General features: G+C 45.1%; 4 protein-coding genes and 1 long non-coding RNA gene across 8 annotated transcripts; 2 read left to right on the forward strand and 3 right to left on the reverse strand.

Moving 5' to 3' along the window:
* Positions 1–42,988: 42,988 nt before the first annotated feature.
* SCN8A (sodium voltage-gated channel alpha subunit 8) lies at positions 42,989–173,430 on the forward strand. 3 transcript variants are annotated; one of them, XM_040234172.1, is made up of 26 exons: positions 42,989–43,392; positions 73,299–73,417; positions 75,423–75,512; positions 76,366–76,494; positions 78,036–78,127; positions 87,751–87,972; positions 89,130–89,193; positions 90,276–90,417; positions 91,932–92,138; positions 93,394–93,687; positions 106,279–106,641; positions 122,262–122,394; positions 127,530–127,768; positions 137,058–137,231; positions 139,129–139,485; positions 142,265–142,735; positions 143,475–143,592; positions 144,087–144,241; positions 145,016–145,189; positions 150,740–150,862; positions 156,863–157,147; positions 158,932–158,985; positions 159,478–159,615; positions 160,610–160,714; positions 163,243–163,513; positions 166,847–173,430. In XM_040234172.1, exons 1-26 carry the CDS (start codon positions 43,117–43,119, stop codon positions 167,992–167,994), a joined length of 5,943 nt encoding a protein of 1,980 aa, XP_040090106.1. In that variant the 5' UTR covers positions 42,989–43,116; the 3' UTR covers positions 167,995–173,430. The 3 variants fall into 3 exon arrangements, with proteins under 3 accessions (XP_040090106.1, XP_040090105.1, XP_040090104.1); XM_040234171.1 differs by lacking the exon at positions 78,036–78,127 and adding an exon at positions 78,285–78,376 and having other exon boundaries at positions 106,279–106,674; XM_040234170.1 differs by lacking the exon at positions 78,036–78,127 and adding an exon at positions 78,285–78,376.
* LOC120858237 lies at positions 101,941–117,788 on the reverse strand. Its single transcript, XR_005719814.1, has 3 exons — positions 117,686–117,788; positions 116,091–116,102; positions 101,941–101,950 (listed from the first exon to the last, which is right to left on the reverse strand). It is a non-coding gene; the product is annotated as an uncharacterized LOC120858237 (long non-coding RNA).
* Positions 173,431–174,236: 806 nt separating the features above from the next.
* TMDD1 (transmembrane and death domain 1) lies at positions 174,237–175,130 on the reverse strand. The gene has a single exon (XM_040233970.1). It carries the CDS (start codon positions 175,128–175,130, stop codon positions 174,237–174,239), a length of 894 nt encoding a protein of 297 aa, XP_040089904.1.
* A 4,844-nt stretch (positions 175,131–179,974) lies between these two features.
* Positions 179,975–206,948, reverse strand: FIGNL2 (fidgetin like 2). Its single transcript, XM_040234173.1, has 2 exons — positions 206,863–206,948; positions 179,975–182,807 (listed from the first exon to the last, which is right to left on the reverse strand). Exon 2 carries the CDS (start codon positions 182,794–182,796, stop codon positions 180,826–180,828), a length of 1,971 nt encoding a protein of 656 aa, XP_040090107.1. The 5' UTR covers positions 182,797–182,807; positions 206,863–206,948; the 3' UTR covers positions 179,975–180,825.
* A 33,446-nt stretch (positions 206,949–240,394) lies between these two features.
* On the forward strand, positions 240,395–247,359 carry ANKRD33 (ankyrin repeat domain 33). Of its 2 annotated transcripts, XM_040234174.1 has the most exons (6): positions 240,395–241,079; positions 243,641–244,164; positions 244,507–244,758; positions 244,967–245,096; positions 245,275–245,415; positions 246,488–247,359. In XM_040234174.1, exons 3-6 carry the CDS (start codon positions 244,552–244,554, stop codon positions 247,201–247,203), a joined length of 1,194 nt encoding a protein of 397 aa, XP_040090108.1. In that variant the 5' UTR covers positions 240,395–241,079; positions 243,641–244,164; positions 244,507–244,551; the 3' UTR covers positions 247,204–247,359. The 2 variants fall into 2 exon arrangements, with proteins under 2 accessions (XP_040090108.1, XP_040090109.1); XM_040234175.1 differs by having other exon boundaries at positions 243,641–244,758; positions 244,971–245,096.
* Positions 247,360–258,796: the final 11,437 nt, after the last annotated feature.

Here is a 258,796-nt window from a genome sequence, read left to right on the forward strand (position 1 = left end):
TGTTGGTAAAGTAATGTCTCTGCTTTTTAATATGCTGTCTAGGTTGGTCATAGCTTTCCTTCCAAGGAGCAAGTGTCTTTTAATTTCATGCTGCAGTCACCATCTGAGGTGATTTTGGAGCCCAGGGGATACTAGAAGAAGCAAAAAGGGAAACTCCATAGGTTTCCTGAAACTTTGAGCCATGGTTTTTTCTCTGCCCACCAGCTATCAGTTACTTTTTAGTCTTGAGATAATCTATGGAGCAGCTCTGTCTATCCGTGGAGTTTAGCTGAATTCCGTGGGAGGAACACTGTGGAATGTACTGACTCCATCTTAATTGGAACCAGAAACTTTGGCTATTTATTAGACACATTTTAAGAGAGGACCAAGATAGACAGGGGCAAAAAAGGTGGTGGCTTCAAGGCAGGTTATCAGTCCTGAAAGATCAAGTGACTGGACTAACAGGCCTTAGGGTCCCTAATGGAGAAGATACCCCAAGGAAGGACTCCAGTGTTTTTGGTTCAGGGTGCTCTTTCTTCCTTCTTTTTAATTTTTGAATTTAAATTAAAATTTTAAAAGAGATTGTATTTGTACTTAGTACAAAATCTGGAAGTTATAAAGGGAACAAAGTTAGAGAGGTATTCTACTTACTTACCCACTCGCCACCCAATTCCTTAGCCTGGAGGCACCCGTGTACTAGTTTCTTCTGTATCCTTATAGAGATATTCCACACAATAACATATATAAAATGAGAATGAGTGTGCATATAGCAACAGAAACAGTTGTGTGCTATGCACACTGCTCTATGCTTTGCTTTCTCACTTAATATGTCCTGGAGACTTTCCATAGCAGTGTCTGCAGAAGGCCTCATTCTTCTTAGCTGCTGTGTAGAATGCCATTTAAAGAATATATTATGATTCATTTAATGAGTCCTTTATTGATAGACTTTATTCTGCCAATAAATGTTTATTCAGTCCTTTGTTATTACAGGAAAGTTGCATTGACTATCCTTGTATACCTATTTGACATATGTGGGGCAGTATCTATAGAATAAAGACCTGGAAGTGACATTGCTGGGCAGGAAAGGATGTGTGTTCACTGAAACTTACCAAGTTGTTAATAGCATATTGATATCTTATTTCATACAACTGCAGTTTTTTAAACCTTGGTAAGGAGAGGACTATTAGATGATGTAATAGAAACCTTCATATAGTCTTAAGTCTTTCTCTATCTCTGGCTGATACCTAACTCTTATTGTGCCTGGTTTTTTACCAACATGATGTGAAAGAAAAGGAAAACGTGTGAATTGGCATTTTTCTTCTTTCTTGTCCCTTGTTATTCTAGTAAGAGACATGCCAACAAGCTGTGGAAAAAAAATATTGTAAAATTACTAGATAGGAAACATCCAAAAGGAAGGCTGTGACAATCAGAAGGATGTGGATGACCGACTGATGGGCAGTCAGTTCCAAATCCTCAGATGTTAGTTTGTGTTAAAGCCTTTCTTCTGAGGAACATTTTGTCCATTGTGTATGCTTACGTATATAACCATGTCTGTATAGGTAGGTAGAGAGGGCAGGTGAAAGCTGTTATCATTCATTGTACTGATGGTGAAACAGAGGCCCTACAAATATGATTGTTTTCTGACCCCTGGATCACCACATTTGATCTGAAAAAGTTGAATGTGAGGCAGTCTTGGAGACATATTTAATATAGATACCAAAGAGTTGTCACTTCAGGTTTTTTTGATGGTTTATGATGTTTATTTCCAATAAAGCAAGGCTTTATTGGAAAATCTGTATGTCAAATTTTCCAATATGATGGAGCATTTTGCTAGTAACCTTCCTTTTGGTCCTTTTGACATGACACCTGAGACTAGAAATCAGATCAGTGAGGTGCTCAAAAATCTTCATAATTACTTGGCTTTGACTGTGTCATTATCTGCTTCAATTAATTTTAATAAAACAAAATTAGCTATAAAATTAATTTTAAAAAAAGACTTTAAAAAAAATCTTTTGGGTTTTTTTTTTTGTTTTGGCATCTGGACAGGGACTTGAAAAGACTATTTTTAAAGTGAATGATGTGTGGCTTTCCAAGTGAGAATTCTAACTGGGTAGATTATTAAGTGATAAAACTGGTTTGGGTGGCTCTTCAGATAATTATCTTGTTTTTAATTTTTATACCTTTAAACCTATATTGTTTGAAATTTTTGGATGGGCATGTATAACTTTTTTAAAGAAATGTAATATACTAGAAAACAAAGGAAAGCAGCTATCTTGGAAGGCTTTGTGTTTAATACGGTGAAACAGTTGTTACAGAAAACATTATTGGTGTTTCTTGTTTGAAATTGCCCTTCAAACCTATTCTACATCAGTCAGAAAAAAAGGAGGGGGGCTGTAGAATCAGATAGCACTGTGGGGCAAACTGGGAAAGTAAAGTGTGACAGTTCTTACAATGACTTGAGTAGAGCAGGCTTACTGGAAGATGCTGAGGATGGCTCATGGCACATCCTTGGTCTTTCCTCAGATTGTGGCTTTCTAGAGTAATGCAGTAGAGGAAAGACTCAAGAAACTTTTGATTGTTTAAATGCTTTATCTTTTACTTTTTATCATCATAAAGTTTTGTGACCTTCTCTGCTTATCATATAAGAAGTTTATCAAGAGTGCTTATCACAAACTTACCATGTCTGTTTGGGTCTAGAAATTCTCTTTTGAACATTATAAAATTTGGATTTAGAGATCAGAGTCAGTATGCATCTTTCTGAGAAGGCAGCCTATGCATTCTCTGAATTTTAAATCATTACCCTAAATAGTGCTAATTTTCACTTCAGTTCAGTTCAGTTCAGTCGCTCAGTCGTGTCCGACTCTTTGCAACCCCATGAATTGCAGCACGCCAGCCCTCCCTGTCCATCACCAACTCCCGGAGTCCACCCAAACCCATGTCCATCAAGTCGATGATGCCATCCAACCATTTCATCCTCTGTTGTCCCCTTCTCTTCCTGCCCTCAGTCTTTCCCAGCATCAGGGTCTTTTCCAATGAGTCAATTCTTCGCATCAGATAGCCAAAGTATTGGAATTTCAGCTTCAACATCGGTCCTTCCAATGAGCACCCAGGACTGATCTCCCTTAGGATGGACTGGTTGGAGCTCCTTGCAGTCTAAGGGACTCTTCAAGAGTCATCTCCAACACCACAGTTCAAAAGCATCAATTCTTCGGCACTCAGCTTTCTTTATAGTCCAACTCTCACATCCATACATGACTACTGGAAAAACCATAACCTTGACTAGATGGACCTTTATTGGCAAAGTAATGTCTCCGCTTTTTATGCTGTCTAGGTTGGTCATAACTTTCCTTCCAAGGAGCAAGCGTCTTTAATTTCATGGCTGCAGTCACCATCTGCAGTGATTTTGGAGCCCAGAAAAATAAAGTCAGCCACTGTTTCCACTGTTTCCCCATCTATCTGCCATGAAGTGATGGGACCAGCTGCCGTGATCTTAGTTTTCTGAATGTGGAACTTTAAGCCAGCTTTTTCACTCTCCTCTTTCACTTTCATCAAGAGGCTCTTTAGTTCTTCTTCACTTTCTGCCATAAGGGTGGTGTCCTCTGCATATCTGAGGTTATTGATATTTCTTCCGGAAATCTTGATTCCAGCTTGTGCTTCCTCCAGCTCAGCATTTCTCATGATGTATTCTGCATATAAGTTAAATAAGCAGGGTGACAATATACAGCCTGGACATACTCCTTTTCCTATTTGGAACCAGTCTGTTGTTCCATGTCCAGTTCTAACTGTTGCTTTCTGACCTGCATACAGGTTTCTCAGGAGACAGGTCAGATGATCTGGTATGCCCATCTCTTTCAGAATTTTCCACAGTTTGTTGTGATCCACACAGTCAAAGGCTTTGGCATAGTCAAGAAAGCAGAAATAGATGTGTTTCTGGAACTCTCTTGCTTTTTTGATGATCCAGTGGATGTTGGCAATTTGATCCCTGGTTCCTCTGCCTTTTCTAAAACCAACTTGAGCATCTGGAAGTTCACAGTTCACATATTGCTGAAGCCTGGCTTGGAGAATTTTGAGCATTACTTTACTAGCATGTGAGATGAGTACAATTGTGTGGTAGTTTGAGCATTCTTTGGCATTGCCTTTCTTGGGAATTGGAATGAAAACTGACCTTTTCCAGTCCTGTGGCCACTGCTGAGTTTTCCATATTTGCTGGCATATTGAGTGCAGCACTTTCACAGAGTTATCTTTCAGGATTTGAAATAGCTCCACTGGAATTCCATCACCTCCACTAGCTTTGTTTGTAGTGATGCTTCCTAAGGCCCACTTGACTTCACATTCCAGGATGTCTGGCTCTAGATGAGTGATCACACCATTGTGATTATCTGGGTCATGAAGATCTTTTTTGTACAGTTCTTCTGTGTATTCTTGCCACCTCTTCTTAATATCTTCTGCTTCTGTTAGGTCCCTACCATTTCTGTCCTTTATTGAGCCCATCTTTGCATGAAATGTTCCCTTGGTATCTCTAATTTTCTTGAAGAGATCTCTAGTCTTTCCCATTCTGTTGTTTTCCTCTATTTCTTTGCATTGATCACTGAGGCTTTCTTACCTCTCCTTGCTCTTCTTTGGAACTCCACATTCAAATGGGTATATCTTCCCTTTTCTTCTTTGCTTTTCGCTTCTCTTCTTTTCACAGCTATTTGTAAGGCCTCCTCAGATAGCCATTTTGCTTTTTTGCATTTCTTTTCTATGGGGATGGTCTTGATCCCTGTCTCCTGTACAATGTCACGAATCTCCATCCATAGTTCATCAGGCACTCTGTCTATCAGATCTAGTCCCTTAAATCTATTTCTCACTTCCACTGTATAGTCATAAGGGATTTGATTTAGGTCATACCTGAATGGTCTAGTGGTTTTCTCCACTTTCTTCAACTTCACTCTGAATTTGGCAATAAGGAGTTCATGATCCAAGCCACAGTCAGCTCCCAGTCTTGTTCACTTAGGAATGCAAAATACATTGTAATGATGACCTGGTAGATAGTGAGTTCTCAAAACTGTGGTAGTAATGGTGGCTGTCAGGTGTTGCTCATCAGTTCAGATACTTTATGCAGAACCTATGCAGTTATTTGACTGCAGACTAGGACATGGCTACTATCAGTTTATGTACACAGTGATGCCTCTGGGAATAATTTAATCTGGACACAGAGAAACTGGGATAGTTCAGCTTTCTTTAGTTCTGTGTCAGAGGCAATAGTGAACAAGAAGGAAGGGGCAGAGTCTTAGTCACAGCTCTAGGCCTTTTATAGCAGGCCGGGGTCCAGACCAGACAAGTAAGAGTCCCCAAAGAGGCCAGAGTTCTGCTACATGGGTAGAAATGGCCAGGGAAACCTACTCACTCTCATCGGAGGTATGGGAGAGAAGGAAGGCATTCTTAATCAAGGATAGAACTTGTAGCCCTATATGTGCTGTGCTCAGTCGCTCAGTCGTGTCCGACTCTTTGTGACCCCACGGACTGTACCCTGCCAGACTCTTCTGTCCATGGGGATTCTCCAGGCAAGAATACTGGAGTGGGTTGCCATGCCCTCTTCCAAAGGATCTTCCCAACCCAGGGACTGAACCCAGGTCTCCTGCATTGCTGGCGGATTCTTTACATACTGAGCCACCAGGGAAGCTCGTGTAGTCCTATCCCCGGAGGATTATTTCTGCCTCTGGTAGAGAAGTACCAAACCATGAATGTGCTATGGGAATGCATTTTCTTCATTAACAGAACTATCATTACAGTAGATTCAGTTTATAAGATAACGTGTCAGGGGCACTTCATTTCCTCTCTGTAAAAAGATACCCCCAACTGTGTGACCCTATATTTCTGTTATACAGAACTCTTGCAAATAAAAATTTAATTAGTAGAGTTTTCCTCACTAATTTGACCCTACATTAGCGCTGCCGTTGCTGTTTAGTTGCTCACTAATGTCTGCGTCTTTGCGACTCCATGCACTGCAGCTGCCAGGCTTCTCTGTCCATGGGATTTCCCAGGCAAGACACTGAAAGGGATTGGCATTTCTTTCTCAAGGGGATCTTCCCAACCCAAGGACTGAACCCAAGTCTTCTGCCCTGGCAGCAAATTCTTTACCACTGAGCTTCTAGGGAAGCCCTATTAGATTATTTTTAAAAATCAACTTTTAATTTTGGAATAACTTTGGACTTACAGAAAAGCTGCAAAGATACTTCAGAGAGTTCTTCAAGCGTCACTCACGTGTCCCGCGGTGTTCACGTCTACCATCACTGTCATGTATCTATCAAAACTAAGAAGCCAAAATTGGTGCATTTACTGTCCAATTCAACACTTTGTCTGTATTTTACCCGGTCTTTCGCTAATGTTCTTCTTCTGTTCCAAGGTTCAGTTCAGTGTACCTCATTGCATTTAGTCATCGTGTCTCTGTCCTTGGGCTCCTCTGGTCTGGTACAATTTCTCAGACTTCCCACGTTTTTTATGACCTTGGCAATTTTGAGGAGCACTGGTGAGTAATTTTGTAGACTGCCTGTCTATTGGGGTTTGTCTGAAGTCTTTCTCAGGATTAGACTCGGGTTGTGGTTTTTGAGGAAGAATACCTTAAAGATGAAATGCCCTCTTCAGCATATCCTGTCTGGGGATATGACCCTAACACGACCTGTCACTGGTGGTGTTAACCTTGATCGCTTGGTTAAGGTGGTATTTGCCAGGTTTCTCCACCATAAAGTGACTGTTTCCTTTCCATATTCTTTGGAAGTGAGTCAGTTAAGTCCAGCTCACTCTTGGGGGAGGAGGAGTGAGGATTAAGCTCCACCTCCTGGAGGAAGTAGTATCGCATATATTATTTGAAATTTTTCTGTAAAGGAAGACTTACTTTTTTTACCCGTATGTTTATTAATTGTCATTAGTTTATATCAATATGAGCTCGTATACTTTAGGTTATCATTCGGTACCATGCTGTTTATTTTATTGCTCAAATTGTTCCAGTTTTAGCTACTGGGAACTATTCCAGGTTGGGTTCCCTATCCCTTTAACATGCTTACGTCCTTTCGGCACTTGAGCACTTCCTTACTTTCTGAAACTAGGAGATGTTCCAAGCTCCTCTTATATTTTCCCTGCCCTTGCTCTTGAATCAGCATTTTCTTCAGGAGCCTTGGTTTTTTTCTTTGGAGAAACCAAGATCTGAGCATTGGGTGTATACATTGCTAGTAAGCCCTCAGCAGAGAGAGCTAGGAGATACACATATGTGGACTAACCCATGTGTATATACATATGTAAATTACTCCTGTATATCCATCTGCATACACAGTGAAGTAAACATGGATCCACACTCTCGTCTCTGACTCTAATGCAGTACCACAGAGTTTATTCTAGTTTTCCCCCATTACTTATCTGAAATTCCTTCTCTGACAGCGAGAAGCCTGCCTGTCACCATCCACCATAATAGATGGTGGGTTTCCTTACTTATCTAATTCTGTATACATGTGAGACAGGTTCAAAATTGTTAACCCATATTTCTCTGAGCAACAGATTTGCTAACCAGGGTGCAGTGTTTATGTATAGTTCCTTTTGTCTTTAGCCTTATAGTTTCCTGTTGAAACATTTTCCAAGGTTACTTCGGTTTCACCTCACTTCCTTCAGTGAGTTTTTAAATTATATTGTTACTTAATTATTGTATTTATTTATATAATAAGTATAGTTTTATATTTATATTTATAGTTTTTTATTATATTATTACTTAATTTATATTAAGTTCATTTGTGACAGTCTATGTTCTATCTTGGGATCCCTTGACATCCTTTTTGATTTTTTAAAAAATTGTGTATATTAAGGTTCACTCTTGGTAAGGTATGTTCAGATGGTAAAGAATCTGCCTGCAATTCAGGAGACCTGGGTTCAATCCCTGGGTTGGGAAGATCCCCTGGAGAAGGGAATGGCAACCCACTCCAGTATTCTTGCCTGGAGAATCCCATGGATAGAGGAGCCTGGTGGGCTACAGTCCATGGGGGTCACAAAGAGTCAGGCGCAACTGAGCAACCAACGCACACAAGATACAGTTTTTAGGTTTTTGTCAAATACAGAAGTCATATGCTTACCACCCTAGTACCATGTAGGACAGCTCCATCTCCCTCAAAAGTTCCGCGTGCCTTCCCTTGTGGTCAGTCACCTCCCGTCACGTTGGTTAATCTCTTTAATGCCACTTATCTGTTTTCTACACCTGGAGTTTTGCCTTTTCCAGAATGTCACATGAGTGGAATCTTACAATTTGTAGTTGTTCACTTAGCCAAAATGCATTTAAGATTCATCCATATTGTTCCATGATCAGTAGCTTGTTCCTTTTGGTCACTGAGTAATACTCCATTCATTAGGTACATCAGAGTTGGTTTATCCATTCACCTGTTGAAAGACATCTTGGTTGCTTCCACTTTAAAGTCACTGGACCTTTATAGATAAAGCTGCTGTAAACACTTAAGGAAATTGCCACGCTGTGCAGCATTAGAGAATGGTCACCTATTTGAGATCAGAGGGGATCATTAATAATTGATAAGGATTCGGGCTGAAAAAAGTCAACTGATTATTGACTTTGTAACATTCACCTTACAGTGTGGCTACTGTGTCTGCAGCGTTAAATTTGGTGAGTATGTAATATGAGAGACAATCTTGTTTAAAAGGAGTTTGCCGTCTAATAGGGAAAGTAAGATCTTTGTGAGCCGGCCTATAGGTATAATCTGGGTTAGGTTCTGCTTTGTTGTGTCCGGTGGGATGGCAATAATAGTATTCAACTGATTAGTGCCTAAGTCTTAATAAAGTCTATAGAAAGGCATGGAGAGGTCAATTCCATTAAAAGAATTTACCATTTACATTTCCCAAGAGAAGGGGACATGCCCCCATCACATGGGGCCCCAGGGAGAAGCACCAGGTTTGGTCAGGAGAGCAGAGCACAGAGGAAGCATGGCCGAGAGCCTTTATGGTTTTCCTTTGCTCTACTCTGGGAAAGGCACGGCAGGGCAGAGAAAGTGGCTTAGGATTGGCTAGTTTGAATAACTGCTTGGGTCTTCGGACATGGGGACTGTTCCTTGTGGTCTGGTACAGACGTCTGTCATGTCGATTGATCTAGGGCCTGGGAAACACTAGCCTTGTGTGTGAGAGTTAAAGGAGACAGTCTAGAACATGGGGTCTTGCTGGCAGGGGAGGCATAAACAGTGCTGGCTGTTAGTCTGGCGCTGTGATTAATGAATGCCAAATAGACAAATACAAGCTCTAAGAGATCACAGTACTAACACAACCTTCCTACATGGCGCTCTCTCTGCCCACCAGTCGAATAGTCTAATTCAGTGCGTTGCTGACTGATGACTTTGAAACAGGGATACAGAAGTGTGTGAGATGAAGTCCTTGCCCACAAGGATCTCATGATATATCAAGAAAACCAGATGCATTCAATCACACTGCTGTGTGCCAGGCACTTGCTAGTCTCTGAAGACACAGGGCTTAGTCTAAGAGATGGAAAACTCATAACCAGATAGAGTGTATTTCTCTCCTTTATCAACATTAATATCTCATACAAAAATACATCCTCTCATTTTGCTCTGTGTCTCCAAACTCCTTCTCCTATCCCCCCATAATTCCACTTGTTTTCTGAATATCCTTTAGAGGAGCTTATTTTATGGATTTGAGTTTTCACTTTCATGACAACTATAAGGAAAGGCGTATGACTGACAGATTTTCTTTTAAGGATCTGGAGCAGATATTTAAAAAACTGAAAGCTATGTTTAGGTAGTTGTCTTTTTACCATTGCATCTAAAAAGCAGTGATGGGGGAAGGAGTGTAGTCATATGTGTGTGGCTGGATCAGGGAAGGAGGGGCTGTGGGGTGCTGTTTGGGACTGTGAGGACTAGAGTTCAGGAGACTTGTTCCACTGTTGGTTTTGTTATTAACGTGAACACTGGGGGCAGATGTCTTCCTCTTTCTAAGCCTCATTTCCTCATTTACAGAATGGGGTTGATGATTACCACTTTGTCTACCTATTTTATATTCTTGTTAAGGATGAAATGAGATAATAAGACTTGACGTACAGTATAAATGTTAGGTATATTATAATGTCTTATACATAAAAAGCCTCGGAAAATATTGAGGGAATGAATGAATATATTTCTTTTTCCTTTTGTTTCTGACGTTAGCTCCAAGGAATGAGAACTGAGCGACCTTGATCTTATTTTCTGAACTTCAGTAGTATTTATCATCAATAGCTGTAATTTAGTAATTACATTCTTTCTTATATTTAGTCATTGTTTTGAGTGAGTTTCGGCACTTTAATGAGAGTAGGTAAAGAGTATAGGTATATATTTCCTATCTCCTATGGAACCTAGAGTGAAAAGTTCAGTATAGGTACTTAATAAATATTTGTTGATTCATTGATACTGGTTCAGTGTTTAGGGTATCTATTATAAATAAATCCTTTGGGGACTAATTCTAGAGCAGAATATATGCACATGAGGGACAAGTTGGTGTACAGCCGAGAGGCATTGTCATGGAAACAATTTAATAAAACAAACTTGGTAGAAGGACTGAGGAAGATCCTGATATAGAACTTAAAGACATTGTAGGTTAAGTTTGGGAAACAGAAGAAGAAGGGCATGCCTGGTGGAGGTTAGAGGTCAGAATGAGAATGGTGTACCAGTAGGTGCATGCACTGGTAGAACAGCTGTTGAGATTTTAAGAGTCGTTTTAAAATTGTACTTATTCACTGTAGCTATACCTCTATCTCAGTCAAACAAGCAACCTTCAGACTTCGTTCAGAGGTGAGTCCTTGCCATTGTATAGAGTAGCTCTTCAAGGTTGAGACTTAATGCTTACGAAGCCTCTTGCTTCTGCAGAGCCAATCTCTTAGACTGCTGATGTCATTAATAATATAATCCATGTAGAGTGTCAGAGGTTTTTGGCAGTTTTGTAGCTCAGCTAAACAGATAGGCCAGGAATTAGCAGCCTTTTATGGAGATGTTTGGTTTACTTTCCTTCTGGAGGATGAAGAGGATTCCTGCTGTGTAGGGATTCTCACAGGCTGGGGGATATGTGTGTATGTCTTGCTGGCCTGAATGGTAGAGACTGTTTCAAGTGGAAAGAAGAGTCAGGTATTGGTATCAATAGGCCTGTTCTAGTAATGGCACATCTCCCCTAAAATAGGGTACCTGTCTGATCCAGAGGGCTTCCCAGGTGGCGCTAGTGGTAAAGAACCCACCCGCCAGTGCAGGAGATGCCATAGACTCAGGTTCGATCCCTGGGTTGGAAAGATCTCCTGGAGAAGGAAATGACAACCCACTCCAGTATTCTTGCCTGGAGAATCCCATGGACAGAGGAGCCTGGTGAGCTACAGTCCTTAGGGTCGCAGAGTCAGACACGACTGAAGTAATTTAGCACGCAGCACGTCCGATCCAGGAATTATATCTGGCTGGAATGTTTCCTTCCTGTTTACCATGTTTACTAAACCTTCATGTTTAGTTAGTGACTACTAGTTATATACTATTAAGTACTGGTCTGGATATTTTTACTGGCAAGCTGAGCAACACAATGCAGGTATGTTACCTGCTCTTGAGAATTTCAGTGCAGGACTCTTATACCTAACTAAGCATAAAAGCAGGTCTAGACAATTATATAAATTGACTGTGTTTATAAGATGTGGTAACTGTCTTCTGACTTTGAAGGGCTGTCTTGTAAATCAGAGACCTGACTACTCAAGAAGTAGTGTTAAGGTTGATAGGTGAAAGCTGGCAGGGGCGAATTCTGATGGAATGTGTGGAATGTGCTTATTTGTTCACAGATGAACTGCCTCAGGTCAAAACTCTGTTCCTCTGAACAGCAGAGCTGTTTTTTGTCTCTTGGCAGTTTGTAAAGGCAGTGCGTGTGGCATGGAGTGGCCGGGCGGTCAGCGCATCTCCGCCTTGGCGCTTTCATTGGGAAAATTGGGAGAATTCTCTGTTGTGGTGGTGGGCCGTTCTGTGCATTGTAGCGTGGTTAGCTGCAACCCCAGCCTACCGCTAGATGCCAGTAGCACCCACTTCGGCCCCAGTTGTGGCACTCAAGACCGTGTGTGCGCGCGCGCGCGCTTGGTTGCTCAGTCGTGTCCTAGCCCAACTGTCCGTGGGATTTTCCAGGCAAGAGTACTAGAGTGTGTAGCCATTCCCTTCTCCAGGGGAATCATCCCGACCCAGGGATGGAACCTGGGTCTACTGCACTGCAGGCAGATTCTTTACCGCTGAGCCACAAGGAAGCCTCCCAAAATGTCTCTTAGACAATGCCAAAATTTCTGTGAAAGGCAAAACCTCCCCAGTGTAGAACCTCTGGGTCAGGTAAACAAGTTAAGGTGCTTCAGAACTCTAGCAGTTTAAACTTTCTTTTGCTTTGCAAATGAATTCTGCAGCATAATTTTTTCAGCAAGTAAGAACTGGTTAGAGGACCTACATACCTGGAGTTGTGATATTCAGTTTCTTTCCAATTCAGGGAGTCTTTTTGGGTTGGAAGGTTGTCAGAATCTGCTGGGTGGTGATGGTGAGCTTGGAATATACAGGATGTTCCCTAACCAGGGTGTACTCCTGCGAGAAGGCTATGAGATGCGAGGAGAAGATTAGACAAGGTTGTAGTAAAGACACCTGAATGAGAGACCAGCGAGAGGGAAGGGAGTGATGTGGATTAGCCATTACAGCTTGGTCAGCTGTGGTCTAGCAAGGTTCTCTTCCTGACCCTTTTCCTTCCCTCTGAGAGCCTGGACTGTTCTGTGGTGGAGGAGAGGAAGGTGTGCCCATACAACTTACAAGCTTGAATCTTGGTTCCTCCATTTACTAGTTTTGATCTGACATGTTTCTTAACTGTGTTTCCTTACATGTTTATTTCATTTTTAAAAAATTATGGTAAAATATGCATAACATAAAGTTTACCACTTTAACCAATTTTCCCTGTGCTACTTATTTATCTTATAACTGGGAGTTTGAACCTTTTGACGGCCTTCATCCAGCTTCCCCCTCCTCCCACCCTCTCACCTGTGATAACCACAGATCTGATCTCTTTCTATGAGTTTGTCTGTTTTTGAAGTATAATTGACCTGCAACTCTAGGTTAGTTCTTGTTACACGACACAGTGATTCGGTATCTCTATACATTTCAAAATGATCACTGTGAGAAGTCTAGTTGAGATATGTCACCATACAAAGATATCAGTTATTCACCATACAAAGGTATCACACGGTTATCGACTCTGTTCCCTGCATTGTACATTTCATATCCATGACTCCTCTATTTTGCAACTGGAAATTTGTACTTCTTAATCTCCCTCACTGATTTCTCTCCTCCCTTGACCCCCACCCCTCTGGCAATACAATGTTTGTGCCCTGTGACTCTCTTTCTTTTTTATGATGTTAATTCTTCTTTGTGTTTTTAGGTTCCACATTTAAGTGAAATCATACAAATTTGTCGTTCTCTGTCTGATTTATTTCATTGGGGGCAACAGCCTCTAGGTGCATCTGTCTTATTGCAAATGGCAAGAGCTCGTTCTTTTTAATGACTGGATGATATTCCACTGTATATATGTGCCGCATCTTCATTCGTTCATGTCATTCATTCATCTGTTGTTGGACACCTAAGTTGCCATTTTAGCTGTTTTCAAGTGTACAGTTCCGTGGCATTAAGTGCCTTCACACTGTTGTACAGCCATCGCTACCATTCACCTCCAGAACTTTTTCATCTGGCAGGGCTGAAACTCTACCCATTAAAAATTAACTCCCCTTTTCCCCTCCCCCTTACCCCTGGTAACCACCATTCTGCTTTCTGTCTGTGAGCTTGACTACTCTTGGTACCTTGTAGAAGAGAAATCACATAGTATTTGTTCTTTCGTGGTGAGCTTATTTCACTTGGCATATTTTCAAGCTTCCTCCATGTTGTAGCTTGTGTCAGATTTTCGATTTTAAGGCTTAACAATATTCCATTGTATGTGTATGCCACGTTTTCTTTATCCATTCATCTGTCAGTAGACGTTTAGGTTGCTTCCACTTTTCTGCTACTGTGAATAATGCTGCCTTTTTTTTTTCCCCCCATTTAAAAATGGCAACAAATAATGCTTCTTTCGTACTGTGTGTAAAGGCTCCTTGTGGAGTGCTGGGCATTGGCACATGATAAGTGGCACTTCCTTTTTTTTCACCTATTTTTATGGCAGCTTCTCTACTTTTGCTTCTTTTAGGTCTCCCTCCTAGTACTGGTAATCCAACCAAAGCAGGGGCTAGTGGATTTTTTTTCTTGCAAGTTAAAGTCCCTTGCAAGACTGACATCTGCAATCACTGTCCTCTGAACTCTCTGTGTTATTTCAAGACTAGTCAGTCTCTGAAAATTGGAGTCGATTTTGAGGTTGCCTTAAGTGCTCAGGTTCTCTTTAATGGCTCTGAGAGTCCTTCACTAAGCTCATTGTCACATTTTTTTTCCCCAAGATAATTTGTTCTAAAACCTTGCTAGTGGCAGCTTGTTGTTCCCAGGGTCCTGAGGTCCCTTCATCAAAGGTTTTGATTCATTTGTCATTCAAAAGACTACTGATAGCCTGAGGGTGAGTTTTAGATACACTTGGTGAATTTCATTGCTTTGTTCCTTTGACTCCTTTCTTTAAACACCCAGGCTCCCTCCCTGTGTGGGAAGAAATATTTTTGGCTGGCCCTTTTCTGTCTGTACTATGCCATCTGTCGCAGGGGTCATTGCTCAGAGGCTCGCTTCTTCCCTGCTGGGAGCAGGTGGTCAAAACCAACGGCTATTGACAGGGTCGGGTTGGAGCAGCTTACCAGTGTGCCCTCAAAGCTGTGTGTATAGTTGTTATCTTCAGAGGAATACGAGACCTTTCTTTGGGGTGTTTTTTGCATTAAAGAGGAAGAAAGGCAGATATGATCCTAAATTGTTAGTAATTCCTATAGTCCAGCCGCTTATCCACTGTCCTCTCTTGTGCTCCTGCCTCTCTCCACCTCAACTGATCCTGAGTTCTAAGACTGCTACCTGAGTCAACCTACAGAGTACAGAGAAAGTACATCCATGAAAATTGTGGACAATATAATTAAACTGATTCACACCTTAAATGTAAGAGGTGACATCCTGATCTATGTTCAACCAAAATAAAATACCCCTGAAATCTTCCAGTGCTCCTGGGTGGTGAAGACCTTAGTTTTAAAGTCTTATTTAAAGAGTGTGTGCTTCCAACCACTCAGGATTCTGGGCCTGACTCATGGGAGAGCCAGCCCAGTGCTGAGTCACTTAGCCAACTTCATTCATTGATCATGTGCTTATGCACAGCTTGGTTGCAAGGTGGGAGAGAACTACTATTTTCAAATGTTCCTTCCTGAGGTAGCATGGTCCAGAAGTGAACTGAGAGACAGGATGCTAGGGTTCTATTCTTGGCTCAGCTATGCACCTTCAGCAAGAGACAGCCCTGTCCCCACCCCTACCCCACTGTGTTAATGTGGGAAGATCAGGGAAATAGGTAAAACCAGCAAGACAGATAAGATGGAAGACTTTTTTTTTTATATAAAATGATTTTCCCAGCAAGATTATGAGGCAGTATGGCCCCTTGCCCTGTAACTCCTGGTTCACCAGGCTTTGCTCAAGTTACTTACTGTAGCCTCCACTTTTAAGATAAGGAGGAATTTCTCCTCCAAGATAAACCCCAGCATTCTTAGTCTCTGTTCTTTTTCCACCAGTCGTGCTTCTTTCCCACAGGACTCACTGGATTGTGCTTCGGTGCATTCAGCTGTTTTAAAAGGCACAAACAATTTTTTCTGTTAAGTGGGGGAAATTCAGAAGAGTTTGCGGAATAAGTTTGTCCTAGGTGTGTGGGCTCAGGTTACTGAAATCTCCCTGAACCAGTGTAATGTATTGCCGGCTTCTTTGGAGACTCCCTGGTTCCCCTCTAGGCCTGCTGTTTGCATAACTATTCTCTCTAGCTTGTGTCCTCTTATGTCAGTTTCAATCCTAGACTTAGTTATACCTTTCGCCTCTTCTGATCCCTGGAAAAGTAAGACCTTTTGTACCTCGGCCTTAGATACTATGTACTCCTTGTCATCCTAGGTGAAGGTGAAGTCGCTCAGTCATGTCCGACTCTTTGCGACCCCATGGACTGTAACCTACTAGGCTTCTCCGTCTATGGGATTCTCCAGGCAAGAATACTGGAGTGGATTGCCATTTCCTTCTCCAGGGGATCTTCCTGACCCAGGGATCGAACCCGGGTCTCCCGCATTGGAGGCAGACGCTTTAACCTCTGAGCCACCAGGGACCTTGATATAATAGTATCTCTAAACTTTGCCCACAGAATTCTTTCATTTTTAATATGAAATTGTTTAAGAATACAGAAAAGCGTAGAAAATAATTTAATATTTGCTTTAAGTCTTTTTGCTTCCCTGGTGGTGCAGAGGTTAAAGCGTCTGCCTGCAATGTGAGAGACCTGTGTTCGATCCCTGGATCGGGAAGATCTCCTGGAGAAGGAAATGGCAACCCACTGCAGTACTCTTGCCTGGAGAATCCCATGGACGGAGGAGCTTGGTGGGCTACAGTCCGCGGGTCGCAAAGAGTCGGACACGACTTCACTTTCACTTTCACTTAAGTCTTTTTTTGAATGTAAGAAATCATGGGTTCATTTGAAGCCCAGAATCACTGTGTGCAGCCCCCAGCCCTTTTGAACAGACTTTGCAGAGTGTGTCCTCCCTGCGGGTTTGCCTTCCATGACCTGTATTCATTATTCTGTTTCTTCAAGTGCTTTCACAGCTCGCTCCGCATCCCTTGCTGTGACCTTGGGCAAATTGCTTTACCTCTCTGAGCTTTATCTTTCTCTTCTGTAAAATGAGAATAACAGCAGCACCTACCTTTGCCAAGTTATTTTGAGAATCAAATGCAGTAATATATGTGGAGGTAGTGTGTATAGCTCTGTGTTACGTGTTGCATCAGTCATCATTATAGAGAACCACAGCAATGGTTTCCAAGGCTGTGAGTGAGGGAGCCGTGGGAAGGGACATGCTGAAGGAAATGGTGTATCAGAATCCTCAGGGGCTTTTTCAAACTATAACCTATCTACCTTACCCTTGGATGTGTTTACATACATATATACATACACATAGATAATAGTTAGAAATACGTTGGAGGTACAGGCCATCATCTCTATATTCCCTATCATTTTCAAGGTTCTCAGCTATTTTCTAACCTGTTGTTTTGCCGTGGAATGTCTGTTTAAGAAAATCAATTTCTTAGTCTCTCTTTTCTCTTTTAAAAATCTTTAAAAAAAGGGAGTCTCTCTTTTAAAAATCATATTTTCAATAAGAATCTTCATCAACTGTTTGGCTAAGGAGGTTTGCTTTTACCAATATGCTTTGCAAAATTTCTGTTACTGATTCTTTATGACCCCAGAATACATCCTTCTCTCCTTTGTTTTTTATATCTCCTGCTGAATGTAGTCTGAAGAGAGTTCTGATAAGAGTTAAGGATGCCTCAGCAGTTCCTTACTGGAGAAGAAAATGGCAACCCACTCCAGTGTTCTTGCCTGGAGAACCCCAGAGACAGGGGAGCCTGGTGGGTTGCCGTCTATGGGGTCGCACAGAGTTGGACACGACTGAAGCGACCTAGCAGCAGCAGCAGCAGCAGCAGCAGCAGCAACAGCAGCAGTTCCTTGATAGCACATTATTTGAAGATAGTCAGGTGTACTGTTTAATCATTTCTGTAACACTGTGTAGATTCTCTGTGTAGATCCTGGTTGCTGCTCATTGTCTCTTAGCCTTCCACATTTACTCGTTTGATTTTATTTAATTATGGTACCCTGACCAGGAGATCCAACCAGTCCATTCTAAAGATCAGTCCTGGGTGTTCTTTGGAAGGACTGATGCTAAAGCTGAAACTCCAATACTTTGGCCACCTCATGCAAAGAGTTGACTGATTGGAAAAGACTCTGATGCTGGGAGGGATTGGGGGCAGGAGGAGAAGGGGACATCAGAGGATGAGATGGCTGGATGGCATCACCAACTCGATGGACATGTGTTTGGGTGAACTCCGGGAGTTGGTGATGGACAGGGAGGGCTGGCGTGCTGCGGTTCATGGGGTTGCAAAGAGTTGGACACGACTGAGCGACTGAACTGAACTGAACTGAACCCTGACCCAAACTAGAGAAGGGATATTTGGATGAAGATATTCCTTATAATTGCTTTGAAGAACTATTCAGTTTTATTATTTAAAATATTTAATGTTCAAGTATAGAAATTAAAAATGCTTATACTCTAGAACCTAGTATTTGAACTCCTAAGTATATATACCCAAGAGACTTTCTCATATGAATGCATGGCAGCTGGGACAAGAATGTTTATGGTTGTTGATAACAGTATGACATTTTTGGAAACAAAGTTTTATCAATAGAAGAGTAGATAAATTGTGGTGTAGTCAACAATGAACCACTACTATGAAACTGAGAATATGCATGAATTAGAGGAAAATATGTCAAAGGTAGGGCTTCCCTGGTAGCTCAGTGATAAAGAATGCAGCTGCAATGTAGGAGAAGCAGGTTCTTTCCTTGGGTCGGGAAGATCCCCTGAGGAAGGAAATGGCAACTCATTCCAGTATTCTTGCCTGGAAAGTGCCATGGACAGAGGAGCCTGGCTGGCTACAGTCCAGGGGGTTGCAAAAGACTCAGACATGACTTAGCAACTAAGCAACGTCAGAAGGAATAAATGTCAGCCTTAATAGGAAATGGGATAAGGCAAGTTTCAGGTTATGGTCAATATTTTGCATTTATACAAAGTTTCAGAACATACATAACAATCCTTTATGTTATATTGGATATATGTTATATTGGATACTTTGTGGTAATAGTACAAAAATAATAAAAAATAATAAATTTTAGAACAGTGCAGAACAGTCCTTTATAATGGGTACATTGTTTATGTGGTAATAGTATAAAATAATATAAAGTGCAAGAATTTGAGAAACACCTAATTCAAGATAGTGGTTGCCTTTGAGAAGGAAAGAGAGGAATTATATAGGAAAAATTGCACATGGAGCTTCTGTTGTATCTGTAAAGTTCTATTACTGTCTGTGTGGTTTTTAAAAAAAATATTTACTTATTTATTTATTTATGGCTGTGCTGGGTCTTTGTTGCTGCATGAGGGCTTGCTTTAGTCGCAGTGACCAGGGGCTTCTCTCTAGCTGTGCTGTGCGGCCTGCTCCTTCCTGGTGGTGACATCTCCTGTTGCAGAGCATGAGCTCTAGAGCGTGGGCTCAGTGGTTGCAGCACATGGGCTTAGCTGCCCTGCGGCATGTGGAATCTTCCTGGACCAGGGATCAAACCTGTGTCTCAAGGGTTCTTAACTGTACCATCAGGGAAGTCCATATCTGTTTTTTTTTTTTTTTTTAATACCCGAAATAAGTCAACTGTAATAAGAATTCAAAATGTATGTCTTAGTTTGTTTAGGTTGCTGTAACAAAAATATTGTCTAGGTGACTTGTAAACAACCAATACTTATTTCTCAGTTCTGGAGTCTAGGAAGTACAAGTCAAGTTGCTCTCAGATTCAAGTCTGCCCTTGCTTCCTGGTTCATAAAAGGTTGTCTTTTTCACTGTGACTTCACATGGCAGGAGGGGCAAGGGAGCTCTCTGGGGTTTCTTTTATAAGGCACTCTATCCTTTGTAATTCAACATATAAATTTTGGGAGGACACAGATATTCTATAGAAATGTATATAGACTGTGACCCCCAACTTTGTAAAATTATGGACAAAGGAAAGAACATTTAAGGATTTAACAGTCATTCATATCTAGATGATTTTCATTTTTAATATTTTTCTGTACTTTTCAAGTTTTCCAGCTGGAAATGTGATAATAAATACTATTTATTTAATATTTATTTATGAGATCACAGAATATCAAAATAAGACAGTAAGATAGTATTGACAGCCACTCACAGTTTTTTCTCCAGTCGACCTGAGAGTATTTTTCAGTTACCTTAACTAGCTATAATTTTCAAACACTCTAATTTGATGAGTGCTTTACTGTTCTCTTTGCTTTATATTTTTCTTTACAATAGAAATTAAATTTACAGAAAAAGACCTGGGATTTTTAAAGACAAAGGATGCTATTTAGTATTATGTAAAATCATGTTAAGGCAAATAATGATTTTCAAAGACTGACAGCATAATTAACAAATTGACTACTCCCTAGTTAGAAGAAATTCTCATGGGATTGAAGATGGTCTGGATCAGACTACAGAGAAATAAACTTAATTTTAATTTTTTATTCTTCTTTTCTCTTTGTCTTGTCCCTAGGACTTCATATTTCACATTCATAGAACAAACTTCCTTTTCTTCTCAGCTTAGATATTACTTTTATAGGAAATCCCGCATCTACCCCACCCACACCCATCTGGCCCTCATTCTGGGTTAGATGGATCCCTAGTACCTTATCCTTAATACAGTTGTCACTGCATTGTAATTGGCTGATAATCTGTCTCTACTGGAATTTAAACTCCATAAGGATAGGAGACAGATATTTTGTTCATTATTCAATTAATCCCTAGTATTTAGCACAATGTCCAGCACATAGAAAGCACTGGTAATGCTTGAATTAAAGAGTAAACGGAATGAACCACTTAATGCAAAGGTCACAGCTGAAGGGAACATTCTGGAAACTGAACCACTTGATAAACTATATTTTCTGCTCATAGGGACAAGAGAAGTCATTAGATTGAGTAATAAGAATTCCAGAATTTTCTCTGGAACTTTTAAGTGGAGAAGTGAAAAGCTAGAGTTTTAAATGCTGGTGCCTTACTTGAATTAATGAATGAGGAAGTACTGAAATGAAGAAAGTATACCTGGGATTGAAATAAATAAATGAGTTTTTAAAGTTTTAATTCATTCCTCCTCCATCTTATCTGATTTTAAATGTTACTTTCAGACCTTGCTTTAAGCGGTTTGCTTTTTAATATTAGTTAAGTTCTTCAGTCAACATTCATTTTATAAAAACTTCTTATTGCAGTATAGCATGCATATAGCAAAAGGCAGAAACCGTGACTACATACTTGATAAGTTTTCAGCGAACATGCCTGTAAAACTAACAAGTAAAGTCTCCGCCTGCCTCCACCTTTCCACAGTGGAGCTACTGTCCTGAGTATTCATCTCTTCAGTAATCCAGTTTCTATAGACTGCCTCAACCATATTTCTGTTACTTCCAGGAGTCAGTCAGCCTGTTGGGCCCAGTGATTCAGAGCTGTTACCATCTTCCACCTTGTAGTCTGAATGAAGGCCACTTCAGCCCAAAGGCGATGCTTCATTTTATTAACAACAAGTGCCACATTCCCAAACCGTCACTTCCTTTTATCACAGAACTCTTGGACTATGGGTATGTGGAAAGATAGTTAATGGAAAAGTTAGTTATATAGTTGGTTTGAGCCCTAGATCTCTTGAATATTGACAATCTCAAGACATAGGGGTGCATTATCTTAAAGGTATTAGAATCAATTTGCTTCGCAGCATGGCTGTTGTCTTACTGAAGACAAAAAAACTGGAGGTTATTCTCTCATAAATGCCATAATTATCTGATGTCCTACTGTATTCCTCTTCATGGGCGAAGCACAAGGCGAAGTGTTTGGAGGATGCAGTGATTAGTAAGTGTGATCTTTGCACTTGCGGTGCTTATGATCAAGTAGGGGGAAAGAAGCAGAAACGGAAAACTTAACATTGTACTTTAGGAGTGATATGCTGAGGGAAGAGTGGACTGTTTTTGACTAGAGGGAATGTGCCTGGCAAAACGAGTGGCACAGCCACAGTGTGGGAATGGAAAATACAGGAGTGAGGAGCGGTTTATGAAGCATAGGATGCAAGCAGAGAATGTCTATTAATAGGCTATAAAGGGCCCTGAGTGCTCATTTAAGGATTTGAAATTTTAATCAAAAGCAGTAGAGAGTCTGAAAAGCAGTGGAGAATGAGAGTCTGAAGGTTTCTGAGCAGAAGACCATCAAACCTAAACTTCATACCACTTTCAGAGTATTATCTACCACTTTAGAATTACCATACTGTCCAGAGGTTGTATGGGCCATGCTTTAAGGGTTAGTCAGATTCATTTATCCTCAGTGAGGTGGTTAACAAGACTTAAGGCACCATAACAGCCATGAACAATTTTCTCCTTTAATTTTTCTACAGGATTTTTGCTAATCTCATCATCTCTACGTGGATAAGAGAGAGAACTTTGAACATCTTAGGGAAAAGCATAAGATTAATTTTTGTTAATGCATTACAAATGAGATTAGAAATACAGTTCTTATCTTGTTATCACTGTGCTTGTCCCATTATAACGTTCTTTTCCTGAACGGGAAGCATCAACCTACAGAAAAGCACACTGAATGAAGAGTTAAGTCCTGGTTCTGCGCCCTGCTCTCTTTGTGACACTGAAGGCGTCTTTTAACTTCTGTGAGCCCATCTTGGGGTGTAGTTGTAGGATTTCATTAGAAAAAATAGCATTACGAAAGCATTACTAACAGTATTGAGATACATGTTGCTGTGCCTTATATTCGGAGATGATATTTACAAATACTTCTGAAAAGACTGTCCACATCAAGTCCACAGTGCTTAAATGCAGTGTGTTGTCATAGAGAAGCACTGGGGTAGAAAGCAGAAGCACGGAGTCCCAGCCCACACCCTGCCACTTGCCGTTGTAATTCAGATGTAACTGCTTTTGTAAGCTACCCTGCTTTTGTCTTAAGGCACCATCAAAACAGAACAGCAGCAAAGCCTGCGAGAACAAAACACACTTAACTCCAAAAGACTTAAGTGAGTAACATATGTCTTCACTGCATGCTTCTCGAAGAGGTTATCAAAGTGTGTGTTGGCCATTAAACTGCTAGACTTCCTGAAGAGTATTCTTTAGCCACTCAATATAGTAGGTCCTGTCTCCTCTTTTTCTTTCTGTCCCCAAACTTCCCATCTGCACTGACAGCTGTCTTCAGTTCAGTTCAGTTGCTCAGTTGTGTCCCACTCTTTGCAACCCCATGAACCACAGCACACCAGCCCTCCCTGTCCATCACCAACTCCCGGGGTCCATCCAGACCCACGCCCATTGAGTCGGTGATGCCATCCAACCATCTCATCCTCTGTCATCCCCTTCTCTTCCTGCCCTCAATCCCTCCCAGCATCAGGGTCTTTTCCAATGAGTCAGCTCTTCTCATTAGGTGGCCAAAGTATTGGAGTTTCACCTTCAACATCAGTCCTTCCAATAAACACCCAGGACTGATCTCCTTTAGGATGGACTGGCTGGATCTCCTTGCAGTCCAAGGGACTCTCAAGAGTCTTCTCCGACACCACAGCTAAAAAGCATCAATTCTTGGCAAAGTAATGTCTCTGCTTTTTAATATGCTGTCTAGGTTGGTCATAACTTTCCTTCCAAGGAGCAAGCGTCTTTTAATTTCATGGCTGCAATCACCATCTGCAGTGATTTTGGATCCCAGAAAAATAAAGTCAGCCACTATTTCCACTGTGTCCCCATCTATCTGCCATGAAGTGATGGGACTGTCCAGATGCCATGATGTTAGTTTTCTGAATTTTGAGCTTTAAGCCAACTTTTTCATTCCTCTTTCACTTTCATCAAGAGGCTCTTTAGTTCTTCTTCACTTTCTGCCATAAGGGTGGTGTCATCTGCATATCTGAGGTTATTGATATTTCTCTTGGCAGTCTTGATTCCAGCTTGTGCTTCCTCCAGCCCACCGTTTCTCATGATGTACTCTGCATAAAAGTTAAATAAGCAGGGTGACAATATACAGCCTTGACGTACTCCTTTTCCTATTTGGAACCAGTCTATTGTTCCACGTCCAGTTCTAACTGTTACTTCCTCTCCAGTAGCAGCCACGTTCTCAGGGTTTTCCTTCGTGACCTCTTTACCATCACCATTATTCAAAGAGTTTTCCCTTTTCCCTTCTTACCCATTGTTCTCTTTGGCATACAGAAGATAGCTAGTTTTAACAGGTAAGGAGTTCTCCCTCTTTTGAAAATGGAAAAGTGTGTATGTGTGTGTGCATGCGTGCATGTGCACACATGTGCACGTGTGTGCTGTCGTGTCTGACTCCTTTGTGACCCCCATGGACCATAGCCCACCAGGCTCCTCTGTCCCTGGATTTTCCAAGCAAGAATACGGAGGGGGTTGCCATTTCCTCCTCCAGAGGACCGTCTCACCCCAGGGAGCGAATCTGCATCTCCCCCATCTCCTGCGTCGGCAAGCGGATTCTTCAACACCTTCTCCCTGTGACAGTGGCATTTTGAATCAAGGCGAGTCAGTTGTCTCTCTAACCTCAAATACCTTCTCTGTGAAATTGGATCTAGCCATATTTGCTCCTTTAACCTCACTAGTGAGGCTGAGATGAGGTAAAGGAAGGCAAATGCTCTGTAAAGGTTACAGCCCATACAAATATGAGGTCGCATTAATTTGTAGCCTCCGCAACTGTTTGCAGAGATTGTCCCTCTGTCAGCTCAGTCTCCTAGGATTCTTGACAAGTCTGAAATCTTGTTCAGGAAAGGTCTATCCTGGTTTTGATTGTGGCTGACCACACTGAATTGTTTGCCGCAATGCCCTCCTCGCAGTTCACAGGCAGGCAACCGTGCACTGCGGTACTGACATGTGTATAACACTTCTGGAGCTCTCGGCAGGTGCCCTCCCTTCTGCTCTTCACGGTAACCCTGTGAGGTGGGTTTCGTTACCCCATGGCTGAAGCTGTGTCTCAGACCCTTCTGTTGTGTGTGTGTCTCCCTGCTTGTAGTCACCGTGTCTGAGAGCCACAGCAGCTACTTGGGTGACCTGTCTTCCCTTCCCCCATAGAACCTCATGGAAGTGTGAGCCTTGCTTCTGAGTTAGGTAAGTAGGTGATCTTCTAGTAACCATGTAATGGGTCTGCCTGGGTATTATTTTTTTTTTAATTTATGTTTTATTTTTAAGTGTAGGATAATTACAATATTGCGATGGTTTTTTACCATATATTAACATGAATTAGCCATCAGCATACATATGTCCCCTCCCTCTTGAACCTCTCTCCCAGCCTCCTCCTCCTCCCACCCATCTAGGTTGTCGCAGAGCACCGGCTTTGGGTTCCCTACGTCGTGCAGCAGGCTCCCACTGGCTTTCTATTTCACATGTGGTAATGTGTATGTTAGTGATTGATTCTGCAAATGAAAAGCAAAAACCATAGGTGGTGCCCATGTTCCAACCTCTTAACAAGGCTTTGGTGTTCAGTGTTGCTTGAATGCCTTAGGTCTGACCCAGTTGAGGTGTTAACCTTTTTTTTTGACCAGTGAAGCAACATGTGAGTTGCCTGCGTAGCTGTCTGTTCTTGTGTTGCCATTAAAAGTCTTCTTCCTGTTTGTAGAACTTCTTTGGAGTAGGCAAGTACTTGACCTTAGTCTACAGGGGAAACCTCTACAGGGCTTTGGAAGGGGGCTCTTCCCATATGACCTTGGGAATTCATATTTTTTATGTAAGTCTTACTTTCTTCACTTGTGAAATGAAACTGTCAATACCTGCTTAATTTGGTGTTGTGAGAATTACAGGTAATGTTTATAAAATGCCTGACAATGTTATAGTAATCTCTGTAGACATTGCACCAACCTTGCATACAGACACATAACCACGTTCGTATATTTCTGCATGTCCATATCAAGTGAACTTTATTAGGAAACAATCACTGTCCGTTGCTGTTAGAGATGTCCACTGAATTCTGGAGTTGCTAGAGACTCACTGTTGTGGTTAATAGCTCTAGAGCCATCTTGACACTCTGCAGAAATGTCTTTACAGTGGCATGGGTGGAGTGAGGGTGGGCTCCAGGCTCAGTGCATTCTTCAACCAGAACAGAGATGCTTTTGTCTGTATTATATATTGACATTTCATCTAAGATTGCATTTGAGAAAGACCTCTACTGCCTGAAAACCAACATGCTTTAAAGTTTTCATCCAGCTTTCTACCATCCAGTGTGGAAATTTACTTTGCAATATGGCTGCCAGGTAATGACTTAGGAGAATGTGTTCTGATGTCAGTTTTCTAAGCTGTAAGCTTTCCAGTGCTTGCCATATAGTAGATACTCAAGAAGTGCTTATTGAATGAATGAATTCCTGGTCATGGTTATGGTAAGGATCAGCCAAATAGTACTTGACCTCTTTTTAGCCTCTGGGGTCATTCCTTTATTCAACACATAATTATTTGATGATAGGTATTGAATCAGGATGCAGTTCTTTCTGATTGAAGCCTCTGTACATTTAGAATTTTCGTAATTCTCTCAGAGAAGCCAACTTTGCTTAGCCTGTCAGAGTCCAGGGTAGCTAATTAGTCTATTTTTATGACAGCAGAGCTGAAAGGGATCTCAGAAGAGGTGCAGAGAAGGGGGAAAAGTGCTGATAACAAGAAGTAGTATAGTGAAATGATTAAGAACACAGACCCTGAAGCCAGACAGCTTGGGTTTGAAAACCATTCTGTGATCTTGGGCAAATTACTTAATCTCTGTGCTTCAGTAATATGAGATGGTAATAATACTACCTCACAGGATTGTAGGAAGAATCAAAAGAATTATTATAAAAGCTCTTAGAGCTGTGCCTAGAGCATGTAGTAAATACTCCATATTAACTATTATTATTGTTAATATTATGATTATCATTTATTTATTGAGACCTACTTCACATTTATCATCTCATTTAACCCTCAAATGAGGAAATGAAGGCTCCATAATATTGTGTAATTTTCCCAAGGTCAGTTAGCTGGCAAATTGCAGAGCCAGCTCTAAAAATCATTTCATGCATTTCCCTTCTTTTAAAAATAAGACCAAAGCTTGGATTGATTTATTAAAGGCCATACAGCTGGTCAGTGACAATGTCTGAATTATAATATCAGTTTCTTAATCTTGGCCTCAAATTGTATCTCCTTTGTGGTGTAGTAGAGATCTTGATCTGATGTCTTAATTTTAAAAAAACTTAATGGCAACGGTGATGTCAGCTGTCTACAGCTGACACAACCATGTCCACAACTATTGTTTTGACTGCAAATCATCAGGCTTTACAGAAGCATATGGGCGAGGGTCTTACCAGTAGAAAACAGAAACCTCATAATAATCATTATAGTCACATGTTATATTTTGAAGGTGGAAAAGTCAAAGCTAGCTGTAAAATCTCATGACTTAATTTCTGAATTCTGAATGCAGTGAAAAAAGGTATATGCAGATGAAAGTAATATAACCCTGTGATGTTTTGTTATCATAGTCCATATCTTAATCCTCAGTTGTGAAAGGTAAGTCCAGTAAGCGTTTCCACCATCTCTTCCTCTGGTAAGAGTGAAACCATCTTCATTCCTCACTTAAACTTAGCAAACCTGTCCCTAGCTGTGTGTAGTCTGTGGTGTAGTAGAGAGTATGTACAACTTGCCTAAATTGTGCACAGCACATTTGGATTTTTTTGTATCAACTGAAAAATGAACATTTTGAGGTTAGGTTCCATATCATAGACTACCCACTAAAAATGAATATCTACAATGATGGCATCTTGGTTCAGCAGGATTTATGCAATGATTTGCTAAAATTGTTTTGAATTTTTACTTATTTTATGAAGCTTGTGTGGAAAAAATTAAACTGGTGATACAGATCATATCGAGAGCTAATATTTACTTTACCCATTCACATGTTAGACACTGTATTAACCCCTGTGTTTTCTTTGTCACAGTAGTACTCACTATGTAGTAGAGGCAGAGTTTAAAACTGTTGGATTTTTGGTCAGAAGCAGTGACTGTCTACCCCAAATCATATATTCAGTGGACTTAAGCTGATTAACTGTATCTATTAATAATAGCAAAGGGAAAAAACAACATTAAGTATGAGATTTGTGGGCTTCCCAGGTGGTGCTAGTGGTAAAGAACCTGCCTGCCAGTGCAGGAGGTGTAAGAGATGCAGGTTCGATCCCTGGGTTGGGAGGATCCCCTAGAGAAGGGCATGGCATCCCACTCCAGTATTCTTGCCTGGAGAATCTCGTGGACAGAGGAGCCTGGCAGGCTGCAGTCCATAGGGTCACAAAGAGTTGGACACGACTGAAGCAACTGAGTGCACACATGAGATTTGTTGATTTCCTCAGTTATAATGAGGAATTTTATAATGTTTGCTTGTGTACAGCTACTTCTTGCTCCACTCCCAACCATGTTCCTTCATATGGAGGGATTTTCCTGTCCCCACCACGCCCAGCAGATCTTTATGGGAGATGGTATAAAGTGAACATTTCTCATCTAAGCTCTGGAGTTGTACCGAGAAGCCTGCCATAGGTACTTGAGATAAAATATGGCTGCTTAAATGCTTTGGTCTTCCCTTGGAGTAGGAACGCCTGTTAATTGAGATTCCTTTCCTCAGTGTTAAGCGTATGTCAGTAGTTTAGTTCTCTGGAATACGTGGAGACAGTCTAGTGGAAAATAAGACAACATCTGCTCTCTTTAAACAACTGCGTGGGGATGGGAGATAGGGATCACACAGGTGAGAGGGGAGTCTCAATATTACTGCGAAAAAGGTTCATAGGATACTGAGGGTAAAATCTAATGTGCATGTTGGAATTGAGGCAAAAAGAAGTAGAGAACCACAGATCACCAAAACCCTTTTCGGTTATAAAGCAATAGGCAAGAAAAATTGTTTGCCTCGAATAACTTGAATCAGGAGACTTGTGAAGAGGATGGGAATAGATGAGAGGGCAACAACCACAGTCTACAAAGGGATGGAAAGGCGAAGACTCCTGTACCTTGTGGAATAAACTAGAGGAGCAGGGAAGGACAGTTAAATTTGAGAAAAAGAAAGCTGGTGTTGGGGAATAGGTGATAAAATTGAGGAAAAATGTGACTTATAGTGTCAGCAGAGCCAGGGAGATGGAAGTCTAATGACCTCTTGCTTGGGCTATTTATTGAGAAGCAGATGGAAGGCTAGGCTTGATAGTTGTATGGCTACATAGACAAGGAGGAAATCTGACTTCGTTTTGGGCTGATGGGACCTGCTCAGAGCAACTTTTGGTTCCATTTAAGTTCATTGTAATCATTGATTTTGACTTCATTTAAAAACATTTTTAGATCAAAATATTCAAGTACTCAAGTCTGTGCTTCACGTGTACCTCCTGATAGAGTTACTTACTTATGATGGTTAATCTTAAGTTTATATCCATATTAGGCCTCTTTCAAAATATTCTGTAAACAAGGTCTTGGGTGTCTACAGATGTAAATCAGCCAAGAGTGACTCTCCTACGAGGATTAGGAAGAGACCACTTATTGAGAATCATAGTCAAATAGCTCAGCTTTGGGAAAGTTGGGTGGGTGTGAGGCTTAAGAAGATCAAACTTTGAAGTGGCTTCACAAGGTCGAAAACCTGTGAGGCAGAAGAGTGCACAGGGCAGCTGTCAGTTAGCATGGGTGCTGACATTCACAGGGGTGGGGATGGGTCAGAAGATATTTTAGGAGGGAAAACCAGATTTTGATGTTATCAAGAAAGGCTTAGGACTGCAATGTTTTCTGTTTCAAATGAGTAAAATTAAGATTTGACAAAGTTGCTTTTATTTCAATGTCTAGAATTGTTACAGGATTTTCCAAAATGAAATCTGTACGTGACAAAGGAGAAAATTGGCCGCCTAGCATCTAGTTGTCATTGGAGGAAGGGGGAGTCCAGGGAGTGGGGACAGTGTAAACTCTGTCCATCTGGCTGCTTTTCTCTCTTCTCCTGTGATAAGAGCCGCCCACCTTCCTCCCAGTGCAGAGCTGCTCCTCTGGCTCATTCCAAGTGAGCTATATATCCACTTGCAAAGACTGGCTGGCAGTCCTCAGAGTCTAGCTATAGTTCTGTCCCAAGCTGCTTCTCTCCTTTCAGCTCTTGTCCCTAAGTCTTTCCCCTGAACTTCAGAACCACATATCTCCTGGCTCTTCAGAGCCTCCATGTGAATGTACCAAAGCAACTGAAACTCCCCATGTTAAAAGTGAAGTCATAATCTTAAGCCCAGAGCTGTGCATCACGTCTTATTCCCTGTCTCTGAATTTTACTACCTTGCATTGCCCTTGGCAAAAATCTGGGCCTCTTAATTTTCCTTCTGCCTTACCTCCCACTTCGGTTAGTTGACATTCCATTCTGTGCATAACCCCTATTGCTGCTGCCTGGTTCAGGCCTTCGTTTTCTCTCAGCTGAACTGCTTCAGCAGTCTTCTACCTGGTCGTCTTCACTCTGGTCTTGCCCCACCTCCACCTCTTCTCCCCCTGCCTGCCTCATTCTTTGCACTGTAGCTGGAATAATCTTCCTAAAGTGTAACTTTAATCAAGTCATTTAACCTTCAGGATCTTCATACTGCCTTTGGGGTAAAATCAAAACCATTTCACATGATCATGATTTTGCCTCCCCGATAAACACCCATTTACCTGTTGTTAGTTTTCTAAAGGCCAGTTACACTGAATGCTTACGCAGTACCTAAGGGGCCTGATCTCCCTTGTCTGTGGTCTGTATATGCTGTTTTTCTTCCTGCAAAGCTATAACCATTTTCCTGCCATCTTCTACTTCACCAGCTTTGGGCTTTAGCTAAGATGTCACTCATTGCAGGAAACCTTCCCCGATCTCTCTGAACTAGATTAGATGTCTTGCTTGTGTATGTCTATGGAAGCCTGTTGGATTTATCGTATTGTACTTTGCTGTTTACTTGTCTTCTGCCTCTGAAGACTTTAAAGGTCCCTGAAGACAAGGATCTATATTGATCAGCAGTGCAGTTTCTGGCATATAATAGGGGTATAGTAAATTTTTCAGTTTTTTTCTCTTTAAAAATGGTAAAATATACAAAATATAAAACTTTCCTTTTAACCATTTAAGCATACAACTCAGTAGACTTGAGTTTATTCACTTTGTTGTGCAACTATCACTTCTATCCATCTTCAGAACTTTTTTGTCATCCCAAACTGAAACTCTCTACCCATTAAACAATAACCCTCTTGCTTCCTCCCCCCAGCTCCTCGTAACCACTATTCTACTTTTTGTCTCTATGCATTTGATTATAGGTACCGAATATTAAGTGGAATCATACAATATTTGTCCTTTCGTGTCTAGTTTATTTTAGTTAGCATACTGGCGTCAAGGTTCATTCTTATTGTAGCATATGTCAGAATTTCCTTCCTTTTTAAGGCTGAGTAATATGCCATTGTACATCTGTAGCCCATTTTGTTTATCCATTCGTCTGCCTATTGATATTTGTACTGATTCCACCTTTTGGCTATTGTGAATACTGCTGCTGTTAACGCAGGCCTATAAGTATTTGTTTGAATCCCTGCTTCCAGTTCTTTTGGATATGTACCTAAAAGTGGGATTGCTGAATCTTATGGCAGTTCTGTTTAATTTTTTGAGGATGCATCATACTGTTTCCATAACAGCACACGGGTTCCAGTTTCTCCACATTTTCCGACACTTGTTATTCTCTGTTTTGTTGCCTTTTATAATATCCATCTTAATGAGTTTGAAGTGGTATCTCATTGGGGTTTTGATTTGCATTTCCCTAATGATTAGTGATGTTGAGCATCTTTTCATGTGGTTATTGTCCATTTGTATATCTTTTTTCGAGAAATGTCTATTCAAATCATCTGTCCCTATTTTTTAATTAGTTTGGTTTTTCATTGTTTTTGAATTATAGGAACTCTTTACATATCCTGAGTATTAATCCCTTATGAAATACATGATTTGCAGATATTTCCTCTCATTCTGTGTGTTGCCTTTTCACTCTTAATTGTGTCCTTTGATTCAGAAAGGTTTTTAATTTCGATGATACACAATAAATCCATTTTTTCTTTTGTTGCTCTGCTTTTGGTGTCATATGCAAGAAATCACTGACAAATTCAACTTTATGAAGTTTTCCCCCTGTGTTTTCTTCTAAAGAGTTTTATGTTTTTAGCTCTTACATTTTGATATTTGATCCATTTTGAGTTAATTTTTGTATATGGTATAATAAGGTGAGAGTCCAACTTTATTCTTTTGTATTGGGTATTGGATTTTCCCAGCACCATTTGTTGACTGTCCTTTCCCCCACTGAATGGTCTTGGCACTCTTTGAACATGATTTGACCGTATGTGTGAGGATTTGCTTCTAGGCTCTCTAATGTATTACATTGGTTTATATGTCTATCTTTATGCCAGCACCACACTGTTTTGGTTCTGTGACTTTGTAGTAATTTTTGATATCAAAAAGTATGAGCCCTCCGATTTGTTCTTTCTTAGGTCTGAGAAAGTTTTTTTTAAGATTTTTGGGGGGGTGGCTGTTCTGTGTCTTGGTTGCTCCGCCTGGGCTTTCTCTAGTTGCTGCAGGGGGAGGGGTGGGCAGGCTTCTCACTGCGGCGGCTTCTCTTGTTGGGGAGCACAGGCTCTAGGCACGTGGGCTTCGGTACTTGCAGCGCATGGGCTTAGTTGCCCACTGCATGTGGGATCGAACCCACGTCCCCTGGGTTGGCAGGCGGATTCTTGACTGCTACACCACCAGGAAGCCCTGAGACGAGTGCTTAATACTCCTTGCTATTTGATCCTTGTTGTGTACCCACGCCTGTAGTGTTTCCCTTAGCAACTCCTCCTCGGTGACTTCTCTTCCTTCATCTGTGTCATAGCCTAACTCCAAGGCCAGTTTTCTTTCCCTTTTCTGCCCCCTTTTCTTCAGAGCCACCTTTATTTGTGTGTGTTCAGCCTACAACTGACATTTTAAGGTCTTCATACTCCTGGATGACCAACAGAAGGGAGCCCTAATCACCGATCTCTACCAACTTTGAGTCTGGTTCAGTCTCTTTCAGAGCTCTCGGGGCTAAAAATTGCACTTATTTTTATGATGGGTGAGGTGCATTGCCTCCGAGACGGTGTGGCATAGTGAAAAGAGTCTTATACTGGAGGCCAGACCTGTGCCCTCGCTCTGCGTCTGTCACCAATTGATTAGCAGTTACATAACTTACTGTTAAATTTTTTTATCTGTGAAATTAAGGAAAGTTGGGCTAAATGGTCTCCAATTACCTTCTAAATCTAAAAAGTTCATTTTTATTTTTATTCCTCAGAAGGAGGAGGAATTTAAGCTGGTTTTATAGATGAACAGAATTTAGATGAGAAGGAAAGAAACAGTTTAGGAGATGTAAAATAAGACAATGAAAGTGTGTTTAGGAGTCAGTGAAAACAACAGTAATCAGACAATTAAGTGATGCTGAGTCAGTTGGATATCCATGTAGGAAAAAAAAATGAACCTTGATCTCTATCTCACACAATATACAAAAATCAACTCCAAATTATATGAAGTCTGAATAAGAAGGTAAAACATAAAGCTTCTAGAAGAAATTTTAAGCTTGTTGATGCATGACCTTGGGATTTAAAAAAAGATTTCTTATAACAACAATAGCATCAAAAACACACACACATGAAAGGGAAGATTGATAGATTGAATTTCAGTAAAATTAAGAACTATTTTTTATCAAAAGACACCATTAAGAAAGTAAAAACAAGAAAAATATTTGAAGTATATCTGACAAGAGACCTGTATGCAGGATGTACAGAGAACTCCCACAAATAAATAAAAAATGAAATAAATAGAAAAGTGCAGATGACTCAGTAGAAGAAAATGGGCAAACACTTAAACTGTTATTCCACAAGGGAGATTATCTAAATGGTCAATAAACATATGAAAAAGTGTTCAGTATCATCATAGAAAAGCAAATTAAAACTCCAGTGAGCTAACAAACACACAAAAAACTGCTCAACATCATTAGTCATTAGTGAAGTCGCTCAGTCGTGTCTGACTCTTTGCGACCCGTGAACTGTAGCCCACCAAGCTCCTCCGTCCATGGGATTCTCCAGGCAAGATTACTGGAGTAGGTTGCCATTTCCTTCTCCATTAGTCATTAGGAAAATGCAAATCAAAACCACAATGAGCTACCACTTCATATCCACTAAGATGGCTGTTAAAAAAAAAAAAGAAAAGGAAAATATGTGTTGGCTAAGATGTAAAGAAATTGGAACCTTGCTGGGTGAGAATGCAGAATGGTTTCGCCTCTGTGGAAAAACGGTTTGGTGTTTCCTCAAAAAGTAAAATACAGAGTTACCGTATGACCCTGCACCTCTACTCCTAGGTGTAAACTTGAAAGAACTAAAAACAGGGACTAAAATAAGTACATGTGCATGTACTATTCACGATAATCAAGAAGTGGAAGGAACTCCACCCGCTTGTGCCTCAGTGGATGGATGAATGAATAAATTATGATACATACGTGTAATGAAACATTATTCATCCATAGAAAGGAGTGAAGTACTGGTACATGCTAAGTGTGAATGAAAGAAGCCGGACACGAAAGGTTACATATTGTTTGATTCCATTTATATGAATTTCCAGAATAGATCAATCAGTAGATTATAGAGACTGAACACCATGGTTGCCAAAAGCTGAGGAAGGTGGGGTTGGGTGGGTAGAGGGAAGAGGGATGGAGGAAAATTGATTAACGAATAAAGAGTTTTACTTTGAAGTGATGGAAATGTTTTAGAACTAGATAGAGGTGGTAGTTGGGGTTTCCCAGGTGGTGCTAGTGGTAAAGAACCCACCTGCCAGTGGTGCTGGGAAAACTGGTCAACCACGTATAAAAGAATGAAACTAGAACACTTTCTAACACCATACACAAAAATAAATTCAAAATGGATTAAAGATCTAAATGTAAGACCAGAAACTATAAAACTCTTAGAGGAAAACATAGGCAGAACACTCTCTGACATAAGTCACAGCAAGATCCTCTATGACCCACGTCCCAGAGTAATGAAAATTAAAACAAAAATAAACAAATGGGACCTAATTTAACTTAAAAGCTTTTGCACAATGAAAGAAACTATAAGCAAGGTGAACAGGCAGCCTTCAGAATGGGAGAAAATAATAACAAGTAAAACAACTGACAAAGAATTAATCTTCAAAATATATAAGCACTTCATATAACTCAATACTAGAAAAATGAACAATCCAAACAAAAAGTGGGCAAAAGAGCTAAACAGACATTTCTCCAAAGAAGACATTCATGATGGCTAATAACCAAATGAAAAGATGCTCAACATCACTCATTATTAGAAAAATGCAAATCAAAATCACAATGAGGTATTAACGCTGATCAGAATGGCCACCATCAAAAAGTCTACAAACAATAAATGCTGGAGAGAGTGTGGAGAAAAGGGAACCCTCTTACACTGCTGGTGGGAATGCAAACTGGTACAGCCACTATGGAGAACAGTGTGGAGATTCCTGAAAAAACTAAAAATAGAACTGCCATACAATCTAGCAATCCTACTGCTAGGCATACACACCGAGGAAACCAGAATTAAAAGAGACACATGTACCCCAATGTTTGTTGGCAGCCTGTTTGCGATAGCTAGGACATGGAAACAACCTAGATGTCCATCAGCAGACCAAGAGATAAGGAAGTGGTGGTACATATACACAATGGAATATTACTCAGCCATTAAAAGGAACACATTTGAGTCAGTTCTAATGAGGTGGATGAAACCGGAGCCTATTATACAGAGTGAAGTAAGTCAGAGAAACACCAGTACTGTATATTAATGCATATATATGGAATTTAGAAGGACGATAATGACAATCCTATATGCAGTGCAGCAAAAGAGACACAGATGTCTTGAGAAAGAAGAATGGAGCTGGAGGAATCAACCTTCCTGACTTCAGATTATACTACAAAGCTACAGTCATCAGGACAGTATGGTACTGGCACAAAAACAGAAATATAGAACAATGGAACAAGATAGAAAGCCCAGAAATAAACCCATGTACCTATGGGTACCTTATTTTAGACAAAGGAGGCAAGAATATACAATGGGACAAAGACAGCCTCTTCAATAAATGGTGCTGGGAAAACTGGACAGCTGCAAGTGAAAGCATGAAGTTAGAACACTTCCTCACACCGTACACAAAGATAAACTCAAAATAGATTAAAGCCCTAAATGTACGACCAGAAACTATAAAACTCTTAGAGGAAAACATAGGCAGAACACTTGATGACATGAATCCAAGCAAGATCGTCTATGACCCACCTCCTAGAGTAACGGAAATAAAAACAAAAGGAAACAAATGGGACCTGATTAAACTTAAAAGCTTTTGCACAGCAAAGGAAACCATAAGCAAGGTGAAAAGACAACCCTCAGAACGGGAGAAAATAATAGCGAATGAAACAACTGACAAAGGATTAATTTCCAAAATATACAAGCAGCTCATACAACTCAATGCCAGAAAAACAACCTAATCAAAAAGTGAGGGAAAGACCTAAACGGACATTTCTCCAAAGAAGACATACAGATGGCTAACAAAGACATGAAAGGTGCTCAACATCACTCATTATTCAAGAAATGCAAATCAAAACCACAAGGAGATACCACCTCACACTGGTCAGAGTGGCCATCATCAAAAAGTCTATAAACAATAAATGCTGGAGAGGGTGTGGAGAAAAAGGAACACTCTTGCACTGTTGGTGGGAATGTAAACTGATACAGCCACTATGGAAGATGGTATGGAGATTCCTTATAAAACTAGGAATAAAACCACCATAGGACCCAGCAATCCCACTCCTAGGCATATACCCTGAGGAAACCAAAACTGGAAAAGACACATGTATCCCATTGTTCATTGCAGCACTATTTACAACAGCTAGAACATGGAAGCAACCTAGATGTCTATAGACAGATGAATGGATAAAGAAGTTGTGGTACATGTACACAATGGAATATTGCTCAGCCATAAAAAGGAACACATTTGAGTCAGTTCTAACGAGGTGGATGAACCTAGAACCTATTATACAGAGTGAAGTGAGTCAGAACGAGAAAGATAAATATTGTGTTCTAATGCATATATGTGGAATCTAGAAAAATGGTACTGAAGAATTTATTTACAAGGCAGCAACAGACATACAGAATAGACTTATGGACATGGGGAGAGGGGAGGAGAGGGTGAGATGTATGGAAAGAGTAACATGGGAACTTACATTGCCTTGTGTAAAGTAGATCGGCAACAGGAATTTGCTGTATGACTCAGGAGACTCAAACAGGGGCTCTGTATCAACCTAGAGGGGTGGGATGGGGAGGGAGATGGGAAGGAGCTTCAAAAGGGAGGGGATATATGTATACCTGTGGCTGACTCATGTTGAGCTTTGACAGAAAACAACAAAATTCTGTAAAGCAGTTATCCTTCAATAAAAAATTAAAAAGAAAAAAAGACACAGATGTAAAGAACAGACTTTTGGACCATGTGGGAGAAAGCGAGGGTGGGATAATTTGAGAGAATAGCCTTGAAACATGTGTATTACCATATGTAAAATAGATGACCAGTGCAAGTTCAGTGCATGAAGCAGGGCACTCAAAGCTGGTGCTTTGGGACAACCCAGAGGGATGGGGTGGGGAGGGAGGTGGGTGGAGGGTTCAGGATGGGGGGACGTATGTGCACCTGTAGCTGATTCATGTCGATGTATGGCAAAAACCATCACAATATTGTAAAGCAATTATCCTCCAATTAAAATAATTGGAAAAAAAAAAAAAAGAACCCTCCTGCCAATGCAGGAGACATAAGAGATGCAGGTTTGATCCCTGGGTCGGGAAGATCCCTTGGAGAGGGGCATGGCAGCCCACTCCAGTATTCTTGCCTGGAGAATCCCATGGACAGAGGAGCCTGGTGGGCTACAATCCATGGGGTCACAAAGAGTCGGACACGACTGAAGTGGCTTAGCACGCATGCAGACGTGGTGGTTGCCCTAGATTGTGCAGGTATTAACTGCCACTGAGTTGTTCCCTTTAAAATGGTTCATTTCACCTCATTAAGTTTAAAAAACAAAACTGTGAGATATCGTTATACATATGTTCACTAGAACTGGGTGAAATTAAGGGGACTGTCATTTCTCAGTGTTGGTGAGGATGTGGAGCAACTGGAACCCTCTTGTCTTGCTGGTTGAAGTGTCACTAAAGCTGAATAAACACATGCCCTCTTCTGAGCCCAGTATTCCACTCCCTCCTGTATGCTGGAAAGAGAGGAGCACATGTAGCTCTCAAGAGGCATGCCCAGAAAGGCTCTGAGCAGTTTTTACTTATGATGGGCTGAAACTGTAAACAGCCCAGATGTCTACCAGAGTAGAATAGATGAATAAATCATGCTGTATTCTTAGGTGGAATACTATAGAGCAATAAAAAGAATGAACACTGCTACACCACAACAGAGGTAAATTTCACAGAAAGAAACCTGAGGTTTGAAGAGTATATTATATTCTACCAAAGTCAAACTAATCTATGATGATATATGTCAGAATAGCTTCTGCTGGGCAGGGATGGTCACAGTGGTTATTGATAGGGGAGCACAAGAGAGCCATTTAGGGAGCTGGAATAAATCTTCTGTATCTTAATCTGAGTGGTGGTTACACAGATATTATATTATTATGTGGTGTACACATATTAATACATAATATACATGTTACAAAATAACCAATCTATGCACTTAAGATTTGTATACTTTATTGTCCTACCTTAAAAAAAAAAAAAGCTAGAAAATTAAAACAAAAATGAGTCACCAGAGTAGAGAAGCAGTATAAAAGGGTGTTAGAGAAGTATAAAGTTGTAGGTGAGTATTTGAGAAGTGTACGTTTGTAGAAACCTTGAATGGCAGTGAAATGGCAGGAGTTTGGATTCTGTTCTATAACTCCACTAGATTCAGGGGAGGGAAATGACATAACGGAAGCAGAGTTTTAGGGAAACAGATCTTTAGAGATGTGCCTAGTGGACTGAGGACTGGTCCACAGGTGGGGCGGTATTGCAGTAGGACCTGAATTAGGTTGAAAATGGAAACTCTGAAGGAAGAAGAAAGGCTTAGTGAGGCTGATGACTGATTGGTCAAGGTAAGGATGACAGGGCAAAGAGGACTGAGGTTCCACACTAGATGGCTGGAGAAATGATGGTCCAGTAACAAAATTAAGAAAGCCAGGTTTTGGAGGTAAAAAGATGAGTGGTTTAAAATGCTTTAATTGTGAAGTGGTGACTGGCAGTTGTGGGGCCCAGAAGAGCAATCAGGGCTGGTGACAGAAATCTGAAAAGAGATTATTTTGAGTAGATAAGATCCCTAAAAGGAGGAGAGATGCAGAGAGGTTGTAGAAAGCCAGCCCTTAGAGAAGAAGAATGTGGCAGAGGAAGCAGAGACTGCAGTCATGGATAGAACCAGGGTATCAGAAGAGAGCCAGGATCATGTAAGCCAAATGAAGGTGGGGGGGAGTGGAGGGTGAAGATATAAAGGAAGAACGTACAGAAGTAGGAGAGGAAAAGCAGAGATTGAGAATGTGATGGAGAGCAGGAATCATTGAGGGAACCTGGTCTTGGAGAAGGCAGGGGTAAACAAAGGCAAAGGCAGACGACTTCTTGTAGGATGGTATTACCTGTGAAGAACCCAGGTGTGTGCAGTCAGGTCACAAGAATTTGTCAGCATCTGCAGTGACTTCCTTTTGCATTATTCCTTGCCCTCTAAGAGAAACCAAGGGTGACCCAGGGTTGAGATTGAGTGTGGCTATGGAAGCCAAGGAGTCCCAGGTATTGGACCAATTATGGGTTCCAGGCATAATTTATTCTCTGTGAAAAGGATACAAAAGAAGTTTAAGATACCCCTCAAGCCCTCTGAGGATTTATATAATGCAAGTGATTAATAACGGAGAGCCAAAACAAGTGTGAATAGGATGTCTTGAATCCTGACTTTGTTGTTTTTCAGCTGTGTAGCTTTGGACAAGTTATGTTAGTTAGGTCTCTGCCTCTTTTTCCTCATCTGTTAAATGGGGACAATAATAATATCTACCTTAGAGTTTTTCTTGGAGATTAAATGACTTAATACAAGCAAGGTGCTTGGAACAATACCTGAACATAGCAAACATGTGATGAATGTTAGCTGAGATCATGACAAAGCTGTAGGAGTTGACACATGGAAAAAAAATTAGTAATGCCTGGAGCTGATGGGAAGGTTCTCTGGAGGAGTAAGGCAATTCAGGGACTGATAAGAGGAAAGGAATTTTAAGTTTGGGGAAAACAATATGAGTAAAGTCTTGGATCAGTAGGACCAGTGGCATTAGCCTGTGATTTGCTTGAACCAGATTGATTATTCCTGTTGAGGAATGGCGGGAGTCAGAGTAGGATCAGAAGATGGGCAGCTGATGCTCGTCATAATGAAAGAAGCATGAGTAGGAGGAGTCAGAGTTCTTTGTGATTTTTTTTTCCCTGGTCATGTGACTTTGGGCAAATTGTTTCATCTCTTTTGACTGCAAGTTTCCTAATTCTTGAAATGGCCTGGATATATAAAATCCCTCGCAGCTCTAAAATCCCATGCCTCATACATGAAATGATTTCTTTGATCCCACCATCTGTGGGACGGCGTTTTGTGTGCGTGCAGTGGGAGCGAACTTGTGGTTCTGGCCTCCCTGGTGCCAGTCTATAGCCCAGTGAGCTGATCAGCCTGCATGGATACCATGCACTGCCTTTGGAAAATGTCACCACCACCTCACCACCGTTGGAGAATTGGGGCTCTCTGCGGAGAAGGCAGTGACACTCCACTCCAGTACTCTTGCCTGGAAAATCCCATGGATGGAGGAGCCTGGTGGGCTGCAATCCATGGGATCACGAAGAGTCGGACACGACTGAGCGATTTCACTTTGACTTTTCACTTTCATGCACTGGAGAAGGAAATGGCAACCCACTCCAGTGTTTTTGCCTGGAGAATCCCAGGGACGAGGGAGCCTGATGGGCTGCCGTCTATGGGGTCGCACAGAGTCGGACACGACTGAAGCGACTTAGCAGCAGCAGCAGCAGGTGTATTTGTAATATGAAAAGAGCCCTTGGGTATTTCACTGCCAAATTATTTAGAGATAACTCTACTACTGTTCTCTTGAGGAGCCTCAAGTTTTATGGATACTTACTTTGAAGAGGACCCTAAGGGCTAAACAGGAGGAAAGGAACAGTCTTTGGCCTTTTAAGACAATTTCCTGGATAGTCTGTAGAGCTCACAGGATGAAAGGGAGAAGCAGCAACACCGCACCACTAGAGCTTTCACAGGGAGACTCACCTGCCTGTGGCCTTTGTAACACTGTGGCTTTGACAGTAGGGAGCCCCTTGTTCCCAGATGTGTATTTCAGTAACCTAGGACTCTGTATAAACATACATTAAAATGGGCTTTTCAGATCCCTTGCTCAGAAATCGTTGGCTCTAATATGGCACTCCTTCAGGTTCTCTGTTGAGAAGGGAATTTGAATTGTGATTCAGTTCTCACTTCCTGCCCTTCTGGTGTGAGCCCAGCTCAGGGGCCTTTCTGCTGTCATTCACCCTGCAAGGCTGTTGCCTCAGAGGAAAGTGTCTTAAGATTCCGCCTCCACTTGCTTTCCTGTTGCTGAGTGGGAGGTACGTGGAGGAATGTCTGCCCTCTCCTTGAAGAAAATTGCTTTGTGATTTTCTCTGGCATGAGCTTGGTCATCAGCTTGGTCTGGACTTTTATCCCAGACCGACTTCTACAAAACTCTGTGAATTGTAAAAGAATTAGAAACAAAAGAGCCGAAGCCCATGGCAGTGCGTTTATGCTATATGTTGTGCCTCCAGAGTTTTGAAGGCTTTAGTGTTTTCAGAAGTTGAAATGTGGAAAGAGTGACGGTTGGCCCCTGTGTAGTCCTTGGAAGAAAGAGTCCGTCTTTAGGGAGTAGAGTTCCAGGAGAGGAAGGTGACTTGAGCATAGATTTCCAGAGTGGATGTGCACCTCTGGGTGGTGTTAAATGTCCTCATTTACTTAGAATAGACGTTCCTTGAGAGTATGGACTAGATCTTTATTTTTTTTTAATGTTGTCTGTAAGAAAATCTCTTTTATGTTTTTTATTAAAGTATAGTTGCTGTACAATATTATATAAGTTACAGGTATATAATTTTGTGATTCACAGTTTTTAAAAGTTATATTCCATTTATAGTTATTATAAAATATTTTCTACATTCCCTGTGTTGTCCTTTATATCCTTGTAGCTTATTTTACACCTAATAGTTTGTACCTCTTCATCCCTAGATTACCCCCGCTCTCCTCCCCTTTCCTCACTGGTAACCACTAGTTTGGGCTTCCCTGGAGGCTCAGTGGTGAAGAATCCACTTGCCGATACAGGAGGCATGGGTTCAATCCGTGGGTCGGGAAGGCTCCCTGGAGAAGGAAATGACAACCTCCTCCAGTATTCTTGCCTGGGAAATCCCATGGACAGAGGTGCCTGGCAGGCTACATTCCATGGGGTCGCAAAAGAGTTGGACACGAATTAGCACCTAAACAACAAACCAGTGACTTCTTCTCTATATCTTGAGTCTGCTTCTCTTTTGTTATATTCTCTAGTCTCTTGTCATTTTTAGATTCCACATATAGTGATAGCATATAGTACTTGTATTTGTCTGACTTTTTTCACTTAAACATAGAGGGTATGGAATGTATCTTTAGAGTTGGTCCCTGATGGTGAGTTGTGTCTAAGTCAGTAATAAAAACTAGCAATCCAGAAGACTCCCATGTTTTGATCTCCTTGGCTGCTCATTCCCCTGCTGCTACTGCTGCTAAGTCACTTCAGTTATATCCGACTCTGTGTGACCCCATAGACGGCAGCCCATCAGGCTCCCCCGTCCCTGGGATTCTCCAGGCAAGAACACTGGAGTGGGTTGCCATTTCCTTCTCCAATGCAGGAAAGTGAAAAGCAAAAGTGAAGTTGCTCACTCGTGTCCGACTCTTAGCGACCCCATGGACTGCAGCCTCCCAGGCTCCTCCGTCCATGGGGTTTTCCAGGCAAGAGTGCTGGAGTGGGGTGCCATTGCCTTCTCCAGCTCATTCCCCTGAGGGGGTGGTTATGAACATCGCCTTGTCCGTTCATGTCACAGATTTTCTGAAGAGAAAAATAACCATGTCATGGAAGAAACTACATGTTGCAAAGACTGTGACTAGAGGTTGAGCGTGAGATGGTTTGGTCTGGCCTCCTTTTAGAGTAGTGATTGATTAATGCTGTCTGTGTTGCTGTTCCTTCCAGAGCTGACCTGTCCTGGACGCAGCATAACTAACGAAGCTGCTGCAGGATGAGAAGATGGCAGCGCGGCTGCTCGCACCACCAGGCCCTGATAGTTTCAAGCCTTTCACCCCTGAGTCACTGGCAAACATCGAGAGGCGCATTGCCGAGAGCAAGCTCAAGAAACCGCCCAAGGCCGATGGCAGTCATCGGGAGGACGATGAGGACAGCAAGCCCAAGCCAAACAGTGACCTGGAGGCAGGGAAGAGTTTGCCTTTCATCTACGGGGACATCCCACAAGGCTTGGTCGCGGTTCCCCTGGAGGACTTTGACCCATACTATTTGACGCAGAAAGTGAGTTGGAGGAGAAGGAGCAGCAGCGTCAGATGCCCCTTTCCTAACAGGCCTAGGGGAGAGGGGGAGAAAGAGTTGTGTCTCTTTTGCCAGAGTTTGGATAAGTAGTTAAACTTTTGTTTCAGTTCTGGTTTATGGGGGTTCTTTTTTGGTTTAATTGCTACCAGGAGTCATTTGTGGGTCTTGGCACTTCTCAATCGTTAATAAGACTTCTGTTTTTGGCTCCATGTCAAATCAGAAAAAGATTTATTTAAAAAAAAGGAGGGGGTTACATAAATGAAATGGGGACTCTTTGATATAGTGCAAGAAAAAAATGGCATAGTGAGAGATGGTACAGCCCTGCAGAATCTTGGCTCACACACACATTCAGAATCCTATCTTTAAATATAAAAATGATACTGTAGTATCGACAGAGCCTATTGTTAACATAATAGAAATGAATTTGTACTCTAACCTAGCCTCCTTTGTGACATTAGACCATAACCACTGGGGACAGGAATAGAACAGAGTAAACCAAACTGGGCCAGTGAGAAGACCAGGTCTTTGGCCTTGTTACACAGTTGTCTGAGTTCCGCCAGCACTGACTCTTAACATGAGAATCAGTTCTATTATTCCTGCGGTAGGGAATGTGAGTGAAAGAAATACTAATCTCCATTTGGCCAAGAGTTACAAATTTCCTTAACATATTTGACTAAAACTTTGGGTTTCTTTATCATGATTATCTTTTGAAGCTAAGCAACAAGTGAAGAAGCAAAGCCCCCAGTTAATCCAAAAGCCAAGTAGTTAGCCATAAATGCTAAAGGCTGACATCAGACAGCATTTTAGAGATCCCTCATTTGACAGGTGTCATTGAAAGAATTAAATCCATAGGTGTTTCCAGATGAAGGGGGAAAGGACTTTGTGTAATTACATATTTACAAATATAAAGCTTAACTGCCTTTATTAACCAAACTGCCTTCTAAACTGACCTTAACTAAAACTGCCTTTCAGTCTCAGTTTGGGAAGAAATTTCTGTTTCTTTGTCTTAACAACTGGCCAGAAGTAAGACTTGAGGTGAACAGATCTCTTGATTAAGCTATAGTTGTGGAGGCATCTTAGTTATGAGTGGCAAAAACAGTTGAGTAATTTTCTACACAAAATGGCCCTTCACCTGCATACTTCTCTTACAGCTCACAACAGCTATCTACTGGGAACAAAGCAGAATCAGTAGCCTATAACTTCTACGGGAAATTTAGAAAGTTTAAGGAACAAAACATCATATGATATAAAAAGTACTAGATTAGAAGAAATCCTTGCTCTATCATAATTCACCGTGTTTATTATTTATAGTTATCTTTTTAGTATGTGTGTTTTTTAAGCTGCCACAAATAGTTCATGGAGGGGTAAGTAGTAAATAAAAAAGAAATCTTCTCAAAACGAGTTCATGTCCTTTAGTAAGCCACTTCACCTCTCTGTGCCTAAATGTCTCATCTAGAAACTGAGCAGTTGAACAAGACTTCTAAGGACTTTGTCAAGTGTCAAATTCTGGGGCTAAGTTTTCATAAAGTGTCTTTGATTTCCTTGTTTACTCATCCCTCTTTTAAAATCTAAATTTTTAATCTGGGCCTTTGCTGAATAGGGGTAGGTGGGTGAGGAAGGAGACAAAGTTTAAATATCTGGGTTAGTGAATAAGGAAGCGTGAAATCTTAGGCTGTTTTTAGAAGAATATTTCATTGATTGTAAAATTTTGAAATATTCTAAGATATTATTCCCTCCTCTTTCCTGCTCTGGCATCCATAGTCTTAGTAGAACTTTTTCAGAAAATACTCCTATGGCAATAAAGTGAAAGTCCGACTCTTTGCAACCCCATGGACTGTAGACTACCAGACTCCCCTGACCAGAATTTTCCGGGCAAGAGTACTGGAGTGGGTTGCCATTTCCTTCTCCAGGGGATCTTGCCGACCCAGGGATTGAACCTTGGTTGCCCTCATTGTAGGCAGACGCTTTACCCTCTGAGCCACCAGGGAAGCCTTATGGCAATAAACCAATAGGTAAGGCCCTGCGGACCCTGGCCTTTCAGGTGGCTAAAACCGCTTTGCTTTTATTTGAACTATTTGTTTTTCCAACTCAGGTACAAGTTAAATTTCGTTTTCTTAAAACTAGAGAACTAGATTCATTGTCAGAACTTAGTTTTCCTTTGCATGCCTTTTCCCCTGGTTCCTGCCCTGGAACAGCCTCTTTTCATTCCCAATGCCTTAGACTTCAGTGGTGCTAACTTGGAAGTGAGGACCCAAAGACAGTGGCTCTCTGGCCCTAATGGCTACCCCTTTTTGGGTAGGTCAGATGTTAATGGCACTCCAGTAGGGGACTGACTCTTCATGATAGGAAATCTGATTTTGGCCTTTGGCCTCACCACAGGGTGAATAGTTTATGGAAAGGATAACTTTAATTGTGTTTTAAAAATTCTTAAAAAAAAACAAAACTGAAATATACCACCATGCAGAAAAATTCTTAAAATATAAATGCTTTTATATATATATAAAATATAAATGCTTAGTTTAATGATTATTATAAAGCAAATAAACACCTATGACAAGAGAGAGCATTAGTAGCACTTCAGAGATATTAATTTTATTTTTAAATAAGGACTTCTTCAGTTGATTAAAGAAATAGGCTTGTTCAAATTCACTTGCATATCTTCACCAGCATTACTAATACTTCTTACTAAATAGGCCTTTCACTGGGCCGAATTAGCAAGGTCTGCCCTACGAGGAAGCACGCTGGGAATCAACCCACAAACCAAAACATCCCGAGAGGAGAAATGACTTTAAGGGGACATTCTTTCTGTTTGTTTCTCAAGGGCTGCCTTAAGTAATTCCTGCAAAGTAAAAATCTCTTGGCTTAATGCTACAAATGGATTTCTTAATTTTTTCTTTTTGGGTCTCGTTTTCTACCTCATTGATCATTTTTGGGACTCATGGAAACTGGTTTCTCATTTCCTTCTCTCTTTATCTTAGAGGATGAAAGAAAGCTAGTTCCCTATTAGTAAAGTGCTGGTTTCACCCCACTGTAGACTTGACAGTGTCCAGGGACACAGGGCCATAAGATATGTGTGTCCCATTTTCAAGCTACTGTGGTACAAGCTGGTACTGGTGCGAGCTATCGTGAGTTGCTTGGGGCCCTGAACGGTGGTGCTCATTTAACTTTCCACCTGACTTCCCCAGATGGTCCTCCACAACCCAGATCATCCTTTCTTTAAATTGTCTCAGACCTCCCAGTGCTACAGCTTGTTCTTCGCCTCTTGGTGCTTTCTTTGGATGTCTCCAAACAAAGTGTTTCTTTCTTTTTTTTCAAGTGTTACCTGCAAATAATTGAATTTAGAGGACATTAAACTTTTAAATGTATTTAATATTAAAAATAGGTAATATAAGGACTTTCCTGGTGATCCAGTGGTTAAGACTCCATGCTTCCACTGCAGGGGGTGCGGGTTTGATCCTTGCCTGGGGAACTGAGATCCCATAAACCACGTGGTGTAGCCAAAAAATAAAAATAAAATAGGTAATATGTTTCCATGGTTAAAAATTCAGTAAAAGCTCTTCAGTAAAGAAGACCTCAGTAAAAAGTCTCCCCTTTATACCTGTCTCTCATCTGTGCATGTCCCGCCTCCCTGAACAGGTAAGCACTGTTAGTTGTATCTTCTAGAGTTTCTTTACACAGTATGGTAGTGGTAGTTTAGTCACTAAATCGTGTCCAACGCTTGTGACCCCATGGACTGTATGTAGCCTGCTGGGCTCCTCTGTCCATGGGATTCTCCAGGCAAGAATCCTGGAATGGGTAGCCATTTCCTTCTCCAAGGGGATCTTACTGACCCAGGAATTGAACCCAGGTCTCCTGCATTGCAGGCAGATTCTTTACTGACTGAGCTATGGGGGAAACTATTTATACATATGTATATGTACAAGCAAAAACCATCAGGTATTTTTAGGAACTTGAACTGACCTGAATGCCTTTGTTGTTAGTTTTCTTTCTGTTATTTTTTAAAGTCAGTTAAAGTCTTAATTTTGTTCTTTGTCTTCCCTTCTCTCATACTGTAGAGTCTTAAGTTTTATCAAGGTAAATGTTCAGTTCATTTCCCCCTTCCACACTTTCTTTAGTGAATCAAACCAAGGACTTTTTCTCTGTTGCTCAGTCTTTCTGTCTTCACTACAAACTATACTCTCCAAGTCTTAATAATAACTTGTATAATAACTTTAATAATTTAAAAAAATTATTTACTTTCTGTATAGTGAGTGGTTAAATGACTCTTGATTTGTTTGTTTTATGAAATACTATGCAAAGTTAAAAAGAATGGGCCATGTTTGCTTATAGCAACTTGTTGAATTTTAAATGGCCATGTATATTTCTAAGAGCTTTCTTAAGTTGGCAGCAAGAAAATCTATAGATTAAGTTGAAAGAAGGCCTTCAGAGTTAGCTTCTACTCTTTCTCCTGTTCCTGAAAACCAATGACTGTTACGTGTATCCTTTTTGTTCAGTGGATATGCTCTCTTGTAAGAAAGTCCTATAAACAAAAATCCAAATTATAGGATTGATGATGTGCTTTTAAATAGGGTACATACCTATTGCATTAAAAAATTACATATGGTTTCCCAAAGTTCAGTTTACCTTCAAGTTTTCATGTCTTGTCTTTTCCTGCAAATTGGAGTCAACCTAGAATCATAGAAAATTAGAATATGGTGGCCTTAGACGTCATCTAGTTCAGCCTCCTCATTTTATAAGTTTAATAATGTAAAAATAACTTTGTCAAAAGCCAGTGCCTCCTGTCAGTTTGTTACAGCATGTTTCTAGTTTTCCACTTTTCTAATTTTTCATTAACTGACCTTCTGTCTCAGTTGGTTCAGTTCTTCAGAAACTAGACGTGCAAATATGGAGAGGGGCTGGCGGGGGGATCCTGCTTTTTCATTCACATCCCTGATAATTCCTGTGGTGTAATAACCCTTCTTAGCATGGGTCCTAAGAAATGCCATGCTTCTCAGGGAAAGGAAGTTCTTTGTGTTAGCTCCATTATTTTACCTTCTCAAGTGAAGGAGCTCTAAGTAGTCTGGTAGCCATGGACAATTTGTTCAAGAGACTTGGGCTCAGTATCAGTATTGCTATCACTGTACAGCTATACCTGTAATTTGGAGGGAATTTATTTAACCAGAGCTTCCCTCGTAGCTCAGACCGTAAAGAATCTGCCTGCAATGCAGGAGACTCAGGTTCAATCCCTGGGTCAGGAAGATCCCCTGAAGAAGGGAATGGCTACCTACTCCTGTATTCTTGCCTGGAGAACTGGAGGAGCCTGGCGGGCTACAGTCCATAGAGTCAGACAAGACTGAGCGACTAACACACGATGCTTTTACTTAACCTACATCTTCACATTTTTTTACTTTTAAAGGAAAATTATCTTTCCTTTCAATTATCAATCCCCGAGCTTACCAGCAGAATGGTACAGTGAAAAAAGTACCTACTGGGAATATAAAAACCTTCATTTTAGTTCTGCCTTTGCCCCTTGTCTGCCTTTGGCCAAATCACTTAAATTCTCTGGGCTTCAATTTCCTTGTCTAGAACATCTGCAAGGTAAGGGTTGGGCTTATATCTAGTTGTATTTTACATGTATACCTGTCATATATGCTTAGCTGGAGCAAGCTATTCTGTTTCCCTAGTGTCCTCCCTGCCTTCTGGTCTTCATTCTCTCCTGTTGTAATATCCTCTGTCCTTTAACTTCACCTTGTGACACTCTTCCGATTCATCCAGGCCTTGCCCTGAAGCCTCTTCTTCCTTATAGCCTAACTTGATTCTTTACATTGGAACTGATTTCTCCTCCTGAATTTCTTTAACACATTAAGATCTCAGCCCTACCTTTGATAACAAGTGGTTTTTAGGTTTAACCTCCAATACTTTGGCCACCTGATGCGAAGAGCCAGCTCACTGAAAAAGACCCTGATGCTGGGAAAGATTGAGGGCAGGAGGCAAAGGGTACAACAGAGGATGGTTGGATGGTATCACTGACTCAGTGAACATGAGTTTGAGCAAACTCTGGGAGATGGTGAAGGACAGGGAAGCCTGGTGTGCTGTAGTCCATGGGGTCACAAAGAGTCAGACATGACTGAGCAACTGAACAACAACAGGTTAGGTATGGCAGGGCCCCGTTCCCAGCAACGTTGACAGCTTTCTCCTTACCTCACTGGTATTAGCGCCATCAGCTTCCTCAAATGAAGAACTGTTAAGGCTCTCTCACACACACACACCCATGAGCTCCTGGCAGAAAATCCTTGCTGAATCTAGTTTCACACACTTTCAACAGGTGTGCAGAGCAGAGACAGTTAAAGGAAAGTATGTTCATTAGGTGTGATTTGAAATATTGCTAATGTGGTATTACATTGCCTGTTTTTGCATAATAAGCCTAGATGCTGCTTTCCGTTTTAAATAAAAATTAGATGTTTTAAAACTTTGTTTTAAAAAACTGTTTTGCAACAATATAGAAAAACAAAATGTTTCCATTATTTAATTCACCAAATCAAATTGAGGCAAATGCTTGTGAGCCAGTAGCTGGAAGGCCTTTATAAGGGTGATAAGGTTAATGACATTCATATACAGAATTCTTTTCTATTCCATGAGTATGATTATCAAGATGGAAAGGAACTTAAGCATTCTTAAATCACATTCCTCTTTTATAGCTTTAGTAATAGACCAAAAGTTGGGAAACCTTATTTCTAAGCCCATTTCCACCTGATTCTGGAGAATCTCTGGCATATCACTTAACCGTTCTGCGTCTCAGTCTCCCTAATCTGGAAAATTAAAATTATGCTAATAACTAAGCTCCCAGGTATCCTACAGTGATGTGGTGAAGAATATTTCTTGCCTACCCAATACGAAACAAAGCAGCCTGTTGTACCAGCCCTGCTTCATTTTTCTCCATTATACACCTAGCATATGATATATTTGTTTGTTTGTTCATCCTCTTGTAAGCTCATTAGCCAGAGCAGTGTGTTCATGCCCTGTAATAAGTGTTCAAGCCATATCTGTTAAATGAATGAGTTAGTCTTATGAGATAAGGCATATGAAAACACAATGTACTTTTCTAAGTGCTTTGACCATGAAAGGGTACATCATGGGTTTTTTTTTCCCCAAAATGAAAAGTTTTCCCATCTACCAAACTGAATGGAACTCTCTGGGGGAAAAGACTGATTACCAGTGTATCTTTTCCTTTCCTGAAGAATTAGTTTCCTTTAGGGGCTGAACAAGTAGATCAGGAAATAGGTTTCCTGATATTGTAGAGATTTTGGAGGGCTGAACTACTGTTAAGTGCCACCAGTCTGACCTCTCCTCTTGCAGAGCCTTAGAATTAGGAGCGATGCCATCAAAAGACCATTAGGTGATAGCTCCCACCTAGTGCTCTTCTTGATTTATTGGTCTCAAGTCTTTATTGTACAAAGGATGTCATTTCCTGAATGTTCTAAGTTGTTCTGTCGTGTCGTCTTTTATTGTTTTGCTGCTTTCTTGGCTGTGGGAGTTGTGTTACCCTCCCAGTATTAACTGACTATAAAGGAAATGAGAGAAACTGACATGGAATATATATTAGTTTGGGTTGTCTCATATAAAATATGATCTGTTTATTCAGTCTTTACTTCTTGAGTGTTTCCTCTGTGTGAGGCCTTGGGGGTATTGGGTTCGCTTGTGGGAAACAAAGATTAATAAAGTCAGTTTTTTACCCTTATGTAGCTTGTAACATAACAGTGTGTAGTGTGATATCACTTTTGATAGGGGGCCTCAGAACAGGCCTTATTTACTTCATAGTAGGAGTAATGTTTGGATTAGGGTTTGGATTTTAGAAATGAGGGATAGACTGTAACATTATAGGCAGAGAGAAGAATATGAACAAAGACTCAGAAACCAGGGCATAGGACAGTGTAAGAGAGAACCGAATCGTCTCATTTGATTGGAATTTGGAGAGTGGGCAGTGAGTCTGGGAAGGGAGTGCTAGAGCCAAGACATGGGGGACTTACGATGTTAGACTGAGAAGTCTGGTTGTCACTTATTAAGTAATAGAGAACTGCTGGAGAGTTTTGAGTGGGAGTAAGGATACATGATTAAAGTTGTGCCTTCAGGAGGTGAATGTGAGAGTGATGTGTGGTATGGACCAGACAGAAAGAGAACTTGGATGGAGCGGCTGGCTATGAAGTAGTGATGGTGGGGGTCTAAACAAACGATAATGGTGAAAGTGAAAAGTGAGGGGACTCGGTGACATCAAAAGTTAGTATAAATTGATAGGACTTTGTGATTGATTGTAGAGGCTTAAGGACATTCAGTCCTTTATCTGACAATCTGATAAATTGTTACTGAGCAATTTCTACATACATAGGTTCTGTTCCATGCCCTTGGGAACAAAGCAGGCAAGATCTATATACTATGTTTGGAAGTTAGTTTTTGTTGGGGAGACAGATAATAAACTATTAAAGAAATAAAAATTATTGCAGGTAGTGATAGGTACATTAATAAAGTTAATAGAGTCCAGATGCTTTAAAGATTGTGGTCGTCTTACCTTGGTACAGAGACCTAAACTTGGAGAATCCAGAAGAATCAAGGGCTACAATGCTGTCTTAAATAGACTTTTAGCAAGTACAAATTATAATCTTTGAAAGGATCCATACCGCAGATATTCTGAGTTGTGTAAAAGCCAGTATTGTCACTCCGTTGAGTTTGCCGATCTCAGATTTTTACATAGGTAGAAGTTCAGTAGGTTTCAGCATTCAGGTGAGCTATAGGGGCACATACAGATAAACCTAGCATTTTCCCCAGAAAAGAACCTCAGGTCTTCTCTGGACCTTGTACAAGTTCTGAGTTGCAGCTCCAAAGTTCTGAGCCACATTGTGGTGTAACAACTTTTACCTGAATTCTTGGATGTGTATTATTTTTATTAGCAAGTCACCTGAACCATAAAATCCCACTGACTGGTAATTTTAGGAATTGGTCTCTGATAGTTTCTACAGAGTATCAGTTCAGTTCAGTTTAGTCGCTCAGTCGTGTCCTACTCTTTGTGACCCCATGAATTGCAGCACGCCAGGCCTCCCTGTCCATCATCAACTCACAGAGTTCACTCATATTCACGTCCATCGAGTCAGTGATGCCATCCAGCCATCTCATCCTCTGTCGTCCCCTTCTCCTCCTGCCCCTGATCCCTCCCAGCATCAGAGTCTTTTCCAATGAGTCAACTCTTCGCATGAGGTGGCCAAAGTACTGGAGTTTCAGCTTTAGCATCATTCCTTCCAAAGAAATCCCAGGGCTGATCTCCTTCAGAATGGACTGGTTGGATCTCCTTGCAGTCCAAGGGACTCTCAAGAGTCTTCTCTAACACCACAGTTCAAAAGCATCAATCCTTCGGCGCTCAGCTTTCTTCACAGTCCAACTCTCACATCCATACATGACTACTGGAAAAACCATAGCCTTGACTAGACAGACCTTAGTCAGCAAAGTAATGTCTCTGCTTTTGAATATGCTATCTAGGTTGGTCATAACTTTTCTTCCAAAGAGTAAGCGTCTTTTAATTTCATGGCTGCAATCACCATCTGCAGTAATTTTGGAGCCTAAAAAAATAAAGTCTGACACTGTTTCCACTGTTTCCCCATCTATTTCCCATGAAGTGATGGGACCGGATGCCATGATCTTCGTTTTCTGAATGTTGAGCTTTAAGCCAACTTTTTTGCTCTACTCTTTCACTTTCATCAAAAGGCTTTTTAGTTCCTCTTCGCTTTCTGCCATAAGGGTGGTGTCATCTGCATATCTGAGGTTATTGATGTTTCTCCTGGCAATCTTGATTCCAGCTTGTGTTTCTTCCAGTCCAGCGTTTCTCATGATGTACTCTGCATAGAAGTTAAATAAGCAGGGTGACAATGTACAGCCTTGAAGTACTCCTTTTCCTATTTGGAACCAGTCTGTTGTTCCATGTCCAGTTCTAACTGTTGCTTCCTGACCTGCATACAGATTTCTCAAGAGGCAGGTCAGGTGGTCTGGTATTCCCATCTCTCTCAGAATTTTCCACAGTATAGGTCATGAAATAATTTTATTCTATTAAGAATTAACCTGTTGAATGGGGTATTTAATAATGACCATTTAAATGTTGAAGGATGTCTCAAGATTGTAGTGATATTGATCATCTTCTCTAATGTATTGGAGCTATAGTTTACCAGATTTTAAATCCCTTCTAAGTCAAGGAGAGTAAGACTGTGATATCATTATACAGAGGGATGCTTCTCTTACTGATTGATTCCAAATTCACATGAACTGTAAATTCTTTACGTATAACTCTGTTTGACAGAATTCAAGATTAAGATTTCCCCATGAAATGAAATTTCTGGGGGATTTCTGGCAATTTGAGATCAGAGTTGCTAGAATCAGTCAAGTCTGATTCTAGCAATATGTTTGATACCTGCCCTGAAGAAGCAGTCATATTCCAGACACTGTGAGTCTACACACTTTGGCCTGTGGAATTAAGTTTGAATAAAAGAGTCCCCAAATTTCAGAGGATAAGGTACCCAACCCATCTACTTCTCAAGGTCAATCCTTCTTGTGCCTGTGACCCTGCCTGTCAGCCTTCTCTGGCACTTGAATCTCTCAGTTATCCCCTCTCTTTTCTGTACTTTCATTCTTTCCCTTTCAAAGTGGTTCTCCCCTTCAGCCTATAAACATACTCAAAGCTTTCCCATCTTCATCAACCCATACTTGACCCCCTACCACCACGAGGCGTAATCTGTCTTTCCACGCCACTGAAGCTTTTAAAGAGTTGCCTTTTACTTGCCCTCACCACCCACGCATCTCCCACCCACTCCTCCATCCTGACTCTCATCCTCTCGTCTTGACCACATTCTCAATATAAGATCCTCCATGATCTCAAATTGCCAAATCTAATGGATACTTTTTCAGTTCTTATCTCACTGAACCTCTTTGCTGTATTTGGCACTATTTATGACTCCCCGATTCTTGCAGCTCTTTACTTCCTTGGCCTAATTCACCTTACATTTCGGACTTTCTCTTCTTTCTCCTTCATTTCTTCCACCTTTCCCTTAAGTGTTGACATTCCCGTGGGTTCAGTCCTTGGCCCATGTTCCTCTCACTTGGCACACTCTTCCTGACTGAGCTCATCCATTCTCTCACTACTCTTGAGTCTATATCTCCAGCCTAGAACACTCCTTAAATATTCAGTGTTTTGCCAGGCATCTCTGTCTGGACTTCCCGTAGGCAACTCAGTGTATTCAAAATTGAACTAATTTTCTTCCCTCAAACCTACTTATCTTATTTCATCTGCTGTTTTAGTTGATGATACCACCCAAATTCTAGGTATTATTAATGCCTCTCCAATTTTCTGTATTCCTGAGGATCGCCAATATTAGGGAACTGTCAGTAGAATGTTGCACATTTTTACAAGTGAGAAAAAATTTTGGCTCAGAAAGGTTAATTTACTGCTGAAATTCCCTCACCTAGTGTGTGGAATCACCCAGGTTTCAGTTCCTGGGATCTGTGAATTTAGTACTCGTCTTTCTACCATGCTATGCTGTCTCTAGAGAGTGTATTGTGAGTTTTGTTTTCTACTGTCATTTTTAGATAATTTCTGTCATTTTGCACTGCCTCAGTATGAGGCCTGCACTGCCTCAATCTAAGACATAGAAAACATAAGAAAACTTTTCAAACTAAAATTAATGAATTTTTATGAGTGGATGAGCTACAGCGTGGAAAAGGTCAATTAGACACCTTGCATAAAGTTGGATATAGTAATAAGTTAGTTGATTTTAGCTACATCATTTCCTCATGACTAAGAGGTTCATTCCATGTATGGATGTGAGAGTTGGATTGTAAAGAAAGCTGAGCGCGGAAGAATTGATGCTTTTGAACTGTGGTGTTGGAGAAGACTCTTGAGAGTCCCTTGGACTGCAAGAAGATCCAACCAGTCCATTCTGAAGGAGATCAGCCCTGGGATTTCTTTGGAGGGAATGATGCCAAAGCTGAAACTCCAGTACTTTGGCCACCTCATACGAAGAGTTGACTCATTGGAAAAGACTCTGATGCTGGGAGGGATCGGGAGCAGGAGGAGAAGGGGACGACAGAGGATGAGATGGCTGGATGGCATCAATGACTCGATGGATGTGAGTTTGAGTGAACTCCGGGAGCTGGTGATGGACAGGGAGGCTTGCCATGCTGCGATTCATGGGGTCGCAAAGAGTCAGTCATGACTGAGCGACTCAAATGAACTGAACTGAACTGAAGAGGTTCATTCATTCAGTCAGCAAATATGTATGAACTGTCTGCCTTGCCCCAGACAGGTATTATATGACATCTTCTGCTTGCTAAGCCAAGAAAGTCACAGTTATTGTTGTTGTTCAGTCTCTCAGTCATGTCCGACTCTTTGTGACCTCATGGAATGCAACATGCCAGGATTACCTGTCCTTCACCATCTCCTGGAGCTTGCTCAAACTCATGTCCGTTGAGTCAGTGATGCCCTCCAACCATCTCGTCCTCTGTCGTCTGCTTCTTCTCCCGCCTTCAATCTTTCCCAGCATCAGTCTTTTCTAACAAGTTGGCTCTTCGCATCAGGGGGCCAAAGTATTGGAGCTTTAGCTTTAGCATCAGTCCTTCTAATGAATATTCAGGATTGATTTCCTTTAGAATTGACTGGTTTGATCTCCTTGCAGTCCAAGGGACTCTCAAGAGTCTTCTCCAACACCACAGCTAAAAAGCATTAATTCTTTGGCATTCAGCCTTCTTTATGGTCCAACTGTCATATGCATACATGACTACTGGAAAAACCATAGCTTTGACTAGACAGAGCTTTGTCAGCTAAGTAATGTTTCTGCTTTTTAATATGCTGTCTAGGTTTGTTATAGCTTTCCTTCCAAGGAGCAGGTGTCTTAATTTTGTGGCTGCTGCCATCATCTGCAGTGATTTGGGAGCCCAAGAAAATAAAGTCTCTCACTGTTTCCATTGTTTCCCCATCTATTTGCCATAAAGTGATGCAACCAGATGCCATGATCTTCGTTGTTTTGAATGTTGAGTTTTAAGCCAGCTTTTTCACTCTCCTCTTTCACCTTCATCAAGAGGCATTTTATGTTCTTCTTCACTTTCTGCCATAAGGGTGCTATCATCTGCATATCTGAGGTTGTTGATATTTCTCCCAGCAATCTTGATTCCAGTTTGTGATTCAGCCTGGCATTTCACATGATGTAATCTGCATAGAAGTTAAATAAACAGGGTGACAATCTATAGCTTTGACGTACTCCTTTCCCAGTTTGGAACCAGTCTATTGTTTCATGTTTGGTTCTAACTGTTGCTTCTTGACCTGCATACAGATTTCTCAGGAGGCAGGTAAGGTGATCTGGTTTTCCCATCTCTTTAAGAATTTTCCAGTTTGTTGTGATCCACACAGTCAAAGGCTTTAGTCAATGAAACAGAAGTAGATGTTTTTCTGGAATTTCCTTGCTTTTTCTGTGATCCAGCTGATGTTGGCAATTTGATCTCTGGTTCCTCTGCTTTTTTTTAAGTCCAGCTTGAACATCTGGAAGTTCTCGATTCAAGTACTGTTGAAGCCTGGCTTGGAGAATTTTGAGCATTACTGTGCTGGCATGTGAAATGAGTGTAGTTGTGCATAGTTTGAGCGTTCTTTGGCATTGCTTTTCTTTGGGATTGGAATGAAAACTGACCTTTTCCAGTCCTGTGACCACTGCTGAGTTTTCCATATTTGCTGGCATACTGAGTGCAGCACTTTCACAGCCTGTAAGGATCTCGGTGTCCAATGAGGGAGATCAGTGTGTAAACAAAATGACAATACTATATTAAGTGCTAGAACAGAAGTAAGTACAAACTGTAGCAGGAACACACCAGCAGGAAGGGTAATTCTGCGTGAGAAAGTTCAATGTTGAAAAGGTGATATTTGAACTGTACCTTGAATATTAAAGTATGTTTAATAAACATTTCACTCATTGGAGAAGAGAAGAAAGAGTAGTTTGGGTCTAAAGAACAGTGCATGAAAAGACAGAGAGGCGTGAACAACATTAAAGTGTTTAGAACCTTGAGTTCACCGTGACAGGAGCATGAGGTATGGTCTGGTGAGACAGGAGATAAAGGAGAGAGGCAGGTTGGACCCCACTGTGTCCATACTCAGCAGGTTTTATTCTCTCCTGCTTCTGGAGTTCTCCGTGTGCGATAACCTGCGGGGCCCATTTTGAACCAGTGCAGTGTCCTGTGACTTTGGCCCTAGTGACTGTAGACTCTTGGTCTAGCTTGTGCACAAGGGTCCTACTGGCTTGTGCCACGTGTGTGAATGCTAAATATATTGAATATTAGCCCTGAGAGTCTCCTCCTGCCACCCTGCCAAGGAACAGAGGGAGCAGCAATGGTCTGTATGATAGCAAAAGCATCATCGTAATTCCGTTTGTTTTGAGTCCTTATTCTGGGCCAGGTACTGTAGTCAGGACTTGTTGTGAATTTTCATTTAACCCTCATAATCTGATAAAATAGGTTACTGTCAGTCATTATCCGTATTTCATCCATAAGAAAATGGAGCCTTGGCAACCTGAGTTAGTTGCCTAAAATCATAACAACTAATAAGTAACAGCTGGATCTTGAATCCAGGTGGTCTCAAAGCCTCCTAACCATTCTACTCTGCTGCTTTCTAAGAGAGAGGAGAGTGAGAAGAAATTCTAGGGTACGAGCACAGTGCAATGAAGAGAGGCATTAGTATGCTTTACATACTAAATCCACCTTCCTCTTTACCTTAGAGCAGCTGCAGGCTGGGGACCGCAAGAGCGTAAGGGAGAAGGAAATCAACGGCAAATCTGATTGAAGGATGGTGAGGAAGGGAGGCCAGGTAGGAGGTTCCAAGCCGCCCTGCCTCAGGGAGCAGGAACATGCTGGCTCAGTGCTGAAGCAGCTGCTGTTCTGCCAGTGTGTCTTCCTGTGATCAGGATGTAGGCAGGAATCGGTGTCACCTGCTCCAGATGTGGGCTGGAGGACATAGGGTTCACAAGGTCAAAGCAAATGAGAAAGTATATGCAGAAGCACTGGGAACCAGCAAAGCCGCAGAGAGGCGGGATGCTGGCATCATCTTCATCGAGCTTAACTTGGGAAAATACCATACACAGCTGCTGTGATGTCTCTGGCATATGCAAGGGGCTTTCTTTTTTGTCAGAGTTAAAACGAATTTAGTAAAAATGATTTCTTCATTGGTCTGAGGGTTGGATCAGATGACTCAGCTTGAGCAGAGCACACTGTGTTTGATTTCTTCTCTTTTTTTTAATTTTTAATTTTTTAAAAATTTATTTTTGGCTAAGCTGGGTCTTCGTTGCTGCTTGCAGGCTTTCTCAAGTTGCGGTGCAAGGGCTTCTCATTGCGGTGGCTCCTCTTGTTTCAGAGCCTGGCTTCTAGACACATGAGCTCAGTAGTTGTGGCTCACGAGCTTAGTTGTTCCGCAGCGTGTGGGATCTTCCCAGACCAGGGGTAGAACTGGTGTCTCCTGCATTGGCAGGTGGGTTCTTAACCACTGGACCACCAGGGAAGTCCTTGTGCTTGGTTTCCTGTCTATAAAGTGAGGAGTTAGAGTTGATAAGTAGTTTTGAAGTTTTTAAAAAATTGCAGTATGACGTGATAATTAAGAGAATAGACTTTGGCGTTAGATTGCCTTGGTTCAGTTCTAAGTTTTACCACTAAATAACGGTGGTTTTGGGCAAGTTGACCTTTTTGTTGCAATTTCATTATTAGTAAAATATACCTTCTTTATCAAGTGGTTGCTGTGAGACAGGTATTGTAAAAGGCATCTCAGTAGGGTTCCTTCTGCATAGTAAATGCTTAATACATGCTAAATGTTATTTCTTCAAATAGACACACAGGTGCAGTTATTAATAAGTAAGGGAAGTTAAAATATAAACATGGGATTTAAAGGCCTCTCAGTCTGTTCTCAGTATAGTGAAATAGAACCTTGGAAGAGGAGGACTACAAGTATTCATGTAGTTCAAACAGAAGTATAAGCCTAAAGGAAAAAAAAAAAATTGCCCGTGTCCTAATGTCCTGCTTTTTGGTTCAGTGTTTCTAAGCTGGGTACCAGGGCTCAGGCGCTCTGTAAATTCAGGCCACTTGCGCCTCTGCTGGAGCCTTTCCTAGGACACGTTGGGACTATAATTGTCATTTTACTTGAGGGAGCCACTGAGCAGATTAGCATTAAGAAAGGCATCAGGGGAGTTCTCTGGTGGCCTAGTGGTTAGGATTTGGTGCTTTAACTGTGGAAATCTTGGTTCAGTCACTGGTTGAACAACTTAGATTCTGCAAGCCATGTGGTGCAGCCCACCCCTACCCCCCCCAAAAAGTACAGTGTATAATTTGGGACTTCCTGGCAGTTCAGTGGTTATAACTCCATGCTTCCACTGCAGGGGACATGGGTTCAATTCCTGGCCAGGGAACTAGATCACATAGGCCACGTGGTGTGGCCAAAAAAATTTCCAAAATATAATAAGTATATAGGTAAATGAAAGACATCAGGACCCCCTGTAACATGGTATAGTCATTTTGACAATATAGGTCATTCATGTCTGAGCAGCTTCCTAGTCTGAGGGAGAATCTGTTTAGATTTAGCTTCATGCTTTTCTTTATTAAAACAGGGAAATTTTGAAAGGACGTTTATCTGTTGCCTGCTATATTGGCTGTGTAATTACTCAGAAGTTAATGCCAAATAGCTGTTGATTAGTGGACAACTGGAGAAGGCAATGGCACCCCACTCCAGTCCTCTTGCCTGGAGAATCCCATGGACGGAGGAGCGTGGTAGGCTGCAGTCCATGGGGTCGCTAGGAGTCAGACACAACTGAGCGACTTCACTTTCACTTTTTACTTTCATGCATTGGAGAAGGAAATGGCACCCCACTCCAGAGTTCTTGCCTGGGGAATCCCAGGGACGGTGGAACCTGGTGGGGTCGCACAGAGTCAGACATGACTGAAGCGACTTAGCAGCAGCAGCAGCAGCAGCAGTAGACAATTGGCTACTACTGCTCACTACTGCTCTTACCACTGTTATAGCTGTTTTTCCAATCAGCTGTATTTGTATTATTGGTAGAAGAATACCTCTCTGTGAGTGCACACTCTGAAACCATTAGGCAGAGAGGATTTGCTGTTAAAAGTTACCAGAACAAAAAGTTTATACTTAGGCAGGAAAGAACTAACAATTACTAAAAGTCTAATCAGCTAGTTCAGAACAGGTACATAGATCTGGGAGAATAAACTGTATATATATATTAGGTTAGCAGGCAAGAATTTAAGGCTAGAGATGTCATTTAAAGATGAGAGGATTAGGCAGCTCCAGAAGTCAAAACAGTTAGGATCTAAGATCCAAACTCTGGCAGACTGTCATAAAGCAGTGTGGATAACAGTTATAGCAGATGGAGCCAAAGGGTATTGATTTCCACCTCCCCCTCTATAGATTAGCTCAATCCCTGGCCCCTAGGTGTGCATTAGACCCAGAAGGCCCTTAGGTGCCTGCAGGTCCCCTTTGCCCTGGTGGAAATGATGACCTCTTAGGGGAGGAAGAATCTGGTTGGGTGGGGAACTGCTCTCCTGGGCCTTGTGACCCACAGCAAAGCCGGGACTGGGTGGTAAACTTCTCTCTAAGAAGCTTTCTGTTTGTGATGTACTGCACCCGTATGCTGAGTTCTCTGCAATGTCCTTTGCAATTTATGCACCCTTTATTATTTTAATGTGTACATTTTGAATGGCTGAAAAATTAACCCAGTCCCGGGGTGAGGGTGGGGGCTGCTCAAGTTGGCTGCATGCAGTACTTTGGTAACTGTGCGCATTTATTGCAGTGTGTTTGCCGTGTGCTAGGATTTGTTTGGCGTGAATATGAATGAGCTCGTACTTGGCCTTGCACAATGTCGCTGTTCCTTATGTAGACCCTGAAGGGAATGCCTCTTACCTGGCGTTAGCAGTGGCAAAACACCTCCAACGTGTGCTTCCAGCCACACATAGCTAATTAGAAATTAAAAGCCTGTGCTTTTCTCAAGGCTCATCTTATGCCGGCATGACACATTTATTAATACTCCATGCTATAACTCGTTAAGAGCTGTTCTACCGCTGCTGTTCTACCACTGCTAATGGGCCTTGTACTCACACACATTCAGTGGCTGTTGTTATAAACTGATATTTTCCCCTGGGCCATAAACCACAATTCAATATCAGTTTCCCTTTTAACTCAATTACTTCACAAAGATCTAATTTAAGACAGATTAGGTAAAATATTGGACTTCATGGGTACCAAGTGACTGTTGCTTAAGAAATATTCTCGTAAGAATCCAAAGCTGGCTGTCCTTCAGTCTCCTGCTGGGCTTTAAAGGATCTGGTGTTGGAGCGCAGGATTGAACAAAGGGTGACTGTCCTTTTCTGGGTTCTTACCAGCAGTTTAACAATGATTCAGTTCAGTTCAGTTCTATCGCTCAGTCGTGTCCGACTCTTTGCGACCCCGTGTACTGCAGCACACCAGGCCTCCCTGTCTATCACCAGCTCCCGGAGTTTACTCAAACTCATGTCCATTGAGTCGGTGATGCCATCCAACCAGCTCATCCTCTGTCATCCCCTACTGAGATTTAAATCATATGACTTTAAAATGCTTTTGTGTATATATATATTTTAAATTCAGCCCATCACCAGTCCTCCTTATTCATTCTCTTTTGCATAGTCACTGTTCTGCCCAGAAAAGGTGATAAAAGTAGAGGATCTAGAGTGGGGAAAAAGCAGCCCGTGGTACGATACTGCAATGGGACCATGCTGCCCATTTCTCACATAAGTACAATTGTCAGGATAGTATTAAGCACTGTTGACCCTGGCCTTGACAGTTTCACTCAAAAGAGCAAAATAACTAACTCAGGAGAGTTCCACCAAGATGGAATGTGAAGGAATGAATAGCATAGTAAGTAGGCTTTCTCCTCAAAACTATGGTTTGCCCTTTGTTGCACTTGATTTTGGAAGTGAGAATCGCTCAGTTGTATCTGACTCTTTGTTACCTCATGGACTGTATATAGTCCCTGAAATTCTCCAGGCCAGAATAATGGAGTGGGTAGCCTTTCCCTTCTACAGGGGATCTTCCCAACTCAGGGATCAAACCCAGGGATCTCCCGCATTGCAGGCGGATTTTTTTTTATCAACTGAGCCACAAGGGAAGCCCAGGAATACTGGAGTGGGTAGCCTATCCCTTCTCCAGGGGATATTCCCGACCCAGGAATGGAACCAGGGTCTTCTGCATTGCAGGAGATTATTTACCAACTGAGCTACTAGGGAAGCCCTTTTACAATATTGGATGCGTCTATATATTTTCTAAATCGTAGACTCATAGATGTCAGAGCTGGAAAGGACCTGGGCACACCCATCAGGCAGCCCCTTCTCTTAAGTTAGAGATGAGGAAAATGAGATCCAGAGAGCTGTAGGGGCTTCCCCAGGTTGTACTGCCATGTAGAGACAGGTGAAAAAGGACAACCTGTGTGCTTTAATACCTGAGAGGTGATGTGGCACTTCTCAAATCCTGGTGAACACAGGTTCCTCTGCAGCTTCTTTATCAGAATCTCTGAGGTGGGACTTGTGAATCTGTGGGTTTGTTTGTTTTTTTTAAAGATGATCAGATTATTCTTAAGCAACCAGTCTGTCTTATGTCAGAACTGGTATTCATACAAAACAGGGATTTACCAGCCTTAACCCCTGGCCCAGATCAGCTCTGCCATTTGCTTTTGTATGGCCCATGAGTTAAGATGGGTTTTCACAGGGCTTCCAGAGTGGTCCAGTGGTTAGGAGGTTAGGACTGTGCATTTCCACTGCAGAAGGCACAGGTTCAATCCCTGGTTGGGGAACTGAGATCCCGCAAGAAGCATGGCACAGCCAAAAAATAACAGAGAAGGCTTTTCACATTTTTATGTGATTGTGCTTAGTCTGTGCTTAGTCTCTCAGTTGTGTCCTATTCTTTGTGACCCCAAGGACTTTAGCCTATCAGGCTCCTCTGTCCAGGGGGACTCTCCAGGCATGAATAATGGAGTGGGTTGCCATTCCCTTCTCCAGGGTATCTTCCCAACCCAGGGATCGAACCCAGGTCTCCCACATGGCAGGCAGATTCTTTACCATCTGAGCCACCAGGGAAACCCTTTAAGTAATTGGGGAAAAGTGAAAAAAAAAAAATTCTGTGATGTATGAAAATTTTAGGAAATTAAAATTTCCTTGTCCATAAATAAAGTTTTATTGAAGCATAGTCCCTCTTATTTGTTTACATATTGTCCATGGTTACTTTTGCAACTGCAATGGCAGGGTTGAGTTGCTGCACCAGGGACTGACTGTATGGTGCATAGAGCCTGTAATATTTGCTCTCTGACCCTTTATAAAAAAGGTTTGCTGACCCCTGATATATATTATTCTCTCAGATAAGCACTACAAGTGTCAGTGTAAGAGGAGATTCTTAAGCTTTGAGACCTTGTATTGGTCCAAACACCATCTTGCCTTTTGCAAAAGATGATATTTGAAAAACTGCATATAAGTTAAGCAAATGTAAATCTAATTATTTAATAATAAAGTATGCTTCATTGTAATGCAACTTGCTACTTTGAAGTATGGAGGATTCACCTTCATTTCTGGACATTTAGTGTAAACTAGAGGTTTATTTCTCTTTGATCAAAAAAAGGATCTCCTATTTTTATACTTGATAGAGGATATAAATACTTAGAAAGGAGTGATGATTAAACTATTCTATATGCAGTATTCAGTATCCAAATTAATTATGAAATTTCTACTTCCCACATAAAATATCCTTAAGGAAACCTTTATTCCTACAAAACCATCTTTTATTTATTTATTTATTTTAATCTTTTAAAAATTCCCTGTAGAAACCTAGTTTCCCTCAGGATCATCAGTATCATCCTTGCCAATGCATCACTGTACTCATTTAGAATCCTAGCTACCTCCTGGTTTTTCTTCAACCAAGGCCTGACAACGTCAGTTTCCTAATGCCTTCCTTTTCTTTTCCCTCACCTCAGCCATGCAAGCATTTGTTCAGTCCTCAAGTAGCATTCGGAGAAGGAAATGGCACCCCACTCCAGTACTCTTGCCTGGAAAATCCCATGGACGGAGGAGCCTGGTAGTCTGCAGTCCATGGGGTCGCTAAGAGTCGGACAAGACTGAGCGACTTCACTTTCACTTTTCACTTTCATGCATTGGAGAAGGAAATGGCAACCCACTCCAGTGTTCTTGCCTAGAGAATCCCAGGGATGGGGGAGCCTGGTGGGCTCCCGTCTATGGGGTTGCACAGAGTCGGACACGACTGAAGCGACTTAGCAGCAGCAGCAGCAGCAAGTAGCATTTATTGAGCACCTGTTTTGTGCTGCTGTGCAGGCTCTGATCCTGAGATAGGAAATACCCTCAGCGGTTCCTCTAGACCTGTCTTCCCATCATGGCCAGGCTAAAAGATGAGAAATTGGGAGGTGCAGAGTTTGTTACTTTAAAAAACTCTGATGCGTATCTCCTTCTGAGGCAGTTAGATTTTATACAGGCCCAGCCTGGTGGTTTTGGATCCTGGGACATGGGCCAGCACTTCTTTCGTTGTTGCTGAGGCTTTCATGCAGTGTACCTCAGGGGCTCAGGTTTCTCATCCACCAGAGACTCCATCACCTCACCAGGTTCATTCCCTGTCACTGAATTACTTCTCCATCTGGCAAATAGAAGCTGTAAAGAGACTCTAACCTTGGCATCATATGTTGCTCCTTGCAGCCTAACCTTTGATAGGTGGTGTCCCTCTCCTGAGCTTTTGTGAAATGCACGGAGGATAATAATCCCTCCTTCACACATACTTCATGGGAATATTATGAGGTTGAATGAGGAGGTTATTTAAAAGGTTTGACATTTTCTTGGAGGGGGTTGCTATAGAAACGCAGAGGAATACAAGTACTTCAGAGAAGAGATTTCAGGAAAGTTCAGGGCTCTTTAGTTTTTATTTTTTTGAATTATGAAGTATGATAACACATTTACAGGAGACTTGGAAAATACAGAACAAAGTTACATACAATTATTTTTTAAGTAGGTAAATTAAGATTTTAAGTTGGAGTTTCAATATCAAACTCTCAAAAATTAATAGAATGAATATACAGAGAAGTAGAAAGATATAGTAGCCCTGAAAAGCACTGTGAACCAATTCAACATAATTAAGATTTATATAATTTTCACTCAACAGTAAGATACAAATTCTATTCAAGCTCCCATAGACTGTAAACTAGGAGACACTGGAATATATTCAGGGACATAAGGTGCAAAAACTTCTTGGTCTAAAGGTATTGAAATCATATAGTCTGTTCTGTTATCATTGTAGATTATGTTAGAAACCAATATCAAAAGAAATTTGAAAATAACCCACATATTTTCCAGTGCAGTGTGACATTTACGAAGAGAGATCTTCGACTTAGCCATCAAAAGTCTCAATAAAGTTGACTGAAAAAAACACAGAGTGATTGCAGAAAAGGAAGCATTTAAGTGAGAAAATTAGTATCAAAATGAGAAATTAATATTAAAGATACTTTAAACAAAATCCCATGTATTTGGAAATTAAATGTCCACTTTTAAATGATGGTGTAGCTAAGAAGCCATAATAAGGAAAATTAGGGGGAAAATTGTAATAGAATAAAAATGGAAAGAGAATTTACCAGAATTTGTTGTATGCTACGGAAGCTGCTCAATGCAATTAAATACACCGTGGAGTCTTCAATAGGTATGAAAGCAAATAATGGACAGTAGCATAAAATTTTGTGAAGTTAGAACAAAGTTTGTCCTGTTGTTAATAATGCTGTATCACTTGTTAATTTCATGTGTGTGTGTGTGTTTTACAACATAGTATTTATTTATATTCTCAGAATTGGATTAGAAGTTTCAAGCAGGGCTCTTTGTTCCTTTGAGAGGCCAAAATATGGAAGAGCTGGAGCTCGGCCCTTGAGCTCTTTCAGCCTAACCCCAAGCCTACTACTTCCCCTTGCTTTTAGGATTAAGTTTTGCCTGCAGTTATCGCCACCCCACCTCATCCCCCACCGCTGCCTGGGGCCAGTACCTTCTAGTACAGGAAGAATATGATCTCAGTGCAGCCTCTCCACTGCGGCTGCTTCATTGAGCATTTCCAGAATGCATACGGCTCAACACCAGCACTGCTTTTCTATTGTGGAGAAAATGGCCTGACTGCCAGGAACGGAAAGAATAGAAGATGAGAGGACAGGAACTTTAAAAACGTCTGCCAGCCACTGTGTCTTGGGAGTACTTGGGCTGAGCGTTATATTGAAACTGTGGGAGGAAATGTGAAGTTGTTTCCTGCTCTTCCAAGAGCATGAAAACTAGTAGGGGTGGAGGGTGGAGGGGAGGGCACAAAAAAGAACTTGGAGAAAAACGAAAGACACAAACTCTGAGTGTAACAAGAGTTCAGCAAAGCGGGAAGTCAGAGTAATCGCAACTTTATCATAAAAAAGTGGGACCTTGGGCTTCCCTGGTGGTCTAGTGATTAAGAATCTGCCTGCCAGTGCAAGGGACGTGGGCTCAATCCCTAGTCTGGGAAGATCCCACATGCCCATGTGCCACAAGCATTGAGCCTGTGAGTTCCAATTACTGCATCCTGTGTGCTGTGTGCTCTGCAACGAGCAGTGAGAAGCCTGCTCACCACAACGAAGAGTAGCCCCTACTTGCCACAACTGGAGAGCACCTGTGTGCAGCAAAGAAGACCCAGCGCAGCCAAAAATAAACAAGTCTTTTTTTTAAAAAAAGGTGGGACCTCAGTACCAAATTCAAAGTAACACTGACCTCTGTGGGAAGGAGGCGGATGGAGTTGGAAAGGACTGCGGAAAGAAACTGTATTAATAAAGTGTTATTTCCTAGGCTAACTGATGGATATAGAGATGTTTGTGGTATCATTCTGTAGACTTTTTAATATGTCTTATGCCTCTCATATGGTTCATTTTTGTGGTATTTTTGTTTTCATTGAGATACAGTTCACATGCTAGAAAATCCACCATTTTAATGTGTACAGTTCATTGGGTTTTTTTTTTTTTTTTCAGTTCATTGGGTTTTTATTTGCTAGTTTGTGAAGCCATCACCACTTTCTAATTTCAGAACATTTTCATCACCCTAAAGAGACCCACTGGCTTCCCTGGTGGCTCAGTGTTAAAGAACCCACCTGCCAATGCAGGTGACCTGGGTTTGATCCTGAGTCACAAGATCCCCAGGAGAAGGAAATGCCAGCCCACTCCAGTGTTCCTGCCTGGAGAATCCCATGGACAAGAGGAGCCATGGGCTGTACAGTCCATAGGGTCACAGCAAGTCGGACATGACTTGTCTACTAAACAACCACAACAGAGAGACCCATTAGCAAGGAGCTCCTAATCCCGTCTCCATCCAGTCCTAGGCTGACCAACTTTCTATCAGGATTTGCCTATTCTAGACATTCCATGTAAATGGAATCCTACAGTATGTGGCCTGTTGTGTTTGAACTCTTCTCGAGGAAATGGCAACCCACTCCAATGTTCTTGCCTGGAGGATCCCAGGGACAGCGGAGACTGATAGGCTGTCGTCTATGGGGTCGCACAGAGTCGGACACGACTGAAGTGACTTGCAGCAGCAGCAACAAGGTTTTTCAAGTTTCACTCATGTTGTAGCATGTATAAATACTTAACTTCTCTTCCTTTCTTTTTTCTTGGCCCAGATGTCTTTATTTTTCAAAAAGGTCCTTAAATATTTCTGAAGTTCCAAACGGGTTGGGAAACACTTTTAGCTATTGCTATTCTTAATTCTATTATTTGGTTTGGAATAAAACTGAATTTTTAAAATTTATCCGTAACACATTACTGGTCACTTTTCAGGTAATAATATACAATTGACCCTTGAACGACACAGGCATGAAGGGCCCAGTCGAAGATCCACCTATAACTGTAGGCAGCCCTATGCGTGCGTGGTGCCCTCACGCCTCGGTCCCTTAGAGCTTCTGATTCGTTTGCATCTGTGCTTCCGCAGCAGCAGATCCCACTGACTGGATCATGTAGTACTGCAGGATTTCCTGTTGAAAAAAAACCCATGTACAGGTGGACCTGTGCCATTCAAACCCATGTTGTTCAAGGGTCAACCGTGTATATTTTTTATTGTGGTAAACTATATATAACACAAAATTTACCATGTTAACCTTTCTTAAGGGCACAATTCAATGGTATTAAACATATCCACCATGTTGTACAACCTTCGCCACCATCCATTTCCACTTTCTCATCTCAAACAGAAACTTAACACCCATTAAAAAATAACTCTCCATTCCTCCTGCCTAAAGCCCCTTATAAACTCTCTTCTACTTTCTGTCTCTATGTATCTGCTAATTCTAGGTACCTCATATAAGCGGAATCATATAATATTTGTCCTTTTGTGTCTGGCTTATTTCACTTAGCCTAATGTCTTCTAGCGGAGAAGGCAATGGCACCCCACTCCAGTACTCTTGCCTGGAAAATCCCATGGGCGGCGGAGCCTGGTGGGCTGCAGTCCATGGGGTCGCTCAGAGTCGGACACGACAGAGCGACTTCACTTTCACTTTTCACTTTCATGTATTGGAGAAGGAAATGGCAACCCACTCCAGTGTTCTTGCCTGGAGAATCCCAGGGACGGGGGAGCCTGGTTGGCTTCCATCTATGGGATCGCACAGAGTCGAACACGACTGAAGCGACTTAGCAGCAGCAGCAATGTCTTCTAGGTCCATCCATGTTTAGCAGATGTCAGAATTTCAACCCTTTTAAGACTGGATACTATACCCCATCATATGGACATATACCACATTTTGTTTACGTTTTTGTCCGTTGATGGGTTGTTTCCACTTTTGCAGTATTTTGATGCTTTTATGAACATCCATGTATACATTTTTGTGTGAACCTATTTTCAGTTCTCCTGGGTGTATATAGCTAGGAGTGGAATTGCTAGGTTGTATGGTATCTCAGTGTTTAACTTTTGAGGAACTGTCAGCTGTTTTCCAAGGTGGCTGAACCATTTTCCATTCCTACCAATAATATATGAGAGTTCCAGTTTCTTTATATTCTTGCCAACATTTGTTATTTTCCATGTTCTTTTAAAAAAGTATTACCATTCTAATGGGTGTAAAGTCGTATCTCATTGTGGTTTTATTTGCATTTCTCTAATGACTAATAATATTGAGTGTCTTTTCATGTGCTTATTAGCTGTTTGTATGTCTGCTTTGTAGAAATGTCTATTCAGATCCTTGCCCATTTTTAACTTGAATTGTTTGTCTCTTTACTGAGTTGTAGGTGTTTTTGTAAGCTAGTCTGGCTGCAAAACCCTTATTAGATACACGATTTGCAAATATTTTCACCCATTCTTTGGGATGTCTTCTCACTTTCTGAATAGTGTCATTTGTTGCCCAGAAGTTTTCAATTTTGCTGAAGTTCAATTTAATCCGTGTTTGCCTTGGTTGCTTGTACTTTCGGTGTCCCATCTATGACACTGTTGCCTAATCCAAAGGTAAAAAGATTTACCCCTATGTTTTCTTCACTGAGTTTTATAGTTTTAACCTTTTACATGTAGGTTTTTTATCCATTTTGAGTTAATTTTCACATCAGTTGTGAAACAGAGGTTCGGAATCATTCTTTTGCATCTGTATGTCCCACCACCGTTTATTGAAGACTCTTCTTTCCCCTTTGGATTGTCGTGGCACACTTGTCAAAAATCAGTTGACTGTAGATGTGTGGGTTTATTTCTGGACTCTCAATTCTATCCTATTGACGTGTTTGGCTAATCTTACGTTAGTACCAGTTTTGATTATTATAGCTTTGTTGTAAGATTTAAAATGCAGAAGTGTGAGTCCTCAACTTTGTTCTTATTTTTCAAGATTGCAATTTGATTCCCTTAAATTTCTATACAGATCTTAGGATCATCTTGTTAATTTCCGCCAAAAAAGGCAGTTGAAATTTTGAGAGATTGCACTGAACCATAGCAATATTAAGCCTTGCAGTCCATGAGCATCAGATGTCTTTCCATTTATTTACTTTTTTCCCCATTTCTTTTACTGATGTTTTATAGTTTTCAGTGTATAACTCTTATACTTCTTCTGTTACACTTATTCCTATGTGTTTTATTTTTTTGGATACTCTTATAAATGGCATTGTATTAATTTCATTTTCAGATTGTTTTCTGCTGGTGTATAGAAATGTAACCATATTTATATGTTGCTTTTATGTCTTAGAACCTTGCTGAACTTGTTAATGAGCTCTGTTTTGTGTTTATATTTTCTTTGGGGTTTTCCATAGAAGAATGTATTTCATCTGCAATTAGAAATAGTTTTACTTGCTTAATTGCCTTGTCTAGAACATCTAGTACAATGTTGAATGAAAGTGATAAGAGTGGACTCTTTGTCTTATTCCTGGTCTTACAGAGAAAGTTTTTAGTCTTTTAACATTAAATATGATGTTAGCTGTGGATTTTTCATAGATGCCGTTTATCAGGTTAAGGACGTTCTGTTCTATTACTAGTTTGCTGTGTATTTTACTATGAAAGAATTTTGGATTTTGTCAAGTGCTTTTTATGCATCTTTTGTGATGATCATGCAGTAATTGTCCTTTATTTTATTAATATGTTGTATTACATTGATTGGCTTTCATGTGTTAAATTATCTTTGTATTTCTGGGATAAATCCCATTTGGTGGTGTGTAATCCTTTTTTTATATGCTGCCAGATACTGTTTGCTGGTATTTTGTTGAGGTTTTTGTGTCTATATTCATAAGGGATATTAGTCTATAGTTTTCTTTTCTTTAAATGTCTCTCTCTGGTTTTGTATCAAGGCAATATTGGCCTTACAGAATGAGTTGGGAAGTGTGCCCTTTTCTTCTATTTTTTGGAAGAATTTATGAAGGACTGATATTAATTCTTTAAATGTTTGGTGGAACTCATCAGAGAAGCCATCTGGCCCTGGGTTTTCCTTTGTGGGGGTTCATTTTTTAATGCAGGGTGCAGAAGAGTATTTATAGTATAGTTGAGGGGAGGGTAAGGGAGGGAGAGAAGAGTCTTTTTAAGGCTGTATCTGTGTGTTTACATTAATACAGAAAAGTTTTTAAAAGATACATAAGAAAAGATGATACACAAGCAACGGTTATCATTGAGTAATGAGGTGGAACTTGTCTTCTGTTCCTTTTTTTATGATCATGAACATGTACTACTTTAAGTTAAACAACAAAGCGAAAACAAAAGCCTGCTTAAAGGGGCCAGCATTTGACCACGCGCTTCTTCACCTGCTCTGTTAGATGCCAGGGCTGTGTGCCGGCCACTGGCCTGTGTCCACAGGACCTCAGTCTAGCAGACCCTGAATCTCCAGCTCCGCAGTTTGCTGCTTGCCCTCTCTTTAAACCTCCAGCAACACTGAATTACTTACCAATTCCCTGGAAGCACCCCCAGTTCTGTGCTACTGTGCCTTTGTAATCCTACGCTGTTCCCTTTCCTTGCTAACCCTTCCCCCTTTATCTGCCCAATTAATCTCTCCCAATTGGCACTTATCCTTTAAAACCCCTTCCAAATGTTTAGTAACCTGCCTTTGTGAACACCTCCCGGCTCACTCCCCTCCCTTGAATTGCCCATCCAATGGGAAAGTAAAAATCTCTCTCTTCTGCTGCCTCTCATACATTACGTATATTTTTGTTATTGAATTTTATGTTTATTATTACTAGTTCACATATATGTCTTCCCTAAAAGTGCAATTTTATTCAGTCTCGTATCCAAGAAGCTTAGCACAATGCTTGGCACAAAACAGGTGCTCCAAAATATTTGAATTGAATTCATGCAATAGGAAGAGGCATCTGAGTAGGATGGGCAATGAGAGCCAAGGCCAAAGTTTGAATTACTATAACCTGTTCTGGTTTTGCACGAAAGGAGGATTCATGCTAGGAATGTAGTTGAATGAATTTGGCAAGGCTGATAATGGAGGTTCTTAAAAGCTAAATAGAGTAGACTCTGTAGGTAAATATCGACAAGGTGAATAACTCCTCTCACCTCCTTGAGTCTTTGCTCAGATCTCTCTCCTCAGTAGGCTTACCCTGATCACCTGAGAGGGATGGACTGAGAGGTTGGGGTTGGTAGATGCAACTACTACATTTAGAATGGATGAACAACAAGGTCCTGATGTATAGCACAGGGAACAACATTGAATCTCCTGGGATAACCCATACTGGAAAAGAATGTATATATGTATAGAATTGAGTCACCTTGCTGTTACAGCAGAGATTGGCATAACATTTCAATTAAAAAACAAAACATTCACCCATCCTCTGACCCCTGCACTCTCAAGCTGCCTTTCCCTAATCTTCCTCCTTTTCCCACAGCACTTACCACATTTGATATAATTTACTTACTCATTAGGTTTTTTATTTATTGTCTGTCTCCCATCTTAGAACATAAGCTCCTCTCACTAGGGTGGTCTTGTTCACCGATCCTTCCCAAGCACCTGGAACATTGCCTGGCACATAGTTGGCACTCAGTAATTATTTGTTGAGTGAATGAATCCTGAATTAATAAACTTCAGAATCTTGTCCAGAGCAGGCACAGATAACTTAGGTATAGTTGACATGGCTTGTTTCTGAAAAAAAATCTGATATTTAAAACTGCTAAGATAGTGTCATCTGTTTGTAATGTAATCTGGAGCAGTGCAGGGGAGGGAGGTAAGGGAAAGTGGCTTCTCTTGCCTTCGTATATTGCCTTAAGGTTTCTTGCCTTAGACACCAAATTGGGAAGTAAAACATGGGTCCATTTGAGTTAATTTCTTGCCTAGATAAATGTTATTTCATGTGGTGATTAATTCCTGTGCTTTAATAATTTTTCTCTTTCTTTCTCCACAGACCTTTGTAGTATTAAACAGAGGGAAAACTCTCTTCAGATTTAGTGCCACGCCTGCCTTGTACATTTTAAGTCCTTTTAACCTGATAAGAAGAATAGCTATTAAAATTTTGATACATTCATATCCTTTTCTGCAAATGTGGAGTGAGTGCAGCCGTTGTGTGGTCACTGGTATGTGTTTCTGGATGTCCGCCACCTAATTGTATATTAACTATTTTATCAGTGGTGTAGCTGACTATTCCTCCAGTCAGAACTTCTGCTAAAGCCTTAGCTGAGCTTCAGCAGATTCTTTTTTCTTAGGATGATATCACGGGAATCTGGAATTTTGTGGGTATCATTAAGAGGGACAAGTTAAGATGGTAGCTTTACTGATGTCTTAATTTTTAAAGCACTCAGACTTTAGTAATTTCATAACAAGTTATATTATTCAGCTTTTTTACATATTAAAGCCCAATTAGAATTTTTGAAAAGCTACTATAAATAATTGAGCAAGTATTTTAGAGATCTGCTTTGATTTCTTAAACCACAAGTTTAGGAAGTAAGATAATCTCTAAGATTAAATGGCCTCTTTGGTGCACAGGTTTAGATCTAGATTGCAGGATTGATATGAATTTTTTATGTATATTTTTGCTTCCCTTAAAAGAAAATGCCAATTTACTCATGTGGCTTGACTTTGTATCTCATTAATATAGGAAAGCATATGACAGATGAAAAATTACGTGATGGGTTTAGCAACTTCACTTAGTAACTTTAAACCTTCATGGTTGGTATTTAATTTGACGGTACTTAGTCCCATGCTTCAGAGTTTTGTATCCTCCAAGTAGGATGAAGAAACCAGCAGTTGCTGCTTCATAAACAGGTTTGTTAAGCTTTTGCACCTTTTATTTTTGTTAAGAATTTAGCAGCCTGATCTGGAATTTGTGAGTTTTACAAGCAACATAGTTCTGAAACCTAAAGGTTTATAAGAAAATAAATAATTCACAATGGACTCTTTCCTTTTCTTGTTGGATCAGAGGATGATGTTTTTTTCTATTCTAACCAGAACATGTTATTATTCCCTGAAGAAAAATCCAGCTGTGGGAACAAAAAATCCAGCTGTAAGAAGTGTTCTTCCTTTTTAAAACTCCACTAATAAAATGAAGGTAGTGAATGCCACTAGCAAGAGAGAGTGAATTAGTAACAAATGAGATATGACTTCTGTGCAGTTTAAGTAACTCGTATTGATCTAAAGCAGTTTAATTCTTCTCAGTAAACAAGAACATGGAGAAGGAAATGGCAACCCACTCCAGTATTCTTGCCTGGAAAATTCCATGGACAGAGGAGCCTGGTGGGCTACAGTCCATGGGGTCTTAAGAGTCGGACACAACTTAATGACTAAGCCAGACAAGAACAAGAAGGGCTGAGCAAGATCTTGGATGTAATTGAAATGGCAGCAAAATGATTTGCTACCCATAAACATTCCTGGACACTCTCAGAAAGATCAGATGAGTTTGCCTTGTTACCTAATTCTTAGGAGCACAGTGGTGTAGATGTCCTTAAAATCCTTACCCAGTCCTTACCACAACTGGTTTCCCAAACTTGACAGATTCCACAGACATTAACTGTTGCCTTGCCCTGCAAGGACACAGCCCTTTGAAGGGCTATGGAAAAAAAAGTAAGCTGTTAAATACATGAACATTTCCAAATAATTGGTAAGGCAAGATAATTAACAATAAATGACTCCTCAATAACAGATAAGATTTAATTTGTTTTTCTCATCCGATGATTTTGGCATCTGGCAGACTGCAAAATTTCTGGTTATTGGGCAAAAAGGTATTTAGAGGCATAAATGGTAAGAAGGAGAAATGTTTATCCAAGAGGAGAACAGTGACAGCCCTTTTGAAAAAGAGTGGCCGCCCTGCTGCGCCCACTCCCGCTCTCTGGCCGGGTGTGGATACCTGCGGTGGCGCTCATACGGTTCATGGGGGCAGCCACAGTTTTCATTATCACCTTGCTGTTTCCTCCTCTGTGCTTTGTCTCCTCTCAGGTTACTGATTTTAATTCTCATGATACTTAATGTGAAATGTTTGCTTCCTGAGGATAAAAGCAGGCCAGAGTTTGTGTATTCTCCCTTGACTCTTTTCTACAGTGTTTAGCATGATCATTATGTGCACTATTTTGACCAACTGTGTATTCATGACTTTTAGTAACCCTCCTGACTGGTCGAAGAATGTGGAGTAAGTATCTCATGTATTTATTTTTCTGCTCGCTTGTTTTAAATATTTCTACTTACTGCATCTTGCACTGCACAGCTTATCCATCAAGGAAGAAAATCATTTGCCCACTTTCCATGTGACAGAGATGGATGAGGATACATGTGGAATTTAGGAAATATCCTTAGACATCAACTCTGGAAATTATTATTTCTAGGTTATTACCCATTTTTTATTTCACTGAGTGGGTGAGGATACATCTGCAATTTAAGAAGTAAGTATCCTTAGAAATCAACTCTGGAAATTATTGTTTCCGGATTATTGCCCACGTTTTATTTCACGGAGTGGGTGAGGATACATGTGGAATTGAAGAAATATCCTTAGAAATCAACTCTACAAAGAGAAAGGCTGCCGTGGAAGTGACGACTTACCACCTCTGCCCTTTCCTGTGGTAGCCTGTGGTAGCCAAAGCTTTGACTGGCCCATCACCATCTTCTACTCTCAATTCCTGATGATACTGCCTTTTTCTCCAGCTTTAGCTTTCCTTTTCTTGTTGACTTGTTTCAAGTGAAAATTAGCTCTGGGGCCTCCTTTCCTGGTTCAAAATGATCACGTGGTAGGTGGCAGTACAGAGCTGTTCCTTGGTGATGCCCTTCAGGACCCAGTGCCACATTCCAGCTTTCTTGGTTTGTGCATTTCAGTAATTGTCATTAGATGCATCCCTTTCTCTTCCTCATTGCCTTTCTGCTGCATCAGTTGTGTCCTTCTGTTTTGTCTCTGTTAGTGAGGATGCATGTCGGCAACTGCTCTCTTAGAAGGCTCATTTAAAGTTCCTTTCTGTTAAGAAATTGCCTCAAGCTGTCCATTTTTTCGACAGGTACACATTCACAGGGATTTATACGTTTGAATCACTAGTGAAAATCATTGCAAGAGGTTTCTGCATAGATGGCTTTACCTTTTTACGGGATCCATGGAACTGGTTAGATTTCAGTGTCATCATGATGGCGTAAGTTCTCTGCTTACTTTATTGGTGTTCTGGGTGTGTGTGGTTGTACTCGGGTTGTCTGTATGACAGTGTAAGTGTGAGTTTATGGGCTTAGTTGTGTGAGGAACTAAAGGATAACCATGTAAAGTGGTATGACATGTCTGATTCTTTCTTATGAAGGCCTCTTGGGGTTCAGGCAGTGGCAGTGTGTGCATATGGGAGAAGATGAGCAGATGGGAGCAAAAGTAGGAGGTGATTTTTTATTGCAACTGCCTTATATTTTGTTTCCCCCTATAACACTGACCAGGGTGTACACAGTTATCACTAGGAGGCCTTGGTGAAGACTTCATATTTTTTAGGTGTAAACCTTAGGCTGGAACTCAGTTTCCTGAGTATATTATGTTACATGTAATTTCTTGAGGCTGTCCAGATGTTGCAGAATTCAGAGCACATTTTAGAGTCAAAACATAAGCCAAGTATCCAATCTGCTCACTTTCTAAAGAATTGCTGACCAGAGCTTCAAACTATTATTACTTGGGAGCAGTGTAACCCCACATTGGCATGCTAGCTGCTCTGTATAATTAGTGTTGTTTTAACAATGAAAATGTATCTCTTTAGGAAACTTAGATGGTGATAGAAGAGGTGTAGCAGACTTTATTTGTATTTTCATGTTGGGGAAAGTGTTTCGTGGGTTGATAGGGGGTGAAGGTTTAGTGTAGATTGTGTGTGTGTTTGTATGTGTGCACGCAGATATGTAAGAAATTGAGTGCATTTGTATATGTTTGGGTCTGAGCATCTGATACAAAGATGTATTTCAACTATAAAGTCTGAATGGATGATATACACTGAACATTTGAAACTGGAACTTTGACTTTCTGTTATATTAAGAAAATTTCTAGCTTTCCAGCATTATGAATACATACTGGTGTTTATTTAAAATGTAAGTGTGCTTGCTAGGCACAGAGCTGGTGATTAAATAAACACTTAACAGAATATTGGCTCTGATCCCATGATCTGGTTTTTCCTGTATGTCACAAGCTAAAACTTCATATGTAGACATTACTACAGTGATATGCAGACAACTCTTGGATAAGTCATATATGCAGAGATTTAGGCATTTTTTTCCATTGTCAACTAGGAAGTTATTTTAATGTAGATTTATTTATATGGGGCTCCTGCTGCAGAAATCTGTCTCCTTTTCCTAAGAAATTGTTCACAAAACTTGGAGACATAAGCCTTTGAATCCCTCCTGGCCTTCCTTTTAACTGGAAAAAGAGAATGGACTAAGAGTAGTCATTCTGATTGGGATCTGCACATCATGATGCCGCGTGAGAAAGCCCCAAGAGCCTTCTGGTGGTATCACTTCTTTCAGATACACTTTGGATTTCTCCTTGCCCAACTGAAAAAAATAAAATGTGTTCCTTAAATGCTTGTATTTGAAACTTTTCTTTTTCAAGGAAAAAAATGAAATCATATCTTACTTATAAGACCCTTTCTTACCCCTATTCTCAAACCCTCACCCAGTGGTACCATTACAAGTTAACTTTGGTTTGATTCTGCAGGTATATAACAGAGTTTGTAAACCTAGGCAATGTTTCAGCTCTACGCACTTTCAGGGTTCTGAGGGCTTTGAAAACTATTTCGGTAATCCCAGGTAAGACGGCCCGGGGTTGGTGTTAGGTGTTGGGTTAGGGCCCTGATGTGACGTATTGTACTTTTTGTTTTGTTGTGGTTTTGTTTTTTTTCCTTTGGTGTTTGTGTTTGTGTCCGTGTTTGTCATTTGTGTCTGTGCGTGACCTCCCTTACTACAGATATGTGACAGAGTTTGTGGACCTGGGCAATGTCTCAGCGCTGAGAACATTCAGGGTTCTCCGAGCTTTGAAAACTATCTCTGTAATTCCAGGTGAGAAAATTTAAGCACCAGACTGACTTTGCCTCATCTCCTCTTCTCCCCTCCATTGGCTCTGTCCACCATACCCTGAAGCAGCGCCAGCACAGCTGAGATGGCCTTGCATTTCGCATGCTCTTCCCAGGAGATGTTCTCTGGAACGGCTCTTTGGTCCTGAAGCCAAAGTTGCTCTGACAGTGCTTGCAAGGCATGCAACCCCCATTCCATCCATGCTCTGAAAAAGCACGTGCTTAAGAGTCACTTGGATCTTAAGATACCTGAAAAAATTGTCACGGAGCTAGTTGTCTGTTTGAATATGAATCATTTGCTTCCTGGCCTCGTGGAATTACAGTAATTTTAACATTCACCATCATTCCATTGCTTGTGATTTCTAGGCTTCCTGTCGCATGGTTTGCTGATGGGATGTTATTCGAAGAATTGCACTTGTACTGTTACTGTGTTAATGGAATTATTTAATCACAGAGGAGCCCTTACCCCCTTGACTAGTCCAGTGTTCCAGACAAATTTAAGAGCCTTGGTGTTAGTGACCTGAACTTTAATAATCACTGTATATCACATACTGTTACTGTCTAATTCACTAGAATGAGAACCAGTAGATATCTATTACATATATATTCAGAGACCATTCTCAGACATAAATCCCAATGAAAGCTTATTTGAGTGCCATTAAAAAAAAAAGTCAAAGGTAAGATAAGATACATCTAAGCACATGGGCAAACAAAAAAGTACAAAAACTTTACAAGGAAAAAAAAGTAACTGGGCTAGTTGAGAGGTAGTTGATTGACAGTCTTTACATTTTTTGCCTCTTTCTTGATTCTGATTGAGAATGGTTCTTAACCTTTTGAAGGTTTTGTATCCTTTTGAGAACCAGGTGAAATTTCACAGGCACCGCCTTCCCAGCAAAGCCCATTGATGGCCCCCCAAGGTTGAGATCTATTAATTTAATTCAAATCCTTGCTGCCCAGTAATAACTATCTTTCAGAAGACCAGTCTTGAAATCTGGAAGGAAATATATCTTAGTTAGTAGACTAACTAACATGGCAGAAACATGGCAGGAGTCTAGACTGTGTTGTCGCTGGTTGGACTTTGGTTATATTCAGGAATTTTTAGGGAAGGAAGACTCCCAAGAGGGCAGGCTTTCCACTGCAGTTTTGTGGAAACAGAAACATGAAGAACAGAGGCATCCTATTCCAGGCATCGCATGGCTCTTCTTGGGGCTGCACCAAAAATACTCCTGTTTTTTCCTTTTCAACGTTGTCTAGATAGCAAATCCAGAGAGAGGGAAGCACAGAGGTAGAATTCTGCTGACTGAGAACCTCAGGGAGGTAAATCTCTGTTTCTCCATTTACAAACTTGGGCCATGATGTGGGCCCATAAATTACTGCCCTATTGAGAATGAATTACTTTATTTTTAGCAATGGTAGCTTACTTCTTGTCAACCAGAGGCTAGATGTCAGTGGAGTATATTCTTTTTTTTTTTTAAGATTTTTTTTTTTTCATATGAACCATCTTCAAGGTCCTTATTGTGTTTGTTACAATATTGCCTCTGTTTTATGGGTTGATTTTTTTGGCAGCCAGGCATGTATGATCTTAGCTCCTCAACCAGGGATTGAACTCACACCCCATACGTGGGAAGGCAAAGTCCCAACCACTGGAACATTGGGGAAGTCCCCTAGAGTATATTCTTATTGGCAAAAAACTATAAGCGAGACTTATCAAAGTTTAGTTCTTAGCCATTTTAGTAATAAATCCATCTGACAGAAAATCCAGCTCATTCTCTAGGCACCTTTATGAAGCTTGTTGATGGCGGCCTAACCTTTAAGCAGTCCTTGTCTTTTTTTTTTTCCTTTTGGTAAGACATCTATACTACCAAGTCTTTACTGTCATTTCCTTTGGTCTCTTTCCTCCTCTGGCCTCTTTTAAATATGATGCCGTGTTTTCTGCTCACTTTCCCCGGTGTACTCCGCAAGGCATCTGTCCCTTTATGTTCTTGGGATCTCAAAACTTCTCTTCCAGAACTAAATTGGAAAGCTGTGCTCTCCTCACTAACTAGGGCAGCAGATGCTATCTCTGCTGCAGCTCTTAGCCTCTGTCTCTGCTGTATGATTAACTTCTGACCACAGCATTTCTGCAAGATAACTCTGACTGATGTCACGTTATTTATCCTTAATGTTCTAGTTTTATAGGTATATATTAATGTCTAGTTTTCCACTCTGTATTATAAATATATATCTATAAACACAGTGCCTGGCCTGTAATAGCCCTCTCCAAATGATTTTAGCAGTAGCAATTAAAAAAGAAGAAACCTACACCCAAATAAAGAGTTTGGGTGAAGATTTAGATACCAACTTCACAGTTTAAAATAAATTATTGGATTCCTATTTCTAGAAGCACCTCCTAGTTGAGCTGGCTTTGGAAGGTTTTTGACAATAACTTAAAGGGATAATAAAGTCAATGATATAGTCAATTCTTAAAGTGTGACTTTTTATCCTAAGTTCTTTTGCTCTTGATTCTACTTGTGGAGAGCTGTTGCCCTGTGCCTACCTACCTGTTACCCAGGTCTCCTTCTGCGATGGGAATACCAGTCTGAGTCAGTGGACCTGAGCCATCTCTTGATTGGAAATCTGAGTCATTTTGACTCTGCTGTCACAGAGAGGGGCCATAGCTCCCTCTGAATAAAAGCCACTGCTTTGCGTACCAAGTTTTCTCATAGGCCACTTCAGTGGAATTGTTACTTTCTTTACCTTCTTCTGCTCCCACTTTGACTGTATGTAGGCTTTTGCCGAAGCTGCCAAAAACAGAAGGGAGATCTACCACAGAACTGACGAGGGACCTGTAAGATCTCGCGGAGTTCTCAACTCCCTTTCTGAGCGTTTTTCCTCTCCTAGAGCACTTACCCTGCTCACCTGGGCTGATGTTGGTAGATAGTCTGGATGTGTTACGGCAGCCAGGACTTCCTGAAGATTGGAGAGTACAGCCTTTTATACAGGATGCTTCAGTGTAGACCCTTCTTGTGGCTTAGAAAAGAGTAAACTCGCATTCTGATCCTCTTTATTTGCTAACTCAAGACTTGGATTCCTATCATTCATGATTTCCCTTTGCTTCAGAGGACTCGACTTGAAGAACGGTGCCACGCAAACTGTGCTAAAGGGATCAGTTACAGGAAAAGACCCTTTAAAATTTTCTTTTGGTCTGGAACTTGCCAGATTCAACTTGACATTGAAGTATTCTGTATAGAAGGCTGTATGTCTTAAAACTTTGTTTTTACTTTGTATGTATCTGGGTACAAAAAGGAACTTCTGAGTGACTGTCAGAAGTTTCATCCTCTGCGTGCTTTGGCCACATGCCACAGGACTGACGTGCCCCCAAGATAGGGTGGACATCTTAAAGCAGGTGTCTCAGAGTTTCCTTAGAGAATAGCGCTTACTGGTGTAAATAAAACTGGTTGGGAGGGCCTCGCTGTTGGTCCATTTTCATTTCCATCATCATTGAAAGCACTCCTTCTGTTCGCCATTTTGCTCTCTTTAGAGCTGTTATTTCTTGATTATTTTTCTCCTGGGTTTGATATTTCTCTGCTTTCATTTCTTTTACCTTCTCTGTCTCTTTACCTATGGTATCAGATACAAAGCAGGGGAAATGAGAGGTCCTTCTCCCTCCCACCCCAGTATTCACAAAGAAAGCATTTTTTAAAAATGTCCCCATTATGAATGTAGCAATTTCTACTGCATAGTGAAGGGGGATAGAATGCATTTTAAGACTGCATTGGGACTCATTGTTTCTTTTAAAATACGCTGGTTATCAATCCAGTAGCTTTTGTATTTCTCCTTTTTCCACATTGTTTCTCCGGGTAGACAGCTGAAGTGTACCACCATCGTCCTGAGCGGAACACCGAGGGCTCATGGGATCTCCCTGCCCCACCACTGGGAGCTAGTTTCATTGTGGTCAGACTGTGTGATATGAATCTCTCTGGTCTTGAGTAAAGAAATCTAGGGCCCCCAAGTCTCTCGCACGTTACTCTTGATCTAAAGAACCTCTAATAGCTATCATTGGGAGGACAGAATCTGCAGCAGAGAAGGTGACTGGGCGCAACTGTACCCCAGGACTTGTCTGGACGAGCCAGACTGTGGGACTGAGGAGCCATTCCTTCACTATTGTGAGGGCTGCCTGCTAACGGCTGTTGAGGCCTGTTCCGATGTTCATTTTGTAGGAGGAATAGCTCATGTGGCTTCAAACCCGTAAGATTTCTCAACCTGAGTCACAAACCAGGAGAGATAAATTGACTATTTATAATCTGGCATCAGCCTGGTGGAAAATCTTGATCCCAGTATGCACAGCTGATTTCTCTGGATTCAGCACGTAAGCAGGCTTTGTTCATTTATTCAAGGGATCGCGGGGCATCAGGAAATGAGACAGGAGGTTGAGGTGCCTTTGAACACCGGGTGGAATAATGTGGTAGCAGCTTCCCTTGCTTCTCAGAGTTCGTTAAGTGTCCCACTTCCTGTCTGGTAGCTGACCTTTCTGTACATTAGGTCCAGCTGCCCTTCCTTGTTCTGTAGTGAATGTATTAACTGCTTCTGCTCAGACACATCCCAGTGCTGGTTCCCGTTAGCCTTTTCCAAGAGTTCTCACTGTCCAGCTTGCCCCCCTGTGGCTTCTGTCGCACACTCTCTTGTGTAGGAGTCACATGGAGGAGCATTCTGCTCTGTTTTGGATAGTCGGTTTTCTTGCTTGTTCTGGTATGTAGTATTGTGAACCAGCAGAGGAAGTAGACAGCTTATCCTTAAAGCCAGAGCGGTGGTATTCTCCAGTGCTGCATGCATCGCGTCAAGAATTCTGCCAGCAACTTCTTAGCTTTTTTGGCCTGTGTTGCTGGTTGCAGGGGGAGCACTTTTGCTTGGCTGCATTAACTAGTATGTGGCAGCCACTGCTACCCAGACTATGAAGGTTAAGCTTAAGAAAAGCATTGAGGGCGTCATCTCCTTAAATTGGCATTGATGTCTGCAGATATGGTCGTTTGCAGTTATCAACTCTTATGGAAGGAAGAAGAATCTTGGCTGATGCCTGAGTGAATGCAGTGACTGTTTACATTGAATGTTGCTGAGTCATTGTGTGCTTACCTTCACTACAGCCATCAAGCTAATCACCTTTCTTCTTCCTCTGCCTCCTTCTGATTTTCTCCTAACAATCTGGATGAGAATCTTAGAGAATAAACTTTTTGGATGGCCGTTCTGTTATTTAGTGATCAGTTTTGTTTAATTAAGATTTGTTCCTTTGTGGCCCTATGAATACCATTTCCAACTTAAGTTTTTATTTTAAACTTCTTGAAAGCTGAAAGAACTTCACCAAGTTGTTGATCAGACCTCAAAGCAGAACACTTGAAAAATATTTTTTAGCCTTCTGGACTCATGTTTACAGATTTCGTCAGCAGTGGCCTCTGGTTTATGGAGAACAGATGTTGAACCAGCTGATTGTGAGTGTTCAGGTCCATCCCCAGAAAAACAAGGAGTTCCATGTAGGGTTGGTGTCTTAGTTGAACATCTCTGGTTGAAAGTAGAAAGATACAAGCATCCTTCAAGGACATTGAAGGCTGGAATGTTTGGGGGCTTCTGGAAGCCAGTGAAACCGGAACACAGAGCCAGCAAGCCCTAGACACCAAGGACTACCTTGTCTTTATATTTCTCTTCTCCTTGCATCTGTTTCCTTTTTCTGTGTCTAGGCATACTGCCTTTACTTCTCAGACATATCCTAATATAACGATAGAATATGGCTACCACCTAGCTCCCACATTTATTTATTATCATTCCCACCACTTGAAAGGCTACTGGACTCTCTCTTGCCCCATTCCAAATTCCTGGAATTCAGGATCTAGATTTAGGTCAGTTGTCCACCCTAACATCTAACTACTAAGAGAAGGTCACTTCCTGCAAACAAAGCTGCTGGGAGCCTGGCCTTATGGAATAGAAGATGGTTTGAGCTCACTGCCTGGAATTTCCTGTTGTATGGGGCTTGGAACTGTCCAGAAAGTTCCCAGCCAAGGAAAATCAGATTAGACTTATGCTCAAATTATATGTTTTTAAAAGTGAATTAATGTCACAGATGCATTGGTTTGACTGTTTTAAAGTTTTATCCTCTTGTTACTGATACAGATGATAGCTAACAACTCAGTTCATGAAAATAGAAGTAAAAAGTGGCTTGAAACTGCCATCAAATGTTTAGATAGGTGATTGAGCCATTCAAGAGAGATTGCTGTATGAGCTCTTCATAAAGAAGGCAAGAAAAGAAACTTTACAGCCATTCTGCAGTGACCTATTAACTACTCTTTTTTTATTATTTTTTATTGATGTAGAGTTGAATTACAATGTTGTGTTAATTACTGATGTAAAGCAAAAGTGACTCAGGTATACACATATATATACATTCTTTTTATGTTCTTTTCCATTCTGATTTGTCGACTACTCTTTAAAAAAAAAATCACTCTTTTTGAAAACATAACTGTCATTTTAGGGACCTAGAATTGAGTTATTGACCCAATATACACCTGCTTCAACCCAACCAAATGTAGCGAAGGACTTCTCTGTTCCTTAGCAACTTACTGAAATAAGTTTCATAACACGGGGACAATTTTTCCTTCTCTATAGCTGCCTTTTATTTTATACCACCAATACCTTCTTACCTAACTGCATGATAGTGATACACAGTTTCCCAAAACTTTAGGAATGAAAGATTGAAACTCCAACCACTTCAAATCGCGAACAAATATCTCTACCCTACTTTTAAAGGCTTTTAGCTCCTCCACTGCCCACTGCCAGGTGGTCTTATGCTTATCCATGTCCGGTGTACGAGAAAATGAGACTGGGAGGTGACCTTAAGTTTGTTCTGAAACACAGTGCATCTTAAATAGAGGCTGAGCCAGGCCCAGAATTCCTGCTTTCTTATTCCTGCCTTGTGCTCTTTCTGCTCAGTCCTGTGAGCAGAAGGAATCAGGCTTGAAATGCGTTATGTGCTGGAGCCCAGGCAAGCTCTTCCTGATCCCTTTGGTGGTCACAGCCTCCAGGAAAGGCCCACTCTGTGAGAAAGCACAGGCCTTTGCACACTGTCAGCTCTCTACAGTCTAACTCTTGGCTCTTTTTACTTTAATTTCTCTTCCGTGTCTTTCAGGATATCTGTGTAAGAGAAAAGAAAATTTCATATTCATTTACTCTTTCAACAAAGAACTTAAAAATAGATTAGTTGTATGGCCAAGACCACCACAACATCGTAAAGCAATTATCCTCCAATTAAATACACACACACACATAGTAAGTGCCTGGTTTGTGCCAGGTCTTGTGCTAAGCACAGCATCCATTACCACTCTCAGGCTTAACTTTGAAAATTCTAGGTGGTTACTTGCAAAATACAGCAGAAGAAGAGTCATGTCCACATCTGCCATTAGATCACCATCATACAAGGTTAGCCACTCAGTGATATTATCCCAGTCATATCTCTTGGAGGAGGGCAATGAATAACAGTGATAGCTAACAAGATATAAGTACCTGGAGTGTACTTGGTATTTAATATTCATTACCTTATTCAAACCTCACAACAAGCCAACGAGATTGGTATTATCAATACTTTTTTACAGATAGGTAAACTGAGGTTCAGACAAAAGGGGTTAACATTTGAGTTATTTACTGTGTGCCAGGTACTGTGCTAAGGGTTTATATTAGTCACGCTTAATTAAGCCTCACAACAGCCCTATGATACTTAACTATAAGTATCCCCATTTTAGGGATGAAAACACAGATCCCAAGAGGTTAGGTATATTGCTCAGGCCACACAAGTAAGTGGTATAATTTGATTAAGATTAGTAATTATCTACCCAGACTCATACTTTAGAGCCAGGATTAGGATTTCTGTAGAATTTCACTGGATATTCTTGCTTTCAGAAGTAACTTAGGGAAAGCCCCCTCTTGAGACCTGTGTGTCAAGGCTCTGTGTCTGCCTCTGTCCGTCCTGGTGTTTCGGCCCCCAGGAGTCCTCAGTGCTCCCCTTGGCTATGTCTTACAGGTCGCTGGTGTGTGGGCATGCCCAGGAGACCCACATGTAGACTCAGTCTCGATCCAAACGTCATGAACCCACAACCATACTTTGCTTTGAATCCTGTCACTGATCTCTCCCTGTGCAGTTAAGAAATCTGCCTGCAGATTTACATTTGAAACAGTGGCTTGCCTTTAAGCCACCAATTCGAGTGGGTTATATGTTTTGTTTTATTTTTTTAATCTAGGACAGAAAAAAGGTCAGTTACAGGGAACAGGACATATATGTGATGCAGAAAATGTGTAATTTTTAGTGAAAAGACAAACCACAAATACTGAATTGATAATAATTAACCTTTTCAATCAGAGAAGGCAATGGCACCCCACCCCAGTACTCTTGCCTGGAAAATCCCATGGACGGAGGAGCCTGGTGGGCTGCAGTCCATGGGGTCACTAGAATCGGGCACAGCTGAGCAACTTCACTTTCACTTTTCACTTTCATGCATTGGAGAAGGAAATGGCAACCCACTCCAGTGTTCTTGCCTGGAGAATCCCAGGGACGGGGGAGCCTGGTGGGCTGCTGTCTATGGGGTCGCACAGAATTGGACACGACTGAAGCGACTTAGCAGCAGCAGCAACCTTTTCAATACATTGGCATTTCCAGAGCTCTTGGGAAACCTTATTGTACCTTCTCACTTATTGTTGGCTTTGAAACTTCCCTGTAGTTCTCTTTCCAACCTGGACGCCTCCTCTATTCCTGATTTTCCATTTGTTTGTTCAGCTAATATTTTCTGAGTACCTGCTGTGGGCTAAGCCATACAAATACAGCTATGAACAAGACAGACATAATTATGACCATGATAAATGCCACAGAGGAAACTAACAGGTGCTATTAAAATAGTGATAGTAGAGGAGGGAGAAGAGTTGTGATGTCAGAGAAGGCTTTCTGGGGGAATTGCTATCTAGCTGAGAGTGGAGGGTGAATAGGATGCAGGCAGGAGGGACAAGAGAACGGAGGAAGCATTCCAGGCAAAGGGAGCAGCAGTTGTGGAGATGCCCGGGCAAAAGAGCTTGACTCATTTGAGTCAGAGACAAGAAAGTACTTCCAGGAAGAAGAGAGCCACATACTGGAGAAGGGGCTTTCTTTTCCAGAAGTATTGGCTTAAAAATTGATGCCCCTGGGAAAAGTGATAATGTTGCTGACCCACTGTTATTCCCGTGGTATAAAAGATGAAGTGGCCATGTTTCAAGGGTGTGCTGCGGGGAGGGGTGGGAGCCAGGGCTGAGGGGGAGGTGGGGGGAGGTGGGGAGGGCTGTGGGGCGACTCTCACTCTGGGGGTTCTCTCCCCTCAGGCCTGAAGACCATCGTGGGCGCCCTGATTCAGTCCGTGAAGAAGCTGTCAGACGTGATGATCCTGACAGTGTTCTGCCTGAGCGTCTTTGCCTTGATCGGACTGCAGCTCTTCATGGGGAACCTGCGCAACAAGTGTGTGGTGTGGCCCATCAACTTCAACGAGAGCTATCTCGAAAACGGCACCAAGGGCTTTGACTGGGAAGAGTACATCAACAATAAAAGTAGGTAGCCCTTTCTCTGCAAGAGTGGGGAGAACGTCCCTCTCCAGTGCGAATGACGGAGCTACCCCTGGGCTGTACAAAAGTGCCTGGGCCAGAAAGAAAGGCCAGGACTGCTGGGAGGAGCTTTGTGAACTTTCTCCCATTCCTTGAGGTCAGATTATCTTCAGAAGCTTGCAAATATCAGCCCTCTCATCCCTTCTCTCTTTTCTCTCCCTTTAAAAGGATAAGTGAAACTTTATATTTTGCTCACATGTACCCCTAAACTTTTGCTTTGGAAAATCGAGCTTAGAAACTTGATGAAAAATCCTTTTTTTCCCCAAGTTCACTTCAGGAACCAGAGCACTTGGGTGTTACTCTTAGGAATATTTGGTGTAGTAGTGTACATGTGTGCGAAGTCGCTTCAGTCATGTCTGACTCTTTGTGACCCTATAGGCTGTAGCCCACCAGGCTCCTCTGTCCGTGGGATTCTCCGGGCAAGAGTAATGGAATGGATTGCCACACCTTCCTCCAGGGGATCTTTCTGACGGAAAGATCTTTCTGATGGAACCCACGTCTCTTAAAGACGCATTGGCAGAGGGGTTCTTTACCACTAGCGCCACCTGTACTTGTATGAAACTAGGGAGGAAAGTTAGCAGTATCCCTCTTAGTCACTCTTGAGGAAATCAAGGCAGGTAAGTATCCACAAGAAAGTGTTCAAAGGGGATTTCAGGGACACAAACAGGAAAGGGAAACATGTCTTCTAATTTAAAATAGGACATGGTTACCAGTGATCAGTTTATCTTTGGTAAAGAGAAGTTATAAGGATAGAAGGGTAGAGTTGTGTAAAGGGGTAAAGGACTCAGAAACCTCTCTTTTAGACCTTGATTCACGTACTAGAATGTGGCATATAGATCTGAAGTATTAATACAAGTAGGAATCGGGTGTCTGAAAAGAACGTTGCATTAAAGCCCACATGGCAGCACTTTTCATTGTTAAATATATATAGGAAAATAGTTAATGGGAAGGAATTCTTATCAGGTTTCACTGCTGTCAGAAAAGATTTATATGAGCTAAAATCAATAACTGTTTCTGCTGGGCTACTTAGGAACAGTGTAACCTTATTCTCTCATTCACTTAAATCTGCCTTATTCATTTCCTGCCTCTTCAAACTTTTCTAGCAAATTTCTACATAGTTCCTGGTATGCTGGAACCTTTGCTCTGTGGGAATAGTTCTGATGCTGGGTAAGTAGCTCACTTAATTTTATTCTCCTCCCCCCAAAAATATTGTGTCACACAAAAATGAACAATATTTTTACTTTCTTTGTGCTCGTGTAGTAAATTGGTTGACTCAGATTTTCTTTCTGTTTTATATTTGTCCATCCAAAGTTGACATTTCACTAGTAGGTGAAGGTGGCTATTTGTCTTAAGCCACAATCAAAGATATAAAAGGCTAAGAATAGGATCTATAACACCAGATATCTTGCCTGTCTCTTCTAGACTCCCCTCATTTTGTCTTAATACAAAAAGTTATCGAGTAAGGGCACTATTTTCATGATAGGTTAGCACCCAAGGTTGACCCCAAAGATGCCAGGCCTGAAAGAATGTGGGAGGGAAAAGAGTTGCAATGTATTATCTCCCCACCCCCCCGCCTTTTTTTCATTGTGGCAAAATATACATAACATAAAATTTGGTCTCTTAACCATTTTTACATATACAGTTCAGTGATATTAACTAGAAGTCCATTTAATTTCTATACTGAACTATTGATAGACACTAGAAATTACACTGGAATAAATATCAGGTGAGTCTTAAAGCAGCAGAACTATTATAACTGAGATCACTGAAATCCTAGTATGATACAGTTTGTCATAGTGAGTGTTAAGAGAATAGAGATGATTAAGAGGAACGTCTGGGCGTTTGTCATTTAGGTTAGTAGCTAAGTTAAATTTGGTTGAACTGCACACTGATATGAATCTCGGACAGCGATTCTCAAATTCTGGCATGCGTAAGAATCGTCTGACATGCCCCTTACAAACGTAAATGCATGGATGCCGTATGCAGAGTTTTTATTCCTATGTCTTATCTAGGACAGAGGTATCCTCATTTTTAAGGTGATTCTGATCCTAGACTGTCCCCAGGACATCATTTTTGAAAAATTCACCTGGCTACTTTGTTTCTTTCCTCTTCTTTTTTTAAAATTCCTGTTTGTTGGCATAGCCTCTATAGATGGCTGTTTATTATCTGCAAGGTCATAGCGATGACTTCCAGCTGATGACCGGGTAGGATTATGCTGAAAAGCCTGGTGCTTCCTTTTCTTTCCTCAGGCAATGTCCAGAGGGATACCAATGTATGAAGGCAGGAAGGAACCCCAACTATGGTTACACGAGCTTTGACACTTTCAGCTGGGCCTTCTTGGCATTATTTCGCCTTATGACCCAGGACTACTGGGAAAACTTGTATCAATTAGTAAGTAATACCATGTTTTTTGGTGGTGGAATTTACAATATGTGGGGTTGGGGACGTTCTGTGTAAGAGACCTTTGGTGAAGACATTATACAGAATCTTTGGGTCATATTTCTCAGCGTCAGCTGGTTTACAAAATTAAGTGAATTCTCCCAGCTTTTGGCCCAGTTTCTTTAATGCTCATCATGTATAGCTGTAGATGCTCACAGACTTGAGAGCCTCTTGCCTGGCCTGGGAATCTTCTATCTCTGTCCTTCCTATTTCAGCAGACCATCTTCAGTATTTCTCCTTTTGGATGTTTGGGCTTAGGGCCTCTTTAAACATGTTGTGTAAGGCACTTTGCTAGACATTATAAAGAAGAGATTTTATCCACAAGGATCTTGGAGTCTAAGTATGTCAACATTTTGAGATTTATAACACAGTTGTGTTTGTTCAAGAACATTGTGACAATTTTTTTTTTAACGGTCACTGCCATTCTCTTGGCCTGCTTTGGTGACTCTGGACAAGTCATTTAATTTTGCTGGATGTGATGGAGAAGTTACTCTAGATGACTGCTGAGGGTCTTCCAACTTAGAAATTCTCTGATAATCCATTGTTTTACATTTGACTCTAAGCCTTTGATAATGCTAGTTAGTTTGATAATAAGAATTGTGAACCCCTCAGGCATGAAGGAAACCCTTTAAGTGAACTAACTTTTTTTTTCCAATGAAAGTTTCTTATTAGGAGTTCCTAGAATGCTTCTTTTCTGTTGTACAGCCTAGTATTCCCATGAAATACTTGTAACTGATGCTAAGTTCCATGAAATATTTGTGGTTGAGAAGAATAAAAATGAAAACTAAGTGATAATGGATCCTGTGTATATGAATATAAACTAAAACCCAGTTGTTCTTTGATGTCTGTTTGTTCGGTGCTAGTGAAAGGAATACTCTTAGGATCCTCTTTCCTTTTTCTCCCCTACCCCACCCCCACATCCTTCACATTATATCCCTCTGCAAAAACTCATCCTATTGCAAACGGCTAAGGAAGGATGTCACTCAAGATAGGGACTTCTTATGAGTTGGGCCTGATTCCAAAGATGAGATTTCTGTAAATGCTCTTTGAAGACCAGTATATAAATGACCTGAGGTCTTTGTTTTCATTTCTTCACACTTGTTTTAAAACCAGCTGACAAAGTCAAACGTAATTCTTAGCTCAGAGCAATTTTTCCTTTTAAAAAAGGAAGCATTTTTCTATGGAAGGAGTTTATTAGGAGTATTTGGAATGGAAGAGGATTTTTTTTTTTTTTTTGCCACAGTGAATAGGAGGTACTACTGACATTTCCTGTGAGTCTGGGGTAGGGGAGGCCATTTGGCAGCTGGGGATGCTGAGTGTCTGCAGTGTGAAGAAGTTCCGCACAAGAAAGGCTGGTCCTGTTCAAAGTGCAGCACTGCCTCTGCAGAGGAACATCAACCCATGAGTTGTTTTCAGCCGGATTCGTTTGATGCAAGCAACTTAAGAAGTGGTTTTTGTCTTTCCAGACCTTACGAGCAGCTGGGAAGACGTACATGATCTTCTTCGTCTTGGTCATCTTTGTGGGTTCTTTCTATCTGGTGAACTTGATCCTGGCTGTGGTAGCCATGGCTTATGAAGAGCAGAATCAGGCAACACTGGAGGAAGCAGAGCAGAAAGAGGCCGAGTTCAAAGCAATGTTAGAGCAGCTTAAGAAGCAACAGGAAGAGGCACAGGTTGGTGATCAACTCTGCCATAGTCCTTCCTGCCAGATCGTGGTGACTAAGGCCCCATCTGATTGCCAGTCCAGTTGATCTTTCTAGGCACACTGTCTAACAGAAGTCATTGATCTGATTGAAATAACCCAAATAACAACTGCAGATGGTCAGTCCAATTGTTACATTTGTCTTAATGGCCAGATTGTTTGTGAATATGATCTTCTGTTGAATCTCTCAACCGTTCAGTGCACAACTGCTGTGATAGCTGGAGAGAGAAAAAAAAAAAGTGACCAGAGCAGTTTATATAATGCATCATGTAAGCATAGGTGTTTTTGTTGGGGGAAACATTAGGATCTCCTTCAGAGATTGTCTGTGTTCATACCGAGTCTTGAAAAGAAGATACAAGTAAAGTATTGAAGTAAAATTTAAAAAACAAACTTGTGATTCCACTAACACCTTAACATCTTACTTTTTTTTAGAAAAAATTATGAAAGTATGGTGATATTTACAGGAGACTTGGAAAATACCAAACAAAGTTACATATAGTTCCACTGTCCATTACAATTATTTTTAAATAGATAAATTAAGATTTTTAGTTAGAGTTTCAATATCCAACTTTCAAAAATTAATAGAACAAACAGATAGGAAAGTAGAAAGATACAGTAGACCTGAAAAGCACTATGAACTACTTCAACATAATTAAGGTTTATATAATTTTCACTCAACAGCAGGATGCAAATTCTATTCACGATCCCGTGGACTATAAACTGAGAGACATGGGACTGTATCCTGGGTCATAAAACAAAGTGCAAAAGTTTCATGGTCTAAAGGTATTGAAATCATACAGAGTCAGTTTTCTTATCACTGATAACACTTTACTTTTTAATTTTTATCCAAATATACATGTGTTTTTTACATTGTTAGGGCCATAATACATAGTATTGATTTTCAGAGTTGCCAGAAAAAAAAATCATTTGGTATCAAGGTGGCAGCCAAGTTCTTGTCTGAGATACTAAACAGAGGAAGTCCCAAAGCTCTCACCATGAAGTTCCGCTCTGATTATGCAGGGCTGTGTGCCACCATACAAATTTAGCTAGGAAATGGAGATACCAGGCCCCCACCACAGTGTCCTCTGACAGGCTTGTTTTCCTTTCTCCTTTTTTCCCTGTCTTTGGGAAAGGAAGGAAGTGATCTCCACCACTTGCTTAGCTTTTTGTGGCTCTAATTAATTGCTTCCGATCTGGTCTGTTGCTGTGAAATTTTACTTTCCTAGGCGGCGGCGATGGCCACTTCAGCAGGAACTGTCTCAGAAGATGCCATAGAGGAAGAAGGTGAAGAAGGGGCAGGCTCTCCCCGGAGCTCATCTGAAATCTCTAAACTGAGTTCCAAGAGTGCCAAAGAGAGACGGAACCGGAGAAAGAAGAGGAAGCAAAAGGAGCTCTCCGAAGGAGAGGAGAAAGGGGATCCTGAGAAGGTGTTCAAGTCAGAATCAGAAGATGGTATGAGGAGGAAGGGCTTTCGGCTCCCAGACAACAGAATAGGGAGGAAGTTTTCCATCATGAATCAGGTAAACTGTTGGTGCCGGTCACAGAAGCCTAAGAAATTCTAGGGTTCCTAATCTTACTTGATTCTCATGTTCCTCTTTGGGTTTACATTTTCCAGTCCCATCCCTGCATCCTCAGGCCACCTCCACACTCCACTTTGTTTTCCTCTAGGAAGAAGTGCTACTTGCATATAAAGGCTGCCTTCTCTGCTCTAAATCTCACCCAGGACAACCTGGTCACCTTTGGCAAACTTAACTGCAGCAGGAAAATCTGTGTCACTCCAGCAGGCCTTGTATTCTAAAACATAGGTCCCCAGCCTCCGGGACCTAATGCCTGATGATCTGAGGTGGAGCTGATGTAATAACAATAGAAATAAAGTACACAATAAATATAAAATGCTTGAATAATCCTAAAACCCACCCCTACCCCGATCTGTGGAAAATTGTCTTGCATGAAACTGGTCCCTGGTGCCAAAAAGGGTGGAGACCACTGCTCTAAAACATCATGAAGAACTTTTCTTAGCATCTGAACTTCAGAATTTAGATCAAATACCTTGTTTAAGAGTTGTATGTAATTTTAGATTTAAAAAAAAAAAAGTCATGAAACTCTTTAGGTCACCTTATTTGAATGTGGCAAGTTCTGATAATTAATTATTCTAGATTTATAATGTCATGCTGATAAATTAGCCTATGGTAGATTAAAAGCCTCTAATTTTACCTAACTTTGTTAAATTGGGAAGTTAAGAGAGAGAGAAGGGAGAGGACTTATGGATAATTATTGAGCATTGTATTACTATACATTTCATGATATGATAGATATTTTTGGACTTCAGAGAACCCCACCAAAATCCAATTCTTAAGCTACTTAATGCCCCATTTTAAAGAAAGTTTGTAAGGTGTAGGATAGATTGCAGTTCCTGATTATGGCAGTGCAGCCAGTCTTTTCTTGTTTCTCTAGAGATGATTCATGGTGCCTCTCCCTTACCTCCCTCACCTCCTGGTTCAGTCCTTTGCTAGTCCAGTTCATTTATCACAGCAAAATCTCTCATGTCCACCCTCTTCTTTTTGTTCCTATTAATGCTACTTTAGTTCAGACTTTATATTACTTTGTTCTACTGCAGTTATCCAGTACAGCTTCGTTCCCTCTGGTATGTCTCTGTCTCTCTCTCATGTTTTGTATATTGTCAGCCAGTCACTTCCTAAAACATATCTCTGGTTATTCATTACCAAGCATTTATAGAGTGCCTACCATGTGTCAAGGATTGTGCTAGGTCCTAGAGATTGAAAGGTGGTTAGAACACCATGTCTGCCCTAGGGAGCTTACAGGATAGTGGGATAGCCAGATACACCAAAAAAATTATTTTTGTGATAGCACTGATGGTACTGTTCCATAGTTGAAATACACAGATGTGTTTTAGAAGGCACAGATCTATCCCAGCCTGGAGCTTCAGCAAAGATTTTCTAGGGAAGGTCAATAAAGGATAAATAGGAGCTAGTCGGGTAATGAGCGTGTGTGTTGGTGAGGGAACAGGAGGATAGAAGAAAGGACATTCCAGGTTTGGAAGAAAAGTGTGTTCCAGTTTGGACATCCCAAATATGAATTATTTGTTGGGAAACCAGTTTAGACATGTGGATAGTCAAATGATAGCTCAGGGAAGAGGTCCTGAGCTAAGAGATAGTGGCTGAAACCGAGAGACTGGCTGAGACGACTTGGAGAGATTGGGTCAGGGGAAAGGACAGTGACGTGCAATATGACACTGGTGTTCATGGGCTTCGGAGATGGACCTCATAGAGGAAAACAGGTGAATATTGGTCATGAGGGCTGCGAAGAGAACCAAGAGAGCAGTGAGGGCTGGAGAGCACAAGGGTAGGAGAGGGAGGGGAGCGATCAGTGGATTGAAGCTTAACAGAGAAGCATCATGAGATCGGAACTGGAAATCCCTGTTAGATTTGGCACTAGAAGTCCTTGAGAACTTGAAAGACAGATTTCAGTCCAGGGTAAGGGTGGATGCCATATTGAATGGGAAGAGACTTTCCATTCAAACTTTTTTAAAGAATGTGGGTGAAAGTAAGCATTTTTATAATCTGTTATAGGGGGGAGACCCAAAAAAAGGGGAGACAGAAGTAGAAAATGGAGTAGAGTAAAATAGAAAAGAAAATAGAACAGTCTTGGGAGATGTGAGAATAGGTGTAGTCTTGAACAGGAAAGGGGCACCTTGTCCTCCCCCGCCAAAAAAAACACATAAGGCAATAGGTGTGTGTGTGGGGGGATAAGTTTGTAGATGGGGAGTAGGAAACGGAGAAAGATGACCCCTGACAGTCTCATTTTCAATAATGTATGAAATTTAAAATCTTATCAAAGGGAATGAGAAGTTGAATCAGGAGGGTGAAGAAAATAGTGACAGCTTAAAACAGTTATTAAGAAGATTGGGAGAGGGAATTCCCCCTAATCAGGTTCAGCCTGTGTACTAAAGAAGTCCCAACCCTTCAGCACTGAAATCACAGCACCCTGCTTCCCAGGACTCAGCTCCCCTTTCACGGTCTCCAGTCCCTGTGTCCCGTCAAGCACTCTGTACTCACACCAGAGAGAACTGTTAGATGCTTCTCATACATGGTGCTGCTTTTCTACCGAAACAGCCTCTCTAAGAAGCCCTGTTTTTTCCATTTCTGAATGTGCACATTATACTTACTCTTCACATCCTTCTCCCAAGAAACCTTCGCTGACCTGCCCCCATCCTACCTCCAGTTAGAAATTATCATTTCATCTTTCCATTATGTTTTATATGTTCCCTCTTTGTGTGTTGCTTTTTACTCTATGTGGTTTTATATTTACTAATCTTCATATCCTGTCCTCTCTCACATAAAGTCCTAAAATTAAGGCCTACTTCTATGTACCTTCAGAGATTTGTTGGAAAAATGAATGAAGTACTTTTGTAAAACTGATTTAACCCTTTCTGGAACTTCTTTATGGCCTTCTTTATGGAACCATCTCTGTCTCACCTTCACCTCACCTTTCCCCTAGTTCAGCCTCTTTTGAGGGAAAGTGTGATTGTAGCTTTGTTGTAATCCAACGCTTGCCTTGAGAGCCATCCTAAGCTTGTTAATAAATACCTTAGTGCCCTTAACACTTTGCTATTGAATGAGCTCTGATTAATCTATAGGCTTCAGCACAGAGTTGCACTGATTGCTCCCTGGCTCAAAAAATAAAGCTGGGCTTCTGAGATGTCCTGCTTTACATGAAAATAGTCACTTCTTCTCATTTCCCCATTGGAAAAAAACGTGAATTCCTTGAGGCCCTTGAGGCCACGGCTGACTGCCAAGACTTCCTTAGAAACTGCCCGGCAGTGATATTCTTTGTCCTAGGACTCTCCTGCAGTTTCTCTGATTTTATCTGGAAAAATGGTCGAGGCTTAGAGAGATTAACTCTTTTATCTAAGGTTATATAGCTAGTAGGTGTTGGAGTCAAGATTTGAACCAGGTTCTTCTGACTGTAAGCCTGTATTGCAGTCTCTATCCCCTCCCCACTTACCTCCACACATATGTGGTCATCTGTTGGGTTGGGTTAACAGTGAAGGTGACTTTGGTTTTCCTACCACACAATTCAAGTGAACATCAGTGGCCTGTACTGCAGATCTGCTGAGAACCGCTTTTTTTTTTTTTTTTTAATTAATTTTGCTGGAGTACAGTTGATTTCCAGTGTTAGTTTTAGATCCTCTTGAGACATAAAATTATTGCTGTGTTGTTAGGCTTTAGGTGAGTTTATAAAGTCCCTTTTGGCAAAGTATTTTAATCATTCTGCTGCAGCAGTTCTCAGACATTTTGGTCTTCATATCTTTAAAAATTATTGAGGACCCCAAAGAGATTTTTTAATTTATTATATTAGAAATAAGAATTAAGAAATTTTATAACGTTCATTTACTGATTTATTGAAAAAATGGTAATAATAAACCTATGTTTAACACAAATCATACATATTTTTTAAAAAATTAACTGTTTTCCAGATCAAAAAAGTTTGACAGAAAAAAATGGTACTGTTTACATCTTTGCAAATTTCTTTAATCTGTGGTTTAATGGGAGATGGCTGGAATAGCATACCTTCATTCAGTCTGTTGCAATATTCCTTTTGGTTGAAGTATTTAAAGAAAATCTGTTTTCATACAGATATAGTTGGAAAAGGGAGGAATATTTTAACAACCTTTTCAGATAATTGTGAATATTCTTCTTTGATGCTATTCCAAAATTGGATAACAGTAGGTTTTTAAATGGTTAGTTGCAATGTGGAAGCTGAAACTGTATTAGTAACTTGATACTGTTATATTAAAATCTTTTGTTGTATTTTACACCATAGATATTTAATTCTTGAATGATTTGTAGCATACTACATTGATCCTTTGGGAAATATTGCTTCACTGAATTATGCAGCTCTTCCAAGGACTAACACAGAATATTAAAACATCACATACGTTCCTGCTCAAGCTCATAAGAAAAACCTTTAAATTCTGGGAAACTGTCAGGCTTGCAGTCTATACCTCTGAGAAATGAGAGTGAGAAAGGCAGACATCTTCTTAATATTATTATAAGTAGTTTAATCTTGTGACCCACCCCCATGAAAAGGGCACAAGGACCTAGGAGTTCCCAGACCACATTTTAAGAACCACTGTTGTGTTGGGAAGAAAAAGTGAAATGAAGAAAAGATGAACTATGGCATGGAAATAGGACATTTAAATCATCAGTTTCTTACATTCCAAACACCCTAGTCATTGCTAAGCTTCATTCCAGTAGACAGCTGACATGTATACCCTGAAATTCCCAGTTAACTTTTCTGTGTAATCTGAGGCCATGCCCTCAAATCAAAAACATCCCAGAGCTGTTCTCCCAAGCAGACACCTAGATCTAAAGTAGTATTTTTAGTTAGCTGTGATGTGACTGCCTCAAAAGGACCGGACGCTTCTTCCTGGTTTCTTGATAGGACCCATCTCATAAACTAGCTGAATCACAGGAGTTAATAGAGCCACAGGTCCCGAGTCATCAGTGAAACCCTTCAATCCAGGAAAATTAAGATTGGGGAGGGGCCAGGGTGGCTACTCTCAGGATGTGTCTCCTTAGGGAATTGGCCAGATCAGGGCTAGATACAAGAGGTACAAGGTGAAATGGGACAAGTTCATCTTTTCCCTTCTATGTTGATTGCAGTGGACTCTTTTGCCAAGAATGGAACAAAGAATTAAAGAATAATAGATACACTGTTTACTTTTAGTTTGTATTTTTTTCAGGATCCTGATCCCTGAGTGTCCCTGGATCACAGAATTTATCATTATCTTTCCATCACTTCCTATCACTTTCTTATCAGTTAAGAATTGCTATTGCTAAGTCACTTCAGTCGTGTCCGACTCTGTGCGACCCCATAGACGGCAGCCCACGAGGCTCCCCCGTCCCTGGGATTCTGCAGGCAAGAACACTGGAGTGGGTTGCCATTTCCTTCTCTAACGCATGAAAGCGAAAGGTGAAAAAGAAGTCACTCAGTCGTGTCCGACTTAGCAACCCCATGGACTGCAGCCTACCAGGCTCCTCCATCCATGGGATTTTCCAGTTAAGAATAGTCAGGTATTATTATATACTATATGAGGTCTAAAATAATATATAATATTTCCTCACATAGTCCATAATATTTTATACTAGGCTGTAGCTTTTGAGAGGGCAGGGACCATGTTATATGTCTTGTTCACCACTGTATCCATATCACTTAGCACACAACAAGTATTTGATGATCTTTTGTCAAATAAAAATCAGACCTCTTTCCTACTAAGTAGACCTAATATACTAGGCAGTGTCAGCACCTAACATTTTGCTAATAAAAATCACGGATCCAGTCCACGGAAGCTTGCTGTGAGAAGGGAGGCAGATTTTATTTTCTGTATTTTATGATGCTTTGGCATGCTAGGAGCCTTGCTGGCTGGAGAGAGCTGCCCCTCCCAGTACTAGTTTAATTCCTGGAGATAGCTAACAACTTGCCCTTTCATGTGCAGATCAACCAATCCAAGACCTTTATCCCCAGCCTCCTTTCATCTAATTTACACACCAGCCAGTATTTCCCCAGCCCTAGTGTGGATCACAATAAACTGTGGAAAATTCTGAAAGAGATGGGAATACCAGACCACCTGACTTGCCTCTTGAGAAATCTGTATGCAGGTCAGGAAGCAACAGTTAGAACTGGACATGGAACAACAGACTGGTTTCAAATAGGAAAAGGAGTACGTCAAGGCTGTATATTGTCACCCTGCTTATTTAACTTCTATGCAGAGTACATCATGAGAAATGCTGAACTGGAAGAAACACAAGCTGGAATCAAGATTGCCGGGAGAAATATCAATAACCTCAGATATGCAGATGACACCACCCTTATGGCAGAAAGTGAAGAGGAACTAAAAAGCCTCTTGATGAAAGTGAAAGTGGAGAGTGAAAAAGTTGGCTTAAAACTAGACATTCAGAAAACGAAGATGATGGCATCCGGTCCCATCACTTCATGGGAAATAGATGGGGAAACAGTGGAAACAGTGTCAGACTTTATTTTTGGGGGCTCCAAAATCACTGCAGATGGTGATTGCAGCCATGAAATTAAAAGATGCTTACTCCTTGGAAGAAAAGTTATGACCAACTAAGGTCTGTCTAGTCAAGGCTATGGTTTTTCCTGTGATCATGTATGGATGTGAAAGCTGGACTGTGAAGAAGGCTGAACACCGAAGAATTGATGCTTTTGAACTGTGATGTTGGAGGAGACTCTTGAGAGTCCCTTGGACTGCCAGGAGATCCAACCAGTCCATTCTGAAGGAGATCAGCCCTGGGATTTCTTTGGAAGGAATGGTGCTAAAGCTGAAACTCCAGTACTTTGGCCACTTCATGTGAAGAGTTGACTCATTGGAAAAGACTCTGATGCTGGGAGGGATTGGGGGCAGGAGGAGAAGGGGACGACAGAGGATGAGATGGCTGGATGGCATCACAGACTCGATGGACCTGAGTCTGAGTGAACTCCGGGAGTTGATGATGGACAGGGAGGCCTGGCATGCTGCGATTCATGGGGTCGAAAAGAGTTGGACATGACTGAGCAACTGAACTGAACTGAAATCCACTGTGTGGATCACAACAAACTATGGAAAATTCTTAAAGAGATGGGAATACCAGACCACCTGACCTGCCTCTTGAGAAACCTGTATGCAGGTCAAGAAGCAACAAGTAGAACTGGACATGGAACAACAGACTGGTTCCAAATAGGAAAAGGAGTACGTCAAGGCTGTATATTGTCACCCTGCTTATTTAACATATGCAGAGTACATCATGCAAAATGCCAGGCTAGATGAAGCACAAGCTGGAATCAAGATTGCTGGGAGAAATATCAATAACCTCAGATATGCAGATGACACCACCCGTATGGCAGAAAGTGAAGAGGAACTAAAAAGCCTCTTGATGAAAGTGAAAGTGGAGAGTGAAAAAGTTGGCTTAAAACTAGACATTCAGAAAACGAAGATCATGGCATCTGGTCCCATCACTTCATGGCAAATAGATGGGAAAACAATGGAAACAGTGTCAGACTTTATTTTTGGGGGCTCCAAAATCACTGCAGATGGTGACCGCAGCCATGAAATTAAAAGACACTTGCTCCTTGGAAGAAAAGCTATGACCAACTTAGACAGCATATTAAAAAGCAGAGACATTATTTTCCCAACAAAAGTATGTCTAGTCAAAGCTATGGTTTTTCCAGTAGTCATGGATGGATGTGAGATTTGGACTATAAAGCTGAGCACCAAAGAATTGATGCTTTTGAACTGTGGTGTTGAAGAAGACTCTTGAGAGTCCCTTGGACTGCAAGGAGACCCAACCAATCCATCCTAAAGGAAATCAACCCTGAATATTCATTGGAAGGACTGATGCTGAAGCTGAAACTCCAATACTTTGGCCACCTGAAGAACTGACTCATTGGGAAAGACCCTGATGCTGGAAAAGATTGAAGGCAGGAGGAGAAGGGGACGACAGAGGATAGGTGGTTGGATGGCACCACCAACTTGATGGACATGAGTTTGAGTAAGCCCGGGGAGTTGGTGATGGACAGGGAGGCCTGGCTTGCTGCAGTCCATGGGGTCGCAAGGAGTTGGACACGACTGAGCAACTGAACTGAAATCACTCCAGAGCCAGGACTTACAGGACCATTTCTATAGCCCAAAGCCTGTGTGAAATTATTCAAACTGTCCAATTTTAAACTTGTTCCAGTGTGCCTGCTCTGCTTCACCATCCTTATCTGAGGAAACCACAGCAAAGGCTCTGGGCTCAGCTTACTATACCTGATTAAAACAAAATCATAGGTACATTCCAAGATGCTTATAAGTCTTCTGGCCAGCCACATTATTTAGAGAAGTGCTTCTTAAACTATCTGTAGTGAAGGATCAGTTTCTGTTTTTCCCAATTCTTCATGAACTGATAGATACTCTTATAAAACATAATAACAGTAAATTTCTAGAGAAAAGTATCCCATTCTTGGATGTTGTGAAAATGCCTAATTGCTATTAAAATTTCTAAATGCTTCTCTCAGCTTTTTACTGTCTCATTGCAAACCAGTAATGGATCATATAGTAGCAGTGATCTGTAAATCGCACTTTGAGAACTGGTTGAGGAGAATGAATCAGTGAGGGTGCCCAAACATATATGTGAGATGAGGAATAGCAAGCGATAAGCTAGAGGAGGCACTGATCCCCTCTGCCAACCCAACAGCCTGAAGCAGGAAGTAAAAGAGTTGGCCGTGTGTGTTCCTTATTAAAAATATATGTCATGTATGTATTTTTGGTCATTTTGGGTCTTCAGCACTACCTGTGGGCTTGCTCTAGTTGCGATGAGCAGGGACTACTCTTCCTCACAGCGGGCAAGCTTCTCATTGTGGTGGCTTCTCGTGTTGGAGAGCCCAGGCTCTAGGGTGCACAGGCTCAGTAGTTGTGGCACTCAGGCTGAGCTGGCCACAAAGAACTTTCACAGTGGAATCATTTTAAAAGAAGGTTAAGGCCTAAACTCTAAGGCAAACATCTTATATAGTTAAAAGTTACTTTGAAATTTCTTTAGAGTCATAATTGGGCAAACTGATTATCTCAGGGTAGCAAGGAGGGCTGTCTGAGGCCAGTTGTTTGCCAGGGTTTGTTCTCTTAGAGCACTGGTCCTCAAACTGGGATTGTATCCTTTCAGGGCACTGGAAGACTTTTCAAGCACAGTTTTAAGGAACTTGATTTTCAGATCTTTAAGTTACATATTCCTATACCTAGGGTGAACCCTGTGGTCTAAAGTCACACCATTTCTCCTTTTCCATTTCTCTTTTCACAGTCAGCCTTCTCCCACTTTACAAAAGGAAGGCATACCTCTGTATCATCCCAAATCCTGAAGATCTTTGAGGTGCCACACAAAGGGACGGTTCAAAATATTAGCGTCTACAGAGTTTTCTTTAAACTGTTGTTGTTCAGTTACTTAGTCATGTCCCACTCTTTGCGACACCATGGACTGCAGCGTGCCAGGCTTCCCTGTCCTTCACTATTTCCCAGAGTTTGCTCAGATTCATGTCCATTGAGTCGATGATTCTGTCTAACAATCTCATCCTCTGCCACCTCTTCTTCTGTTGCCTTCAACCTTTCCCAGCATCAGAAACTTCCAGTGAGTCAGCTCTTCACATCAGGTAACCAAAATATTGAAGCTTCAGCTTTAGCATCAGTCCTTCCAATGAATATTCAGGGTTGATTTCCTTTAGGATTGATTGGTTTGATCTTGCAGTCCAAGGGACTCTCAAGAGTCTTCTCCAGCACCACAATTTGAAAGCATCAATTCTTCGGCGCTCAGCCTTCTTTATGGTCCAACTCTCACATCCCTACATGACTATCCCTACATAGCTCTGGCTCTGTGAACCTTTATCAGTGAAGTCATGTCTCTGGTTTTTAATACGCTGTCTGGTTTGTCATAGCTTTCCTTCCAAGGAGCAAGCGTCTTTTAATCTCATGGCTACAATCACCGTCAGTAGTGGTTTTAGAGCCCAAGAAGATATAATCTGTCACTGGTTCCACTTTTTCCCCTTCTCTTTGCCATAAGTGATGGGGCTGGATACCATGATCTTAGTTTTTTTAATGTTGAGTTTTAAGCTAGCCTTTTCACCCTTCTCTTTTCATGCTCATCAAGAGACTCTTTAGTTCCTCTTCATTTCTGCCATTAGAGTGGTATCATCTGCATATCTGAAGTTGTTGATATTTTCCTGGCAGTCTTAATTCTAGCTTGTGATACATCCAGCCCAGCATTTTGTATGATATACCCTGCATAGAAGTTAAATAACCAGAGTAACAGTATACATCCATGTCAGTCTACAGCCTTGACAATATACTCCTTTCCCAATTTTGAAGTAGTCTGTTGTTCCATGTCCAGTTCCAACTGTTGCTTCTTGACCTCCGTACAAGTTTGTCAGGAGACAGGTAAGATGGTCTGATTCCCATCTCTTTAAGAATTTTCCACAGTTTGTTGTGCTCCACACAGTCAAAGGCTTTAGCATAGTCTCTTAGTAAAGCAGAAGTAGATGTTTTCTGGAATTCTCTTGCTTTCTCTATGATCCAATGAATGTTGGCAATTTGATCTCTGGTTCCTCTGCCTTTTCTAAACCCAGCTTGTACATCTGGAAGTTCTTGGCTCACATACTGTTAAAGTCTAGCTTGAAGGATTTTGTGCATAACCTTGCTAGCATGTGAAATAAGCACACTTGTATGGTAGTTTGAACATTATTTGGCATTTCTTTAATCTGTGAAACAAATCCATTGTAAGGCTTTCTGAATTTACCTCTCTTACATACTTCTAATAAGAAGGAAATATAGAATTATAATCAGGGACATTCAGATGTTTTAAGTTCAGGAGCAGGATGGATGTCACTGGGATACATAGTCATACATTTATTTAAAATGAAAAATGAGGTCATACTTTTTCCAATGAAAATAAGTCTGATTTGGCCAATTGTTTTGATAGTGGGGACTGGCTTTGCTAACTAGGCCATATGGTGGGCATTTTTTAAATTAAATGATCTAAATCTGTGACTTTAAAGATTTAATGAAAACATCTCTAAAGCATGTGGTAAGATCATTTTATTAAAAAATTAATGTTGGCATTGATGTATAGAAATTGACAATGCTTTGATTATTCCAACCTTTTCCGTTAGGTCAAGTAAAGTTCCTTTAAAAGAGTAGCCCCTTTAAGAGGTACTGATATAATTATTAGTAAATAATAATTAAAGCCTTTTTGATACCATCAGAAATCAGGAAATGGAATATTCTAACAAGTGGGTAACAAGTCCTTTGGCAGGTTGGATGGTTTTTCAGTTCTTTGCTTTCAGCAATATTGAAAGAGGACTTGATTTAATTGTCAGCTGATAGATCATTAAAATAAATTTTGCTGATAGCTTACTATGTAATTTTGGCATATAACTTGGAAGGAGTTCAAAGAATTGAGTGATATTACTATTACAGTGTTCTTCTGTTCCAAGATACCATTTATATGAATAAAGTTTCTTAGCACTTAAAATCTAATCTTAGAAAGGGGAGGGGGGGCTTATGTTGAGCCATGTATGATTCTTATAATAAGTTATACTATCTACAAATATTTAAACACCGAAACACCAGTTGGGGAAAAGAAAAGCTCATTCATCTCATTGAGATACATTTTAATAAAATTTTAAGCTTAGTAATTACTTATAAAACATAGAATATTTGTGATCAGTCATATTAATGAGAATTGTAATAAAAGCACAATCCAGGAGAATTTTTTTAAATTTCTTGGAGGCTCATGGTCACGGGAAATTGGTTTTAAGTACAGTTTACACTTGCTGCAGAAAAGTATTGAAAGGGGGTCCATACAGTGCATTAAAGCATAAAGATACACATTAGCACAAAATTCTCTAGGGAATGTGGAATGGCAGTATGAGCTGAAAAAGAAAAATGAAAGTTTTCTACGTGATAAATATGAGTTTGACTTGAAAATGTCAATTCTGGGGACTTACAAATAGTTAAACTTCTGATAAAAAAAAAAAGTTGAAAAAAAAATGGAGTAGAAGGGGACATATACCATTTTCAGCAGAACGGAAAAACCACTATTGGCATAGTTCTTAACCTGCATTGAAAGTAGTAAGTGACTGGGCGCTTCTAAATCTATCCTTTTGCCAAATGTGGCATAGAAGCTAACCTGGTAGATTAAAAGCACACTGCACGTGAGCTCATAGTAATGAAAAATAGACACCCAGTGTCTATTTCCCAGTGGATTTGCTACACAAAGCATGAGATAAAAACATTGTTTCAGTACGTAGGTGAACTGCTCATGGAACTTGTGAATGGTTAACAGGTCAAAGACAGGTGTACCTCAAGGTTATGGGGCAAGGGGGAGTGGTGATGGGTGTTGAACGGCAGTAGAAATTCAACACCCGAACGTGCCTTCGGGAAACACCTGTGTTCTGATCAGCAGGAATGCAAGGATGGGGCCAGGCTGGGGAAGCTAACAGCCTTCGTTCGGCTTCTATGGGGCTCCTTCCTGTCTCATGCCTGCCTCTTGTCTCTCCTCCTGCCCCTACAGTCGCTGCTCAGCATTCCGGGCTCCCCTTTCCTCTCCCGCCACAACAGCAAGAGCAGCATTTTCAGCTTCAGGGGGCCCGGGCGGTTCCGGGACCCCGGCTCGGAGAACGAGTTTGCGGACGACGAGCACAGCACGGTGGAGGAGAGCGAGGGCCGCCGGGACTCGCTCTTCATCCCCATCCGGGCGCGCGAGCGCCGCAGCAGCTACAGTGGCTACAGCGGCTACAGCCAGGGCAGCCGCTCGTCGCGCATCTTCCCCAGCCTGCGGCGCAGCGTCAAGCGCAACAGCACAGTGGACTGCAACGGCGTGGTGTCCCTCATCGGCGGCCCCGGCTCCCACATCAGCGGGCGTCTCCTGCCAGAGGTGAAAATAGATAAGGCAGCTACTGACGACAGTGTAAGGAAGTAAAACCGGTAGACCGCGGCTAGGCATGGCAGTCTCTCCCGCTCCCGTCCTCTCCTCTCTCCTTTGCTCCGCCCATCCCACTCGATCCCACTTGCTCCCGTCTGGACTCACGTCTCTACCGCCTACAGCTTCTGTTTTCTCCCTCCTGATTTGTTTCTGTTTCTTTCTTCAGCCCTCCTCCTTCACTCACCCTCTTTTCCCTTTATTCCTTGCTCCATTTCCCATCCCCACCCCCATCTTCCTTTCTTGTTTCTGACTCTTGCCCTTCCCCCATCAGGCCTTAATTTTATCGATGTTTCTTTCTCCATCTTTTGCACTTCTCTCTCTGTCTCTCTCCCCTCCCCTACCCCCACCTGCTTTGACTGAATGCCTCTGGCCAGCGGATCCTGCCCAGATGGAATGAGAAGGGCGTCTGCCATCACCAATGACCAAGTCTAAGCGGGTTTGAAACTACCATTGCTTCTCTCCCCCTATGTCCTGCCTCCTCATAGGGAAACAGCTTGGAATTTAAAGCTCTTTTATTTCTATTAAAAAAAAAAAAAGTTCAAATATATCTTTGAACAGTTTTCTTAGTCTCCTCTACAAGAATGAGATGTGATTTTTCCAAAGAGGCATGTGCGTGTGTGATGCTGACGGTAGGAAGTGGGCACTGGGAGAGCCAGGCAAAGAGGTGAAGGAAACTGGTGGGGAGCTGGACATTTGATAAGGGGATTGAGATAAATCAAAGGAGGGGAAGGTAGGTGGTTGGGGCAAGAACACATGGTACATGGGGGAGGAAGGAACAGGGAAGTGAAAGATGAATTTTAAATGTAATCAAATGTCAGGCTCTGGAGAAGTGGCATATAATAGCTTCACTTCACAAAATCACTTGGCTAGGGGTTAGGATAATGGCACCCCTCTTTGGAAAAAGCCATCTCTTTAACATTTCTTTAAATTCTAAGCTGTTTATACCTTTTTTCTAGCTTTAAATTCTTATAACCTTAATGATCCTGATCCTTTCTACCTCTGATTCCTTAGCTTTCCTCAGTCCCTCCTTAGCTGGTCTGAGCTTCTTAAGATAGCATGTTGGTCCGTTTTGTTCTAACACTTCAATTTCCTCTAACACAGCATGAAGATAGCCAACCCTTTAATTAGCATGATGCATGTGTGGAGGAAAACTGGACAATCAAGGATGGAATTACTCAGAATGACCTGTTATTTAGCACTTTGGGACAGTTGTTTGACTATCCTAGGACAGTTGTTGACTGTCCTAAATTCAAAAGACAGGATGTTTGATGTTGTCTTTCTCTTCCTACTCTTTTATTGAAAAGCAAAATATTTTCCCCCTTACATTTAGATGGTTCTTTCCAAGCTACAATTTACTTTTACATGCCTTATTTGTTCTAAGTAAAAATTCCATAAGGCTGATAAAGTGGAGCTGATATTCCTGTTTCAGAGATGGGGAAACAGGCTCGGTGAATTTGTACTCCTTGGGGTTACACAACTCATCACTGAAAAACCTTTCAGAAACCCGAGTCTTTGATTTCTCAGTTAATTTTAATGTCTTCTCTACCCAGTCACATGACCATTGCTCTTCTTGAGAACTGTTTGTTTCAGATCAAGTATAATAAGAACAATAACAATAACAAATAGTAGTTCCAAAGTCCCCCGCTAAACCAGATAGTTGGCCAAAATATATGTTACGAATGACTATCTTTACTTTAAATATAACTTTTGATTTTCACTAATTCTATGTCTAGATATAAATTTTGGGCTCCACAATTAGATAGAGAATGATATTCTCTGAATAAATAAGAGACGAAATCCGTGGAGAATGACAGGTAGATCTCCAGGGACAGTACAGTTGGGACAGTTCAAATGTTAAGAACCACAGTAACATTTGATACCCTACCAGTTTTAAAAAATATTTAAGTCAAATAATATATCTTGCTTTTTCTTTGAAGAGAAAGTATTAGAAAAGGTGTCCAGGAAGAAGGAGCTTGAACTTCAGCTTAAAGGCAGATAAGCAGGTTTGCAGGTTTTGTTTTTGTTTTTTTAGCAGCTTCTGTTATATTGTGTGGGAGAAAAATGTGAGAGGCAGTTGAGCAGATGGCTGTGGCATGTACGGCTGTCTGCACTGCCTTACCCTGTGGCCGATGGAATGCTACCTTTGGGATTTTGGGGGGTCCTGCGCACTCAGCACCCTGTAAGCACTTAGGAGAATTCTTTGCAGTGGTCCTGAGTGATGATACTGACAGACTTGAGCATTCACAAGGTCAGGAGATCAGATCCCAAAGTGGCAGGAAGATGAGGAAGGCAGGACTAAATTATTCTCAAGGGCTTCATAACTAGGAAAAACTGTTTTGTTGGAAGCCATCAGGAAGCCCCTCCTAGTAGTTAATGGTGTGGAAAAATACCTAAGTTCCACGAATAAACCAAAAAGACAGACCCAAACAAAAACAGAATGCATATTGTTTGTGTGGTATATCATCTATGTAAAGACAAACTGCATAGGGAAAAGGATGACTGACTACAAGTTAACAGTATTGGGAGGGGAAATAGCTAGTGTTTTTTGTTTTTTTTTTTCCTTTCTTACACTTTGTTGTTCTTTCTAGTTTGCTACAGAGGGCCTAATCCTTATAGCTACCATATATTGAGTTCTAACTACACTATGCTCCGCAGTTTACACATATGTTCTCATTTAACCTCCTCATTCAGTAGGTGGTTTTATCCAGTTAACAGAGATTTGGTAACTTGTGGAAATGATACCAAGGTCTTTCTGATGCCGAGAGAACTTCCTGACTGCTTATTTTGGAAGTAGGAAAACAGTCATTTATCTTAGAAGGAATTAATGTATTCATGATGTTACATGCAGCCCAGGCCAAATGAGCAATTATTATACCTCTTTTGGCTAGAAGATAGTGATTCTCACTGTCAAAACATTTTGGATGTGTCTGCAGCTACAGATTAACTTGTCTTCGCCTGAACCATCAGAATGCTTCCAGTTACGTACTCATGCTTTATGGACTGGTATAGGAGCTGCTGATGGTCCATGGTTGGTCTCACACAGCATGAATGCTTGAGCTATGCAACATAAGTAGTTTTTATTTAGGCTCAAATGAAGAAATACAATATTTTTAATGAAAAAAAGACACCCAGACATCACCTCATCAGAATCTCATCAAAAATATTTCACATCTTCATTCACTATTCAGTTGTGGTTGAGTGGTGATGATTTCTTGATAGTTTGAGAATTTTTGCTTTTGCTTTTTGCTGAAACACAGGATAAGGGGACTTTTCCCATGTCTTCAGCTCTGAGCTGGAAAATCATTGCTCTTCACTTGTAAAGGAAGCGGGTGCTCCTGACTATCCAAAACACACATGACTCAGAAGCCATGTTGCGGATGTAGAAGTATTATCTCATTTCATGCTCACAGCACCTGCCCTCTGAGTTAGATCCTACTACTGTGTGCATTTTACGAGGAGGAAACCAAGGCTTAGAGAAATAAAGTCACTTGTCCAAGGTTGCACAGTAAGCAGTATAGTTAGGATTTGAATCCAGACAATCTAACTGCATGGCGTTAACCACTAACTATTATGCTATGCTAACTATGAAGCCTGGGTTCTTCATGATCCTGAAAAATTAGCATCTCTAAGCCCATATCCTTATCTGTAAAAAAAAAAAAAAAAAAGTGAGATAAAAGGACCTTTGTTAGACAGCTGTTTGAATTAAATGTAATAATAATAACATTTATAAAATGTGAAGCACATTACTTGGCCCATTCTTGGTATTCAGAAATTCAATTTCTGTTCCTTTCCATGTGCATTTTTGGTCTTTTTAACTGGAAAAGTAGACAGTGGGATTTCTGCTGAATTGCTTGACTTGGAGGGAGTCAGATTTCTTCTAAGATTCTAAAGATCCTTTGAGAAGGAGAAATTTTTGTACAGTTGTTTTGAAGCAAAATACATACCACAAAAATTTTAGCAAGGCTTGAACTAGAGATAAATGACTAGGTTCTAAGGCCCCTTCTAAAATGCTCTAAATTTTAGTCCCAAGAAAGGTGACTGGCTGATAAATTTCCAGTTATGTATTTCCATGTGAAATCAGTTTAGAATCAATAACAAGTTGAGATTCCTTGGGTAGATCTGTGGAAATGTGGTCAAAACCTGACATCGGCAGATATGGTAGAATATCTCTTTGAGAAGGGCAGCTACAGTTTAGGAGGTTGGAAGTCAGTGGCTAAATGCTTAATAAACTTTGCATTTGAGTTAAGAGAAATGGAACAAATTTGTCCTGGGTTTAAAGTAATTAAGGTACTCAATTGCTTCCTCTATTACTCCTTAGGGGCTGAATTTTTAAAAGGCAGAGGCTCCTGACTTTTTACTTTTCCTTCTCTCTCCCCAACAAAGTGAAACAAAAATACACACCTTCATCTGCCCCCCGCCCCAAAATGACCTAAAAAAAATCAGGCAGGGGAGAAAATGAGTGTGTGATCTTTCCTCTGGTCCCTGGGTCTCAGCATGCTTGGAGGAAGACGCCTTCGCTGCCTGTCCCAGGTGGTGAGAATTGGGCAGCTGAGCCAATAACAGAGACATATCTCACTGAATCCTAAGCAGATTCTAGATGGAAGGTGATGATGAAGCTGCTGTACCTGGGGAAAAGTCTGCTCCAGGTTTTATTCCCTTCAGTTGGCCGTAGTCTAACACAAGAAACGATAGCCAACATTACTGTTAGGGAAGTAAAATGGTGCAGATACTTAGTTTGACTGCTCCTCCAAAAGATAAACATAGAGTTACCATATGACCCAGGAATTCTGTTCCTAGGTATATACCCAGGGAAATTTCAAACGTGTTCACACAAAAATTTATACATAAGTATTCTTAAAATCTTTATTCATAATAGCCAAAAAGTAGAAACAATTCAAGTACCTACTAGCTGATGAATGGGGAAACAAAATGTGATACAATGGAATCCCTATAATGGACTCTCATTCAGCCAACATGAATTGATACATTCTACAGTATGAATCGGAGAAGGCACTGGCACCCCACTCCAGTACTTTTGCCTGGAAAATCCCATGAACGGAGGAGCCTGGTGGGCTGCAGTCCATGCAGTCTATGGGGTCGCTAAGAGTCGGACATGACTGAGCGACTTCCCTTTCACTTTTCACTTTCATGCATTGGAGAAGGAAATGGCAACCCATTCCAGTGTTCTTACCTAGAGAATCCCAGGGACGGGGGAGCCTGGTGGGCTGCCGTCTATGGGGTCGCACAGAGTCGGCCACGACTGAAGCGGCTTAGCAGCAGCAGCAGCACAGTATGAATAAACCTTGAAAAATTGTGCTAGGTGCGAGGAGCTAGGCACATACCATATTATTGCACTTACGTGAAATGTCTGGAAAAGGCAGATCCATACAGACAGAAAGCAGATTGTTGGTTCCTAGAGGCTGGGTAGAGGCAGGGGTTGGGAGTGACTGCTGAGAGGTGGTGGTGTTTGGTATGATGAAAATGTCCTGGCATTAAATAGTAGTAACAGCCTTGTGAGTCCACCCATGTGTGCTGAGTTTCCTCAGTAGTGTTCGGCTCTGCGACCCTTTGAACTGTAGCCCACTAGGCTCCCCTGTCCATGAGGTTCTCCAGGCAGTAATACTGGAGTGAGTTGCCGTGCCCTCCTCCAGGGAATCTTCCCAATGCAGGGACTGAACCCATATCTCTTATGTCTCCTGCATTGGCAGGCGGATTCTTTACCCTAGCACCACCTGGGAAGCCCATCTGCGTTGTAAATATACTAAAAGCTACTGAGTCATATACTTTATAATGGTTCAAATGGTGAGTTTTATGTTATGTACATTTTATCTCAATTTTTTCTAATTGGAAAACACAAACAAAAAAACAGAAGCACTGGCCCAGTATCTGGACTTTCAGTCCCAGCTTTCACAACCTCACCTGGGGAGGAGGGACTGCCGCAGGGACCCACCCATCTTGGTATATCCTATGTAGCCTGATTTCAGTGGGTTGAATTTTCTTAGTAGTAGAGATGCATTTTTCTCTGGATACCATCTTAGCTCCCAACTGGTGCTTAGCACTCTTAAGGAGTGTTCGTCATAGGCTTTTTTAGATTATATCATTTTAGGCAGTTAACAGTGATGAATATGTTTGCTCTGTCTCTCCTTTAATCAGTGTGATCTGTTGAGTACTAAGAAATGCATACACAAATGGACAATGAACAGACTATGTATGAAAATAGAATTTTCACCTGCAGCCTGCCCAAGGTCTATTTACCTACAATAATCGATTTGTCTACAATAAACAGGGGCTTCCCAGGTGGCACAGTGGTGAAGAATCTGCCTTCCAGTGCAGGGGATGCAGGAGACACCGGTAGGATCCCTGGGTCAGGAAGATCCCCTGGAGGAGGAAATGGCCTGGAGAGTTCCACGGACAAAGGAATTGGAGGGCCACAGTCCACGAAGTCTCAGAGGCATACACGACACACACAATGATAACACAACACATACGATAAATAACCAAGAAACCAGCCTGCTATAAACCAAACTTTGAGAAAGCCAGATTGCTATCTCTAGTGACGGTCCAGGGAGCTAAACAGTAACTTCTGTAACAATCAGCCCAAAGCAGCCAGGGCTTGATTACTAGATTAATAACTGTCAACTTCTCTAATTTTTGTCTGTTTCCAGTTTAGGACTGCCCAGAGAAAGCCAAATAGGCACCCCTAGCCAGTCATGGAGGCTGCCCTGCTGTTTCTTAGCTTGCCTGCAGCTTCCCACCAGCAGCCTTGAATCAGGCACACCTAAAGCCTTTTGGTTTTTTCCTACTCCTATTCAAGACCTTGCTACTCCTCTGCCTGCCTTTGAACTTCTGCCAAAAATGTGCATGATGTGACTTAACTCCCTCACTACATCAAACTCAGAATTAATAGCCTTTGATTTTCTTATTTAGTTGATCTTTGTTTATTTCCGCAATACAGATAACATCTTATACAAATTTATGCAGTCTGCATTCCGTCTTCCTTCTCAAAGGAATTCCACTGCATAATCAGTATTTCTGTAGTACATTGGGTAATTGGCACCCAAGAGTTACCAAAGATGTAGGTAAAAGGGAGGTGGAGGAGGCACTGTCTGATCAGTTGAGAATTGTTCCAGAAACTTCTCTTTACTATTAAGCCTTCCCCAAAAGTACCCTCATACCTCTTTCTAGTCAAGCTCTCTTCCCCTAAACCACCATTTCTGATCTGTATCATCATAGGTTAGCTTTCTTGCATTTTTGCAGGCCCATATGCAAATAAAATATGTAGCTTTTATTTGGCTTGTTTCACTCATCAGAATGTTTGGATGTACATTCATGTTGTTTTGTGTATCAGTAGTTCATTCTTTGTTATTGATGAGTGGTATTTTATTGTATAAATATACCCCAATTTGTTTATCCATTTTCCTGTTGTTGGACAGTCACATTATTTCCAGTTTGTGGTAGTATGGCTTGCTGAGAGCATTTTTATACAGCTCTCTTTGTAGATAAGTGTTTTTGTCTATATTGAATAAATACCTCAGAATGAAATTCCTGGGTCATATGGTACGTATATGTTTAACTTTATTTATATAAGAAACTACCAAACAAGTGTTCCAAAACAGTTATACCATTTTTTGTACTCCCACCAACAATGTGTTAGAGTTCCAGTTGCTCCGTATTCCTAGCCCATAATTAATGTTGACTTTAGAATTTTAGTGGACATAAAATGTTATTAAGATTTTTAAATTGTTTGTTTATTTTTGGTTGTGCTGGGTCTCTGTCGCTGCACACAGGCTTTCTCTGGTTGTGACGAGTGGTGGCTTCTGTCGCAGTGCGTGGGCTCTAGGCGCGCACCCAGTAGCTGTGCCACATGGCCTCAGTAGTTACAGCTCACAGGCTTAGCTGTTCTGTAGCATGTGGGATCTTCCCAGACCAGGGATCGAACCCGTGTTCCCTGCATTCGTAGACAGATTCTTATTCACTGGACCACCAGGGAAGTCCCTTTTTAAATTTTATTTATTTATTATGATTTTAATTTACATTTCTTTGATGAAAATGATGCTTTATCTCTTCATATGCTTATTGGCTTCACAGTTATCTTTTCTTGTTAATTGTTTATTCACGTCTTTTGCCCATTTTCAATTGCACTTTTGTGGATTTTTTTAGTTTTTTGTATGTTGGGGATGCAAGTGCTTTATTAGGTAGGTAAATTTTTAATTTTAATGAAGTGCAGTGTATTAGTTACTTTTCTTCCACGATGTTTTTTTTTTTTTTGCATCCTATCCAAGAAATCTTTGCTGATCCCCAAGAACATGAAGATGTTTTTCTTCTATAAGCTTTATGGTTCTGAGTTTTACATTTAGGTCTTCGATTCAACTCAAATTAATTAATTTCAAATTACTATTGATACTATTGTAAAAGGTATAATGAAAATTTTTATTTTCAATTATTTGTTTCCAGACTATAGAAATACAGTTGATTTTTGCATATTGACCTTATAGCTCATGACCTTGATAAATTAGTGTATTGGTTCTGTTAGCCTTGAAGGGTTTTTTGTTTTAGGGTTTTGGTTTTGGGGTTGGTTGGTTGGTTTGTTAAATTCCACAGTTTTTCCTACATGTACAATATTTCCTGTGAATAGCAGCAACTGAAGTCTTTATGCTTTCACCTTATTTTTCTTGCTTTATTACACTAGCTAAGACTTTAGGTACAAAATTGAATAGAACTGATAAAAGCATACATCATTCCTTGTCTCCAGTATTAGAGGAAAAGGATTTATTGTTTCACTGAGAAGTGTACTGTTGGCTATAGATTTCATAAATGTTCTTTGTCAGACTGGAACTGCTACATTGTTATTCATGGCTTGCTAAGAAATTTTATTTTTATGCAGAAGTGTTGAATTTTGTTAAGTGTTCTTTTTTCTGCATCCGTAAGATGACCATATGGTTTTTCTCCTTTATTCTGTTAATGTGATGAATAACACTGACTTTTCCCCTAGTATTAAATTAACTTTGCTTTCCTGGAATAAGCCCTGATGGTCATTATAGAGTATCCTTTGTATATATTGTTGGATTCTATTTATTCATATTTGTAAAGAATTTCACATTTCTGTTTATGGGAGATTTTGGTTTATTGCACTAGCTAAGACTTTAGGTACACTAGCTAATTTTCTTTTCTTGTAATATTCTTGTCAGATTTAATATCAGGGTTATGTTAGCTTTATAAAACAAGTTGACAAGCATTCTCTTAACCTTTGTTTTCTGAAGGAATTTGTATAGAATTGGTATTATTTCTTCCATCTGTAACATTTGATGGAATTCACTTGTGGAGGCCTGTCTGGGTCTAGAGTTCTCTTAGTGATAAGATGTTTTATTATTATTTTGTAGATTAATATGCGCTATTTAGACTTTTTATTTCTTCTTACGTCAGTTTTTATAAGTTGTGTTTGGATATGTTTGTCTGTTTTATTTAAGATGAAACAGCATAAAATTGTTCATAATGTATCCTTTTTATTTTAATAATTCCTATAGTAAAGTAATGCTCAAAATTCTCCAAGCCAGGCTTCAGCAATATGTGAACTGTGAACTCCCTGATGTTCAAGCTGGTATTAGAAAAGGCAGAGGAACCAGAGATCAAATTGCCAGCATCCACTGGATCATGGAAAAAGCAAGAGAGTTCCAGAAAAACATCTACTTCTGCTTTATTGACTATGCCAAAGCCTTTGACTGTGTGGATCACAATAAACTGTGGAAAATTCTGAAAGAGATGGGAATACCAGACCACCTAACCTGCCTCTTGAGAAATCTGTATGCAGGTCAGGAAGCAACAGTTAGAACTGGACCTGGAACAACACACTGGTTCCAGATAGGAAAAGGAGTACGTCGACGCTGTATATTGTCATCCTGCTTATTTAACTTCTATGCAGAGTACATCATGAGAAATGCTGAACTGGAAGAAACACAAGCTGGAATCAAGATTGCCGGGAGAAATATCAATAACCTCAGATATGCAGATGACACCACTCTTATGGCAGAAAGTGAAGAGGAACTAAAAAGCCTCTTGATGAAAGTGAAAGAGGAGAGCGAAAAAGTTGGCTTAAAGCTCAACATTCAGAAAACAAAGATCATGGCATCCAGTCCCATCACTTCATGGGAAATAGATGGGGAAACAGTGGAAACAGTGTCAGACTTTATTTTGGGGGGGTTCCAAAATCACAGGAGATGGTGACTGCAGCCATGAAATTAAAAGACGCTTACTCCTTGGGAGAAAAGTTATGACCAACCTAGATAGCATATTCAAAAGCAGAGACATTACTTTGCTGACCAAGGTCCATCTAGTCAAGGCTATGGTTTTTCCAGTGGTCATGTATGGATGTGAGAGTTGGACTGTGAAGAAGGCTGAGTGCCAAAGAATTGATGCTTTTGAACTGTGGTGTTGGAGAAGACTCCTGAGAGTCCCTTGGACTGCAAGGAGATCCAACCAGTCCATTCTGAAGATCAGTCCTGGGTGTTCTTTGAAAGTAATGATGTTGAAGCTGAAACTCTAGTACTTTGGCCACCTCATGCGAAGAGTTGACTCATTGGAAAAGACTCTGATGCTGGGAGGGATTGGGGCCAGGAGGAGAAGGGGACGACAGAGGATGAGATGGCTGGATGGCATCACCAACTCCGGGAGCTGGTGATGGACAGGGAGGCCTGGCGTGCTGTGATTCATGGGGTCGCAAAAAGTTGGACACGACTGAGCAACTGAACTGAACTGATAGGATTTGTAGTTAATATCTGCTTTTTTCATTCCTAAAAATTATAATTTGCATTTTCTCTTATTTTTATCTTGATCAGTCTTGCCAGGGGGATTATCAGTTTTATTAATCTTTTTAAAGAACCAATATTTGACCTTTTTTAAAATTGTATGTTGTTTGTCTCTTTACTGATTCATTGATTTCCATTCTTACTGTTATTTCCTTTCATCTACTAACCTAGATGAAAGGTAAATAAGATGAAACCCTGCTTACCTAGGGTTTAATTTGATCTTCTTTTACTAGTTTCTTAAGATGGAAGCTTAGAGAATTGATTTTATATCTTTTTTATTTTTTAATATAAACATTTAAAGCTGAAAATTTTTCTCTTAACAGTTTCATTAGCTTTATCCCATAAATCTGATGTTTTCAGTATCATCAGTTAAAATATTTTTTTAGTTTCCCTGTGATCATCTTTTTGATTCATGGATCTTTAGAAGACTTGTTTAATTTGTAAATATGTGGGAATTTTCTGGGTATCTTATTGTTACCAAGATTTTTGGTGGAGCCATTTATTTGGATCTATGCTAAATACTTATGATTATACAGTAGAAGTGAGAAATAGATTTAAGGGCCTAGATCTGATAGATAGAGTGCCTGATGAACTATGGACTGAGGTTCGTTACATTGTACAGGAGACAGGGGTCAAGACCATCCCCATGGAAAAGAAATGCAAAAAAGCAAAATGGCTGTCTGGGGAGGCCTTACAAATAGCTATGAAAAGAAGAGAGGCGAAAAGCAAAGGAGAAAAGGAATGATATAAGCATCTGAATGCGGAGTTCCAAAGAACAGCAAGAAGAGATAAGAAAGCCTTCTTCAGCGATCAATGCAAAGAAATAGAGGAAAACAACAGAATGGGAAAGACTAGAGATCTCTTCAAGAAAATTAGAGATACCAAGGGAACATTTCATGCAAAGATGGGCCCAATAAAGGACAGAAATGGTCTGGACCTAACAGAAGCAGAAGATATTAAGAAGATGTGGCAAGAATACACGGAAGAACTGTACAAAAAAGATCTTCACGACCCAGATAATCATGATGATGTGATCACTAATCTAGAGCCAGACATCTTGGAATGTAAAGTCAAGTGGGCCTTAGAAAGCATCACTAGGAACAAAGCTAGTGGAGGTGATGGAATTCCAGTGGAGCTGTTTCAAATCCTGAAAGATGATGCTGTGAAAGTGCTGCACTCAATATGCCAGCAAATTTGGAAAACTCAGCAGTGGCCACAGGACTGGAAAAGGTCAGTTTTCATTCCAATTCGAAAGAAAGGCAGTGCCAAAGAATGCTCAAACTACTGCACAATTGCACTCATCTCACATGCTAGTAAAGTAATGCTCAAAATTCTCCAAGCCAGGCTTCAGCAATATGTGAACTGTGAACTCCCTGATGTTCAAGCTGGTATTAGAAAAGGCAGAGGAACCAGAGGTCAAATTGCCAACATCTGCTGGATCATGGAAAAAAGCAAGAGAGTTCCAGAAAAACATCTACTTCTGCTTTATTGACTATGCCAAAGCCTTTGACTGTATGGATCACAATAAAATGGAAAATTCTGAAAGAGATGGGAATACCAGACCACCTAACCTGCCTCTTGAGAAATCTGTATGCAGGTCAGGAAGCAACAGTTAGAACTGGACCTGGAACAACAGACTGGTTCCAGATAGGAAAAGGAGTACGTCAAGGCTGTATATTGTCACCCTGCTTATTTAACTTCTATGCAGAGTACATCATGAGAAACGCTGGGCTGGAAGAAGCACAAGCTGGAATCAAGATTGCCGGGAGAAATATCAATAACCTCAGATATGCAGATGACACCATCCTTATGGCAGAAAGTGAAGAAGAACTAAAAAGCCTCTTGATGAAAGTGAAAGAGGAGAGCGAAAAAGTTGGCTTAAAGCTCAACATTCAGAAAACAAAGATCATGGCATCCAGTCCCATCACTTCATGGGAAATAGATGGGGAAACAGTGGAAACAGTGTCAGGCTTTATTTTTGGGGGCTCCAAAATCACAGGAGATGGTGACTGCAGCCATGAAATTAAAAGACGCTTACTCCTTGGGAGAAAAGTTAGACCAACCTAGATAGTATATTCAAAAGCAGAGACATTTCTTTGCCGACTAAGGTCTGTCTAGTCAAGGCTATGGTTTTTCCAGTGGTCATGTATGGATGTGAGAGTTGGACTGTGAAGAAGGCTGAGTGCCGAAGGATTGATGCTTTTGAACTGTGGTGTTGGAGAAGACTCTTGAGAGTCCCTTGGACTGCAAGGAGATCCAACCAGTCCATTCTGAGGGAGATCAGCCCTGGGCATACTTTGGAAGGAATGATGCTGAAGCTGAAACTCCAGTACTTTGGCCACCTCATGCAAAGAGTTGACTCATTGGAAAAGACTCTGATGCTGGGAGGGATTGGGGGCAGGAGGAGAAAGGGACGACCGAGGATGAGATGGCTAGATGGCATCACAGACTCGATGGACATGAGTCTGAGTGAACTCCGGGAGTTGGTGATGGACAGGGAGGCCTGGCATGCTGCGATTCATGGGGTCGCAAAGAGTCGGACATGACTGAGCAACTGAACTGAACTGAACTGATGCTAAATACTCTTGCCTTTGTAAAAATAATTAATGAATTTTTCTTTTGACCCTCTAAAGTTTCCTAAATATGGGCTTTGAGATATTCATTTCTTGGCATCTTCTTTCATTTGTTTCTTTTTTGAAACTTAAGTGATATATAGTGTGTATTATAGTTGTATAACACATTATGGATTGTGGGACAAATTTTAATATTTCAAAGTTGTCTCCACATAGTCCTGCTATAGTTTACATTTATTTTACATAGAAAGATATAAATAATACTTGTCCCATCTTAATATTGTTTGGAGGTTAATTTTTCTTTAATTTTTGTGGATATTTTTAACCCAAGCTAAAAATTGTTTTCTTTTGGATAGGTATCAACAAATGATAACCTAATAATTTGACCAGGTCTTTTTAGATAGCATTTTCACTAAGTTTATTTTTTAGAGTTGGTGTTATTAAAGTTTGAAGAATTTATGTATTCTGATATCCAGTGTGCCCAGAAAGCAGTAAGCTGCATTAGTACCAAAGCCATATTAAGTGCAGTTTTATCATCTTTGATGAACCAGCCAGTCCACTAGGTATTACAGTACCTTGGAGGTCAGCATTATGGAAATCTATCTACTGTAGATTTGCACAAGGGCAGTTCAGTAAAAATCTAGAGTCAATAGATGTTAGAAAGAAGAATGTCCATTGTATTGGGACTTTCTGTGTTCAGTTTTAGATGATTGTCACTCTTAAAATGTAGTGGTTTAATCTCATTTATTAAGTGTCATGAATAACAGGCTGGGAATTGTAGCAAAAAGTGATTTCTCAAAGAAATATACATTATCATGAACTGAGGTAATGGTTAACAAGTCATTCTTACAAATGCAGATGTTGGTATAGTATTGCATATAGGAATTCCCAAGGAAACCGGTTCTTTTTCTTTTCCATTTCTTCTGTAGCTCTGCCAGACAAACAAAATAGAACAAATAAAACCCTAAGGTGAACCAAATCTCTGAATCTGAAACTGTCTGATAAAATACTACAATGGGATAAAGATATAGTCTGCCAGGAGCTTTCTTCAGTATGGTTCTTAAAATCTAAATATATATAAGACTAAAAAGACTTTATGATGTAGCTCTCCAAAGACACTTGTTTTCTTTTCAGAACACTCTGGCACTGATTGGACAAATACTTCTCTAGCTTCATACAAACACATGTCCTCCCTGTCCTGTGAGGGACGGTGACTGTCTCTGCCCTCTTCCCTGCACGTGGAAGGAGCCCCCAAGTTTATATGGATGACGTGTTACAGTGGACAACATGGTTACTAGAAAGTTGGGTTTTAAGCCACCCTATTAAGCCTAATCTGATGTAGAATATTCAGGTTGGCACAAAGAATACAAGCGAGAGACATTAAGAAACCCTTTGCTGTAATTTACCGTACCAGTATTGCCCAGGGTGGACTGTGTGGAAAATACTTTAACAATCTGATGGTATTTTCTGCCCTTTTTATTTGGTTGGGAATTTGAACATTGCAGGTTAACTCATAAAATAAAAATGTAAAAAGGCAAGGTACACCTATATGAGGCAGTGTCTTTTATTAAGATAGCAAAACCTAATATACTTGTTTATAGTGGCTTGGAGGATATTTGGGGTAGACCTTCAACTTGCTAATGTTCAGTGAGGCCCAGGTTTGACATTTGAAAGTGACAGTCTGGTAGAGTGATGGTGTTCCTATACATGAAGGAGACAGCATCTGTAATATTCAGTGTGCTCAGGGACTTGGCCCTTCATGAAATTTCAAGTACAGGTGAATTTGACTTTTTTTTATCATATGGTCCAATTCTATCCAAATGCTGTGGAGAAGAGACGAGGACAGGAAAACCTCAGGGTCTACTTCTGATGGCATTGCCCCAGGGAATCTGGTCTTTCTACTCCATGCTTCGATTGAGCAGGTGAAGTATGTGGGTCCCAGCCAGGCTCTTGGGTTCATTGTAGATTTTATACACACCTAAACAACTTGGTCTTGTCATCTCTGGAACTAAGGATGACCCATGGCCAAATTGTTTCATTCTACCTCTTAAAGTAAATAGGACTGTAGGATTAGAATAAAAAGATCTAATGAAGAGCATATGTTCTTGTTCCTCTGGACTATGTCCAGTAAGGTATATCGTTAACATTTATAAGACTTCACTCACCCAACTTCCTGTTTGTTTTCTTTTTTTTTAAGGGTACAACTGAGGTGGAAATTAAGAAGAAAGGCCCTGGATCTCTCTTAGTTTCTATGGACCAACTGGCTTCCTATGGACGAAAGGACAGGATCAACAGTATATTGAGCGTTGTTACAAATACACTGGTAGAAGGTATGTGCCCTGTGATGTTGGTCCAAGCTGCTGGGATATAAATATGTAGTGTGTGTGATATGAATATAGTCCCTTGGTCTGAGTTTTGCTTGCAAAAACTGCCTCTGAGCTTTAGGAATAGTGTCTGTTGGTTGTAGAAACCAGCATCCCAAATCTGCATGTGGAGAATCCAGTAAGGACTTGAAAGCTGCTGCCAGCACTGTGCACAGATAGGTAAGGAGTACAAAGGAACAATGTGAGAGTGAGCCAGAGGATCTTGGGAAGGCTCTGTAATCGTCACAGGTGAGGAACAGATGAGCTGATGTGAGACAGAGAGGAGCGTAGACTGAAGAACTGTCATGACGTAAGATGACGGAAGCCCCTCATGCCCCCGACCACCAGGCGTGCCTTCCCCGTTTCCTTTTTAGCTGCTTACAGAGCTTTTGGTTTTCCCTTAAGGACAAATGCACTGTGCATTTTGATTATACCTAATTCTGCCTCTCTTTAAACACCCCCACATATCCATAAATACACTGGGCATGTGAACAGGTAAGCCGAAACCCCCCTTACGTTGGCACTTGGTGCCCCGGGGAAGAGCGGCCGCTGTTGAACCATACCATGTCTGCAGCAGCGTAGCTGTCAGAGCCTGGACTCCACGTCAGGGGCTCCTCCACACCACAGCCTGACTTGCTGAGAGGCAGCTGAGCATTTCCCATTACCCAAAGTCCCCCAGCACAGGTCCACTTTCGGTCCGATCGTGTCTGTCTGCCGGGCTCTTCTGGAGTGCTTTGGTGGTAGATGCAGTGACTGGATTTGTTTTCTCACAGGATTCTGGTCGCCTCCAAATGCTGCTTCATTTGATGCATGTTATTTTAGCCTATTGGTCACATGATAGACTCACAGTGTTCCTGACTGCAGCTCTCCAGAGTCCACACTCCCAGGCTACCCCATAATAATTAGAGTCAAGTACTGGAGTGGACTGCTGTTTCCTTCTCCAGAGATAAGGAGACTCAAATTATTCTGGTGTTCCTGGAACAATTTTTTTTTTTTTTTGAGTCATTTAAGCAATATACCACTTCTGGTCTGTGTGTGTTTGGGGGAGGGTATGTGTGTGGGTGTGTTGGGCAGAGGCAGGCATCTCTGGTGCAAGGAGAATCCCTAGAAACGAACCTCAAGTTCCCCTGGACTGATCACATCTGCACACGTAGGCAAGGAGTTAGACTAAATCTAGACTGGTCTTGAGAGTGTATCAAGTAGAAGGAACACTGAACTAACGGCTTTCAGCTGCTGATTTTTTTAATTCTCATTGAGGTCATTGTCTGATAGAACATCTTTAAACTTTATACTTTGAGTAACATGTAAATAATTGCAAATCATAAGAATTCCAAGAAAAGATATATTATTAATAGCTTAAGAACCTTGGCTAATTTTATTCTTCATTTGGAGAGCAAGACAAGGTTTCTCTGACTATCTATGGCAGTTGAGAAAGAAAAGCTAACAACCTCCACCAGGCATATTTTATTCCTGGTAAAAACATCAGGGCAGGAGAACTATCCATGCAGTACAACAGTGATTTATTGATTACCTCAGGGGTCTGGCACAGGGTGTGGCAAAAGCTGATGCTCAAAAGATGTGTACTGAGCTGAATTTTGTTGTGCCTGAGGCTGGGGAGGAGCGCTGGGGCTGCAGGAGTCCTTTTGGGGGCCTTAGCGCCTGTGCCGCCTTTCCCTCCGATCCCCTCTCCTAATATTTGATTTTCTTTGCTAAAGCTGATGAGACAGAGCTGCTGTAAGCAAAGAACAGTGCTTGGCTGCAGCTGAATGATGTGAGAAAGAATTAACGGACATTAAGAAAGATCTATTCCTACTTCACCACTGCTCCCTCTGTATTTCATGATTGCTGCAGCAAGGAAAGCCAGCATTGAATGAATAATCGTTTCTTCTTTTCAGGCCTTCAGTTAGGAAACTGGCATCATTTTAGTCCAAAGAAGCAGACCTCTTATCTAATGGTTTAGAAACCACAGTGGAGAATTCTAGAATACTATAAATAACAGGATAATCCTGCCTGCTCTGACTGCCCTCCATCCTATTGCAAACATGCTCACCAGGATCCAGTAAACTCAGTGGAATTCACTGTCAGCAGAGCCATAACTTTGGGGGATATTTCAGACGACAAGGCATGGGATATCGGCAGAGAGTGATGCAGTCTTACTTCTCAAACAGTAGAGCTGCGGGAGAGAGTTGAAGTAAGAATGAGGAAGTGATGGTGCTTAGCATTATTGATTCTCAGGTTAAGCAGCTTCAAAAGTGTCAGTGCAATTGCTTACCGGGTATCTTCCTTTGCAGCCGTGACTGTCAGCTCTGTGAGGGTGGCGACTCTTGTTCACCAGATCTATTCCCAGTGCCTGGCCCATTGTTGAAGTGAGCTGGGAGAGGCCCTTGCCTCCAGAAACCTCCTGGTCTGCTGAGGCTGCCATCTTGGAGGAATCCTGAGGCCTCTCTCTGCAAGCAGTCCCCAGTACCCTCGAGGCTGGAAAGACTACAGTCACCTCTCTGAAAATGTTCAGGAACAAACTAAGAGGAGCTCCACAAACTTTTGGACATCTCTCCCCATACGTTAACACATTTCCCCAGACCATGTTCTTCCACCGTTCCAGGCATGTGGGGCCAATAACAGTTGGCAGAGTCACTTCATAAACCTCCTTATTCCCCTAGTCGATCTTTTCTAGCTCCTAGAGCTCCACAGCTTTACTTAGTCTCTGTGAAACCGAAAAGATTATCCCAACAATCTTCTCGTCTCTGTAAATGAGGGGAGGAGAGTATCCCTTCCTGGTGCCCTATAGGGTAGGGAAGCCCACCCCGCCCTTTGCTGTCTGGGGAGGACTGGGAGTCTAGTTCATTGTTAAACATTACAGTTGTATCACCAGTTAGAAACGTGAACAGTCACCGCTTCAACCTCCACCTGCCGGTAAACAGCAGACATTTGGAGAAAGGAGGAGATTAAAAAAGGAACGGAACCAAACTTCCAAATATGTACTATAAGAATTTATGGAAATAAGAGAACCTTTTCAATTTTCTTTTTTGGGAGAAAACTAAATTTACCTTGGGAAGGGAGGGAGTTCTGTGAGGAAGAAGCCAAAGCAAATTTTCTTCACAGACTTCCTTTCCCACGCAGACTCCCACGTGGCGCTTACTGTGGCCCTTAAATCTGAAAAACCAAGGCAACCTATTTTCTTAGCAACCAGGGAGCCAATCAGAAGCCCAACCAAAGCACCCCATCTAAAATAAAGCCATCACCATGGGCACCTTCCAGCTGGTTGGAAATGGGGGAAGTAGGCTGATAGAAAGCAGCCATCTTGTTCTTGGTGAAACGCTGAGAAATTTTTTTCTATTCCCTGAATGATTTGATTTCATTAGTGGGTTCGAGTAGGGCTAGGGGAGTAGGAGACACAGTTGTATCCAACCCCACAAAACCAAGACCTGGCCTCTAAGGACTGTCATGCTGCCGAGTTTTCAAAGTTATACCTCTTAAAGAACATCCTTCCAGATCAAGGTTCTTGAATCTTAGTGATGCTGTCTTTTATATTTTATGTTTAAGTTGAAGGGATCTCACACCTAGATTCAGAGAAGGCGATGGCACCCCACTCCAGTCCTCTTGCCTGGAAAATCCCATGGGTGGAAGAGCCTGGTGGGCTGCAGTCCATGGGGTCTCGAAGAGTCGGACACGACTGAGTGACTTCACTTTCACTTTTCACTTTCATGCATTGGAGAAGGAAATGGCAACCCACTCCAGTGTTCTTGCCTGGAGAATCCCAGGGATGGGGGAGCCTGGTGGGCTGCCGTCTGTGGGGGCACACAGAGTCGGACACGACTGAAGCGACTTAGCAGCAGCAGCAGCAGACCTAGGTTGTTGTAGCCGAATAGCTCTCTGTGTTTGCCCATCCTTTCCCATGCTCACATTGTAAAACTGCCTTCGAGCTCACTGCATCCAGTGATTCTCAGTCTGGTTTTATCAGAGTCCTAGGACCCTGAGGCAGCACCTCAGGGAAGGAAGACTTGGATCACACTGGACTCCAAGCTCCTCTTCCTGCCTCAGCTAGAGCAGTTCCTGGTTTGTCTGCTTCATGTATTGGCGGTCAAATAAGAACTTGTTTGAAAACAACGGGTTCTGCTTTTAAAAGAGTAACAGACTAAAGAGACAGAGAGGAGAAGACAAGAGAATAAGAAAAAGGAAAAAAGAAAGATGTCAAGGGAAGGGAAGAGGAAGAAGGTAGAGAAGGGAAGGGTGAGAGTGGGAATGGGTAAAAGAGCAAGAGAAGGAGAGAGAAAGGAGGGATGGCAAAGAGGAGGGAAGGAGCAGAGAGGAACGGACATGGCTTCTTCTCCCGACAGCGCTGCGAACTCCCGCATCCTCAAGAGCAGAAGAGAGTCCACATGGTGGCTTGACTGACGATGCAGATCCTGCTGTAAAGAAAATGTATAACAGTAGCAAATACTTCCATAGCACCACTTGCTATACACTAGGGTGTTCTGAGGCACTTTATATGTATTTTAGCTCATTTAATTCCCACAGAAAATTGAAGTAATTTACTCAAGGCCCACAGTTAGCAATTGTCTGAGCTGATTGCACCCACATATGTCTGGCTTCAGAGTGTTCTGCTTCTCTGATAATAGTTTAATGATACAATGTGTATCCACTGTTTATTGAGGAGTTACCTTATGCCAGGCCCTGTGCTATATCTGTTGTCAACCACTTAGTGCGTAAGTGATGGAGAATTAAGGACTTCTTTAGTCCTGTAGCTTAGAAGTCAGTGCCCTTTCAGATGACGCAACAGGGGCGTAGAGAAGTCAGCACTACCTTGCCTGAGATCGTACAGTTGTGCATGTTAAAGCCAGCTGAACCAGGGCTGCCATGCTCCCCAAACGCATGTGTTGAGTTTTGTTTATAACTAGATCATTGTTAACAGGGATGTGACTTGGGGCGGATCAGCCTCCTTTTTGCCTTCAAGAGAAGGAAAACTGACGGAAACTCTCAGGAGAGTTAGCACTCCCCAGCCACCTTCCTTCTCGTGTCGATAACAGTGAGACCAGCCAGGCCTAACCCTTCCATTTCCTTCCCAAGACTGAGGGGCTCCCTTTGTTCTTGACTCACTACAGAGCTGGAAGAGTCTCAGAGGAAGTGCCCGCCATGCTGGTATAAATTTGCCAACACTTTCCTCATCTGGGAGTGTCACCCTTACTGGATAAAGCTGAAGGAGATTGTGAACTTGATTGTTATGGACCCGTTTGTGGACCTGGCCATCACCATCTGCATCGTCCTGAACACCCTGTTCATGGCCATGGAGCACCATCCTATGACGCCGCAGTTTGAACACGTCTTGGCTGTAGGAAATCTGGTAAGATGGAGCACAGCCTCCGGATTTCACCATCTGAACAGGTTTTGCCTGTGGGTAATATTTTTTTTCTGATACTGAGAGCTGGAGTTTAGTCAAAAAGAAAGTAATAGTTAATTGGAAGACAAATGCTCCCACATATGCTGCAGCTCCAGCCGCTTCTGCTAGCTGTTGTGATCCCTTGGCTGTTTTCTCTTTCTGCAGAACTTTGAAGACGTCATTTAGGAGCTCTTGGCAGGCATCCAACCCTGGTGACAGAATGGGAGGCATGGTGCAGTGGGTTGGTTTCAGCAACCTCAGCCAAGGACTTGCGGATGTCTTTCTCTTCTACTTCTCACTTTTTAATTCTTTATGACTGCAGCAAATCACTACCCCTTTCACCTTCAGTAACAACCACTGCAAAATAGGGGAGGTCTTTTAGTATGTTACACGTAATGATAAATTTTCCCACACTGTCATATCTTCATTATTCATATGGGGACTATCTACAGGAAATTTTAAATTCTACACTGGTCTCCCCCCTCAGTCCAACTTCTGAGTTATCATCCAGTTTCTAACCAGTAGTTGATCTGTGCCAAATTTATTTTAATGTTGGCTCAAGTCGTAAATTTCATTATATTATTTAGATATTGTATGCAGTTTTTAAAAAAATAGATTATACAGTGTATTCAGAAGTCAAGTAGCTGTGATTTAGGGATTATCTTCTTTAGTACGAAAATCAGGAGTTGATTAAATTTTGATAGTAAAAAATTAATTGGAAAGAATCCTCTAGGTCATCTGGCCTCATTATCCCTTAGAAATTGCACCATGGGCATACCATTCTAGTTGTTACCATGTAATTTGTGCATGATCACTGCTTGGTAATTGTTTCTCTCTCTCCCTCTCTCTCTTTCATAGACACACAGAGTTTCTACCTTAAGTCTTAATACTATATCAGTGCGTTATAGTAGTGATATCATTTTGACTTCTAATTCTGGAATACATACATGGCAAGAGGGATCCCTTATCTGGCTAGTTGTCACAGCTGATTGTATTCCCTAGTACATATCCGTATGCTGCTGTAATCTTCCCGATGTCCATGACTGAGTCAGTGACGCACTTCCAGCCCACCGCTGTGGTGGGCAGTTCAGTGAAATACCTGAAGTCTTGAAGCAGGACACACCCATAGACTATCCGGGAAATCTGTTAACCTGCTCTGAAAGGTGCCCGAGGGTCAGCTCGCCGTGTGATTGACTGACTTCCAGTGCTGGGCCATCAAGCAGCATTCTTGAGCCAGTCAACATCATCATACAGATATACTCTTTATGTTATTGCCCAATGGTTATGTAATGAGAAATGTTACTTGATCAACTTTGTTATTGATAGTGGTGGTATATTTTCTATAGTTTTTTTTTTTTTCTAAAGTCTTTTCTTTTACTTGCTTTTGGCAGAATTGGTCCTTGATTTTCAAGGGATTTTGAGAGGCCTTTTCACGTACTACCAACAGAATTGCCTCAGAGTAGGCCAGGAAATAACATCATTTTTTCCTTCTTGAAAACTTAGAGATTTAGGGTCACACCAAAATTAGAGTTGTAAGCATTTAGACAGCTTTGCTCAGAATCATCAATGAAGGAAAAGGAGAAAGGAGAAGGTCAACAGCTGATGTTCAGGGAGCCAAGCCAACCAGTCCAAGCTCTAAAATGGGAAGGCACTCCAGGGGCAGAGTCTTCAAGGGAGAAGTAATGTACAAGGGGCAGTGGGGGCAGAGAGCAGTGAATGGTCCAGGATACTTTGGACTCAGGGGTAAGGAGAGATATAGGAAGGGTATCTAAACTGAGGGCATTGGGTAACCAAGGGGGAAATGGGGATGACTGAGCAAGGGACAGGGTGGAGTTTAAAATCAGGAACTCTGTTTTGGACATATTCAGTCAGTTCAGTCGCTCAGTCGTGTCCAACTCTTTGCAACCCTATGAACCGCAGCACGCCAGGCCTCCCTGTCCATCACCAACTCCCAGAGTCTGCCCAAACTCATGTCCATTGAGTCGGTGATGCCATCCAACCATCTCATCCTCTGTCGTACCTTTCTTCTCCTGCCTTCAATCTTTCCCAACATCAGGGTCTTTTCAAATGAGTCAGCTCTTCACATTAGGTGGCCAAAGTATTGGAGTTTCAGCTTCAACATCAGTCCTTCCAATGAGCACCCAGGACTGATCTCCTTTAGAATGGACTGATTGGATCTCCTTGCAGTCCAGGGGACTCCCAAGAGTCTTCTCCAACACCACAGTTCAAAAGCATCAATTCTTCAGTGCTCAGCTTTCTTTATAGTCCAACTCTCACATCCATACATGACTACTGGAAAAACCATAGCCTTGACTAGATAGACATTTGTTGACAAAGTAATGTCTCTGCTTTTTAATATGCTGTCTAGGTTGGTCATAACTTTCCTTCCAAGGAGTAAGCGTCTTTTAATTTCATGGCTGCAGTCACCATCTGCAGTGATTTGGGAGCCCAAAAAAATAAGGTCTGACACTGTTTCCACTGTTTCCCCATCTATCTGCCATGAAGTGATGGGACTGTCCGGATGCCATGATGTTAGTTTTCTGAATGTTGAGCTTTAAGCCAACTTTTTCACTCTCCTCTTTCACTTTCATCAAGAGGCTTTTTAGTTCTTCTTCACTTTCTGCCATACGGGTGGTGTCATCTGCATATCTGAAGTTATTGATATTTCTCCCGGAAGTCTTGATTCCAGCTTGTGCTTCTCCCAGCCCAGCGTTTCTCATGATGTACTCTGCATAGAAGTTAAATAAGCAGGGTGACCATATACAGCCTTGATGTACTCCTTTTCCTATTTGGCCCCAGTCTGTTGTTCCATGTCCAGTTCTAACTGTTGCTTCCTGACCTGCATACAGGTTTCTCAAGAGGCAGGTTAGGTGGTCTGGTATTCCCATCTCTTTCAGAATTTTCCATTTTATTGTGATCCACACAATCAAAGGCTTTGGCATAGTCAATAAAGCAGAAATAGATGTTTTTCTGGAACTCTTTTGCTTTTTCTATGATCTGGCAGATGTCAGCAATTTGATCTCTGGTTCCTCTGCCTTTTCTAAAACCAGCTTGAACATCTGGAAGTTCACAGTTCACATATTGCTGAAGCCTGGCTTGGAGAATTTTGAGCATTACTTTACTAGTGTGGACATATGAGCTGTGAATAAGCCATTGATTTCTGTCCAGAAATGTTTTAGATCTATAAAATGAGAGTAATACCATGTCATCAGTATTTGAGAGGATAAAACGAGAACCCGTGCAGAAGTTTTGGAAATAATGAAAAGTACTCTCCATACCTAGGAACTGTGTAAGTGTAGTTCAGTAGGAGACTTGATGAAAAGGAAATTTAGATAGTTTCAAAGACTTGGAGATGTGGATACAGCCTTTGACGGAACCCGAGAGTACGAGGACAACAACAAAGAAAGACGGATAAACGAGCTCATGAGATAGACTAGGACCTGGTCTTGTGCTTGGACAGAGAGGCTTTCTCTGCAGCTGGGACAGTGAATTGGGTTGTGTTTGTACACAGATGTACACTGTTGTGTTTGTCCTTGGATGTTTTTGAGGGAAGATAAGAACAGCATTCTATAAATTAGCAATCCCTGTCTCTTCCAGTCTCTCCCTAAGAAAAACTGTTCGTAGTAGGAGGAAGCATAAAGATAGTTCCATCCAGCCCCCATGTTTATAGAGGGAATTGAAGCCAGGGAGGTTACGTGACTTTTGTATTGTTTGGTAGGTAAATGTAATCGTTCTTTTCCTGCCTTTTTGTTGTTGTTGTTTTGGTAACCGTTTGAACACAATAGTGAGTTTATAAGGTAGTTTTTTAAACAGTCTCAGTCTTCCAGAAAAGTTTCAAGTGCAGTGTAAAAAAACTACCTTTTGAGAGTAAGTTGCTGATGTAGCTGTCACCCCTGAATACTGTAATGTGTGGGGTTTTAAATTATTTATTTATTTTTATTTATTTATCTATTGTGTATTTGACTGGGCCAGATCTTAGTTGCAGCACCTAAGACCGTCAGTCTGTGTTGCAGCATGCAGGATCTTTTTTTTGTTTCTTCAGTTGAGGGGTCTAGTTCCCTGACCAGGAGTCAGACCTGGGCCCCCTGCACTGGGAGCACAGAGTCTCAGCCACTGGACTACTGGGGAAGTCCCTGTAGTGTACATTTTTATAAAAAAGTACATTTTCCTACAGAATCATGATATAACTGGCAACATCAGGAAATCACCACGTACAATACCATCAAATTCTCAGGCCCATTCAAATTTTGCTGGTAAGCCCAATAATGTCTTTATACTCAAAAAAATGACATTCCAGAATAACTTTTGAGTTTAGTTACCATATCTCTTTAACCTTCTTCACGCTGAGAGAGCTCCTCAGTCTTTCTTTGACTTCTATGACCTTGACCTGTGAAGATGACTGTCCGGTTATTTTGTAGAGTTCCCTCAATCTGGCTTTGTCTTATGCCTCCTCCTGATTAGACTCAGGTCATGCGTTTGGCAAGACTGTCGCCCAGGTGAGGCTGTTGTTTTCTCATTGCGTCTACCGGGTGGCACGTGATTTCCATGTTTCCCGTTTCTGCCCTTGGTCACTTGATTGAGGAGGTTCTGCCAGGCTTCTCCCATGTGCAGTTACTCTTTTTCGGTTTATAATTAATAAGTGTTCATGAGAAAGACACTTTGAAACTATCTAAATTTCCTTTTCATTAAACTTTTGATTTATTCCTTTATTGTATCTGTATGGACTCCCGGTTTTCAGTTTTATTCAATGGGTTTTAATCCATTATTGTCCTGTACGTAGATGTTTAAACCATTCCTGATTTGGCAGTGGGAGTCCCTTCAAGGTAGCTTTCATGTCCTTTCAACATGTCCTCATTGCCTCCTTGTTTTCTCAGAAATATTCCAGGCTAATTTTATATTTTTTTCCTGTCTCAGACTTGGAATCTGCCATTTTTCAAGCAACTCTTGATTGTTCCATTGGAAATTGACATTTACAAGTCAACATCTGCTGGAGCAATACGCACAGCTGGGCCCTCTCTGTACAGGGCTCACCACTTATTCTAACCCAGCATTACAGGACTCATTCTGTTTTTCTTTTTTCTATATTTATAACTTCTCCAACAAAAAGAAGCCTGGTTGCCACTATCCTTAGTATATTATTTCATTTAAAAAAAGAAAAAGCCACTGTTACCTCTTGCAACATGGGGGTCCCCACCCCCTGGTCAGACCCTGAGTCCCCGTGTCCTCTGCTTGGACCTCTCCTCACACTTCTCAGGCCCCATCCTCCCTGACCAGGCGGCCCCCACACAGCCTTATTTCTCCTGCCCTACTTGAACTGACACACCTCAGAGTGGGCCTTCCCCTGCAAGGACTCCTCCTGACCCCATCCCAGGATTCCCCACCCAGAAGCTGTCTACATCCTGCTTGGGCTTGGACACCCCACGCCGGGGCACCATTCCTGGCCCTGCTCAGGCGCTGACTCTCCGGTCTGTGCTGCCCATCTGCAGGGCCACTTCCCAACCCCACACCCTCCCCACAACACACATACACACTCACTCTCAGGCTGTCCTTCTACCCAGAAGTTCTCCTTGCCCAGCTCTGTAGCTGGCTCCAGACACACACACACACACACACACATGATCACACACATACACGATCTCACACACACACACGTGCGATCACACACACACGATCACACACACACACATGATCACGCACACACACACGCTGTCCTTCCTCCCCAGAAGTTCTTCTCACTCAGCAGTCATGCACGCACACTCACACACCTCTCTACCTGGCTCGAGATCCTAGGCCACATCCCCCTCAGCTTGCTTGGCCCTGGCACCCTTCACTGGGCCACCTCTCTGAACCGCTGGATGCCATCTTCAAGCCACTCGGGTTCTGACACCCCTCACCGGGCTGGCCTCCCCCTTGGGATGCCATGTCCACCTGCTTAAGCTCTGACTCTCTGCCAGGTCTCCCACCCTCTCCAGGGGGGACACCCTCCCATCCCCCTTAGGTTTCAACACCCTGCGCTGGGCAGCCATGCAACACAAATATTCTCCTTATCCTGCTCAGACATGGGACTGTCCCCCCGGAGTGGACACCTCCTTGGCTTGCATCGGCTCTGACAGCCCACACCAAGCCGGCCTCCTGCTCAGATGCCCTGCCTGGGCCCTGGCACCTGACACCAGACCCCCCTCCATGTGGATAGGGCTTTAGAGCCGGATCTTTTGAGGGGAGGAGTATGGAAGGAAGGGCAAAAGGTTCACCTGACACCTAAGTTTAACTTCTGAAATTCTGAGCAAAACAGGAAAAACGAGAAGTTGCTTTTTCCTCCTTTACCAAATACACATGAATGTTACGGTTTGTTAACTGCAGCTTAAACTGTTTTCAGCCGAAAGGAATCCCTTTCATATTGTCATTTTTCTTCCTCTGTGTCCCTGTAGTCTCTTATGTATACCTCTTTCTAAAGGGAGAGAGGACTCCATGCCCCTTGAAAGGGGTCTTAGGGACCCCAGGGATCCCTGGCTATACCGATAGCAGCTGCCCTAGAACGTAAATTCTGAGGTGAATATTGGATGACATTCACAAGAGTGACATTTATATACAGTTGTTGATGGCATCAAAAGGATAACCTTGAATCTGCTCTTCTCCATTTTTCAAAACAGTAATTCCTTCATACAGCCAACAGCTACAAATTTATACTTACCCAAACTCCAAACAAGGGCAGCCCACTGTGTGGACTGAAGGCATGAAGCAGCATGCCTCTGTCACAGGCATTTCTCTTTTTTTCTCTTTTAATGTTTATTTATTTATTTGGCTGTGCCAGGTCTTAGTTGCAGCACGCAGGGTATCTTTTTTTCTTTTTTTTTTTCAGTTGTGGTATGCAGAATCTAGTTCACTGCCTGACTAAAGGATTGTACCAGGGCTCCCTGCATTGGGAGTGTGAACTCTTAGCCACAGAACCACCAAGGAGGTCCCTGTCACAGGTGTTTCTGCCAGGCCTCTGGAGGCCCCGCCTCCCATTAAAAGGCAGCACCACAGGACTGCATCTTCTCTCAGGAACCAGAATTCCCACAGGATAGCTGTTCTGAGGTTCATCACCTTGTGCTGTTACTGGGCACTTTCTGTGGGTTCACCAAGAACCAACAGGACAGCAGATTCCATTTCTACTCAGTGTGCATTAAGTGGGTTGATGTTTCTGAGTAGAGAAACCTTTGATGGGCTGACGCTAAGGGCAAAATGTGTGTCAATTGTTGATTTGATTAGCCGCCCCTACTTGACTGACCTCATAAAGAGTAATATTCCATCTGTACACACTTAGCTTGCACTATGAACTTTTGATGTAAGTTAACCAGACCTTTTCAGGGAATATTTTCTTCCAATTTTAGAATACTGCATCTTCAGTTTAAAACAGTGCATGCGAGTGTGCTCAGTCGTTCAGCTGTTCAACTCTTTGCAACCCTGTGGACTGTAGCCCACCAGGCTCCTCTGTCCATGGGATTCTCCAGGCAAGAATACTAGAATGGGTTGCCATTTCCTTCTCCAGGGGATTGTTCTGACCCAGGGATCGAACCTGCGTCTTCTGCATTGGCGGGCAGATTCTTTACCATTGAGCCACCTGGGAAGTGAAAATCACTTAGTCGTGTCTGACTCTTTGCCACCCCATAGACTATACAGTCCATGGAATTCTCTAGGCCAAAATACTGGAGTGAATAGCCTTTCCTTTCTGCAGGGACTCTTCCCAACCCAGGGATCAAACCCAGGTCTCCCACATTGCAGGTGGATTCTTTACCAGTTGAGCCACAAGGGAAGCCCAAGAATACTGGAGTGGGTAGCCTATCTCTTCTCTAGCGGATCTTCCTGATCCAGGATGGGGGAAGCTTAGAAATGTATATGGAAACCAAAAATTTCCAAACCACTTAACCGTTTTGTTTTATTTTCATCAAGTCATTCTGTTTGTTTGTTTGTTTGTTTTGGTATACATTAATTCAGTGTATTTCCAAACCACAAGTATAATCTAAGTATTTTTCACTATTTTAAATTCTGACCTCAGACCATCTCTCTGAAGTTTTTCTCAAGCCCCTCCATATGTAAACTTGGTAACCAAGTGGTTACAATTATTAACTTATTATGAATTTTAAATCTGATGCATATAAAGTCCTCTCCTCTAAAAACAGGATATTCAGTAATAGTCAGATATTACGTGGTTAGCCTAGAATGAGAGTACTGATCTTGTCAAAACTGGTGTCCATGGGATTTTGCTTTCAGCCTACATGTTATGCTACTAAGGCCCTCAGGATACAGAAGGCATTGGGGGAACACACAGTGCTCTGAAAGGCAGAAAAGGGGGAGTGAGTCAGGTAATAGTGAGAGGAAATCATTCTCGTACCCAGTAAGCTCCAAATCTAGAGCAATGATTACATCCTCGATTATCCTATTGAAAAAATCAAAAGGAAGCACCAACAGAGTCTCCAACAATGAGAAAATTCTTTGAGGATGTATTTACCCGATAGAATATTATACAAGCAATGAAAGTGGGAACTAGGAAGATTGTTGCCACATGAATGGAGTCATGATAGTGAAAAGAGTGTGTCAAGTGAAATGAGTCATGATAAATCAAGATAAGTGAAAAGCCAAGATATTATGTAGTCTGTGGTTTTAAACTCTGACAAAATATTGTTATGCATTTGAAAAAAAGGAGTACATTAAAATAATAATTGTATGCAAGGCAGTGAGACTATTTCTCTAATATTTTGCACACTTTAAGCAATGTTCTGTTGCTTTTACCATTTAAAAGAAGAAGCTCTGCAGTATATGTCTACAGTCAAGGAGACACATAATGTTAAATCAGGAATAATGCTGTATTTTTCTAGTATAATTAGAACACAGCGAGTGATTTTTTTTTCTTTTTTTTGGTCAATATCCCAAATATGGCATACACATTCAAATGACTGCTGACCCTTTAAGAATCACTTGTGTGATATTCCTGATTGCTTAGAATAATTTTTTAACTGCCCTCTTGAACAATATGAATTGGGTAGTTCTAGCAACAAAGATGGGAACATTTCCTCTTCATTCAAGAGGAAAATAAGACTTTCCTGCATCGGGTGGAGTTGTCAGGGGACATCCAGGTATTGATGTCCTCAGAGGCAGAATTTAGTGAAGGCTGATGCTTTTGGCTTCTTGGACTTGCCATATTCAAAGATAATGATAGAGGCCTTTTCTTTCTATTATTTCTTTTTCTTACCCCTGCCTTCCCCCTCTTTAGGTTTTCACTGGAATTTTCACAGCGGAAATGTTCCTGAAGCTCATAGCCATGGATCCCTACTATTATTTCCAAGAAGGTTGGAACATTTTTGATGGATTTATTGTCTCCCTCAGTTTAATGGAACTGAGTCTAGCAGACGTGGAGGGGCTTTCGGTGCTGCGATCTTTCCGATTGGTATTCCATATTTCTCCAATTTCTTTTTTGCATTTCCTGTCTTGTAGCTGCTAGGAAGAATTTTATATAAGTTAATCTGATGATTTTACAAAATTCTTAGCTGTATCCTGCTCCCAGTTTCAGTTGACTGTTTATTGGTTTGTCAACTAAAATATTGAAAAACTTTTCTGCTAATTACCTAATATAGAAATAGGGTTTTTTTAATCAGTCAACAAACATAAATCAATTTTATGAAGTTGCTCAGAAAATAATGGTTAATCTAAAAGATGAAGAAGGATTCACAAGAGCTATTCTGAGGTCTGATTTGAATTTGCTAGTGAGCCCATTTCTTTATCTGAACATCTCCCTGAAATGGCAAATATTTCTCTCTTTTCCAAATATGGCTCATTTCTTCTATCATGGTAACCCCTTCCAGAAAATGAGAATAAAATAATGTTTTTTAAAGTTATATTGAAATTAGTTGTTGAACACAGATCTTTAGCTAAGAAGGATTTTTTTAATGTATTTGAAGAAATTAGTGTTCAAATTACTAAATGCCTCTGAACATATTAATAGTTAACAATATCCTCAGAATAGCTTCCTATGAAGCATAGGCTTGAGTGATGTCCTGATTGAGTCCCTTGAGAAGCTGAGTTACCTTGAGGGTATCCCACTCAGACAGAGCATCAGAAATGGCTTAGATTTGTTTCTCTTATTGGGAAAATACCTAAGCACTCACAACTGAAAGGATTTAAGGATATTCAGCTTATCTAAGAAAGAGAATTGGATTAGAATGAAACTGTTTATAAAACAGAAATCTCATTAAATCCGAGTCACAAATAACATCTGTCACATTTCTGAAACCTCTGCTTACTGGTCTTTGGTTAGGATCCAGCCAACAGTAGACTTTTTGAGAGTAGTTCTTGTTATTTAGAAGATAAGATGAAGAATTAAGTGATAGAAGCATTATCACTAATACTCTGAATAAATTAACAGCCAGTCAGAATGGTGGAAAACTGTGAGAGACCCAGATTACATACAGAGCATCACCTGGTAAATCTTGAACTCTCAGATAAAACTCAGATTTTCAGTAGGGGGAAAAAAATGTCCAAATCAACATGGTTGCCTTCTACGAGAATTCCTGTTAGATCCTGTTACACATCCTACTACATGTGTAGTTATTAACTTAAGACATATGATGGTGATCTCTGTTCATGGGCTTTATTCATTATAATTCTCAGCTGGTTAGCCAAGACCTTCTAATCATTCATCACAGAATACAGAAGTTTTCGGATTAACAGATACCAGAAGTTCTGTCCTCTGAATTAATATCAGAGGAGTCCCTTTTCATAAGGCTTTTGGTGTGTTAGAACTGCCCCTTGGAAGCTGTGCTTTTCCTCCCAGTTAGTCTAAGCATGTCACAAAGTTTCATATCAGCCATTACCTATTTATTGGCAACAAAAAGAGAGATATGTAGAATTTTTAAATGCTTGCTTTTTTAAAGAGACAGATGATCTAGTCTCACAGTCCTTACCAAGCCAATCTTTTGGTTCACTACAAATCACATTTTCCTTAATATGACTGCTGAGAAGTCAAGGGAAAATCAGTAGGAAAAGGATATGTTCATGTATGGATTTTTAGAAGGTGGACTGACCTAGAGACTAATTCAGGCACTAGAAGCAGTATTCTTGGTTCTTAGTTCTAAATCTTTCACTTATTTTGCAGTTAATTAGTTTTCCTTCATCTGTGCCTCAGTTTCTCTCAGTTTTAAAATACTGTTAGAAAACCCTGAGAATTTCCCAAGGGTGCTCAGTAAATGTAATGATCTTAATAATTTTGTATGTTTTTCTTGTAGCCATGTGATAAGAATAAATTAATTGAATTTCATCTGGGTTTTGTTTGGGTTTCTTTTCCGTAGCTCCGAGTCTTCAAATTGGCCAAATCCTGGCCCACCCTGAACATGCTGATCAAGATTATTGGAAATTCAGTGGGTGCCCTGGGCAACCTGACCCTTGTGCTGGCCATTATTGTCTTCATCTTTGCCGTGGTGGGGATGCAGCTCTTTGGAAAGAGCTACAAAGAATGTGTCTGCAAGATCAACCAGGACTGTGAACTCCCACGCTGGCACATGCACGACTTTTTCCATTCTTTCCTCATTGTCTTCCGAGTGTTGTGCGGGGAATGGATCGAGACCATGTGGGACTGCATGGAGGTGGCTGGCCAGGCCATGTGCCTCATTGTCTTCATGATGGTCATGGTTATTGGCAACTTGGTGGTTAGTACTGACTTGTGCATCTTTTTGTCCTTTGCTCTGAGCATTCTGCCCTTGACCCAGAAGCCGCATCTACTTAGTCCTTCCATGTCTGTGGTGGTCTTTATTCTTTCTCGGCCCAAGAACGCTAAGGTACAAAGGAAAAGAGACTGCTGTTTTCAGAGGCCTACTGGGTCATGAGCCTCATAACGTGTCAACCTTTTCATAATTGTCGAAACAAAATTCAGCAAAGTTAAGGCACTTTTCCAAAGTCCCGCAGCTAATAAACGTCAGGGCTTGTATTAGATCCTTGACTTCAAAGTCTGTGGTCTTTCTACTATTAAAAAAACCTCAGAACTTCTCAGCCTGATCTTTTGGGCTGGATAATTATTTGTTGTGGAACTGTCCTGTGTATTGTAACGTGTTTGCAGTATCCCTGGCATCTACTCTTTACTGGCCAGTAGTGACCCCCAGCCCAAGTTGTAAAAACCAAAGATGTCTCCAGACATTACCAACTGTCCTCAGGGGGCAAAATTGCCCTCCTTTGAGAACCATGGATCTAAGCCATCCTAGGATTTTATCTGATGTTTATAAATTTCAAATCACTTCCTCGCTTCTCTGTCCACCTGCTGTCACTTGCCTCTGTAAATAGAATGTTCACCAACAGAAATTAACACCTTGTTTCTCAAAGTGTCATCCGAGCACTAGCAGCAATGAGAATGTTCAAAGGTGTACTAGAGATTCAGAATCTTAGGCCACTCCCCACAATCAGTATCTGCATTTTTAACATGATTCACAGGTGATCCACATACACGTTATAGTTTGAGAAGCACTCATCTTTCAAATCAGGCCAAAGCCTGCCTGCAAGTGTACAAGAAGGAGGATTGGAAGACGACACACTCAGATGACCCCTTTTAAGCTCATCAGGAGTGGTTCTCTTCCTTTTGGTGCCATAGAGAAGCATATGCCAATAGGGCATTCCTACTCATCAACCTCTGAACCAGCCTTGTCCACCCTAGTCTTTCACTGGACCTATAAAAACAGGCAATGTAATGTTTCTTAGTCGCTCCCATTCTCCATTCCCAGCCATCTTCCCCTCAGTCCTGATCCCCCCAGTCTTCCCACTCCTTCAGTGAGGACAGCTGCTGCCTACAGCTACTGTCCATTGCAGAGTCAGCATCACCAGCCCTGACCTCCCATTTCTCTAGTCTCCCGTCCTCAGTAGTCTCAGGGACACCGTCCCATGACTGGCTACAGACACCTGAGCACACGACAAAATCCACTGTTACTCTGCCTGTGATGGCACTTTTCCCGGTTCCCGTTGGCGCAGTCCTTCTGCCCATGTCGTCTCCAGGAATCTGTCAGTCTTTTCTGACATTTCTCTCCATTCCAGGTAGATATCTGATGTCTCTCATCTCTTTCTTCTTAGCATTTCTATATATGCATCTTTCTTTGTAGTATTTCTGAGATCTGCCCCTTCCTTTCCATTTCTACAACCCATCTGGTATTTCTAAAAGTCCAAGGAAGACCACCTTCGTTACAGTCACCTTGAGCTTCACTCATTAAAAAAGGCCAAGTCCTAGGACCTACCCCAGATCTACTGAATCAGAATCTTTCTGGGGAGACCAAGGAGATGCTCATTTATAACAAGCATCCCACTCCAGGAGATTCTTCTGCTTGCTAAGGTTTGAGATTGCTATAGCCTGATCCAGACCCTTATCAACTCATGCAGGGAACAGCCTCCTAACTCCTAACCCCTCCTCCCAGCCTACCACACGTGTACCTAGTAGGAATGGCTTTCTCAAATCTCTGTCGTCATCTGTGACTCGTTTACTCAAGCACCAATAGTGGATTCAATTAAGATTCAGATATTTCAGCCTGGCCTTCAAAGCCCTCATCAGCTGACCCCCATTTAACCGACTGTCTTCCTCTGTAATGCTGCAAATGCCTACTGTAACCCGGATGCGCAGAGTTCATATATTGTTTCTGTGTCTCCCACCTTGTGCATATGATTATTTCCACCTAAAATGTATGCCTTACTCTTCTTCAGAAGTATGACAAAGTAAGGGCCAAGTGTAAATCAAGAAGTGAACATCTCTCCCACTTTTCAAAAGTAAGTCTTAATAAAAATAAATTAATCTTCATGCCCAATGTGGTTAAGAAAAGAAAAATAAATAAAACTTGTTTCTGATGGCCTGACACTTAGATATAGAACCCAAAAGTCACCATCACTTCTTGCTAGAGCTACTTAATTTTGATAAATGTTAGGAAAACAAAATCGATTCTTAAAATAGGATAACATGGAAGATATTTCAGTTCCACCTTCTAGATTTGTTATTTGAAAGTCTGGTTCTCCAAGCCTAATTTTTTTCTAACCTGGGTCCTCCAAGACACCTGCTGCTCAGGAACACATGGCATCTAGGCATTCTTTGATCCTTCTCAATAATCCATGCCCACCTTTTTGTTTGTATTTTTGGAGAATTTCCTCCCAAAATGGATACAACCTTTGCTTTTTCTGATTATAGGAAAAGGAGTATGTTTTGAAGTACATATATATGTGAACAGCATTACAAAAGAACCAAAAAAAGGAGTGCTAAACTCCTTGTTTTACAACCAAAACCAAACAAAATGTACACGTGGTGACATGAGCACTTAAAACACTACGTGAGTCAGAACACAGTAGAAACTCTCGAGTCTTTTACGTAAGCCTGTGAGCTTGCAGTTTACAGCCCTAGTTTAGTGGATAACTGTACCCAACACCATTCTCCATTCACTTGCCATTTTCCTAATGCTCCTGGTGCAGGTACTGAACCTGTTTCTGGCCTTGCTTCTGAGCTCATTCAGTGCTGACAACCTGGCAGCCACAGACGATGATGGAGAAATGAACAACCTGCAAATCTCCGTGATCCGGATCAAGAAGGGCGTGGCGTGGATCAAACTGAAAGTGCATGCCTTCATGCAGGCCCATTTCAAGCAGCGCGAGGCCGACGAAGTGAAACCTCTGGACGAGCTGTACGAGAAGAAAGCCAATTGCATCGCCAACCACACTGGCGCCGACATCCACCGGAATGGTGACTTCCAGAAGAATGGCAATGGCACCACCAGTGGCATCGGCAGCAGCGTGGAGAAGTACATCATCGACGAGGACCACATGTCCTTCATCAACAATCCCAACCTGACCGTTCGAGTGCCCATTGCCGTCGGCGAGTCCGATTTTGAGAACCTAAACACCGAGGACGTCAGCAGCGAGTCGGATCCTGAAGGCAGCAAAGATGTAAGGTCCCAGCCGAGAAACCTGTCTTGATCCTATGTAAGAGCAAATGATCAGCCTTGGGACTGGTCCAGCCATGGGCCTGGCAGAGACATTTTGGAATAGCCAACTCTCAGCTTTGAACTTTTGGGCTTCCCTGATGGCTCAGACAGTAAAGAATCCGCCTGCAATGCAGGAGAACTGGATTCAATCCCTGGGTCAGGAAGGTCCCCTGGAGAAAGGAATGGCCATCCACTCCAGTATTCTGGCCTGGAGAATTCTGTGGACAGAGGAGCCAGGCAGGCTACAGTCCATGGGGTCGCAAAGAGTTGGACAAGACTGAGGGACTTTCACTTCACTTTCAACTTTGAGAACCAATTCTACCCACCCCTAGACAAACTAGATTCCTGAGATGTTCCCAGACCTGCCTCTCTTGCTTCTGAGTCTTTTGGATCAGAGGCTGGAGAAACCCTCGGGTACTTCCCTGCCATCAGTGTGTCTGAGCTGTACCGCTGAGATCAGCTATAGCCCCCTTCTGCCTAGGGTGGACCCCCGTCCTCCGCGAGCAGGCTGTGATGTTGTGCCCGCTCCTGACAGGTTCTGCAGGCCCTGTGGTAATTGTCAGCCCATGGTGAATTGCATGATGATGAGTTTCTAGCCTGAACTGTAGCTGCTGCGTCATCAGCACCAAAGGCAGTGTGGTCAGCACAGAGCGGACGTGCTGCTGTAGCGCTGCTTCTCTCCTTTCTCCTTATGCATCTAGAAACTGGACGACACCAGCTCCTCTGAAGGAAGCACCATCGACATCAAACCGGAAGTAGAAGAAGTCCCTGTGGAGCAGCCTGAGGAGTACTTGGATCCGGATGCCTGCTTCACGGAAGGTATGTCTTGCATGGCTTGCAGACAGCGTTTGTGCTAGGGTCCGTGGTTGGCCGGGGAGAGGGGGGCTCTGTGGGTATCTGCAGGAACTTTGTTCCTCGCCTCATCAATTTCAGGGAGGCTGATACCATTTTCCCCATTTGATTATCAGCTGTAACCAGTTTTTATTCTCAGAACTTTTCTTTGTCCATTTTTCTCAACATCAGCCCCAAGACTTCCACCGTGTCTGCCTCCTGACTACCCCTCACTGCTCCCGCTCACTGCTGCTTTATAGGGTATCTTCCCATCACCAGAGGGCCTTGCCCTGGCTGCCTGGCAGCATAGCTTCAGCCCCACCCCCCTCTCCACTTCTGAGTCAGAGATTCTGAGACAGCCGCTGAACTCCTGTTGTGCTGCGCGGCGGGGCAGCACCTGGGGGGCCCTGGGAGAGGAAGGGGAGGGCGCGTCTGGGCGGGGCATGTCCCCCAGTCTGATCCGCCTCTCCCACCGGTGCCAGGTTGTGTCCAGAGATTTAAGTGCTGCCAGGTCAACACTGAGGAAGGGCTGGGCAAGTCTTGGTGGATCCTGCGGAAAACCTGCTTCCTCATCGTGGAGCACAACTGGTTTGAGACCTTCATCATCTTCATGATTCTGCTCAGCAGCGGCGCCCTGGTGAGGCCCGGGGAGAGCTCCAGGGGCCGACTGCGCAGGGGTGTGGGGCTGGCAGCAGAGCCTGGGCAGCCGAGCCCAGCTTCTCTAGCAACGCAGCCCGGCTGCAGACCCGAGAGGAACGGTCCCCTCCCGTGCTTCTGGCAGGTGTTTTGAGCCCTGGGGATTAGAATTCACACTTGCCTGTATCTTCATCCTAGACCTCAGCATGATCCCTCTTGAGTCCAAGGTCCCCTTTCATCAGGAGAAGAATACAAATAACCAAGTATCTTCACTGCTTAGCTTGCCTCATTAAAAGCAACTTCCCTTACTTCCCTAATACCCCTGATTCACAAAGGACCACATTTGTATGATTCAGTTTATACGAAATGTCCAGAAGGAGCAGATCTGTGGAGACAGCAGATTGGTGATTGCCAGGACTAGGAGGAGATCGGGAGATTAGAGGGTGACAGCTGGAGGGTGTGGGGTTTCTTTGGAGGGTAATGAAAATACTCTAAAATTGACTGTGGTGATGAATATATGATTCTGAATGCATTAAGAGCTATTGTGCTGTAAACTTTAAATAGCTGAATTATGAGGTATGAAAATTACATCTCAAGAAAACTTTTTTACAAAGAAAAGCCATGTGTAGCAAGGGATAGAGTGAAGGAAGACGGAGAGCTGATGACCCACCAGCACAGGTGGGAAGGCTGCTGGGGGGTTGCGGGGGTGGGGGTGGTACGTCCGTGTTGCTTGTTTCCCTGTAGGCACTATAGGCAGCTGCTGCCTCTCTTCCAGGCCTTTGAGGACATCTACATCGAGCAGAGGAAGACCATCCGCACCATCCTGGAGTACGCTGACAAAGTCTTCACCTACATCTTCATTCTGGAGATGTTGCTCAAGTGGACAGCCTACGGCTTCGTCAAGTTCTTCACCAACGCCTGGTGCTGGCTGGACTTCCTCATCGTGGCTGTACGTGTCCTGCTTTTACTTCCCTCCGCTGCCAGCAGGAAAACAAAAGCAGGGACTGTCCTTCCTCTACTGGCTGGAGTTGCCTGGGGCCCAGGGGATAGGCCGATAGGAGGTTTGGGTAAAGTTCCCTTCGGAGCGCTCAGGTGGTGACTTGGGAAGCGACTCTGAAGTCCCTGCATTTGCTCCAGGGCCTAAGTCACCAGTTCATTAGTGGTTTGACCTAGAAGTTTCTGAGATTAGGAATGGGAAGAGGAATCATTGGTGTCCAAGCTTTGTTATTAGACTGGGAACAGGAAGGTTCTGGCCCCAGACCAGCAGTGTTGTCATCCTGCTGCTGCCAGGCAAGGGCTGAGAGGACGGGGCGGGTGGGGTGGGATCTAAGTAGACTCTCCTGCTGACCATCCCCAGGTACACTCCCATCCATCTCAAGTTTTCATACCAGACTCATCGGAACAAATCTGTCAAGGAGAGGAAAGAACCCAAAAGAAACCCTCCCCCGACTCCCACTCCTTCCCACACATGGCTATTTCCACAGTGGTGATCAAACTTAAAAAATCCTTTTTTTTCTCCAGGTTTCGAGACCATCTCTACTGCTCAGTGGTCTTCACCTGCTGTGTTATTTTTCAGGGTGAAGCCACGTCACCTATAACTATTTCTCACTCCACCAGGAACTGTTCCTTATTGGGCTTTCTAACCATGATGAGTGCTTCTAATTCTGTCTGGTCACTGAAGCTTTTTTCTTCTAGTCAAGTTAGCATTTGAATGAGAACGAATGGGAATTTCAGGAGCAGGGCCAAAGGTGCCTTCACTTCCTTCTGAGGGTGGAGAAGGGGAGTGTTTGGCGGCTGGGTTGGTCCTTTTAAAATAGGTTTCATTGGTGAACCGCCTATGGGGCCCCTCTGGGCTGGCACAAAGCACAGAAGTCAGAGGCACCTGGCAGTCCGCACCAGGGTGGTCTCTGCTGGGGTAATGCGCTCCTTTCCCAACATAGCATCCTCGACTCCTCCCGAGAGCTGTCACTGCGCTCCAGTGAGGTGCTCTTAGAGTGAACCAGGGAGGTCTTGCCCCAGAGTGGCCGGCATGAGCACCTCTAGCCAGAGGTGGCAGCCCCTTGTGACGGAAGGGCCTCTGCCTCCTCCCACAGATGGGAAGCATAAGTTCTAGGAGGTAAGGAATGGGTTTGGGATAAGACCCAGAGACCTGAGGTGACACAGGCCAGTTCTCTTTCTACAGAACAGTGGAAGTACCCTGGAGCCTCTATTTCACTGTGACTCCTCAGGACCGCTTTGAGTCAGGTGGACACCCGTGGGAGACCTAGGGGCCCCTTGTCTTCTAGACGTTCCAGAAACTCAGATAGGTATGTTCACTCCCACACTTCCAGCAGCCCTAGGGAAGCTGTGATTCAGCACAAACCTTCCCCACCTTGACCTGCCTCCTGTTCACCCTAACCTGTGCCACTCTCCTCTTCCCTCTGGGTGGGCAATCAAGTACCCCACATTCCACTGCTGTTATAGAAGAATTAACAGTTCTGCAGGTCAGTATGCATTTAGCAAATACTTTTAGCACTCTTTATACTAAGTGACAGGGAAGCAAAAGACATGAGAAAGACGTGGAGCCCGCTGACAGTAATCCTTAAATCCCCCTAACTTTGGGGCGTTGCTGGATTCTTCCATTGCCATGAGACCTGACTCTGGCTCCTGAAACACTTCTGGACCAGTAACTAGTAAACAGAAATAAACAAAACACCATTCTCCATGTAGAATTGTCCCAGGAGCCATGGGGAGTCAGAGGGGACAGGGAGGGATGGCCCTGGCCCTTGGGAAGCTCACCTTAGCCATCCAGGCCACTCTTACCTGATTCCAGGCTTGTGGAAATCCAGCATTCCGGGAACAAGTCTCTCCCAGGACTCTCAGTTTTCTCTCAGGCAGAGCAGTGCATTTATTCTTCATGTATCAAATGTTTATTCAACACCCACAGCACAAAACCTCCTGCCAGGTGTGGTGGGGAAGCAGAGAGTAGAAGACAAGGTGGACAGAGGAGCCGGGTGGGCTGCAGTCCACGGGGTCTCGAAGAGTTGGACACGACTGAGCGACTTCACTTTCACTTTTCACTTTCATGTATTGGAGAAGGAAATGGCACCCCGCCCCAGTGTTCTTGCCTGGAGAATCCCAGGGACAGGGGAGCCTGGTGGGCTGCAGTCCACGGGGTCGCAAAGAGACACAACTGAAGCGATTTAGCAGCAGCAGCGGAAGACAAGATTACTTCTCTCAAAGGGCTGAAAAGATGAGACATACAGACACACATAACCAGTGTGAAGCAGTGTGCCAGAGTGGGGTTAGGGGTGGCAGCTCCAGTCCGGGTACTGGCTGCACTGTGTGTGTTATGAGTGGAGAATAAGGCTTAGACTGACGCCTGGACAGCTGGAACCATCAGAGGTTTTGCTGTCCTTTTAAATAAAAAGTCTGGTCCCTATGGTAGTTTAGAACATCAAGCAGGTGTAAATTTTCGGTCCTAATTTAGCAGCCTCTCTGAGAAACTCTCTTTCCTCCCATTTCATCCACCAGTGACTCGATGCCGGAACCTGTTATTCATCACCGTGTTTGTTCCTCTAATGGATTTTCATTCTTCCTCTTAGAGCCGCAAAGAGTACTTTTTAGAATCATGGAGATGATCTAGACAACTTCCAAGATTAACTTTCTTTGTTTATAAGCCACATGAGTTCCCAGAGACAACATTTTCTTCTGCCCAGGTCCTTGGCTGCCCTGGAGATTGTGTCCTGGAAAAGAATTTCATCATCTTCTCCCAGGGAAATTTACCCCCAGCAGATCCAGAGATTAGCCAGCATGTCTGTCCCAGGGATGGGAGCTTGCAGAGACCATTCACCTCATCCTGAATTCACTACTGAAAACACTCTCCATTTGGGAATGTTCATGTCATTTTTAAAAAGTCACACAGTGTCTCCCTTTTCTTCTATGCCTGCAGCCACAGATAGCCTGGATTTTTACTTGCCCTCAGTTCCTTTTCTTTTTCGGGTTTTATTCTTTCCTTAATTCTTTTAAGCAATGTTCTGATTATGTCCAGTGAGTGTTTAACATGGAGACTCAGCAGATTATAAAATTACCACTAACTACCCAGATAGGACACTTGCTGATGCTGTCTTGGGAGGAGATCTTGGTTAGATTGGTCAGTTGAATAGCAGACTGTCTCAGCAGCATTTACAGCCAGCCTCTGAATTGGCATCTGTACCTCCTCCACCCTTCTCCCCACTTTGGGCCTATTTATTATCAGATAAATCACCACCCCCCCACACCAAGAACCAGAATCTTCTTGCCTTGTATGAAGCTTAGTTTTCTGTAATCTTTACCTGACATAGTTATGCAGAATTGATTTGGGCATTTTGACCTCGAGTATTTGGTTGAAGTAGCTTACTTTCAGATGTACCCATTCAGGCCTCACTTAAGAATATAACAGTGGTAGATGCTTCAGGGTTGAGAGTTGGCCGCGCCTGGCAGTTGTAGACAAAAGACACCCCCATGTGGATTCTTACTGTCAGTGATGGATGGAGGAAAAATGATTGGTTGGTACTGCTGTGTTCTAGATAAAGCTTTTGAGCCTGCTGTTTTGAACAGAAAGTATACTCTGAGCCATCTACCCTTCAAAGAACCTGAGTAGCTGAATAGGGCAGCAGTTCATTCCAGATTTGCTTTGGCTACTGCCTGGGCCTTCAGGGAAGAGATCTCCACTCATGGATTATTAGGACAGGCATAGCCAAAGGTTCACACTGCTTTAAACTCTGAAACCTCTGAGCCTGCTCATCCCTGACCCTCACTAGGCCATTGACCTGCTACTTCTACCCCTGCCAGCCTGCTGCTTAATTATAAATATCTTTGTTTTAAAAAAAAAACAAACTTTTTGTACAGTTCAGAGATACAGAATCTTGAGAAGTAAATCCCTCAGCTAGAGTTTAAAAGCATCAAATGAAACCAAGAACCAAGTTGTGGATTGTTTCTCTTTTTTTGCCTCTAAATTTGCTTTAAAATATCATCAGTTTAGGCTAAAACAACCTATAATCATTACTTCCCAGTACAGGGAATTTAAGAATTGTTGATGAGAGCATCTTAACCTATCCCAGACTTGTGGTGCAGTGTAAGGGAAATACTTCTCTAAGAAACCCAGGGCCCAAACAGTCTAACTAAAGGTATTTCCGGTCTTCTTCCCCCTGAAGAGCTCTGTGCCTCTCAGGTTAGGCCCAGGCAGCCCTCCGTGTAGTTAAGGGATCTGTGGGATAGCCACTCTGCGACCTCTGGTAGAATAAGGTGGGTTTGCCTCTGTAAAAGCAAGAAAGCATTTGACTGTGACTCCAGGCCTAGACACCAGACTACTTCTCCCCAGTATGGCAATATACACAGCTCCAAATTGTGCAGATACCATAATCCTTTATTGGGATTTTTGTCATCCAGCCAGTGGGGGTGTTGACCTGTCTGTGGAAGAAAGAGTTTTGCCTGGGAATCAGGAGTTTGGGCCTTTAATCCTGGCTGCAGAACCACCAGTGTTGACACTGGGCAAATTCTTGTGTGTGGGCCTCAGTTTCCTTATCTGTAAATTAAAAATTAATCCAAGAAGCCTTCCAGCCATTATCCTGATGATAAGAATAAGAGAAGGTTTTCCTAGAAAGGTTAGACCTGAGGCCAATTCTTTTGGGGCTTTGTGGAGAGAAAGTATGGGAATTATAAGGGAAAATATGGATTGAGTTGTCCAGACCTACCCAAGTTCTCATGACCATGAGGGAGCCGTGATTCCAGTTAAAAAGATGGAAGGATTGTTGCAGTTAAAAGTGAGAGAGTCGCTTGAGTTCCCATGGAGCCAAAGTTCTGTCAAGAAGTTTCTTCATTTGGTCCTTCTCTTGTTGGGAACTGCACAGTCTACTGTGGTGCTTACTGAATCCGCTTCCTTGTTGATGTAGTCACTGACCCAATTCTCAAACAAATGGTTTCTCGTCAACCGGGAGTAAGAGAGCTTGTCTTTGTTGGAAGTCCGTGGTGAATGAGCTGAGGAGGGGGCCGCCTGTGTGGAGTGTGTGTATTTATCTGTACTCTTTTCCATAGGTACCATTAAATTTGTCTGGCTTAATTTAATGGGAACTTCTGGGACCTGCAGAGACTGTAAAGGGCGAGGGTAAGGTTTTTGTCATCTGTCCAGGCTCCTCTGCTTCCAGTGGGACTTCCTCATTCTCCCTATCCCGTCAGCCTCTTCCCTTTGCCAGTGTGTATGTCTGTTCTTCTGCCCTCTCTCGACGTTCTCTTCCCTTTGTGTTTTTCTCTTCTGCCTCAACCGCCTTTCCTTCCAGGTCATTTGAGTCCAAGTTGAAGTAGGCAGCTGGTGTAACACACTTCCTCTTCCGGGAGGGCGGGGCCCAGTCTGTGTCATCAGGGCTAGGGGTTTTATTCTAACACTCTGGATCCTCTGTTTCTTTTTTGTTGTTGTTGCTGTTTTATCTTTTGTTTCCTTTTTTTGTTTTTGTTTTTGTTTTTCTCTTCTGTTTCCGTGTAGGTCTCTTTAGTCAGCCTTATAGCTAATGCCCTGGGCTACTCGGAACTAGGTGCCATAAAGTCCCTTAGGACCCTAAGAGCTTTGAGACCCTTAAGAGCCTTATCACGATTTGAAGGGATGAGGGTAAGATACTAAGAGCAGCTGATCCTTCTGCATGCCAGTGGAAACTGTTGAAGCATGCTAGAACTGATCACACGGTGGGAAGATCATTCAAACACGAATTCTGTGACGCAGCTGCTGTCTTGATCCTCCACTCTCTCTCCCCCGCACCTGCCCTGTGCGAAGGGGACTCACTTTAAGCTGCCTCATCATATTAATACTGGCCCCACCCCCAACAACATGCCATCGCAGACCATGTTAACATTGGCTATTCTCATTTGGCCTGGCTTACCTGTAGCACTTGGGGCGGCTTTCTGGGCTGTTGATTTAATAGGGAGAATCACCAGGTGCAAAGAAGGGGAATTGTCACCCACAGACTCACTGAAAAGCAGAGGCCACAGACAGGGAAAGTGCTGGATAGGGGCGTGAGCCAGGTGGGGACCGTGGCCTTGGAGTCGCTGAGAAAGCAGCTGAGAAGGGGCTAGAAGCTGGGACGGTAGGCCTGGAAGTGGGGACAGAACAGAATTTGGCATGATCCTGGGAAAAGAAATGCTTTTCTTTCTATTCTGATTCCTCTTATTGCACCTTGTTGTTCTCAGCCCAGTCCCATAAGGACTGGCAGCCTCCATCTGATAGCAAAGCTTTCCTCCTCATCCCCTACCCCTCTGCCCACGCTCTCTGGCCCCCTATTGTAACACTGCTAAAATAACAACCAGGTACAATGATAGATGCCTATCAGCTAATTCTTCTGAAATTTCTCAACCCCTGCTGTTACCTGCTTGGGCAATACTCCACCCAGATCCAAACAGGGCAAGGTGCTGTCACCCTGCCAACTGAGAAATTAAGGCTCCCTCTTTTGGTGCCTTTTTGCTGTCTCTCTTGGTTTAAAAAAATTCTGTGTGTGGGCACATGTATGTGCATGAGCACACACATAGTCAGTTTCCTAAAATCAAATGGACAACTGGCTTTTGATGGTAATAGTTGTCCCGTGGTAATCAGAGAGGTCTGTTATACTTAACGAGACCAAGAAAACTCACTTTAATTCAGATGTTGAATACATGCAGGAGAGCAAACCAGAGGATATTTTTTAAACGTGCAGAGATCAAACATTAAACTGTTGCAATGGCCCACACAGAGCAAGACTGCTCAGGGAAACTAGGTACCAGACGGTACTGCCTCACTCCGTTCTCATCTGTGGGTTCCTGGCCACTGTTCCATGAAGCCACCCGCATCTTCCCAGGAAGATGAACATCTCCCTTGGCCTTGGGGATTTTATTATTTTAGTTTATCCAGACAAATGCTTTCTGTAAGACATTTGCATTTCTGCTGTAGCACAGTCACAGTTTGGTTTACTAAATAGAACCTTTCTGCAGCCCACCTGAAAGCATCTGCAGGAAGGTCCGTTCCACAGCAACATACACTTATTTGAATTAAGGAAAAAAAGTTGGGATTCTAAGTCTTTCTCCCACAGATAAGAGATTTCAGAATGTGTGCTCTTAGGTCCTTGTTATGCTCAGGCTAAATGTAAGTGGGGAGAGAGTCTATTGAAGAGGGCTTAGCATTTTAGGGGGCTCTGGTGTCATTGGAGATAGGGTTAAAATGCTCTTCCCTCCTCCCCAACCTTCCTACTATTTTCAGAAGTGAGATAAATATTTTAAATAAGTTGTACTAGTTTTGCTATAGAGCTGATCATCCATTTTGTTGACTGAAGGCAATAATTGCAACACTGTGGCTCAACTCAGTAGCCTGTGATCCTCCAACATGCCCCAGGATGGGTCCCAGATCTCCTAAAGTGAAACCAGTAATACCCAAAGAAAGCCTGAAAAAGAGATGCCCAGTTGACACTTGCTACAACCTTTCTCCATCTGGGTGCCTGTTACCGCCAGTCCCACCCTGTGGCAGAGGTAGCCCTCAGTGATCAGCTGTGGCCAGTTGACTCACAAGGACCTTGTGTGAATAGTCTGAATGCCAGGGCCCTTCTGGTGGCCACACCCCTTCCCTTTAGCTCCTCCTTCTTTCCTCTCCTTTCCTGGACTCCCAGTTTCATTCCCTCAAAACTTGTCAACTTTCAGGTTGTTTAGGAACCCAGAGATCTGGAATGGGTGGCCTTCGAACAGAAAGTCTTATTTGAGAAGCATTAACAAAGGTTTTTTTGAGATGAGATAATCAGGGCAGGCACAAGTTTGAACCCAAAATCAGGCTTTCAAACATTAGACAGTAAGGAAAGTTCTGGTAACGGATGAGCCCGCCTTTGGTTGACTCCAGTCATCGACAGCATGGCCATTTCTTGTTGGGCCGGAGGTGAGGGCTCATGACCCATTCCTGGGCAGCAGTCCCCCCGCCCTTTTGTGCAAGAACTACAAGAAGGGAAGAGTGAATTTGCCTGAGCTTATCGTAAGTCCCCCAGTAATAAGCAGAATTAGGGACTGACGTTTCGTTTGAACGTTGCCCTTCCACAGGGACGTGTTTTCCACTTCTTGGTTTGGGTCCTTGGGTGTGCCACCACTTGAGAGACTACCCTTAGAAAATGTTAAACAAGAACGAAATACCATCAACGCAGATGGACTCAACTGTCACTGTGCTGCTCCAGTGAGAGGCTCAGACCTTCACTTGAGGGGGAACATAAGGCCCTAGCTTGTCCTGGGACCCTAACTTCAGTCCCTTCCTCAAGCCAAAGACCAGAACACTGAAATACTCCTGCTGTTGGCAAAGGAATACTTAATGTAGTTCTTTGCTTTTCTCTCCTCCATAGTAATCTTCATTTAAGGATTTTGCTGTGCTATTAAAAATTTTTTGAGGGTACACAATAGTAATGCTATGAAACATGCATGCATTTTTGTTGATTGTCAGTACATAGTTGTCCATTAAAGCCATGTTCCCTCTGCCATGTATTAAAAGCTATTTGACAGGTTTTATAGTATTTAATGAGCAATAATGTTCCAGGCATTATAGAGAAGACAAAAATCCTGAAAGAATTAGTACATGTTGGAATTTTTCATCAGCTAAATGAGATTTGTATCAATTGCTAAATATAAACTATTGAAAAAAGTAGCTTTATAGATTGCTAGATCATAGCTTTAAGTAATATTTGTATACCTGATCTTTAAAAATAATGAATTTCATCATAATTAAAAACAATGTAGAGTAATTTGAGCCATTAGAGGGCAGAAGAGGAGATCCAATTTATTATGAAACTATCCTTGGAAACTTAAGTTGTCATTTTACATATATATATATCTGTAGTGTAAGAGTTAAAATAAAAAAGCATATTTTCTTGCTCTTTGGTTGCTGAGAATATTAGCTAATGTTCACAAGGAAGAATTATTAGAAATGTCATCAACTCTCTTTACTGTTTTATTCATGAAATGAAGCTAAGTTCTTCTTTGGTTATAATGAAAGTACATTTCATTATAAGTGAAAGCACATTTACATCTTTAAGTACACATTAGACTTTAAGGGAGGAGAAGGTAATGGCACCCCACTCCAGTACTCTTGCCTGGAAAATCCCATGGATGGAGGAGCCTGGTGGGCTGCAGTCCATGGGGTCACTGAGAGTTGGACATGACTCAGTGACCACTTTCACTTTTCACTTTCATGCATGGAGAAGGAAATGGCAACCCACTCCAGTGTTCTTGCCTGGAGAATCCCAGGGACAGCGGAGCCTGGTGGGCTGCCGTCTATGGGGTCGCACAGAGTTGGACACGACTGAAGTGACTTAGCAGCAGCAGCAGCAGACTTTAAGGGATTTCTATGTCCTGTGTATCACAGAACACTGAGTAAATACTTTTGTGTATTGATTCCTTTGTGCAGATCTGTGAATATAAAAGTGAAAGTAGCTGATTATTCTTCCCTGCTGTAAATATTACCCCATACTTGACTGTAAGACACAGACACCATGCAGGACAGGTTAGACTAGGTTAAGGTGGCCAGAAGAGTTCCTGGAGTAAGTATATTCTGAATTGATATAAAAAGCAAGATTTCTAGGTTTCAGATCTTTGGGGACCAACTTCTGTATTGCAGACCTGTGATGGTCTAATAGAAGGTCATCATCTCTCATCCAAGCTCTGCTGCAAAATGCTGTCACAGAGACTGGAGCTTTTGAAACTTTACATAACCTACTCTCCTACTTTTGAGAAATAATGATTTCATTTGTAGGTCATCATCCTTTTGCCTGTTCTTTTGCACATTTCATTGCCTCGTAGTGCTCCCATCAAAGGGTGAACAGCTATAGAAAGAGGAGATTAAATTCAAGTCTGATCACCTGACAGATTTGGTAACATAAGTAAATATGAGTATCATTCTCAAAAATAACCTTGGGGAGTTTCCAGATTTCAGATATCCTGGCTCTCCTTGTTCAAAGTGATGAAGAATGGAAGTATAGTTATTTTATTCTAAGGACGAAACTATTAGATCTAAAAGAGATTTCTTGGTCTAAGAATTAAGAAATAACTGCCTCTCAGTCTAAAGGCTTTCATACATAAATCAGAGAAACACAAAACTAATTATTTTAATTTAAGGGAGAGTGACTCCTTAGCAGAGTATCATTGCCTTTCTGATAGAGGACAGAAGAGACAGCTCTTCTCAGCCACGTGTTCCAATGAGTGGCGTTACAATCTAAGGCACAACAGAAGATGAAAATCGGATCCCGATCAGGCTCAAACTAGAGCCCAGAGCTGCCCCCTGGTGTTCTTTGTACAGCACGGCCCTTTTAGCCCTTTTGGTCCTGTGCTGGTTGGCAGCGGATCCTATCTTCTTCCCTACACTGAAAAACAGATGCAGAAGCATGGTGATACTTGTCACCTTCTTCTAACAAAACATGAGAAGAGTTTGTTTATATCCAGGGTCTCTATTTTAACTCCACTTATCCTCCGAGGATGCTAGAAAAGAAACATGCTTCCCGTTTCAGGGTCACCTTTCTGGGCCTTAGCAGTCCTGCTTAAGACAACAAAAAGAATCAGGGCAGGAATGATCGCCAGCATTGTTTTCTGTCCCACTACCTGAAATGCTATTTTTGTAAACACTTTGAACTCCTCTACTGAAAACTGCTACAACAGTGGAAGTACTGTCTAGCTCTTCTCATCTAAGGTATGAAGCAAAGTTAAAAACAACCCAGAAACTTAGATTCCTAATGGGACTTCTTTTCCTTTTTTTTTCATTCCTGAGTCTACTGTAGTCAGTGATTTTTGACAATAAGCCAGTTTGGGGGCTTTCAAGAGCAGTGATCTAACCCAAAACTCTCCAAAAATCCTTTTTCCAATAGTACATTGTGAAGAGTCAAGTCAAACCCGGGATTGACCAGAGAGATATCAGTCAGCATTAGCCAAGCAGGGGCCAACTCAGACTGAGAAGCCTGCAAAGTCAGAAAAATAAAAAGACTAAAGAAGAATAATGAACCTTGCATAAAAAACACAACTGTTCAGATTTTATTTTATACTGTTTGGTAGAGGGAATATAGCTTTTTTTTTTTTTTCCTTGAGCCTGCAAAATGATGCATGCTCAGCTCTTGCCTGAAATAAGATAACTGGCCTTGCATAGTCATAAAAGAGACTTTATGTACTGTCGAGTGATTCACTGCTAACCCCTCAGGGTAGTTCTCTGTGATTTTGAACAATCTCACCTTGATTTGCAGAGGGGGAATGTCTGTGGAAAGGCAGCTGGCGAGCTTGAAACCACTCAGATTGTCTTGTGAGGGCCATATTTCATGAGTTGGTAAGAAGGAAGACTAGACAATGAAATGATTTTTTCGGTCCCAGATTGGTGCTTAGGTGAGAGACCTAGGTCACCTTGGGCAGGGGAATTTGTGTTCAATAAAATAAGTAATTTTTAGAATTCCCCAAAGTATATTTCAGAGAAATACAAACTTTTGGTCCTGTTTATGGATCTGTCTGATTACCCTAATTCCAAAGGGAACATAAGTTTTCCATAGTCATAACAAGCCACACAGTGTCATTCCCCTCCTGGAAATCAAAAGAGTGCGCGTGCCTGTACTTGCCGACACTCAGCAACCTCCCCCTTCCAATGCAGGTGGTGGTGAATGCCTTGGTGGGCGCCATCCCCTCCATCATGAATGTGCTGCTGGTGTGTCTCATCTTCTGGCTGATTTTCAGCATCATGGGAGTTAACCTGTTTGCGGGGAAGTACCACTATTGCTTTAATGAGTCTTCTGAGATCCGATTTGAAATTGAAGATGTCAACAATAAAACAGAGTGTGAAAAGCTCATGGAGGGGAACAACACAGAAATCAGATGGAAGAACGTGAAGATCAACTTTGACAATGTTGGGGCAGGATATCTGGCGCTTCTTCAAGTGGTAAGGTTGTTTTCAGTCCTGTGAGAATTGGACGGCTAGCAGAAATCTCATTTTGTTCTTTTTCAACCTTATGTCCAGAATCAGGGTTGCTCTTAAGTGGGGGATCACTGTCATTTCCCAAAGCAGTTCCAGGGAGACACCTCTCCTGAGTACTGTGAGGTCTCTAAGACTTCAGTCAAGGGAATCTGTCACTGTGCTCAGAATTTGAGTTCTGCTTAGCAACAAATAAGGGTTTTTGCAATACAGTAAGGTTGCAGAGAGATCACCTTCTTTCTCCAGAAGTATGTAGTTAAAGAAAAAGTAGGTAAATCACAGACCAAAAAGAAAAAAGGGCAATTTTGATGGAGCAGAACAATCCCACATTCCTGCCATGCTAGAGTTAATTGAAGAATATGACAATATGACGGTGCTATGATGCTGCCACTGTGTCATCTCAACCTCAGAGAGAGGTCTCAGTGTCTCACAGCAAGGAATGAAGCATTTCATCATGTCTAGTTTTCCCTCTCTCTGGCCAATTTTTTGGAGTGTTTGACAAGATAGTATGATGCAATGAAAACTCCTGGGCTTTGAAATCAGATGTAGGTTTGAGCCACACTCTGACGTTTATTGGATATGTAACCTTGGACAAATTACTTAACCTCCCTGAGTCTTTTTCTTCATCTGTTAAATTTGGATAGTAATACCTTGCATGGTGGTTAAGAGGATTCATGGTGATTTATTAACGTTCCCTAGCACAGTGCCTGGCACACAGCAAGCACATGCTTAATTAATAGTTTTGCTATTATGTTTCTGTGTTACTATTACAACTGTTTCTACACCATATAGTTTCTGGGAGTATTAAATGTGATAGTCCAGGTGATGCACTCAACTCAGCCTTGAGTATAGTAAACTCTTAACTGTTAGCTAGTAGGAAGAGGCGGAGTTAATGAGATGAGCAGTGGTTTATCCCATTCCACAGCTCTTTAGTTGTTCTGTCCCGGTTCAAATAATTGGACCCACAAATTGAACCAGAATTAGAGCAGCTTCAAGAAACCAGTGCCCATTAGCTGGCCAAACTTTGTATTGAGTCCCCACCATATGCCAGGCACTGTGCTTGAGCATTACCAGGGCCATCAGATGAATAAAGAACTGCCCAGGCCCTGAGAAAACTTAGAATCTGGTTGAGTTAATAAAACATAAAATAAATGGTAAACATGGAGGCTATTAAATTGGTTACCCATATTAGTTTCCAAAATCAGGTTAGGTAGGCACAATGGGAGAACTGAGTAGGGGCTGCCTAGGATAAAGCCAGTATTGCCACTACTGTAGGGTAAATGTGTTACTTAAGAGGGAAAAGTTCTGATTGAGGTTTTTTCTTAGTGCAACTATGAATTTTTCAAACCCCCATTACTTGTTTAACACCGTTTTAAAAAATGACTCCTTCATGGAAGAGGGGTAAGTTCTAAGTAACATCAGTAGATCCCTGCCATTCATAAATATGAGTTTGCCCTTGCTTTAGGCAACCTTCTTAGACTCATTCTGAAGACCTTTTGTAAAAGTATGGACTCAACTACCATTGTCAACACGTTCCTTTGCCGGACTTTGATGTTATACTCAGGGACTTAGACAAAGCTCCCATGGGATCTGTATTAACAGACAGAAAATTTCTGTGTCCACATGAGGCTGCACCGAAACTCCCTGACTTGTGTTCTCACAGAACCTAAGCGTGCCTTTTCGACCCTACCTAGACTCCCACCCACCCACCCGCTAACAGGCACAGTCTAATGACTGACTCTGTTTGCCAGGCAACCTTCAAAGGCTGGATGGACATCATGTATGCAGCTGTAGATTCCCGAAAGGTAAGGATATACCTGGTGAGATCACAACCTTCCTAAATGATTAGAAAGCTCACGGCATGGTGAAGCTCAGTCGAGAGAGAGAGGGTTAGAACAGTTACTGCCTGTCTTATTGATTATAGATCACTTTCCTCCTCTCAGTGAGTTATCAATCACTCTCTTCCAGTGGCTCCAGATGGTTAGGCTGTTGGCTTTCACCTGACCCTCACGGAGCTGTCTCCTCTTCAGTGCTGATTTGAACTAAGTGTGGCTCCGAGCAGACAGCCCTCCCTTCTCCTTCCCCTCCCGGTCTGCATGCTTTCCACCTATGTCCTGGCAGGAATAACACCTTCTCAGGGCAGGACCTGCCAGTGTGGAAAAGCAGACAGAATCTAGGGCTCCCACCCCAGCTTGTTCAGCGGCTCAAGTGGTTGATGTAGCTGATGGCCTTGGCGTGTCAAAATGTGATCCCCCAAGCGCGGAGCTGACTCTGTTTTCTCTCCTGTCCTTTGACAGCCTGATGAGCAGCCTAAGTATGAGGACAACATCTACATGTACATCTACTTTGTCATCTTCATCATCTTCGGCTCCTTCTTCACCCTGAACCTGTTCATTGGTGTCATCATTGATAACTTCAATCAACAAAAGAAAAAGATAGGTCTCCTCCCCGCATTGCCAGCGGCCAGAGGTCAACCCAGACAAGAGGCGCTTCTGTCCCTCTGTCTGGAGAAAAACTCCTCTTTGTTTAGAATCCACATCATGACGTCACTGTGGCACAGCCCCACAGTACATTAGCCCCAGGCAGCTCGTTGACCTCTGCTGGATTTTGCAGTGTGAGGTTTTCCACACTTGTTACACCAAACCAGCAATTTACTGGTACCAAATTTACTAGCAATTCTTGAGGCTCTTTACTGGGTTTGACCTCCCACCAGAGGGAGGTTGGGTCCCAGAGGGTCTAGCAACAGCTGAAAAGGAAAGCAGCAGATGAACGGCTTTAGTTAGAAGTAGAAACTGTCTCATTTTGTCATTATCTGTTCCTCCCTGGACCAGCAGCACATTGGGGTTTGAGAGATCAACCTTGGAAAGCTCACTTCCTCACTTGTCCCAGATGGTTAACACTTTTTCTAAAGCAAATTGAAAAGATTACTTTTGTCATTCATTTTCCAAATCAAGTCTGTCCCAACAAACTCCAAGGAACTTTTCAAATTGCTCCCACCAAGATTTCTAAATTTTTGCTATTGTCGGAAATGGGCCACTAGCTAGGACTTGAAAATCTTTTCATTTTAAAATGTCTTTTTCAAGAATTGTATTAGAAAAGCAGGCCCCCCCAAAATTTATGAAGATGTGTTTAGAATCATGGCTCTCAAATGTACCCTTCCCTGAGGGTCTGTCAGTCTATTTTCTTCCTTCCTTCCGATCTCCTAGCAGGTCTCAGAAATCCCAAAGACAGGTATATTTTTGAGTTAGAATAGTTGTCAGGCCTTCCTCACTCTGGGACAGCCATTAGCTAAACTGACCTCTGGCTTACAGTGAAGAGGGTGATCCCTGGTTTACAGTGAAGGGCGTAAGGCCTTCTGGGTTCTCAGGGCTGCACCTACAGCAAGTAAGAGCCAGTTGTAATTGCGCATTCTCTTTTTCCCTCCTTTACTTTGGAGGTCAGGACATCTTCATGACCGAAGAACAGAAGAAGTACTACAATGCCATGAAAAAGCTGGGCTCAAAGAAGCCACAGAAGCCCATCCCCCGCCCTCTGGTGAGTTCATTGTGCCGGCCCGGGGCAGGTGGGCCTCCATATGAAGACACGGCAGAGTTACTGCAGAGAAAGGAGGGGGCAGATGAGGGGTGGCCTGTGCCCTCCAGTCCGCTCCTTGCTGTCCATCCACAAGATCTGAGGAAGGCAATTTCCTGGCGGTCCAGTGGTTAGGACTCTGTGCTTTCACCATCAGGGGCTCGGGTTCAGCCCCTGGTCAGGGAACTAAGACCCTGTGAGTCATGCGGAGTGGCCAAAAACGAAAAGATCTGAGGAAAAGGGGGGATGGGTTACGGTATGGGATGGCATTTGTGTTTGCACCCAGCCTTTTCTCGGAGCCTTCCTCGGGTGGCAACAGAATCAGCATGTTGACCTCGTTGGCGCTCACCCTGGTAGAGAGATGTTTGTTTTAAGAGACCACCTAGAAACTAACAGCAGAATGTGAAGTGAAAGCTGACCTCTTTCCTATAAGTACAGGATAGGGTTTGGTCATTACTTTCTCCATGCCCTCCTTAACAAGTAAGTCTTAGCAGGGATGTGCCTGAAAGTGAAAGTAATGCTTCTTTCTGGTTATTTGTGAGAGCAGGAGAGGGTGAAACTAGGGAACTCAGATGGCCTGATTTCCTCCCTTGAACAGAGCCTTTTGTAGAACAGACTTGGGGAGAGGGATTCTGCATGGCCCTTGTGTTGGAGATTGTCCTCTTGCTTCAGAGAAGGCAATGCTGTGTCCCTGAAGCCATACACCCTGCTAGGTGGGATGTGACCCCCAAAAGCCAGGCTCAGAGCTCCATCTTCTGTAACTTTTATTTAAAATAAAATTTTAAAAGCCTACAGCAGAACTCTTAAAAGCATACCTGACAACCTAATTTGTAAAAGTAAAAGTGGAGCTATTATGTTTGAGTCAAGAATGGGAGTCCCAGGTTCGGGCCAGCCTTCTGCGAAGAGCAAAAAACAAAAATGGGTGTCTGAGAGCCTTTTCCTGACTTAGCCCCACAAACCCTGTTCCTGACAATCTCCTCTCCCCAATTTCTGAGGGCGAGGAAAGCCCTTCCTCGTTGCAGAACAGTGTGAAAACCACCAAGTTAAGTAATCCTAAAAACAAGCATATGCTTAAGTGCCTAGGTACCCAAAAAAATCACGGAGCTCTTAAGAAAGAGAATGTTTTTTATATTTCTTTGATGTTTCCACAGTGTGATAGAAGTGTGGCCAAAGGGAATGGAAGAGGGCTGACGTTTCTAAAGCTCTGTTCAGTACTTTGTACATGGGACCCTGCGTGTGTTTTCTCCTCCATTAACATAGAAATGCTCAGTGTGGTAGGAAGTGTTAATAGTTATTCCACAAATAGTTACAGATCTCCTACTGTGTTCCAAGCACTATCCAAAAAGTGATAAAATTTAGACACCACCATCATGGAGCTTATAGTATTGTGGGGCTATAGATAATAAATAAGTAACCAACTAATTATAAAATATGGAATGTTGTGAGAAAAAAAATGCACTGAAGGGTCATGTTAGAAAATAATGGAAGCCTGGCATGGAGGATCTCTTCCAACAGAGTTGGGTCTATTTGAGCGGATGAAAAGGAGTCAGAATGCCGGGGAACAAGATCCTGGAAAAGCGAATGAGGCCTTAAAGATGGGAAATACTAGTGTGGCCAGGTGGTGATGGACTAGAGGAGGGGGTGTGAGGTGAGCAAGACCAGACTGTGGAAGGCACTTTTAAACCAGGTTAACCATAGGAATTTTGTTGCAAGCCTGATGGGAGACCGGTGAGAGGTTTTAAGTAGGAGAGTGATGTGATCCATTTCTAAGTAATCAACACTTGCCACTGTGTGGAGACTGTGTTGTATAAGGGCAAGAGAATAAGCAGGAAGACCAGTCAGGAGACCCTTCTAGAGGTCCAGAGGGAAGACTGTGGTGGCTTAGGCTAGTGTAGGGCAACAGGAATGGAAGGAAGTGGGTGAATTCAAGGAAGAATCAACAGGGCCCGCAGTGCATTGGATGAGGGATGAGGGAAAAGGAAGAGCAAGAATGACCCTTAGATTTCTGGTTTAGATACTGGATGAATAATCGCAGAGAGAAAGGAGCAAGTTGGGGGATGGTGAGAGAAAGGACTTGTTGAGCTCGAGATGCTTATGCAGTGCCGAGCAAACAGCCCAGGAGTTCGGAGGAAAGATACAAGCTGGACGAGAAAACACTTGGGAAACTAAGTATAGAGGTAATGTGTGAGCAGTAGGGGAAGAAAGAAGAGATGAAGGGAGAGCAGAAATGGCCTGCAAATGAGACCAAAAAGGGACAGCTGAAGAGGCAGGAAGGCACATGGAAGCATGTGATGGCATAAAGAAAAGAGTGGTGATTTCAAAGAGCTCTTGATGAGGGAACGTTGACAGTGGTCTTTGTCCATCTCCTGCTGCTGGCCAGCACTGCAACCGAGAAAGCAGAGAGAACTTGGATTCACAGGGTGGCAGCTCCCACAGTCTGCTGGGGAAGGTTTTCAAGAAGCCTTTTCTGTCTTTCCTCCCTCCCCACCCAGAACAAAATCCAAGGGATCGTCTTTGATTTTGTCACTCAACAAGCCTTCGACATTGTTATCATGATGCTCATTTGCCTTAACATGGTGACGATGATGGTGGAGACAGATACTCAGAGCAAGCAGATGGAGAACATTCTCTACTGGATCAACCTGGTCTTCGTCATTTTCTTCACCTGTGAGTGTGTGCTCAAAATGTTTGCCTTGCGGCACTACTACTTCACCATTGGCTGGAACATCTTCGACTTCGTGGTGGTCATCCTCTCCATTGTGGGTGAGTGGGGCAGGAGGGGCAGGGGACAGGGCCCAGCTGACTCTGAGGATGGGATTCCTGGGAGTGCGGCAAATGACACGGGGTCGAGGGGCCTGCAGGGTTACACCCATGGTGCCCTGAGTCATCTTGTGGGTCCGCCCCACATCGCTGACATGGGTCAGCGAGTTTCTGTGAGTGTTCACGGAAGTCTTGGATTCTAAATTCTGTGGTTGAAGAGGAGGAAAAGATTAGATTTGGTTCTTGCTTTCAAAGAGTTTACATTCTAACAGGGAAGGTGTATAAAAAATTGTATTTTAAGATCTATCAGTAGCAGTATAACGTGAAAAAAGTCCTGGTAAGAGATTGTTACATTGGATGTTAATGAGAATTCTGGTGATGATGGCTGTGTTAACACTTTTTGCTGTTGCCAACACTCACGTACTACAATTTTATGGTGCCAAGTAGTTTGAGAGTTTCTTCACTTGTGTTATCTCATTATGACAGCCCAGGAATCAAGGTATTTTATTATCTTTGCTGTGAAGATATCCAGAGTCACTCAACTCAGAGGTGGCAGAGACAGAATTCAAGTTGGTTTTTAACAGTGACTTTGTGGCATTTGTTTTAACCAACAAAGGGCCTGGAAGGGCTGGTGTCCTGGCAGGCAGTGGAAATGCTGTCCCACTGACCACCCTCCTCAAAATTTCCCTGCCTTCCTCACAGGCTTCTCGAATGATGCCACGCTGCCTTGGTCCCAGGCAGGTGTGACTCGAGCCAGAGTGCCTGAGACAGGGAACCGGTCCCAGAGCTGAGGTGGTGACTGTGGGCACCAGAAGGCAACTCCTCCCACTGTCTAGTTCTGTCCTCCAGAGCACCATGTCCCAAAAGGTGTTGCGTAATCTCACATATTTCTCCTCAAGGAAAGAATCCCATAATGAAACTACTTTGGGCAACACTGTACCTTGCATTTCCCTTCAGAGGGTCACAGCGCACATTAGCCCACAGGAGGTGCTTGGAAGTCTTGGAGTAAAGAATTCTGTTTAAAACGCCATCCCACCTTTATCCAATCACAATACCCTGTTTTCAAGTAATAATAATGTTTCTCAGACTTCAGTGGAATATACTCTGTGCCAGTCATCATTCTAAGTGCTTTACATGTTTTAATTCATATAGTCATCACAACAGCCCTGTAAATATCCTGAGGAACCAAGGCACAGAGCAATCACTAAGACATGCAGCTGATGAGCGAGCAAGCCCAGCCCCTGGCCTTAGCTCCACACTCGAAACCGCCCACCAAACACACTTTGGATAATGCTGCCCTTGACCACTGTTCTTGAACTTTTTCTGCCGACCCATCACTGAGTGGGATGGAAAACCCACAGATCAAACCATGCCCCCTATTTTCAGATGGTACTTGAAAATAAGTAGGAAGAAGTGTTTCTCTTGATGCTTGGGATTTTGGGGGGGGGATTTTTTTTTAATATCATTAATTTGTTCAGAAACAAAAGTGTAGGAAAAAATCTTTTTAAATTAAGAGGTGTGGGGGTAAAACTTACCCTGGCACCTCCTAGAAAGTGAAAAATGAAAGAGTTAGTCACTCAATTGTGTCCGACTCTTTGCAACCCATGGACTGTAGCCTGCCAGGCTCCTCTGTCCATGGAATTCTCCAGGCAGGAATACTGGAGTTGGTAGCCATTCCATTCTCCAGGGGATCTTTCCAACCCAGGGATTGAACCAGGTCTCCTGTGTTACAGGCAGATTCTTTACCGTCTGATCCACCAGGGAAGCCCAGCACTGGGTCTTGTAGGCACTTCCTAGAGAACCTCTTAAAAGTTGACTCCACTGCCTAGATAGCTGCCTACCTATCTCTCCCCACTTTTCTCTGGCACAATAAAACATTCATCCTACAAACCCTTACTCAGGCATCGTCTCCTCTCTGAAGCCTCCTCTCCATCATATATGGAAGGCAAACATCACCTGCATTACCGGACTTCTTAAGGTCGCTGGTTATGACTTAATTGAGAGGTAAAAAGAGGAGAGCTGAGAAAGTCCTCTTGGGTCCCAGCTGAGGTAGATTTTCTTGAAAGTTCAAATGCCTCCCGAGATTCTAGCTCCAGACGAGACCCCAGCACGTTGTCTGCCTCCTCTGCACTTGCTGCACCTTGTCCCTTCCTGAGCGTTAAGATTCTTTCCTGGCATAAAACCTTCAACTAAGTCTTCTGCAGCTCACCGCCCCAGTGTTTATGAGTCCCCAGGACTGGGGGAATGTTTCTTTATTTAAATGCAGTCTCTTGTGGGCTGAAGCTCACCCTTGCTGGTGGGGGGCCCGCAGCAGGAGAGGACATGAAGGAAGAGCATGTGGCGTGACTGCACCCTTCAGTTGTCATTTCCCGGCCATTTCATTGCCCCTTCCTTCCATGACCCTCCCACTTTCACTCCGTAGTTTCAAAGGCAAGTGGTCTGGTGGAGGTGGACCCCTGGAGGAATGTGAACAGAAACAGGCCCTTTGATATGTGTGTTTCACCCCCTACTTTCGTATCCTATTAATGCCTTGACATTTTTATCTGCTGATACTGGTTTCTGATTTATGCCTTTGAACACAGAATCTAGAAGCTGTGAATTAAAAACCACTCCTGAGAAGTCCCTTCAGTTTGCAGGCTAGTTTGGTGGTGTAGGGCCATGGGGCCATGAGAAACCAAAAATGTCTTTCCAGAGCTAGGAAGAAAATGCCCTGAGAATTGGTGACCTTAGCAGACTAAGATTTTGCAACCACAGGATGGAGCCAGGACTTCTCATCCACTGTTTGTGAATGTGGCGATTTGACAGCATTTTGGAGAAGAATCCATAACATCTCAGGAAGTCATGCACAGACAAATCCGGAAAAAAAAAAAAAAAGAAACAAATTTAACACCAAAGATCAATCTCACAAACATAATGTTAGGTTTCAAAAGCAAATTAGAGATCTAGAAGAAAAAAAAAATTAAGGCAAATTAGAGATCTAGAAAGATAGATATGGTATAATTCCTTAAACCTTGTAGGGTGCTACCTATATATTTCACACATAGCAAAATTATGAAGACACTGAGACAATGCATACCGTCTGCAGGATAGTGGTGGCTTCTGGGGGTGATGAGTGGAAGCAGACATGGTCTCTGTTGTTTTCTCTGCTTTTCTATATGTTTGAAACATGTGACTTTCTTTTGAGAAAATTTTTTTATTATGAGAGTTCAGATTGACTGGTAAGGCACTCACTCTATAAAGTCCTTTGAAGTTAAGGGTTCCATAGTGCCAGGTGACATAAGTAAAGAGAAGGGGCATCTCCAATCTCAGTAACATATCTCCCGTTCCCCTTCTTAGGAATGTTCCTGGCTGATATCATTGAGAAATACTTTGTCTCCCCGACCCTCTTCCGAGTCATCCGATTGGCCCGTATTGGGCGCATCCTGCGTCTGATCAAAGGCGCCAAGGGAATTCGTACCCTGCTCTTTGCCTTAATGATGTCCTTGCCTGCTCTGTTCAACATCGGCCTCCTGCTCTTCCTGGTCATGTTCATCTTCTCCATCTTTGGGATGTCTAATTTTGCATACGTGAAGCACGAGGCTGGCATTGATGACATGTTCAACTTTGAGACCTTCGGCAACAGCATGATCTGCCTCTTTCAGATCACCACGTCGGCTGGTTGGGATGGCCTCCTGCTGCCCATCCTAAACCGGCCCCCTGACTGCAATTTGGATAAGGAGCACCCAGGGAGTGGCTTTAAAGGAGACTGCGGGAACCCTTCAGTGGGCATCTTCTTCTTTGTGAGCTACATCATCATCTCCTTCCTGATTGTGGTGAACATGTACATTGCCATCATCTTGGAAAACTTCAGCGTAGCCACAGAGGAAAGCGCAGACCCTCTGAGCGAGGACGACTTTGAGACCTTCTATGAGATCTGGGAGAAGTTTGACCCCGACGCCACCCAGTTCATCGAGTACTGTAAGCTGGCAGACTTCGCAGATGCCCTGGAGCATCCTCTTCGCGTGCCCAAGCCCAACACCATTGAGCTCATCGCCATGGATCTGCCAATGGTCAGCGGGGATCGCATCCACTGCTTGGACATCCTTTTTGCCTTCACCAAGCGGGTCCTGGGAGATAGCGGGGAGTTGGACATCCTTCGGCAACAGATGGAGGAGAGGTTCGTGGCGTCCAATCCTTCCAAAGTGTCTTATGAGCCAATCACGACCACGCTGCGGCGCAAGCAGGAAGAGGTATCAGCAGTGGTCCTGCAGCGCGCCTACCGGGGACATTTAGCCAGGAGGGGCTTCATCTGCAAAAAGACAACTTCCAATAAGCTGGAGAATGGAGGCACACACCGGGAGAAAAAAGAGAGCACCCCATCCACAGCCTCCCTCCCCTCCTATGACAGTGTGACTAAACCCGAGAAGGAGAAACAGCAACGGGCGGAGGAAGGACGAAGGGAAAGAGCCAAAAGACAAAAAGAGGTCAGAGAATCCAAGTGTTAGAGGAAAGCAAAAATTCAACATTGTACAGACTTAAAACTTGCAAGTGAAAGATTGTTTACAAACTTCCTGAATATTATCAATGCAGAACAGCTGTGGAGACACTTTATCCCGAAGATCTATACCAAACGTAGTCTGCTTACCACGTACCATGGTTGCATCTTGAGCAGTGACCTGCCAAGGGCAAAGGACCCTGCTCCCTGGACTCACAGATTTTCTAATGCTTGGGCAGGTGGTTACTGCATGTTCCACATCAGTCAATGCAACTTAGGACAAAACTAACAGGATACATAAAACAGAGGTGAGGCTGCCGGGACCAGTGTATTTCCGTTGCAGCCAGATGGATTTTTTTTGTTTGTTTTTCATTTTGTTGATTCTCAGAAGCAGAAAGCATCACTTTAAAAGTTTGTTTGTTCATGCAAACTCTATTTGCATTCTTACATTAGTTAAGCTAAGCAGCAAAAAGAAAAATCACACACACTCACATTTAGCCCATGTCATTTACTTGTCAGTTTCTTTGACATAAAGCCGCATCTTCTCCACATGGGCTTCACGTGGTTTGGAGATGGGTGGGGGAAAACAATCAGGTTTCTTCAGGCTGAGGAGGACTTGCTCAGGCCGATTCCAAACATTGTGTTCGTTCAATGCGTAGAAATGATTTGCATGATGGCATGCTGTGATCAGGAGTCATGCATGAGAACCATACACCACAGGACACTACTAACCCTGTCCCCTGCACTGGGTCAGCCTTTGGACAGGACCCAGCCCTGCACCGTTCACTGTATTTGGAGAAAAAATGGTAAGCATTCCATGCCCGCTGCAATTCTTTCTGAATTCTTAGAAGTCTTTTGTACACCTTCTGGGTAGGGAAACATAACCAACCAATTGACCACCACCACCAACAACAAAAAAAAAACAAACCCAGTCCAACAAGCAGATGGATCCGTTGTGTGTATATGTTTAACAGACATCTCTAACATACAGCCATTGTTGCACATTTTGAAAGATGAACTCTTTAATGCTGCTCTGTGTCCCGTACGTGGGGAAACTTTGATCTCGAATAGCTTGTATTAATGTCACTGTAAAACCAAATCTTAGGGCTAAAAACAAAAAATCAAAAAATTTTTTTTCATTTATATCTTGCAATATTTATGATGATTGTTTAGCCTTCATACTGGAGAACTGACACTTTTTGGGGGTAGAGATAAAAGTGCTATTCAGAGTAGCATGTTATCTCTAGAAGGTCATTTGGGGAACTTAAAACCACCTTTCGTTGGGGGTAAAGGGGTGCTCACTTCAGCAGTATCATGTCCTTCTGCATTGTGGCTTTCTCCGGGCTGGGGTCCACATGGAGAGGGGTTTAGATACTCCGAACGGGCCTCTCTCTTCCATGGAGCGGTTGTCACAAGCTCAGTCGCTGCACAGTCCCTCTTGCCTGCGTCACGTTCTTGCACCATGCAGGGCTTCCTTTACCCACAGAGGTGGGTGTGGGCAGCAGCCCTGAGCTATGGCTGTGGTTTCTTTCATTTCTTATTAGAATAGATGGTCACTGGTGGGACCTCAGGAGAGATGGAGCCACCTCTGAACCCAGCCCACTTGATTTCTTTATTGCACTGGTTCTCATGAGAAAGCGATTTAATATGAATCCTTAAGAACTTCCAGCTTCCCCCAGCACATTCCCTTTCAGTCAGTTTCGCCATCTGCTTAGCGACCTGCACGCTGTCATTGGAGGGTGGCTTTGGCGGGGAGCGTCACAGCTTCTGTTCTGTCTCCCACTTCCGGGAAGAGAGTTCTTAGTCCAGGGGTTTCTCATCCGATGACTAGATTTCAGAGCTAAGATGCTGCAGGTGAATGTGTCAGGAAGTCGATTCAAAGAATGAGGAGAGACTTCAGCATGCAAACCAAATCAAAATGAATTCTTCCTGAACCATACGGTAGAGGGGAAAAAAAAAAAAACCATAGTCAGACACACCAATCGGCCTTGCAGTAGGAGCACTTTGGATGTAATTTCACAGTCCACCTGACTAGTTTTGCATAGAACAAACCACAGCCAGTCAGTAAGCAGAGCTTTCTATCTTGCTGGACCACTAGAAACTCTGCCCAGTTCTCAGAAGCCTGCTTCTGCGACATCATCAGTAGAACTTTTTGTACTACGCCCGATTCCAGGTTGGAAAGGCATTTCCTTCAGTGACCCTGCTAACTGCTAGGATGAATGTATAGGACCATGTACAGGCTATATCGTAAACAGCACAAAACAGAAGCTGACGTGTGGTCATTCTTTTGAAGAGAATTATAAATACTGTAATATACCCTTTTATTTTGTCGGCATGCCTTTTTGTAAATACAAAGGACTAACTTGCTAAAGAGGAAATGGCTTCTGGCTGATGCATTGTCATGTTTCTTTTTATTTTTTATACTTTTCTTTCTTCTTAGAATTTAGATGCTGTCAGCCAGTGTACATCCCCAAACCAGACAGACAGACAAAAAATTTTTTATCGCTAATGGTCTTTTCCAAAACAACAACAAAATATATATATTTTTGTTCCGATGTGCAATAAATTCTAACCACTTCTATGCAAGATTTGGCTAAACTTCATAATTGTTCTTGTTCTTAGGTCTTGAGATGGGCCACAGAGCTATAAGATCCCGCTCTGTCCTCCAAGTGCTCGTGCTAGTGATGTCATTAAGCTACTAGAGCATATTAATGAGATTTTTTGAGCTCTGACCTTTTTTCCTTCCCCCAGGCCCTGGTCCCCCCACCCAGCAGGCTATCTCCTCAGTGACACACACAGGCCTTGGTATCTGACACCCATCAGCCAGCTTCATAGGGAAGAAGCCACCTCCACTCTATTTGAAGTTTCACTTTTTTTGTTTGTTTGTTTCTAAAAACTGTTCCCACCTTCTTTCTCCTCACCTGATGGCCCTCCACCCACCCACTCGTTCACACACTCTCACCCTCACCCGCCCTGCTCCACACTTCTTTGGTAGTAAGTGACACCATCACCAGCAGTTTACACCCGCAGTTAACAGGCATTGAACTGAAAGAGTCAGTGAAGGCGTTCTCGCACGTCTTCACCCGGTGGATAAGTGGCAACGCTTTGCCAAATACTAACGAAGCCAATCAAAAAGCAGAAGCAGCCACAGTATCACTGCACATATATATATAGATATATAAATACGATATAAATATTTATTTTTTGTAGCCAGGTCCTTGGTGCAGTATTTATACTCCAGAATCCACCTTTAAAAAAAGGACAAAAAGCAAAAAGACATGTGTGATGCTGTTAATTTAAAACGCAGAGCCAAAGCCACCGAGCAGCAGCTGACATGGTTGCTGGTTTGTGTGTGAAAAACACTTTCCCCTCTTCTTTTCTTTAAGCTCCTCGTTGCTTAGGATGAGGGGACTCCGTCATTTAAAGCCGAGGGTGAGAGCAGGAGGCACTTCCCAAGTCGGCTGCCTTGCACCCACCCCTCTGAATGAGCCACTCTTGGCATCAGAAGTTGACTGAGGAGAGATTAACAGAAACTCCCAGTCAAAGCCCCTGGAACAGCAATGCCCAGAGTTCTCTCATTTTTTTGCTGCAACCAACCTAAGCTTGTAAAAGACCAATAGTAAAGACTAGTGTATTAGTGAATGCATGGAGGCCAGCACTGCTCTAACCAAGACGTGATGAAAAGTACATCACTTCTATAAGCCAAAAGGAAACAAAATAAAAACAACCCTTTTTACTGTACAAGGGAAGCCTGTCTTGGTGTGCGTTTGTTGCTTGACTCTCCCAATATTTTTTATACCTGGGAAGTGGGACTTTAGCACATTTGGGGAAAGGAGGGGAACGAAAGGGAGAGAAATGAGGATTTCTCACTAAGTTCTGGCTAAAAAGCCAAGATTGGAGAGAAAAGCAAAGTCCTGATCTCCCCAGGTCCCCACCCACCCACTGTGTGTGGCATTCCTCCCCTGCTGGGCCACTGCTTCCAGCCCCATGATACCTGTTCCTCACCGGCCCCCCGCCCCCGGCAGAGCCCCCAGAGATGATGCCAGCCAACCCAGCTAGGCTGGCTTTACTCCTGCCTTTTTCACCAGTACTTTAAGAAGAAAACCATTCCAAAGCCCCACAGCTCGGGCGAGCACAATGCCCAACAGCCTCCACTCCGCTAGCTACTGCTGGGCCCTGCCCTCCATCTCCCCCACCCACAAACCAGCAGACTTGGCTGGTCTCATTGGCACCACCCCGCCCCGCTTTGGGGACACCCCTCTCTAGGCCACGTCTCCCAGTCCAGGAACACTCAGGAGGATTTTGAAGTGCCCACTCTAGTCCGCTCCAGGAGCTCCGCTCTGGAGAGAGATGGCTGGTAGGTCAGTCCCCATCCTCCCCTCTCGGCCCCCAGCCTCCAGGCCTGCTGTGGAGGTTAGATGGCCACGGTTGTGACTTAGTGACTGAGTCCTGGGCATCTTCTGTAATGATGCCTCTTTCTTTTCTCAGATGTTGCCCAAAGTTTTGCAAAAAGCTTCGTTCATTTTCAGGTACCCCCACCCCCTAAAGAATTGGCTGCAGCTAGCCAGCCAGGGGGGACATCAGGAGAGAAGAGGGAGTCTGGGTGGGGAGGGGCCCAAGTTTGCCATCTGGGCTGTGGCTCAGCATTGTGCTTTCTTGGATTCCCCTTCCAAGAGCACCAAGATTTCCTGTCAAAATGCTCCTGAGGCACCCCCTGCCCCTGCCCCCCACTGCTGTTTGCTGTACATAGAGGCTAAGTGGGGTGGGGTGGGCAGGTGTGCACGTGTGGTGTGTGTGTGTATGAAGAATGTATATAGGTAAAGGGGAGCGTGGTCCAGTGGTTCCAGAAAAGGGACAGAACTCCTGTGTTCCATCCCTAGCTCGACCACTGACTCGCTGTGTGGCCTTGGGCAAGTCACTTAACCTCTCTGTGCCTCAGTTTCCCCATCTGTAAAATGGGGATAATAATACTGACCTACCTCACAGGGGTGTTGTGAGGCTTTAACTAAATGTTTTGTAAAGTGTTTTTTGAGATACAGAGGCAAAGGCACTAGGGAAGGGCAAAGTATTTATTTGGACTTGCGGAAGATGAAATGGTACCATAAATGCTGCTATTCTGAGAGCCATTTTAAACTGCACTGCTCCAACCACCCCCGCTTCTCATCACCAGGACAGCAGGTCGAGAAAATGTCTTTCCTTTCACTTGCTTCTGGGGTTTGTGATTGTTCTAGACACAATTCTTTCACCCTTGCTGTATCTCCTTCCCTCACCCACTCGACTTGTTCCCTGTTCCGTTTATGCGGAAATGGCAGAAATGCTTGAGAAATGAGAATGTATAAGTGGATTGGAAGTTTATAGTCTGAAATTTCAATTTTACTTTGTACTGTACATCTTTTTACTTTAGAATTTGCAATAAAGGGTTACGTCAATCTTGTTTTCAACTCTCCTCTTGGACTGGCCTGTCATTCTGTCATTACTCTCGCACCAGAGCCCCTCGGCCCAGGGATGCCCACCCAGCAGGACCCCAGGGCATCTGCTGTCCTTCCCCGTGGTGGGAGCACAGTCTGAGTGAAGTCGGTGTGGGGGCTCACCCAGGCTCAGCTCCCTCAGTGGGGCTTGCAGTACCCCACCCACTCAGGTGGGTCGGGAGAGTTTGGGACTCCAGGGAGAGCTTCAGGAGGCCTTGCCTGAGTGGAGAAAGCAGCTTGGGGACAGGAACCCCTGGAAGTGGGCGCAGCTCCAGCAGGGCCTCAGAGTAAACTGAAGCTCTGCATTTCATTGTGTCCTCCTTTTTCCCAAGCTCCATTGCTGCTCACAGATCATTCCCTCTGCGCTCAAACTTTTGGTTCAAAGGAGCTCTGCATTCAAACACCTGACTATGCCACTAACTAGTTGTGACCAGTTTCCTTATGTGTAGTGTAGATAATATCTTCCTTCTTGGGTTTCTCAAGAGGGTAACAAATTATGTAACTGCTTAGCCTAGGGCCTGGCACACAGTGCTCAATGGTAGCTCTTAGTGGAAGAGTAAGTGCAAGATGAAGGAACTAAAGCTGACACGAATTGGGAGGGCCTGCCTCCCCTACCCTAGCCGGCAGACTGGCACCTGAGCCCCTCCTCTTCCACTGGCAGCCCCACTGGCTATGCAGTCATTTCCAACCAACTGATAAACTGATCGTTCCCACCTTCACGTATTTTGTAACTTTTATATGTCAAAAGCGCCACCAGGTCTGTGCTCCCATTGCACAGCTGGGGTCACAGAGGCAAGGAGGTATGGGCCCCGCCTGCAGCCCAGGCCGCCGGGGACGCCAGCGGCTCTGCAGTCAAGAGTGGTTCCGCTTCCCCACAGCCAGGAGCCCTGGCTGACCGAAGCAGGGGCGGGGTGGGCGGCCGGGGGCTGCCCAGCCGCACCCAGTCGCCATCGCCGCCGGTGATCCACGGAATGAGTAGGATGAGCAGCGCCCCGACGCCCAGCGCCCCCCCGAAGCCGGTGAGGAAGCCCAGAGCCAGTGGCCCGGCCCAGCCGGAGGGGCTCCGCTGATACGGCCCCTGGGGCAGTCGCTCCACGATCAGCTCCAGCTCGTCCCAGTCGGGCTCGGGAACCGAGGAGCGGCGGGAACGCAGGGCCGGGGCGGGGGCAGCGGGGGCGTCGGCTGTGGGCATGTAGCGCTGCCCGAACTTGCGCAGCTGTAGCGTTGCCTGCTGGTGGAGGTTCTTGCCCAGCTCCCGGGCCACATCTGGGCGGCCGCTGCGCCGCAGGGCGCGGGCCACGCGGTCCCACGACAAGGACTGGGCCTCGGCAGCCAGCCAGGCCGCCAGCCCCTCCCGGCAGCCGTCGGACACGTCGGCAGGCTCTGCCGCCGGCTTCCCCGCTGCCTCGCGCCTCCGCCGGCGTTGGCCTGGCATCGCCGACGTGGGCACAGGCTCGGGCTGAGCCAGCTGGTCCTCCGAAAGCCTGGCCAGTTCAGCCTCGACGTCCGGCTCTGGCGCCTTCAGCAGCGATTGGAAGTGGCCGCACTCCTCCGGGGTTAGCAGCTGTGCCAGGCGGACCGCCGCGTGAGGGCCCATGGCGTCCACGGCCCCCGCCGGAGCCAAAGCCCAGCCCCAGAACGCCAGCGCCAGGGCCCCCGCCGGAGCCCGTGCCGCCATCGCCGGGCGGTGACTGCGATCCATCGACAGTGGGGGGAGGAGCTCCGAATGCCCGCCGGTGGGGGAGGGGCGCCAACATCCAGGGACGGGTGGCAGGAACGAGGTTTCCACATCCAGGGACTAGGGGCGGGGGAAGCATCCAGGGATGAGAAGGGGGTCCTCCAACACAACTTGTAGGAGGAGGATCTCCTAACACCCAGAAACAGGAGTTAAGAGGGGCTGCTGCTGCTGCTAAGTCGCTTCAGTCGTGTCCGACTCTGTGCCACCCTATAGACGGCAGCCCATCAGGCTCCCCGGTCCCTGGGATTCTCCAGGCAAGAACAGTGGAATGAGCTGCCATTTCCTTCTCCAATGCATGAAAGTGAAAAGTGAAAGTGAAGTCGCTCAGTCGTGTCCGACTCTTAGCGACCACATGGACTGCAGCCTACCAGGCTCCTCTGTCCATGGGATTTTCCAGGCAAGAGTGCTGGAGTGGGGTGCCATTGCCTTCTCCAGTTAAGAGGGGAGGATCTCACAAAACCCCAGGGATCGGTATGGGGACCGGAGGCTAGGATCCCGGGCCCTTATATTGAAATGCCCGCTGGAGGCCTCCTGGCTGGCCCATTTCTGTCAAACTTAGCAGGTCTCCAACATCTCGATTCCCATTTACTGCCCCTCACCCTCCACCTTAGACCCCTTACTCTCCTTATTTCCTATATCCAATCAATTCCCAAGTTTTCTTATTACCTGCTTGCTGTTGCTTCAATGGTATCTGACTCTTTGCAACTCCATGGACTGTAACCCACCAGGCTCCTCTGTCCATGGTATTCTCCAAGCAAAAATACTGGAGTGGTTGTCTTCCCAACCCAGGGGTTGAACCCAAGTCTCTTACGTCCACTTTGGCAGGCGGGTTCTTTACCACTAGCCAACATGGGAAGCCTTATTACCTACTGAATATGTATAGACTCTACCCTTTCCTGTCCTCCCGCAGGTGCATCCAAACCCTCATGCTCTGTTTGGATACGGTAAGTGATCCTCAAGTCCCCATGCCGCCTCCACACATGGGGACTGAACTCGCTTCCTTTCCCCAAGTAAGCTCAGCTCAGGTGCTTCTTTAGATCTTGGACTGCACTCTCCGCTCTGCCTGTCACTCCTCAGCTGACAAGTCCTTTCTGGGATGCCCTCCTTGCCTCCCACCCACACCCTTGGCCCTGTGTCTTCTCTAGGCACAGGCGGGGCCCATACCTCCTTGCCTCTGCGACCCCAGCACCCTACAGCTCCGTCTTCATACTGTCTCCCCCATTTGACTGCATGTGTGTGCTGAGTCATGTCTGACTCCTTGTGACCCCATAGACTGTAGCCCACCAGACTTCTCTGTCCATGGGATCCTCCAGGAAATACTGGAGTGGGTTGACATTTCCTCCTCCACAGGATCGTCCTGACCCACAGATCGAACCCACCTGTCTTGCGTCCCCTGCATTGGCAGGTGGATTCTTTACCACTGTGCCTGGGCAGCAACCCTGTTTGACTATAAGGGCTACCTGTTGTCCCCGTAGCAACTAGTGCATAACAGGTGTTCAGTTAAAGATTTGTTGAATTGGTGTGTGAACTCTTCACTTGCAAATCAGTCCCTGTCCACCAGTGACTAACCCCCCTCCCCACCTACCCTCCACAGGCTTCATGGAGGAGCCTCAGCTCTTCAGGGGCATGGAAGAGCCTCCTGGTGCAGCCTTGCGATCCCATTGTTCCTCTCCCTTCCCCTCACTCTTGCCCTCACTCTATGCTCTTGTAACTATAGTCACAGGTATGGTACAGTTTCTGGCTTCCATAGCTTTGTCAAGCTGAACCCACCCAAACCCATCCAGGAAGTTGTTCTGACCCAGCGCCAATACCACCACCACCACCACCACCACGAGTTAGGGTCTTTTCTGGGCATTCTCGAAATAATCTGTGCATCCTCCATCAGGACACTTCCTGGAAGTGAATTCGAGGATTTAGTCAACATTTATTCAGGGTCTCCTATGTGCACCAAACACTGTGCCAGATGTGAGAATGTAAAAATTTTGATAAGGTCCCTCCTTGAGCAGCTTTATCTAGCTGTATTTTCAAATGACCCATTGTTGAGCTTTTCCCATCCTGTAATGGGGGCTCTCCAGAACTGAGGCTGTACTTAACCACCTCTGTATCCTGAGTGCTGTCTACACAGAGTAGGTGTGCAATAAACCAACTAGAGGGCAAGGGGCAGCTGGACCTCCAAGGGCCGAGAGGGTTGGGGTCACTGAGCCGTAGGTCATTGTGCTGGAGCCCTCATACCCAGGCACACCAGTTGTTTCTCTCCGAGCGGAAACTGCTTCATAGAGTCTGGCCATGGGCGGGCTTTGGCTCCTGAAAGCCCTGGATAGGCTCTAACCCTGGGCCAGCGGAAGCCAGGGGGCCTGCTTCCCTGTCCCTTCCGTGCATTTTTGATCATTTTGCTGAGCACACTCAAGTCCTCAGGCAGTTGTGGGTCCAAACCTCTCATGGGCATCTCCATAGAGCCTTTTTAACAAGATGTTCCTCCCCAGTTTTTTGTGTCTCAGTTTATGCTGACTTGTCAGTGTGGGGATTGGCAGATGGTGGTGGACGAAGGATCCCAAGTGGCCTGAAAGACTAGAACACACTGTATCCCCACCCTGCCCTCTGTCCCCTTTCCCTCCATCCAAGGATGATCCTAGCTCTGGCCAAGGGCTGCTGGCCAGGTTCTAAGTGAAACTTCCTCTTCAGCACTCATCTATTCATTCACCCACTCACTCACTCGGCAAACACACGAGCCCTTCTTCATCCCTCATGCTTCAGAGGCTGTTAAGTCAGCCCCAACACTGAGCCTCTGGGAGCTCAGAATTGCAGGCAGGCCTTCCCTATCGAGGGGTTTTTCCCCCTGGTGGTCTCACTTATGCGGTAGGCACTCAGCAGTGCCAGAGTAACAGGAATGGTCATGTTTCGCTGAAGAAACAAACACACCCACAGAGCCACATCCGTGGCACCAGCAGGCCTGGAAGCCCAGGCATTTCCCAGAGGGCTCCCCACATCCTGCTGCCCCCAAGAAATCCTCTGGAAACCACGTGTCATCGCTTTAATACTGTGTCATACTTTTTCTTTTAAAATACAGTCTCTTCTGAGGTAGACAGACCGAACTGCAGAGCGTCATCAGACAGGAGATAAATATATCCATGTACAACACGCATCAACATGAGGTAGAAATGGTTACAGCTGGAGGGGAGGACCCCAACCCCAACGTGGGTAAAGGAAGAAGAGAGCCAGCCTGCCCTCCCCCCATCCCTGCCCCTGGATTCTTTGGTATGCCCCCCCCACGACATTGCCAGAGCTGGACCTGCCCTTCTCCCACTCGCCCCAGTGCCCATGAGGTAGGTGCTAGTAGACTGGGGGCTGTCTCCTTGTGCAAAGCTCCCCAAGGCCAATAGAGGAGGCGGTGGGGGCCCTGGGTCTCGGTCAGTGAGCTCCTCCCCCCAACCGCCAGAGCTGTCTGCCTCTTGAAGGGATGGCTGAGATCCCAGACCCCCGCCCCAATGCCCTCCACCCCCCACCCCCCCATACATACACACACCTGAGAGAACCTGCTCACTCGCTGCTCCCCCCATGGGCTTCTCACAGCAAAGACCCTGCACCCACTGCTTTTGAGGCACCGTAGCCCTTCAGTCAGCCAGCTCCAAGGAGCAGAAGGAAGGTCAGGGACCAAGGAAGGGAGGAAGAGAAAACAGAGCAGCCTTCCTGTTAGCACTCCTAGGCCAGCACAGACCCTCAGCACCTTGGCACCTGAAACATCCCCTTGGACTTCCTTCCAGCTGGGAGTAGGAGGTGGGAGACACTCCAGGAGCTGTCAAGGTGGTGGGAAACAAGGGAGGCTAGGGTGGTGGGAGAGAGAAGTGGGGTGGTGGCTTGTCCCCCCACCTCTGGACCAAAGGTCAGAGTTGTGAAACGGGCTCCCCAACAGAGGGGGGTACAAAATACTCCAAAGCCCCATCACAGGAAAGTTGGTGGGAAGAATACAGTTCTCACAAGGAAGGGTGCCTAAGCCTGGGCTTCTGGTGGAGAGTTTGGGTGGGACTGAGAATAAAAGTCCAATGTTTATTCAGGGGAACACAGCTGCCCAACTCCTTCACCCTCTCATAGCCCCTGGAGCCCTAGACCTAGGACGCTAAGAGAACAGGAGAGGTAAGAGTCCCTCAGAACCTTCTCCTGCAATGGACGGACACTCACTCACCCCTCCTCAAAGCCTCCCAGCAGACCATGGAGGCTGAGTCTGCAATGAACTCTGTGCCCAATCAGACCTGTGGCCAGACTACTTTCCCTCCAGAGGAAATCTTCTTAGCATAAGTTACAGGAGACCTCTGCCTAGACAGGGACCAGGTGGGATGACCTCTAGGGACTTTCCCCCTGGGTCATCTTCCCATTTGGGCCCTCTCAGCCTCCCTGCTAGGTCTGGGGCAGGCAGTGGGCAAGGGCATCCCAACTCTGGGCAACCAACCCTGCACACAAACCCCCCCCCCCGCCCCGCCCGACTCAGCGGGGGGGTGGCGCCTGCAGGAAGGGCAGCAGGAAGGGAGCAAGACCTCCCTCCCTCCAAATGCCACAGCTCAGTCCTCATCACCTCTGCCTACAGCCTTGGCGCTGAGGAGGAGGCCCCTGCAATACATTCTGCTTCTGTCCCAAGAAGCGCAGGGGTTGGAGTGTGGCCTCTCGGCCTTCCTCTCCCCTTCCCCTCAGGTCTCACTTTCTGAGGCTGCTGAGAGAATCTGCTTCCCTAGGGCTGAAGGGGTTGATGCGCTGGGGGTGGGGGGAACACACACAGGAAAGCAGCCAAAATCTAACATTCTTTCTGAGGTCAGTTTCTTCCTGAGTCATCAAAAGAAAAACAGCAAATTCTACACATCTTACAAAAATAAGAGGCCTAAAATATTAAACAAGCTACATTTCTGGAATTTTCCTCCTCAAAAACAACAAAAACCCCTTCATTGGGTGTTTTTCTTTTTTGCTTGACTCCCACAGACCTAAGGTTTCAGCTGGATGAGGGATGAGGGGTGAAGGGAACCCTCTCTTCCTCAGCCCCTTAACCTCCAGATCTTCCGCAAAGGGACACTGCAGTCTTTGAATGTGAGGGACAGGAGGCAGGGAAAGGGACCAAGACACAGAGAGGCTGGAGAGCAAGGGACAGAGACAGAAGCACTGAAGGTGACAGATGAGACACAGGGCGGGGAGGGGCAAAAGGGAATCAGGGCCGGAGCGGGGGCGCGGGAGAAGGGTGTGTGGTCAGTGACAGAGCGACGGGGAAAGAAACCCACCAGAAGCAGAGAAAGGGAGACGAGGAGAAGGGGGAGGGAGCCATTCAGACAGCGAGGAGACCAAAGGATTGTGGCGAGACAGCAGGAGTTCCTTAGGCCCCGGGGCCAGTCTTCCGCGGGGCAGAGATGGCGAGCTTCCCGTCCACAATAAATAGGAAAAAACCTGAGTACACAGCTCATATGGCATCTCTCTGCCTAGCACAAGCATTTTCCTTCCCACGGGAAAAAAAAAAAATCCACCGGCAGCCCCCTCCGCTCCCTCACCCCACACCCCTCACTCCGGCACGCCCCAGTCCAGCCCGGTGGGGTTAAAGAAGACCCTTCACAACAGAGGGGCCGGTAGTGGGCGGCAGCTCCCTCGGCCTCCTGGTGCGCCATCAGTGTCCGAAACCGTACATTTTGTCCCACTCCACGAACGAGTCCAGGTCCTTGGGTGAGGCCCTAGGGCCCACCTTGGCCAGCGCTGCCTCCATGTCCTTATAGGAGATGGGGCGCTGCAAACCCGGGAGGCCTGCCCCAGCCGCCGCCTGCTGGCACAGCTGCCCCAGCTCGCCCCCAGAGAAACCCTGGGTGCCCTGCACCAAGGCGGCCAGTTCCCGCTCGCTCAGCGCGCAGCCCTGCTGGGCCAGCGCCCGCTGCAGGATCTGCCCGCGGGCCGGGCCGTCGGGCAGCGTCACGTAGAAGCGGAGAGCGAAGCGCCGGCGGGTTGCCTCGTCCAGGGCCGCGGGTCGCGAAGTGGTGCCCACGACCAGCACGCCGTCGGCTCCCGCACCGCAGCCGCCGTCCAGACAGGCCAGGAGCGGCGCCTGCAGCGCGCCTGCGGCGGCCGTGCCGTCGTCCCGGGCGGACAGCAGCGCGTCCAGCTCGCTGATGAGGAGTACCGCGGGCGGACGGCAGCGCGCAGCTGCGAAGGCGGCCTGAAGGAGGCGCGCGCCTTCGGCAGCGCCCGGCGCGACCAGCGTGCCTCCGCGCAGGCGCAGTAGTGTGGCGCCCAGTTGCGTCGCCAGGCAGCGGCCCAGCAGCGCTTTGCCAGCGCCCCGCGGTCCGAAGAGCAGCACGGTCCGCGGCGGGCGCGGGCTGCCGGGGTAGGCGGGCGGCCTCAGCAATGGCCACACCAGCTCCTCCTCCAGCGCCGCCTTGAGCGCGCCCTGGCCCGCCACGTCCGCCCACTGCACCGGCGGCCCGCAGTCCACCATCTTGCTGGTCGCCAGCTCCAGAGCCCCCTGGTCCACACCTTTAGGAGGCTCTCCTGACGGCACCGCGAAGCCCCCGCGGGGAGCCGGCGCCGGGGCCCGCTCCGGGAACTTCTCAAAGGGCTCAAGTTGCGGGCCGTAGACGGGGGAGCCCAGGACTTTGAGGGGGACGCCACCAGCGTACTTGCCTGACGCCTCCTCCGCCGCTCCTGGCGGCTTCGCCCGGAACCCGTTGCCCCGACACTCGCCGTTGTCCGCGGCGGGGTAGGAGGCGCCGTCGGCCGCCGGGGCTTTGGCGGGCTCGAAGGCGTACTTGCGGTAGCGGCCTTCGGCTCCCTCGTCTGTAGCCTTGCGCTTCAGCGACACCCCGGCCTCCGCTACCCCCTGGAAGCCGTAGGAGGCGGGTGACGGCCGGGGTGGGGCCGGCGTGGGCAGGGGCGTGGGCGCCGGCAGACCAGAGGTCAGGTAGGGGGCCGGGGGCGGAGCGGGCGGCGGCGGGAGGGCCCCGTAACCCGGCTGCGCGGCGTAGCCCCCCGCGGGGTAGTTGTACAGAGACCCCGAGGGGCCGTAGCCCGGCGGGGGCGGGGGCTGCAGGAGCGCGGCCGGGGGCGGCGGGGCCAGCGCGGCGCCTGTCTGCGCGCAGTAACCCGGAGCCAGGTACCCCCCGCCGTAGCCCGCCGCGTACTCCGGCGCCGCCGACGGGCCCCCGCACGCGTTGCCGGCGTAGAGGGGTTCAGGCAGGTTCCCGGCTAAAGCCGGGGAACCGCCGAGACCCCCAGAGCCGCCCCCACTGCCCGACTTGGTTCCCGGGAGCCCCTCGTGGAGCGAGGCCAAGGGGTAAGGAGTCTCTGGCCCCGGCCAGGGTTCGGGGTCCCCCTTGGCGCCGTTGAGGAAGGCGGCGTCGCCGTAGCCACCCAGGGTGGGGCGCTCGTAGGGCGAGTCCAGGACCCCCGAGTACTTCTCGGCGTAGCGCTTGAGGAGGTTGGAGGCAGTGAGGGCAGAGATATCGTCGTGTGCCCAAGCATAGTGGCAGCGCTGGCGACCCCCAGGGGGCAACTCCAACTTGTGGGCCGGCGACGGGGTGGTGGAGGAGACGTCCAGGTGCTGCTCTGGCCACTGGTTGAGGGGCTGGGCGTGTTCCGGTGTCCAGTGCATCTTCGACAGAGCTGCAGGCAAGAGAAGCGGCTAGTGAGATCCTGAAGAGCCTCTAAGGACCCACCGACTGCCAGCCGCAGGTGGACCTTCTTAAACCATAGCTTGGGCTGGTTTTCCCGCATCCACTCACAGCGTTCCACCCTACTCGGGCCATCTTCAGGCACCAAAATCACCGTATTTGTCTTGTCCCACGATTACAGTTGTCTGAAAATACTTTCTCAGAACCAAGATGCATCTGAAAATGATGGGGTTTTGGGTCCTGACCTCACCTAGGCAATGACTATTTTGTCCTGGTGCCTCCAGCCATGCACTCTAGAGGACACATGGTCCTCACTTTCTGACCTACTGTAGTGAAGGATGGTGTCTGTGGCAGAGTCTCACTGTCCCTGGGAAACCCCAGAGGCTGACCCAGAAGCATCACTTCCTTTCCACGTGGTTTCTTGTATCTGCCTGATGGAGTCAGAGCACCTGGGTTCCAGACCCAACTCTGCCTGAGATGGTTGCATACCCAGAGCAGGTGCTGCCACCTGCCTCATTCCCAGAATGTTTCACCACAATAAAAAAAGGTGGTTTCAAATAAACATAAATGTCTTCTGGAGAAGATGGGACAAAGTTAGTGCCCATCATAGAAATGGGATCTCCCTGGTGGTATAGTGGCTAAGACTCGCAATGCAGGGGGCCCGAGTTCAGTCCCTGGTCAGGGAACTAGGTTCCACGTATCCCACCTAAGAGATCGTGTGCTTCAACAAAAGATCCCATCTGTGGCAATGAAGATCCTGTGTGTCACAACTAAGACCCAGCACAGCTGAATGAATAAAAATGAATATTACAAAACAGAAAGTTGGTCACAAGTTTATCTGCACTTCCCAGGAACCAAATAACTCTGCAAAGTAAAACACACTATCATACTCAAAACAAGCAAAAATATTCCTGGCATAGAGATCATAAAACTTTTTTTTCATGGACCTCAGGAAATGGCCTCTTAGGTAGTCATGATGTAAACACTGCAGAAGTATTTATTTCATACACTGTCCCTCAGCACCAGTCCAGGCGTGGGCCAAACTGGTAAAAGGTATTCAAGGCCTGGGGAACAGCACTTTTCAACTGTATGGCTCCAATTTGTTTGCTTGATCTGAGAATAACTGCTCAAAGACTAAATGGGCCCATGATGTTCCAGACAGTTTTTGCTAATGATTATTTCTCAGTCCTAAGCTTTTGATAAGTTAAGCTTACAGGTCAGTATTCTTGCTTCAACAGAATTTTACTGCTGCTGCTGCTAAGTCACTTCAGTCGTGTCCAACTCTGTGCGACCCCATAGACAGCAGCCCACCAGGCTCCCCAGTCCCTGGGATTCTCCAGGCAAGAACACTGGAGTGGGTTGCCATTTCCTTCTCCAAGGCATGAAAGTGAAAAGTGAAAGGGAAGTCGCTCAGTCGTGTCCGACTCTTAGCGACCCCATGGACTGCAACCTACCAGGCTCCTCCGTCCATGGGATTTTCCAGGCAAGAGTGCTGGAGTGGGGTGCCATTGCCTTCTCCGGAATTTTACTGAGCACATACTAAAAGCTGTGCCAGGCATGGGAGCAGATTGAAAAGTGAATATGATGTTTCAGCCAGAAGAGACGACTTTGTTTACGAGGTGGAAAATCAGAGGTGTGCGTCCAGAGTTCTGGGGCTCCGGGGAGCATATTGTGCCTAGTCAAGAAGGCCTTGCCAGGGAGGGGTGTCTTTACTGGAACTTGAAGGGTGAGAAGCCAAGTTGACCTGACAGGCTAGAGGATTCCAGCAAGTCAAAGACTCGGAGCACAGCGCATTGAGAAAGCTAGGGCTAGAATAGCTCATATGGCCTCTTCCCCACCTCAAGATGCCTTACCACCACCTTCTGAGAAACTGATAAAACAAATCTGTGTCTATGATGTGACCTGTGCCCCTTTAGAAGTAGGACTTATATGCAGTGCACAACCTATATAACCATACACTGCAAGCCTCGGGGGAGTACCAAGAACTGCTGGGGCACCAGAACCCTGGCAGTGGGTATATGTGGGGGCAGTGGTACAAGAAGAGTTTGAAAATTATCAGATTGCTTCTCAGGCAATTGCCCTTACTTGTAGTAGCTTGACTGCACCACCTCTTATGACTGACCTGACGTCAGTGAGGTGAGGTCAGTCTTTGAAAATAAAACCGTTTACCCTCATCCCCACACCCTAGGGAAGGCGTGACCCATAGATCAGTTCAGTTCAGTTCAGTCGCTCAGTCCGACTCTGCGACCCCATGAATCGAAGCACGCCAGGCCTCCCTGTCCATCACCATCTCCCGGAGTTCGCTAAGACTCACGTCCATCGAGCCCGTGATGCCATCCAGCCATCTCATCCTGGGTCGTCCCCTTCTCCTGCCACCAATCCCTCCCAGCATCAGAGTCTTTTCCAATGAGCAGAGCTTTAAAAGAGGTTTTTTTGTTTGTTTTGGCTGCACTGCACAGCATGTGGGATCTTAGTTCCCCAGTCAGGGATCCAGCCCACGTCCCTTGCATTGGAAACGCCCAGTCTTAACCACTGGACCACCAGGGACGTCCCCAAAGGGGAATTCTTAAGAGTTGTTTCACCTCCGTCTGAGAGGTGCTTCTGGCCACCAGTGGCAAGAGAGCAAGCAGAGACGGCAGAACTGAGGTTGGTGGGGGTGGGGGGTGGGCGGTGTGTGAGGGAGGCATGTGTGCAGGTCCTGCTGCGGGGTCGCCAAAGAACAGAGGCTTCACCTGTTGTCAAGGGAGATAATTTCCTGGGACATCAGAAATCTCAAGTGGTTCCCGTTGCAGGGTCATATGTGCTAACATCAAGAATTGTACAGATTGTGTTACGACATGGGCCCAAAACCCGTTTTTTGTTGTTGTTTTGTTCATTATTATGTATGCTTTGGCTCCTTAACATAGAGAAAAGAGATTTGACCTGACAGAGCACTCTCCCTGAACCTTATTAACTGGGCATGCTGGAAGGAAAGGGGGTCCCTCCCAGAAGGACAGACACAGATACAGCAAAGAAGACTCTGGGTCTGGGCTTGTTCACACGCATTTCCTTCACCAACTGCCAGATCTGCTGCTCCTCCTCGGCGTCATGGGGTATCTTCCCAGCCCCTCTCACCAGCTCCTGCCCTGGCTGGCAGTGGTCTTCACTCAGGTCCGCACTCTCCAGACCGTGGTCCGCACTGAATCACTCCCACCTCAGCCCTTGTGGACTCCAGAAACCCACTACCTCTGGGCCTCTAAACCTGTCCTGCCAGTTCCACACTCATCTATCTCATCTGCTCTGCACTCAGCCTGTTCTGAGGTTTCCCAGCCCTTGCAGCTCATCCTACCCACTTGATCTCTACCCTCAATCTGCTTAGACACAGGCCTTCTGCTCCAGGCAGTTCCCTTCCATTGTAGCTGGGGGCACATCTCCATCACCTCTGGCCTTCTGTTTTCACCTTTATCTACATCAGCATCCATTTTAGAGACTAGGAGGCCTGAGGGTCTCTCAAGCTCAACCTCTCCAGCCTAGGCTGGGACCTTGCTCCATAATTGACTATCCTTCCCCACTACCATGCCCCGGCTCTGCCCCCACAGCAAGCTTGATTCTTTCCCAGCTTCAAAAAGACTTCCCTTGACCCTAAGCCCTCCACTGACTACCTGCCCATCTCTCTTGTCCTCCTCCTTCATTCTTCCCAGAAGCATCACCATCTACCTGCATGATATTATCTGCAGTGAGAGCAGACGGAGCATGCTGTCTCCCTGTCCCTGCCCTCAGGCCAATTACAGCCCTCTCCTCTCACAGAGATGCGGGGGCCTTTCTGTGGTCTGCTTCCCACAGGAGCAGGAGGGATCTTCTCTGAAGAGGCACCCCACCTCCTCCCCAGGTTCATAGGGCATACTCTGGTCCCTGTATCAGCTGAGCTAGACATTAAATCACACCCCAGGGACTTGAGGGAAAATGTGGGTTTTGAATCAGAGAACTGGATTTGAATCGAGGCTCTGACCCTTACAGTGTTAGGCTGGGCCGACTGCCGGACGTCACTGAAGCTCAATTTCTCCATCTGTTAAAAAACAATATAACATTTGCCCTGCACAGTGGCCGTGAGGATTTAAAAAGATAAATACGGATTTCTCTGATGGGCCAATGGTTAAAGAATCTGCCTAGCAATGCAGGGGACAAGGGTTCGATCCCTGGTCAGGGAACTAAGATCCCACATCCCTTGGGGCAAATAAGCCCACACAGTGCAACTATTGAGCCCAAGCACCACAACTGGAGAGCAGAGATCTGATGTGCCCAAATAAATAAACATAGAATTCTGAGTCTGGTACAAAGTAGTATGATAAATATTACAGTTAGAAACCTGAGCAGGGGCCCAACCTTGCTGAGTGAACCTGAACAAGTTACTTCCCCTTGAGGTTGGGGGAATGTGGAGAATGCTCTATGAGGGAGGTTCCTTCCAGCTCTAATTTAACAGACTGGTCCTTATGCTGGTTCCCCACTGGCCCCACTGGGGGAGAGCCAGCCCCAACTCTGCTTTATGCACTACCTGGTGTAGCCCTCTTAAGAGCCTCCTGAGAAATACTACTGTCTCAATCCCCATTTGGCAGGTGAAGTGACTGAGGTACAGAGAGATTGACACATCCTAAGGTCACCCAGCTTGTACCAAGGGGAGCACGATTCAGACCCCAGCAGTGTTAAGTACAGACCCCAGGCCCATACCTCTTGGTTGCACTGGCTTCCTGGTCCAGTCCTTGGTAGTCACAGCCAGAGAAGAGCCTGAGGCCGTGACACGGCCGAGCCTCCAAGGCCCATTCCCTTGGCCCTATGGAAACATTTCTGTGTTTGCCCGGAAATGTGGCTACACCTCAAAGAGCTGCACGTTTACACTTCAAACCTGCAACCTTCCCCTGGGGAGACCCAGTCACCCGCACCCCCACAGGCAGGAGAATGTGCGTCCTCTCACTGCAAAGAAGCCCGGGGAGAGCTGTCCTTTCCCAGCACACTCGTCATCTGATAAGCATCCACGCCCCTAGGCTGGGCAGACGGTTCCTTATTTGAGGCTACGGCCTTCACTGGGGGTGGCTGGGGCTCTGTTGAGAAAATGTCACTTAAGCTTTTTGTCTGTGGACTCTTGAAGGCTGGAACTCTGCATGACTCCACACAGAGTCCAGTCCTTCTAACTCATAGGTGATCAATAAATAGTAACAGAAAGGACTGTTGGATGAAAGAGGAGAAAAGAATTCTATAAATCCTCCTCCTCATTTGCAAGAAGTCTTCCAGGATCAAAGAGGGAGTGTCTGGGCCTTTACAAATGGCCAAGGCACTCAGTGCCCTGATCTCGGCCCTCATGGGCCTCTCCCATCCTTGTGGACCAGGCCCAGGACACAGCATCAGGCGTGACACAGGCTGGAGTAGTGTGATTTACAATGAGAAATACATCTTTAGGGTTTCCCTGGTGGCTCAGTGGTAAAGAACCCACCTGCCAATGCAAGGGACACAGGTTCAATCCCTCGTCCAGGAGGATCCCACATGCCGCGGAGCACCTAGGCCAACGTGTCACAACTATTGGGCCTGTGCTCTGGAGCCCTCGAGCCACAACTACTGAGCCTGAGCTGCAACCGCTGAAGCCTGCAAGCTCTAGGGCCTGTGCTCCACAAGAGAAGCCACCGAAGTGAGAGGCCCGTGCCCCGCAGCTAGAAGGCGGCCCCTGCTTGCTGAACTAGAGGAAAGCCCATGCGACAGTAAAGGCCCAGCAGAGCCAAAACCAAATCTTTTTTGAAAAGAAATATATATTTAGTCTTTCTCCACTCCTCCTGGCTCACAGCTCCCCAAACCTTTGGAATCTCCTAAGCATAAGCGTGACGGGAGCGTCCTTCATAATATCTGGTCTCTTGTCCTCAGTTCCTGAAATAGCTTCAGAGCAATAAAGATGAAATGAGTGTCTTGTTATTCATAACAAGCCCCCTTCAACCACACTTGAGTTTATATTAATGAGGGTTTTTTGGAAAGCTCCTAGGAAACCTAAGGATGAAGGCTGGCGGCAAGAGGAACCGGCCATGATTAGAGGGTTGGACCCTTCAGCACCCCCCACACATACACTACCCCCCACCTCCTAGGAAAAGGAGAGGGGCTGGAGATTGAGCTCAATCACCAGCGGGCAATGGTTTAGTCATTAGATGGGGTTGGGAGAGCTTCTGGGGAGGAGTAGTTGGGGGGCTGCTGGGAGAGGCCATAGAAGCTCTGGGCATCTTCCCACATGCCTGCCCTGTGCATCTCTTCCATCTGGCTGCTTCTGACTTACATCCTTTTATAATAAGCTGATAATCTAGTAAGTAAACTGGTTTCGAGAGATCTGTGAGCCATTCTAGCAAATTCATCAATCCAAGAAGAGGGTAGGAACCTCTTGATTTACGCCCATCAGTCAGAAGCACAGGTAACAGCCTGGATGTGCGGCTGGCGCCTAAAGGGGGCAGTCTTGTGGGGCCACCCTTACCCCTTGGGATCTGCCGCTACCACCAGGCCGGTTGTGTCAGGACTGAGTCAAATGCGTAGGACACCCCGCTGGTGTCCCAGAACGGGTTGGTGTGTGGAAAACGCCCACATCTGGTGCCAGAAGGGGAGCCCCGAGGTAGAGGTGTGGGAGAGAAAGGGGGCACCTGCAGGGGTGTGTTTCTCCCTCACGCAGGCCTCTGACGCTCCTCCGCCCCCACTGTGGCATCACGAGGCAGCGGATACCCTGAGCGGTCCCTGTGTGTCCACCGGCAAGACACCTAACCTCTCCAAGCCTCACTTTCTTCAGCTGTCAAGTGAGACCGTATAGATGGTAGACAGCAAACATTCTCTCACTAGGAACTTTTATACAGGCTGAGGTGGAAGGGACGCCAATACACCCCTCCAACTCCCTCAGAAGGCCTGTAACACCCCTTCCCTACTCATAGGGTTTCTTTGGTTCAGAGTTCCCTCAGCCATGGGGCTGGGGGCAGGGCCGGAAGGAGGGGCAGCTGTGCTGGAGCTCCAGGCGTGTGAGGACAGGGGCCCGAGTGGATGTCGCCTTCCTGGGGCAGCTCCTCGGGCTCCATTACCGCAGCCTGGGACAAAGGGGCTGGAGTGGAGAATCCTATTGTCGGCCTCGTATGGAAATCTCATTAATCTATCCGCCACGGCTCCCACAGGCCTTTTGTGCAGGCTTTTTGTCTCCTGTTCACAACTGGTGCCCTGGGTGGTGGTGGTTGGGGGGCTGGGGGGGGGGTGCAGTGGTTCGCTAGCTGCCTGGCAGAGCTTGAAGGGGACGGGGACTGTTCCCCCATCCACTGGGCCCTGACCCCACCTCGTGCCAACCCCCAGTTACTGCAAGAGGAGAGGACAGGGAGGACACGCAGGGGACTCTGGAGGACAGGACGGGTCGCCTGCCTCGGCTCTTGTGCCCACCTCAGAAAGCTGTTCCCCCAGTCTGGTCAGAGAGCAGCCCCAGCACAGCTGGGACCCCAGCACCCTGCCTTAGACACAAGGTAGGGCTCAAGAAGTGCTTAGGGGATGAACTAAAGGAGGCCTGAAAGGCAGCTACAGAGCTCTGCGGTCCAGGGGCTGGAGCCCATTTTCTGCAGGTTCACTGTCTTGCTCGCATCCAGCCAGAAAACACTTCCATATATTAATACCCTCAGAGTGCTGGCCACTGAGCAGCAGCTGTCAGAGGGGCAAAATGGATCAGATTGTGACCCTTCCTCATGACTCTGTCATCTAACAGGGAAGATAAGGTGAGAGTGATCATGTCCATAGAAAGGAAGAAGGAAAGAAAGAGGGATGAAGAGAAAGGAAAAGAAAGAAGGAAGGAAGGAAAGAAGGGAAGGAAGAGAAGGAAAGAAGGGAAGGAAGAGAAAGAAGGGGAGGGATTTCCCAGTAGTTAAGACTCTGCTTTCAATGCAGCGGGGGTTCGCGTTCCATCCCTTTTGGGGAACTAAGATCCCACATGCCTTGGGGCCAAAAAAGCAAAACAGAAAACAGAAACAATACTGTAACAAATTCAATGAAGACGGTTCACATACAAAAAAAAAAAAAAACACCTTAAAAGGAAAAAAAGAGAGGGAAAAGTCTAAAGAGCCAGAAAGAAAAGAATCAGTTCTGGAAGCAGTGGAGCCTATTTTCGGCAGTGGCGGGGGGTTAAAGCAGCACCTAAAATGGGTCTCTGCAGGCAGAGAGCACTGGGGTGTGTCCTCGGCGCGGCGCGGGGCTGAGCAGGGAGTTGCTGGCCAGTCCCTGTCATCACTCGCTGCAAAAACACCCCACCCACTGTGCTTAGTCACAGTCATGTCCGACTCTTTGTAACCGCATGGACTGTAGCCCCCCAGGCTCCTCTGTCCATGGGATTCTCCAGGCCAAGAACACTGGAGTGGGTAGCCATGCCCTCCTCCAGGGGATCTTCCCAACCCAGGCATCAAACCCAGGTCTCCCGCACTGCAGGCCGAGCTACCAGGGAAGCCCAACACCCGACCCAAGAAAATATTATAAAACTAAGTCCCAGGGTTTGGTCCCACTTGCCCAAGCTCAGAAAGAGGGCCTCCTCCTTCTGGCCATTGGTTTCCACCCCCACAGGCTGTGGGAAGGCAAGGATATCAGTTGAGGAGCAGATCCCAGGGGAGCAGGCGTCCAGTCAGCAGATTTGAACACTCTCCTCCCGGTCCCTAAATTTGTTTCTTGGCTGGAGAATGGTGGAGAACTTGGAGCTGGGGAAGGGAGACAGGACGGCCTAGGGAGATGAGGGAGGGGAGGCATGCCAGGAGGCTGCAATGGTTGGAGCCAAAAGAAACCTGGAAAACAGCCCTGCTTGTTCATTCTGGCCTATAGGGCCTTGCTTACCCAGGGCCACCCAGTGGAAAGCCTCCCGCTGCCAACCATCGCTTTCCCATCTTTCAGGGCCCACGGCAGTCCCTTCCTCCTTCACGCATCCTCCTTGGCCACTCCAGTCCTAATGACCCATTGCCTTTTGGGGGAGCCAGAGAAAGTCCCTCCTGGCAACAAGAACAGAGATTGTTCTTCCTCTTGCTCCTGGATCCCATCCCCTTTCAAAGCTCGGACTGTGTTCCCTCAAGTCTCCCATCTTCTGCGTGATCAATCCCCCCCTCTACTGCTCATCCTCTTCAGCCCACAAACAGGCTCTCCTCCCATCTCGGGGTCAAGGGAGCTCAAAAGAATCTCTTGATCCTCTTCCAACTACATCATATTGCTCTCTGCTTGCTTTTTACCAAAATAAAAAACAAACAAAAAAAGAATTAAAAGATGCCTATACTACAATTTCTGATTCCTCCCTTCCCATTCTTACTTGAACCCCCTCCAACCAGGTTTTCACACCAGCACTCCAGCTGCCTGCATGCACATTGTTAAATCTGACAGTCAGTCTGAGGGCCAGTCCTCAGCTCAGCGGCACTGGACTTGGCTGATCACCCTTCCTTCCTGAAGCTTCTTCACTGGGCGCCCCACCCACTCTCCTCCTTTATTTCTTTCATGCCCTCCTTTCACCCCCTCCCTTTTGAGCCTTGCTGAGCCCAGGGTTGTCTTGGATCCTTCTCTCCACATTAATTTCTTGGAGACCCCATCCAGGCTCATGGCCTTGACCACTGGCTGTACACTGAGGATTCTCCAGCCTAGTTTTCCCTTACACACACCCAACTGACATAGTCAAACTTCTCCCTGACCCTTCCACTTAAATGGGCACAACTGATATGTCCCAGTCAAATTTCTGAGTTTCTCACTCCCTTACCCCAAGTCTTCCCCACCTCAGAAAATGGCAGCCTCATCGTTTCTAAGTGCTCAGGTCAGAAACTGTGGGGTTGTCTCTAATCACTCTCTTCACACCTCAGACCAGCAGATCAGACTGGCCCTGGCTTCCAAATCTCTCCAAACTGCAACTACCTCTCACCCAGAGGACGGCAGCAGCCTGCCATCTCCCCTCCCACGCCCACCCTTGTCCCCCACTCTCCAGTCTCAACACGCAGCCAGAGGACCTTTGAAAATATGTCTGAGCATGTCATTCTTCCACCTGGAAACTTCCAGAGTCTCCTATGTCACAGAGAATAAAAGTCAGAGTTCTCCCAGGGGCCAACCTCGCCCTTCCGATCCGCTTCCCTTCACCTACAGTGCCCCCCCTCCCGCCACTCTCCCTGGTGCACCCCCTCCAAACACACTGGCTTCCTTACTGCTCCCTCCACACTGGCTTTGCTCCCAGTCAGAGCCTTGCTGTGCTTGGTGCTCTCGATACTATTTCCCCAGATCTCCACACGACTCACCCTCCCTCACTCCAGGCCTCTGCTTAGCTGTCATTGCAGCAGATCCAGACCCCCTAACTTGTTCTCTGTAGTACTCATCATAATCTGACCTACTTGTTGCTTTATTGTCTTTTACCCACTGGAAAGTTGCATGAAAGCAGGTACTTGGTTTTTTTCACTTCATTTCCCAAGAACCTTGGTCAGTGCCAAGCACACAGTAAGTTCTTAATAGACTCTGTAGAGTGGATGAATGGATCCCTGGATGGATGAATGCCTGGATAAATGAATGAATGGATACCTGGATAAATAGATGGATGGATGGGTAGATGGATGGATGGATAGATGGATAAATGACCAAAGAGGCTTGAAAGTACCTCTGTGTCCAAATAAAAAAAAATCCAGGTGACTAAATTTGAGCCCACACCAGCTATTCAGAATGGCAAGAGGCAAAGCCAGGGAACTTCTTCAGGAGCAGACAGGGGAATTCGTGTCTGTGAATACCAGAGGAAATACCCAGCCCTGATCTGACTGGAGCTGAAGGGCACTCAGCCCAGCCCCCAGGGACCCCACCTGGCTTTTTTTGTTTTCCCAAAAAAAATCCTCCTTCTCTCTTTCCCCAGCCAGGCCTCTGAGAGGGGACAAAAGGGGCAATGGAATTCCCATCAAAGGCCACCGGACACATGGTAAAGAGATCAGGGCCCTTGGGATTCTGCTTCCTTGAGGCAGTAAGGCCTCCCCGCCAGTCTGGCTCCTCTCTGGGATGGGGGTGGCTGGGGTGGAGGGTGTGCTCTGGCCCTGGACTCCTCATATGTCAAATGCCAAACAGCAGGAGGCCAGCCAAGTGGCCCCCATCTGGGTTGTGTGTGTGCACATGCGCTGGGGGGAGGGGAGAGTGCAGAAATCCCTGCCTGTGTCCGCGGTCAGGGCCACAGACAAGCTATGACCATCTGTTGTGATCTTGAGAGGCCAGGCCAGGGGCCCAGCACCCTTGAGGGTAAACCTTCCTTCTCCACCAGCCTTTTAGTGTTTGCAAAGAATTTTTAATAACTGCCATTCAGTTTTATCCTCACAGCTTCCCTGCTAGATAGGCACACTCTCCCCATTTTTCAGAAGACAAAATGAAGGCTCAGAGAAAGGAGAGTGATTCTCCCAAGGTCATGACAGCTAGTAAGCAGGGAAGCTGGGACTCTCAGCCTATGCTGCCAGCCCCTCCCTCTCCCAGCTTTGGCCAAGGTGTCTGGGCACCAAACACACAGCTAGGCTCTGAGGCACAACCCCCAGCCTGCTCCCTACTCCCTCGTCCAGGAAGCCTTCTAGGACTGACACCCGCAAAGAAGTTCTAAGATGCCTCAAAGTCTAGAGCTCTAGAAGCCACTCCTTCCCCACTCTGGGCTGTTGGTCTGTCCCTGGGTACTGGGCCCTTTCATTGGCCAGGACTTCCTAAGGGCCACTCAGCTGCCCATAGGAGCACATGATCTGCCCTGGGGCTGAGGTCTCCAACAGAAAGGGGAGAGGGCACTGCACCCCGGGAAGAACCCCGCCTAAGGTACACACTGGCAGGAAGGGCTTTGCACCCCGGAGCCTGGCTTCCATCTCTGAAAACAGCCTCTAATCCTGTGCAGTCCACATCACAGCCGTTAGCCATGGGGAACTATTTAAAGGTAAATTGATTAAAATATATTAATTATTTTAAATGAAATCATGTATTCTATTATTTTAAAATAAAAATATATTACTAAAATGAAATTCAATTAAAAATTCGGTTCCTCAATAGCGCTCACCACACCCCAAGCACTCACTAGTCACATGGGGTGGTGTACCCACAAGCGTTCAGAAAGTTCCTCGGGACAGCACTTCTTTCATTCCAGCCAGGATCAGTTGTGGTGAATGCTTCCCGCAATAGCTAGAGCCTCCGCCGGCTTCTCTTGAACTTGAATGGAGTCCCATTTCTTGGGGTCTCCAGGTAAGACATCCCGAGGACTTGGGACTCTGTTGCTCAGGACTCTAGCCTCCCCAGGAGCCAGGGAGGAAGGGCAGACAACTGACTAGGCCAAGCACTCCCCACCAGCTCAGCCTGTCCCGCCTGCCACCCGGAGAGGAGGGGCAGGCTGAAGAGGAGGAGAGAACAGGACAGGGCAGTTTGTCATCTGGCCCTTCGGGCTGTGCCGCCTTCCTTCCCCCATCAGCGGCTCAACACCGCTCCCCCCGCCCCCACCATCCTCATCCTCATCAAATGCCATGGACAGATGGGGGCCGGCAGGGGAAAACCTGGCCACAGCGAAAGCACTCTCCAGCGGCAACAGAGTCTGGGGGTCACAGCTGTGTCCCCCGAGGCCTGGTCAGTCCTTCAGGCCCGGCCTTGTGTCAGCAGTGAGAGGAAGGGGAGATACTTAGGAATCCTAGGGGGAGATTTAGGAATCTGTAGACGCTGAATTATTCGAGCACACACAACCCCAGTTAAAAATGCAGTCCATCTGGTGGTCACTCATCCATCCACCCATTCAGTGCACACTGAGTAAGCCCACCACGTCAAGATGTGATAAGAGGATGTAAAGACAGACAGGTGGGCTCCCTAACCAGCTTGACCAGGTAGGCATGTGGCTTGTTCTGGACTTAATCCTTGTTGCAGGTTAGATGAAGATCCTTTGTCTCTGCCCAGTGGTCTGAACAGGATGGACACCCCCCAAACCCCTCCCCTCAAACAGGCGCACAGCAAGCACGTGTGAGTGCGCACACGCACACACACACTCTCCCAGCTGCTGCCATGAACCTCCAATCACAGCACTGAAGGGTAAGTCCCACTGTCCAGCGACCCCCAGGGAGTGTATTAGCACATTTGAACCGCTCAACCTGCAATGACAAAGCCTGGGGCCTTGGGAGGAGACACAGCAGGAGGGGAGGGGCCTGTGGAGAGCTGTCCTCTGTCCTCTCCCAGGGGAAAGCTCAGGACTAAATTAAGCATTCTGGGGCACAGAGGAATTTGGGGGCCCCAGCTCCAGCAGTGAATAAGCGAGCCATAAAATCCCAATTTACACACTCACTGATCAAACAGCCCATCTACTCCCCTAGAAGGTTGGGCATGGCTCCCAGGCTTGCCTCACTGCTGCAGAAGGTCCTGGGGTGCAGGACCAGGACAGGGGGCAGCCAGTGCTTTATATGAGTAGCAGACGAATCCTACTCCCAGCTCCAATGGAGGGCATCTGTCCCCAGGGCTTAGGGACCACCCTGTACTCCCTGGGACCTGGCTGCCTTTGGGGGAGCTCCTCAGGTCTGCCCTCCATGAATGACAGCTCTTTTTCTCTCCTGAGTGGCCCTGGGGCCGCCGGGGCTGATTTCAGCCTCATTCAGCAGAAGAGCTGCTGATTGCTTTTCCAGCTCTACTCTGCTGCCACCCCTTTCTTGCCGACAGCGCCTCCATCATGTTTTCTCTTACCCTCCTGGCAGCTGGAGCTGCTGGGAGATGCTCAGAGCCCTTTCCTTCCAGCCACATAATCTCACCCCTTCCCTGGGCTGGGAGATATCCAGAAACATGGGGCAAGGGATACTGGTTTCCTTTCCCCAGTTCATCTCCCTGGAGATACCAGGTAGGGAGAACTGGCCCAGTTATCACCCTTGCCCCTTCCTCTAAAGAAAACCCAGTTTGTCTCTACCTGCCTCGATTTTGTTTGCTTCACTTAAGCTGCCTGAAACTTCAGTAACAGAAAATCGTTCTGGTTACTAGGCATCCTCTTTTAAACCACCTACAGCTCTGGGAAGTCGCAGGGTATCAGTTGCTCGCCCCTCAGTGAAGGTCAGCAAAGCCAATGGGCTTCTTCCCAGGTCGGTGTGAGGCACCGTATTGAGCAAATAGAGTTTTCATGGAGGCCAAAGAGAGCGAATCTTTGGGGCTGATAGCTGCTTTAAGGACAGCACAGTCCACCCACCGCATGCCCTTCTCACTACCTGAGCTGCTCTGGAGCAGGTCAGGATGGACCTCAACTCCTGGGCCCTGGGGCAGGACAGAAAGGGAAGGAGGGCCCACCCTATGTCTGTGTTTTCCAGGGCTGGAGGGTCAGGCTGTTATCTTCCAGAGGTCATTGCATCCTGGGCCGGGGTCTTGGTCTTCATGACATCATTGAGTACCCCCAACAGACTGCTAGGAGGGGATTATCGTGCAAGCCCCCCTGGACAGCAGAACACACTCCTTCCCTTCTTTCTCCTTTTCTCATCTTCACTGGCTGCTTCCAGGGACCCTCAAATGCAGCCTGGTTGCACTAGTGACTTGAGTTATTCAGGTATCTGGACTAACCCGGGACTAGGGGAGGTCCCTGAGCCCAGGGGTCCATTTGTAGGTCACAGTCCCACCTCCTTCGGGGCTCAGATGATGCAGGGAGTGGGTCAGCCTCTGAGATGGGGGGTAGGTGTCTAAATCTCTCTGTTTCCTCCACTGTGAAATAGAGGACCCAGCAGGTCCCAGCATGCCCCCAGGCCGGTGTGAAGGCAATGGAAGAAGAGTGGAGCTTTCAAGACTGCCCGGAAGAGGGCCAGGGATGGGGGGAACACACCAGGCACTCCTCGGACATGGATCCCAAGGGGGCTGGCCAAGCACTTCAGCCTGGGAAAGGCGGGGCTGGGGAGGACCTCTGGAACCAAAAGGAGTGGAACAAGGGACCCCTTGGAGAGAAGCGCAGCCTCCCAGCTGGGCTCCCCGAGGTGGGCGGTTCTGCCCTGCGGTGTGAGGCCCCTCCACTCTCGGGTATGACTGTGGGGGCGGGGGGACTGAGTCCCAGACCAGAGCTTCCCTGGATGTCCTAGCCTCACCCCTGGGCCTGCTGCCCTGTGTTCTGGGGCACCTCTCACCTGCTCCTCCCCTGCCAATAAAGGGGGAGCCCCAGGGCCCTGCCCTCTCTTCTGCCCTTTGTAGAAACTGCCTAGATAAGCCACATGGCTTCAGGTCCCTCTTGAGAGCCCCCCATGCCAGACCCAACTTCATCCTGAGCCATACTTTTCCTGTCCCTAGGCAGCCCTCTTGACCAGTTTTCAGTCATAGGCCCCTTGTGCAGCCTAGTAAACCCATGGCCTATTCTCAAAATTACTTGTCAATGCATAAGATAAAAACACACAAGAGAAAAAGGTGTAACGACGTATGGTGACAGATGTTAGCTAGACTTATTGTGGTGACCATTTCTTCATATGCACAAACATCAAATTATTATGCTGTATACCGGAAACTAATACAGTGATCTATGTTGATTATACTTCAATTTTTAGAAAATGATACACAGGACTACTTTGTCAATTATACCTTAATAAAGCTGTAGGGGGTAGAACTTTTAAAAATATGGAGCTACAAAGGGAACTAATAACATTGGAATACAGCTCCATTCATGAACTTCTCAAGGATCGTGGACCATGGGTCTCAGCCCAGCAGACAAAGGGCCCCCTCTCAGACCCCACCTGCTCCCCACAGCCTGGTTTAGGATCCAAAGTTGACTTGGGTCAGATTGGGTGGCACGTGATCTCCAAAAAGCTTAAGCTTTAAAGTCTGGGTGACCCCACCTTCTGGGGCCCCATATACAGCCTCCCCACTCCTGCACAGGGGTCAGTGAGAACAGATGCCCCCACCGCCTGGCCAGCAGTGGTAAGGGGGCAGGCCCAGGCAGCCCACCCTGGATTCCCCAGTGGCTGCCTCTGCCTGCTCCTTCTCCCTTCCCAGCCCTGGGGGAGCCAAGCTGAGTAACTCCAGCTATGCAGCCTGGCCGGTCTACCTGGGTGTGAGTGGGCAGGGCTGTCCTCAAGGGGGTGGCCCTGACACCTGCAGGGTCACAGGAACAGAGAAAGAAAGAGGGGTTGGGGTTGGGGGGACAGTGCTAGGCAAAGACCAGACAACCACGGCAACTCCTGTCTGTGCCAGTTTGAGATCCCAACACAAGAGGCAAGCACTGCTGGAAGAACACGACCTGGTGTAATCCTCACAACAATTCCCAGAGGAGGAAACTGAGGCACAGTTAACTTGTCGAGGTCACCAAGCTAGAACTTGGTGCCACCCTCCAGGGCAGTCTGGCTCCAGAGGCTGTTCTGCCTCTCACTTGAGCAGCCGATGTTATTCCCGTCTAACAGCTAAGGAAACAGTATGTTGATTCCCACCACCCTCATCAGCCTCCCCTGCCCCTCTTCAGCTCCTCTTCCCTTGACTGCCCCCCCAGATTCAGCCACAAACCCACACTTTATCCATACTTTACTTTGGCACCTCAGTCCTTGCAGGTCTGAGACCCCAGACCCTGGTTACATCCCTAAGGAGAGGGATCAGAGAGGTAGGCAGCGAGCTGCAGCAGACCATGACTAGGGAATGGGGAGTGTTTACTTGGAGGAAGAGAGACTTCTGGGGATCAAATATTTCTGAATACCTAAGCCACCTCTGAGTGGCAGCTCTGTGCAGCCCCTCCCCTCCTGTCCCCCTTCCCACCATCCTCAAATGAGTTGAATTTGCCATGAAAGATTTGGGGCTTCATGTTAGCTGTCTATGTGGAGTCTCTAAAAGTGATGAGCTCCCCATCAGTAGAGGCATTCAACATGAGAGACTGTCTGTTGGGAGGGGCACTTCCAGGCAGGTTGATGGGCTCCTCTGCAGGTATTCTGGGTCCTCCCCACTTACATGTCTAGCAGACCCTGCAAACCTAGCAAGTCCAAACCTGAACTCCTGGCCAGCCTCCCCTAGGAGACAGTTTCTACTCTCCCAGCAAGGGGTTCAGGCCCCGAGACTCTCGCCTTCAGAGGTCTACAGTGTGGAAGACAGAGACAGGAGAACAGCCATCACACATAAGACACAGTCCACTTGGAAAAGGAGCCCCTTCCTAGAGGGATGAGTGTCACTGGCCGCCAGTGGCTACTGTCTCTCTGAGGAGACGGATGGGAGCGGTGATACCCCTTGATGGCCAGAGTTCCCTGGAGGCCCTCTGCCCTGACAGAAACTTTCGGGCAGACCGGGTAGGTGTAGAAGAACATGATGAGGTGGGGAGGTGTCATTTTTCAGTATAACCCAAATCTCACTAGTTTTTTTCCCCCTGCTGGCCTCCAAGAAGAACAAACACCTCAGACTCTCAAGCATCCAAGGGCCCAGTAGGCCAGTTAGCAGCAGGTGGACTCTCTCAGTTTCTTGCTGCTGCTGCTGCTAAGTCGCTTCAGTCGTGTCCAACTCTGTGTGACCCCTCTGTGCTCCACCATCCCTGGGATTCTCCAGGCAAGAACACTGGAGTGGGTTAACATTCCCTTCTCCAGGGGATCTTCCTGACCCAGGGATCGAACATGAGTCTCCCGCATTACAGGCAGATTCTTTACCGTCTGAGCCACCAGGGAAGCCTTGGATGAATGGCTACCCGGATAAAGTATTCAGGCCTGGCTCAGGGCCCTGCAGAGTGTATGGCGAGTGTGGCCGGGCTTCATGCAGGGGCCTGCAGCAAAGCGAACAGGGTCAGGGCTGCCTGCAGATGTGCTCTGCTCCTCCCAGGCTACACAGGAAGCGGAGGGTGGCTCCGGGAGATTTGAGGCATGATAGCCCCACTCAAGTGCACGGCGAGTGTGTGTGGACTCTCAGGGGCCCAGGAATCCTGGCCATGGCTGGGCACCCTTGGGAGCCCGGTGGAGATACACCCAGGACCTGGCAAAGTGCCAAGACCCAGCAGGTGTTCGACACAGGTTTGTTAGGGTAAAATGTAGTCTCTTTGTCACATCTTCCCCTCCATCCCCGATTGATTAATCCCAGCAATGGGCTGGGGTCAGGTGGCCTGGGTCTCCCAGACAGCGAAGGGAGCTGGAGGGACTCCAGATGCAGCAACCAAGCTCCTTCTCCTCTCACCCACTCCTGAGCCCCCTACTGCCTGGACTCGGCTTTGGAGAGGACTTCAAAGATATCCAGGGCAAGCCCTGCCCTGGGCCAGAACTTTCACATACATGTCCTCTTTTTCTCCTTCCTCCTACCCTGGGAGGAGGTTCCCTGCATGGGTTCCGAGTCACTTAAAAAGGTCACCAGAGGTAGGCATGTACTTCAGAGCCAAAGAACACACTATGTGAAACCAAGGCCTCTATTACCTACAAACTCACTCACCAGTGTTCTTATTCCCCTTCTGCAGATGAAGATTTTGAGACACAGAGTATGTGACTTGTCCAAGCAATTAGACCTGTCTAGTGGCAGGGTTTGGTCAAAGCTATAGTTTTGCCAATAGCCACGTATGGATGTGAGAGTTGGGCCATAAAGAAGGCTGAGCACCGAAAAATTGATGCTTTTGAACTGTGGTGTTGGAGAAGACTTGAGAGTCCCTTGGACAGTAAGGCGATCAAACCAGTCAATCCTAAGGGAAATCAGTCCTGAATATTCATTGGAAGGACTGATGCCGAAGCTGAAACTCCAATACTTTGGCCACCTGAAAAACTGACTCATTGAGAAAGACCCTGATGCTGAGAAAGATTGAAGGCAGGAGGAGAAGGGGACAACAGAGGATGAGATAGTTGGATGGCATCACTGACTCGATGGACATGAGTTTGAGCAAGCTCTGGGAGCTGGTGATGGACAGGGAAGCCTGGCGTGCTACAGTCCATGGGGTCACAAAGAGTTGGACATGACTGGCAGGATCACTGCAGCCCAGGGGTTGGGCTCTTGGGTGGGAGGCAAGAATGATCATCATAAATTGGGGATGGGGCCTATGGAGGCTGGATTGAAGCCACTGACTAATGCTCTCATTCACTGAGAACTGTCCACCCCACCACCAGTCCCCAAGGTGAACTGCAAAGGCTGACTGTCCATGCCTCCTCAGTACTAAAGGAAAAGAGAGCAAGGTACCTGGGTGGCTCCACTGCAGTCTCTTCTTGACTGGCTCAAGCAGGAAACTGTCAGCATCAGTAGTAATCAAAGATAGTCCCAACCCATGATGGTTTGACTTAAAACTTTTTGACTTTACAATGCTGTGATATTCATCCAGTAGAAACTATACTTCGAATTGTGGATGTTGATATTTTCCCAGACTAGTAATACACAGTAGGATCCTCTCCTGTGATGCCAGACAGTGGCAATGAGGTGCAGCTCCCAGTCAGTCATGCCATCACAAGGATAAACAAGTGATACACTCACAACCATTTTGCACCATAAGCCATTCTGTTTTTCACTTTCAGTACAGTCTTCAATAACTAACATGAGATACTGAACACTATTATAAAATATGTTTGTCTTAGGTGATCTTGCCCAACTTAGGCTAACGTAAGTATTCCTGATCACCTGTAAGGTAGGCAAGGCTAAGCTATGATGTTCAGTAGGTTATGCTGTGCTGTGCTGTGGCTCAGTCATGTCCAACTCTTCGCAACATCATAGACTATAGCCCACCAGGCTCCTCTGTCCATGGGATTCTCCAGGCAAGGAGGGTTGTCATGCCCTCCTCCAAAGGATCTTCCAAACCCAGGGATCGAATCCAGGTCTCCCCTGTTGCAGGTGGATTCTTTACCATCTGAGCTACCAGGGAAGCCTGTTTAGTAGGTTAGGTGTATTAAATGTGTTTTTGACCCAAAAATATTTTCAATTTACCATGCATTTATCAGGACATAACCCTATCATAAGTCAAGGAAGATCTGTATAGCCCTGAGCACTGTCCACTGGATTTCTGACCAGACCCTCACAAGCCCATAGTCCTTCAAGACTGGAGCTCAAGGCTTGTGGCTCCTGCCTCATTTAACTGTCACAAAAATGCTTACAAGGAGGGTGCCATGCTGCTAAGTCACTTCAGTCGTGTCCGACTCTGTATGACCCCATAGATGGCAGCCCACCAGGCTCCCCCATCCCTGGGATCCTCCAGGCAAGAACACTGGAGTGGGTTGCCATTTCCTTCTCCAATGCATGAAAGTGAAAAGTGAAAGTGAAGTTGCTCAGTCGTGTCCAACTCTCTGAGATAGTTGCAATTCACAGATGAGATATTTAGAATAAGATATACACATAAGTTCTATGTGCTAGCTATGATTCATCAAGACACTTAAGAGAATGCTCAGAGAAGAGCTAGACTCTCTTGTCACTCATCCTTGGGATGAGTGGGTTCTGAAACAAAATAACCCCTGGACCTCCTTACTCCAGGTGACACATTCAGAGATGAAATGACTGGCCCATAGCCTGACCCAGGCAGGGTGAACCTTTCCCACTCAAAGTTGGGCCCAGCAGTTCTATCCAATATCCCTGGTCTCTTGGCTTATCCTGTCCTCCTGCCATGGAGAAAGCACAGAGTGAAGGGCCAGAATGCTGGGCTCTAGGCCTTACTCTGCTCTCAGCCCTTCAGGGGGATCTGGACTAGGGCAAGGGGTTCTTGACGCACAGACTCCATGGGGTTCAGGGGGTCCAAGAGCCCTTTAAAGCAGAATACAAAGTCTAGTGTCAACTGATAAATGTGGATTTTTCTGGGGATGGCTTTTGTCGGTCCTTCTGAGGGGGTCTGTAAATCAAAAAAAGTTACGAACCCAGGCCTGGTTGGGGTGAGGCCTGGTAATCTTGAAGATCCCTTCCATTCCTTCTTGGGCTATATGCATTTAAACAGAAACTCCTCTCCTCATCTTTCAAGGCTAACTCAGCAGCCACTCTTGAATTTCTTGATTCTTCAACTGAAGCACAAAGTGGGGACCCACACGGTCTCGCAGGGTCTCTCCTGCCTTCATCTTCCTTGCTAGCCTGCCAGATCCCAAAAGGGAGCGGGGCCAGCTCCCAAAAGGGAGCGGGGCCAGCCCAGGGCTGAGATGGCAGAATACACCAGTATACCCCATGGTCAGTCCTGTGGGGCCTACTGCAGCCCACAGCCTCTGTTCACTGGAAGTCAGAAGCTCTTGGTGTTTTGGACCACAGGTGTATCTGAACTGAGGCCCATCCCTCTCCTCAGCAACCCTGGAACTTCACTGAGCCATGCTCCCATGGGGAAACTAGTTTTCATTAAATCGGGTAGAGGAGCCAGCCAAGTCAAGAAGCAAATTAAATAGAATGCACATGGAGGGTAAGGGAGATCAGCCTGTCCCCTGCAATCCCTGGCTGACCAATGGTGGGGGAGGGGGAAGCTGGGTTCCTAAGGGTCCAGCAACTGCAGCAGTAGGAGCTGGGGGTGGAGAGTGGGGGCAGTCCTGGCCCAGATAATAAGCAATTGTTAATGTGATCCATATGGATCCTGACTGGCCTCTCTGTTTAACAGGATGATAATGGCAGAGAAAGAATGCTGGTCTGTGGGGAAAGGAAGGGGCAAAGTCCTCCCGGACTTGGGGGTGGGGGAGGGTTGGCCAGGAGGAGGAGGAAGAGACCCACCCAGGGACCTCCACCCACCCAGGAGCACGGAGCTATTTGCCTGGAAGGCCATGGTTTGCAGGCTGCCCTTACGAAAACCCTTTTATTCAACCAACAAATATTTATGGAGCAACTACAAAGTGCCAAGCCCAGTGGGGATGGGGTGACGGGAAGTATACGCCCCACCCCTGGCCTCCTGGAGGCAGAGCCTTGTGCCAATACAGCCTCCGAGGCTGAGGGGAGGCACAGGTGCAGGGCTAGAACACGCAGAAAGCAGTGAGTGCCTAGAGCTGGGGGCTCTGGGGGAGGCTACGTAGGGGAAGTGCGGCATCCGAGTCGGGCCTTGAAGAATGAGGAGGCTGTGGAGAGACAGGGACAATGGGAAGGCATTTGGCTGAGGGAACAGCAAGAGCAAAGGCAGAGAGGCGTGAAATTGCGTGGAGAGTCTGAGGTCTCTTCAATAAAGCGGGAGCCCAGGCAGGGGAGGGGAGGGGATTCTTGCTCCATAAAAAGCTGCGGCCATGGATGACCAAGAGCAAGGCTCTGAGAACACTACACTCGGGTCGGGTCCCTCTCCTGCCCCGTTCCAGGCTGAGCACTGGACTTGTCCACTCACCCCATCCTCAGCCCAGCCCACCCTTATACCATGGCCAGAAAACCCCGCAGGCCCTCGGAGACCAAACCTATCCATGTGTCTCTCAGCCCTCCTCTTCCCCTGAGGAGATGGGGGTCCCCCTGAAAAGTGGAGGTCACTGGGCCTCCCCCAGAGCTAATTCCCCTTGGCCCAAGAGGACTTTCCTCAAGAAGACATTACAGGGAGGGCACAAGGTCGCTCCTTACAGCGGTGGTTGCTGCGGACTCCCAAGGAATCGAGTGGAAATAAATGAAATGGCGTTAATATATGGGAGAGGGGGATTTACGAGGCCTGTCACCCGGCGGAGCGAGGCCGGCAGGCAAGCCCCGCCCCTTTGTCGCCCACCCCAGGAAGTCCGCCCCGCCTCCTGCCCCGCGGCTCGGGCGGCCGCCGGGTACCCGCGCGCGCCTAGGTCGCGCCGCGCTCAACCTCGAGCCGCCCAGCGCGTCCGTCCTCCCCGCCCACGGAGCAGCGGAGGACGGCGTTTGCTCCTGGCTAGGAGCTCCGGGAGGGGGGCTCCGAGGAACCCCAGTCCGGCCTTTCCCAGGAGGATGCACCGGGGTTCAGGTTGGACTCGGGGAGGGTCTGGGGCTCCCTGTGCACGGTCAGAGTTCTTTGGACCACCGCACCGCCTGGCCCACTACAGCAACTCCTCAGGGAAGGCTCTGGGCCCCCAGACCGAAAAGTTCTCCCGCCCTGCCGCAGCCCAGAGTGGGGTTCGAACCGGGTCCCCATTCCTTGCTGCCAGGCCGAGGGCTGGAGTCCGCTTAGCCTCTGCAGCCCCGGCGGACGACAACGCAAACATTCTTCCGTCCTCTATTCTCCTCCAAATTAGGTATCCATGGAGACAGGGCCTGGCAGCCTGACAGCCCCACGGCCTAATCCTGATTTAGTGACCGTCCCTTTAACAGCCCACCCACCCCTCCGCTCTGGGCTCCTGGCTGCCGCTGGGCGCAGGCTCCAGGCCGCTTACACTCGCCCCCGCGCAGACCCCTTCCCAGGCCTCCTCCGCCCAAGAGGCCACCGGGACTGGAGGGGCCCGAGGAGGAGGCCCACATTTCCTGCGCACCTACTGTGTGCCCGACCCTAGCGGAGGACCCTCTACAGAGTGGAGTCCTTAGTAAGGGAATCTCTGTGTAGATCAAGAGAGGGCTCTCGGAGTGGGGAAGTTTAAAGGGCTCTAGAGAGAGAGCCGGGAGCTTAGAGGGTCTCCCAAGCAGCCTGTAGCCCAGGGGTAAAGGTAAGTGCGGCTTCCCTGACTCGGAGATGGGGGCTATGCTCTCCCGGGCCAGAAGAGAAGAAAGGCAGCGGGTGGGCGTGAGACGCAGGGCCCCAAGTGGCCTCGGTCTCCTGTCACTGCCCCGTCACGATGCTGGGGAATCTCCGGGCCCGGAACCCAGCCCCCACCCCCCTCCCTCACACACAGGGGCCGCTGGACAAAGACCTGACGGAGTGGGAGGGGCCTCGGGCCGGTCCTCGGGCTCCGGACACTGGATCCTTCTGGGACCCGAACCCGCAAATTCTGGGTCCCCACCCCCCAATCCCGCAGGCTCCCCCCAGAGCCTGCCGCTCGCTACTGCTGCAGCCTCCACACCAAAGGGGCGGCCAAGAGGGTGCCCGTCGGCGGCGAGAGGAGAGCCCCTTCCCTGCCCGCCCCCTCCCCCCGGGAAGTGACCCGCAGCTCCCACGCACCCGCCCGGGTCTCCCGCTGGCCTTGCCCTTCGACCCCCGCCTCGTCGAACCCCGCGACCAGCAGCCCCCGCCCTCTCCGGCCCTCGCACTGCCCCGCGCCCGCGGACAAAGCTCCGGACACCCCGACCGAACGGTCACCACCCCCTGACCTCGGCCCGCCCGCGCGCTCCCGTGCCTGCCCCCGCCGGGCCCGCGGGCCTCGTACCTCGGCATCCCGGCCGGGTCCTAGGTGAGTGTGCGCGGCCTGAGGGGGCGTCCGGCCCCGGGGCCGGGGCGCGGGCCGGGGGCGACAGGCCGGGGCTGGGGGGCAGCGGCGCTCACCATCCTGGAGCCGCTACTGCTGCGGCTGCTGCGGCCGCCGCGGGCGGGAGCAGGACTGGGCAGTGGGGGTGGCCGGACAAGGGGCCGCCCCGGCTCCCCCCGCAGGCAGGACCCCCACCCCCACCCCCTCCTCCCCTCGCCCGCCCCCAGCGCCCTCCCTCGCAGGCCTTTGCTCCCCTCCCCTTTCGCTGCTCCTCCCCTCCCCTAGTGCCCCTCCCTTCCCCCCAACTCCCGCCCCTTCCCCGGCCCTCTCCACCCCCGGCCACTTCCCCGCCCTCCCCTCCTCGCCCCCGCCCCGCCCCCATCTCCCCTAGGCTCGCCGGGCCCCTCCCCTCCACCAGCCCGGCCTGGCCCCGCCCCTCTCCTCCCCTAGCTCTAAAATAAATTAGCCACAGAGGGGAAAAAAGAGCAAATGACCCTTGGTGTGGAGTGTCCTTGCGCCACTCTCAGGCCCGCCCCCGTCTCTCCTGGGCCTCTGGAGCGGGAAGTTGGGGTGGGGGTGGAGGCCGGGCCGGGTAGGGAGCGGTCCCCGAAGGGGGAGGCCGGGACTGGGCAGTAGGGCGGCCGAGCGTGTCCGCCGGGTGTGAGCGGCTTCCTGGGTCGAAGGGCAAAGGGGAAAACAGCAGGCCCGGCCCGCCCCGTCCGCTAGCTGCCTTCGACCCCTACTCCCTGGACTGCCTCGGCCTCTCGGCCAAAGCCTGGTGAACTCACTCTTTCATTCCCACCCTCCCACCTGCCCCAGGTGAACTTTTGGCTTTGCCAGCCCGGATGCACAGAGTGGGTGGGATACACGCAGCTCAGCAAGTCCACTGCTGAGTGGACTTGGGTTCGGGGGGAAAACCGAAGGACCAGGAGGTGGGCAATGGAGGGTGGGATGTGATGTCTAAACTGTGAGCTTCACTGAAGGGCTTTCCCCAAGAAGACGGCAGCCACACTGAGCCAAGCAGGATGAATCCCGCACCTGTGATCTGCTTAAGAGTTGTCCAAAGGCGTTCATTGATGAGTGCATTCATTCAAACATTGCGAGCGTCCACTCTGTGCTGGGAACACCTAGCGTCCCAAAGGCACATCCTCCTCCCAGGACAGCACCTCCGAGGGTAGAATTCTGTCAGACACAGTGACTCAAGGCTTCAGCAGCGATCCAGACAGGAAAGGAAACCTGCAGAGCGAGCAGCCCACAGAACCCACTTTGCCCCAGGAAGTTGTAGGAGAGAGATCCAAGCTTAGGTTGGAAATTCCAGATACATTTCCTCCTTAGGAGATGCTGAGCACCACGGGTCCCAAGATCGCCTGTGCTCCCATGCAAGGGCAGTGCTTGTGGGTCGTGTCTTCTGAGATGTTTTTTGTTTCTTTCCGGCGCTGCTCACCCTCTCTGAGCACTAGCGGGACAAGGTTACCCTTGTGGCCTCACTCCAGCTGCCCAGTAGTGTTCTGTCCTCAGTGTTTTGTAGAATTCTAAACTCTCCCCTTCCCTTCTGCTAGTGGTGGTTCCTCTGGGGTCTCACCAGCCCTCTCTGGTAGCTCTGGGTTTTGATCTCCCAGAGTAAGTACCCTTAAGGGAAACCAAGAGGCTCCCATATTTTTCCCAATCCACAGAAGAAAGCAAGACTAGAACCCAGGCAGTTTCTGGAATTCTCCAAAGTAAGGATCTTCTCGGACCCCAGAACTCTCTCTTCCTCTCTACTCTACATCCCTAGGACCACACCTTGGCACAGGGTCAGAATGGTGGGACATTTGAAAACTCGGGCTTCAAAATCGGAAAGGCAGAAGAAATGGAGCCATAGCTGCTGTAGGAAAACTGAACCCCAAGTTGAAGGGACAAACCCGAGACAACAGAGGGAGGACTTTGTTGAGAATTTCTTTACTGATGGGGTATCTGAGGACCAGAGAGAAGAGACACGCTTGGGGTCACACAGCAAAGTTGGATCCAGAATCGACTGTACTCTTTCCACCCTAGCTGTCAGGGTCCCCAAGGGTCAGGGGCAGGAATAAGGGGAATGTCCACATGAGCTGAGTGACCCCAGCCAGCAGCACTGGTGCCTGGAGGCCAAGACTGGCATTGCTAGGGCAGTGTGGCTAGGTGTCAGTGGAGGCCATGCTCCTCCAGGCTCCAGGGTGGGGTGGATGACAGGAGTGCAGGTGGAGGAAGGAGTTGATAAGGTGCTCCCCTGGAACAGGGATGGGGTTCTCTTTCACACACACCCCTCCCCCATTCCCCCAGAGCTGGTATGAATGATGAGGTTAGACCTCCAGAAGGCCTTCCCTAAGATAGCATACTGAGAGGCCTTTACCAGACTTCATGAGGGAAAGGGCTGCAACTTGGAGGCACTGAATTGTTTCTGATGGGCAAACAGGCATAGGTTGACTTATGTTAGTAGATGGAGGTGAGGTTGATCTGGTCACTCCTCTGCCCACCAGGCTCAGGCAGTGAAGTGTGGCTCCTCCTCCCCAAGCTCATTAAAGTCCTGTTAATACATCATCCAGCCTCCTGGGCTGACAAATACTCAGTCCTGGCAAATGGCCCTTCATCATGTCTGCCCTCCTGGGCGGGGCCTTGGGGGAGGGTCTGTTCTCTGAGGACTCCTGACTGTCCCCAGTCGAGAGCAAGGAATCTGTGCTCTAAGAGCCCCCTGCTGAGGACAGATTCTGGCTGGTCTTGTGATCATCCTGGGGTAGGTCAAGTGCCTGGCGATGGATTGGATAATGATAGTGGTAGTGTTGACGGTAATGCTCTGCTTGGCCTCTGCAGAGAGCCCTCCATTCTTTCCCAGCCCTTTTGCTCATGTGATATCCAAGGAGGAGGCAGACACTATGCTTGGGCGTGCTGCCGAGTGCTTGTGCACGTGTGCATGTGGGTGTGGGACATGGGTATGTGTGCAGAGGTGTGTCTGTGTGATCTTCCTGGCCCAGAGACTTGCTTGCAGCAAGGCCTTTCTGAAAACATCAAGGAAAATAACCCCTGCCGGCCCAGGGAGAATCAGCATGAAGGGTTTTGAAGGGAGAAAGAAGAAAGTTAGGGAAGATGCAGAAGCCAGAGAGGGAGGGAGGAGCAGGTGGGGTGAGAAGGAAGGAAAGAAAAGGGCCTGGGGAAGGATGGGGGTAGGGGGAGGAAGGGAGAAAGAAATGGAAGAGAGGAAGAGGAAAGGGCAGGGCGGAGAGACCTCTCTTTGTAGTCCTCTGGATCAGCCACTCAGGAGTCATTAAGAAGCAAGAAAGGAAGGAAATGTGTCCAGGCTGGGGGACTAGGGTGTGTGCCCAGAGCACACCACACCCGCTGGCTACCACACCCCACACTCACCCTGGGCCCAGGCTACTCCCCTGCAAGTGGGGCCTTAGCCCTTCTCTTTCTGGCTGTTTGGACTTAAGGCCCAGTTCCCAGTGGCTCCCCAACCCTGCTCATGCCCTCACTTACTCTTTGTGTGCTTATACCAACTTTGCCTTCCTAGTGAGCTACAGTCTGGGTCTGGGTCCAATCCCCACCTCACAGCTAGCCAAGGGCTCTTAAGAGCTTCCATGAGAATAAGAAAAAGCACCCTTTCCTCCGGGCAGACACAGCTCTGTGCCAGACCACTTAAGACTTGGGGGAGGAGCTAGGGCTGGCTCTCAGTCCCCTCCTTTCCTCCCGAGGCCCAACACTTGGGGACCACTTCCAAAATCCTCATACCTCCTCTGGCTCTGCCATTTGGTGTGTGAGCAATAGCATACCCATCCCACCCCCATCCTGGCCTTTGGGCCAGCACCCCAAACGGAACTGTCATCCCACCACGTACCCCTATGATATACCCCCATGGAACCTCTCACTAAAAAACCATTTTAAAACCACAGAGTCTTCCTCCCTGGAGTATCATTTCCCCTATTCTGCTTGGGCAACTCCTATTCATCCTGCAGAACCCCAATTTAGATATGTCCTCTTCTGTAAAGTTTCCCTAGCTATCCCCTACTCCCAGCAGAGCTGGTAACTCCTACCCCAGGGCTCTCCTAATCCTTTTTTCTAGGTTACAGGGATTGAGCCCAATAAATATCCTGCTTCCTGGAAGAACCCTTCCCTTCCTATACCCTATCCAAAGGCAGAAGACTCCACCCAAGCCTGCCTGGCTCACTCTCTCACATGCCAGCTCCTCTGGAACTCCACTGGCTTCTCCCTTCCTTAAAGCTTACAGATCCAGGGCAGAATGGGGAACTGGAAATCCAAGTGGCCCAGAGATCTCCCCCACCCCCACGCTGCCCTCACTGGGGCTGGGCCTGACAGGAGATTCCCAGCACATCTGGTTGTACTTAAATCATCCAGCGCCCAACTGCTCAGGCATGTTCCCTGCTTTTCTCCCCTCTGCCCTGGCCTCTCCCCTTCCTAAACCAGCCTCCCAGGTCTCTCCTCCAGGATGCCTTCCCTGATTGGCCCAGCCTCTGTAACCACAGCCCTCTCTCCAATGAAGGAACGTCCACCATTCTGGGTCTGGGGTCTGGAAGGGTCTGTACTCAAAGTGAGGAGCCCCATCCCTTCCAAGCACTGGTCCTGGATAGAAACCCTCCCCCCAGGCAGGGAGGAAAGCTCACCTAGGGCTTCTCCTCTGTGCCCTTGGCCTGTAGGGTGGCTGCCTCCAGTTACTGTTGCCTAGTGGGTAGTGGGAGCCTTTTTAAAGCTTTGGTTCAGATCCAAAGAGCTGTTCCCACACACTCTCTGTCAGCCATTTTCCAAAAGGCTTTGCAAGTATTAAAGACCAAAAAGGAAATAAATACAGAACAGCAAATATAAAGAGACACGGGCTACAAAGAACTGGTTTGGGAACTACTAAAACTTACTTCCACCAGGGCTCCAGGTTTGAATGTTTGTTTGTTCATCATTGTTCATTCAATAGCATGTACTGATGCCTACCATGTATTAAGTCCTGGGAAGAGAGACTTGAATAACACTCTTAAGTGCACCAGAGGAGATGGGGACAGGTGCAGGGGCAATGCAGATGCTGAAGTGGGCATGTGTGGGGAGGCAGTGGGATGTGGTGACTGGACATCTGAGACCCTGGATTCAATCCTAGCTCCCCTACTTGCCTGTCGCTGCCAGGGGCAGAGGAGGAGCTCTTAGCGGCTGGAGCCTAGCTCCTCACCTGTAAAAGGTGAAGGATGTGTCCTGAGAGGGTTGTGGTAGCATTCAAATAAGATTGTGTGTGTGGAAGCACTGTGTGAAGTGCTAAGCAAGTTGTTGCTATTATTACTGGGCTCAGACACATTGCCTGTCTGATGCTCGCTGTTCATTTTTTCTGATGCTTGAACAGCTGTCCCTGCCTACTGTTGAGAACTGGAGAAACTTCTCCTGTGGGGGGAACCCAGCCTAAGCAGCAGGCAGTTATCACACACACAAACAAACATACACACACACACACACACACACTACTTTAGTTACACAAAACATCTTTTTACAGTATCTTTTAGAATCAGAAAATACAGACAAGCACAAAACAAAAATTTGTTTTCAAAATCAAACACTCTTTAATCCTACCACTCAGAGAAAACCACTAGTAAGATTTTGGAATAAGACAGATTATTTTTCTAGATATGTATATATATAGAGAGATTGACACTATTTTATAAGCTGCTTTTCTCAATAAACAAGTATTTTGAGTATCTTTTCCTGTCTATACATATATTTATATCACATAACTTTTTATTGAAGTATGGTTGATTTACAATATTGTGATAGTTTCAGGTGTACAGCAAAGTAACTCTGCAATACATATATATGTATATATATATTCTTGTTTCTGATTCTCTTCCATTACAGTTTATTACAAGATATTGAATATAGTTCCCTGTGCTATATGATTAATCCTTGTTGTTTATATCACATAATTTTAATGACAGTTTAATATTCCATCATCTGGACATGCAAGAATTGATTTAACAATTTCCCTTGTTGTCGATCCCCCCCCCCCCCCCGGAAATAAAAGCGTAATGAACTGACCTGTAACACTCACCTTTGAGCGTGTGTCCGATTAGGATCACATTCTAGTAATAAGATGCTGGGAATGCAAATTTTTAGCTTTGAGGAACCACTACCCCCAGGTCTCTGGGTGATACCCTCACATCTCCTCCAGGCAGCCCTCCTAGACTTGCGTTTCAGGGTCCAGTGCCTCTCCCAAGGCCCAGGCATTTTCCAACAGCTTCCTCCTTTAGCGACCCGTCCTGGAAGCCCTGAAAAATAGTGGGAAGGCCAGGAGGGGCCCTGAGTGGAGAGCACAAAGCAGGCTTGTCTGGGGCACGCAGAGAGGCCCCGCCCCCCTCGGGGCTGCCGGCCGAACATTCCTCCCGGACAATGGCTCCCTCAGGGAATCCCGAGAATGAAGGAGGCCGGTGGCTTTCCGAGGCCACCCCCACCCCTCCTCCCACCAAGTAAAACCCGTTCTCTAGATGGAAAGATGGGGCGCTTTGCACTGGGGGCGAGGTGGGGAGGGACAGTGCTTCCGGGTGCCTACAGCCCCCTCCTCCGCCCCCTTCTTACCAGCTCTAATCCAGAGCGCCCCAGCCCGGGTCCCCGCCCAGCCACACTTCAGTGTAGATCTCCGGCAAGGCTTGCACCCTCTGTAAAACCGCTGCTTCTTCAACTGTAAAATCAAGGGTTTGGATCAGCGATTGCTAAATTTCCCGCAGATCTAAAGTGCCCTAAGGCAGTGACTGAGACAGGCACAGGCTCTGGAGCTAGACTGCCTGAATTCAAATCTTGGTGTGTCCTTCACCCTGTAAATTAACCCTCTCCCCTCAGCTTTCCAATCTGTAAAGTGGGTTGATGATAGATGCCTAGTCCTCACGTGGCTTTCCCAAGGGAGGATGAGATGTTCAGGACACAAACGATTGAGTCGTCAGGGATGTAGGAATCGCGATTCACACCTAACTCTAAAGCCATCTGGATCCCTAGCCCCAGTCCCCTCTCTTGCCTAGCTGAGATTCTGGCCCCTGGACATTTTCCCAACAACTGGCCGCTGCTCTGGGAGATGAGGGGCAGCCTATGTCCCAGGGAAGCCTCTGTCTGGCATGTTTCCGCTTGCCCTTGTATGAGCCCTAAAGCTGTAAAACTAAAGGCATGGCTTTGGGTGGGGGAGGTAGGGTACGGGTGGGTTAAAAAAATTTTTAAATATAGGAAAATTACTGTGTCAGGTCACATGTCTTTACTTTTTTTGGGAAATGCAAGTATTTCCAACATAGCCAGCAATTGCTGGGACCTTAATAACACACTGGAGGCTTAGGACTAATACACTTAAAATAGTGAGCAACATGGTTTCCCATAAATACTTTAGAGCTGTTGACTACAGACCCCTGCCCAACCTCCTCCTAGTCTCCCTCACATACTGTTCTCTCCTTCTCCTCACTCACTTCCTCCTCAACCCTCTCCTATACAGCTGAGCTAGAATCTTCAACTGCAAGTCCCAGAAAACTGGCCTCACAATGGCTTGTACAGTAAGCAAAACACGTGATCATATTTCATCCAATTTAGATGCCACTGATATGAAGAAGCACTGTTACTTTATGTACCATTAGAAAGAAAAAGCTCTGCCAATTAAACTGACATAATGATTTCTTAGGGCTTCCCGGGTTGCTCCCTAGTAGCTCAGCTGGTACAGAATCCTCCACCTGCAATGCGGGAGACCTGGGTTCGGTCCCCTGCTACCCACTCCAAAGTCCATGGAGTCGCAAAGAGTCAGACACGCCTGAGCCACGTTCACTCCCAGGTTGCTCAGACGGTAAAGAATCTGCCTGTGGTGTGGGAGACCCAGGTTCAATCCCTGAGATAGGAAGATCTCCTGAGGAGGGGAACGGCTACCCACTCCAGTATTCTTGCCTGGAGAGTTCATGGATGGACAGAGGAGCCTGGTGAGCTACAGTCCCTGGGGTCACCAAGAGTCGGACACGACTGAGCGACTAACACACACATACACACAATGATTTCTTATCACTTAGAATTTTTATTTTACATTTACTTAAAATGTCCTTTTGAACTTATGTGGAAATACACTTTTTTCTTTCTTTTGACTTTTTTTTATTCTTTGCTGCTGTGCATGGGATTTCTCTAGATGTGATGCTCGGGCTTGCCCCATGACGTGTGGGATCTTAGTTCCCTGACAAGGGATCAAACCTGCATCCCCTACATTAGAAGGCACATTCTTAACAACTGGACCACCAGGGAAGTCCCTACTTTTAAACATAAATTACTTTTGCATCTATTGAACAAGGAAGACATGGGTGAAATAAATTACTTACGAATTTCTTTCAGTTTATTACATCCAGAGTCTGATTCTTGAAATCACTTTTCAACTCTGAGCTTCCAGTGTTTTTCCTCATGGACTCCTCATCAGGGTAGATTTAAGGACTGGTGAGACATTTCTTAAATGACTGCTCCACTGAATTAAGTGTTCGTTGCTCTATTAAAAAAAAAATACCCCAAATCTCAGCAGTTAAAAGACAAACATTTATTATGTTATCATTTTTATTGGTTAGGAATCTGGGAATGGTTTAGCTGGATGTTTCTGGGGCAGAGTCTTAAGAGCTGGCCCTCAAGCTGTGGGCAGCAGAATCTACTTCCCGCTCAGTCAGTCTTCCGAGACAGAAGCCACAGCCTTTTTATATCCTAATACTGAAAGTGACATAGTGTCCTGATTTCTGCCCTAGGCTAACCGGTCACAAAGACCAAACCAGAACGTTGTGGGAAGGGGCTACACAGGGGTGTGACTAGCAGGAGGTGATGACCATTGGGGACTATTTTGCAGGTTGTCTACCATATCCGCTGTTAACCTTGAGGCTTCCTTTTAAGCCCCCAATATTCATTCTGGAAGTCTTGATGCTAGCAGATGATCTTGACAGATAGTTGATAAAAATTTCTAGATATCAGTCAGAACCCAGAGAGTCCTTATATGGGTTATGGACTGAAACATCACTGGGTTGCGATTGTCCAATCATGACAGCAGGAAAGTCACCAAAATGTGTACACGTGCAGCAAGGGCACATGTCCAACTGTAAAGCGCAACTGCTACCTGGCTGACAGCGGATTAAGGCACTGCTCATAGTAGGATGTATACTGATTTCAGAAACGTTCCAGTGTGACCAAATGTGCATTTCTAAATTGATCAAACACAATACTTTACATAAGAATGAGAAACGGTAACTCCAGAGTTGATTAATTCAGAGACTCAGCACCTTCTTCAGGGACCCAGGTTCCTTCCATCTTCATATCCAACACCCTCACCATCTCTGTTGTGTCCCTAGATGGTTCCCCTCAAGTCACAAAATGCCTGAATGTAGTTCTAATCATCCCTCATGGGCTCAACTATTCCTCTCTGTTACCTCCTTTTGAGAAAAAAGAAACTTCTCCCAGAGACGTCCAGAAGATTTTCCCTCTCGTCTCTTTGACCAGAAATCGTTATTGCCTATGTTCATCAGTTGTAGATGTTGGCAAAATTCAGAGTGATTCAAACAATGTTGAAGTTTATTCTTTCTCATATAAAAGAAGTCTGGCCGCACTCACCCTACAACGGCCCATGTGAGTGTGCTTCTCTCTGAATAAATCCACTTCTCACCTAAAATAAATAAATAAATGAAGTCTGAAAATGGATGGTGCTGGTGTGCTGGCTCTATAGTTTCAGTGTCATTGGAGGCCCAATGTATGTCACCTGATGTCATTCTCAAATTCACTTCATGTTCCAAAATAGCTGCTGGAGTGCCATGTTGTAGACCATGTTGGATCCATGTTGTAGACCAAACGTAGCAAAAATGAAGGGCCAGAGGTTGTTCCTCAGCAGAATCAGCTCTCGTAAGCAACCTTCTCAGATGTTCCACCAGCATTTCTATTTACATCGTTTTGGTCAGAACTTGGTCACATGGCCATATGTAGCTACAAGAAAAACTGAAAACATTTTTTCAGCAGAGCACTGTGCCACCCTAAATAAAATGCAGCTCTTTACTATTAAGGAATAAGACAGAAGAATGGATGTTAGGTGGCTACAATCAATGTCTTCCACAGTTCTCATACTTAAACCAACCTCTGGTTGGGTTGAGGCGGGGGGTGGGCAGGATTACTAGGACTGACATAGACATATCAGGATTCACTCCATCTAGGTTTACTCCTTTGTTGAAAATGGGTTACATTTCTTGAGAGGTGGATCCCTGAACAAAACCTGATTTGTTAACACTGAAGAATCAGATAAAGCAGAGACTACTGATTATTGACCGACAATCATTACCCCCCAGTTCTTGCTAACAGAGCCTTGGTTTATTTCAGGGACGGGGCTGCCAGGTTCTTTAGGGGAGGCCAAGCCCCTCCCCAGCCCCAGGGGTGAGTCTGGATTAGTCTGAGAAACCTGTGGGAATTCTATTCTCTGTCAGTGTTTGGTTTAAGAACGGACATGTAAGGAATTCCCTGGTGATTTAATGGTTAAGAATCCACCTTTTGGGCTTCCCTGATGGCTCAGTGGTAAGAATCTGCCTGCCAGTGCAGGAGACACAGGTTCAATCCCGGGTCGAGGAAGATCCCACATGCCAGAGAGCAACCAAGCCTGTGTACCACAACTACTAGCCTGTATGCCTCGAGCCTGTGCTCCATAACAAGAGAGGCTACAGCAGTTAGAAGCCCAAGCACTGCCACTGGAGAGTAGCCCCCACTCACCACGGCTAGAGGAAAGCCCATGCAGCATCAAAGACCCAGCACAGGCAAAACACATACATAAATAAAATAAAATAAAATAAAAAAGGAATCCACCTTCCAATGCAGGGGACATGGGTTGACACCTTGGTTGAGGAACTAGATCACACATGCCCTGGGGCAACTAAGTTACCCTTGCACCACAATGAAAGATCCCATGTGCTGCCATTAAGACCTGAAGCAGCCAAACAAATTAATTAGTTTTTAAAAAGAATGGACATGTAATATGACTTACATGATTTGGGCCTATAATGCATGAGAGGATGTTCTTTGGGAGAATTCTGGAAAGACTTCTCAGAAGCCAAAAGAGAAACAGCTTTTCTTGTACTCTGAATATTGTTGTCTGTACGTGGTATCTAGTATTGCAAAACCACCTTGTGATTTTAAGAAAAGTTAGGGTACAAGGACGTAAACCAACATGATAAAAATGGCAGAGAAAAAAGAATGCAATGCAGTAGAGTATTCAGAGAATGGAATCCTACTCAGCAATAAAAATGAACTAGTGATGCTGCTAAGCTAAGTCACTTCAGTCGTGTCCGACTCTGTGCGACCCCATAGACGGCAGCCCACCAGGCTCCCCCATCCCTGGGATTCTCCAGGCAAGAACACTGGAGTGGGTTGCCATTTCCTTCTCCAGTGCATGAAAGTGAAAAGTGAAAGTGAAGTCGCTCAGTCGTGTCCGACTCTCACATACAACTAAATAGATAAGTCTCAAAAACACTGTCTGAAGCAAAACAGTCAGACACAAAAGAGTATGTATAATATGATTCCATTCATAGGAAGGCCTAGAACATACAAGACTGATCTATGAAGGTAGAAATCAGATCAAGGGTTACCTATGAGGATAAGGGAGGAAGGGACTACATGTAGAACTTTCTGGCATGATATCAATGTTCTATATCTTGATTGGAATGGTGGCTACAAGGTATATATTTGTCAAAACTCATCAAACTGTATTTTTAAAATGTGCATTTTACTGCATGTAATTTCAGTAGAGTTAATAAAAGAAGTAAAGAATGAAAAAAGAAACAGGGAAGGAAGGAAACATAGCTCCTTGACAACATTGCTGTGTCACTGAATTAGCCAACAGCCCCATATATTAAGTCTTGCTTTGCAACAAAATAAACAAACATCCTACTGGTTAGGGCATATTTAAGTGGGGTCTTCTGTCACTTGAAGCCCAATTCCTCTGTCAAAGCGGGGAGAAGCACCCTGAAGTCAGGACACAGAGCCAGTCGAGGAAACTGTGAACTTCTATGAACAGCTGAAAAGGGCAAGAGATTTTGGAGCTCTGTGTCATCTGGTAGGGTCTCCTCCCCACCCCAACATCATAGTGAGCCCAGTACAACTAGGGGTTTCTTCGGACCATTTCTTGACTTTCTTCACCTCGTTTGTAACATGCTGACCTACCAATCAAAGGACCCACTCTTGGACTTCTCAGTTCAATCGCTCAGTCATCTCCGACTCTTTGCGACCCCATGAATCGCAGCACGCCAGGCCTCCCTATCCATCACCAACTCCTGGAGTTCACTCAAACTCATGTCCATTGAGTCGGTGATGCCATCCAGCCATCTCATCCTCTGTTGTTCCCTTTTCCTCCTGCCCCCAGTCCCTCCCAGCATCAGAGTCTTTTCCAATGAGTCAACTCTTCACATGAAGTGGCCAAAGTACTGGAGCTTCAGCTTTAGCATCATTCCCTCCAAAGAACACACAGGGCTGATCTCCCTTAGAATGGACTGGTTGGGTCTCCTTGCAGTCCAAGGGACTCTCAGGAGTCTTCTCCAACACCACAGTTCAAAAGCATCAATTCTTTGGCACTCAGCTTTTTTCACAGTCCAACTCTCACATCCATACATGACCACTGGAAAAACCATAGCCTTGAGTAGATGGACCTTTGTTGGCAAAGTAATGTCTCTGCTTTTGAATATGCTATCTAGGTTGGTCATAACTTTTCTTCCAAGGAGTAAGCGTCTTTTAATTTCATGGCTGCAATCACCATCTGCGGTGATTTTGGAGCCCAAAAAAATAAAGTCTGACACTGTTTCCACTGTTTCCCCATCTATTTCCCATGAAGTGATGGGACCAGGTGCCATGACCTTCATTTTCTGAATGTTGAGCTTTAAGCCAACTTTTTCACTCTCCTCTTTCACTTTCATCAAGAGGCTTTTTAGTTCTTCTTCACTTTCTGCCATAAGGGTGGTGTCATCTGCATATCTGAGGTTATTGATATTTCTCCCAGCAAGCTTGATTCCAGCTTGTGCTTCTTCCAGCCCAGCGTTTCTCATGATGTACTCTGCATATAAGTTAAATAAGCAGGGTGACAATATACAGCCTTAACATACTCCTTTTCCTATTTGGAACCAGTCTGTTGTTCCATGTCCAGTTCTAACTGTTCCTTCCTGACCTGCATATAGGCTTCTCAAGAGGCAGGTCAGGTGGTCTGGTATTCCCATTTCTTTCAGAATTTTCCACAGTTTATTGTGATCCACACAGTCAAAGGCTTTGGCATAGTCAATAAAGCAGAAATAGATGTGTTTCTGGAACTCTCTTGCTTTTTCCATGATCCAGCAGATGTTGGCAATTTGATCTCTGGTTCCTCTGCCTTTTCTAAAACAATCTTGAACATCTGGAAGTTCATAGTTCACGTACTGCTGAACCCTGGCTTGGAGAATTTTGAGCATTACTTTACTAGCGTATGAGATGAGTACAACTGTGTGGTAGTTTGAGCATTCTTTGGCATTGCCTTTCTTTGGGATTGGAATGAAAACTGACCTTCTCCAGTCCTGTGGCCACTGCTGAGTTTTCCAGATTTGCTGGCATATTGAATGCAGCACTTTCACAGCATCATCTTTTAGGATTTGAAATAGCTCCTGGAATTCCACTAGCTTTGTTCGTAGTGATCTTGGACTTCTGGTGAGGATTAATTAACAGAAAATGCAGGAATGCTCTTAGCACAGGGCCTGGCACATAGTGAGGGCTCCATAAGAGCTCCTGTCTTACCTCACCCGGCCTGAGAATTACCTGGGATGAACCAAGGGGAAGAGGTGGGAACAGAATTCAGAAATCTTTAGGAAATAGTTCCCCAAATTGTAAATCATTGATTACACCAAGGACTCAGGCTTGGGTGACAGTGTAGACGGGATTGTTTCTCAGGATTTTGGCAAAGATTGCCTGCAGTATCTGTTTTTATCACCAGTTAGAGGGAAGCTGGTAGAGGGAAGTTAAGAAACATGGGAGAGGACTTTCCTGGCAGTCCAGTGATTTAGAGTCTGTGCTTCCACTGCAGGGGGCCCGGGTTCTATCCATTGTCAGGGAACTAGGATCCTGTGCAGCACAGCCAAAAAAAAAAAAAAAATGGGATAAGAAGTAGATTTGGAAAGTATAAAAAAGAGTTATAAGTTGAATTTGAGATGCCTCTGAGCAGGATGGAGCGGTGGACAAGAGCAAAGACTCTGCCAACAAGTAGCTATGTGATCATGGGCAAGTTACCCCTTTTCTTGGAGCTTCAGAGTCCTCATCTGTAAATTGGGAGTTCTAAGAAAACTTGTTCAGTCGTTAAGTCATGTCTGACTCTTTGGGACACCAGTGACTGCAGTGAAACAGGCTCCTCTGTCCTCCACAATCTCCTGGAGTTTGCTCAAATTCATGCCCATTGAGTCGGTGATGCTATCTAACCATCTCATCCTCTGCCACCCCCTTCTCCTTATGCCTTCAATCTTTCCCAGCATCAGGGTCTTTTCCAATGAATTGGCTCTTCGCATCAGGTGGCCAAAGTATTGGAACTTCAGCTTTAGCATCAGTCCTTCCAGTGAATATTCAGGGTTGATTTCCTTTAGGACTGACTGGTTTGATCTTGCAGTCCAAGGGACTCTCAAGAATCTTCTGAGGCACCACAATTGGAAAGCATCAGTTCTTTGGCACTCAGCCTTCTTTATGGTCCAACTCTCATATCTGCACACAACTCCTGGAAAAACCATAGCTTTGACTAGACAGACCTTTGTCAGCAACGTGATGTCTGCTTTTTAACACGCTGTCTAGGTTTGTCATAGCTTTCCTTCCAAGGAGTGTCTTTTAATTTCATGGCTGTCCACAGTGATTTTGGAGCCCAAGAAAATAAAATCTGTTACTGCTTCCACTTTTTCCCCTTCTATTTGCCCTAAAGTGATGGGATTGGATGCCACAATCTTTGTTTTTTTTTTTAAAAAGGTTGAGTTTCAAGCCAGTTTTTTCACCCTCCTACTGAGAATACTATAAAGATTAGATGAAACAATATATTTAAAATGCTCAGCATAGTGCCTGGCACACAGTAGTGATAGGAATTTTCATTTTCTCTTCACACTCCACCTCACCTGCCTAAGTAGGCAGGCGCCTACTGCGCTACTGCTGACAGGGATGGACAGTTTTGAGCTTACATTTCACCTTCTCCTGATTCCAACAGGGTGCTCCCCTGCAGTAGATTTCCTCTCCTTTTCTTTTCCTTTGACCCAACCCTCCCTTCCTCCCAGGCACTACTCTGCCCTCCCTCTTCCAGGAAGCCATCCTTGACTAATGATCCCCCCTCTCCCTGCTAGCCTCTCTACAAGCCTCCCTGTAGGGACTGGCTTCTCAGCGCAGAGCTCTTTCCATTCCTTTCCATTGCCCCTCCCTCAGTAAAGATCACTCCAGCTCAGATAAGGCCTGGACCCCAGGAGAAAGATTCCGGTCTCCACCACATCCTCAGTGGTTGAAGGCTCAGACGAGTGTGGGGGCTGGTGAGGAGGAGGCCACCTGCCAGAGTGGCAGCCGACAGGCCAGCTAAATCCTTGACCTGCGATTTAAGGGGTCGGGCATAGTTCAATAGAGCACTCCAGGCTGAGTCCCAGCTCATTCACACAGGTCAGGGGGATGAGGGGTAGTAAGGGAGGAGGGTCATCTCCTCCAAGAGCCCCTTGAATTCATTCCCAGGCCTCGGAGGCATAATTCAGTCCTATGAAAACCCACAACTCTCATCCGCATCAGTGCAGAACCTCCTTCTGAGAAGCAAAGGAGGTACCTAGAACCGGCAGGGGCGGTGACTCAGGGAGGTGGGAGAGCCATGGAATGCCTAGAGTCACAGTTAGGACTCCTGTCTGTTTTAACCCAGAGTCCTTTGTTAGGTCCCCAGGCCCCTCAGCTTTGCCCAGGGTGCCCAGGTCAGTCCTGCTCTCTACCCCTCTGCTTCTCCTTTGGAATTTTCCCCCAGAACTGGGCCTTACCTAGATATGAGTATGTGGGGAAGAGGTCCTTTGAATAATGAAATTCCACGTGCAAAACACAGCGTGGTTTTCCTTGACATAAATGCCAGTGAGGCCTCAGGAAGAGGGCCAAGCCTGGGTCCAGCTCTCAGACGGATGCCCCTACCCTTGGGTTTCCTAACCACCCAGATTTGCCTAGTGGGAGTGCTATGCAAATGAGATGCAAACCAAGCCAAGACAGCCGTAGGGATTGGCTGACCCTAGAGATTTTGTCGCCCTATCTGGGCCTCCTCGCAGCTTGGGCTCCCCCACCACCCACCACCAGTCCCGCCCATAAATCAGCTCCGTCAGCAGTTAATGGCTCCTGACTAATTGCCTGAACTCGGCTGGAGCTCTCGGGTCGCCAGCATTAAAATTCAATCAGGCCCAGCGCTGAGCTATTAAATATTCATTGGGAGAGCTTCCCGAAACCTGGCTGGAGGATGGGGGTGGATTGGGTTGGAGGGACTACCCGAACCTACAGTTCCGGAGGAGGTTCCTTGTTCCTCCCCAGCACTCTTTATCATCTCCTACAACTGCTGTCTGACCACCATTCTGCTGGGCCTGATTTCTCTCTGCAAGTCCCTAAGATCTTGCGCCCTGGAGATGGAGCTGCCTTGCAGGAGTGTGGTGCTAAGTTATACCAAAGAGTTGCCCTGTCCCTCTGCCCTGCATTCCTGCCATCTCACCCCATGGGCCCCTTACCCAGTGCCTCCTGTGGGTCATTATAATGCTGGAAAACCTTAGGTTCCCTCAGGGGTGGAATAGCTCCAAGTACAGATGGCTTCCTCCTCAGCAGAGCCCAGGAGAAGCTCCTAGGTTCCTGGCATTGCTGCCTTTGCCAGGAGCTTTGCTGGCACTGCTCTGGCCATCTTCAGCAGGCTGGAGAAGAGAGCTCCAGGCTGGGCAGCCTGGGGTCTGTGTTGGAAGGGAGGAGGGGGTTCTGTGCAGTCCTGCTCTCCTCTCCCCTTCCTCCAGGAATGCAGCCTGTCCAAGCTCCTGGGCCCCTGGCCTGATGCTGAGCAGGCTGCCTGGAACTTCTCAAGGAGGAGACCCAGGAGGAAGGGGGCTGGGCCTGTAGGGGACCACTGAGCGGGTCCTGCAGTTGAGCAGGAATTGAACCCCTCACGCCCACCCCCACACACATACACACCACTGGTAGAGGGTTATGAAGAGGGTTTAGCAGGTATGATAACAGCCATGGCCATAAGGCTGGAGCGACCCACTGGAATAAGGACTAGGAGTTTTCCTACACCTGCTAGGTTGTGTTAAGACATCTTGTGGCACAGTTCCAGTCCCTGGGCCAGGAGGTGTTTGAGTTAGGGGGAAGAGAGAGCACAAGGAAGTATGCTAGGAGACACCTGTTCCCCTAACCTGCTTTTACAGGGAATCCTTAGGAGCAAACCACCTACTCACAAGGCTCTTGCCCTGCCCTTTGGACTGCTCCCTGCCCCGGGTGTCTGAGGTCCTGCAGGAAATTACCCCCGAGGGAGCCACAGAGAGCCTCATAGATGCTACAGGGGCAAGATGAAGGCTGAGAGCACCAGTTTCTACAAGGCCAGCAGCAGCTCAGGGCTCCAGGAGGGGTGTGAAGTTTGGGACACCTTGTTTTGGGGAACAATGGAAAGGACTTCTGATTCTGATATTCTGAGAGCATCAACCCTTGGCCCAGCAGGAAACCTAGGATTCTGATCTGAGAATCCATACTTCTCCAGAGCTTAGGTTCTCTCCCAGCAGGAAATTGGGGAGGGGGGAAGTACTGGGAAGCACCTCCTCTCCAGGACCCAGGCAGGCCCCAGAGCTGGGTGCAGGGCAGAATGTGTCTGGCAGCGATTAGGAAGGGAGCCAGGGAGGCCTCAGACTTGAGCGGGTCAGGAGTGACCTGAGCCAAGTGTCCGATTCCAAAGCCAGACGTCACAGGCAATCCAGGATTTCAGCTCACCCCACGTGTGGTTCCCATTAGGACTGGCTGGGGTCTTCCTGAAGGCCAGGCGGATTCCTGAGCCCCTCCCCCAACACAGCCCCTCCCTCATGGGGCTGTTTGGAATGTCTTACCCAGTTCTTCCAAGTGGCCTGCCTACCCAAGTGCAACCTTGGGGATTTTCTGTGGCATCCCACTCCAGAGAGGCCTCGCCACCCACTATATGATGTTTTATAATGTCTTAAAGGGGAGGCTAATTCCTGAAGACCCGTATGGTATGCCCAGAACCTTCCCTCCTTTCCAGGTCAGCTGCTTGTGTTCAGGCCTCAGCTCTTCCGGTTCTAACACTTGCAACTGCCCTCACTGGCCAGGACTTTCCTCCATAATGCCCCTGAGTGGGCCTAAAACTCAGGCCTGTTATAAAGATCATTTCCCTTTTATAAAACTTCCAACAGCTTTCCAGCATCTCCATAGCTGTCACTGTTTGCATCCTCAGATATATCTGTGCTACATGTGTTTTAGACACACACACCATTTTAAAGTTTTAAAAGAGTTGTCAACATTAATAAACCAGGAAGCAACCCGTAAAACTCTACATTTCTAATTTTTCTTGAAAATAGCTGACAACACTAAACTCAGAAGCTGGCATGGCAACAACTGGCCAGAGGTGAGTAGCAACTATGGTCTTCAGAAGGGAATCCCTGGGGCTGACGTGAGAGCCACAGTCTCACTAGTCCCTACTGTCTTCTAGGTCTGAGGCCCAGATGAATGAATGGCCTTTTTAATCACGGGGCTAGTACCCACCTTTTAATCTTGAAAAAAAGTGAAAGTGTTAGTCACTCAGTCCTGTCTGACTCTTTGTGACCCCATGGACTGTAGCCCTCCAGGCTCCTCTGTCCATGGAATTCTTCAGGCAAGAATACTGGAGTGGGTAGACATTCCCTTCTCCAGAGGATTTTCCTGACCCAGGGATCAAACCCAGGTCTCCTGCACTGCAGGCAGATTCTTTACCATATGAGCCATCAGCAAGCCCACCTTTTAATCTTACTTTCTGTCAGTTTCACTTCTTCTAGCCTCTTATGTTCCTGTCTGTCCCTCCCTGTGCTGACACGTCAAATTGCTACAACAAACAAGTCTAAGTTATATGCCTCTTCAACCTCCTTTCACACACCTCTCTGCTCCTTATCCCAGTCAGTTCCTCCCCTCCAACACTCCTGCTACATCACTACCTCCACATTCCTGAGTCTTAGCACATGCTGTTCTTCCTGCCCCATGAAGTTTTATTTTTCCTTCCAGCCCCAACCCAGAAGTCATCCTCCTGACACCTCTAAACAGGCAGGACCGTCGGGTTGTCCAATGCTCCTGAGGATGCTGGAACATCTCACATTGCATCCCCACTCCACGGTGAGAGCCTCTTGAGGGCTGGGAGCAGGCCTTCTGGGCATCCCCAGGACTCACCTGTGTTGAGGAATCAGGCCATCAGGCCAGAGGTAGAGATGGTTGGGGGGAGGAAATTGCAACTCCACCCCTGTAGAGCTGGCCTCAGTGGCAAACACAAGTTTGTTGGACATGGCAAGGTTGCAGGAGGGGAGGTAGCAGGGATTTTGTGCTCAGTTTGTGTGTCGTGGCAGTCTGAGCACAGGATGAAAAACAATTTCCAAACACAGAACATTTCAGAAAGGAGTGAGTTTATTAAGAACAAAGAGCAGAGATGATGTGGGCATAGAAAACACAGCAGGCTGATCTCCCGACAGAACAGAGAGAGCCGACTAGACACTCCTAGAACAGTGGGCCAGCTCAAGGGAGAGGCAACACTTTTCATGAGTTAGTAGCCAATTTGTTTAGCCTCAAGACAAAAAAATTCCTGCTGGAAGGGTGGCATTAGGAGAGTGATTACGATGCTATAGGGTGAATACCAAGGTGGCCATTTTTGTCGAATATGGAGTCAGGAAGCTTGCTGGTGAGGATTGGGGGGCTTTTGGTAATGGTTACAAAGGGGCTCAGTCAATTCTGGAGGTGACCTTGGTTCTGGGCTCCATGTCTGTGGCCTCGGTACAAGGATAGGACTCCACAGTGAGGTCCTAGGTTCTCAGCAGGAAGGATACCTGTGCCATCTGGGGACCTTGACAAGAGGAGATGGGTATGGGCTTGGTGTAGTTAGAAGCCTAATCTCACCAAAACCATCCCCCCAAAAAAGAAATGCAAGAAGGCAAAATGGTTGTCTGAGGAAGTCTTACAAATAGTTAAGAGAAGAAGAGAAGCAAAAGGCAAAGGGGAAATGGAAAGATATACCCAATTGAATGCAGAGTTCCAGAGAATAGCAAAGAGAGATAAGAAAGCCTTCCTAAGTGAAAAATGCAAAGAAATAGAGGAAAACAATAGAATGGGAAAGACTAGAGATCTCTTCAAGAAAATTAGAGATACCAAGGGAACATTTCATGCAAAGATGGGCTCGATAAAGGACAGAAATGGTCTGGACCTAACAGAAGCAGAAGATATTAAGAAGAGATGGCAAGAATACACGGAAGAACTGTACAAAAAAGATCTTCACAACCCAGATAATCATGATGATGTGATCACTAATCTAGAGCCAGACATCTTGGAATGTAAAGTCAAGTGGGCCTTAGAAAGCATCACTAGGAACAAAGCTAGTGGAGGTGATGGAATTCCAGTTATTTCAAATCCTAAAAGATGATGCTGTGCAAGTGCTGCACTCAATATGCCAGCAATTTTGGAAAACTCTGCAGAGGCCACAAGACTGGAAAAGGTCAGTTTTCATGCCAGTCCCAAAGAAAGGCAATGCCAAAGAATGTTCAGACTACCACACAATTGCACTCATCTCACACTCTAGCAAAGTAATGTTCAATACATAGAAGAACTACACAAAAAATGTCTTAATGACCCAGATAACCGCGATGGTGTGGTCACTTACCTAGAGCCAGACATCCTGGAGTGCCAAGTCAAGTGGGCCTTACTACGAACAAAGCTAGTGGAAGGGATGGAATTCCAACTGAGCTATTTCAAATTCTAAAAGATGATGCTGTGAAAGTGCTCCATTCAATACACCAGCAAATTTGGAAAACTCAGCAGTGGCCACAGGACTGGAAACAGTTAGTTTTCATCCCACTCCCAAAGAAAGGCAATGCCAAAGAATGTTTAAACTACCCTAGAGTTGTGCTCATTTCACATACTAGCTAGGTAATGCTCAAAATCCTTCAAGCCAGGCTTCAACAGTATATGAACCGAGAACTTCCAGATGTACAAGCTGTGTTTAGAAGGCAGAAGAACCGGAGATCAAATTGCCAACATATGTTGGGTCCATAGAAAAAGCAAAAGAATGCCAGAAAAACATCTATCTCTGCTTCATTGACTACACAAAAGCCTTTGACTGTGTGGATCACAACAAACTGTGGTAAATTCTTAAAGAAATGGAAATACTAGACCACCTTACCTGCCTCCTGAGAAACCTATCTGCAGGTCAAGAAGCAACAGTTAGAACTGGACATGGAACAACATACTGGTTCAAAATTGGGAAAGGAGTATGTCAAGGCTGTATATTGTCATCCTGCTTATTTAACTTCTATGCAGAGTAAATCATGTGAAATGCCAGGCTGAATCACAAACTGGAATCAAGATTGCTGGGAGAAATATCAATAACCTCAGATATGCCGATAATACCACTCTAATAGAAAATGAAGAGGGACTAAAGAGTTTCTTGATGAGGGCAAAAGAGGAGAGTGAAAGAGCTGGCTTAAAACTCAACATTCAAAAACTAAGATCATGTCATCTGGTCTCATCATTTTAGGGCAAATAGATAGGGAAAAAATGGAAACAGGGACAGATTTTTTTTCTTGGGCTCCAAAATCACTGTGGACGGTGACCGCAGCCATGAAATTAAAAGATCTTTGCTCCGTAGAAGAAAAGCTATGACAAACTTAGCATATTAAAAAGCAGAGACATTACTTTGCCAACAAAGGTCCGTCTAGTCAAAGCTATGGTTTTTCCAGTAGTCATGTACAGATGTGAGAGTTGGACTATAAAGAAGGCTGAGCACTGAAGAACTGATGCTTTGAACTGTAGTGCTGGAGAAGACTCTTGACAGTACCTTGGACAGCAAGGAAATCAACCCAGTCAATCCTAAAGGAAATCAACCCTGAATATTCATTGGAAGGACTGATGCTGAAGCTGAAACTCCAATATTTTGGCCACCTGATGTGAAGAACTGACTCATTTGAAAAGGCCCTGATGCTGGGAAAGACTGAAGGCAGGAGGAGAAGGGGACGACAGAGGATAAGATGGCTGGATGGCATCAGTGACTCAATAGACATGAGTTTGAGCAAACTCCAGGAAATAATGATGGACAGGGAAACCTGGTGTGCTGCAGTCCATGGGGTCTCAAAGCATCGGACATGACTTATTGACTGAACAAATCTCACTTAGGAGGACCATTACCTGTGCTTCTGCACCTGTGTGGTTGTTTAGACCCTGAGGGTAGGTGTGAAGTGTAAGCATTTGGGCAGTGGTTCCCTGTGCCAGGGCAGTGGGGGTACTCTGCCCTGTGAGCATCCCCAGTGCTTGGAGCTGTCATCAGTACAGGGATAGAGGTCAGGTGAACAATATCTAAACGACCTGAAGTTGCAGAGACCCCAGGAGATGGGTGTGAAACCAGTAAGGCTGCTCCCATAATCTGTTCCCTGGCCTCCAGCCCCTAGTCCACCCTCCCTCTTCCCCAGCAGACTCCCTACCTCCTCAGGGTCCCCAGCACCTCTCCAAGATCCCCTCCCCAGGGTCACAGCACCTTCCACAGTGTCACACACCTTCCCCTGTCATCACTCCCCTGCTCAGGGCCTCCCCATGCCCAGGGGCAGGCCTGACGCTCCTGATCTAGCAAGCAGCCGTGGGTGGAATCACCCAAGAAGTAGATCCTGGGGTATCCTCATTTCACAGAGGAGGAACCTATTCAGGATGAGCCACCCTTGAGGAGCAACCCTTCGAGAATTTGAGCCCAGCCGAAGGCAGGAGTCTGAGAGCCAGGTTCGGTCTCCAGCCGCCTTGCTTCCAGACCCAGCCTAGAGTTCCACACCCTCCGCCCCCGCCCAACACCAGTCACAGCCCTGCAGTTGAGAGATGGACGCGTCAGTATCCCAAAACAAGCCGCAACCACGGAGCAGAGCCTGCGATAGCGAGTTGAGGTAGGACAGCTCCCAGGATGCTTCCTAAGTCCCTATCCCAGAGGAGCAGAACCTGAACTCGGGGGGATTCCAGGAGGGCATCCCTCGTCCGCTGCCAGAGAGGAGGGTGGGGGCCCTCTCGTGGCCCCCCTGCATTCGTCCGAAGGCGCGTTCGCCGGTCACCCCTGAACTCCTGCCTGCTAGGGGTGCGCGTAAGAGGGGGTTGTTTGGGACGCCTCAGCCCCTCCCCCAGGCTTGGGGGTAGGGGAGGGGAGGAGGGAGCAGATGGCAGCAATTACCGCTCGGACCCTCCCCCGCCCGTAGCCCGAGGCCGGAAGATCGGCTTCTCGAGCTTTCGCGGGCGGGAGGGGCAGCGGCCTCCGCGGCGGGGAGCGGGGTCGGGGGCGCAGGTCCGGGAAGGGACTTCCTTCCCCCGGGAGCGGGGCCGGGAGATTCCCTTAGGAAAGGCCAAGCCCTCCCTTCCCGCTCCTGCCCTGAGTCGTCTCAGGCCGGTGTCCTTACAAGCCGGTCGCTGTAGGTCTGAGATCCGAGGATGTTTCAGGCCGGGCCAGTGGTCCAGGCTGGGGAGATGGGAGCTGTGTGCTTGTGCGGGTTGTGGTCTCAACAATGGCCAGGAGTGAATGGTCTGAAATCCAAGCTTCACTTTGGCAGATGTTGACTCTGGAGGAAGGCATGGGGCACCTTTTCTCACCGAGGGATGGAAAGAACGATTCTGGACTGCCCCTGCTTTAGGGCAGCCGACTGTGTGAAGGAGTGCAAATGACCTCTGTGGGGCAGGGCCAGAGAGAGCAGAAGGGCTCTCAAGATCCAGGGCCCAGACAGCTTTGCAAACCCGGGTTCTCTAGCTCTTTGTCTCCTCCCCGAATTTCTCTCCCGTCCTTCTGTTGTCCAGTCCACTAGCAAATGTTTTTCTACCTCCAAGACAGTATCTTGCCACACTGCTGGGTTTGTGGGATTTTAGTTCTCCAAGCAGGAACTGAACCAGGCCATTGGCAGTGAGAGCCTGGAGCCCTAACCACTGGACCAGCAGGGAATTCTCTCCAAGATGTATCTTGGATCAGCCCCTGCTTGCCACTCTGTCCAGGGTGCAAGCCCCTATTACTCCTACTTCTTGCACAACTGCAGAAGCTCCTGTCTGCTCTCTTGGCTCAAGAGTCAGCTCACCCAGCTGCCAGGGGCCCATTAAAAATACAAATCAGACAACAAATCAGAGCATGTCACTCCTGCTAAACAACCTCCATGGCTTCCCTTGGAAGAGAGCCCCAACTTCTCACCCTGGCCCCTGCCTATGCCAACCTGTCTTCCATCATTCCCTGTTCTGCTTGGGCTCTGCTCCCACTGGCTGCCTTTCTGCTCCTTGAACTTGACAAGCTTTCCCCCGTCTCTGGCCTTGGCCATGAGGATCCCTTTGCCCGGAACGCTCTGCCCAGGTTTTTTCACAGGGATGTCACTTCCCCATCAGCCCTGACCTCAATACTGAAGCAGCCCCACACGCCATCTGCCGATGTACTGTGTCACTTAGCCTTATCTGTATCTTCCACAGGACTTAGCACTTTCTGTAACGGTCTTCTTCATTCACTTGGTTTGTGGTCTGTTTCATCTACCAGAAGGCCGGTTCCATGAATTTGGGGATGTTTCTTGTCTGCTAGCCTGACACCCAGCACAAACCTAGAAAGTGCTCAACATCTCCATTCATTTCAGGAATGTGGGAGTCCCTGGGAAATGAACTGGACTGTGGGCCATCTGCTCACCTCTCAGGGGCTACTCTTTGAGAGGGACCTGCTGCAAACCCCTGTGTTCACCCACATGCCTCATTCATGTGGACCAGCCTGTGGTTTCCAGTAAGAGAAATCTTAGCAACCACGTTTACTGAACACTTACTATGTGCCAGACATTAAGTGCTTCACACGGCTTGATTAATTTGTATGACGAAGTACGTACGAATATCCCCAGTTTACAAGTAGACACACAACAGGACACACAAGATGTGTGATTGTTCAGCAAACATACACATGCGTCATAAGCATTGGATTCATTAATTATTATCATACAATGGAAGGGTGAGGTGAGTAAATACACGGTTGAGCATGGGGCGTTTAGTACTGCATAAAGGTGGAACAGAACAGAAAACGGAGGAAGGGTCGGTATGGTGGCCCAGGGCTAGTTTGGGCATGTGAGTAGAAGAGGATATTTAGGCCACAGGGCCCTTGCTCTGGGTCCCTACAGCACCCAGAGGTGCAGCTGTGATGCAGAGGTAAGGGCCTGGGTCCTGGTGTGCTGTTCCCCGCCAGAGGGCAACCACTCACCTTCTCAGCGCCATATTAGCAAAGTGTCCGGGGACACTTACATAATCCCTAACTCCCAGAGCCCTTGGCAGGTACATTAAAAATGCTCTAACCTATAAGGGAAAAGAATCTGAAAAAAATAAAGATACATGTATAACTGAATTGCTCTGCCGGATACCTGAAACTAACACAACATTGTAAATAAACTATGCTTCTATATATTAAAAAAAAAATGCCAATGGATGTACATCACCTGCAGAGGACCTGCTGAGGAAAGAGAGGAGGGTGAAGGCTGCCAGCCTGAAAAGCTAAGGTTAGAGCTCCACTTTGGCCACTCTGAGCCACAGCTCTCTGCTGTGTGCTCCTCCAGGGCCAGCCAGGGTCTGCCCGTTGTGTCCGCCATCCTTGACCTGGACACTTAGTACTCAGTGAGTGTTTGTTGAGTGAATAATACCCGGGTGAGCGAATGACTAGGGGATGAGGAAGAGTGGGAGAATAAATAAATACAGTGATGTATTGACACCCAAACCCAAAGACAGAGTGAACGAAGCAGGGGCTAGAGACACCCTTCGCCTGGGAGGCTCAGCTTGTTGTCTGTCAAAGGCAGTGGTAAGGCTTGGCCCCACCGTTCTCTCTGGGCCTGTGTGGAACAGTTGAGATGCGGCAGGTCCCTGAAGGCCCCCCCTTTGCTGTCTACGCTGAGCCGAAGTGGCCAGTGCTCCCCTCCCCCACGTCCATGTCCCCCGGAATTTATAGATCCCTCATTGTCCTGCACAAAAGCCTTCTCGGGGAGGAGGCGGGCTGGGTGAGGAGGCTGGGGAGTTAAAAAGTCAGAGGCTGAGTAACAGCCGGCCACACCCGAGGCCCCATAAATCTGCCTCAGCTCCCTGTAAGATGGACTTACGTCTCAGCTCTGGTTGCTGTGGTCAACTCACCCTCCCCACAGTTCCAGAGCCTCACCAAGGTGAAGGTGTGAGGGGCCTGAAGACGAGCCCCTGAGAGGAGGGGGCGGGGGACTGCTATTGTTGTGTCCCTCTGATGTCAGAAAATCCTTTCTCCCCTCTCGCTCCACTCCCTGACACGCCCTGTAATTCTAGGCCACTGCTGTTGGTTCTGAGCAGAAAAATGAGTTTTCTGTGGGTATTCTGAGTCCAGACCCCAGGAAAACGCCTCCTCCCCCACTCCAGCCACTCAGAGAGAGCGGGTCGGGGCTGAGAGTAGATTTGGCGATGGTGCAGGGTTAACAGATGACATGGAAAACAGAATTACTCAGCTGTTCTGGCCCTCCATCTTCCCCTTGGAAGAGATGGCCTTCAAACTGGAAAGAGACAAAGATATCAACAAGGAGGGTTGAGGAGGGGCGCCACAGTGTGTGAGGACCACAAACCCACCCTGCCCAGGGAAGACTGTCTTGGAAGGCCGTCTCTGTCATTCACCAGCTGGGTGATCCCAAGCAGGTCCATGAACCTCTCAGAGTTTGTGTCTCTTCACCTATAAAATGGGTCAATGAGAGAATCCTGCCTGACGACCTCACCGGCTTTTATGAAGAAGATTCGGAGTTTCCCGTTTGTAAAATGGGCGTTAACAGCTTGTGAAGGTGTAAAAAATGTAAGAAGTTACTTATAAACTGTCAGTCCCTTCATGGTTCATAAAAGTTTTTTTTTAAATGTTTCTTACAACAAAATAAAATGGAGTAGAAAACATCACAGTGCCAAACATGGTTTTATTACACTTTTATTTATTTAATTGTTTATGTATTGATGGGTGCACTGGGTGTTCATTGCTGCGCCCAGGCTTCCTTTAGTTTTCAGAGAGTGGGGGGCTCCGCCTCGTCGCAGGGAACAGGCTTCTCATTTCGGTGGCTTCTCTTGTCGTGGAACATGGGCTCTAGAGCACACAGACTTCAGGAGCTGTGGCTCACAGACTTAGTTGCTCCACAGCATGGGGGATCTTTCCAGACCAGGGATTGAACTCGTGTCCCCTGCTTTGGCAGCCGCCTGGACCTAACCACTGGACCTCCAGGGAAGTCCCACACTTTGCTTTTAGCTGTATGCATATTCATGTGTCCTAGGGCCAGATGTAGATGTATTTACTGTGTGTTAGTTGCTCAGTCGTGTCTCTTTGCGACCCCATAGACTGTAGCCCACCAAGCTCTTCTTGTCCATGGGATTCTCCAAGCAAGAATACTGGAGTGGGTTGCCATTTCCTTCTCCAGGGGATCTTCCCGACCCAGGTCTCCTGCATTGGCAGGCAGATTTTTTACTATCTGAGTCACCAGGGAAGCCCAAATTTACTGTGGATGATGCTCAAAAAACTTGGCAACATTCCAAGTGGAGGAGATTCTTAGTGATTATCTCCAGAAATGTATAGTGGATGGATGGAAACTAACAACATGAAATGCACCAGGTGAAACACACATGTAATTGAAGGTAGACTGTGGAACCCTAGCCTGGGAAGATTCACCCTGAGCCCAGCAGTATACATGAGGTTTGTGGTGATGGGTGGAGGGGCTTATTTAGGACTCAGCTACCTAATCCCTTTGTAAGATGCCAGGGACTTGAATCCTGAGGACGCCGACCCTGCAAACCTGATGAGCCATGGACCCTGCTCCTTCAGTATGGCCCTGGGCTGAGCCAGCGAGGATGGGCTGGTGGGTGAGAAACTTGAATTCCTGTGCCTGGATCCCTCCCCCCACAAATCCACTAATAGTGCAACAGGTATGATGTAGTCCTGGCCCAGGATACCCCTGCCTGAACTTCACCCATGACCCTCATCCCCACCCCCACCCCAGGGGCCACAGTCTAGTGAGGGTGAACTGATCAGAGGGGGCCCTAAATCAATCCCAGACTTCCCTGGTTGGCAGTGAGTTACGAGCTGTGGGTTTTGTGATGTAGATTGTCATTGGGGAGGAGGGGCCATGACCTATGGCAGGTCACACAGGACCCCCAGAAGGGGCCAGAGCTGGGGTCAGAGGCCACCTCCTCCATTCTCCGCCCCAGCCTGCTGAGTCCCATTCCATGTCTAGTCCTTAAGCAGGGTTGGCCCATTTCCCTACTGACCTCTGGCCCTAGCTGTACCTGCCACTAGGCATGTAGGGTGGGAGCAGAGGGGCTCATGCTGGAGAAAGATTCTGGAAAAAAGGAAGAGGAGGAGCTGACAAGACATTTGACTCCCAACAGGTGACTGATCTGTGTTCCAGATTGGACCCAAGACTTTGCTGAGCTCTTTCTCTGCAAATTTGCGACTGTGCTCTCCCTAAACCTCCCCCTCCCCGTTTTTTTTCCTGATTGAATTCCACAAGTCAAGACTCCTGAAAACCCCAGCCCAGAGGATTAGATGGCTGGAGATATGGCATGACAGTCAGAGAGCGAGATAGAGAATCAAGCTTGTGTTCTAAACAATGTATATTATCAGGACTTAAGAGAGAGTGTTAGAAGGATTAAAAAGAAGGATTCAGACAATAAGATGAGAAAGATCAAAAGCTGAAAGGATGGATAAAAAGTGAAGCCAGACAGAAAGAAGACAGACAGACAGAAGGCAGTGAAGAGAGCCAGGCTGAAGAGAAACCGGAGTGGCAAGAAAAGAGCATTCTGGCGAACTTTTGTCAGACCTCAGCAGCTCAGAGACAATAGCAGGATAACCTGGACAGTTCCTTCAGTGTTGATCCTTAAGTCTGCCACATGAAGACTCCAGAAGGAAATGTACCTGACACAGGGTCCCTGCATCACCCAAGATGTTATCCTTATTTTACACAGTAACCAGCAACCTCCATTCTCCCACTGCCATAATCATCTCTATCAGCAAAGACAGATACAGGCAGGAAGAGTCAAGACCCAGGCTGGGGTGCTGAGCAGGGGCTGGGGAGGAACAGAGTCCTCCTGAGGACAAAGCCTGGAGAGGACACCTCCAAAGGGGGCACTGCTGCAGATGGAAGGGGAAAGAAACCAACTGGAAAGAAACCAGTTGGTTAATGTTGACCTACAAAAATAGCTCTCTTGTCCTTTGTACTTTGTGCCAAAAACGGAACCCCACCCCTCTCCCCCTGTGCACCTGTCCTGCCAAGACCTGCCCCTACGCCTGACCCCAGAACCCTCTACTATAGCCTCCATTCTTTTGGGCTGGGTGTGCTCTCCCAATTCCTGCACAGGGCTGCCACCTGTTGGCTGAGAGTGGCCTTGCAGAAACAGGACCTTTGAAGAGGCGGGGGATGGAGTGTAGTGGACTGCTTAGACTTTCCCTAGGAAGGAAGAGAATTGAAAAAGCGAAATGTGAAAGCCCCTTTCACCTGGCTAGATGTTTTAGCTATGGGACTCTCAGAACAGGTTCAAGGCTCCTAGCCCTCTACAGTCACTCCTGAGGGGTGCTGAGGGGTTGAGATCAAAGGAGAGACTCAGGAAATTCACATGAATGTGGTGAATGAATTTTCGGAGTGGTGGACACTGTCCCACATGCAGGAGACAGAGGGGACCCAGGTGCGGGAAACAGCCAAGTACAAGATTAACGATAACTAGTGTGATAACTAGTGTGAAAAGCACCAGAGCCAGAATGTGTGCCTGACACAAAGCAGGGTTCAATGAATAGTTATTGAATGACTGAATCGTGAGTGAATGAAGAACAGAGCACTGAGGAATGATGAACTCTATACAGGAAAGGCTGGGGAAGAAGAGGAGGAAATATTTCTGCTTCTTTTCTTCCCCCTTTTTGTCATCAAGAAATAATTACCCTGGTGGAAGATTCAAACATTAAAAAACAAAATATGAAGGTCCCCTTTCACTTCATTCCTATTCCCCTCCTTAAGTTAATTATTGCCAACATTTTTTTTTGTTTGATTGTGTGGCATGTTCCCTGACCGGGGATCAAACCCACCCTCCCTGCATTCGAAGCGGGGAGTCTTAACCACTGGACCACCAGGGATGTTCCTTACTGCCAACATTTTAATGAGCTTCTTTCTTTACAGCAGTTCTCAACTTGGCCTGCACACTAGGATCACATGGGGAGATTTTTAAAATCCCATTGCCCAAGTTGTGCCCCAGACCAATTACCTCCAAATCTTTGGGGGTGGTTCCAGGTTATTTTTAAAAGTCCCCAAGTAATTACACTGTGCAGCCAGTGTTGAGAACTACTGTTTTGGGCCTTTACATACATGTAAGCAGCCAACTGTGTGTGTGCATGCACACACATACCACATATATGTTACCTTGGGTTCTTCTTCTTATTAACACATCTAAGAGCTGTTTTCACAGCAGTCCATAGGAATGTATCCTATTATTTTTTAATGAAGGCAAAATTTGCATGTGCATATTTTTTCAAGCCCTTCTTCTACTGATGAACATTTAAAAGTTGTTTCTAAAATTTTAAAAATTAATATGCATAATCTGCCTGCAATGTAAGAGACCCGGGTCAGGAAGATCTGGAGAAGGGAATGGCTACCCACTCCAGTTTTCTTTCCTGGGAAACCCCATGGACAGAGGAACCTGGCAAGCTTCAGTTCATGGGGTCACATAGAGTTGGACATGACTGAGTGACATTTTCAATTCAAATAATGCTGCAAAGTATATCCTGTATATCTTTGTTCACATATGCAAGTGCTGTTTTGGGAAGGCACTTTCCCAAAGTGCCGGGTTAATGTGTACGTACATTTGTTATTTTGATAGACACTGTCAAAATAATTTCCAAAAATACTCTGCTAATTTACATTCTTCCAACAGTGAAAGCATTTAATATTATTAATGTTTAATTTTTGCTGAAATGATGGTCCAAAGTAATATTTTGTTATTGTTTTAATCTGCCTTTTCCTGCTTACTTGTGAAATGAAGCATCTTTTCATATATTTATTTTGGCCATTTGTATTTATTCTATGAATTAATTACCATGTATTTTGCCCATTTTCCTATTAGACTGATTTTTAAATTAGGATTAGAGGAAATTCTATTTCCAATAATATGACTGGCTGGACATGGAGCTAATCTTTCTGAGTAAAACAGTAAAAATGCTAGTTAAAATACAAGCGCAAATTATTTAAAAGCCAGAAGAATTGGCCAGAGAGCAAGAAATTATTAGGTTGAAATCTAAGGGAAGGTAGAAACTCAGGGAAACAGAGCAAGGAATGTACTTTAGTCTGAGGACAGTTGTTGAGTTAGGCAAACTCAAGCACAATTTATGGTAGCAGAAACTTGGAAACACCCCCATATCCATCGATAAGGCAGTAGGATAGCTGCGGTATATTCAGACCGTAGAGTATTACATAGCAACCAAGATGAGTGGACTGTAGCGCCACGCAACAGTATGAGTGACTCTTAGCAAATGTTATTCAATGATAAAAGCAGACAGCAAATGACTACCATAGCATTTAAATCCTGCAAACTAAAATACCTGAATTATACATGCATAATATACATAATGCATATACTTTGAAGGAATATCTAAAGATGCAATAAAACACTATATCAAGGAAAGCAACAAAATAATGGATATGAAATTCAGGATTATAGCTGCCTTGAGTAGGGAGAGGCAGAGGGTAAGAGGAAATCATGTTGTGTGATGTCAGGTTCTAGCTTTTGCTTTGAGATTTTGCTTGTTATTTTGGGTGCTTATTGCCTTATTAAAAATAATTAACTAACTGTGGTGTTGATGAAGACTTTTGAGAGTCCCTTGGACTGCAAGGAGATCCAACCAGTCCATTCTAAAGGATATCAGCCCTGGGTGTTCTTTGGAAGGACTGATGCTAAAGCTGAAACTCCAATACTTTGGCCACCTCATGCGAAGAGTTGACTCATTGGAAAAGACCCTGATGCTGGGAGGAAAAGGGGACGACAGAGGATGAGATGGCTGGATGGCATCACCAACTCGATGCACATGAGTTTGGGTGAACTCCGGGAGTTGGTGATGGACAGGGAGGCCTGGTGTGCTGCGATTCATGGGGTTGCAAAGAGTCGGACACGACTGAGTGACTGAACTGAACTGAACTGAATAAAATAAAAGCAGACTATACAGGCATCAATAAGGAGAATATGTCATTAACTGGGGATTGCGCTTAATCTGATTCAGCATACATGAGGGCTAAGAAAAAGTTGCATCTACATCAACAATAAGCAAAACAAAAACATGAGACTTCAATTATGGTAGCAAGAAAAACTAGAAAGAATCTAGGAATCCATCTAACGGTGAATGTATAAGACTGTGCTGGAGAAGAAGAAAAGTTAACACTATTGAAGGACATAAAGGAAAACCTGGAAAATGAATAAATATACCCTGTTCTGTGGAAGAGAAAATTTAACATTGTGAAGCAGTCAACTGTCTTCAAATTAATCTATGAATTCAATGCAATTCCTATCAAAATGCTGGCAGATTCTTTTCTAAAGAATTCAGCAAACTGATTTGTAATTTTATATGAAAAGATAAAAATCAATTTTGAAAAAGAAATGAAAGATGGAGAGCTCACCCTGTTAGGTAGTCAAACACGCTGCAAAACTGATGTAGTAAAATCAGTGTTGCATGAGCAGAGGAAGGCTCTAATAAAATGATAAAAGAGAACTTAAACACAACATGAAACTTTAAAGAGAACTCAAAGTTTATAGACGGTAAAGATGATGCTACAAATCAGGGGAAAGACAACTGCTTAATAGATGGGGTTATTCACTAGTTGGAGAAAAGGCTGGATTTTATATTAGTCTGTTTGAGCTGCCATGACAAAGGACCACAGAATAGGAGGCTTAAACCATAGAAATGAATTTTCTCACAGTTCTGGAGGCTGGAAGTCCAAGACCAAGATGTCAGCAGGGTTGGTTTCCTGTAAGAGGTCTCTCTTGTAGACGGCTTGTAGATGGTTGTCTTCTCACTGTATCTTCTCATGGCCTTTCCACTGTCCTTACACAGGGGCTGGCGTGGCAGGGGGAGGAAGAAGGAGACAAAGAAAGAGGGAACGTGCTCCGATGTCTCTTCCTTTCTTCCTTTTCTTAAAAGGATAGCAGTCCCAGGGCTTCCCTGGTGGTCCAGTGGTTGAGAACCTGCCTTCCCACGCAGGGGACGTGGATTTGATCCTTGGCTGGGGAACTAAGATTGCACATGCCACAGGGCAACTAAGCCTGCGCACAGCAAGGAGAAACTCCTGTGGTGCAACAGAAGGCCACAAGCGCCGTAACTAGAGAAACCCCGTGCACCACAACAAAGACCCAGTGCAGCCAAAAATTTTTTTTAATTAAAAAAATAAAAGGACAGCAGGCCCCTATTGGATTGGGGCCTTACCCTATGACCTCATTTAATCCTAATTACCTCCATTATGTCCCTATCTCCAAATATAGTCACAGTAAGGGGTCAAGGCTTCAACATATGAATTTTAGGGGGACCCAATTCAGTTCATAACAGAGTCTTCCTCATACCATATATAAAAGTAAATTCCAGATGGATTAAAGACTAAATACTAAAAAAACCTGCAAGATTAATAAAAGAAATGAAGATCCTTGTGATCTTGGAATGGGAAATTCTTCTCAAGCAAGACTCGAAAGCACCAAGTATAAGGAGAAATGTTTATGAATTTAACCACATCAAAATTTAGGATTTCTATCAATAAAGTTCACAACAGATAAAGCTAACAGAAAGTTTTATATACAGTTGCCACACCCAAAACCCATCTAACTATGTGTTTATTATCTAGAATATTAAAAGGAATTCTTGAAAATTCAATAAGAAAAAGACAGGAAAATCCAATAGAACACTGGACAAATACTATCAACAGGTGATTCCCAGGAGGGGAAACAAGAATGACTATCAGGTATGTAGAGATGCTCAACTTGTTAATAATCAGAAAAATCCAATGCAAAATAGCCGTATCCCTTTACAGTTCTGTACTATCAGACTGACAAAAATGAGAAGTGGAAGGGGACTTCCCTGGTGGTGCAATGGCTAAGACTCTGTGCTCCCAATGAAAGGGGTCCGGGTTTGATCCCTGGGCGGGGAACATGTGGCAACTAAGAGTTTGCATGCCGCAACTAAAGATCCCGTGTGCCACAACTAAGACCCGGAGCAGCCAAATAAATAAATATATATATGTTCTTAAATTAAAAGGCCAAATAAGTACAAGGGTTGGTAAGGATTTGGGATACTTCAGTGCACTGTTGGTGGGTACACTGCAAAATAGGAAGCAATCTGACAGGACCTGGTCAATAAGTATGTGTATGTCCTATGACCTAGCAGTCTCAGAGAAGCTCTTTTTCAGCTCTACAACTAGAGATATACAAGGATGCTCACTGCAGCATTATTTGCAGTGGCATGAAGCTGGAGACAACATATGTAGCCAACAATGGAAGAGTAGGTAAGTAAAATGTAATGGATGCACTCTATAGAATTCTATGCAGCAGGAATATGAGGGAAGAAAGACAGGTTAAAAGGTACACTGCACAGATTTTATCAAGAGAACAAAGATTTTTCCAGGATCCTCACCCATCAAGAGTGCTGCTTGCATTTCATTGGCCAAAATTGTGTTACTTTGCCTTACCTAACTAAAAGGTGACTAGAGAGAATGGGGGGTTGTGGATAGGAACTGCATTATCTATCAGTGATGTCTAACAAATAATCTAGTATATTTCTTCCAGCTGCTGCACAAAATGCATAGTGTGCATTCACCACATTTTGCTGTGATGGCTATAGGTACAGCAGCCATCTTGTGACCATGAGGGAAAGTCAAGAGACTCCTAGAGAAGACCTTGACATCTTTATATATATATATAATTTTCTTTCTTTATTTATTGGCTGTGCTGGGTCTTTGTTACTACACAGACTTTGTCCCTAGTTGCGGCAAGCAGAGGCTACTCTCTAGCTGTGGTTTGCAGGCTTCTCACTGCGGTACACTCTCTTGTTGCAGAGCACAGGCTCTAGGCACATGGGTTCAGTAGTTGTATTTCCTAGGCTGTAGAGCATAGGCTCAATAGTTGTGGCACACCTCAGCATGTGGGATCCTCCTGGATCAGGGATCGAACCTGTGTCTCTGCATTGGTAGGTGGATTCTTTACCACTGAGCTACCAGGGGATCCCAGACCTTGACATCTTAAGTTACTAAATCAACACCAACAGTTTTTTATCCCTGAACTTTTTATCTTGTATGAAGAATAAATCTCTATTTGTTTAAGCCACATGTGTCAGAGTGTCTGTTCAATTACAGACAATAGAAATAAATCTGGCTAGTTTAAATGGAGAAGCAGGCTTTAGGTCCAGGAACAACTCCCAGCTTCGAGAGGCACATGACCTCTGCCTGTGATGGGGAAAACAACAGTCATTACTACAGGAAGCCGATGAATCAGGAAGCTACTCACCAGAATCCCCCTGCATCTATCATGATCTGTGACAGCAAAACGGATGTCCCATGCTACTTAGCTGTATTCCAAATTTATGTCTCACACAAGAGCAGAACATAAATCATAGATTCCTAGCTCACAAGAATCTGGGAGGTGTCATTTTAGCTTTCCAGCATCTGCAGTTTTGGATGGATGTTGAACAGTCTGTGGCAGCCACCACTGCTGAGGTCAGTTTTTGATTACTTACAACCAAAGGCACTCCTGACCGATACACTGCAACGAATGCAACAAGGACAGAACCTGGAAACAGAGCTGTGAGTGAAAAGAAGAAACACAATGAGCTTAGCACAATCCAGGGTGTCAGTTAACGTGAAAGTGACAGTCACTCAGTCCTGTGGGACTCTTTGCAACCCCATGGACTATATAGCCCATGGAATTCTCCAGGCCCAGAATACTGGAGTGGGTAGCCTTTCCCTTCTCCAGGGGATCTTCCCAACCTAGGGATCGAACCCAGGTCTCCTGCATTGCAGGCAGGTTCTTTACCAGCTGAGCCACAAGGGAAGCAAGGTGTTAGTTAAAAGGTACACAAATCAACACTACCTTTCTCAATGAAATGTACATTTTCAAGGATGTTTGTGTCAATTGGTAAAGGAAAGGAGAATGGGCTCTGGAGATCAGGGATGAAAGAGATAAACCAAATAAAGTAAAGTAAAACAAGAGAGAGAGCTCATACAGTCTTATAATTGGACTGATATAAGCAGAGGAATATGACTTTCTCCATTTTCTACACCCGAGGCCCAAAACCAATTCATTAAACTTGATATTTAATAGTAATTTAACTTAAAGAATGGTTTAACAATACTTCATTATTAATTTAATAAATATAAATAAACGGCTTACATAATCAAATGAATTCATTTAGATATCAACACAGTTTAAATATTTCATATTTAATTTACCACAACAAACTAATCCAGTAAACTTTCTCTATCATAATTTTTGTACCCTTAATTAGCAATTCTTTATACTTTAATTTCTCCAGAACCTCAAAAAATAGATCCGGGTGACCTCTGGAACCCCCATCTCTGCTCCAGCCCCTGTTTAGTGAGATGTCATCACTAGCACCCTCTTCCACCACAACCCCTCACCAAGACCCCGCTCCACCAAGGAAGAAGGGACTTTTTGAGAGTGAGTCTGGGGACGTCGTAGCCCTTCCACCACCGAAGGATCGGTTTCTGAGACAGCCAGTCTCCCCTGAAGACGCAATGTGAGTGCGTTGGCGGAGATCGGGTGCTTACTCCCAGAACCGCCTCCGCGGGGGCGGAGCTGCCCTGACTCGGGCCCCGCCCACTCTGGGCAGGCTTTGGGGGCGGGTCTCTGTCCTCTTGGACAGGAGAGCGCCGGCCCCGCCCTGCTCCCCCCTCCACCGACTCCCCCCAACTAACCCGGCTTGATCCAGCTCAGCTCCGAGGTGTTACAGGCAGCTTTTTCCGTTAAGTCGAGCCATCTGTTACCAGCGTTGCTTCCTGGGGCGGATAGTCCACCTCGAGACACTCTAGAGACTCGGTGAGTGTGCTCCCAGGAGTCTGGGGGCTGCTGTGGGCTCCAGGCTGGGCCCCAGCAGTGACTGCCTGCTGGGAGCCCTGCGAACCCCAGGTAAGGACCCATAGGAAAGAGAAGACCCCTCCTCTCCTTGAATCTCACTAGGATCCTCATTTAATAGTGAAGGACTCCTGTCCTCTTAAGACTCTTGCAACTCTCTGCCAGGGGTTTGTCCTCTCTCCAAGAAGGATGGGACGGGAGACTCCAGCAAGAAAAAGCTCTCCCCAGGGCCAGGTGGGCAGTCACAACTGCTGGGATCCCTCCTGGGGTCCAGGGAGACACTGTTCCCCTCATCTTGTGTTATAGATGCGAACTGCGTGAGAAGGAGCCAATCACCTTCTTGGCTCCAAGATGGAAGACCAGGAGCCGACCTGGCAGAAGGGAGGGCTGGACGCATCTGAGGCCTCGTCCTGCCTGGGCAGTGAGGCCTCTACCCCAAGCTGCACGCTGGGGGCCCTGTACTGGGCCTGTGTCCGCAATGACCCTGCCCAGCTGCAAGCCATGCTGGATGATGGGGTCTCCCCAGAGGAAGCCACCCAGGTGGATGGCAACGGGAGGGTGAGCCACCCCAGGGGGCTTTGCAGGGCAGCAAGGGCGCTGTGAGCTTCAGGGTCAGCACCCATCACCTGGGTCCTCAGGAGTGAGTGGGTAAGAGTGGGTCTTCCCAGGGCCTGGGACATCTCTGAGACAGTTGTGGGTTAGAGGACACAGGGCCCCCAAGGAGCTCCTGGAGGAAACCACAGGGGCTGAGCTGCCCCTCCTCCAGACAGGCCTCATGGTCGCCTGCTACCATGGTTTCCAAAGTGTGGTGGCCCTGCTCAGCCGCTGTCCTTTCCTGGATGTGAACCAGCAGGACAAAGAAGGGGACACAGCCCTCATGCTGGCTGCCCAAGCAGGTGAGAGGCTGCTAACCCCATCCTTAATCAGTACCCCGACTCCAGACCCGACCATAGCCCCACACTGTCTGCAATGACGTTCTCACACCCCAGATGCTGCCTTGTTGGGTGGAGGGTGGGTTTGGGGCTTTGTCATCCCTTTCTTGAGTAGCTAAGCTCTGCCCTTGGTGCCTTGTAGGCCACGTGTCTCTGGTGAGTCACCTGATCAACTACTATGCAGGCCTTGACCTGGAGCGCCGGGACCAGCGGGGACTGACCGCACTGATGAAGGCCGCCATGCGGGATCGCTCGGAATGTGTCGCTGCCCTCCTCATGGCAGGTGCAGGATCAGTGGCCTCGAGTCCCTCCCCCATCCCTCCCCACCAGCACTGCCTGCCGTCATAGTTGCAATGAGGAAAGAGATGGAGAAGGAAGATCAATCCAGGCTGACCTCCTGGAGTTGGGGGTGTGCTGGGGCTTCTGACAAAGCGTCCAGCTATTGAGAGCTCTATTTACACTGTGAATGATGGTCCCAGGAAAAAAAGCTTGGGAGGATAACTGGACCAGCTAGATAACCTAATACCAAAAAAAAGCTGGAGTCTGGAACCAGATTCTCGAGTTCTCATCCCGGCTCTGCCACCAGCTGAGTGACTGTGGGCAAACGACTTCCCTCTGTGAGCCTACCCAGTGTAACGAGAGTGATGGCCTTCTCTGGGCTGATTTCCAGCTCTGAGGAGCCAGAGTTCCAGGGATGCAGTGATGGACAGTTGAGACGTAGGGGCAGTGTAGAGTTGTTCTGGGGTGAAGTCCACATTGTCTGTGGAGTCTCAGACCCTCATTACTTCATGAGGTGGGTATACCCTCTGTTGTTCACTTGGAGGACCCCCAGCCTCCAGCTTTTCCCTTCCCCATTGCATCAGACTGGGTTTGGGGTGAGAAGGGAGGACGGTCTGCACACTCCCCCCTTTGTTTCAAAGTGACAGCCACTCCCTGCTTCCCAGGATTAGGGGGGTGTGGTGGTGAAGGGTGGAACCAGGAGTGGGAACCAGCAGGATCCCCCCCACCTGCTCCAGGGGATGCAGCTTGACCCCCCCATCCTGGGCAATCTGCACTCCATCCCTCTGGTCAGTACCTTAGCTCAGGGGGTCTCTGTTCTACGCCAGGTTTGGAGATCCCCCCAGTAGGTCTCCCTGAAGTCTTTTCCCCTCGCTGGACTCCAATGTCTTCATCAGTCCTAAACCAGAAGTTGAATCTGGGGCTGGTAGTGACCCTGGGCTGTAGCCACTGAGGATCGTCAGCTTCCAGCTGCAACAGGATGAGACACTAAGTCCTAGTGCTAAAGAACCTGTCCTTCTGCCAGTCAGCAGTTCCCTGTCCCACCCCAGGACACTCCTGTGCCCCCCACCCCCCAGGTGCTGACCTGACAGCAGTGGACCCCGTGCGGGGCAAGACCGCCCTGGAGTGGGCATTTCTGACAGACAGCTTCGACACGGTGCAGAGGATCCGGCAGCTGCGGCGGCGGCCCCACGTGGAGCAGCTCAGCCGGCATTATCGGCCTGAGTGGCCAGCCTTGCCCGGGCTCGTGGCCCAGGCTCAGGCCACCCCGTCTCTCCTGGAGCGACTGCAGGCCACCTTGACCCTCCCTTTTGTCCAGTCTCCTCAGGAAGGGGGTGTCCTGGACCACCTTGTGACCATCACGACCAGCCTGGCCAGTCCTTTCCTCACCACCGCCTGCCACACCCTGTGCCCTGACCAACCCCCTGCACTGGGAACCCGAAGGAAGTCTGTACCAGAGCTGCTAGGCACTGCCCCGCCCCCTCCCCCTGCCCCCCAGCCCCCTCAGGAAGTCCCCGGCCCCCGGGTCTTCATCCCCTATCAGAGCCCTCAGGGTGTGTTAAGCATGTGCCCTCAGTGGCTCCAGCCCAGGGATAGTACCAGCCCCAGGCCCCGAGCCCCCAAGATCCTCCTCTCCAAGGCACCCTCCACTGGCATTCAGTGGAAGCCAGAGTTCAGGTCTTCAGGGAACCGAAGGCTGTCCCTTCCTGTCTGGAGATACCAGGAGCTCAGGATGGAGAGGAGGAGACAGGAGGAAGCTGGATTGGCACAGACCCAGGGGAAGACTGGCTAGGCTGGGCTGGGAGCAGGTAACCAGGCCCCTCCCTTAGGCTCCTTTGCCCTCTAGAGGCCCTTCAGCTTTCCCATCTGCTTCTGAGTGGCTCTGTCTCTGGCTGTGCACACGGTTATTCATACAGCATTGTTTGCAACAATAAAAGAGTAGAAGCAACCTAAATGTTCATCAATAGGGGGCTGGCTAAATTGAATCTGAGTATAAATACTGCATAACCATATGATGTATTCTATACAGTGGCAAAACAGGAGTAAGGAAGCTCTTTATATTCTGATGTGAAACTACCTTCAAGATGTATTAAGTGAAAAAAAACCAAAGGGTAGGACTGTGTATATGGCATGGTGCAATTTGTCAAAGCAAAATTTGCACCAAGGTAAACTTGACTAATACAGATATGTAGTGAGAACCAAGATTTTTTAACTACTTAATGAGTAAACCAGCAGGATGGATCAAAGGTAAAAACGAGGACTTCCCTTGTGGTCCAGTGATTAAGAGTCTACATTCCCAATGTAAGAGGCCCAGGTTTTATCCCTGGTCAGGGAACAAGATTCCATGTGCTGGGACAGCCAAACGAATAATACTAAAAAAAATAGATTTAGAAAAAAGGAAGAAATGAAAAATTATTATTGACAGGGGAAAAAGAATGCTTGACTAAGATTGCAAAGTTAGATACGAAGAAATTAATTCCTACTTGGCAGTAAAACCATAACTTTTTTCTTCCCTACCAGGCAAAAAAAAATTGCTATTCAACAATCTTCTACAAGTTAACCTCTTTATAGAGTCTGCACACTAATCAATCAATAGCAAATCATATAGCAGTTACTTCCCCCAGCTGACCCATAGGTGGGGTTATTAGCCAATGATCTAAAATAACTCTGAAAGGGCACTTAGTGGTTTTTTGATGTGCCTTATTTGCAAGTTTTGGATATTTTTTATTAGCATATTTGTTGCATAAATATATTTGCTTACTTATATGCAATAATAAAAGCAAACACTTATAAGATGCTTATTAGATACATTAATACATTTAACACTCCCAATAATTTCATGAGGATTTTAGCTTTGAGGGCACAAGGCACAGAAAGGGTAAGGAACTGCCAGGGCCACACAGCTAGAGACCAACAGAGATCAAGACTGAGGGCCAGTTATTCCAGTTGTGGGGGCCAGACTGTTAACACAAAACCATGCTGCCTCACTGGAACCCTCCTGGAAAGAGGCATGGCAGTTTGGAGGGGAAGAAAACTGAGCAGATGATCAAGGGTAGAAGGGAGACTTTTCAATGAGTATTTTTTTTTTGAAACTTCAAGCTTCTTTAAAAAGTAAAGTTAATTTTTTTCTAGCAGTTTTAGATTTACAGAAAAACTATGAACATTGTGCAGAAGGTTTCCATATACCTCACACCCAGTATCTTCTTTTATTGACACAAGTATAGTATATTTGTTAATTAATGGATGAATATTATTAATACATTACTATTAGTAAAGTCCATTATGCAGATAACACCATCCTTATGGCAGAAAGTGAAGAGGAACTAAAAACTTCTTGATGAAAGTGAAAGAGGAGAGTGAAAAAGTTGGCTTAAAGCTCAGCATTCAGAAAATGAAGATCATGGCATCTGGTCCCATCACTTCATGGGAAATAGATGGGGAAACAGTGGAGACAGTGTCAGACTTTACTTTTTTGGGCTCCAAAATCACTGCAGATGGTGATTTCAGCCATGAAATTAAAAGACACTTACTCCTTGGAAGAAAAGTTATGAGCAACCTAGATAGCATATTCAAAAGCAGAGACATTACTTTGCCAACAAAGGTCCATCTAGTCAAGGCTATGGTTTTTCCAGTGGTCATGTATGGATGTGAGAGTTGGACTGTGAAGAAGGCTGAGCACTGAAGAACTGATGCTTTTGAACTGTGGTGTTGGAGAAGACTCTTGAGAGTCCCTTGGACTGCAAGGAGATCCAACCAGTCCATTCTGAAGGAGATCAGCCCTGGGATTTCTTTGGAAGGAATGATGCTAAAGCTGAAACTCCAGTACTTTGGCCACCTCACGCAAAGAGTTGACTCATTGGAAAAGACTGTGATGCTGGGAGGGATTGGGGACAGGAGGAGAAGGGGACTACAGAGGATGAGATGGCTAGATGGCATCAATGACTCGATGGACGTTGAGTCTGAGTGAACTCCGGGAGTTGGTGATGGACAGGGAGGCCTGGCGTGCTGCAATTCATGGGGTCGCAGAGTCAGACACGAGTGAGCGACTGAACTGAACTGAACTGAATTCTTAATTCAGGTTTCCTTAGTTTTTTCTTAACATCCTTTGTCTGTCTAGGATTCCTTCCATTTAGCCATCATGTTTCCAAAGATTCCTCTTGACTGTGACAGTTTCTCAGATTTTCCTTGTTTCTGATAACCTTGACAGTCTTGAGGATGCTTGGTCAGTATTTTGTAGGTGGTCCCTTAACTGGGATTTGTCTGATGTTTTCCTGAATAGACCAGGTTGTGGGTTTTGGGGAAGAAGACCACAGAGGTTATGTGCCATTCTCTTTACATTATGTCCAGGATACATACCCTGTTATAAACGTGACTTGATCACCTGGCTGAGGTGGTGTTTGTTTCAGATTCTCCACTGTACTGGTACTGTTAAAGCTCAGCATTTACCTGCCTTTCTATATTGTACTGTCTTGGGGGTGGAATATCTACATAAATTGTTTGCAATTCTTCCGCACAAAATGTTTTGACTTTTTAGTCATGTATTACCAAATTTCGAAAGACTTAAAAATGAATCTGCTCTTGTGTCCATCAAAAGATGGATGAATAAAAATATGTTATGTATATATACATACACACACAATGGAACACCACTATGAAAAAAAATAAAATGTTGGCATTTGCAACAACATGAGTGGACTTGGAGGGTATTATGCTAAGTGAAATAAGTCAGAGGAAGACAAATGCTGTGTGAAAAATAAAAAAATAAAACAAAAAATTAGTGAGCATAACAAATAAGAAATAGACTCACAGATAAAGAGGATAAACTGGTGGTAACCCAAGGGAAGAGGGAAGTGGGAGGGGAAAGATAAGGTTAGGCAATTAAGAGGTACAAACTACCATGTATAAAAGAAAACTACAAGGAAATACTGTATAGCACAGGGAATATAGCCAATACTTTATAATAACTATAAATGGAATATAACCTGTAACATTGTAAATCACTATTTATACAACTGAAATTTATATAATATTGTAGTCAATTATACCTCAATTTATTTTTTAAAATTTATTTTAATTGGAGGCTAATTACTTTACAATATTGTAGTGGTTTTTGCCATACATTGATATAAATCAGCCATGGGTGTACATGTGTATACCTCAATTTAAAATAAATAAAACAAATTTGTTCTTTAAACAGAGGAAAACACACACCCATGCTGAGGTGACAGCAACTATTAGGGTTAGATTGTGATTTCTCCTAGAAACTGTGGTGGACCAGAGTGGATTCAAGGCTAACTTTGCCATTCCCTACCTGTGTGATCCTGAATAAGACACTTAAGTTTCTCTTACCTCTCTTTTTCTCATCTGTTAATTGGGGGCAAACAGGATTATTAGAAAGATGCATTAGCTAATAAAGGTAAAGAGGGTCTATATACTGTAAAGTGCTGCCAAGAGCTGAAGTGCTATGGAAGGGCCTTGGAGAACTGCGTTTGACTGAGTTGCTTCCAAACCTCCAGAATGGAGCTACAGTTCTTTCCTCCTCAATCACTGCTGCAGTCAAAGCCCAAGAAGCCAGCCCTGGCACTGGGCATTGCAGCCAGGAGAGGAACCACATGACAGGCTTGGAACAGCATGGGGGTTACATGCTTCAGCCTAGGAGCTTGCCTTTGGGCTCTGGTAAGTTATAGGAACTTTCTAAGCCTCAAGACTATCATATGTAGAGTGGAGGTAACATTAGCATGTGGGGCTGTTGTGAGAATTAGATGAACAAATGCAGCTGTCTGCACCATGCGCCAAGTTGCTTTAGTCGTGTCTGATTCTTTGCAACCCCATGAACTGCAGCCCACAGGTTCCTCTGTCCATGGGATTCTCGCGGCAAAAACACTGGAGTAGGTTGCAAAATTTTCTCTTCTGGGGATCTTCCTCACCCAGGAGTCTCTTATGGCACCTGCATTGGCAGGTAGGTTCTTTACCACTAGTGCAACCTGGAAAGCCTGTGCCTGGCCTAATTCTTGCAACCTTCCTCTTTTACAGTTGAGAAAATTGAGGCAAGGTGAAGGTTAAGCTACTTGCCCAAGGTCACCAGCTGGTAAGTGGCTAAGTGGTACTTGGAGTTCAAGTCTGTGGGCTCTGGATCCCATGTCCCTTCCACTGTAGCACACGCCCCCACCCACAGCCCAGGCTCCCCGGCTCTCTTGAGACTCTCCCCGCCGCTTCTAACCGGTTTGAGTTTTACGAATGTGCAGCAGTGACTGTGGCATCCTCAGGGCCAGAGAACTACCCTCTCTGGCTCTCCCTCCCAGCGGGCTGGCCTGGGGTACATCTGGGCTGGGAGGTTCCATGGGCAGGCACTCACACCTGGGCCACAGGTCATACAACATTTTGCAGCAGAGGGAGCCTTTCCACCTTGAAGAATACCCACCTCTCCATCCCTGGCCATCTCCAGGGCAGCCAGAGTCCCAGGTCAAGCCATTTCTCTTTAATCCTCTAGCAGCTCCTGACAGCCCTTCAGGTCACCAGTGAGAAAAGCAGCCTAGTGGGTCACTCTACTTGTGCCGCCCTGAGTCAACCCCTCCACTAGCATCCCAGCTTCTCCACACCCTAGCCCGGCTCCTGACGCTTCCCAACTGAGTCCCCGTCAGCAGAGGCCAAGGAGCCCAGGACAAGGCCTCTGGCGATAACACAGGCCACATCAGAGCCGCCCTGCTGAGACCCGCAGGACTGGGTTTGACTCCTGGCCCGGCCTCTTATCTCTGTGACCAGGTCCTCTCCAGCCTTGGTCTCCTCCTTTGTAACATCCAATGGTGATAATATCCAATCGCTACTTCCCAGGGTTGCTGTGCAGCCTAAAGAGTGGGAGGCACGCCAGGCATACAGCATGCCCTGGCTCACAGTCAGCACCTGGTAAACAGCAGCTTTTGTTACTGCACTTGGCAGCAATGGGTAAGGAAGTGGCCAAGGGGGCAGTTCCGTGGAGGGGGCCAGTGGATGTGTCCTTGGAACCCCATGGCTTCCCCTGCGAGTCTTGGATACTATTCTGGTGGCCCTTGAATGAGAACACACACTTCTCCCAGATGACCTTCTCAGACCTGCTCTCCCACACACAGTTCTGCAGCCTAAGCCCATTCCCAACACTGCAGCAGGCATGGCCCACCAGCCTGGCAGACTGGCTCCTCCAGAGAGGACTGCAGGTTGACTATCCTCACTGGAATGTCAGCCAGGCTGTGGGGACTCCTGGGAAACCCTCCCCTCACTCCTGCAAAGGCAGAAACCATGTCTGTCTTCCTCACCCCTGGCTCTGTGCCTGACCCATACAGGTTCAATGAATGTGTATAGGTTCCACCAAGGCCTGGGATGCTTGTTCTATTGCTAAGTTGTATCTGACCCTTCTCTGGGATGCTCAGAGGTGCCGTTATCATCTCCCTCTTTTTTTCAGGGGCTGCCCTGGTTCCAGGAGTGGCAGTGCCCCTGGTTATTCCAGGAAACGGCCTAGGAGACCCCTGTTAGGTCAAGAGAAGGCAAGGGAGTGCATATATGTGGGGAGGACAGAAAGACAAGTTGGGGCTCATTGGTTTCTGTCCCACTTTTCCCCACCTGGGGCACCTGGACAGGATTCCCTCCTCTCCAGCTGTCCTATTTTCCAAATGGTTGAAAACATCTGTGTATCACCCACCCCACCAGTCAACAGCCAGTCATGCTCTCTCTGCCTCAGAGGGCCCATGGCTTCCCACGTTTAAGGGAGATACCGCACTGAAGGGGATGCTTGCATGCAAGGCATGGGGTTGGATAGACTGCCTCACTCGTGGTCACACACGCAGCGTCACATGTGGACACACAGGCAGCCAGGGCCCATGGGGGCCTGTGGGCACACAGGCACAGAAATACACACAGGCCCACTGGTCCACAAACTCCTAGTCACACACAGAGAAGCCACCCACAGAAGCACACATGAACACCCCTTCACACAGCTGCAAAACACATCTGCTCACTGACAAAGGAACAAATAAAGGCAGGGTCCCCCTACTCCCTGAGGTTCCGGGCCCACCCCTCCCCTTCTGATCCCCACTGCTCCCCAACACTTTGTGGTCCCCCAGCCACCTGGCTCCACACATGGCCTGTGTGACTGTGTTGGAGGCTGCAGAGTCTGTCTAACCCTGGGGAGCGGGAGTTGGGGGGGTCGAGGGAGGTCCCAGCCGGACCCTCAAGTCCTCCCTACACACCTGGGTACCTTCCTCAACTGTGAAATCCATGGTCCTCTCCGGGGAAGGAGAGAGGTGGGCAGATGAAGCCTAAATCCAGCTGTATGGTTATCCTCCACACCAGTCTTGGCTACCCCCCTCCCCTTCGTCCTACATCTGGGATCTGCCCTGGGGAACAAGGGGCAGAGCCTGCGGATGAGGGAGTCTTGGAGACAAGAGGTCGCTGGGAACCCTCAGTGCCAGGCCCCCTGGCGCTGGGAAGGGCAGCGTCTGGGCACGGATGCTGGAAGGGGTAGGAAAGGGGCAGGATTTGTGGCATTTCCCCTCCAGCTGGAAACAAAGGCAGATTCCTGTGTCCCGATCCAACAATCCGGTCCCACCCACCCGAGTGGCGGGAGCTGAAGGAAATCCCGCTGGCCTCTGGCCTCACCCAGCCACTCGGCGTCTCTTTCAAACAATCTCTCTCTCAGCCTCCTTGTACAAGGAGGACTCCCCCTTCTCCTAGAGACCCCCCTCCTTGTACAAATACCAAGCCCTCCCCATTGGGAATGGTTCCCTTAGCCCCTTAGACTCTCTCTTCCAGCAGCAAGGATCCCCTTAGTACCACTCAAGAGCCTGGCAGGCCCATTTTCCCTTGCTGGGCAACTCTGCCCACCCTCACTCCAGCAAACTCAGGCCCTGCTTCTGTTTAGAGTGGGCAAAAGCCTTGATGCCCTGGGAACTCCTGTGGCATACAAAACGCTCAACCAGACCTGCAGGGCATCTTCATGTCCTGAGTTTCAATGGAACATCCTCCCAAACCAAAATCAGTGGACTCATCTTCCCCTTTTTAGCTTTGCCATGCCATGCAGCATGTGAGATCACCAACTAGGGATCGACCCCAGTTCCTCTGCGTTGGAAGCACGGAGTCTTAACCACTGGACCACCAGAGAAGTCCCCACATCTTCTTTTATTGTGGCAAAACTGTAGCTTCACTCTCCTGACGTATTGAAAAGTCAAGAGACACTGTGTGATACAAATAGAACAGGAACTAAAGGTATACTGGGCTTCCCTTGTGGCTCAGATGGTAAAAAATCCACCTCTAATGTGGGAGACAGGTTTGATCCCTGGAGGAGGGCATGGCAACCTCTCAGTATTCTTGCCTGGAGAATCTCCATGGACAGAGGAGTCTGGTGAGCTGCAGTCCATGGGGTTGCAAAGAGTCAGACACAACTGAGCGACTAAGCACAAAGGTATATTGTTAAATTTACAAAAAGAATAACATATGATCAATAATTAGAAGGAAGAGAACCTAAGTGACCTAATTCTGAAGCTTTAAAATCTAGAGATAGCAGAGAGATGCATGGGATCCCTTACATGTGGAATCTAAAAGCAAGTCAAACTCATAACAACTGAGAGTGGAAAAGTGCTTGCCAGAGGCAGAGGGGTGGAGAAATGGAGAGAGGCTGATAAAGGATACATACTTTCAGCTCTAAGGTGAATAAAGTCTGAGGATCTAATGTATAACATGGCGACTGTGACACCGAGTTCCCTTACCAAGTTTATGATCAATCTCTTTATCCAAAACTTGCTCCCTTTCTTGTTCCCTCTGACCTCGATCCTGTGCTAACTGAACACCAATCAATCAGTCAGATGACTAAAATTGCTGTTGCTGATAACATCGTTCATTACTAAAATTGCTAATATAAATATCATCATTAATGTACAAACTCAGGTTGTTTCTCCAGGGCAAGATGAACTAATAGACCCCAAAGCCATGAACCACCTGGCCAGAGAATCATAAACCAGAGATATCCTGATTCTCAATACTACGATTAAGAAATGTCACAGAAGTGTCACAAGACAATGATTAATCCCAGCCTCTTTGTTCTTCCCCTTAAAAAAACCCTAACTCAAAGACCAAATGGGAGGCTTGTCTTCCAGTCCCTTGCTTGGTGCCCTGCAATAATTCCTTACTTTGCTGCAAACTCCCCCTGTTGGAATTGGGTTTTCTGCACAGTGGGCACAGGAACCCGTCACTCAGTAACAACTGTTGTTCATAATACTGTGTTGGATAACTGAAATTAGCTGAGAGAATAGAACTTAAATTTTACTTACGCAAAAAACTTCTCACCAAAAAAGAATAAATAAAAGATAAATATGTGAGGTGATGGATGTGTTGATTAACTAGATGGGAAGAATCCTTTCACAATGAATATGTATATCAAATCATCATGATGTACACTTTAAATATCTTTTAAAAAAATCTTGCGTCTTTTAAAACATTGAAGTATAGTTGATTTACGGTGTTTATATTTTAAATATCTTACAACTGTATTTGTCAGTTATACCTCAATAAACTTGAAAAAAAATCTAGAGATACCAAGTGTATGCATATTATTTAGAGTGATCGAAGTAAATGTCAGAGAAATTAATAGCTTTGGGAAGGGATTGGCCCCAACAGGAGGGTCTGGGGATGAGAGTCGCTTGTCATGGTAAACTCTTCTGCAGAATTAAAAAAAAAATATTTACTTGGTGCTTATTTGGGATTTCCTGAGTTATTTTCAGAATGGCTGCCTCATCCCTCAAAGTCCTGTGCAGCGGCTCTACACTCATCTCTACAACAACCCCTCAGAGTGCTATTCATAGAAGAGGCAACATTTAGCCCTGGTATTTGAACAGGTAAGGAAATTCACCTCCCTGCCAACAGCCAAGCCTCCGCCCTCCTGATTCTCCGTTCATGCTGTTTATCTTGCCCCACAGCTCAGCCTCCCTCTCTCAAAACCAGGTGTCTGTGAGGGTTTTACATCTGGAAAATGAAGCTTACAGGCCTTTAAAAAATAATAATAATAATAATTTGCCTGCACTGGATCTTAGTTGCACCACGTGGGATCTAGTTCCCTGACCAAGGGTTGAACCTAGGCCACATTCATTGGGAGAATGGAGTCTTAGCCACTGGACCACCAGGGGAGTCCTGGGTCTTTTGCTTTTATTTGGAGAATGTGGTAGAGACAGAGTTCCCTTCATACAGGTATGGAACCTGAGGCTCACACACAGGGCCTCCAACTCTGAGGCTGGATGCTGTCCTCCAACACGGGCAGTTGGGTGGAGGAGAGTCATCCTCAAGGAGGCTCATGGGAAGGGGCAATCCACAGGTGGCTGGACTGCCAAGAGGTGGTGCGGGGGCAGCCTCTGAACAGAGCCCAGGTCCCCCCAGCATCGTGTGGGCACCATCTCGTCACAAACTCCTGCCCTGACGTGCTCTCGTTTCTTAAGAGATTCTCTCCTGAGATGAGTCATCTTTGGGGCTCTAGCTCTGGGTGAGCAAAGAGTGGACAAAGCCATCCTGGGGACATCCTGGAGAAGCTGGAGAGGAAGAGGAAGGTGACTCAGTGACTCAAATGTGGTCCCTGTCTGCCAACCTCTTCCTGAGGTGCCAGGCAGAGCTCTGGCCGCCCCACCCTCATCAAACTTAGCACTGGCCAAACTGCCTTTTCACCTGAGCTGTGGTGTCAGATCCTGGGAGCAGGCGGTTTCCTGAATCTTAGAATCAAAGAAAACAGCACACAGCTGGGAAGAGCCTTTGGGGGTATCCAGTCCAAGTCAGGCCGGCACTGAGGCCACCCTTCCCCAGGGTTACCGCTCTTGCCAGGACTCCATGGTGCCTCTGGCCTCAGTGGAGGAGGCCCAGAGAGGGAACATCCTCTCCCTGAAGCCCACAGAGCTGAGAGTAGAGTGTTGTGTTGAGTAGGTGCATAAATGGAATTCACAGGGATCCACCCCACTTGCGTGAAGAGACCCACAGTTCTTCCTTCTCTGGTACCCTGTTCTAATGTTTCCATGTCTCTCACATTTGAAAAATCCTTAGGTTGTCTGACTTTAATTTCCCACTCTACAATTAAAATGAAACCAAACCCACCTTACCCTCTGCTAACTCTCCACCCACCCACCCCTACCTCCTATGCCTGGCTTTTCTTTCATACTCATCCTGGTGCAGAACCGGCTACATAATTTGTAGGGCCCAGTACAAAATGAAAATGCTAGGCTTTCTGTTCAAACATGGGTAAGAATTCTAAGATGGCAACAGCAGAGCATTAAACCCAGTGTAGGGCGCTGTGGATCTGCACAGGTTAGACAGCCACAAAGTTGGCCCTGCCCTAGTGTCAGAAGCAATGCTTGAACTCAGTACTCAGCTGATCCTGAAAGGTCAGGTTGTTCAATCCCCTGCCTTCATTCCAGGCCCACATCTCCTGCCTTCCATAGGTGAGAATCTCCTTGAGAGGTCACCCCCACCTACCCTTCTTAGGATCTCTGGGCCTCAGCTTTACACACTGCTGGGAAATCCTTCTAAATGTCTAAATATAAGTCTTAGCCCTTCAGGCCTGTTTCCTTTTGTTCTGTCCTCACTGAATATAAGGAACAGCTGGTCCTTTTGAGTAATTAATTCTTGTAGACTTGGACACAGTCTGTAATTCCTTTTCCCTTTCCTCATTGGGCTGAGTCTCCAGCGCTTTTTCCAACTCTGCATCCCTCCTCTGATGTCTTCCCCAGGGAGGGGAAGCACAGAGTCCCCAAGAAGCCCCAAAGAACACAAAGTCCAGAAGGTTCCATGCTCTGGAGAGGCGGGGAGACTCAGGCACTGAGGAACAGCCATTCCCCCCACCCCACCCCCGCCCCATCGGACACTGACTTCCTCCTCCAAACCCTACTCTCCTTTTATCTGTTTCATGAGCTCTTCCTAGATAAAGCCCCCCATCCCCCGACTCTCCCTAGTGGTGCTCAGTTCTTGTTCATCTCCATGTTTCTGTTCTCAGTGTGTGTTTCAGACTGAATGCTTCCCTTGGGGGAGCCCCCACTTCCATCTCCCAGGACAGACATTGCTGGGTTGGGATTGAGAAGGGTTTATAGGAAGCCATAGCAAGGCATGGGTGAGAGTGGGTATGAAGGATGGACACCAGCCACACTCCCAGTTCTCTAGCTAATAGAGTGCCGAAGCAGCTACTATAATCTGAAAGAGTAGATACTGTAATCCCATAGTACTTCCTATTGGCTGCAGGACACAGTTCTGCCCTGACACTGAAGTTTGGGTGTGCCTTGGTTCTGGAATTCACAATGCTTGCAAGCTGTGAAGCTGCTGTGGGTGGGGGCTGGGGAGGGTTTCAGCGGAGGAAGTGAGGTCAGTCAACAATTGATGCCTGTCTGAGCCTT

The sequence above is a fragment of the Oryx dammah genome, unplaced genomic scaffold (genome assembly GCF_014754425.2).
Source record: "Oryx dammah isolate SB20612 unplaced genomic scaffold, SCBI_Odam_1.1 HiC_scaffold_29, whole genome shotgun sequence".
Lineage (NCBI taxonomy): Eukaryota > Metazoa > Chordata > Mammalia > Artiodactyla > Bovidae > Oryx > Oryx dammah.

Bases quoted from the DNA above. Each gene is read 5' to 3' on its own strand.
- FIGNL2 (XM_040234173.1), bottom strand. From the start codon at position 182,796: ATGCACTGGACACCGGAACACGCCCAGCCCCTCAACCAGTGGCCAGAG.
- TMDD1 (XM_040233970.1), bottom strand. From the start codon at position 175,130: ATGGCGGCACGGGCTCCGGCGGGGGCCCTGGCGCTGGCGTTCTGGGGC.
- ANKRD33 (XM_040234174.1), top strand. From the start codon at position 244,552: ATGGAAGACCAGGAGCCGACCTGGCAGAAGGGAGGGCTGGACGCATCT. The intron at 244,759-244,966 runs GTGAGCCACCCC...CCCCTCCTCCAG, and splicing joins AGGTGGATGGCAACGGGAGG to ACAGGCCTCATGGTCGCCTG. The intron at 245,416-246,487 runs GTGCAGGATCAG...CCCACCCCCCAG, and splicing joins CGCTGCCCTCCTCATGGCAG to GTGCTGACCTGACAGCAGTG.
- SCN8A (XM_040234171.1), top strand. From the start codon at position 43,117: ATGGCAGCGCGGCTGCTCGCACCACCAGGCCCTGATAGTTTCAAGCCT. The intron at 137,232-139,128 runs GTATTCCATATT...TCTTTTCCGTAG, and splicing joins TGCTGCGATCTTTCCGATTG to CTCCGAGTCTTCAAATTGGC. The intron at 150,863-156,862 runs GTAAGATACTAA...CTTCCAATGCAG, and splicing joins CACGATTTGAAGGGATGAGG to GTGGTGGTGAATGCCTTGGT.